This window comes from Macrotis lagotis, chromosome 1 (genome assembly GCF_037893015.1).
Source record: "Macrotis lagotis isolate mMagLag1 chromosome 1, bilby.v1.9.chrom.fasta, whole genome shotgun sequence".
Lineage (NCBI taxonomy): Eukaryota > Metazoa > Chordata > Mammalia > Peramelemorphia > Peramelidae > Macrotis > Macrotis lagotis.
In genome coordinates this window covers 728,644,371-728,855,344 of record NC_133658.1, presented here as the reverse complement: position 1 = coordinate 728,855,344, position 210,974 = coordinate 728,644,371, and the positions used below count along the sequence as shown (strand labels likewise).

Sequence of the window (210,974 nt, the reverse complement as noted above, 5' to 3'; positions counted from 1 at the left end):
TCTGCTTGAGTTTCTTCATGTGATGAATAGAGATAATAATAGTTCCCTACTACCAAGGGTATGCTGTAATATTGTGAGCATAAAATGAGCTATTCGTAAAGCTTTGAAAACCTAAAAGTACTATGTAAATCCTAGTTATTGTTAAGATTTTACCTCTAACACTGCAGTGTGACTAGAATATATCTTCTAGTAACAAAAGTCTTTGCCCAAACTGATGAAATTTATTTTTAAATCTACAAACTTTTTATTTTCTCTACTTTCTAGGTTAGGGGTAGGGGTAGTGGTATTTATTTCCTCCAAATTATTGTTTCTTCTTCACCTTGGGGAGGGTGGTGGTGGTGGTGGTGATAATGATTTGTCCCCAAGTGTCATCAGGAAACCTGTCAGAAAACATAAAATACAGTATTACTATCCATGACCAAAAAGTTATTTTGTCCAGACAAAAAAAATTAAAAAAAATCTAAACATTTACCCCCTACTTTTATTACTCTGTTCTGTACTTACCTATCATTTATTCCTTTGCTAAAATTCTCTTCTGATGTCTCATCAAGGTGATTCTAGGTTCTTGAAGACAGAGGAAAGTTTTGGAAAAAGAATTAAAAAGCTGGAAAAATTCTGAGTAGGAAATAAGCATTTATATACTACCAACCACAACAGACAGTGTGCACTTTACAATTATTATCTCACAGAATCTTTACAACCACCTTACAAAGTAGGTGCTACTGTTCATCCTTGTTTTAAGGTTGAAGAATCTGAGTCAGAATTAAATGACTTATCCAGGGTTACACAGCTAGTAGAAGTACAAAGCCAGATTTGCACTGAATTCCTGTCTCTAGGCCAAGCTCTCATCCATTGCTCTACCTAGCCAGCTAATGTGGAAGCCTGGTGATGGTCTCAATGTTGTTTCTGAAGACTAGTTTTGTTGAATAAGACAGGGTCATCACCAGAACACAGACCACCAGCTGATGAACATTTTTTTAACTATAATAACTTTAGGCTATAAGGACAGTGGGGGGGGGGAGAAGGAGTTGTGCTCTATGTCAATGGAGGAAGTGACTATGCTAATGAAATATTAATAACCGGCAGTTATACAATGCTCTAAAATTTACAGAGCCTTTTGCATCCCAGTTTTTCACACGAGCTTCATAATAAACCTGTGAGTTTTCTCCATCTTCCTGATGAGAGAGCTAAGGCTTAGGGTAAGGAGCAGTCCTATAGTCATAAAATTAGTAATTTCAGAGCTGAATTGATAACCCAGGTCTTTCTGATTCCAAGTTTACTTGGTACTCTAGGCACCAGACAGCATTTTCTTCTACTCCTTTGAAGGAATAAAGAGGCATTCTTGGTAGGACTATTTTGGCTCTTTTTCTCAACTGGATATAAAACATTATTTTTTTGGTAGCATTTTCCTTATATTTTTTGGTGATAGTGTTGGTAGATGATTATATGATTTCACAAGCTTTGAACTCCTAATGTGGAAACTCCCTGCCGTGGATACAGATTGACAACTTTTGGGCATTTATAGTTTTAGAAGGGAGTTAGTTGTCAGTGGCACTGAACAGTGAACTGATTTTCCCTGTGGTCACATAGCTAGTAATATTAGCTGTAGGGCTTGTGATTCTAACCCTAATCATCTATACATTAGGCCACACTTTGTCTCTTACCATACACATATACTTACATACAAATTATATAGCCCATGTGTGTATTACATGCATTATTACATCTATATACTATGCTAAATATATACCACACTGATATATGTACTATATATTATATAGATGTATATGTAACATGTTACATGCATGTTCCTGTGTGTCCTTAAAATTACCACTTCACAAAAAGTTCCACTTTTTTATTTTTTTTAATCAAAAAGTTCTATAACTTCAAAACTTTGAAATCCCTTGCTTTGACCCACAGTGATAGTCTTATCACATGCCTGGAAAATTTTTTAATCTGTGCTAAAGGGAGTGAGATTTGTAGTTCAGGCCACATTTAATTCAACCACTTTAATCTTACATCCTTCCTCCTCAGTTAATAAGTTCCCATTATCTGTGGAAAACTAGAAAGTAGAATAAGAAAAGAAAAGGCGAAGTGTCCCTAAAGGTATTTGTTCAACTCCTCCCACCTCATTCAGAAGCAAAGCAGAATGAATCTTGATTGTGGATAAATGATATATCCAGTTTGAGAAGTTGCCACTTAACAAATAAGTCCTTCAGAAAGGTAGGAAAGTAGAAAAGTTCTTTGGTGGATAGAGTGAACTGTGGAAAGCCAAGGGAAGATTTATCACAGAAAATGGCAAGAATATCTACCCAAAGGTTGCTTCCAATGAGCTTTTGAAATCCAATTCTAATGTGAAAAAATGAAACCCACACAGGGGGCTTTAAGACTTTGCTTGCTTGAGGGATAGTGATATCCTTCCTAATGCAATGAATCCCAAAGTTAAGCTATGTGAATTCCATTGTTGTCTCCTGAGCAAAACGAGCCAGTTTCTAGAGAGGAGTAGTAATAGTAAACCAGAATGTCTGACAAGGTCATTCAAACTAAAGATCTCATACCCTTAAATTGTTTTTGTGGGGTGGGAAGAGGAATGAAGGGAATTCAGGAGAGGGATAGTAGTTTAATGAAATCTAGATGGTATTGGGTTTAATTTTAAATTCCACCACTGACTTTAGTTAAGTCCCTTAATTTTTCTTCCTCAGTTTTCCCATCCGGAGAAAGGGAATAATAATAATAATAATAATATATATATGTTTTTAGGTTTTTGCAAGGCAAATGGGGTTAAATGGCTTGCCCAAAGCCACACAACTAGGTGATTATTAAGTTTCTGAGACCAGATTTGAACCCAGGAACTCCTGACTCCAGGGCTGGTGCTTTATCCACTGCGCAACCTAGCCACCCCAGGGAATAATAATATTACACTTGTTTTCTTCTTGCTTTGTAAAAAGATTTCTAAATCAAATGAGGTAAGCATGAGTATTCTGAATTCTTTGTTAGAAGTAAGTTGTATGAAATATTAATGTTACCATTCTCATTGATAATTCCTTTAAAACATGAATTTTCAAAAGATAGGAGAAAGGAAAACATCAGTTCTTCTTTTGCCAAGATGTGGACATTTCTGGTCAAAAGAAGATCTAGGGAAAGGAAACACTTTAATAGTAACTGCAAAAGATGTAATTTAGAAAGCACCAAGATTTTGGAGTGTGTCTTTCAAGAGGGTCTAGCAACTGTCTCCAATTTTGGATCTTTGATTTTCAAGAATCCTTTTGAAATTTCAGGGAATATTCAGGGGGAAAAAAATGTGAGATCCTACAGGAAGCAACCAGGGGCTGAGTAGAGAGAAAAAAAAGGAAAAGGTAAGTCAGTGAAAATAAACTTTTCTTCATAGTAGAGTGTAACTAACCCTGGATTTAGGGACACAGTTTGAATACAAGATTTGTTCCTTAATAACTGTATTTGGGCAAGTAACTTTCTTTGAGCCTGTTTTTCTTATCTGTGAAAAGAGGATACCCTCTCACCCAATATATTTTATACATTTATATGTATAAATGTCTCCCCCACAGAATATAAGCTTCTGGAGGGCAAGAAGTTTTATTTAAATCTTTATCTTTCATGACAGTACTCAGCATTTATAATAAATACTTATTGGTTAATTGATTATTGCCACAAAAGGTTGTAAGGAAAGCTTTTTATAAGCTTTTATTACTTTTATTTTTTGTAAAACATGAAAAAAGATGAGCCAGTCCTGCTTGCTCTGATGATCCATGTTCACCTTTCCCTTCCCAAGCAGAGTTCTGTTAAGAATTATAGAATTTGGAGAATTATAAGAGACTAAGCAATGAGCTGAGCCAACTCACTCTTGAAAGGAATCCCAACCCTAAAAAACTGCTAAGTGCTCACCCAGGAAGACCTTCCACCCCACTTGAGGCCCCTGAGCAGCTCTAATTTTTAAGTTTTCCCCAGATGGGGAATTGGGCTTCTTTTCCATTTCTATCCATTGTTCCCATTTTTGATCTCTGGGTAAAGAAGGGTAAGTCTAATCCCCCTTCACAAGACAACTTCCAAATTTCCTGTCAGTTTATTTTCTCCAGGCTAAATATGCCAGTTTCTTCCACCAAGCCTTGACTTAAGACCATCTCTCTGGAATGCTCTCCCTCATCCTCTTCCAGTCCTGACCTTCCTTGACTTCCTTTAAGTCCTAATTAAAATCCCACCTTCTACAGGAGGCTTTCTCCAATCCCTCTTAATTCCAGTTTTCCTTCTGTTAATTATTTCTTCAATCCTGTATATAACTTAATTTTTTTTAAAAATTTATTTATTTAAGGCAATGGGGCTAAGTGACTTGCCCAAGGTCACACAGCTAGGCAATTATTAAATGTTTGAGGCCAGATTTGAACTCAGGTACTCCTCATTTCAGGACCCATACTCTATCCACTGAGCCGCCCAGCAGCCCCCATAACTTCCTTTATATATATATATATATATATATATATATATATACATATATATATATATATACATATATATATATATATGTATATATATATATATATATATATATATATTTGTTTGTAATTGTCTTTTCCTTTAGATTGTAAGCTCCTTGAAAGTAGGGACAGTCTGCTTTTGCTTCTCTTTTTGTTTCCCTAGTGCTTGGTATATAGTTAGTGCTTAATACTTGTTTATCAAATGGATAAATGAATGAATCTCATGGATTCAGGAACTTTCATCACTCTAGTTGCCCTCCCCTGAAGAGAACAAAAGGACTGGGTACTAATGTCTTCTCTCTGTTGCTGGTTATCATTATCCCATTCTCCCCAGCAAAAATTCTTGAAATGTAACTAAAAAAAAAAAAGTCCTTTGGTTGAATTTAACTTTACTGATCATCCTCAGCTCATTCTGAGCATTAGCTTTTTTTTTTTTCCTTATCCATAATAAGAACTTGGTAATGGTAACTTGAATTGGATTAAATTTAATTTCCTCTCTGGCTGACATTTGTCAGGGACTTCCCAGACCCTTCAGATAAACAACTAGAATTTTGGCCAAGGTGGGATGTTTCCCAGTAGACACATTGGGACTATAGAGATAATGTAAATCTATCATCTGTAATTTGGATACCAGATTTTTCTAGTGAGAAATACTGTAGAGGAAATGGGGTATGGGGATGGATGGAGATGTTAAAGGATTGGTGATTGTTGCTGAAAGCCAAGCAGAGAAGTTTTTTTTTGTTTGTTTTGTTTTTTTAGGATTTTGCAAGGCAAATGGGGTTAAGTGGCTTTCCCAAGGCCACACAGCTAGATAATTATTAAGTGTCTGAGACCAGATTTGAACCCAGGTACTCCTGACTCCAAGGGGGGTGCTTTATCCACTACGCCACCTAGCTGCTCACAGAGAAGTTTTGATTTTATATACAGCATTCAATTAGAAGTCTGTGACCGGTGAAGTGAAATGATGCCAATAGTGTTTGAGGAAAATGTATTTTATCTACTGTGTAACTCAGGTATAACTCAAGTAGAACCAGACTTATGAATTGGGCCAAACCAGGAGAAAATGTAACAATGACTTTTTTCCTTCTCAGCTGTATATGGAACTCATGACTTTTTTTTTTATAATGAGGTGGTAAGAAGGGTGTTTTTTTTTTGGTTGTAATAAAGACTATTGAAGTGAAAAAAAACTGAATTATTGGACTAAACTGCAGAGTATCTTGACAAGTTGGCATCTATCTTAAAATATCTGGTTAACTCATCTATAGTAAATGCAGAAGACATAAACACAACCTAATTCAGGAATGGACACAGAATCCCTCAAGAGTGTGACTGCAGGGGTTACTTACAAAGAAAGAGAAATGATGCCTCATTAGAGTTGTACCCTATTTAATATTTTAATCCCAACTTCCATTCTTAGTTTAGATTTATAAATAAAGTCTCTCTGATGGCAATAATTATCCTTCATAAAAATTTTTGGCCTTCCCTTTGTACCAGAGTCTGAATTATTAAGATATTAGATAAAATATGTTGATTTTAGACACTTTAAGCCTTTCTAAGTTTCTAAACTTTTTCTGTGTCATCTACTGGCCTTCATTTGTGATCTGCAACTTCTGTAAAACTCCCCCCCCCACCAATTTATTTAATTTCTTATGTCAACCTGTGACTGATCAAAATCTCCATGGGGAAAGGCAAGATGTGAAAAGGATAACTGTTCATTTTGAACACAGAGAAAATTATAACTGACATGTATATACTGTCTTCAGGTGTATTAAGAACTTTCTACACAATCTTGAAGATGATGGTTTTTTTTAACTTTCCCTTTTTTTATGTCTAAGCATGGTTTAAGAATTTTCTCAACCAGGGTGGCTAGGTGGCGTAGTGGATAAAGCACCTTCCCTGGAGTCAGGAGTACCTGGGTTCAAATCCAGTCTCAGACACTTAATAATTACCTAGCTATGTGGCCTTGGGCAAGCCACTTAATCCTGTTTGCCTTACAAAAGAAAAAAAAAAGAATTCTCTCAACAAATGCAGATCTGGCAACTGTTTTTCATTTTATACTCTTATCTAGAGGTTAAGTGACATTTTGAACTTGAACTCAGATCTTCCCTACTCCACAGTTGTTCTCTGCCTACAACCCAGACAGGAAGGTTGTGTAAATGTTTTGTTCATAAGTGATAGACTTATGGTGTCAGATTCAACTCTGCCTCTTTTGTAAGGCCTTCAAACTAAGCATAGTTTTTACATTCCAAAATAGAATAAAACTGGGGCGTCTAGGTGGCACAGTGGATAAAGCACCAGCTCTGGAGTCAGGAGTACCTGGGTTCAAAATAGAATAAAACTTTATTTAAAAATGTAAAAACAGGGGCGGCTAGGTGGCACAGTGGATAGAGCACAGGCCCTGAAGTCAGGAGTACTTGAGTTCAGATCCGACCTCAGATACTTAATAGTTACCTAGCTGTGTGGCCTTGGGCAAGCCACTTAATCCCATTGCCTTGCCAAAAAAAATAAATAAATAAATCTAAAAAAAATGTAAAAACTATTATTATCTGGCTAGCTGTTATTAGTTATAGAGAAACCAACAAGATTAGAGAGTTTTATTGATTTGCTCATTATTACCAAGGTAGTGATTAGTAGAGCTAGAATTTGAGCTCAGATCTCTTTGACCAAAGTACAACATTCTTTCTACTAAACCACATTGCTTCAGAAAAATGCTTTGTCTATAGGATCAAAACTTTGTGTCATGAAGAGATGATTGTGAAGGGTAGAGGTTGGAGTTGTAGAGAGAAACATATGACACTGTCCTATCATCTTGTGCCAATTGACTGTTCCATGTTGAGCAGAAGTTTTTAACCTTGAGGTAATAGAGAAGCATTAGAGTTTATTGAATAGGGGAATGATATAGTTAAAGCAGCATTTAGACATCTGAATTTGACTCATTCCTTAGCCTAATGCCCAGGTATCATTCCCTCTTTTGACCCCCAATTGTGTATCTGTCCAAAGGCTCAATTGAATCAGTTAAAAAAAAAGCTGTCTTCATACTTTGGGGTACCATACTTCTTGTTTAAAAGATAGTAGAAGTATTCTTTTATCTGAACTAGAAGTATCTGAACTTGAAGTTCAGAGTGTCTTTTTGGGATCAGGGGAGTGGAGTGGGTTCAGTGACCTAAAGGTGACTGTTTTCCCACTCCTGCAACTTAATGAAAACCTTCCTCTGGTTGGTTATCCCCAATTTATCTAATCAATGTCTTATGTGAATTCAGTATTGGATTTTTTGCATTTTGTCTCCCATTAGAGCAAGGACTGGTTTTTACCTTTCTTTGTAACCTCTGCAAATAACATAGTACTTGACAGTTCATAAGCTTAATATAGGCATATCTTGGAGATATTGTGGGATTGGTTCAGACCATGGCAATAAAGGGAGTCACATGAATTTAATTTCCCAATGCATATAAAAGTTATGTTTACACTGTATTGTAGTCTACTAAATATACAATAGCATGTCAAAAATATATAACTTATTTAAAAAGTACTTTATTGCTAAAAATTGCTAACCCTCATCTTAGCTTTGGGCAAGTCATCATCTTTTTGCTGGTGGAAGGTCGTGCCTCAGTCTTGATGGTTGCTGACTGATCAGGGTTGGTGGTTGCTAAAGGTTGAGGTGGTTGCAGCAATTTCTTAAAATAAGACAACAATGAAGTTTATCATATCAGTTGACTCTTCCTTTCAGAAAATATTTCTCTCTAACAAGTAATGCTGTTATCCCAGAGTAGAACTTTTTCAAAATTGGAGTTAATCCTCTCCAAACCCTGCCACTGGCTTTACAGCTAAACTGTGTATCAGATAATAGGAAAGTATGAGGAGAGGCAGAGACTGAGGAACAGCAGCAGGTAGGGAGAGCAGAACATATATAACATTTATCTATCATTTATCTATGGGCTTAGTGAGTTTGTGGCATCCAAAACAATTACAATAGTCATATCAAATATCACTCAGATCACCTTAACAGATATTATAGTAAATAAAAAGTCTGAAATATTCTGAGAATTGCCAAAACGTGACAGAGACATGATGTGAACATCTGCTGTTAGAAAAATGGTACCAATAGATTTGATCAATGCAGGGTTGCCATAAACCTTCAATTTATTAAAAAATAAAAATAAAAAAAAAACACTCACAGTAAATGCAAAGCATAATAAAATGAGGCATGCCTGTAAATACTTTGTTGACTGGCTGAATAAATGAAGAACTTGGTAATGTTGTTTCTGTGAGGCTTATGATTTGAAACTCTGCCCTAATCTTTGGAACCTGAAGAAAAACAGGAGGAAACATTTCCTGGTATACTTTTTACACTATAATAGATTAATGATCTTGTCAAATTTTTACTCTCTTCACTGGTTCAATTTGTAACTTTTTTTTATATCTTCTTACTTTGTGTGATTCTTATCCAAATTCTTCAAGAATGTCAATGTCATTGGATCACAGATTATATAGAGGGATACTGTATAGGAATTCTAGAAAGATGTGTGGATGAACAGATAGAAGTTTAAGTGATAAAGAGCTTTGAGTCATACAAAAGATTTGTTCCTTACAGGAAACCACTAGAGGGGTGGCTAGGTAGAGCGGTGGATAGAGCACCGGCAGTGGGATCAGGATTACCTGAATTCAAATATGGCCTCAGACACTTAATGATTATATTGCTCTGTGGCCTTGGGGAAGCCACTTAACCTCATTACCTTGCAAAATATAAAAAAAAATAGGAAACCACTAGAGTTTATTGAAAGGGGGAGTGATATAGTTAAAGCAGCTTTTTAAAATGATCAATTTGATGGATTAGAGTGAGAAGGGACTTGAGGCAGGAAGACCATTTGTTGTTGTTCAGTTGAGTCCAATTCTCCATGACCCAATTTGGGTTTTTCTTGGCAAAGATTTTGGGGTGGTTTGTCATTTCCTCCTCCAAATCATTTTACAGATGAGAAAACTAAAGCACATGGGGTTGACTGACTTGCCCAAGGTCACTCAACTGGTAAGTGTCTGAGGCTGCATTAGAACTCAGATTTTCCTGACTCCAGACCTGGTACTCTATCCATTGTACCATCTGGTTGTGCAGGAGACCAAGCAGCTGGCTATTATAATAGTCCAAGCATGAAGTGATCATAGTCTGCATTAGGGTAGAGTCAGTGTTAGAGGAGAATAGGGGTCTTATATAAGAAAATGTTATGTATATAATAAGATGACCACCAATTGAATGTGGGAGGTGAGAGAGGGTGAAGACTCCAGAATGGTGCCTAGGTTGTGTGCCTGGGTAACTGGGAGAATGGTGGTGCCCTTCACAACAATAGGAAAATAAGAAATAACAAAAGGAAAATAAGAAAGATGTCTGAAAAACAATTGATAATGAGAAACTGAAAGTAAACAGAGAGGTTTGGGCTAGATAAGTAGATCTGAGAGTCATCTATATAGCCTTGGAGTCGAATGAGATCACCAAATGATACCATATGGACTAGACTAGAGGGAAAAGAAAGAGGACAAAGCTAAGAGGACCCCAGTGGTAGCAACTGGATGTGATGTGAATGAAGACTGATTCAAAGAAGCAGAAAAAGTATATTCAGACAGGTAGGAAGAGAAACAGGAGACTATGGGATCATGAAAGGCTTAAGAAAAAGAGAATATCAAGAAAGAACACTACTATATTTATTTGTTGGTAACATGCTAGGTGGCACAGTAAATAAAGTGCTGAACCTGGAGTTGGGAAGACTTGAGTTCAAATCCAGCTTCAGATACAGACTAGTTGTGTGATCCTGAGTAGATCACTTAATCCTGTTTGCTTCAGTTTTTTCATCTGTAAAATAAATTGTAGAAAAAAATGACCAACCACTCCATTATCTTTGTCAAGAAAATCCCAAATGGGGTCACAGAGGGTCAAACATTAGATTTGGTCAAATCAATTTGACCAAAAAAAAAAATCTCAATCCCTAGCACTGGAGGAAAACTCTCCTTTTCCAGGATTATAAATGATCTCTTAATTACCAAATCTGATGGCTTTTTCTTAATACTCATATTATTGCCCTTCCCACTCTTACCCTTTTAGCTTTTTGGATTCTGTTTCTCCCGGTTTTCCTCCTGAGTGTTCCTTCTTGATAGAGCTTTCTCTTAATTATGGCTCTGTTCTCATAGCACTCCCTACTGATACCATCAACAAATATGGTTCAGGGATGGCTAGGTGGCGCAGTGGATAAAGCACTGGCCCTGGCGTCAGGAGTACCTGGGTTCAAATCTGGTCTCAGACACTTAATAATTACCTAGCTGTGTGGCTTTGGGCAAGCCGCTTAACCCCATTTGCCTTGTAAAAACCTAAAAAAAAAACCCAAAAGAAAAACAAATATGGTTCAATGATCATTTCCATTATAGATAACTTCAAAATCTATACATTCTAGTCCTAATCTCTTTTCTGAGTTATAGTTTTTATCATTAGTTGCCTACTACATGGACTATAGGTATTTCAATTTTAATAGCTCCAAAATAGAACTCATATTTACTGTCTCTCTCGTTGAACTGGCCCTCCTTCAAACTTCCCTATTTCTGTTGGGAACATCACCTTTTTCCCAGTCATAAAAGTTTGCAACCTTGGAGTCATACGTGAATCTTAACCTTCCCATATTCATTAGTTGGCAAATCTTGTAAATTTTACATCTTTTAGAACTCTTTTATATCTCCCCTTCTTTAGTTCTTATATGGCACCTCCCTTGTTCCTGTCCTCATCATTTTTCTTTTTTTTTTTTTTGTAAGGCAAATGGGGTTAAGCGGCTTGCCCAAGGCCACATAGCTAGGTAATTATTATGTGTCTAAGTCTGGATTTGAACTCAGGTACTCCTGACTTCAGGGTCGGTGCTCTATCCACTGTGCCACTTAGCTGCCCCGGATCATTTCTTGTCTAGACCACTGCAAAGAGGATACAAATTCGTCTCCCTACTTCCAGTACTGTCCATCTCCAATCCAACTTCCAAATAGCTGATATTTATGGAGGACAAGTCTAATCCTGCTCACCTATAATAGTGCAACCCCCCCCCCAGGACAGGAGTTTTTATTTAATCTTTTTAAAAAATAGCTAAATACAGGAGACCAGGTGGCACAGTGGATAGAGCATGCACTAGCCCGGGAGTCAGGAGGACCTGAGTTCAAATTCAGCCTCAGACACTTACTAATTACCTAGCCCTGTGACCTTGGGCAAGTCACTTAACCCCATTGCCTTGCAAAAACAAACAAAAAAGAAATAACCAGATGGTGTAGTACCCACTGTGTCAGGAAATTTGGAATTAGAAAATTTACTCAGATCTTCAGTCTTGGAAAATCACCATGAGACAAGTCACTTATACCTTTTGGAGTCACAATTTGTTGTTCAGTAGTCTTTTCAGTCTTCTACATCTGTTAACCCATCTTGGGGTTTTCATGACAAAGATACTGGAGTGGTTTGTCATTTCCTTCTTCAACTCATTTTATAGATGAGGAAACTGAAGCAAACAGGATTAAGTGTTTTGCCTAGGGTCACACAGCTAGTATGTATTTGATGCCAGATCTGATGCCAGAAAGATTTGTCTTCTTACCCTGGGCCTGGCATTCTATCTACTGTGCTGTCCAGCCATCTTTGTGTCAGGAGAACCTGAGTTCAAATTGAGTCCAGAACATTTTGTGATTACCCCCCGCCCCCACCAAGTCACTTCACATCAGCCTACCTTTCTCTTCTTGGGCAAAAAATGAGAACAAGAATAACACCTACTTTCCAAATGAACTAATATAAATATTATTAACTAATAAATAAATATTATGAATAATATAATATAAATAGTTTTGCAAACCTCAAAGTGCAAAATAAACATGATTATTAGTCGTAGGATTAAGAGACAGTTTTGGGGGGGCGGCTAGGTGGCACAGTGGATAGAGCACTGGCCCTGGAGTCAGGAGTACCTGAGTTCAAATCCAGTCTCAGAAACTTAATAATTACTGAGCTGTATGGCCTTGGGCAAGCCACTTAACCCCATTTGCCTTGCAAAAATCCTAAAAAAAAAAAAAAAAAGACAGCTTTGACAATCTAGTGAACTCCTTTTCACAATAATGCTTTTAAATGCATAAAATGTTTTAAATATATAGAATTACAAAGAAACCAATTATATTGAAATATGCTTATCAAAAATGTTTTAAAAGAAATTCATCAGCATTAGGTTGAGAATGTCTACTTTAGATTTAAACTCTTTAAATGCTCTGAGTTTGACATTTAAAACTATTTGCAATCTTGCTGTAACTTCTCTTTAGACTAATTTCATATTATTCCCTTTGATACATTTATATTTCAGCCAAATTGTCAACTTCTCTTTCCTAAATTTAATATTCTATCTTCCACCCTTTTGATTTTGCTCCAGTGTCCTATACAAATCCCCAATCCACTTGACTCTTTTAGAATCCTTGTATTCACAGAGCTCCCCTCAGTCTCAAATTACCTTTTATTTACTAATCTTTATAAAATTTGTATCCACCTGGTGGAATGTAAACTCCTTGAGATGGAAATTTTTTGTTTATTTATTTCTGTTGTCTTCCCATTTCCCAGGACCAGCCAAGCATTTAGTTAAAAAAAAAAAGACATTTAATAAATACTTATTGAATTGAATTGAAAGTACCACCCAATTTTCCTAATCTAATCAAGCTAGATTTTGGACTACTGAAGAGAGACTTAGGTCTTTTTGAGCCAAGATCCTAAATAGGTCTCAGTTTGATTGAGGCAACACCTATTCAGTGACTAAGTTTGGTAAGAAAGAGAAGAGGCAAAAAATGGCCACTGTTAGCTAATCCTTCCCACCCCTGCAAAAAAATTCAAACTGGGAAGGAAAGACCCTCTGGGTTTCTAGTGATTAAATTAGATAAGAAAGAACTGAAGCTAAGGATGGCCTCTTTTGCATAGACAAAAAAATATCAATCTGGAAGGGGAAGACCTCTGAACCAAACTGAAATGTGGACTAAAAGACTCAGATGGCTCCCAAGGAGAAAGTGAGACTGGTGACTTTGCACAGCCCCACCTCACTTAAATCTAATTCACTTGTATGTCTTGGCATCATCTCTCAAATGCCAAGGAGAATGAAGGACAAACAACAACATATAACTTGCACCCCCAGCCCCTTGTTTAGAGGATACAAGGAATTCCACTGACTCCTTGTCCTGACTGCTAAATCTCAGAATGAACTGTGGTTTGGACCAGTTTGAGAAAAAGGAAGCATAATACTTTTGCTGGGATGATTAGAGTGATGATAACGATAACAGAAAGAAGGTCCAAGCTCAGTTCTCATATTGTTTTTGAATTCTCTGCAAAGGAGAATGACCTTTCATTTTAGAAATGACAGGATAAAAATTATTAACAGGGAAGTGATATCTAGGATAAAGAAGGAAGTGGTTAGAAATATTCAGCCATCTGTGATGAAATTAATCAGCTATCCTTAATGAACTAGAATCTCAGGACTTGAAACAATTGGCTGATATTATTGCTGAGCCACTTTTAGTGATATATGAAAGACCATGTTACATAAATAAAAACAAATCTAAATAATTAAGGAAATAGTAATTGCTCATGGGTAGGCCAAACTAATATAATAAAAATGGCAGTAATGCCTAAATTATTTATTTGATGCTGTGTCAATAAAACTACTAAATTATTACTGTATAGAACTAGAATAATAATAAAACTACCAAATGATTACCATATAGAGTTAGAAAAATAATAATAAAATTCATCTGGTGGCACAAAAAGTCAAGAATCTCTAGGGAAATAATGAAAAAAAAGTGGGAAGAAAAGGGACTTGGTAGTGCTGATCTTGATGGTTGGTTGGTTCTTGTCCTTCATTATTGAAGAAGACCAAAATGACATCACTATGTTTGAGACAAATTACAGTGTGTCCGACTGTGACTGATCAGACCAATGTGAGCTTGGGATGCTCTACCATAGGTTGGGCACAGATAGTTCATGTGAACACCTGAGGTAGGAACTCTAAGCTTATGGATGTCACATTTCCTTTGAGCTGCTTCAATTCTGCCTTCACTGATGAGGGTATGCCATGCCAGGCCCCTCTTGTGACCCTCTTGTGACTGCTTGCCCTGTGTGAGTTCTCTGTAAAGTAGTCTTTTTGGCAAGTGTACAATTGGCATTCTAACAATGTGTCCAGCCCACTGTAGTTGCCCTCTCCGTAGTAATGTTGGAATGCTCAACAGTTTAGCCCCAGAAAAGACCTCAATGTCTGGTATCTTCTCCTCTCAAGTGATCTTCAGAATCTTCCCAAGACAATTTAAATGGAAGTGATTCAGTTTCCTGACATGGCACTGGTAAGACTATCCAGGTTTCACAGGCATTTAGCAATGGGGTCAGCACAACAGATCTGTAGTCCTACAGTCTGGTAGTCAGTCTAATACCTCTTCTCTCCCACTCTTTCTTTCAGAGATTACATATACTGAGCTAGCTCTGGTAGTGAGTATCAACCTCATTGTCAATGTGTACCTCCTTGGAAAGGACACTGCCAAGGTAAGTGAACTTGTCCACAGTGCTCAAAACTTCTTCATTTGTTGTAACTGATAGATCCACAGATGGATGGTATGGTGCTGACTGATGGAGCACTTGGATTTTCTTGATGTAATTGTTAGACCAAAATTAGAACAAGCAATAAAGAATCAATTCATTCTTTGTTGTAGCTCAGGTTCAGAGGCTGCATTGAGTGCACAATCATCTGCAAGCAGAAGATCATGCACCAACACTCCTTCCACTTTGGTCTTGACTTGTAACCTTTTAAAGTTAAAGAATTTGTCATCAGTGAGGTAGCTGACCTTGAGGCCATATTCATCTTCAGTGAAGGTATTTGATAACATGGCTGAAAACATCATGTGAAAAACTGTGGGAGCAAGGACACATCCTTGTTTCACTCCATTGGTGACTGGGAAATCTTGAGAGTATCATCATTATCCAGAACCCAAGCATGCATGCCATCATGAGGCTGACCTACAATACCGATGAACTTCTCCAGGCAAATAAATTTTGATATAATTTTAAACAATTTGTTACTGGTTAAGAAATAAACCTAGAACAGTAGAACAAATCAGATACAAAATTTACCAAAAGAAATGACTATGGTAGCATATTTGTGAATCTAAATAAAATGTAAACATAACCTGATTTAGTTTACCTGTAGTTTGATTGATAAGGTTTGTTCCTTAGAGGATGTATGACATTATAACTGTTTAAGATTGTTCAAATTTTATAACATTGAGGAAAAGTATGGTATTATAGCTCTATCTTCTCTTTAATTTTTATGGCCTAAGTGAAATGTATTATTTCTCTGGCACTGTTGTAATTTTGAACATAAGAAACCTGGTCAGAATCTTCATGATTGTTCACATTTGCTTTTGAGGACTTAAACTTGTGCTTGAACATAATTTTTTTTGAGCATAAGTTTTTACTTCCATAATTTCTATGTGGTAGTAAATATATATTTGGCAGCAGTTACACACCACACGAGCTCAGAGAGGAGATTTTTTCCAATAGGTAATTTACTCTCTCTATATGTATATATCTTGTATGTGTGAATATATACATATATGTGTATATATGCATTTATACATATATACACACATATATGTTTGTATGTTGTCTCCCATTAAAATGTGGGGCCCTTGAATGACATTTTTTCCCTTCCCTTATAGAGATTGTGCTTTAGAAAAGGAGGGAATAAGTATTTATATAGGGTCTATTATGTGCAGAACACTGCACTAAGTTCTTCACAAATATTATCTCATTTAATCCTCATAGTAACTTTGGGAGCTGGGTGCTAGTATTATTCCCATTTTACTATTTAAAAATTTTAGCCTTTCTTCAAACCCCGAGTGCCTTACACAATGCATGGCAGATATTAAATGCTTAATAGATACTTGTTGGCTAATTCATAACAATATGGAATTTATTCTGAGTTCCCAAAGGTTTTGCCAATGGAACTCAAGTTCTGTCAAGTTCTACTAGAAAGGCTATGGGTATGTGTCCACCGTTAGTTAGATTGTGTTGGAGAATCAACCAAGGTGGATTTGGAAAACTTTATCATTCTAGAGTTTGACCACTGGATGATGAATGTTTTATACACAGAAATCCTACAAACAGATTAAAAATTCAAAGTGAACCCAATTTGTTCAGTCTCCTACTGCTTTCATAGTGACAGTGGTGAAAAGGGGCTCAGAGGGTATGAAGACTCATACACGTTTTATTTTACTTCCAAAACTTAGCTGATGATGTTTTTAACATATTATTTATAATCAATGGCCAAACTGAAGGGTATGTCATTAGAGAAACTGATTTGCATCTGTCTTTTAAAGTCTTTCTATAAAGGAAGCTACCTGGAAGGATGGTTCACTGATCCTCTGTAGAAAGGTGAATAATAGTAGAATAGGTTTCATCATATACCAAAGGCAACAAGACATATAATTTCATAGGAAACTTGTTGTTCTTGCCTTGCAATGCCCATGATGAACATTAGCAAGCGGACCTCCAGGAAGATAATTGCAATTTATATGTCTGGTACAAGGAAAGAACCTCAGAGACTTCGAAAAATTTGACAAGATCCTCCAGATAAAATCAACATAAATGAAAAGATTGTTCATGGGCAACACTTCCATGTACCTTTGATGCTCTCTTTCTAGCAGAGTATAGGGAGGAGCTTGCTGGGTGTGGCAATTACTGATCTATATAACCAAAAATGGAACTGACTAAACCTTAGCAAACAGGAAACAACAATTTGCTTAGGCAGAGGTCATTTCAAAACCAGCTGTCTGTGCAACAGATAGCGGATTTTTGAAATGACAGCCTGCCTCAGACAGATCTTGAACTGGTTACAGCAACTATCAAAATCAATAGTTCTGTTGATCTTGTTCAGTGATATCTGATACTTTAGGACCAAATTTGAGTTTTCCTTGCAAAAATACTGGAGTGATTTTTAACCATTTCCTTTTCCAGTTCATTTCACAGATGAGGAGACTGAAGCAAACAGGGTTAAAGACTTAACCAGAGTCACACAACTAGTTAGTGAATGTGGCTGGATTTGAATTCCGGTCTTCCTAACTACAGTTCTAGGGCTCTATCCATTCTTTGAAGTACACAGTACAGAAGAAAGACTCAAGATGAGAAGACCTTGTGTTTGCCTATTGCAGCTATTAAAAATGGGAAACAAAGATCAACCAGTTACCAAATATTTATTAAGTGCCAGTTACTAGGAAATGTACAAAAAAGAGATAAAAGGCATTTCCTGCCCCCAAGGAGCTTACAATTCAAAAAGGAGACAACATACAAATAAAACAAGATATATATATATATATATATATATATATATAACAAATAGGAAATAATCAATAGAGATAGAGGCAGTATTAAGAGAGGTTGGGAGGGCAGCTAGGTGGTACAGTGAATAGAGCACTGGCCTTGGAGTCAGGAATAGCTGGGTTCAAATCTGACCTCAGACACTTAATAATCACCTAGCCGTGTGGCCTTGGGCAAGCCACTTAACCCCATTGCCTTGAAAAATCTAAAAAGAGAGAGAGAGGTTGGGAAAGGTTTCATGTAGAAGATAAGATTTTAGTTAGAACTTAACCAGGATATCTGCAATGGAGAATACCATCTGTATACAGAGAAAGAACTGGAGTTTGAACAAAGACCAAAAACCATTAACTTTAATTAAAAAAAAAACAACCAAAAACCCCATTATCTTATTATGTTAAAAAAAATACTTAACCAGGGAGGTCAGTAGGAGGTGAGGAGGGAGAGCTTTTCAGACAAGGAGAACAGGAAGGCAGAGAAGATGCCCAGAGCCAAGAAGATGGAGCAGCCAGGAGACCAGTGTTACTGGACTGAAGAGCAGATGCAAGGAGGAAGAGCTAAGAAGACTGGAAAGGCAGGAGGGGGCTAGGTTCTGAAGGGCTTTGGAGGTCAAATTGAGCATCTAGCATTTGTTCCTAGAGGTGATAAAGAGCCACCAGTTTATTGAATGGTATGATTGTGCGCTTGTGTGTGTGTGTGTGTGTGTGTGTGTGTGTGTGTCTTCAGTGACAGAATGGAGGATACATTGGAGTGGGAAAGAGACTTGAGGCAGGCCAACCGAGCAGGAGCCTATTGCAGAAATCCAGGTCTCAGGTGATGAGAACTTGCCTCCAAGTACTGGTAGTATCAGAGAAGACCTTGATGCTGATTATCATAATTTCTTTGAGAAGTTTAACCACTGGAAAACAATTGCCACCATGAAGAACCCCAAAATTGCTTCAGTCAGCAAGCCTTTGATCTCCATGCCAAACAGAGAGACATGGAAATCCAGGACCCCAAATATTTGTAAAGGACAAATTCTTGTGTAAATATTATAGAAAGGGATAGCAAAAGAATGTGAAAAGCAAAGCACCATCTGAGAGAGGAAAAAGTCTCTCAGAAGATGGGTGACTGTAGAAACCTTGTCTTGAGACCTAGTTAAATCATCCTAAGAACATTTATAAATCCTGGAAGAAGCACCACAATTAAACAAAAAATGGAATTTGTGTTCTCACCAGTCATGATAGCAGAACTACCATAACCCCAGCACCTGATAAAATGTGAAGTGACAATGACTCATAATAAGAAGTAGAAAAGTATCATTGGACTGTCCCAAACATGTACAGAAAATATTAATGAAGGTGAAGTGATTTTTGAGGCACTCAAAGATTGGTATTCAACTTATCTCAAAGAGAGGACCTCAAAAGAATGGAAGCAAACATTTGCAAAATGTCCTATACAAATGTCGCTCATAGATTGAAGATTCCTGTTAAAAAACAAAACTGTGTGATAGTAAAAGGCTAATAGCTTTAGAAAGCTTGATCAAAAAAGTTAGAGCCTTTTCAGTCAATCAAATAAGCATTCTATGTACAAAGTACTGTGATAAAAATGATTTCCTAGACACAAGGAAGGAAAAGCAAAAATCAGACTCAAAGTCTAATGGGAAGACATCACGTAAACAACTCTATGTACATTATATGTGTATGTGTGTATATATATATGTATATATATATATGATATATATTGAATAAAATGGAGGTAATCTGAGAAGGAAGTACTAGCATTAAGGGTATGACTAGAAAAGATTTTTGGCAGAGGGTGGAATTTTAGTTGAGACTTGAGAGAAACCAGTGAAGCTGGGAGGCAGAAAGGAAGGAAGGAGAGAATTTCAGGGTGAGAAGATAACCAGTGAAAATGTAGAATTTGGAGATGAAGTGTTTTGTGTAGGGAACAAGGAGGTCACTGTTAAAATATGGAGGAGAGATAAAGTGTAAGAAGACTGGAAAAGGAGTTGGCTTTAAAAGTCAAACAAGATTTTGTATTTGATCCTGGAAGTAATAGGGATCAATGGAGTTGATTGAGTAGGGGAATGACATGATCAGATCTGTGCTTTTGGAACAGCACTCTGGTAGCTGAGAAGGTGGGACTGTAGTGGGAAGAGATTAGAAGGGTCACTTTGAAGCATTATTACAATAGTACAGTTGGGAGGTGATGAGGGCTCACCCCAGGGAGGGGGCAGTGTCAGAGGAGAGACAGGGGGATGTTGTAAAGGTAGAATTGACAGTCTTGGCACCAGATGGAATTGAGGGATAAGAGTGAAGAGTAGACTCCAAGGTTGTGAGTCTTTATGACTGAGAAGGTAATAGAACTTCTTTCTTTTCTTCTCTTACAAGTGTTCTGCCCAAAGGTCTGGTAAGTTATCTTGGGGTTTACAGGCCTCTGATCCATTCTACCCCTTGTAGATTGGTCAACCATAGGTCCCTGGTTAAGCCCCACTTGGTCAGAGTTTGGGCCCTGATTGGTTTAAAGTGAATGTAAATAGCAATTTTTCTGGTTTGACCAGAAACTCTGGAGGCCCCCCACCCCCAGCCCCAAGAATGATTTTTTTTTTCCTTGACTATGCAAAACAAGTTATTCCTTGCCTTAATCATTGAGAAACCCCGAGGGTCTTGCCCACCTAAATTTGATTGTTTTTGTTTTTAGACATAATTCACAGCCTAGAATCCTAGTCACTGTGTTTATATGGAACAGATTTAATCTTAGGAAATGTCTTACATTATTTTTAGGAACCTCAGAATCTATTTTATACAGATTAAGCATCCTAAGCTTCACAGTCAAGCTTTCAGTCAGTCATTTTGTTTATATCTATCAATCAATCTGTCATCTATCTATCAATCCATCTCCTATATTTATTACACTCTATCTACCTTTTACCTATTTACATATGTTCAGAGGACACTCTTTATTTTACCTCATAGAAAATGTTAAACATACAACTAATTCACAAGAGCCCATAAATAGGTAAGAATACTTTTTAAAAATTGAATACCACCTTCCCCAGAAACTTATAATATTCTCCAAATTCATTATCACAATGGTTTTCAAAGGATGTAGTTAAAATTTCTTAAGGACTTCTCCCTTCATCCTGAAACTTCCCTACTCCCTAACCCATGCCTACTAGCTTCAGTTTGCAGCCTGTTCTTTCTGGTTTGTCACCAGGAAGATAATACTAATAGTTCTTTAACTGTTCCTCTGCTTTGGATTTGTGGGAGAGTTGAAAAAGAAGTAGGTCTGGGGATGAAGAAGGGCAAGAAGTTTAAGAGAATATGGCCTAGAGAATGAACCTGAAAACACAAATCTAGGAATCCTTCCTTGATGGTTCAGCATGAAGTCAGAAGAATTGCAGATGAACAAGAAGTGACTAATTTCAAAGGACATAACTGATGCTTCAGGTTCATGAAACAGAATGGACTAAGCATGTGTCCACACCCCAGACTTGCCCAGGGAGAGCTTGTGGTCAACCACAGACCAGAGCACAGGTAGGAGAGCAGTCAGAGCCTCTCCTAAGATGGTGATTTATCATCAAATGCAGATGAGGATGAGCTACTGGATGGGAGGTTTGACAGTGATGAGTTGTATGAAATTGAATAAAACTTGAGTTCAATAACTGTCTGTAATATATTTTTTCCCAAATTTCAGGCCCCCAAATTAAGATGTGTCTTATACATGGGAGTGTCTTATACATGGGGAAATACAGTACCCAGGGACTTTGTGGATGCCCTGAGCCCACTCCCCTTTGCACCTGACCCCATTCCCTAAGTAATTCCATTCTCACCCCTGTCCTCTCTGTCTGTGTCTGTGACTGTTCTAGTTCCTAGTTTCTTGACTCAAGAACATGAGTATGACTCAAATGGTACTTATACTCATATGAATACAAATGCTCAAATGGCCATAACTCAATTATCAGATTCAGTCTATAGCCCTTAGGGAAATAATAGTGGATCAAGAAGTATCCAAAATAAGATACATATTCATGCCCCATTAAAGAAAAATAATTAAGATTTTCAAATGGGAACTATTATCTCTAAGATATCTTTGACTTTTCCATGTCCCCTTCTTGTTGTTCAGTCATGTCTGCCATTTTGTGATCCCTTGTACTACAGCATACCAGGACCTTCTGTCCTCTACTATCTTCTGAGGGCTGTCCAAGTTCATGTTCATTGTTTCCATGATACTATCTATCTCAGCCTCTATCAGCCCCTTTTCCTTTTGCCTTCAATTTTTCCCAACATCAACTCTTTTCCTGAATTCCATCTTCTTGTTATTTGAGTAGTGTTTAAGCTTCAGTTTTAGTATTTGATCTTCCAGTGAATAGCCTGAATTAATTTCTTTAAATGTTAACTAATTTGATCTCTTTGCTGTCTAAGGAACTCTCAAAAGTCTTCTCCATTACCACAACTCAAAAGCATTGATTCTGTGGTACTCAGTTTTCCTTATAATCCAACTATCAAAGTTATATTGCCTCTGGTGAAGAAAACAAACAAACAAGACATAGCTTTGACTATATAGACCTTTGCAGGCAAGGTGATGTCTCTGCTTTTAATTATGTTGTACAGATTTGCCTTAGTTTTCCTTCTAAGGAGCAAGCATATTTTAATTTCTTAGCTACAGTGATGTTTGAGCCCAAGAATATAAAATCTGACACTGCTTCCATTTCTTCTCCCTCTATTTGCCAGGAAGTGATGGGACCAGTTGCCATGATCTTAATTTTTTTGATGTTAAGCTTCAAGCTAGTTTTACAATCTTCTATTTCACTCTCATCAAGAGTTTCTTAATTTCTTTTTACTTTCTGCTATCAAAATGGTATCATCTGCATATTTGAGATTGTTAATATATTTTGAGATTGTTAATATTTCTGACATTAATTTTGACTTTTGATTCATCTAGCCTTTCATTTCACATGTAGTCTGCTTATAAGTTAAATAAGTAAGATGACAAATATATATATATATATATAATAGCCTTCCCTTAATCCTTTTCCAATCTTAAAGCAATCAGTCAGTTGTTTCAAGTTTGGTTCTATGTGTTGTTTCTTGACTCCAACATAAATTCCTCAGGAGAAAAGTAAGATAGTCTGGGACTCTCATCTCTTTGAAGACTTGTGAATTTTGTTGTGATTATGAAAGAGACTACCCCAAATAAGGTGTCCCCCCAAGTTGTGATCTGTTGAAAATAAATATGTGTTAACCTTCCAAAAATTTGTCCTAATCAGGAACACACAGAGGTTTTGGCCTTAAGGACAAGCAAAACAGAATTAGATTAAACAGCACATTTACTGATATTTTTTCTAAGTTGAAGATTTTACCAGCTTGCGTAGGAGTGTCTGGCTAAAGAACCAGACTTCTCCAAATGGAGGCTTATTGTTGTTCTTAGTCTTATCCATTAGACTTGACCTGAAATATTACCTCTAGCTTGTTCAATCAAAGAAGGGTATAGGCCGCCAAAGTAGGATGTGGTAGGGACAAGATGGGAAGAGGCAGAACAGAGGAAACTAACATCAGCTAAAATACCTTTAAAGTCTATCTAGGGGGTGGCTAGGTGGCGCAGTGGATAAAGCACCGGCCCTGGAGTCAGAAGTACCTGGGTTCAAATCCAGTCTCAGACACTTAATAATTACCTAGCTGTGTGGCCTTAGGCAAGTCACTTAACCCCTTTGCCTTGCAACCCCCCCAAAAAAAATCATATCGGGGTACTCCTGATGGGATTAAAAGTAAGCCATTGTTCTATTTACAATTAAGGGAGTTCTCTCTCTAAACTCAATTTTCAATTGCTAAATTGACTTGATTAAAGGTGACCTACTTTGGTATCTTAAATGAAAGTTGAATCTCTCCCACCAAAACTCTGTTCTTTAATTTGATCTGATTTAAAAGAAGCTTTATGTAAAAGGTGAATTTGTAACCATTTTTGTTTAGAAATATAAGTTTAAGTTTAAATATATATATATATATATATATATATATATATATATAATTTCAGTGTTCACATGATCTATACCATCAAGTTTTAGTGTCAATGGAACAGAAATGTTTATTTTTGTGGAACTCCCTTGGTTTTTTTTTTTTTATTTTTTGCTTTTTTCATAATACAGAGAACATTGGCAATTTGATTTCTAATTCCTCTGCCTTTTTGAAAACCAGATGCTCTTCTGGTAATTCTTGGTCAACATATAGTGAAGCTTATCTTGCAGAATCTTTAACATAACCTTGCTGGCATGTGAAGTGAGGGTAAATGTAATTTGAACATCCCTTGGCCTTTCACTTCTTTAGGATTGGGATGTAAATCAATGTTTTCCAATCTAATTGCCACTGTTGAGTTTTCCAAAGTTGCTAGTATATTGAGTTGCAGCATATTAATATCATCTTTTCGGATCAGTTGGAATTCCATTGCTTCTACTGCCTTATTTTTAGCAATACTTCCTAAGGCCTTCTTATCCTTCCTATTCTATTGTTTTCTCCTATTGCTCATTTAAGAAAATCTTATATCTCCTTTCTATTCTCTGGAATTTTGCATTCATTTGGGTATAACTTTCCCATTCTCCTTTCCCTTATTCTTTCTTTCTTTCCTCAACTATTTGTAAAGTCTCATCAGACAGCCATTTTTTTTCTCACTCCTTTTCTTTGGAATGTTTTTTGTTGTGGCCTCCCAATATAAAAAGTTTGATGCAATGCCCCCAGGAAGCTCATCATGGAAATCATTATTTAACAAGATCTCTGTAGCCTTAGTACTCCTCTAGGAAGGTGGAGTCAAGAACTCTTGGCAGTTCAACTCATTTTTCACCTGGACACACTAATGGCAACATCTTTGATTTTTCTGCTATGACCTTTCTCTTTTCTCTTTCCTACTTTGATTGTAAGCTTCTTGGGAGTAGGGACTAACTTATTTGTATTTGTATCCCCCAGCACTAAACATAGTGCAATGGACTTATTAAATATTTATTGATTTCTGCCTAAATAAGAGTGTTCACACCTATCAAAGAAATACAAAGTCACCTTGATAGATTAAATGATGTTACTTTTTAGTCCATCCTTTTATAGTGTTTTCTCCAGCCTCTTTATTTAAAACAGCTTTTAACTTGATCACTTTTACTAAAGAATACCAGTACTAGATGACATAAAAAAATAGATCTAAGAATTAATAGTTACCTGAATTACAATCAAGACTTTGCCCTGAAAGCTACAGATTGGAAGATCAATACCAGGAACCACAAGAAAGATAAATCTTAAGCAACAAACATTTATGAAGCACCCACTAAGGTACAAGCCACTCTTCTAAGTGTTAGGGATAGATACAAAGAGGAGGGGGGAAAAATGTTCCTGCCCTCTAGGAGCTAGTAAACAAAATGAAACACAACACAGAAAAGGAAACAGAAAAAGGGAATGATGAAGGGCATAGCAGAAAAACCAAAAGTCTTTGAAAGGTCTTAGTCTGACTGAGGCAACATCCATTCAGTGTAGGCAAGGCTGGGAAAAACAAAACAAAACAAAGAATGACCTCTCTTATCTTGTAAAAAAAAAAAATCCAATCTGGGAGGGGAAGGACCCTCAGGGTTTCTGCCTGAAACAGAAACAATTGCTCTACTTAGGCTCTAATTGAAGGATGTATCAATACTAGAACAGAATTGGAAAAGGATTTCTGGTTGGATTGTATTTGGGAAACTATACTGTGCAGATTTTAAACTCTGTCCCACAAAATCCCTAGTAGTAACTTCTACCTTTAGGCACATATACGCAAAGAGGGCACTGAATAAAAAGAAAGTTCCATATATACACCAAAATATTTATGGTTGTATTTTTTGTGGTTGGAAAAGAACTGGAGGGGTGGCTAGGTGGCACAGTGGATAGAGCACTGGCCCTGGAGTCAGGAGTACTTGGGTTCAAATGTGACCTCAGACACTTAATAATTACCTAGCTGTGTGGCCTTGGGCAAGCCACTTAACCCCATTGCCTAGCAAAAAAACTTACAAAAAAAAAAAAGAACTGGAAATAAAATAGATGCTAATTGTTTGTAAAATAAACTGATGTGTTTCCTTCTTGTAATGGAATATTGCCGTCCTGTAAGAAACAACAAATATGTTGAAGAGAGGAGAACATGGAAAGACAGGAATTGTTGCAAGAGGAAGAGACAAGAAAACAATATACCCAATGGCTACATCATAAATAGAAAGAACTACAACCTATCAAGCAATAAAAATGAATATTGAAAATTACAAAGAATAAACATGGCCACAAAGAAAAGATTATGAGAAGACACTTCCTTCAACTGCTTTGCAGAAGTGGAGGTCTACTTCACTTATCGTATACTTTGTCCATTTGGAATTTCCATATGGTTTCTTCCATTACACTGGTAAGAAAATTATGAAGGGCAGCTAGGCGACTCAGTGTATAGAGAGCACTAACCTTGGATTCAGGAGGTCTGGAGTTCAAATCCAGCCTGAGATATTTGCCACTTACTAGCTATGTGACTTTGGGTAAGTCAATTTAACCCTGATTGTCTGGCATCCAGGACCATCTCCAGAAGTCTTGACTCATATCTGGTGACTGGATCCAGATGGCTCTGGAGGAGAAAGTGAGGAAATTGTACAGCACCTCCTCACTCAAATCCAGTTCATGTGCTTATCATGGCATCACCTCTGTGATGTCATGGTCTTCTTCAAAGATGAAGGACAAACATTATTATTATTATAAGGAACCTATGACCAGTATGCCTCTCTATCTTATATATACTTTAAAGTTCCTTTGCCTAAGAGCATAAGCTTCTTGCAGGCAGAGACCATTCTTACTACATTACCTTGCAAATATAGTAGATTTGAATAAGTTTGATAAATAGAATTTAATCATATTGTCCTCCTTATTCTTTGAAAGATTAAGTGAGATCAAGGTGACAATCATTAGCAAATTTGTATAGAAAGTATTTTTATTTCCAAAAGGTTGTAAGAACTTGATAGCTAGCAATTAAGCATAGACCTATCACTAGTACAGCAATTAAAAAGAATGCTGAGGAGAGACAATTATCAGAAATTGTGAAGTTCCAGAATTCTACTAAAGAATTTTCCTCAGTCCCTTCCAATATCTATGGTAACCCTAAGGAGCTTTCAGATACTAAAATGAGAGCCTTACTTATACTAAATAAGGAAGAAAGTGTGTGAAAATCTTTGAAAGTTGGATAGTTCAGACAGGACTAAAGTTTAGCATACTAACATTTATGAGAAGTTGATCCTAGACATCAAATCTTAAAAACTATAAAAACATTTTTTCCAACATTTCATTTATTTTGAGTTTTACAATTTTTCCTCTTATCTTGTTTCCCTCCCCCCACCCCCCCACAGAAGGCAATTTTGCCATTTGTTTCCATGGTATACATTGATCCAAACTAAATGTTGATGAGAGAGAGAAATATCCTTAAGGAAGAAAAATAAAATTTAAGAGAAAGAAAAATTACTTAATAAGATAGAAGTTTGTTTGTTTTTTTCCTAAATTGAAAGTAATAGTCTGATCTTTGTTCAAACCCCACAATTCTTTCTCTGGATGCAGATGGTATTCTCCATTGCAGATAGCCCAAAACTGTCCCTGATTGTTGCAGTGAAGGAATGAGCAAGTCCATCAAGGTGGATCATCCACCCCCATGTTGCTGTTAGGGTTTACAATGTTTTTCTGGTTCTGCTCATCTCGCTAAGCATCATTTCATGCAAATCCCTCCAGGTTTCCCTGAATTCCCATCCCTCCTGGTTTCTAATAGAACAATAGTGTTCCATGACATACATATAACCAGTTTGCTAAGCCATTCCCCAATTGATGGACATTTACTTGATTTCCAATTCTTTGCCACACAAACATGACTGCTATGAATATTTTTGTACAAGCACTGTTTTTACCCTTTTTCCGTCTTCTCTTCAGGGTATAGACCCAGTAGTGGTATTGCTGGATCAAAGGGTATGCACATTTTTGTTGCCCTTTGGGCATAATTCCAATTTGTTCTCCAGAAAGGTTGTATGAGTTCACAGCTCCACCAACAATTTATTAGTCCCAGATTTCCCACATCCCTTCCAGCTTTAATCATTGTCCTTTCTTGTCATATTGGCCAGTCTGAGAGGTGTGACATAGTATCTCAGAGATGCTTTAATTTTCATTTCTCTAATAAGTAATGATTTAGAGCAATTTTTCATATGACTATGGATTGCTTTGATTTCCTCATCTGTAAATTACCTTTGCATATCCTTTGACCATTTGTCAATTGGGGAATGACTTGTTTTTTTAAAAATTTGACTCAGTTCTCTGTATATTTTAGAAATGAGTCCTTTGTCAGAAATACTAGTTGTAAAGATTAAAACCATAAAAATTTAAGGAAAAAAATCAAGACTATGATCCATCTTGGGAATTAAAATTCATTTACAGTTTAATAAATATAAAATAACTCACTGAGTCTTCCAGAGGGTACTTTCCTGGGCCTTCATTTCTTCTCTCTTAACACCAATTTATGATCCATTAGATAGCTAGGGTATATTAGATAACTAGGAAATGGCAGACCATTCCAGTGTCTTTTCCAAGAAAACCCCAAATGGGGTCATGTAGAGTCAGACATTTCTGACCTATTTATACACTCATTCTTAACCTCCAGATTTACATCTCCCCTTGTCTATTAAACATCTCAAACTGTGGGGCAGCTAGGTGGGCAGTGGATAGAGCACCCACCCTGGAGTCAGGAGTACCTGAGTTCAAATCTGGCTTCAGACACTTAATAATTATCTAGCTGTGTGGCCTTGGGCAAGCCACTTAATTCCATTGCCTTGCAAAAACTAAAAAAAAACTCAAACTAGATGTCTCATAGACAAGTTAAACTTAACATATTCTGAATTGACTTTATTCCCCCCCCCTATTCCTTAGTGCCTTGTGTATTGCCATCCTCCCAGTCACCCAGACTCACACTCCTTACTCTCTTACCATCCATTTCTAATTTGTTGCCAAGTCTTGTGGATTTTATCTTCATAAAATTTCTTAGTCTTTTTTCTTCTCTTACATTGCCATCTAAGGCAAGTTCTCATCACCCTACACTTATGGTGCTTTCATGATTCACAGAATTTCGGGATTGAAAGGGAACTTAAAATTTATTTAGCCCTATCCATATCTGAGTAAGAAGTCTATCAACAACATCCCCAAAACATCCAACCTTTGCATAAGATCTCTTTAGGATGGTCTTCCTTATGTTAAGCCTAACCTCTCTGTATGCACTTAATGCTAAAATTTCATGAACTATGAAAGTGCAATGGGAGTTGAAGAAAGAATGATTAGAAAGAGAATATTAGAATATGGTAATTGTCTTATCACCCCATTATCACCCCATCACCCTCCCTGAAATTCATTAGTTTAGACCTTGATTTGTCTTAGATGTCATGGATTCCATTTCTAGAAAAGCTCAGGGAGACCTGTCCTAGTCCCAGATCAGTATTTCAAGTCTAGTCCACCTAAGATAGGTCTGGGGTTTCAATTCAATTCAAAACTTCTATAGAGCCTTTAAGTCAATATAACTTGCTGAGGCAAAAGCAGGATAATTTCTTCAAGGGGGAAATCATGTTTAATTATTTTATCAGATTTCTTTGAAGAGAGAAATGTAATTGAGTTTGCCTTTGGAGCATACCTACCTTGGAGGCATCCCTAAGGGACCTTGCCTGGGCACGTTCATATCTCCTAAAGAAGATGGCACTATGTATCCTTGACCATGTGGGTAGGGATAACCTCCTTTGATGGACTCTGTACCCACAAGGAGTTGAGTCTTTAAAACTGGGGAGACCGGAACAATTTCTTTCTGCCTGCTCACTCTGGTGTGCAGCATCCATGGGGAGATGCCATGAAATGGACCATGGAAAGGGGAAGGATTTTATTCTCTCATTCATGATCTCTTTTATTATGGCTTTAAGTAATTAGTCTGTGAGTGTGTGTGTTTCTGTCCTGTGTTTTGAATTTTCCTTTGTCCTGACACCTTCAGTTTCAGGTGCCTGTAAGGACTCCCCACAGGAATGGTGACCTTGGAGCCAAGATTCCAAGTAGAATGGTGCAAGTCTGGCAGAGAAGCCTGGACTAGTCAGGGACTCAAGCCTAAAGGGAGTTTTGGACTTGGAGTTAACTGTGTGCTTCCTAGGAAAGGAGTTATACTTTGAACCTTAGTTTCTAGGGAGGAGACTAAGGTGGTACAAAAGGGGAGGAATATTAAGTCCCAAGTGTTGGAAAATATGTTTATATATTTGTGATTATACTTTTTTGAAGTAAATATTCCTTTATAAAAGCTAATCAGACTTAGTGGCTAAATAGAATTGGGGTGCAGAGGACCACACTTTTTTATAAGTGTTAGACCCTACATCAGTTGGGCCTAGAACCATTTGCAGAGATTCTATCACCAACCCCTTTAAAGAGGAAAAACCCTGGAGGAATAGTGAAATGCAACATATTTGACCCCTGGGTAGCAAGGGCCATGGCAGTCAGTGTTATATAAGTAAATGAATGGAGGAAGGGAAAAAAAGAGAAGAGGGGGGCCTTAGTTATGTGTAATTTTTTTTTTTTAAGACTAGGTTTCTCTATTATGTCTAGGCTGTAAATTCAGAAGCTACTCACTGACCCAATCATACCAATTGATACAGGTCCCTCTTTAGGCAATGTGGTAACCTCCATTCCTATAAAGCTCACCATATTAATGTTGAATTCCTTGATTGGCTTACCTCATTGCAGCTGTAATTCCCAAACCCAAGAGATCTTTTAGTTCCAGCCTCCCAAAAGCTGGAATTATTGGTATATTCAGTACCCAAAGTATTTAGACTTTCAAAAATTCTTTGATAGAATTTCATGCTAAAAGTTAAATTGGGGAGGCTAGGTGGCTTAGTGGATAAAGCACCAGCCTTGGAGTCAGGAGTACCTGGGTTCAAATCTGTCTCAGACACTTAATAATTACCTAGCTGTGTGGCCTTGGGCAAGCCACTTAACCCCATTTGCCTTGAAAAATAAACAAACCTAAACCTAAAAAAAAAAAAAACAACCTAAAAGTTAAATTAACATAGTACTAGGAGATTCTTTTTGAAAGACAGGAAACTGACTCAGAGACAGGAAACAGAAGCTAGGAATAAATGGGCACTTCTCTAGGTAAAAAACTGCCAATAGTATGACCAATCAAGGGTTCAGTGCTAGACCTGATCTTATTTAATATCTTTTTTGGTTTGTTTGTTTAAGGTGAGGCAATGGGATTAAGTGACTTGCCCAAGGTCTAATCAAGTGTCTAATTTGAACTCAAGTCCTCCTGACTCCAGGGCGTCATGATCCTCTATCCACTAGGCCACCTAGCTACCTCCTTATTTAATATCTTAATAACTTTCCTGGAAGTGTTACAGGAGCAGTCAAATCTTCAGGTTTATAGATGACATTAATCTCTTCATGAAGATAAGCTGTAGGGGAATTTCATATAGATATTTAAGAAAATATTGTAGTGCAGTATTTCTTTATGGGCTGAAGGGCTAATAATCCAAACTGAAAGGTCCTAGATTTAATATGTAACCTGGATTTTCCAGCATGCCTATGTAGCCTAGCATGGAGCCTGGTGCATCTACTACCAGTAAGTTGGGAGTAACCTTCTTTGATGGGCTACCTTTGTAGTGAACATTTTTTAAAGAGAGTGAGGAAAAAGAGAAGAGGTCTGTGTGTGTGTGTGTGTGTGTGTGTGTGTGTGTGTGTGTGTGTGTGTGTGTGTGTGTGTGTGTAACAGTGGGTATGTCATTGTGAAAGGAATAATTCTACTTCCTGAAACAACTGGCAGAGGATAAATACATCTAAGACAGAGAGTTGGTACAGATCCTCAAATAACTCCTGTTACTCTCTCAGGAATGAATGAGTCTTGTAGCTGGGTACTCACTGAGTTTGAGGGAGCAGAGGACATCAGAAGTGCTGTATCCCTCTATCCTTGGCACTATGGAGTAAAGGAGAGGCAAAACTGGGGAACCTGCTGAGCAGGATCTTCAGGATGGTTTTGGTGCTTGAGGCCTCCTACTCCTGGAAGATGTTTGGTAGGTTTTTCTCCTGTGCATGGAAGAAAGACAAAGAAAAGAGATAAAAGTACAAAACTCTAAAAGAAACTCATGCCATAACCAAGAGAAAAATGCTAATAACTACTGCCTTTGAGAGATTTCTGGATTTGACTGACCTTATACACAGATACCAAGCCATAAAGAAAAGTCATCTTTGAGTTGGAAAGGTACAACTTTGGGAGGGGGTGGGTGATCTTACTAAAGCCACAATTTTTTTTTTTAGGTTTTTGTAAGGCAAATGGGGTTAAGTGGCTTGCCCAAGGCCACACAGCTAGGTAATTATTAAGTGTCTGAGACTGGATTTGAACCCAGGTACTCTTGACTCCAAGGCCAGTGCTTTATCCACCATGCCACCTAGCCACCCCATAAAAGGACAATTTTAATTGCCTTCCAGATATCTTTCCCATGGAGTTGCAGTCAATGAACTAGGTAGAAGTCTAAAGTTCATTTTTTTAACTGTCCCCCCCCCCCCAATATAATTGTATTTTAAGGGAGAGAAGGTTGTAAATGATACTTGTGTGAAGAGGCAGGGGAAGGGATGCTTCAATAAGAGTTGAAGTAGGGTGCTAAATGTCTCTGAAGGAAAATAAATGGGAGTTAGAAATGGCCTGGCAAGGACCTTGCACATGTTTATGGATAATATATCATTTCCCTGATTCTCAGTGCTTGCAACCCTTGCCTAAGGAATCTGTTGGAGGGTGAGGATTTGGAAATACACATGCATATGAGACAGATAAATGCAAGGAAGCTACACGCTCAGAGAAGCAGTCTCAGGGACCAATGCTTACTTCTCTGTGAATTTTATTGTCTTTGATTTTTGGCATGACATGGGACAGCTCACTTAGCTTTGTCTTACTTTTCTGGAAGAAGTATAATTGAATATTTAGAGATGCTTAGAACCTAGAAGACAAATGAAGAACCAACTCATTTGGTATTACTCTTTAGGTCATTTGGTTAGATGCTTTTTCCTCATGTTTTACAAAAAGGTAAATGGATCCAACTGTGTTTACACAGTAGTTTAGAGAAAAAGTAATTATTTATCTAAATTATATTATAATGAGTTTAAACTATATTAAATTGCCTGTTGTCTCGGGGAAAGGAGGAGGGAAGAGAAAAAGGGAAAGAATTTGGAACTCAAAATTTAAAAAAAAATGTTAAAAGTTGCTTCTCCATATAATTGGAAAAAATAAAATATTATTCCAAATTTTAAAAATAAATTATGTTGGGGCGGCTAGGTGGCACGGTGGATGGAGCACTGGCCTTGGAGTCAGGAGTACCTGAGTTTAAATCCAGCCTCAGACACTTAATGATTACCTTGGGCAAGCCACTTAACCTCATTGCCTTGCAAAAACAAATAAATAAATTATGTTATAATAGTGTTTATTATTTCCATTGAAGAATTTGTAAATGTTATAGTAAATCATTTGAGAAATATTTATCTTATTTAAAAAAAAGGAAAGCAAACTTAATAGTCTATCATTTTTGCAACAACTTTCTCCTCTCAGAGAACCCCTATTTGATTTTATATTCCCTGAAGAGAGCAGCACACATATTATTCCAGATAAGAAAAATGCTGAAAGGACAGTAAAAAAGAAAAAAATAAAACTGTAATTCAAGAAGTAAGGGGAATATGTACACATTCAGAATTCTAGGAACGTACCCTCTAGTCTAAATGGGGAATTTTAGTTAGTCAAATTTAGAACCCATTTGAAAATCATGGGTTCTAAGTTTAGGACTGAACTCAAAACTTTTTAGTTCCACATTCCATTGGCTTTGGCAAAACCAACACTTAAGCTGCTAATTAAAAAAAAAATATTCCCTTGACTGTCCTAGAATCTGGTAAGATTGGAAAGCTTTACTTTTAAACAAAATTCATTGAAAAAGTCATCAGATTCTACTTAGTTACAAAAACAATAATTTAAAATTTTCTCCTATGAAACAAAAGTTAAAAAAAAACATTTTGGGAGCAGCTAGGTGGCACAGTGGATAGGGCACCTGCCCTGGCGTCAGGAGAACCTGAGTTCAAATCTGACCTCAGACACTTAATAATTAATTACCTAGCTGTGTGACCTTGGGCAAGCCACTTAACCCCATTTGCCTTGCAAAAACCTAAAAAAAAATTTGCCCAACAAAAAATTGTTTTGTCTTATTTTGTCAGAATTATTTGGCAAAATGGCTTTTGCTGCCCCCCTCCCCCCCATGCCAGAGAGTATAGGATGCAAACTTTAGATGCTTGTATTATTTACTTTGTGTGGTACATATCAGATTGAAAAATTGCTATAACACTAATACCTTTCTAATATTAGAATTTTAAGGGCAGCTAGGTAGCTCATTGGATAGAGCACTGACTCTGTAGTCAGGAGGACCTGAGTTCAAATTTGACCTCAGACACTTGAAACTTACTAGCTGTGTGACCCTGGGCAAGTCACTTAACCCTATTGCCCCACAAAAACAAACCAAAAAAAAGATAGAATATGCAATAAAGAAAACAGACTACAACATGAAATTATAAAATAAGAATAAATTCTTATCAGCATCTGACATTTTCTGATTTGGATGTTAGGTTGATTTGCTTTTACAACAAAAAAAAGTTTCAAAATATCCAATTAACCAAACACAAAGATTCCAGATATAGAATCCAAAGTGATAGATGATGAGAAAACTCATCACTGGTAGTTAAGAGTTAGCCTTTGCATCAGTCATAACTGACATCCATTCCTGAATAGGGTCATTTTTTACTATCTATCCCTATTATATGAAAAAGCTTTCTTTCCTTTCCTCTAACTCTTGATTCCTTATTTCCTCTTTAGTTCCAATGCCAACATTTTATTGATTATTTCCAATATATTTTGTATACAGCCTATTTTGTTTGCAACTTGTCTCCTGCATTAAACTGTAAGCTCCTTGAAGGCAAGGACTATTTTTTTTAGTTTTCTTGTATCTCCTACTCTTAGCATAGAGGTCAGCATAGTAAGTGCTTATTGATTGAAGACATAATGTCTGTTTTTTTCTCAGGTTCTTCTTCACCTTCTTTTAAAGAAATTATTTATTTCTTTAACATTCTTTAAAAAAAATATTGATTTACAAATTCTATCCCTCTCCCACCTTTTGAGAGGGTAAGTAATATAATATCAGCTATACATGCAGAATCATACAAAATACATTTTTATAGTAGCCATGACATAGTGTCTTAAGGTTTGCAAAGCGCTTTACATATATTAGTTTGAGTTTTACAACAACATTGTGTGAAAAGTACTTTTGATTTTATTGTAGATGAAGAAATTAAAAGCTCAGAGTTTAAGTGATTTGTCTAAAGTCACACAACTAAATGTCTGAGATGAGATTTGAAAAACCAGGTCTTCCTGACTTGAAAAACTCTATCTACTATGATTGTCATGTCTTATATGACAGTTGTAATATATTTATTAAATGTAGCTTTTATTCTAAGTATATTCATTCATGCATTCAATAGGTTAAGCACCTCCTTCTGTGTTAGATCCTAGGGGTACAAAGATTGTGGTAAGATAGGCCCTACTCTCAAGGAGCTACCATTCCATATGTTTTATGTATGTTAAGTTTAAATGACATGAACATTTAAATGAACCTGAGCATTCAATGCAAATTCAACATAATAAACATAGACAAGTTTGCAAATATCTCCCCCCAAAATAATACTTTCTTTTATCCTATGGTATACAATCTAAATTGACTTTTTGGTGATTTCAAGGAACAGTATTAGCATCTCATAGATTTGGTTCTTTTTCCTCAAGATGCTCACTGATTTAATTATAAAAGTCTTATAATATTCAATACTGAATGGATTTTCACAGAAACTGATCAGGAGGAATCAAATTAGTTCCCCAACTAACCTACTTCTAGGATGAATTTATTCTACTTCACAAAAAGATTGGAAAAGGGGATACAACATTAGACAGCCCATGATTCAACTCAACAAACATTTACTGACTTCCCATGTGATAGGATCATTATTCTTAATCTAATTGGGACCCTGGTGGTAAGACTGACAGGCTAGTTTTTCCCTAAAAAAAGACAATAAAAAGATTGGTCTAGAGGAATAAGATTTGAACTATAGAAATAGCTTACTAGTCACTTAAAAGTATAAAAGTCTAGCACTGAATAGTTGCCTCTCCTCAGGATAGATTTCCCATTGCTATATGAGTCAAGAGGCTTGCTAATTTGGAGCTGAGGAGAGCTGTGCCCAGTTGAACCAACAGTGTATCTTTGCTGAAAAACTTTTCTTTGATACTCTTGAGGAAATTTTTGTTAAATGTTTTTTGGTCTTTGAGTATCTAGTTTCATTCCAATCCTAGCCTGACCTAGGAAACTGGCCTCAGAACAGCTCACTTCTTGTAAGACATAGTGTGAGATACTTATACAGAGGCATCAATGATCTTAATAATGTAGGTGTTTCTATACCAGTAGAGACTGAAATCCTTTTTTTAAGAAAGATATTTTTTATTTTGAGTTTTACAATGTTTCCCCCATTCTTGCTTCCCTTCCCCCCTCCCCCCACAGAAGGCTTTCTGTTAGTCTTTAAATTGTTTCCATGGTGTACATTGATCTCAGTTGAATGTGATGAGAGAGAAATCATATCCTTAAGGAAGAAAAATAAAGTATAAGAGATAGCAAAATTACATAATAAGATAATGGGTTTTTTTCTAAATTGAAGGTAATAGTCTTTGGTCTTTGTTCAAACTCCACGGTTCTTTATCTGAATACAGATGGTATTCTCCATTGCAGATAGCCCCAAATTGTCTCTGATTTGTTGCACTGATGGAATGAGCAAGTCCTTCAAGGTTGATCATCACTCCCATGTTGCTGTTAGGTTATACAGTGTTTTTCTGGTTCTGCTCATCTGGATCAGCACCAGTTCATGCAAATCCCTCCAGGCTTCCCTGAATTCCCATCCCTCCTGGTTTCTAATAGAACAATAGTGTTCCATGACATACATATACCACAGTTTGCTAAGCCATTCCCCAATTGAAGGACATTTACTTGATTTCTAATTCTTTGCCACCACAAACAGGGCTATCATGAATATTATTGTACAAGTGATGCTTTTACCCTTTTTCATTATCTCTTCAGGGTATAGACCCAGTAGTGGTATTGCTGGATCAAAGGGTATGCACATTTTTTGTAGGTATAATTCCAAATTGCTCTCCAGAAAGGTTGTATGAGTTCACAGCTCCACCAGCAATTAATGTCCCAGATTTCCCACATCCCTTCCCACATTGATCATTGTCCTTTCTTGTTATATTGGCCAGTCTGAGAGGTATGAGATGGTATATCAGAGATGCTTTAATTTGCATTTTTCTAATAAGTAATGATTTAGAGAAATTTGAAACTGAAATCCTTCTACATTCTTGTGTGAATTTTGTCCATGTCTTTCTGTAAATACACCCTTGAAGAACCACCCACCATACTGATGGCCTTATATTGAGACTTTTATATTTCAAGGGTTGTCCTGATACACACAAGTAATCCCTTGGGCAAGGCTTTGTGGAAAAGGTTAAATCTAACTGGATCAAAAATTGAGATGAGGATGATGCATATTCCAGGCTCCTTATGTCCTAAGAAAATGCAGATTATCATACAAGATGAAATTGGGGACAACTTTAATTTAATTATAAAAGAGAAGTTCTAAAAAGAAAAGAGAATGAAATAAGATTGGGAAGATGGATGGCAACTTAATTGTAGAATACCTCAAATGCCAAATGAAATAATTTGTACTTTATTCTTTAGGCAATGGGATGTGTGAGTGTGTTGAGTGATGAAATGGAGAAGAGAGAAACTGGAGGTGGCACAAATTAGAAGGCTATTACGTTAGAACAGTTGAGAGAGGATGGAAAAGATATGAGAGAGGTAAAGTAGAAAAGACTTAGACCAAGGTGGGGAAAAAATGATGAGGCAAAAAGATCAAAAAGAGGTGATCTATTATAGTTAAGAGAAGAACTAGAAAGAGCAGTGTCACAGAAGTCAGAGTAGAGACAATCCTGAAGTGGGGGGTTATTAACAGTGGCAGATGCCACACAAAAGTCAAGGATAATAGGATTGTCAAAAAACATATAGATTTATTAATTAATATGTGATTGATGACCTTAGAAAGAGTATTTTTCATAGTGGAAAAGAGTGAGAAGTTAGAATGTAAGGAGTTGAGGAGTGGGTGGTTAGTGAAATGAGTATGTGTATTCTTTCTAGATATATAGCAGAGAAGGGGAGTCATAATATAGGGTGGCAAGTAAAGGACATGACATGATGAAGGGAAAGCCTTTTTAATTGTTTTTAAGATTCAATTGACTTCATGTATTTTTTTTAGTAGTTCAGAGACTTAAAAAAATTTTTTTTGTTTCAAATTCTCTCTTTACCCCCATCCCACTCAATGAGAAAGCACGAAAAACAAAATTTATTACAAATATGTATAGTCATGCAAAAGGAATTTTCATATTAGCCATGTTTCAAAAAAAAAGCAAGAAAAAGAAAAGGAAAAAATGTTTCAGTCTGCACTTTGAGTCCATCAGCTCTCTGTATGAAGGTAGATAACATGTTTCTTAAGAAGTGGTGGATAGGTGGTGCAGCGGACAAAGCCCTAGAATCAGGAGTACCTGGGTTCAAATCTGGTTTCAGACACTTAATAATCACCTAGCTGTGTGGCCTTGGGCAAGCCACTTAACCCCGTTTACCTTGCAAAAACCTAAAAAAAAAAAGTGGTGGATTATTGTGTTAATCAGTCACTAAATTTTTCACAGCTGATTATCTTTGCAATATTGCTGTTACTGTGTAAATTGTTCTCCTGGTTCTTCTCACTTTTTATCAGTTCACATAAATCTTCCCAGATCTTTCTGAAACCATTCCCTTCATCATCTATTTCAGCACAACAGGTTTCTTATACCACAATTTGTTCAACCATTCCTCAATTGATAGGCATTTCAATAGTTTCTAATTCTTTGCCTTCTCAAAAAAAAAAACCTGCTAGATTTATTTTTGTAAATTTGGGCCCTTTACCTCTTTCTTTAATTTCTTTGGAGTCTAGACCATGAAATTTTATTACTAGGCCAAAGGATATGCACAATTGTAATTTCAAATTTCTTTTCATAATGGTTGGACTCATTCAAAACTCCACTAACAATGTATTAGAATGCCTCTTTTTTGGGGGCAGCTAGGAGGTGGAGTGGATAGAGCATCAGTCCTGGAGTCAGGAGTTCAAACTTGACCTCAGACATTTAATAATTGCCTAGTTATGTGACCTTGGACAAGTCATTTAATCCCACTGCCTTAAATAAATTTTTAAAAAAAGAGTACCTTTTTTTTTCAACATCCAAAATTTTTCATTGTCTTTTTTGTCATCTTAGCCAATCTTATGGGTGTAATGTGGTGTCATAGAGCTGTTTTAGTTTTCATTTCTCCAATTACTAATGACTTAGCGCATTTTTTCAATATGACTATTGATCACTTTGCTTTCTTTCTCTGAACAATTCTTATTTATATCCTCTGACCATTTATTAATTGGGGAATGGCTCTTTTTCTTGTAAATTTAACTCAGTATATTCTAAAAATGAGACTTTTTTAGGGTTTTTTTTTTTTTTGCAAGGCAAACGGGGTTAAGTAGCTTGCCCAAGGCCACACAGCTAGGTAATTATTAAGTGTCTGAGACCAGATTTGAACCCAGGTACTCCTGACTCCAAGGCCAGTGCTTTATCCACTACACCAACTAGCTGCCCCAAAATGAGACTTTTATTAGAGAAACTTGTAGCAGAGATTCCCCCCATTTTCTTTTTTTCTCCTAATTTTAGTTACATTTATTTTGTTAGTCCAAATAACTTTTTTAATTTTATGTAATAAAAATTTTCCATTTTACCTTCTGTGAACTTCTCTACTTCAGTGAACTCTTTCCCTAACCATAGAATAGATCTGTCAGGAAATTTCTTTTTTTCCTTCTTCTTCTTATTTTTTCCCCATGTAACATTCATCCTTTTACAAACTTTTGAGTCCCACATTTTTCTACCATTCTTCTCTGCTCCCTCCCCAAAACAGCAATGTGATATAAGTTATGCATAACAGGAAATTTCTTAAAGGAAGAACTTTTAAAGAGATGTTAAGAAATAGTTGGGAGGTAGTCAGTAGATAGAGGAATAATCAAGGGGCAAGGTTTCCTTCAGCAATCTGGCTTGGCTTGAAGGAAGTCCATTTCATGTCTGAGCAGACAAAGGAGGAGAGGATGTATGGGACTATAGGCTTCAATCTTAGTGAAACAAAGCTTCACTTTTAGTGAAATAGGAGGGAAGAAGTAAAGTTGAAGGCTGGAGAAGGCCAGGTTTGGAATAGTCACTGTAGAGGTTTGACAGGGAGTCAGGCAGAGATTTATACAAGGACTGCCACCAAGCAGTAAACCTTCAGTTAATCCAGTTTTGAGTCCAGTTTTGAGACTTCCTGCCAGTAACTTATTCCATCAGTTTAATTTTACTTATGACTTTTGAAGAAGAAGATTATGAAGCAGAAAATGTTAGAGAAGATGACCTGAATAGTGAGATCAAGAAAATTCTAGGGTGGCTAGGTGGCGCAGTGGGTAAAGCACTGGCCTTGGAGTCAGGAGTACCTGGGTTCAAATCCGGTCTCAGACACTTAATAATTATCTGGCTGTGTGGCCTTGGGCAAGCCACTTAACCCCATTTGCCTTGCAAAAAAAAAAATTTACAGGGTTTTTTTTTTTAATTTTAGAGGGGTTTTTTTTGCAAGGCAAATGGGGTTAAGTAGCTTGCCCAAGGCCACACAGCCAGGTATTTATTAAGTGTCTGAGACCGGATTTGAACCCAGGTACTCCTGACTCCAAGGCCAGTGCTTTATCCACTGCGCCACCTAGCCACCTCTATTCCCTTTAATTTAGAAAAAAAAAAGATATCTTATTGTCTGATCTTGTTATCTCTTATACTTTTTGTTTCTTCCTTAAGAATGTGATTTCTCTCTCATCACACTCAATTTGGATCAATGTACAACATAGATACAAAATAAAGATTGACAGAATGCTTTCTGTGGGGGTGTGGGGAGGGAAGTAAGATTGGGAGAAAAATTGTAAAACTCAAAACTCAAATAAAATCTTTAAAATAAATAAATAAACAAACAAACAAATGAATAAATAAATGGACAAATCCTGATTTGATTATTTAAAAAAAAGAGCTTGCTTCTAAGGGGGAGACTGCTTGCAAACATCTATGTCCATATAAGATACATACAACCATGTCCATGTCTATATCTATATCATAGTGTAATTAAGAGGTCTAAAGGGAAGATATTACCAATAGGAAAAGGTGGAATTTGAGTTGACAGAATCTAGGGAAAGCAGGAGTCAGAAGGAATGGAGAGAAAACATTCCAAATCTGGGGGTTAACCAACAGAAATGCATTGAGTTGAGAAATGAACTTTCATATGAGAGCACGGAGGACAATGTAATTCAATTGTAAAGTATATAGAGAAAAATAAAGTGCCAGAGGACTAGAAAGGTAAGAAGGAACCTACAAATTCTCTTCTCATGTGTTATGGGAATTTCTCAATCATTTTGATGAGCTTACAAGTTAGACTTTGTCTGGAAATTCTTGTAGAAGGTGGATTAAAACAGGACTTTGTTGAGGAGACTAGGACATCTGATTAAGATTCAATGCCTGGGGATATCCCCAAGTTGAATAAATTAGTTGAAGCTGCCCCTGAGTGTCTCTTGAAGGTCAATTTTCCCTCCTGACAATTGCCCCTAAGATGAAGTGGTTGGTTGAGTGTCTTAGGAGGAGCCACTTCTTTCAATAGACCTAGTAAAGGAGCCAAAAAATGACAGTTGGTCTTTTTTGCCTGTTCCCTTCTGTTCCTTTTTCCCCACAAAAATTTTAATAGGTAGGGTGTAGGGACCATTAATTAATTATGGTACCATTAATTGATGGTAGCTTTGGTAGCAAAGTTACATGACAGAGATTAGGATTGTTGGTCAATGTTGTTCCTGAAACTTTGCCTCATAATTAGGAAAGAGAGTTTCCTAGGCAGTATGAACCCAGAATCTATTCTTCTAGACAGAGAAAGGAGAGATGTTTTGGGTAGGGCCAATCTTGGGAAGTTTTTAAGACTTTGAGGATCCAGACTATTATTCCATAAAAATGGAATTTTCTATAAAGGTATTCTCAGAGATTATCAGAGAAGGATGCTTATTACATCCTAGTACTACCTATATTTATAGAGATCTAGACATGACTTCTATCATGACATTTCCCAGAGAAGACTGTTGAGGCAATCCATGTCAAAATGTTATGAGTTATTTTGTGTAATTCTCAAGTTTGGGAGCCCAAAGATTGGGGCCCTGGAACACGAGTTACATATAATTTGGGATGATCTTGACCTTTATGACATTTTTCAAGTTCTTAATAATTTTCTTTCTTGTGATTTATTTGTTTATGCTCATCATTAACACCAGTAGAAGGCAAAAGAACCAAGAACAGATGTCTACATTGGTGATCTCCAAATTTTTTAATTATGGACATCTATCAGTCAAAAATTATATTCATTCAGTCTAATGACAAGATAATGGACTGGGGAACAACTTTCTATCAAGTAGTTGAGAGACTTGGTAGCTTATCAGCCTAAAAAACTAACTGTAAAGAATTGGCAGGGCTCTATAAAGATAATCCACTGGAACCACTTGTTGTTCAGAACACAGCATTTGGGTTCTCTGATAAAAAGGAGGCTAAAACCAATGCAGAGTCAAGGAATCAAGCCTGTACACAAATTATACCTGAACAGTTGCTACTAGAACAGGTTTGACTAGAGAATTTAGATCAGTCTGCATGAAGAGGAAACCAAAATTAGGAACATCCTTGCGGATAGGGAAAAACATGTCCAAACTGCCCTGAGGCTAAAGGAGACTACTTCCTTGACAAGGGAGAACATTTAAATCAAGAGACCATTCCTTTCCTGCCTGCAAATTGAACTCTGGACATCCCAAGGGAATAAGGGCTATTTTAAGTCTGAGGACTAGAAATAGCCTCATTCATTCTAAGCCACCTATAAATCCAGAATTAGAGATAAAGTCAAATAGGCTAGAGGATAGGAAGACCAAGTATTTATAAATGACAGTAAGCAACAGCCTAAGTGTCCTTATCATCTGGCCAATGAGTGAACTGACAAAGGCAGTTACCTAAATGCACACCTTGGAGTCAGAAGGACCTGTCCAAATCCTGCTTCTGACATCTAATAATTGTAAGACCATGGATATGTCACTTAAGGTCCACAAACTGGTCTAGTTCTCTAAGACTTACCTATTGAACCTCACTAGCAAGGCTATGCTGAGAGATAGGATCTAGAGTAAGGGAGCTCTTATAAAACCAACAGCAGTATTCTGATCATAAGAGGCTAATTAATAATAATGTTCACTAGCATTTCTATTGTACTTTTTGTAAAGATGGGTAGTAATCTATTGAATCCAATATTATATTTTCAATTGAATGTCCATTAGACAATTTAAAAATTCAATATATTCAAATTCAATCTATCTAAAATCAAATCTATTCTCTTTTTCCTGAAATCCTGCTTCTACCTAACTCCCACTTTCCCTATTACCGTTTTTTTTTTCCCACAAGGCAATGGGGTTAAGTGATTTGCCCAAGGTCACATAACTAGGTTATTATTAAATGTCTGAGGTTGCGTTTGAACTCAGGTCCTTCTGACTCCAGGGCCAGTGCTTTCCCTATTAGTGTTGAGAATAACACTATCCTCCTAGTCCCTCTGGTTTACATCCTAGGGGTCACAGTTACATACTAGGAGTCATCCTATCTCTCACTCCATATCAAAGCTAGTTGCCAAGACCAGTTGATTTCACTTTTCCAACATTTCTCAAATCTATTACCTTCTCTCCTCTGACACTGCCACCCCTCTGGTGAGGGCCCTCAAAAACCTTTGCCTAGGCTAGTGGAATAACCTGCTTCAAGTTGTCTCCTCATTCCAATCCATCCACTATTAAGCCAAGTCGAAGTACAATCTTGTCACTCTAAATTACTCTCCAACCCCCTATCTCCACCCCGCCCCCCCACTCAATAAACTCCATTGGCTCCCCGTCACCTGCAGGAGCAAATACAAAATCCTTGTTTGACATTCAAAGCCCTTCATAATTTAGCCCCCCTCCTACCTTTCCTGTCTTCTCACTCCTTTAGTCCCTACCTTTCTTGTTCATCTCACTCCCTATTCCCCACCACATAGGGTTGGATCCAGTGACACTGACCTCTGGGTATCTACCTATGACCTTTCCCAGCTTCCTTTCAGTTCCAATAAAATGCCATCTTCTAAAAGAAGTCTTTCCTAACCCTTTGAATTCTAACACTTTCCCTCTTTTAATCATCTGCATTTTATTCTGTAAATAACTTGTTTTATATGTATTTGCTTACATATTATCTGGATTGTGAGCTCCTTGAGGGCAGGGACAGTCTTGGCCTCTTTTTGTATCTCTAATTAGCACAGTTCCTATCACATATTGGTGATTTTTTTAATGATTCTTATCCTTCATTCTTTTTTTTTTAGAAAGATTTTATTTGTTTTGAGTTTTACAATTTCCCACCCATTCATGCTTCCCTTCCCCCACCCCCCACAGAAGGCATTCTGTGTTAGTCTCTACATTGTTTTCGTGGGTATACATTGATCTCAATTGAATGTGATGACAGAGAAATTATATCCTTAAGGAAGAAAAATAAAGTATGAGATAGTAAAATTACATAATAAGATAGTAGGGTTTTTTTTGAATTTGAAGATAATAGTTTTTGGTTTTTGATCAAAGTTCATAATTCTTTCTCAGGATACAGATGGTATTCTCCATTGAAGATAGCCCAAAATTGTCCCTGGTTGTTGCACTGATGGAATGAGTGAGTCCATAAAGTTTTTATTCTTCATTCTTGAAGATGACCAGGAATCGGTGGAGCTAAGATGGCAGCATGAAGGCAACATTTCCTAGAAACTCCTTCTCCCCAAATCTCTAAAAAGCCAACAAAATTTAGAGGGGCAGAACTCAAAGAAAGGCTGAATGATATATTTTCCCAGTCTAAGATAACTTAAAAGTTCCTTGGGAAAGGTGTGTTTCACTGAGACCAGGGGTTGGAAAAAGCCTCAGCCACTCAGTCCAGCCTGGCCCAGCCCAGGGATCATGAGCAACAACTTGAAGGGGCCTTGAGAGAACTCTGTTACACCAGACTGAGTGTGGAGTAAGGAGCACCAGTTGCAGAATCTGCAGCGAGAATTGGAAGAAACCATCCTGTACCTCCAGAACACAGCCCACAGACAGTAAAGGGGTCAGGGAAGATGACAGAAAGCTCTCTGCCCTCCCTGGGCAGGATTCTTCTTTTTGCTCACACTCAGATCCAGGTTGCAGTTAGCCCTTCCATACTAAGATAGCAGGAACCCCCCCCCACCACACACACACACAGCTCCAGGGCAGAGGGAAGTGCCTGTGGTCATCTACATTTCAAAGCACAGGCAAGAGAGCATAAGACCTTGGAAGAATAAAGGTCCCAGTGGGGTATACCAAAAACCCCCCAAAGCAGGTGTCCCAAAAATACTCAAAAGCTCAGGAAGCACCCCCAAACCAGCCGCAGACTGGAGAAATGAGTAAACAGAGAAAAAAGAGGAACACCATTGAGAAATTCTTTATCTATGATCTCAAGAAGGATCAAAATACTCAATGAGAAGATGAGGAAGCACAAGCTCCTGTATCTAAACACTCCATGAAAAACAGAAGTTGGGCTCAGGTAGTGACAGAGCTCAAAAACAGATTTTGAAAATCAAGTAAGGGAGATAGAAGAAAAATTGGGAAAAGAAATGAGAGAGATGCAGGAAAAACATGAAAAAGAAATCAGTAGCTTACTCAAGGAGATCCAAAAAAATGTTGAGGAAAATTAAATGTTAAAAAAACCAGCATAGATCAAATGGATAAAACAGTTCAAAAAGTTATTGAGGGGAAGAATGCTTTAAAAAGCAGAATTGGCCAGATGGAAAAGGAGATAAGAAAGATTCAGGAAAGATAATTTAAAAATTATTGAGATATCTGAAAGTCATAATCAGGAAAAGAGCCTTGACCTCATTTTTAAAGAAATCCTACAGGAAAATTGCCCTGATATCCTAGAAGCAGAGGGTAAAATAGAAATTGAGAGAATTCACTAATCTCCCCGTAAAGAGAACTAAAAAAAGCAACCCCCAGGAATATTATAGCCAAGTTCCAGAACTCCCAAGTCAAAGAGAAAATACTACAAGCAGCCAGAAGGACACACTTCAAATATCATGGAGCTGCAGTCAGAATCAAACAGGACTTAGCAGCCACTATATTAAGAGCTCCTAGGGCTTGTAATATAATATTCCAGAAGGTAAAAGAGCTTGGAATGCAACCAAGAATCAACTACCCAGCAAAACTGAGCATCCCCTTCCAGGGAAAAAGATGGACTTTCAGTGAACCAAGAGAATTTCAAATGTTCCTTTTGAAACAACTAGAGCTGAACAGAAAGTTTGACCTTCAAATACAGGACTCAGGTGAAGCATAGAGAGCAGAGGAGAAGGGTAAAATATGAGGGACTTGATGATGAACTGCATGTATTCCTGCATAGAAAAATGATACCGATAATACTCATATGAAACTTCTCATTTAATAGAGCAGGTAGAAGGAGATTTTATAGATGCAGCACAGGAGAGAGCTGAATTTGAAGATATAATATATTGTAAAAATGGAGTTAGTGGCTAAAAGGGAAATGCACTGGGAATAAGAGAAAGGAGAGTGGAATAGAATAAAGTTATTTTGAATAAAAGATAAATTTATTTATTTATTTATATTTTTTTACAATGAGCTTTTGCAATGATATGGAAGGGGGGGAAGGTGAGGGGGAATGAGGAAACCTTCACTCCCATCAGAAATGGTTCAGAGAGGGATAGGGTATAGACATATAGGAATAGGGTATAGACATAGAGTTAAAAGGAAAGAAGGGGGAAAGTGGGAAGTGGGGGATGTAGATGATAGAGGAGAGGGTAGATTATAGGAGAGAATAGTCAGATATAACACATTTTCTTGTTTTACTTCTTGCAAAGGGCCGGGATTGGGTGGCCTGTCCATGACCACTGGGCTGAGTGGTTGCTAGGTCTTAGGGGTGGTATGTGGGCTCAGGGCTTCTTGTCCCCAGGGCCAGTGATCAGTCCACTGTGCTACTCAGTCACCCTACAGAACATTTTAGAAGAAGGACAGAGTGAAAGGAGAGAGAAAATATATGATAGTTGGGAGGAATGGATGGAGGGAGTTACAATCAGCACAGCAACAGTGGAAAAATATGGAAGTAACTTTTATGATGGACTTATCATAAAGAATGTGATCCACCTGAGACAGAGCTGATGGCATCAGAACACAGACTGAAGCATATTTTCTTCCCCTTTCCTTTACTTTAGTTCTCATGAGGGTCTATATTTTTTTGGGGGGAGGAGGTATTATGTTTACTCTTTTTTTAAAATGTTCTTTTGAAAGGTTCTTTATTTTATTTTATTATTTTTTTTTTGCAAGGCAATGGGGTTAAGTGGCTTGCCCAAGGCCACACAGCTAGGTAATTATTAAATGTCTGAGGCTGGATACTCCTGACTCCAGGGCCAGTGCTCTATCCATTGTGCCACCTAGCTGCCCCTTATGTTTACTCTTAAACAAGAATATTTTAGTAATGTATAAAAAAAACCACTTGTATACAAATATTCATTGCAGCCCTGTTTGTGGTGGTAAAGATTTGGAAATTAACATAAATGTCCTTTAATTAGGGAATGGCTTAACAAAATGTGGTATATTTATGTCATGGAACATTATTGTTCTTTTAGAAGCCAGGAAGGATGGTAATTCAGGGAAGCCTGGAAAGATTTGGATGAACTGATGCTGAGCAAGATGAGAAGAACCAGAGGAACATTGTGTATCCCAGCAGCAACATGGGAGTGATGACCAACCTTGATGGACTCACTCATTCCATTAGTGCAACTGTCAGGCACAATACTTTATCTTTTTGAAGGATATGATTTCTCTCCCATCACATTCAACTTAGATCAATGTATACTATGGAAACAATGTAAAGACTAGTAGATTGCCTTCTGTGGGGAGTGGGGGGGGGGAAAGCAAGATTGAGGAAAAATTGTAAAAAAAATTGAAAATAAAGATTAAAAAAAAAACTGACCAGGAATCAGGGAAATGATGCCATGACATATATGTGGATTGGATTTGAGTAAGTCACTAGCCTCACTTTCTCTTCTGGAGCCATCTGGGTCCAGTGACCAGATATAAATCAGGACAACTGGAGATGGCCCTGGATGCAAGGCAATCAAGGTTAAGTGACTTGCCCAAGGTCATACAAGGGTCAGATGTCTGAGGTCTGATTTGAACTCTGGTCCTTCTGACTCCAGGGCAGGTGCTTTATCTCCTGTACCACCTAGCTTCCCCCAGGTGATTAATAAATGCTGATTGATTGACCAACTGATAAGGGGAAGAGTTTCTACACTGAAACAACCTTTTTGTATTGACACAGAGCAGGCTGACATAATGTCCTTTGGGGATAACTGAGGATAGTCTCATGTAACCTCTGGGCTTTGTTGGTTTGGGCTGTGTACTACCTTGGAGGATTGCTAGCAAACATCTAATAAAGGCAACTATATTTAATTTCACTATTTGATTTTGTGCAGCCTGTATCTGCAAATAACCAATGTATGTGATGTGCTTTGTCGGGGATTTTTTTATCTGTGACTGAAACAGGAAAGCTTTGATAAAGCATAGGAGAGCTACACAGGGAGAACAGTTAAGGAAACATGATTGCTGTTCAGATGGGCAGGAGGAGAACAGAAGCCAACAAGGAACAGTCTCTGGGAGTAGCCTTTATTATCCTTAGGTGAGGGCAGCTGCTGGACCATGCAACAGCTTCCACTCTTGTCTAAGACCCAGAGGCCTACAAGGCTCAACCTTTAGGGTCTTAGATGAAGATCTAACCGACACCAATAGGAAACTGCCACTGGCTAACATAATTGGGACTAGTGAAATGACAGTATGAGGAATGAGGGGTAGGGACTTTAGGAACTTAACTCCAGGAAGACCTGGATAATGCCCTATCTCTAGATTTATTTGTTAGCCTATATATGTCCTGAGGGGTTTAGAGCTACACCAGTCAAACCAGTTTTCATCAGTTTTCACACTGACCCATGAAGAGAGTGTAATCCATGATTGTATGCATAATCCACATCTTCAGTTTATTCATATGGGTTGGAATAATTTGTAGAATTTGCACATCTTTTACTAAATGGAGAATATATTGGGCATTTATTTATGGAACTTGAGGCAACTATTCTGTTCCTTTTGTTTGATTTAAAATTTTGAGAGTACTTGTGAAGAAAAAGTTCCCCAAGAAGCTTTGGGGTTGGCTGGGAGACTCCCTGGGAGAGGAGCACATGGAGAGTAAAGGGCATGAAGATGTGGGACCATGTCGATATTAAAATGTGGGAACCACATGGAAAAAGTTGTACCTCACTGTTTGGTCTTGGCTGACAGATATGGTCTAGAGTAAGGGAGCTCTCAAAAGACCAATGGTCTTTTTGGCCATTCAGTATTCTGACTCACCAGAGGCTAATAGGAATGATCACTAGCATTTCTATAGTACTTTGTGTAAAGCACTTTTTACAAATGTCTGATTTAATCCTCATGACAATCTTGGGAGGCATGGGGATATTATTATCCCTATTTTAGAGACAGAGAAACTGAGACTGAGATTAAGTGATTCAATTAGGAAGTGTCTGAGGCTGAGCTCTAGTCTTTCTAATTCTGGGCAGTTAGGTGGCACAGTGGATAGAGAAGGGACTTGAAGTTAGGAAGTCATTTACCTGAGATCATATGTGACCTTAGTCACCAACTAGCCATGTGACCCTGGGCAAGTCACTTAATCCTGTTTACCTCAGTTTCTTCATCTATAAAATGAGCTGGAGAAGGAAATCTCAAACCACTCCATTATCTTTGCCAAGAAAACTCCAAATAGTGGCAGCTAGGTGGCACAGTGAATATAGCACTGGCCCCGGAGTCAGGAGTACCTGAGTTCAAATCTGGCCTCAGACACTTAATAATTGCCTAGCTGTGTGGCCTTGGGCAAGCCACTTTGACCCCATCTGCCTTGCAAAAACCTAAAAAAAAAAAAAGCAAAAAAACTCCAAATAGGGTCATGAATAGTCAGACACAACTGAAAAGACTGAACAAACTCCATGACTTTAGGTCCAGAACTCTTATCAATGACTAAGCTGCCTAAAGCAAAAGCATCACTGAGATGCCACCCTTGTTTTGGGACCCAAGAATTCCACTCATGCAGGAACTTCAGTCCCTGGTAATGTAAATTTGGAGGCCCTCTCAGCAGAGTTCTGGGGAATGAAAACAGAGCTCAGAGAGGAGGACTTTCCTAATTTCTAAGGGCTGCAATACAGGACCTTTCTAAAAATGAACTATTTTCAAAGGCTGATGGGTGCTTTTGTCAGTCGGACAAAAATTCAAATTCAGCCTCAGACTCTCCTTAGTCTTTTGGGGTTTTTTTGGTTGTTTTAAGGTAGTGAAGTTAAGTGATTTGCCCAAGTTCACAGTGCTAGTAAGTATTAAGTGTCTGAATCTGAATTTGAACTCAGATCCTCTTGACTTCAGGGCTGGTGCTCCATCTACAACACTTCCTAGTCTTGAGAGACACAGGCCAAATTCTAATGTTCTCAAAAGAGACTCTCGATCAGGGCATGAACAGTTAAGATTATTGTTAGATATTCTCCAAACTAGACATGCCCTGTTGTGTCATAGGTCAGAGTATGATAGAGGTTAAGCAATGAAATTTGTAGGCCACAATAACAAGAATGCCTAAACTTTTCATCCCCAGCATGGGAGAATAAAGGCACAATAAGTGAAAGGGGTTTGTAGAGAAAGGCAGTTGGTCAAAAAACTTAATTATAAATAAATTGAAAACACCTTATTGGAGACCTGTTTTCATCCTCTTGAATGGAGAAATAATGGTTATGCCATGAGACCCACATTAAGGAGGGGTTTCTAAAATGTTATATTTTGGGGGTTTCAGAAGGTAAGTACTGTATTAGTTCTTACTAGGAGAAGATCTAGGTAATTGGGAAGAAATAAAAATGAAGAAACAACATTCTAAAACCTGAATTCCTCATTTTTTGGTCAAGTCCTACACATGCACAATTTGGTTTTCTAATTCATATAACCTGAAGAGCTCCAGAAATGCTTTCTGCCCAAAATATTTCCCCCATGGTCTACCTCATGCCTGAAATTTCACAATTACAGATTTATTCTTTTGGGAAAGACATTGTTTCCAAGAATCATTTGTTACAGTATTATGCTTTTGTGAGTGCTATTCAACTGTTATTATTTATTGCACCTTGTGAGGTTTGTTTTTATCAGATTTATTTCCAAATCATTGGCACAAAGGGAATATGCAACAAGACATAGTTAGTTGTTATGGTCCTGAGGGGGAAGATTTTTGGAAGTTGGGGGTGGGCAGGTCTGGATGAGACAGCTCAGAGGAGGAGCTGTGGAAATAACTCAGGAAATAATCTAGATCATAATGATGTAGTTTCTTGTATAGGAGAGAGATTTCAGTCAAGAGAAATATTGAATTGGAATATATATATACTCATTTTAAGATCTCAAAGAAAGTGAGGAAGATTATAAACAATATTGCCAAGTTGTTGTTCTGTTGTTTCAATTGTGCCCAATTCTTTGTGACACTTCTTCTAGGTAGAAATACTGGAGTGTATTAGCATTTCTTTTTCCACCTCATTTTATAGATGAGGCAAAAAGGATTAAATGACTTGCCCAGGGTTACACAGCTAGCAAGTATCTGAGGTTGCATTTGAACTCAGGAATATCAGTCTTCCTGACTCTAGACCCAGGTCTCTACCCACTGTACCATTTAGCTGCCCTAATATTGCCTTATAAAGGAACAATAATGTAGAGTTGTCAGGGAACTTAGATAAATTAGTCCAGTTTTCCCTCCTTCCCAAATAGAATAAACAGAACTCCCTTCTTTACTGTCATGACAGTTGGACATCTATCTTCTATTTGAATAATTCTAGTTATGGCTCACTATCTCACAAGGCTGTCCATTTTATTTTTGAACATCTCTAATTATTAGAAAGTTTGTCTTTATATCAAGACAAAACATGCCTTCCATAATTATTGTCTAGTTTCTTCATGTCTTCCTCCAAACAAGATTTCCAAAGCTAGTATCATTCAGGTTTACTTGTAAGTTCGAGTTCATCAGTATTCCCCTTAAGAACTTGTATTGTGCCAATATCTTATTTCTGTAGTCTAGATGAAGTCCAATCAGTGTGGAGTGATGTTAGGTTCTTACTTCCCTTGGTCTGTACACCATTTTGAACCCGAGTCCATTGACTTTTTGTTCTATTTTTTTTTCTTGCTGCTGCATTACACTGTGAATTTATTTTGAGTTCACATTCAATGAAAACCATCAGGTTAATTTGATGGAATATGGTGAAAGCACTGGGGGATCAGGAAAAAAAGGATGCCAAGAAGTAAGAGGCTGATGAAAATGACCTTCCCTTCTTTACTATTTTGCCTAGGGTTGAGCCTACTTGCTTCTGATAGCAGGCTATCTTTTCCACTCTCAATCCTCCCTTCTGATCCTGTATCAATTACTTACCAGACTCCAAACCCAGATAGAAAGCTACCTCCCATAGTATTCCCCACTCTATTTTTGAAGTGGTGTCTCCACCCTCCAACATCAGTTTTGTCCTTGAAATAGTGGAGTATATCTGGTGGTAGATTAGGAGAGAAACTAATTGGTAATTGGAACTTATCAGGAAACACACTCAGTAGGCAGAGTAGGCTTACATAATGTTTAGAAACAAAGTCCCCAACAGTTCCAACTTTGAATGCTTATAAAATACCACAGTATAATATATATTGCTAAAACAAGAAATTTAGACTTTTCAATTGCATATATATATTTTTCTTTTTCTTTTCAGTTCCAAATTTTCTCCCTTCCTGTGCCTCTCCCCATCATTGAAAAGGCAAGAAATATGATATCCATTATACATATGAAGCCATGCAAAGCATATTTTGATTTTAGCCATGTTGCAAAAAAAAATAGCAAGAAAAATAAAGTGAAAAAAATATGTTTCAATTTGCACTCAGTTTCCTCTAGGGGTGGATAGCATTTTTCATCATAAATTAGGGATGATCACAAAAAGTCATAAAGTCTTATATTTTCTTATTTTTATTTGAAATTTTATTTTATTTTTCCAATTACATGCAATGGTAAGGTCATATGTTTTATAAACAAATTAAGTCAATTAAAGAGAGAATAATTTTTATATGAGGAAAAATAGTGCCTACTATGGACTAGGTTTGTGCTTAGAGCTTTGCAATTATTATCTCATTTTATCCTCACAACAACTCTGTTATTATTCTCATTTCATAGTTGAGGAAATTAAAGTAGAAAATTAAATAACTTGTACTGGGTCACACAACTGAAGCTGAATTTGAACTTAGGTTTTCTTGGCTTCTTGTCCATTTGTCCACTTCTCTACTTATAAGAGGAACATTCTCCTAAAAATAAATTACTCACTTTTGGGGGGTAAGATAGATTTCTGTGTTCAACTGAGTGTGTATATATATTTCTTCTTCCTTTGAACCAATTCAAATGAAAGTAAAGTTCAAATGCTGCCCATCACTCCTTCCATTTTTCCCTTTGCTATCATTTTTCCAGATAGAAATCAAACAATCTAACCTTATTAAGTCCCTTATGATTTCTTCTTCATGTTTACTTTGTTATACTTGAGTCTTGTTGCTTTAATGTCATATTTTCTATTCAGGTCTATCTTTTCATTTTATTAAATAAACATTTTTCTTCTTCTGAAGGATTATATTCAATTTTGCTGGCTAAGATTTTTAATTACAGTTTTATCTCCTTTGCCTTCTGAAACGTCATATTCCAAGCCCTTTACTTCTTCAACATGGAAGCTGCTAGATCTTTTGTGATCTTGACTTTTTCTTTAAAATTCTTTAAAATATGTATTTTTTTTTTTAATTTAAGGCAATAGGATTAAGTAACTTGCCTAAGGTCACACAACTAGGTAATTAAGTGTCTGAGGGTGGATTTGAACTCAGGTAGTCCTGACTCCAGGACCAGTGCTCTATCCACTTCACCACCTAGCTGCCCCTAAATATTCTTAAATTATCTCAGTCTATTTTCCAGGTTGGTTATTTTTTTCAATGAGATGTTTCACATTTTCTTCTATTTTTCCATTCTTTTGCTTTATTGTTTCCTTGATGTCTCATGGAGCTAGCCTTCATTTGTCCAATTCTGTTTTTTGAGGAATCATTGTCTTCAGTAAACTTCTGAACTCTTTTCCTATTTGGTCAATTCTACTTTTTAAGGAATTCTTTTACTTCAAGTGAATTTTTGTGCCTCTTTTATCATTTGGATGATTCTATTTTTTAAGATATGATTTTCTTTAACTGTTGTGTGTATGTGTGAGTCTTTTATCAAGCTATCAATTCTTTCTTTTATAATTTTCTTGCATAGTATCTTTTCCCACTTTTTTCTCTATACTTTCTATCTCTTTCATTAACTCTTCCCTGAAAGAACTTGTATTCAATTTCTATTTTTCTTTGAGTTTAGTTTGCAATTGTAGTCACATTGTCTTCAAGGTTTATGTCTTGAGCTTCCCTGTCATCATGGTAGTTTTTTATGGCCAGTTTCTTTTTTGCCCATTTTTCCAGGCTATTTCTTGACTTTGAACTTTATGTTTAATTTGGGCTTTGGAGGCACTGTTCCAAACTTCCTGATTTCTTTGTCTGCTATTTAAAATGTCAGTTCTGGGAGAATGCAAGTTTTTAGTGCTTCCAATGTGTTGTAATCTAAGGAGAGGTATGGTCACTGCACTTCTGGTCTGTGCTCTGCTCTTTGCCCAGAACCCGTTCCTTCTCCTGCGCAGTTACAAATGTTAGGGTTCCTCTCTGCCTTAGAATATCTCTGAGATGAGAATTCTAGAAGCTCCTGCTGCTGCTATTGCATCCTCCAAGTCCATTGCTGATGTTGCTGCTATCCCACCCAATCTCATAGACCTCTCCTTATAACCTCTTAAATTCTGGGCCAGAAAAATGTTTCATCTCAATCTTCTATTGGTCATACCACTCCAGAATCTATTTGATACGTTATTCTAAAGTTGTTCAAAAGGGAACTTTGGGAGAGTTCATTTGAGTTGTTACCTTAATTCCATCATATTGTCTCTACCAGTATATTCACTTTTTAAAAAACTTTCTGTATGTTTGTCTGCCTGTCTGTCTCTCTTTCTCTCTATGTGTCTCCTGTCTCCCTTTCTTTCTCTCTCTGTGTCTCTTTGTCTCCCTTTCTCTCTGTCTTTGTCTCTCTCTTTCTGTCTCTGTTGTCTCTCTTTCTCTCTTTCTGTCTCTGTGTGTGTGTCTCTGTCTCTGTCTCCCTGTCTCTCTCTCTCTGTCTCCCTTTCTCTCTGTCTCTTTCTGTCTCCCTTTCTGTCTTTGTCTCTTTCTCTCTCTGTCTCTGTCTCCCTTTCTTTCTTTCTTTCTTTCTTTCTTTCTTTCTGTCTCTGTGTGTCTGTCTGTCTGTCTGTCTCCCTGTCTCTCTCACTCTCTCTCTCTCTCTCTCTGTCTCGCTCCCTTTCTGACTCCTTTTTCTCTGTCTGTCTGTCTGTCTCCCTCTATTTCATTGTTATAGGGAATTCTTGGTGAAGAAATTCCCCTCACCAAGGAGACAGACACCGGTCTTCAATTTGTAGTCTGCGTGATTAACTTGGAGCAATTAACTTGCTTAGAGTCCGCAGCCAATATATGTAAGAGGCAGGATTTGAACCTAAGTCTCATTCTGAGCATAAGTCTGGCTTTCTAGCCACTATGCCACATAGCTTCTTTAATACAAACTCCTCCCCGCCAAACTCACCAAATAGTGGATGATATTAATGCCCCCCAAATGAGAAGATAGTGGAAAGCTTGTACACTAAATAGAAGATTCCTAACTATATATCTATCATGCATATTTCTTTTGAGGAGAGAGTTAGGAAAACAACACAAGTCTATCTTATGAAATAGACATATTTTCCCTTAACCCACTGCTTCAAATATTTGCTGTTCAAAATTAGAGTAATAGTTAGTAGTCAATAAACATGTATTAAGCAACTTCTATGTACCAGGCAATAGAAGATACAAAATAAAAATTAAAAAATAAAACAGCCCTTGCCCTCAAGGATCTCACAATTTAATGGGAGAGATGACAAGCAAAGCTATATATAGGATAAAAAGGAACTATTTATAGAACATGAGGCACTAGAATTTAGAGGTGTTTTGAAAGGCTTACTTTAGAAGATGGAATTTTATTTGGGGCTTGAAAGAAGCCAAGGAAGGCAGTATGTGGAATTGAAGAGGGAAACCATTCTAAGGATGTGGGACACTCAGAGAAAATTTCTGGAGCTGAAAGATAGAGTATCTAATAAGTCAACATACTAATGGATGAACTGAATCATATCAATATTGACATTCTTGCTATAAATGAAGCCAAAAGACATGTGGAAATTACAGCTAAATGGAAGGATGGCTCACAGGTTCTCTCCGAAAGTCAAATAAAAGAGTTGGTGGAACTGCTTTTATTATGTTTCCAAAGGCAACAAGAAATATCATTTAGTGATATAACTTGATAATTTCACCTTGTGGTACTCATGATAATCATAAACAAAAATCTCACCAGGAAGGTAATTTTAGCATATTTACCAACATCTGTTATAGAGGCTATGAAGACAGAGAAATTATCTGAAAAATTTGCAAAAATTCCTCAAATTAAATCAGCTTTTACTTTTCTACTTAGCAATGTCAACGCAAAGGTGGACATAGTGAAGAAAAGCAAAAAGTATGTTAGAAAATATACTCAGGATCAATACATAAAGGAGCCCAAATGCCTCTAGGGTCCCTTACAACTCTATATTTATGATACTATGAAAATGTGAATAATACAAAATATAAGTTGACTATGTCTTAGCAAATAAACAGCTGGTTATGGAATCATTTCTGAATCAGCTATGTATAGTCAGGCCATCAACTTTCTTTAAGAATGAAAAATCAGCATTAAATTAAAGGGAAAAAATTAGATATATTATGCAATTAAAATAGTTCCAACATGATCCATTTAAACAAACTATTGATGCAACAAATGAGAAATGGTTAAGGGAATAGACACTGACATGAATTATAATAATTTGCAATGGAAGTTGTCTCAATGTAAAACAATCACCACAAAGAGACCCAAATTGCCTCTGCCAGCAAACATTTGAATTTGTCATGTGTGTGTATATATATATATATATATATATATAGAGAGAGAGAGAGAGAGAGAAAGAGAGAGAGAGAGAGAGAGAGGAGAGATTTAAGCTAGAATATAATTTAATTTAATTTACAAAACCTCATAGAAAATGACAGTGGAAAAGTATAAACAATATTACCTTATAAAGGAACAAAAAATTGTGGAAGGGGGGGAAATACTTGGCCTGTGATTCAGTTAAGCCAGATTAACACAAGAACATTAAAGGTCAAAACTGGAAGAAGTACACAAAGATGGAAGATGGAAAAGATCTTTCAAGTTTTCTGAAATAAGCTATTTTATCTTTCAACAACAATGAAGATACCATATTTGATCTAGTTTTGCAGTCCCTAATATGCTGCATGAAAAAAGTAGAAAAGGCACTAAAGAAAAGAAAGGCAGAAAGATTAACTAGACAAGACTGTGCTCACAGTGTACAATGGAGGCAACATAATTTTGTGAGTACTGTGAGTTCTCAAAATATATGAAAGATGGAAAAATTTCAAAGTGATGGAAAAATCATCCCCAATTAATATCCCCAAAAGACACATCAGCAAATTAATATTATTTGTAATATTCCATCATACTTCTCTGTGGTATTTTGCAAATGAATTTTTATTCTAGTCCAATATTTGTCTAGGCTGAAATTGTTCTTATGTACCAAAAAAGGCAAATATTTGTTGACTGAGGCAGTTTTAGATTCTTTTCATCTTTTTGTTGTGGTGATTGCTTTACATCATTTTAACTTTCATAGAAAATAGTAGCAATCTAAGTCAATAATCCATATTGACTACTTTTTGATCTCTTCAAAATTGCTTTATCATAAATCAAAAGCTCTCTGTACAAAAACATTAGAAAGGAACAGGTAGACATTTGCAAGTAATATTCTATAACAGACCACATACCTTTATGGCCATATAACATAATGAAAGATGAAGAAAAAAATTCCCTCTGGGTTTATTATCTATTGATAAAAAAAACTTTTTTCATTTGATAGAGCAACACTCTAAAGCATCTCTTCCAATGATCCCCATAAATATGTGAAAATAATAAAAGATTTTAATCTAAAATAATACAAGAGGAATAACTTTACTTGATTATCCTGTTATTAATATAATAAAGTAGACACATTTGCTCATTAGAGTCATTTGCCACTGAAACAGAAAAAATTCAATGCTAAGTGGCAAGGTCCTCCAGGTACCCCTATTTGTAGAATGTAATTTTTTAATTGTGTAGATTATATTGTACCCTAGATTATTACAAAACCTCCTAAATGAGAACTGTAATTATTCAAAAGAGTTTGACCTAACAATTCATATAGGAAAAATGAACTGGATGAAGAAGATCTACTGTCTGTTTTTGTTTTTTTGATTTTTGCAAGGCAATGAGGTTAAATAACTTGCTTAAGGATGCATAGCTCAGTATTAAGTGTCTGAGGTTGGATCTGAACTCAGGTCACTCCTGACTCCAGGGTTGGTGCTTCATTCACTGTACCACCTAGCTGTCTCAAGAATGTCTATTGTTTAGACCAATATTCTTAAGGTTTTTTTTTAGGTGTTTTTTTGCAAGGCAAATGGGGTTAAGTGGCTTGCCCAAGGCCACACAGCTAGGTATGTATTAAGTGTCTGAGGCTGGATTTGAATTTAGGTATTCCTGACTTCAGGGCCAGTGCTCTATACATTGTTAAGTTCCTTTTTTAACACTTTTTTTAACCTGCATTTTTCTTTAATATAATTTTGCAAGGCAAATGGGGTTAAGTGGTTTGCCCAAGGCCACACAGCTAGGTAATTATTAAGTGTCTGAGGCCAGATTTAAACTCAGGTAGTCCTGATTCCAGGGTTTGTGCTCTATCCACTGTGCAACCTAGCTTCCCCTTAAACCTTCATTTTTAATAAAATTTTGAGTTCCATATTCTCTCTTCCTCCAAACCTTCCTCCACTCAGTAAAAAGATAAGTAATATGATACACATTATACATATGAAGGCATGCAAGACACAGTTCCATATTAACCATTTTTTAAAAATGAAAGAAAAATAATGAAAGTGAAAAAATATGCTTCAATCTGATTTCATAGCTTATTATTCTTCTCTCTGCCTATTAATAGTATTTTCTATTATGAGTCATTTGAAAATATAATTTGGGTCATTGTATTGATCAGGATAAATAAATCTTGTGCAGCTGATCATCATTACAATATTGCTGTTCTCCGGGTTTTGTTCACTTTGCATCAGTTTAAGTGTTTCCAGATTCTTTTGAAACCATTCTGCTCATCAATTATTATAGCACAGTAATGTTCCCTTATAACATATATCACAATTTTTTTAGCCATTCCCAATTAATGGGTATTCCTTTAATTTCCAATTCTTCACCAACACAAAAGAGCTGGTATAAATATTTTTGTATATAAAAGTCCTTTTCTTTTTTCTTTGATCTCTTTGGACTATAGAATAGTACTGGGTCATAGGGTATGCATATTTTCATTGCCCTTTGAGCATATTCCAAATTGCTTTCCATAATGGTTGGATCAATTCATAGTCTAGCAACAGTGCATCAGTGTCCCTATTTTCCCACATCTCCTCCAGCATTTATCATTTCCTTGTCTGTTGCTTTAGCGAGACTAAATTTACTAAAGCCAGACTATTTGAGGTAGTACCTTAGAGTTGTTCTAATTTTAATTTCTTTAATAATAATTTAGAGCATTTTTATATGATAATTGATAGCTTTGATGCCCTTTTACAAAAATTGTCTGTTGATATATTTTGACCATTTATCAATTGACCCCTTTTCACTTTTAAAAACTGAGGGGCAGCTAGGTGGCACAGTTGATAGAGCACTAGCTCAGGAGTCAGGAGTACCTGAGTTCAAATCCAGCTTCAGACACTTAATAATTACTTAGTTGTTTGACCTTGGGCAAGTCACTTAACCCCCATTGCCTTGTCAAAAAAAAAATTTATTGAGAATCCCTAAAGAAGTGAGCTAAATTTCATATGGAAAAATGTGCAACATTTCCAATGACTTCAAGCTTCCCTTTGAAATAAAAGCCCATTAAAAAAAATTGATATCCTTATAGGAATGGTTTATGGCTGTAAGTCATAGAATATCAAAATTTTCTCCAGAAATTTGGAACTATGCCCAAAGGGCAACAAAATGTGCATACTCTTTGATCCAGCAATACCACTACTGGGTCTATCTATACCCTGAAGAGATGATGAAAAATGGTAAAAGCATCACGTGTACAAAAATATTCATGGCAGCCCTGTTTGTGGTAGCAAAGAATTGGAAATCAAGTAAATGTCCTTCATTTGAGGAATGGCTTAGCAAACTGTGGTATATGTATGTCATGAAATACTATTGTTCTATATAGAAACCAGGAGGGATGGGAATTCAAGGAAGTCTGGAGGGATTTGCATGAACTGATGCTGAACAAGATGAGCAGAACCAGAAAAACACTGTACACCCTAACAGCAACATGGGAGAGATGTTCAACCTTGATGGACTTGCTCATTCCATCAGTGCAACAATCGGGGACAATTTGGGGATATCTGCAATGGAGAATACCATCTGTATCCAGAGAAAGAACCCTGGAGTTTGAACAAAGTTCAAGGACTATTCCCTTTAATTTAGGGGAAAAAAAACTGATATCTTATTGTCTGATCTTATCTCTTATACTTTATGTTTCTTCCTTAAGGATGTGATTTTTCTCTCACCACACTCAATTTGTATCAATGTACAACATGGAAACAATGTAAAGACTGACAAATTGCTTTCTGTGGGGGGGGGGGTGGGGGAGGGAAATAAGATTGGGGGAAAAATTGTAAAACTCAAAATAAATAAAATCTTTAATTAAAAAAAAATTATCTCCAGATTCAAATGATCAAACCAACCTTGTTTTTCTATATCCTGAACTTTAGTGACTACTCACCTTCAGGACCAAATAGATAAAATCTTCTGTTTGACACTGAAAGCTCTTTATAAACCGGTCCCCCTTTCATATTTTTCATCTTCTTGCATGACTTCCCTCGATGCTCTCTACTGCTGCATTGGTCTTCTTGCCATTCCTTGAGCACAACACTCCAAAAGGATCTCTGAGCCTTTACATTCCGGTCTCCTGAATTTTGAATGTTTTTTTCCTTTCATCTCTACCTCTTGGTTTTTCTGGTTGCCTTTGATTCTCATTTTAATTCCCTGTTCTATAGGAGACTTTTGCTAGTCCCTTTAGCTACTGCTCCTTTCCTCTCAGATTGCCTTTTATCTTTTTGGTATATATACATGTTAATAATAACAACCATAGCATTTACATCACTTCTACAATGTTCCAGGGACTTTACTAAATACATTACAAATATTATCTCTTTTGAGATTCACAACAAACCTTAAAGATAGGTGTTCTTCTTATTTCCATTTTTATAGATGAAGAAATTAGGTAAATGGAGGTTGAGTTCACTCGGTCACAAAAGTAAATATCTAAGGCAGGATTTAAATTCTGGCCTTCTTGACACCAAACTCAACCCTCTGTGCACTCACTATGCCATCCTGCTGCCTAGATATATATTAAAATGTGAGCTCCAAGAGGGCAGAAACTGTTTTTCCACCAGTATCTAGCTCACTATGTGTATACACATATTATGAAGCCATGTCATCCATCCTCTTTGTAAGTGAAGGACAAACAACAACAGAGAAAGGGACTGGACCTGTGTGATTTCACATGTAAAGGGAATTTCTGGACTAGGAAACTTTCTTTACCAATTGAGGCCAGTAGTTTTTCATCAACTTTTAATCTTAGAGGTTGTCTAGAGCATTGAGAGATTGAGCAATTTGCCCCGGTCACAGTACCTGTTTGTGGTAGAGAGGAGGACATTAGCCCACATCTTCCTGATTCTGAGAGTCAGGATTTTATTTATTATGCCCTTCTGCCTCTCATTTTTATGGTATGATACTATTCCATTTACTTTCATATATTATATTTGATTAAAGTGTTCCTTAGTTGATGGTTACCCCCTTAGAATACAACTTTTGTAACAAAAAAAGGTGCTATAAGTGTATTTGTATATATGGGTCATTTCCTTCTGTCTTTGATCTCCTATGGTTTATATGATTAGGAGTGGTATTGATGAGTCAGAGTTTGTTGTTTAGTGACCTTTAGGGGAAAGTTTTAAATTGCTTTCCAGAATGGTTGGATCAATTTACAACTTCACCAACAGTATATTGGTGTGTTCATTTTCCCATAGTCTCTATAATAATTATTGTCTACTATATTTATCATCTTTACCAATCTGATATGAGTTGAAACTTCAGTGTTTTAATTCTCATTTCTCTTATTAATAGTCATTTCAAGAAGTATTTTATTGACAGTTTGCTCTTTTTCTTTTGAGAACAGTCAGTTCTGGGGCAGCTGGTAGTGCAGTGGATAGAACATTGAGTTAGGAGGACCTGAATTCAAATCCAGCCTTAGACACTTAATAATTACCTAGCTGTGTGACCTTGGGCAAGCACTTAACCCCATTGCCTTGCCAAAAAAAAAAGAGAGAGGGAGAACAGTCAGTTTATATTTTTGACTATTTATATTGTTCTTACTTCAATCAAGCAGAAATTTTTGAATTAATAGTAATTTGAATCATGAGGTGAGCTGCAGTTGTCACATAAGTCAATGGTCAGGATTAAAGGATGTTTATCACATTATTCCAGATATATTTCCCAGCAATTTTCCTGCTCCAATTTACAAAGTCAGCTAAAAAATATAGTATAATGTTCCAGGGAATCCAACATCACTAATGATAAAGAGCTTGATCTGATGTTAGATTAGTAGTATTGTTTAGTTGTTCAGTTATATCCGACTTTTCATGTCCCCATGGACCACAGCCTGCCAAATCCTTCTATTCTATCATCTATCTATCTATCATCTATCTATCTATCTGTCCATATCTATCTATCTATATCTATCTATCTATCTATCTATCTATCTATCTATCTATCTATCTATCTATCTATCTATCTCATTCTCTGCTAGCTCATTTTCCTTTTGTCTTCAATCTTTTCCAACATCAGACTCTTTCTCCATGAGTATTGTCTTCCCATCATGTGGCCAAGCATTTAATCTTCACCTTAATATATGACCTTCCGGTGAATAACCTGAATTAATTTCTTTAAGAATTGACTGATTAGGTCTCCTTGTTGTATAAGGGGGCTCTCAAAAGTTTTCTCCAGCACCACAATTCAAAAGTATTGATTTAGTGGCACTCAACTTTTTCTACAATCCAACTCTCAAAGCCATACATTGCTACTGGAAAAACCATAGCTTTGACTATGCAAACCTTTGTTGGTAAGGTGATGTCTCTGCTTTTTAGTATGCTGTCCAAATTTGCCATAACTTTCCTTCTAATCATTTGATTTCATGGCTGCAATTGTCATCTGCAGTGATCTTTGAGCCCAAGAATATAAAATCTGACACTGCTTTCATTTCTTCCCTTCTATTTGTCAGGAAATGATAGGACCAGTTGCCAAGATATTAATTTTTTTGATGGTAATCTTCAAGCCATCTTTTACAATCTCTTTCACTCTCACTAAGAAACTTAATTCCTCCTTACTTTCTTCCACCAGAGTAGTATCATCTGCATATCTGAGATTATTGATATTTTTCCTGGCAACTTTAATTCTAGTTTTTTGATTCATCCAGCCTGGCATTTCAAATGATATACTTTGTCTAATACACAGTCTGGTCTAAATCCTTTTCCAGTGTTAAACCAATTGGTTGCTTTCAGGACACAAACAGAACTCTAATTTCTTTGAGGACCTAAGGATTTTGTTGTGATCCACACAAGGTTTTAGTGTAGTCAATGGAGCAGAAGTAGATGTTTTTCTGGAATTTTTCTCTATGATCCAATAAATGTTCACAAATTAGTCTTTAATTCCTCTTCCTCTTTGAAAACCAGCTTGCACTTTTGGTAATTTTTGGTTCATATATTACCGAAGCCTAACTTGAAGAATCTTAAATATAATTGCTGGTTTGTGAAATGAGCACAATAGTTTGATAATTTGAATGTTCCTTGGTAGTAGTAATATCCACGCTGACTCAGTGTTCACTGGTTAGTGAATTAGAATGTAAGGTCTTTGAGAATAAGACTTGTCTAATTTTTTTTATTTGGGTTGATATTGCAGTATGAATGGAAGATAGAAATCAAGCAATCAACCAATAAATAAGCTCCTACTTAACACTACAACTTCCATCCCATATATTAGGCCAATCCCTTCTCTTTCTCCTTCTCCTTTTCTTTTTTTAATATTTTTTTTTGTTTTTCCAACTACATGCCATGGTAGCTTTCAACAATCAATTTTGTCAAGGTTTTGAGATTAACATTTTTGTCCCTTCTTTCCTTCCTGACAGAAAGCGATCTAATAGAAGCTAATATATATAAGCATGCTAAACATAGATCTATATTAATCATATTGTGAGAGAAGAATCAAATTCAAACTGGAAAAAACATTAAGGAGAAAAAAGATATAATACATAAAACAACTTTTAAAAATTAAAGATAAGTAAGCTTTAGTCTGCATTTCACTTCACAATTTTTTCTCTGGATATGGATGATATTTTCTATCACAAATCTTTTAGACTTGTCTTTGATTATTTTATAGCTGAAATATGCAAGTTCATCCTATTTGATCATCACCAAATGTTGTTGTTAGTGTGTATAATGTTCTTGTGGTTTTGCTCACTTCAATCTGCATCAGTTCATGCAAGTTTTTCCAGGCTATTCTGAAGTCCAGTCCTTCAAGTTCTTATAAAACAATAGTGTTCCATCACATTTATATAACACAATTTGTTCAGCCATTCCCCAGTTGATAGGCATCCCCTCAATTTTCAATTCTTTGCCACTACAAAAAAGAGTTACTATGAATATTTTTGTCCATGTGGATTTTTTACCCTTTTTTGTTTTCTCTTTGGGATATAGACCTTGTAGTGGTATTGCTGGATCAAAGAGTACACGCAATGTCCTTGGGCATAATTCCAAATTCCTTTTCTGAAATGCTGGATCAGTTCACAACTCCACCAATAAATGCATCAGTGTCCCAGTTTTCACACATCCCCTCTAACATTGATCATTTTCCTTTTTAGTCATGTTGGTCAATCTGATAGGTGTGAGATGGTACCTCAGAGTTGTTTTAATTTGCATTTCTGTAATCAATAATAATTAGGGCATTTTTTTATATGAGTGGATAGTTTTAATTTCTTCATCTGAAAATTGCCTTTTCATATCCTCTGACCATTTATCAATTTCTCCTTGTTCTTCTTACCTCAGACTAGGTAAAGCTCAGTTATCTAACTTGATGAAGCATATAAATCTACTTTTATTCTCATTATTATCTTGATTCACTCCTAGCCTGATTTTCTGAGGTTTTCTGAGCTGGTTTTCTGAGCCCCTAGTTTTTGAAGGAATAAATCCTTTAAAGAATTCCAGGAACAAACCATATATAAAGGACTTTATTTTTCATGACTTTTTAAAAATTATTAACTCAATGGTTTGGGAGATGTGGGAAGAAATATTCATTTTAAATGATTTTTTATTCAAAAAAAGGAAGAAAAGAATACTAGGAATAGCTTGTTAGCTCAGGTTGAACCTCTACACGCTCACCCAGAGCTGGCTATTATAGTCAACATATTCTTAACTAATCATGTGAACTTTGCTGCTTGTACTTAAGTTGTGTTCCCAACTTCTCACAGTTGCCTCCATTCTTTGTTGATTCATTAATTTCTTATTTCTTCCCCCCCCCACCATTAGATAGTCCCTGCCTTCAAGTCCCTTGGAATCTTTTGCTTCTTTTTGAATCCTCTGTGGTTAATTCAATAACTGACAGATAGTAGGTGTTTTAACAGAGGTTTCCTGATGTATTGATTGATTTCTTAGACAACCTATGCTCATTACTAAAGTTCTGAGCTCACACACTCTTCAGTTTAGTCCAGGAAGCTTCTCAAGATTTAACACTCTCCATGATCCAGGTTTCCCTCACTTAAAATTATTACTAGAAATGGTAATAACAGTAACAGCTAGCATTTACTTAGAGCTTCATGGTTTGCAAAGCACTTTACAAATTTTAGTTCATTTTATCCTAATAACAACCCTGGGAGGTAAGTGCTATTATCCCCATTTTACAAAGGAAGAAACTGAGGCTGAGAAAGGTTAAGTGACTTGCCTAAGATCACATAGCCAGGAATCATTTGAGGCTGGATTTGAATTCAGGTCTTCCTAACTTAGGGTCCAGGGCTCTAGCTATTTTGCCACCTAGCTCATTTTAGTTCTCCTTTAATAAAGGTATTTAACTCTCTCTCTCTCTCTCTCTCTCTCTCTCTCTCTCTCTCTCTCTCTCTCTCTCTTGTTTTCTTTTGCAAGGTTAAGTGGGGTTAAATGATTTGCCTAAGGTCACACAGCTAAATAAGCATAAAATGTCTGAGGTAACACTTGCACTCAGGTCCTTCTGAACTCCAGGGCCAGTGCTTTATCCACTGTACCGCTTGTCCACTTCATAACTTATCTCTTGCAAGTAACCAAGGTTACCACCCATCTGAACTGTAAGTATCTTTTTTACAAACCAGATTGTTTTTCCTTCCTCTTCATAGAAGACCAATGATATCACAGGCTGGTGTCTTGAATATAAATTGGATTTAAATGTGGCAGAGTTGCACAAAGCCATCAGTCTCACTCTTCCAGCATCAAAGTCCAGTGGCAAGACAAAAGCTATGATGCCTAGCAATGGCCCAGGATGCAGTGGATGACCTTGGGGTCTTCTCTAAGTGTTCTACAGCAACTGCTTCAGTTGCCTTCATGGCCATTGGAACAAACTGTCTTCATGTGCTCATTCCGTTGAGGGAAGTCTTCACATATTTAGGGCAGACATCTCTCCAACTCACCAATGGGTTTGAGGCCAATTGGTTACCCTCAATATGGTTTAGCCTATCTTCTGAGCAGATTTTACCAGGATTTGGCTGCTGTGTACACTAAGTTTTCTTGGAGTCACAGGTGAGAGTTGGGTGACAGGTGGACATTAAGACAGATGAGCAACCCTGAAAAGGGCTTGGCAAGCCCTCACACTACTCCATATCCCTCCAAGGTATATAAAAAGGGAATGTGTAAAGGTAACAGCCCTCACATTAAATCCTCTGGATAATTTCCATGAAAGACTCACAAGGCAGGACATAGCATTTCTCCTCTCTTACTTGTCTAAGATCAGTATTCCAAGCCCTTTACTACTATTGCCCAGAAGTATATTTTTTGGTTTCTTTCTCTTCTTTCTTTCTCTCCCGCCCACCCCCCCCAAGACTTTCCTGGACATCTGGTCCTGGGTTCACAATCTTTGAAGAAACATTTTCAATTTGTACAAATTAGTTGTTTAATGGCAGTGTTGAATACAAATGAAAAGAAGAATTTAACATATAGTAATAAAATGGTAAAACAAAGAAAAATGCTGTATTGATAGTGTTTTATAGCCATATGTTTAAAAGTAACTGAGTGGTAACTGTTTCCCAGACAAATAGTGCAGGTGAAACTCAAATTCAGTGTTGAGTTCTTTAAGACGGCACTGATCCATAATACTCAAGAGCCTCTTTCAAATCAGTAAAAAGCATACTTTTCCTTAGAGCTACTCAGAAATAAATGTAAAAGTTAAGAAGTTTGTGCTAACCATATAGGCACTTGCCATGTAATGATGGCACTCCATTTCTAAGAGGAAACAACTGTCTTCTAAATATTTCTTCTTTAGAATACAGTGTGTCATGAGTCCTCTGGAAGAAGCCTGCAATGAACAGCAATTTTCCTGGAATGGTTTTAGAAGTCTTTCCCAGAGGAAGGGGAAGGAACTTGATAAATATCAAGACCTTTGCAACCATGTGAATTTTTCTGGGAAATCAAGAATAAGGCAATTATGAGGATGGCTTAAGTACCAAAGAGGCAACCTTAGAATATTTTCAAAATAAAATCTTGAAGATGAGAATTGCTAATGATTGTCATCAATTGGTAAAAAAAGAGATTATGCTTTCAAAGACACTTCTGTCTTCCGTGTAATGGTCTATTTATTTAACAGGGCTCATTAGGGTCTGTTAGCACATTTAAAAAGTATTAAAAAACCAAACCAAATAACAACATTTACCCTTTAGCACTAAGGATTGAAACAAATACAATGATCAATCCAACAAGCTCATTGTGATATGGGTGGCTAAACAGATGCAAATTATTAATTAAAGACTAAAACTATCCTTAGAGTCACAATCTACTAGTACTTTGATGATCAGAAAAGGCTATTACCTCCACTAAAATCCTACCTTGATGTCACAGAGCAGGGTAAAAGGATTCTTAGGCAGCTATAGCAAATGGTGGACAAGTTTCTTAAAGTCTTATTAGGGTGAAAAGATGATGAGTAGGGACTTGGTAATAGATTGTGTGTCTGTTGGCCTAAGACTAGCCCAGCTAAGTGATGAACTCATCTCTAGAACTTGGACTACCACATGATGAATTTTTCAGCTCAAGAAATTGAACAGGGTGAGATTGAGAAGTTGATGTATATGAGGTAGAAGGGATACTTTGGGAAATTTAGGAAACATAAAAAAATCAACGATATCATTAAATATTGGAGGATTTTGAAAAAAAAAACTGTTGAAGGGGTACCCATACAAGTGATATTATATGTCTTTCAAAGAATCACAATAATCTGATATTCAAGATACATAAGAAGCCATTAGGAATATGAGGGCATAACCCATTCCTTCAATAGATAAATGGGTAAAGGACATGAACAAACAGTTCTTAAAAGAATTGTAACTATTAACAAATACATTAAAGAATGATCTGAGTCACCAAGAGTTAGAGAAATACAAAAAGAAACTATTGGAGTTTCATTTCAAAAGCAGCAAATTGATAAAGATGATAAAATAGTCAATGTTAGAAGGGTTGTGGAAAGAAAGGCACACTAATAATAATAATAATAATAATAATAATAATAATAATAATACATCACTTGTGGAGCTATGAATTGGATTAATTATTCAAGAAATTATGATGCAATTAAGTGAAGAAAGTGCCTAAAATGTTTATGCCCTTTGAACCAGAGACCTCCCTGCTGGTCAAATGCTTCAGAGAGGTCAATGCCAAAAAGAAATAATTCTAGTAATACTTTTTGCAGTTGTAAAGAATTGGAAATAAAGTAAATGCCCATCAATGAGGGAATGGTTAAATAAGTTGTAGAATTAATAAATTGGAATATTGCTGTCATCTAAGACAGAAGTATTAAATTCAGATAGAAATGGGTCCCTTAGAAAACCTCAAATTAATATTATCTGTGTTGTATTAGATATTTATTTTGTTAAACATTTGCCATTTTAATCTGGTTTGGAGTTTTATAGATGTTGAGAGTTTAATATCCATGCTAAAAGAACTGATAAACATCATGAAAGCAGAGAAGCACCAGAAGACATATGAAATATGAAAATGAAGTAATCAGAGCAGGAAAGTAATATATACACAGGGATTATAATAATGTAAATAAAAAGAATAACAAGAATATAATAATTTTAAATGGAATGTAGTGAAATTATAATGACAAGCTTGGCCCCAAAGAAGAAATACTTCCCACTCCCTATTTCTTTATAGAAGGGGCCAAGGGTGTGAGATACTGAAAATACGGTCAGACTTTCTGAGTACACTGGTTAATTATGTTGACCCCCCCCCCCTTTTTTAAATTCTTGGTTACAAGAGATAATTCTATCCAGGAGGGATACTTTAGAAAATTTAGGTAATGAAAAATGGCAACAATAAATATTGGGATTTTTTAAAAAGAAAAAACCCCATAAAGGATCATAACAAATATACTCACAAAGGATGAACAACTTAACGTTGTTCTCTTTCTGAAGTGAAGTTTAAAGTCCTTTAGAGGCTTTGGACTGATTGTATCTGTGCATTGAAAGTCCAGGAATACAGTTAGTTGGATGTGACAATGTCCTTGTTTCCTGGGTTTGTCTTATTTTCATGTCCATTCTTTACTTATTCATATACTTGGAAAAATAGATGAGACTTAAGGTTTAAAAATGGGTAATCTAAAACCCCAAAGGTGTTTGGTTAGTCATTTAGACAAATAATCATTACCTAATTTATAATCTGGTTGACACAGAGGATAGAGTGCAGGGTTTAAAATCAGGAAGATTCATGTTCATGAATGGCCTCAGACACTTACTAGGTGCTATGTGACCCTGGGCAAGTCACTTGACCCTGTTTACCTCAGTTTCCTCATCTGTGAAATGTGCTGGAGAAGAAAATGGCAAACTATTCCAGTATCTGCCTAGTGGGTCTTAATTGAAAAATGACTCAACAATAAAATCTTATCATATACCCTTCACTAGATTGGAGTATATTGAAATATAAATGGAGTGCTCACCAAAAATAAGGGTGAGATTTCTGATTGAAACCAAGGCTCTTCATTAGTAAGAGCAATCCAAAGAAAAGACTAGCTCACTGGGAGAGCCAGAATCACAGCATTTGAGAGTTTGAGGGACTTTGGTGTCCAGGTATTTATTTCATAATGAAAAGGATTCTCACTAAAACCTACTTGATAAGTGATGATCCAGACTCTGCTTGAAAATCTCCAATCAGAGAGAAATCCACTACTTTTCAAAATAACCCATTCTTACTTTTGTACACCTCTAATTATAAGGAAGTTTTTTCTGACATCATCTAAATTGATTCTACAATTTTGACCCATTTTTCCCTGGTTTTGTCCTCTGGAGCTCTCTCTGACAAATTTAATCTTGTCCTCTAGAATACATTCCCTTCAAATACTTGATAATGACTCTCATGTTCCCCTCCAGACCTCTTTTTTTCTGGGCTAAATACTCCCAATTCCTTCAACTGATCCTCATACTAGACTCAAGGTACTTTGAGCCTTCCAAAAATGGTTGGCCAAGTCTTTAGTAAGTGGAATGGAGAAAAGGGCACCTGAGTAGGTCTATTGCCTTTTCCATTCTTCTTCACTTTTTCCTGACCCTTTCATATGCAAATATACCTCTAAAGGTCTTAAAAGGGGCATATTCTTATATCCTGTGAATACAAGTGCTTAAAGTTTAAAAGCAGCTGATCCTTTTTTTCTTATTGTTTCCTGCCCCTTAGATTCTGCAATTTCATCAAGTGGATTGAAGTGGACTCAATGGATTAGGGATCCACTAATCAGTTTTGCTCCCCATTACACTATCATTTTGGATAGTTTGCATTTCTTCTTTTGAAAACTATTTATTCTTATCCTTTGGTCACATCTACTACATAACATGGCAGTCATTCTTCTCTAGCATAGCATTTTGTAAATTTGTTTAATTAATGGGTTTGTCATTCTGGAATTGTATTTCTAGTCCAAGAGAGGTCAAATTCAGGTTCAAAATGCATTCATTCTTTCAATAAACATTTAGTGAACCTCCTATGTATTGCCCAATATAAAAGATCTACTTGGGCAATATTACACATTCTGAAACTATTCAAAGCTAAGGAAACCAAACCTAAGATTGAAAAGAACATCTAAATAACAGAAACATCCTTTCCAGTATTAGTTATTGGCACTGATATTTGCATCTATTATCAGTTACCAAAATTTATCAAAATGTTTATTAATCAAGGATTATTCTTTAGAAAGCAATAGAATTGGGGCGGCTAGGTGGTGCAGTGGATAGAGTACCTGCCCTGGAGTCAGGAGTACCTGAGTTCAAATTCCGCTTCAGACACTTAATAATTACCTAGCTGTGTGGTCTTGGGCAAGCCACTTAACCCCATTGCCTTGCAAAAACCTAAAAAACAAACAACAACAACAAAAAGAAAGCAATAGAATTAAGCAAATAGATTTTAAGCACTTGCTAAATTCAAGGTAGTATATTTTTAGATACTGAAGCAATGAGAAACAAAGATTAAAAAGGAGATAGTTCCTGCTTTCAAAAAAGTTTGCATTTTGGGGGAGGCTAGGTGGTGTATTCAATAAAGCACCTGCCCTGGAGTCAGGAGTACCTGAGTTCAAATCTGTTCTCAGACACTTAATAATTACCTAGCTGTGTGGCCTTGGGCAAGCCACTTAACTCCATTTGCCTTGCAAAAAACCTTAAAAAAAAAACAAAAAGTTTACATTTTGTTTATGCATTTAATGCTAAGAAATTGTTAGTTTTTTTTTAAATCTTAGGAAAATGGGGAAAACAAGCCTCGAACAAACCAAGCCAACCAAGACTGTATATTATGATGTATATAATAGGAAGTGAAAGTGTATCATAAAAATAAGTAAACCTAGATTTAAATTAATAATTTTTAAAAAGAGTTTTATCCAATTCATATTATGAACTAAGAGTATTGGTAATAATAGTTTTTCTTTCTTTTAAGATGATGGGAAAATTAAAGTGCACAGGAGATAATGGACTCTAAAATTACATTGGAAGAGGCTGGTGTCAGAGGTAAGTAGAACAAGTAAAAATCAAGCATAAAATACATATTTGGTCCTCTATTTATTCTCATACCCTTTCAAAGTTGTTTCCTAAGTTTAATTTAATTTTTCTTAAGTTTTATCTAGACTAATTTTTTGTAAGGAACGGTGGTCCAGGAGATTGAGAGCTGAGCCTGGAGTTAGGAAGATTTGAGTTCCACTATAGTCACTAGAAAGTATCTACTTACTAGCTGTGTGAACCTAGGCAAGTCACCTAACCCTTTTTAGTTCAGATTCATCAACTTAACTACCTCCCTCTCTTCCCTTTCTTCTTCCCTCTCTTTCCTCTTTCCTCCCCTTTTTTCCTTTTCTTTCTCTCCTTCCTTTCTTCCTTCCAGCCAAATGATGTCCAAAGAATTTTCTAATATTTTAGTCTGACATTTTCTCACTAAGATAAATTCATAAAATTAAGTTGCTTTTCTATTACATTTTCACATGTACATTATTGATCAGAAAATTTTTTTTTAAACTTTTTGTCCCTCTATGTACATATAGAGGGTTAGGAACTGAACCCATGATTTCATTAGAATGGGGAACTTCTGGAAAGAAAACTACCCAAAAAGAAGCAGAACCCACTAAATCAGCCACAAAGATCCCTGCAGGATGTATATTGACTTAGTTTTAAAATTTAATATAATCTATGTTCGATTGTATTTTTACTCATTTAAAATATTTCCCAATTACATTTTAATCTGGTATGGGCAGCACCTGAGTATTAGCTTCAATGCATCCTGGTCAATACTGCTCTGGTCTAAGGTAATATAAGGTCATACAACCAGTATGTGTCAGTAGTGGGTCTAGAACATAGGTATTCCTGGTTTCAAGGTCACCACCTAATCCATTACACCTCTTATGTTCAAACTCTTATTTATTTTTCTTTTCAAAAATAAGCCTCATAGTTATTACAACCGTCCCATCTTTTTTTTTTTTTTTTGTTAGGTTTTTGCAAGGCAAATGGGGTTAAGTGGCTTGCCCAAGGCCACACAGCTAGGTAATTATTAAGTGTCTGAAGCTGAATTTGAACTCAGGTACTCCTGACTCCAAGGCCAGTGCTTTATCCACTATGCCACCTAGCCACCCCTCCATCTTTCTTTCTTAATCTTCTTCTGCCTTGCTCTCTCATCAGAGCACTCAGATGTGTCTAATTATTCTTATGAATCAGCCTAATACTTTCAATGACCATACATTAGAAACATTTTTTGACTTCTTACTGAATGCAGACACCAAGAATTACTGGTTTCAGCTACCTCTGCTGCTTCTCTGAGTCACTTGGTGATGTGATTAGGGAAGGATATTAGAGAATGTATCTGAAGTAAATTTGCTCAATGGCAGGAAAAACGAGCTAATGATTCTGTCGCAGTGGTGCATCAATCTGATGTGAACATCACCGACCTCAAGAAATCGACTGTGGTATTCAGAGTCATGTTTTCATTGAAATTCTTATATGCCCTCTGCTTCCTGTCTTTGAATCGGATCCCTATGTTGATTTGCCTTGACCTAAAGAGATTTTAGAGAGATGCATGGATGTCTTTGTATCTCTCATGGTTTGATAGGATTTTGAATTGAAAGGAAGCTTAGAGAACATTTGTACATCTCATTTTACAGAGAGAAGGAAACTGAATCCTGGAAAGAGAGAAGACTGGTTCAATTCACATAGTCATTAGACTTGAACCCACAGCTAGAGGAGACCTCAAAGGTCACCTACCCCCAATTTCCTCTTTGTGTGTTTGAAGAAATGGAGAGATGAAGTGATTTGCTGAAGGTCACACAGATTGGCAGAGACAGCGTTGAAACCCATGTCTTCTGAAACCTGAGCCAGTACTCTTACCACTCCCTACTCCCTCTTGCCTGTTTTTAATTGACATTTTATTTTTCCAAATACATGTCATGAATGTTTTTTCAACATTCATCCTCAAGATTCATGTAATGTATATTTTTAAGTTGCAAAATTTCCTTCCACTCTCCCTTCCCATCCCCCTTCCCTCAACAAGGAACAGTAAGGTTAACATTGGGTATATACATATACATATATATATATATATATATATATATGCATATATATATATATATATATATATTTATATTAGGTTTTCACAAGGCAGTGAGGTTAAGTGGCTTGCCCAAGGCCACATAGCTAGGTAATTATTAAGTGTCTGAGGTCGGATTTGAACTCAGGTACTCCTGACTCCAGGGCCAGTGCTCTATCCACTGTGCCACCTAACTGCCCCTGTACATACATATTTTTGATAAACATGCTTATAGATTAGTTATTTTCAGTATGAGGAATTAGGATTAAGAGAAAGAAACATAAGAGATAATTTTTATGAAGTGTTCATCAGATTCTGAAGGGTCTTTGTGTGTGTGTGTGTGTGTGTGTGTGTGTGTGTGTGTGTGTGTGTGTGTGTGTGTCTGTGTGTGTGTGTGTGTGTGTGTGTGTGTGTTTTGTTTTGTTTTTCTTCCTCTGGATGGGGATAACATTGTCCATAGCCAGTCTAATATAGTTGTCCTAGCTCTCTGAATTGCTGTGAGGAGCTGTTTTCATCAAGGCTGATCATCTCACAATGTTGTTGTTAATGTGTACATTGTTCTCTTGGTTTAGCATCAGATCCCAAAAGTCATTCCATGCTTCTCTAGAGTTCGACCATTTATGGTTTCTTATAGAACAATAATATTCTATAGTATTCATGTACCATAACTTATTTAGTCATTCCCCAATTGATGGGCATACCCTCCATTTCCAATTCTTTGTCACTATAAAAAGAGCTGCTATGAATATTTTGAAACATGTTACTCCTTCTTTCCTTGTAAGCAATTGGCACTCCTAAAAAAATAAATTTTATTTTTTTAATCAATAAAAATCTGCTTTCTCTTTCTTTTATCCTCACTCCTATCGAGGAAGAAAAAAATGTTACAAACAAATGTAGAAAAGTAAAACAAATTCTCACAATGGCCATGTTAAAAAAAAATAGGTCTTGAACTCCAATCCATCACCTTTTTTGAAGGAGGTGAATAGTGTGTTTCATCCTGAAACCTCAAAATTATTTTGCTTTTCAATGTTGTTAGTACTGCATAAATTATATTATTTTGTTTTATTCTCGAAAACCATAGGAAGAAGGTGCTACTATTATCCTCATTTTATAGAAGAGCAAACTGAAAGAAACAGAGATTAAGTGACCTGTGCAAGGTCACACAGTTACTATATGTTGGTGCTGACTTTGAACTCAGGTCTTCCTGATTTCAGGTCCAGCATTTTATCCACTGTGCTGCCTGGCTGTCTACTATGTACCACTTCATGCAAGCTCACTGACACCATACTCTTTACCTTTTCTTAATAGTGCAACAGTATTCCATCATCTCTATATACCATATTTTGTCTAGCTATTTCCCAATTGATAGGTACATCCTCAGTTTTAAAATCTTTGCTATTGAATATAAATATTTTTATACATTTTCTTCTTTCTTTGATCTCTTTTGGGGAATAGACCTAGTATTCCTAGATTATGCAGAGTTTAATAACTTTTTGGGCATAGATCAAAATTGCTTTCCAGAATAGCTGGATCATTTCACAGCTTTATCCACAATCTCTTAGTACAGAACTGTCGAACTCACAACTGTAAAACTCCCAAATACACCAGAACCAGATTAAAATGTACTTGGGAAAAATTTTAAGAAAATAGTTCCTTTGTAAAATGAGATGAAACAAATGTTCTCTAAGCTCACTTCCAGTTAAAAATCTTATCAAATTATGAAAGATGTAAGGATATACACATATCTCTCTAAGATCAACATAGGTATCAAATTCTAAGAGAGCATATAATAAATAAAAGATATGCTAATTTGCAACTTTCTAAGTCAATATGCCAACTTAGATCTATTTCTGTTCGTCTACTTTGGCAATTTGGTGTATATGAGATAGAACTTCAGAGTTGTTTTATTGTGCAGTTTTCTAATTTTTAATGATTTAGAGCATTTTCATTCCATACATAGCTATTAGATTTCTTTCTCTGAAAACTACCTATTCATATCCTTTAACCTTTTGTCATATTGGGAAATGACTTTTATTTTGACAAATTTGAATCATTTCCTTTAATATTTTAGAAACAAGACCTTTATCAGAGAAACTTGCTGCAATGATTTTTTTTTTTTTGCTATTTATTTGCTTCTCTCTTGGTTCTTATTGGGGTTTTTTTGTGCATTCACAATTATGATGATTAATTATGTAATTTCTTCCATCATATTCTTTTATACTTTCCCTTCTTTTTATTTACTGTCCTTTATAAAGAAGAGATGGTAAGAGAAAAGTTTGCTCAGCATCAGTACTCTGGTGAAATCTATTTCCACTTTCCTGCCTTCTCTTCTTTTGCCCCACTGAGAACCAATCACAGATTCTTATTTTTTCTTTCTTTTCTTTTAGACCCTTCCTTGAGATCCTCCCTCCTTAGAATATGTTTTGCTTAGGAGTAATTCTTTCCTTAATCTACTCTCCCTCTCACTGCTTCTTTAATTATATAGCTCTTTCCTGTTATCCTGTTGAATGAAATAAACTCTGAGTGTATATGTGTGTGTGTGTGTGTGTGTGTGTGATCCAACTGAATAATTCAGTTGAGAATGAGGTTCAAATGTCACACAATTCCCTCATTCCTTCCTCTTTATTTGTATGGTTTTCTGCTTGTGCATACCCCACACTCCCTACCCAAATTTGTGAGATAATCGACTCCATACTGCTTCTCCCTTTTCTCCATTGGTACATTTTTTTCTCTTACTTTCTATTCTTTTAATATTATCAGAATGTTACAAAATCATTCCCAGACTTTTTGTCTTATTAGATTTCCTGTCTGACTTCTGAAGATGACACATGTCATCTTCCCATATTAGAATGTAAACTGTTTGTACTTGTTTAGTCCCTTATGATTGCTTAGTCATGTTTACCTTTATATGTTTCTCTTGACTCCTTTGTTTTTATTTCAAAATTTCTATGCAGTTTTTTTTTCATTTTTTTTTTTAGGTTTCTGTTAGGCAAATAGGGTTAAGTGGCTTGCCCAAGGCCACACAGCTAGGTAATTTTTAAGTGTCTGAGACTGGATTTGAACCCAGGTACTCCTGACTCCAGGGCCGGTGCTTTATCATTTCTTTTTTCTAAAAGGAATTCTTGGAAATTCTCTGTTTCACAAAAAATCTTTTTTTCTTCCTGGAAGATTTGTATTCAGTTTGTTGGTCAGTTATTCTTGTTTGTAAAGCCTATGTCTTTGATCTCTTGTACTAAGTTATTCTAAGTTCTCTGTTTCTTTATAACGTTGGTTGCTAAATCTTGTGTGATCCTGACTTCAGTTCCTTTGTACTTGAATTTTTTCTTTTTGGCAGTATCTTTTCTTTAACCTGGAAATTCTGGGTTTTGGCTATAATATTCCTAGTAAGTTTTCAATTCAGCAGCTAACTGGTAAATTCTTTCTATTCCTTTTGATTCTAAGATACCTAGTCAGTCTCCTTTTTTGATTAATGAAATATGACACTAGAATCTTTTGTTTTTATGACTTTCAGATAAACGATTCTTAAAATATTTTGCTTAGACAAAAGTCAAGAACAAAGGACTACCACCACTACCAACAATAACCCCTCTTAGATCTGTTTTCCAGGTCAGTTATATTGTCTAAGAGACAACTTTTATTTTCTTTCGTTTTTTCAGTCTTTGACTTGTTTCAATGTCTCTCGTCTTATGGAGTCATTTTATTTTATTTTGTTCATTTTAATTTTTAGGGAGTTTTTTCTCTTGGACAAGATTTTATAGTCCTTGTGCCAAGCTATTAATTCTCTTTCTAATTCTTTCTTTCACAGTTCTTATTTCTTTTCCAAATTTTTTTTTCTCTAGCACTTTCAGTTCATTTATAAAGACATTTTTAACTCTTTAAATTAAATTTTTTCTTCATCACTTCTAGGAATTTTAATTGGATTTGTGCCCCAAATATGTTTTACTTTGAGGCTTTGATTATAGATATTTTGAGGTTATTCTCTCACTTTCATTTTCCTTTCTTTGAATTTGGGCTTTAAATGTTGATTTTTTTAAACTGCTCATTCTTCTAGCCTATTTCCTGATTTCAGAATTCATATTAGGACTAATCTCTCTACAATTCTGAAGAGAATGTTTGGACTGAGATTGTGTCCTTTTGGGTCCTATGGCAACTTTCTTGGGGTTATGAAGTTGAGTTATTATTCCATCATCTCAGAGACAGCTAAGGTTGTGGTTTGGCAAGCTTTTAGTGCCCTCAAAATGATCCAGGATAAAATGTGATTACTGCCCTTCTTATCTAGGCTCTGCAACTTCTATACCTGGGTTTAGGTTTGAGCCACACACCTGTGGGTTTCCCCCTTGTTGGAGTTTCAGGAGACTGCTCCTGCATTCAGTCACTATCTTAACTGGCGAGCTTTACTAGTTCAGATAGAACCACAGGCTCCTCTGTAATCTGGGATTTCTGCCCCACCTATTTTGCTGCAGGTAGATTTGAGCTCCTGCCCAGTTCCAAGGATCAGAGTTATATAGATGCTTTGCATCTGTTATTGCAAGGTATCATTTGCTTCTGAACTTGCTCTTAGCTCAGTACACAGCCTAGAACCTGTGACTGCTTCTCATCCTAGCTTGTCACCCTTAGACACAGGTCCTGTTCTCACTGTGCCCTGGATCTGTGACCTGGACCTGGATAGTAAGGAACAGAGCTGTCAATTGATAATGATTGGACAAATCTGGGACTTTTTCTTGTCCTGATTTTCCAGTTGCTGAGTGGGATGTTCTGCAGGACCATTTACTAAAGAGTAAGAAGACTAGAAAGATAGGAAGAACCCAGACTGTGAAGAATTTATATTTGAACCTTAACTAGACTGATCTTCTAAAAGCAGACATATAATATTTGAAGCCTTTCCAGCATGGTAGAAACTATAAAAGTTCTTCTGCCAAAGATTTTTGAGAAGCCCAGTTCAGCACCACAGCATGTTAAGGCATCAGATTCTGTATTGATGAGCAAGCTTAACTATTATTTTAAGTAAAAGGCCTTAAGTGGATAAGTGCATATAGTTTACCTACTTGAAATTATCTGTGATAATGGTGTACAGGAATAACCTTGATAGGTGAAATCCATTGTGAATAGAAAACTTCATTTTATCAGTATTGTTATGACAGCTTCTTCCTCTTTTCCCATTAAAATTTTATAAGAGCTATTAACCAGTAACAATTTTGAATGATTTGAGTTTCACAAGCTTTTCATTACTTTACCACTCCCTTTGTGGAGGTGTTAATGAACAACAGTAAACTGGCCAAAATGTGGACTGTACAGCTTCGAGCAATCAAGATTTGCTTGTGTTCCATAAAAGGAGATACATATTAAATGTGAGTTGATTAATTAACTGTTGAAAAAAAGGAAAAAGAAAGATGAAGAAGGATCAGGCCCTTGTGCATGCCCTTCTGATTACTCTTGTTTTCTCTTTCCCAGTGAAGTATATGACCTTTTTAGATGTAAAGACACTATGCCTCCAAGACCACTTCACCACAGTCCAGGATAAGCAGCATTCTCTTCCCCAACATAAGTTCTGTTTGACTTTTAAACTTCTGTATAATTTGGTCTTTTATTCTGAGATCCAGTGACACTGACCTTTGTGTTGTTTCTTGGGGAAACAAAAAAAATCCTGTATCTTCCAGTTCCAGGCATTTTCACTAGCTGTTGCTCATGTTTGTAATTCCTTTCTCATCTCTACCTTTTGGTTTCCCTGGCTGCCTTCATATTTCAGGTAAACTGCCACCTGCTGCAAGAAGTCTTTCCTGATCCCCCTTCCCTCTGAGATCACCACCAAGTTATTCTGTACATGTCTTATTTGTGCATTGTTGTTTGCATGTTTTCTCCCTCATTAGATTGGGAGCTCCTTAAGGGCAGGGTTTAATTTTGTCTTTCTTTGTACAACCGACCAGGGTTAGCACAATACCTGGGCCAGAGGAAAGGCTTTATAAGTACTTGTTGATTAGACTGAGAATTGAAAAGTTTATCAATATTAAGTAGGCCACAAGATGACATATTCTTTGGCAATGGCAATCCTTGAAACAAAGACACATACAAAAAGAACCACAGTCCTATGGTCTACCTTTCTTCAGTGCTGGTGGCAGAATGATGGAAATGGGGACAGAGAGTGCTAAGAATCACACAATTTTTAGACCATCTATAAATATTAACTGAGTTGTTGATATTGTGATGGTGAGATCTTTGTTTAATGACTAAGGAGGGAATGGACTACTGAAGGAACTGAATAGTATCAATCTTTACGTTCTCAATATAAATGAAAGTAGATGCATCATAATTAAGCATCCAAAGGCAACAAGAAACATTTTTATAGGCTATTTGACCATCTCATAGTATTTATAATAAGCATTTGTAAAATACCATGAATATAATTGCAGTTTAAATAACTGCAGAAGTTGGAAGGAGGGTAATAAAAACTCTAGAAAGAACTTAACTAGATCCTTCAAATTAAATCAATATATAAGTGAAAACACCTAGTAAATTCAGTGTAAAAGCTTGCATGGTGAGAATATTAAAAAATAGGTTGAACATGATTCAGGGTTAAGAAGTAAGGGAAGCTGAAGGCTGGAAAACTAGGACTATGCTATAAATTATAGCCCTAGGACTATATATCATGAATGCTTTCTTTGAGAGAAAAGTTAGGAAACACTAGACTTTATACATATAAAATAATATCACAAAAAGTGAAATGTATTATATTTTAATAGGAACTGAAGTAGTTAGTATTCTAGGAGTTGTTACTGGATCAACTACATCCAGTTAGGCCACCAACTTGTTAGAGAATAAACAAATCAATATAAATCAGAAGAATAAAAATGAGATTTATAATTAAATCAACTCCACTCCTAATCTATTTAATTATGCCTTTGGCATTGAAAAATTATAAATGGATAAAATAATAGATATCTTAACTGAATATTACAATTTCAATCAACATTATTATACCCTTACTTTGTCACAGGTACTATGCTAATCTCTAAGGAAAAAAGGCAAAACAGTTCCTATCCTCAAGAAGCTTACATCTTAATTGGGGAGGCAATATATATAAATCAGAACATACTAGATAAATACAAACCAGATGACAGGTAACTTAAGAGGGAATGGCAATGGTAATTGGGGGAACCAGGAAAAGACTTCTGGAAAATATGGTTGTTACAAAAAAATGGAAGCAATAAAATCAATGAACCAACAAGTATTTATTAAGGATTCATAAATGTTAGGCACTGGGGATACAAAGACAAAGCTTAACAGTACCCAATCTCAAGTTGCAACCTTGCTGGGAGTTGGCATCCAGACATTCCAGAGTTGGTAACAATTTGTGCCCAGGTGGCCTACAGAGACCCAAGGAATGCCCATGTTTCAGTCCAACAGTATAAGAGCCCTATAGTCAAGACTCCAAATCTTACAAGCAAGAAGAAACCTTATCTATTGGCTGCGTGACATTCAGAAGGAAACTTCATAGGACAAATGCTTTCTTTGCATCAACTCCCTTATATTGGAACACACTCTCCCCAGGAAAAAAGATGATGGATAGAGGGTAAAGTGTTATTCTAGTATTGGAGAGAAATGTTTCTACTTTTGTTAATGTGCTATCTTTTTAGTAAATATTTCTTGGGGAAAATTAATTGATATTAATTGGTTAAATAAATGGTTACTAATCACTGACATTTGATATTGGAGATAAGATTTTGGAACAGGGGCTCAATTGGAGTCTTATAAGGCTATATTAAATTTGGAAGAAGGTAGATTGTTGAGAAAAAATAATGAGCTTTGTTGTTGATGTTGAATTTGAGATGCCTGTGTGACAACCAGTGGCAAACCTAGCACATTTGACACTTAGAGTAGATATTTTTAAAAAAATTCCTTGTTTATATGACAAAATTATTTTTGGTTAATAATCATGAAATGAAACAAGAAAAATAGAAAAGAAATATGGTGAAGATTTTCTTTTATTGTCATTTTTAGGTATAATTACATCAGTAAAAATAAGTGATTATGGTACAAAAAAGAAATATATAATGGTTTAACACTTTTTAATTATATTCAAGGATTTTTTTGAAAAAAAGAAAAAATTATGTCTACATGTTGGCCTGTCACAGTAATGAATAATTTTTTTTGGATCTTAATTTCTTCAAATTTATCATAATATTGTTCAGCTGTTTATGGTCATGTCTGACTCCTCACAACCCCTTCTGATTTTCCTGGTAAAGATACTAGAGAGGTTTGTCCCTTCTCCAGCTCATTTCATAGATGAGGAAACTGAGGAAACAGGGTTAAGTGATTTGTCCAAGGTCACACAGCTAGGTAATTATTAAGTGTCTGAGACCAGATTTGAACCCAGGTACTCCTGACTCCAAGGCTGGTGCTTTATCCACTATGCCAACTAGCCGCCCCTAAGGCTGGTTTTGAACTCAGGTCTGCCTGATTCTAAGCCTGGCACTCTGTCTACTGTGCTACCTAGCTGTTCATAAATTTGTCATTACTTCTTCAGAACTGATCCTTGAATATTCATGTTCATTAGAGTAGAGATGAGTCAATCTATCTTTTGCTTAAAGTTGATTGAAGAACATTTTTCATTAAATTTTGAAAAGTTTCTTTCACATGAAGCAACAGTTATAGAAATAGTTAGGAAAAGCCTTAAACATAAGGGTAAGTTTGGCAGAGATTCATAAAAATCCCAGTTTACAAATGAATTTTAATAAAACTGAAACATATGCAAAGGTTACCATTTAGGCAGTTCTTGGAACATTACATCGTTATAGTGTTTTATTTTCTTGATTTGTTCCTTAGTTTTAAAACAAACAATTAACAACTTAAAAAAAGAATAAATTTCCATTTTAAAGCTTTCACTCAGATTCAGTAAAATAATTCACTTATAAACTAAAATTTGCATTTACCAAACAAAAATATTATTCCTTGCAGTTGTCCCTGTTTTACAGTTTCAAATTTTGAACAGAAATAAAAATTCCAAGTGGTCACACTGAAGGACAAAATTGCATTAACTCATTTTCTGTCTCTTCATCCTTATAATTGCTGTGCTGTCTTTGTTTATTTTAACTCTACTCTTTAAATACAAGAATATGTAGAATCCTGGAGATAGAAAAACAAACTGAGCACCCAGAGAACTTGAGCAAAACCAACTAACTCTAAATGAACATGAGCAGTTTAATCCCAACCAGCTACTGTCTCACAGCTATTGTGATAACTTAGACCCACAGAATATGTTTCAGCAGTATTTTATTCCTCTTATTGTTTAGAATTGTGATGTGATAATAAAAAACTGACAGACTTTAAAGTCGTTTTTTTATGATTTTAAAAATATTTTATTATTGTTATGTTTAAATATGTCTAACAATATACCCCCTGTACCCAAAGGAAAGTGCTCCCATAGCTCTGCCCATTCATTATATATCAATAGAGACATTCTTTAGAGATAGAGATTTGTATTCAAGGGAGAGACTAGATCACAGATAGACTATTTCCAGGGACTTTAGAGACCATCTAGTCCAATCTCAGAGGTAGCTGGTACCATAATAGATAGAATCTGTACCTGGAGTCAGGAAGACCTGAGTTCAAATCCAGCCTCAGACACTCACTAAACTGTGTGATCCTGGAGGTCAAGTCATTGCCTCAGGTTCTTTATCTGTAAAATGGGATTAGCAATTGCACCTACCTTCCAAAGTTGTTGTGAGGATCAAATAAGATACAATTTGTAAGGCTTAGTGCCTCATATATCATAGGCATTTCATAAATGATTACTCACTTTTTCTCCTTATTTTCAAAAGTCTCATAGAAAGATTTAAATCCATGTCTTTTTTTTCCTTTCAAGATCAGCATTCCAGGCCTGGGGGACGGCTAATACAAAGGCTCAAAGAAAGGAACCACAGGGTTCTGAGTGTGGAACAGCAAGTAGGCCAGTGGGTCTGGTTCACAGAGTGTACTTTAGGCTGTACAAAGGTGTGGAGATAGGAGATGATAGAATGCTAAGTTCTGGAAGTTGACTGGTAAAGTTGTGGGAGATAGCTGGTATGTATAGTCCATGAAGGGGAGAATCTAGGATTAGCCTAGGAAGAAGGTAGGATTCTTGGGGTCAGACTATAAAAATACTAGGTTTCTATATTATTCTAAATTTATTTTTTTATTCTCATTTTGTACAAATTTTTTTTACATTGATAAAATATTCTTGTTTACAAGTAAACAAAATACCCCTCCTCCCCCCATGAATATAGATAGACTTGCTTGGGCGAAAAAAGTAAAGGGGAGAGAAAAAAAATTAAAATTAAAAAAATAATAGTAATAATTATAGGTATGGCCAGGTGGCAAAATGGACAAAGCACCAGCCCTGGAGCCACGAGCACCCAAGCCCATATCCAGCATCGTAAACCCAACCATCACCCAGCCGTGTGACATGCAAGCCACCCGATCCCTACTGCCCTGCAAAAACCAAAAAGAAGAAAAAAAAAGACCCAAAATAAAATAATATAGTAATGATAGTAGGGGTGGCTGGGTGGCAGACAGAGCATTGGCCCTTGAGCCAGGAGCACCTGGGTCCAAATCCGGCCCCAGACACCCAAAGATCACCCTGCTATGTGGCCCCAGGCAGGCCATATAGCCCCACTTGCCCTGCACCCTCCCCCAAATAATAATAACAAGAAATGTGCTTGAGCCTTTGTTCCAACACCAACAACTCTGTCATGGGTGGATCTCATTCTTTATGATAAGTCCATCGCAAAAGTTACTTCCATATTCTTCCAACGTTGTCATTGCTGATCGCAACTCCCTCCTTTCTTATTTCTCCACTACCATGTACTCTATTTTCTTTCTCCTTTCACTATGACTCTGCTGTAGGGTCGTTGCCTGGCTCAGCAGACAGATCCCTAGTCCTGGGGCCAAGAAGCCCTGAGCCCCCATACCACCCCTTAGGCCCAGAATCCACCTGGCTCCATGGTCCTGGGCAGGCCTTCCAATCCCAGCCCCTTGCATGAAGTAAGAAAGAAAATGTGTTATATCTGACCACTCCCCCCACATGGTCCATCCTCTCCTCCTTTATTCACATCCCCACCCCTTCCCCCTGCTCCCTCCTCCTTACTCCAGATGTCTATGCCCCATTGAGTATATATGCTGTTTCCTCTCTTAGCCATCTCTGATGAGAGCAAAGGTTCCCTCATTCCCCCTTGCCTCCCCACTTCCATATCATTGCAATAGCTCATTGTAATAAAAAAAAATCTTAAGTGAAATATCTTGGACTATTCCCCCTCTCCTTTTTCTTTCTCCCATTCCATTTCCCTTTTTTCTATTGACTCCATTTTTACACCATATTTTATCTTCGAATTCAGCTTTCTCCTGTGCTTCAACTATAAAAGCTCTCTCTACCTGCTCTATTAACTGAGAAGGTTCATATGAGTATTATCAGTGTCATTTTTCTATGCAGGAATATATGCAGTTCATCCTCATTAAGTCCCTCATATTTTCCCCTTCTCCTCCAATCTCCATGCTTCACCTGAGTCCTGTATCTGAAGATCAAACCTTCTGTTCAGCTCTGGCCATTCCAAAAGGAACATTTGAAATTCCCCTGGTTCATTGAAAGTTCATTCAGCCTTACTGGGTAGTTCATTCTTGGCTGCATTCTAAGCTCTTTTGCCTTCCGGTATATTGTATTCCAAGCCCTACGAGCTTCCAATGTAGCTGCTGCTAAGTCCTGTGTGATCCTGACTGCAGCTCCACGATATCTGAACTGTGTCCTTCTGGCTGCTTGTAATATTTTCTCTTTGACTTGGGAGTTCTGGAATTTGGCTATAATATTCCTAGGGGTTGGTTTTTGGGATCTCTTTTTCTGGGGGGATCGGTGGATTCTCTCCATTTCTATTTTGTCCTCTGCTTCTAGAATATCAGGGCAATTTTCCTGTAGTAATTCTTTGAAAATGATGTCAAGGCTCTTTTCCTGATCATGACTTTCAGGTATTCCAATGATTTTTAAATTATCTATCCTAAGTCTGTTTTCCATACCAGTTGTTTTTTCAATGAGATGTTTCACATTTTCTTCTAATTTTTGATTTTTTTTTTGTTTTGAAGTATTGATTCCTGATTTCTGGTAAATTCATCAGTCTCCCTGAATTCTATTCTTTGTCTGAAGGATTTGTTCTCCTCAGAGAGTTTTCTTATCTCTTTTTCCATCTGGCCAATTTTGCTTTTTAAAGCATTCTTCTCCTCAATAACTTTTTGAACTGTTTTATCCATTTGACCTAAGCTGGTTTTTAGCATGCTATTTTCTTCAGCATTTTTTTGGATTTCCTTGACTAAGCTGCTGACTTCATTTTCATGTTTTTCCTGCATTTCTCTCCTTTCTTTTCCCAGTTTTTGTTCCAACTCCCTCATTTGATTTTCAAAGTCTTTTTTGAGCTCTGTCATAGCCTGAGCCCAATTTCTGTTTTTCTTGGAGTCTTTAGATGCAGGAGCTTCTGCTTCCTCATCTTCAGACTGAGTATTTTGATCCTTCTTGGGCTCATTTGCAAAATATTTCTCAATAGTCTTCCTTTTGTTTCTTTGCTTGCTCATTTTCCCAGCCTGGGCCTGGTTTGGGGTGCTTCCTGAGCTTTTGGGACACTCCCACAAGGGTCTCAGTGTGTGAGGCTCTGTCTTCCCTCCTGGTCTGTGAATGACCATAAGCACCCCCCCTCTGCCACAGGGCTGAGGTGGGGGGGGGTCCTGCTGTTCTTTGGGGGGGCCTAGACTGGCATCAGGATCTGAATGTGGTCAGAGCCCCAGAGTCCTGTTCCAGGGGCAGAGGACAGAGCTAGGCAGTCTCTCTTCACTCCCCTCCCTCAGCTCAATGGGCTCATGCCCTGGGGGCTCCTGTTTACCAGCTCCTTCTGCTTCTGTTTCCGGCTCTGGGCTGCAAAAAAGACCAAGCTGCTCCCTGTGTGCCCCGTGGTCCACGTGCTCTGGCAGAGGTCCTCTGCTGTTTCCCCCACTTTGTGCCTGGTGCTCCTCAGGGTACAGCTCAGGAGAATCCCCCGCTGCTGTGAGCTGAGACTCCCAGTGCCCTGGGGCTGCCTCCGGGAGGCTCTGGCGGGCCACCCCTCCTACCCCGGGGAGCAGAGCCTTTCTGCTCTTTTCCAGGTTACCTTGAGTAGGAGAACTGCCTCACTGGGTCCCTTTGTGGATTCTGTCTCTTGAAAGTTTAGTTAGAGTCCTTAGCTGATGAGTTTTATCAGAGAGCTCCCAAGACTGGATCCCTTCTTATTGCCATCTTGGCTCTGCCCCCCTCTCTATATTATTCTAAATGTAATAAGAAGCCATTGATGAAAAAATGCTCTAAATCATTAATCATTAGAAAAATGCAAATTAAAGCACCTCACACCTCTCAGATTGGCCAGTATGACCAGGAAGGATAATGATCACTGTTGGAAGGGATGTGGGAAATCTGGGACACTATTACACTGTTAATGGAGCTGTGGAACTCATCCAACCCTTCTGGAGAGCTATTTGGAACTATGCCCAAAGGGCAACAAAAATGTGCATACCCTTTGATCCAGCAATACCACTACTGGGTCTATACCCTGAAGAGATGAGGAAAAAGGGTAAAAACATTCCTTGTACAAAAATTTTATTGCAGTCTTGTTTGTGGTGGCAAAGAATTGGAAATCCAGTAAATGTCCTTCAATTGGGGAATGGCTTAGCAAACTGGTATATGTATGTCATGGAACACTATTGTTCTATTAGAAACCAGGAGGGATGGGAATTCAGGGAAACCTGGAGGGATTTGCATGAACTGATGCTGAGTGAGATGAGCAGAACCAGAAAAACACTGTACACCCTAACAGCAACATGGGAATGATATTCAACCTTGAAGGACTTGCTCATTCCATCAATGCAACAATTGGGAACAATTTTGGGCTGTCTGCAAAGGCCAGTGCCATCTGCATCCAGATAAGGAGCTGTGGAGTTTGAACAAAGTGCAAGGACTATTCCCTTTAATTTAGGAAAAAAAACCAGATAGCTTATTGTCTGAACTTGTTACCTCTTAGACTTCTCTTCTCTTTAAGGATATGATTTCTCTCTCATCACACCCAATTTGGATCAAGGTACAACATGGAAACAAAGAAAAGACTGACAGAGTGCTTTCTGTGGGGGGGGGGAAGCAAGATTGGGGGAAAATTGTAAAATTCAAATAATATCTTTAATAAAAATAAATTTTAAAAAAAGAAGCCATTGAAGTTTCTTGTGTCAGGGTGGAGGGAAGGGGAATAATGTGACCTATGCTTTAGGAAGATTATTTTCAACATCTCTGAGGAGGATAGACTGAACAAAAGAGATATTGAAAGGAAGATTGAAAGGGAGACTCAATAGTCCAGGAGAGAGACATAATGAGGGCTTGATCTAAGGTAGCAACTCTAAGTTGAGAGAAAGGGAAGAATGCAAAAGTTGTTGTAAAGGTAAAATTGATCAGACTTAGCAACTTATTGGCTATGGAGAATAAAGGAGTAGAACAGTGCAGAGTAACCCAAAAATGTGAATCTTAGTGAGCACCTTTGACACATTTACTTTGATAGGATTACTACATCTTAGAAATAGAAAAGCTTGGAGCAGAGCAGTTTTGTGGGGGAAGAGTTTTAATTTGTTGTTCCTTTGTTTCATACATGTCTGACTCCTGGTGACCTCATCTGAGGTTTGCTTGGTAAAGATACTGTAAAAGATACTATTTACCATTTCCTTCTCCAGCTCATTTTTCAGATGAGAAAACTGAGTCAAATTGGATTAAGTGACTTTTCCAGGGTCACATGGCTAGACTGAGAACAGATTTGAATTTAGAGAGATGATCCACACTCTCCTTTATTCACTGTGCCTCCTAGTTGCCCCTGAGATTTTAATTTACACATGTTGAATTTGAGAAGTCTGGGGGGGGGGGACATCCTTGGGGGGGCAATATTGGTGGTAGTGAGACAGGAGTTCAAGAGGGATATTGTGGTTCACATCTGTAATCCTTGTTTCTGGATGACTGAGACAGGGAAATTGCTTGGGCTTGGGTGTTCTGAACTGGAAGGGTCTAAGCTGATTGGAAGTCTGCAACTAAGTGGTGCCAATATGAGAAGTCTGCAACTAAGTGGTACCAATATGATTGGCCCCCAGGATTAGGGGATCACCAGGTTTTCTAGAGAAGGGTGAACTGGAAACTGAGCAGAAAATGTTTTCCTTAGAGTAGAGGAGAACCAGGAAAAAGCAATATCACATGGTCAGCTAGGTGGCGTAGTGGATAGAGCACCCACCCTGGAGTCAGGAGTACCTGAGTTCAAATCCGACCTCAGACACTTAATAATTACCTAGCCATGTGGCCTTGGGCAAGTCACTTAACCCCATTGCCTTGCAAAAAAACCCAAACAAACCTAAAAAAAAAAAGCAATATCACCAATGCTAAGGAATTAGAATTTTCTGGGAGGAGGGGACAGTCAATGTGACAAATGTTGTATAAAGATCCTGGAGGAGTATACTAGGAAAAGTTCAATTAAAAGATGTTGTTACCTTAGAGCAGCTTCAGCGTTGCCCAGTGGAGGTGAGGAAGTAAAGGCTGGGAGTGTAGATAACTTTTTCTAGGAATTTGTATGTAAAAGGGAGAAGAGCTATAGGGAGGTGACTTGTGGGGGTAATGGAGTACACTGCAGATTTTTTAAATTGGGAGAAACATAGGAGGACTTCTAAGTTTCCTGGAAGAGGCCAGGATATAAGGAGAGACTGAAGATGAGAAGGAGGGAGAAGTGATAGAAGAGACAAGCTCTGAAAAGAGGTAATATCAGAAACTGAGTTGCCTTGATTAAGGAGGAGAATCAGCTCTTGTCAGACTAGAGCAAAGGAGGATAGAATGGGAAATAATGCCCGGAGTTCTGAGGCATAGGATAGGGAAAGGATTGTATTTTTCTATTTCCTTAAGGAAATTACCCTTTGGAAACTGAGGCAGCTAGGAGCCACAGTGGATAGAGCACTGGACCTGAATTAAAATCCTGCATCAGGGTGGTTAGGTGGCACAATGGATAGAGTACCGGCCCTGGAGTCAGGAGTACCTGAGTTCAAATCAGACCTCAGACACTTAATAATTATCTAATTGTGTGGCCTTGAGCAAGCCACTTAACCCCATTTGACCTGCAAAAACCTAAAAAAAAATAAAGTTAAAAAAAATCCTGCCTCAGTCACTTCCTAACCATAATACCCTGGGTAAGTCACTTAACCTCTGACTGCCTCAGTGTCTTCATCTGTAAAATGAGGGTAGTATAGCACTTACTTTTGGTGAGGACAAAAAATGATGTAAGATTTGTAAGGAACTTTGTAAACCTTAGAATGTCACATAAATGCTAGCTATTATTAACCTTATGTTGAACTGTTTATACCTCTTTTCACTATCATTAAATAGCACTGATCTTCAACTTCCTGTACCCATTTGTCTGAAAGATCCAAATCACTTAAACCCCAAGAGATTTTTTTTTTTGTTTTGGTCACCAAATAATTCATCTTTTGGGTCATATCAGCTCAAGAAATGATCTATAAAGTATGGAAAGTTTATGATCTGTGTGAATGAAGAAGGTGTATCTACACAGATGAAATAATGGGCCCTTGAAATGATTATTTATTTTTAACATTCCTGGCCACAACCTACCCATTTGGATGCCCCTTGAGGTCTATCCTTTAGCCACATCATGATTAGTGTGAATTATGATTTCCCTAAAGTGGCTGCATGTATTTGAATTTGCACTATTTGAAGTTATAATTATATAAAATATGGTAATTGGTTCCAGTCCAGTGAAAATGTGCAATGTGATTTTGAATAATGCAACCACTTCAGAAGATTCATTATTTGAACGGAATTTACTGGTGTTAACAAGCCCATTTGTATTTGACTTTTCTGGGTGCTGTACAAAGTTGGTAAAGCAGATTCTGTTGGGCCCCATCTCCTCACCCCTCTTCAAGGAGATGTTGGCATAGGCTTCGCTGAGGAGGGAAGAGAGTGAGGGAAAATTTCAGGTTCCTTACAGATGCTCTACTACTCAATGATTCAAATATTTCTAAAAATTTACTTTTCTGCTCCTGAGTAGATCTGGTGAGGTAGAAGGCTAAAATCTATGGGTACAAGATGTTCTCTAATCTCTAATACCAGAGATGGCTATACTGCCTGTCAGTGCCAAGGACAACAGAGAAGTCTGCTAGACTTCTTCAATCTTCAAATCTGCATTTTTTTATTAAAATTATTTTCCCCTTAGTATTTGTTTAATCCTCTGCAAGTTAAAAAGGAACAACCAAAAAACCCTCCAAATCTTTAAATTTAGAGAATCATAGTTTTTGACTCAAAAAGGGCCTTTATTAGTCACTAAATTTAAATGACCCTTGAAATTAAGTAATCCTCAATTTCACATCTCCAATAGGCAGCCAGTCTCTGCTTGAAGACCCCTGTTGAAAAGGAACCTCAGAATTAGGGTTAGAACAGCTTGCATCTTTAGAAAATCATCACTGACATGGAGTCCAAATTTTCCTCTTTGCTGCTTCCATCCATTGTTTCTGGTTCTGCCCTCGGGTGTAAGCAGAACTGGTTTAAGCTTCTTCCAAGGATGGTCCTTAAGAAACTTCTGCATATCCATCTCATGGACTCAATGCCCTTCACTTTGGTTGCCCTTCCTTGGACAACCTCCTGTTTAGCCAAAGCCTTTCTAAACTATTGAGCTCAGAACTGACAATAATATAAGAGATCAGTTCTGACCAAGACAGTCTAGAGGGATGATCACCTTGTTATTCCTGAAAGTTCTCTTTCTATTATTTATTGCAGTCTAATGGAACCCCCGTGCCTAAACCCATTAGGTAAAGATGGGACTCTCTCCTCCTTGGTGGAGATAAATACCCTTGTCTGAATGAGGGGAATGATAAAATTGGTCTCAACACATAGAGTTGAAGAGCTCTGCTTTCCCCCAATCTTAGCAACTTTTTTTTTGGTTGCTATTTTTAAAATTTAATTATTCAATTTATTTTTTTTTCTATCTACGTGCAATGGTAGTTTTTACCAATCTTTTTTTTTGCAAGATTTTAGGTTTTGGGGATGGCTAAGTGGCACAGTGGATAAGGCACTGGCCCTGGAGTCAGGAGTACCTGAGTTCAAATCCAGCCTCAGACACTTAATAATTACCTAGCTGTGGCCTTGGGCAAGCCACTTAACCCCACTGACTTGCAGAAACTTAAAAAAAAATTTAAAAAGTTTATTGATTTTGGGGTGGCTAGGTGGTGCAGTGGATAAAGCACAGGCCCTGGAGTCAGGAGTAACTGGGTTCAAATCCAGCCTCAGGCACTTAATAATTACCTAGCTGTGTGGCCTTGGGCAAGCCACTTAACCCTATTTGCCTTGCAAAAACCTAAAAAAAAGATTTTAGGTTTTACAATTTTTCTCTTTTTCTCCCCTCCCCCTCCCTCTCTCTCTGATGAAAAACAATCTGATATAAACTCTACATTTATAACCATACTACATTGAACATGTTGTGAGAGAAGAATCAGATCCAAATAGAGGAAAGAAAACATTAGAGAGAAAAAAGTGATATAATACTTAAGACAACTTTTAAAAAATTGAAGATAATGAGCTTTGGTCTTTATTTGAACTACACAGTTCTTTTTCTGGACATGGATGGTATTTTCCATTAAAAGTCTTTTAAAATTGCCTTTGATTATTATACTGCTGAAATGAACAAGTCCATCATGGTTGGTCTTCATCCCAAGTTGTTGTTAGTGTGTATAATGTTCTTCTAGTTCTGTCCATTTCACTCAGCATCGATTCATGCATGTCTTTCCAGTCTTTTCTGAAATCCCATCCCTCATGCTTTTCTTAAAGAAAATAGTATTCCATCACATACATATACATATACAGTCATTCTCCAATTGATGGGCAGACCCTCAATTTCCAATTATTTAGCAACTTTTTTAGTGGACTTTGGGGTTAATTCAGATTACATTAACTTTTTTTGTCTTTCACATCAAACTGTTGAATTATATTGAAGTTGCAGCTCAGTAAGAGCCCCAGATCTTTTTCAGAGGAATTGCTAAATTAAAGGCCTTCAACCTGTGAAGCAGATTTTTTTTTGACAAAAGTATGACTATCTATTTCTACTTATTAAATTGCAATTTTATTTAAACTACTTAAAGTACATTTTATTGCTTTCTTTTATTATATTTTTATATTGCCTTTGCTTCCAAGAAAGACATCCTTTATAACAAAGAATTTCTTTTTGTTATTTTTGCAAGGTAAGGGGGTTAAGTGACTTGCCCAAGGTCACACAGCTAGTATCAAATACTTACTAGCTGACCCCCACCAAAGAATTTCTTTTTTTAAAAAAAAGGAAGAAGAGGGGGAAAAAATTTGAGAAAACCAGTCAACACAATGAAAAAAAGTCTTGCTATCTGTAATTGTCCACACCCCCCAACCATAGATTCCTACCTCTACAAGGGAGAAGAGAAATGGAGTACATCTTCTCATAACTTCTTTGTGTAAGGCTGGATTTTATAGTTTTGTAATATTTGGCTTCAGTTGTTTTGCAACTACTCTTTCCATTTCCATCGTTATAGTTGTGTTTATTACTTTCTAAGTTCTGTTTACTTCACTTTGCATAAAATCATTTAAGTCTTTCCAAAACTCTCTGTATTCATCATATTTGTCATTTTTTACATATAGCACAATGTTCCTATTAAAATTATGTACCTATTTGTTTAACCATGCCCCAATTGATGAACAGTTCTTTTGCTTTCACAAAAGTGCTATAAGTATGGGGAACCTTTTTTATGGTCAGTGACCTCTTTAGGGTACATGATTAAACATTTGGAATTTGGGGATCAAAAGGTACAGACATTTAATTCACTTTATTTATATAGGGCAGTTAGATGGTACAGGAGATAGAACACCAACACTGGAGGCAGGAGCCTGAGTTCAAATCTCTAAACTTAGACACTTGACACTTACTAGCTATGTGACCTTGAACAAGTCACTTAACCTAGGGCCATCTCCAGTTATATTGATTCATATATATAGTCACTGAACCCAAATGGTTCTGGAGGAGAAAATGAGACTCCTTAGCACAGCATCCCCTCTTTCAATTTCAATTCATTTTTTGCTCATCCTGGCATCACCTCCTTGTTTTCATGGTCTTTTTTGAGAAAGAAGGACAAACATCATTTGTATGTGAATTGCATTTTATTAGATTTAAGTCAGTACTTTAACTCAGCAGTTCTCAAACTTTTTTGTCTCAGGACTTTTATACTCTTAAAAAAATTGTTAAGGGTCTTCCTCCCCGCTAAAGAGGTTTTGTTTTTGTGGATTATAGCTATTGATATTTACTGTGATAGAAATTAAAATGACTCAGTTTTATTTTGAAAATAATTTTAATCTCATGGAGCCCTCCAAAGGAGTCTCAGAAACTTTCAGTGTTACCAGAATACCCTTAGAGAATTTCTACTCTAGTTTATCAAGATTTTTTTTGTATCCTCTTTCAGCCTGTGTGTGAGCTGTCCTTCCCAGTTTTGTTTCCTCTTCATATTGGTTTTTTGCAAGGCAAATTGGGGTTAAGTGGCTTGCCCAAGGCCACACAGCTAGGTAATTATTAAATGTCTGAGACCGGATTTGGACCCAGGTACTCTTCACTTCAGGGCTGGTGCTTTATCCACTGTGCCACCTAGCCACCCGTCCTCTTCATATTGGATAAATATGACCTCTACTTTTATTCAAGTCATTGATAAAGGTGTTAAATAGTTCTGGGCCTAGGAGATCTCAAGGACATTTCAGTTTCAGTTGGCTACTCAACTGGTTCCATATCCATCAAATTCTACTTTCATTTAGCCTTTATTTTTTCCCAACACAGATAGTGAAATACTTGAATCTAATGCTTTGAATAAAATCTAACTAAACTATATCTATGGTATTCCATTGATTCCTCAAAGTTTCTAACTTTCTCTAAAGAGCAAACAAGGTTAGTCTGGAGTGATGTGTTCTTGACTGAAGCCATACCCTCTCTATGCAATTACATTTTACTCTTCTAGAAGTTGAAATTCCATCAGTGCCTAGTCCTCATCTAGGCTGGGTTACCTGAATTCATCAAGGGTGGTTAGGTACTCTCTACTAGCTCCTTATTTATCTTGGGATCAACTCCCCATTAGCCATTTTTATTCTGGTCTTTTCAGAGCAAAGTCATTTTCTTTAGCAGTGAAAATGGAAGTGAAATAAAGATGAAGGATTGGGCATTATCTTTGTTGTTGGGTTTTATTGTCCTATTCACACCAAAAGTGTAAGTTCATTCTCAAATTTTGTACTCCCTATGCTATTCTCTTTGGCATTCATGGCATATTTGTTACTTCTTCTTGCTTCTATCTCCTGCAAAGATCTTCTAAATTGGTTGTCAAGTGACATTTTGGTCTCTTCAGATAACTCTCCTTTCTCCTCATCAGAAATGTTTTCAGGGGCAGTAGATGGTGCAGTGGATAGAGCACCGGCCCTGGAGTCAGGAGTACCTGAGTTCAAATCTGGCCTCAGACACTTAATAATTACCTAGCTGTGTGGCCTTGGGTAAGCCACTTAACCCCATTGCCTTTCTAAAAAATAAAAAAAAAAGAAATGTTTTCCTTTGCATTTTAAAAATTACATTAAGAGCTTTCCATCCTTACTCAGCAGTCATTCCCTGGAAAAATTTTAAACCTTGAGCCCTATCTACCTACCCTTCTTCTGGATCCTACTGTTCTCTCAAAATCCAAGGAGCATGCCAAAATTTGCCCTACTCTTTTATCTATGATAAATTCTAGGACACTTCCCTCCATTGTTTCCACCCCAGCAATGAATTTTTCCATGGGAATGAAAATAAGATCCAGAATAGAATTTCACCTTGATGGTTTTTCTATATTTTGAAGGGGTTCTAGCTAGAAATGCTGAGGATCTTCTCCTCCCAGACTGATTCTTTTGTGAAGGCAAACTAGGCCATCTTTTCCCTCATTTCTTACCTAGACTTTAATTATTGAATGGACTAAGACAAACTGACCCAGGAAAGGCCTTAACTCAAAATGACCAAGATCTCCCACTGAATGTGATGCCATTGCCAGTCATCTTGACCTGTGTCTTACCACTGAACTCTGATGACTCTGAAAAGTGAGGCTGATGACTTTGAACAGTTCTGCTTCACTTAAATCCAATTCACCCCCAAAACCAAAATATCACCCTCCTGATGTCATTGATCTTCTTTGAGAATGAAGGACAAATAACAATATTTTGAAGAATGAAATTATCATGAAGTTGTTGGCTACTTTGCTTTTGGTAGATATATAGGCTAATTTAAGTCTCCCATCACCACTTCTGGTCCAGATCTGGGATCAGTTTTCTAAACCATGTGTAGTTCCTTATTCTGCTCAGGTAGTAATTTTTGCCCTGATGATTTACATTACATTCCTTCCTTCTGGTTCCCATATTTCCTCACATGAATATAGTTTTTAAATTGACCATGTTTTACTCTGCATCAATTGTTTGCACAGTGGTATATATATATATTGTATGTATGGCAGTTGTACAAAAAAAGTAGAAGATATACATACAAGGTTTCCTTAAAGAGTTTACAATTTTATAGGGAGGCAGGACAAGAATAAATAAACAAAACATAAAGATTCATAAAAGCACAAGACCCAGAAGAAACATATAAACATAGTTTATATGTGAGTCGTAAAGGTTAGTACAAAGTTGTAAAGGTAAGTATGAAAAGCATAGACTAATTTGTAGGAAGGAGAGTGAGTCTGAAAAGGTGTTGCAGAGGACAGAAATTTCAAATATTGTTTGCAGTAGGGGAAGTAAAGGAGTTTCAGGAAATAAAGCAGGTAAATCGTGGCAGGAAGAGAATGGCATTTATGGTAGAACAAATTGAAGAGGGTTTATGGTGGACAATGAGTATAAGTATAAGTGTGTTTGGTTGGAGAAAAGGTTGTGATGGATCAGAAGAGAGGGAGGATAAGGGAAGATTAAAGCAGTCAGTTGAATGTCTTAAAGCCCATGGTCAGGTTTTACCAATCTAATAATAATAATTGGAAACCATTGATATACAGTAGCACAGTGAGCATGATTAGATGATGCTATTTGACCAAAGCATAGAATGAGACAAAGAATAACAAAGAAGTAAATAAATAGGAAGTTAGATAAACTTAAAAATAAATAAATAAATATATGTTTGTGGCTACCATGCCCCTTCTTTTACCTGTCATGTTTTCTTTGAATAAAGTATACTCATCTAAAGCCATATTTCTTCTGTGGATTTCATTCAAACAAGTCTCAGTGAAACCTGTGAGGTCCAATTTGCCTACTCATGTTAGGACCTCTAGTTCCTAAACTTTGATCATTTGTCTATAGATATTTTGAGGCATAGGTTTTCTACTAGCTCTTTTCTTGGATTTTGTCTCCGGACAATTTCTGGATCCTCAAGGTTCACTGAAGGTGCTCTCTGAAGGGAATGAACATTTTCATGATACAAATATCATCTCATGCTATCCTCACAACTCTGGAGGTAAGTGCTATTATTATTATTATTATCCTGTTTAACAGTAGAGGAAACCAATGACTTGCCCAGTATTACATAGGTAGTAAGTGTTTGAGTCTAGATTTGAACTCAGGTCTTCCTGTCTTATAGCCCAACACTATTCACTATGCCACCTCTCTATACTGTCTAGCTTGAAAAATCTATATCTATCATCTATCTATCTATCTATCTATCTATCTATCATCTATCTATCTGCCTATCTCTGCAATTTTCTACCTACCTCCATCCTTTGGATTTGATAAATTTATTGGATTTGATAATTATCAGATTTTTGTCAAGTCACCTCCAATTAGGACCTGTCATGCCTATATTTTAAGCTGTGGCTCAGAAATTCTAGCCCATTCTCAGACACTGACACTATCTTCTTAGCCCACTGTTCATTTTCTAAAACCATTTTTTCTCTTCTGATCCCCTTATCTTCAATGAGCAACAGTGGATAAAGTACAATGTCAGAATCAGTTATTAGCATTCCTGTTTTGTAAATTAAGTCATAGAAGGCAGGTAAGGATGCCAGTGCAGCCAGCACAGGAGATTAATTCCGCAGTATTTTTTCCATGGTGGAATAGAAACTTATATTGACTAGTGTCATATTCAATTTGTGTCCTAGTGTCAACAACCATTGATAAGATATATTTAATATAGAATAGCATAAGGAGTTCATCAAGAATGGAGTATTGAGTTCAGACTATGTACCAGTAAAACTGGTGCTTGTTGCAACTTGGCTAAACTAGGTTGTTGTGAGAGGAATATTTCAATTTCCTTATTTTAAATTATCAATAATTTGCGATCATCTCTCCACCTCAGGGACAGGTGGTATAGAGGTGACTGGGATCTTAATTAACTATCGCTAATGGTGCACAAACTCTGATGGATCCTACCAAGCTGGAAGAAACACTGAGTCTGAGCTCAGTGATGTCTGTTATCTGAAGACTAGCCTATTAAGTGTGGCTAAGAAGGTGAGCCATCAGGTAATGAACTTTATTTTTTGTTCCCAGTAACTCATGAATCTATCTGCTAGTAGATGTGTTAAGGCGTGGCAAGGTTTCAGTTGGAGAAGGTACAGTATTTGGTATAACATTTGGTCCAACCAATCTTCCTTCAGGGTTAGAGTTTGAGTTAAGGAAGATACCGGCTTACTAAGAACTAGCAGTTAAGAAGGTCACTAAACCAAGGAACCATTCATATATTTTATAGAGTCAGAAACACTTGCAAGCATTAGGCAAAAAAAAAAAACCAAACATCTAGAAGAATCTAAATGGGACAGTAAATAGAGTGCCACCAGACCTGGAATCAGGAAGTTTTGTTGCTTTTCAGTTATGTCCAATTCTTTGTGGCCCTATTTGGGTTTTTTTTTTTTTTTTAGGTTTTTGCAAGGCTAATGGGGTTAAGTGGCTTGCCCAAGGCCACACAGCCAGGTAATTATTAAGTGTCTGAGACCGGATTTGAACCCAGGTACTCCTGACTCCAGGGCTGGTGCTTTATCTACTGCGCCACCTAGCCGCCCCTTATTTGGGGTTTTCTTGACAGAAATACTGGAGTGGTTTGCCATTCCCTTCTCCATTTTATAAATGAGGAAACAAGATCAAGCGACACAGGTTCACAGGATCACACAGGTAGTAAGTGTCTGAGGTCAGATTTGACCTTAGATGAGTCATCTTGACTCCAGGCCTAGTGCTCTATCCACTCTACCACCTTTCTACCTCTATCAATCCCCAGGAAATATTAAAACTTGGCCAGTCACACCAGAACATTATTTTACTAGGATTCAATATACCCTGAAGAAGGAAGGAAGGACAAGGATTGAGGGTAAGACATCTGAGTAATTCAAACACAGAAAGAAATGATTTGGGGTACGGGTATGCCAAAGCATTAAAAAAAAAGTCATGACACAATTGGAAGTAAATCTCAGGGGCATCTCTGGTGTCCTGGACTGCTAGGGTTTTGCATTTTAAAAAATTACTTTAATATAGTTTATTTCATTTAATCCTCACCATAGCCCTGTGTGTAGATAAAAACCAGTCAATGCTCCTCATCAACAGAGAAGAAAATGGAGGCTCTGATTAAGGGACTTGCGCCATCCAGCTCACACAGTCTGAGACAAGGCCCAGGACTCAGGCATCCTAAATCACTCTTCCCCTGCTGTACCCCATGACTTTGACAATGGGATAACCTGAACAGCTGCTATGTGGTGAGGCAGAGGAGGGCGAAAGATTGGTTATAAGCAAATTGGATAGAGAAAAATGTTTGAAAGGCCTACCACAACACACGTTAGGCAACGTACTCTGTGGTTGGTGTCTAGGAAGCAACTGCAGCTGACAGACTCCGCTGACATGCAATAGAGTAAGAAAGGTGGGGGGGGTTCCTTGAGAGAAAGACCCAGGTGCAGCCTGTGGGGTATAGAAGGCCCAGTCATCAAGAGCAAAAAGCTCCTCAAGATGACTTCACAGACATTGTCACAGGAAAGAAGAGCCATTGGATCTGGATTTTTTTTAGCCATTCTGCAGGAGTTGTTAGAAGCAGCTAGTTGTCACAGTATATGGAGAGTGCCAAGCTGGAAATCATGAAGACCTGAGTTCAAATCCAGCCTCAGACACTTATTAATTCTTTAACTCTAGAAAGTCATTTAATCTTAGTTGCCTCAGTTTCCTCAACAGTAAAACGGGGATAACAGCACCTACCTCTGAGGATTGTTGCAAGGATCACACATGGTAATATTTGTAAAGTCCTTAACACATAGTGCTATAGCACTATCAAGAGAATCATTTTAAATTGTAATTTGGAGTTTCCGGTTCTGCTGCAGTAGATACAATAAATGCCACCCTCTCTTCACAAACTGTAGCCACAGCATTTTTGCATTTATGAACTTAGAGAACCAGAGAATTTTTGCTTATGCTTACATTTTCTATTCATAAACTATCTCTTTTATGTGCAAAAATCAATATTTTATGGTATAATCTCTATGGAGGTTAAATGTTAGAGCCCTCCTCACATTGGTTAAAGAAAATCTACACATTGCAAAGTGCCCATGAAGCCAAGGAAAAGACCCTTTAAGTGAAGTCTTTCCAAACCTCTGTGGGAAATTCCCCTTTTAATCATTGAGCTTTTTATTTTATAGGTATGCAGGGAAGCATTTGCCAGAGCCCAAATCAAGTCCAGGGTCTACTCCCAAAGAAGATTTTCTTTGTTCACATTTGAGGGAAAAAAGAGACTGTTAATCATATCTGCAGACATAGGCCCATGTTGCCTGTTGTAGTCTTTGTTGCAAGGACCAGTATGTTACCATCAGTTCTCTTTATGCTTATTGTGTGCAAAAAAGTGGCCTCTGATCTCTGGCTACAGCTGTTGCTTGTAGCACCTGGCATTGCTTTGAGATGCATGGGCAACCTAAAGTCTTTGCTCCAAATCCACTGTGATCACTGTCTTCTAGGTGGGTTTTTTCTTGCTTCCCCCATCAGTTCCCACCTAGGCTGGGGCAAGTTGTGCGCTTCAGTATTTCTGTACACTGATCTTTCCCTGGTGAGAATATTGGTTCCCCGAGTCACTAAACATTCACAGAAGGATCAGAAAGAGGCCTTTGTGAAGGTTTAAGATGAAAGCTGGATGGCTCAGTGGACAGTGTGTTGTCCCCAAAGTCAGGAGGACCTGAGTTCAGATGTGACCTTACATACTTACAAGCTGTGTGACCCTGGCTAAATTACTTAAACGTGGTGGCTAGAATAGGAATTGCAGAAGCAACTCTGCCCTCTTTAGTAAAATATTATATTGGATAATGATTTTGCCTGAAGTCCTTGGACTAAGCAAAATGAGAAACTTTAACAGTATTTCTTTACCAAGTATATTAGAAACAAATTTATTCTAAGCATAGTGTCTTAGAGAAACAGTTTTTCTGTGCCTTTGAAAATAATTCTGACACAAGATATATTATAATTACAATTTATAGGATTCAAGAACTTATTGCAGACACACTTGTAAATGATCAGAGTTTTTAAATTTGGGTTTTTTTTTTACACAGAGGAAAGGAAAAGGATTTTCCAAGGACCTACAAATGGTAATAACTTTTGTTTCTTCCTTCTTCTGACTTTTCACTTAAACCATGGAAGTTGGTATCTCTCTGTTCTCTCCTCATTCTTTACTCAGTATCTCAGAGATATTGAATTTAGAGATTGGAGATATTTAGAACTCCCTCATTTTACAGTTGAGGAAACTGCTACCCAGAGAGATTAGGGGATTTGCCCAGGTCACTTACTGATAAGTTTCTGAGCCTCATTTCTAAGTCCAATATCCTATCTAATCCCACGTCCAACATCCTGTCTAACTCCAAGCCCAACATCCTATCAACCACATCACATCCCTCTACCTCTCAAAAATGGACACATGTTGGAAGAGCTCCAGAAGAGCTCAAGATAATCATAAAGACTGTTGTTTTCCCTAGGTCATCATGGTTGCTCTTCAGATGAAATAAATCCACTACTTGTGTTGCTCAGACAACACAGAAATATAGGGATTCTTCTCAGTTTCTCTGCTTTAGGCTTTTTTTTTTGCATAGGGCCTGGTTTTTCCACAAAGGTCCATGAAACTTCTAGGTTTCTGGTGACCTCTCCAGATGACAAAGTATTGTCACAAGTAGTATGTCTTGTTTCCCTCCTCTAGGCCCTGCTTCAGCATCCCTCTGGCTGTGGGAGTCTTGCTACATGTTTGAAGGGTATATGTCTCTGAGGAACAATAGCTACTCAAGGTACCACTAGATGGTGCTGCGAGCCCTGACCTGTCATCTTGAGCAAGTGTGCAGGTATGAACTGGGCCTGGCTGCTCTAGGCCCTTTGGAATGTGCAGATGGGACAAAGTCTCCCTTCCCTGACACATCCTAGCTTTCTCTTTTAGACTGAGATAGTAATAACTATAACAACTCACAAATAGCTTATAGCTTGGCTCCTATCCCCATGAGATTTCTTTCCCAACTTTATCTGAAAAGAAAGGATAACTCTTAGGTAGAGTACTATGGAAATGAAGTGAACCTAGTTCAAGTTTAGAGCAATTCCTGGACAATGTGTAATTTCAACTGTCCTAGATTCTTTTAAACTAATAATGTAAACTTTCAAACTGCCAAGTGGTAGTGTCTAACCATATCTAGTAACATCTGAAATGCATCTTTTTCCTCAAACCTAGTAAAAGTCTTCTACAGTTGGTGTTTCCTAGGTATTACTTGTCCTTCATTCTCAAAGAGGACCATGACATCAGAAAGGTAATGCCATGACTTGCAAGTTTGAATTGGATTTAAGTGAGGGAAGGCTGTGCAAAGTCACCAGCCTTATTCTCTCCTCTGAAACTATCTGGAGATGGCCTAGGATATAGTGGGAGACCTTGGTCTTTTTAAGCTAAGGTCTTTCCCAGGCCTCATTTTGACTCCTCACTAAAAGTTTTCTACAATTGGTGTTTCCCTAGGTGTTGCTTGTCCTTCTTTCTTGAAGAGATCCATGGCATCAAGACTTGCAAGTTGAATTGGATTTAAGTGAGGTGCTGTGCAAAGTCACCAGCTTTACTTGCTTCTCTGGAGCCATCTAGGTCCAGTGGCCAGATATCAAGAAGACTAGAGATGACCTAGCATGCAGTGGAAGACTGACTTTTTTAAGCTAAGGTCTTTCCCAGGTCTCACCTTGACTTCCCCTTTAAGTTTTTTGTAATTGGTATTTCTTACCTTTTTAAGAAAGCCTTTTTCAGTGTCTTCTTTTCAAGTTCCATGGTGAAAGTCAGAAGCCACCTTGTACTCAAACCCAAAGCTTCAGCAGGGTAGAGTGTATTTGGAGACTCTACCATCAATTGATATTTCTTGGGGAACAGGTTTTCATGCTTCCCTTCTACCATATACCATATACCATAGTTCTCTAAGCTGGTATTTACTTTTGCAACTGATCACAAGGAGGATGATAGGTTTAGAGTTAAGGATGATCTTAGAAGACATCTAGTCCCACCCCTTTATTTTATAGTTGAGGACCCAAAGTCACATAGCAGTAAGTGGTAAGGTCAGGATTCAAGCCCTTATAAATATTTAATAAAATATTACATTATATTTTAGGGGAAGGGGTATCCTATACTCATTAATAAAATTGGTAGGAAGCAAATTATACTGGTAGGAGATAGGAATAGAAAGAGATTATCTGAGAGAATCAGGAAAGGTTTCATAAAATAGGTGACATCCATCAGACTTTGAAGAAAGGAAAGAACTTCAAAAGGTGGGACATAGAAGGTTCTAGGTATTGGGGGTGGGTGAGATATTGTGCAATATGAGTTTAGACACAGAGATAGGAAAGAGCAGGATATGATTATGGGAAAGAAAGTTTGAATCCAAGATTCCCCATTCTAATGGGGATCCTAATGATCCTAAGCCTTCTTAATAGTCAAATAGGCAAGAGAATGAGCATTTATTTAGCACCTATTATGTACAGTGTACTGTGCTAAGCACTTTCCAAATAATAGCTCATTTGATACTCAAACAACCTGGGGAGGATAGGGAAACTGAGGTAGCAGTTAAATGACATGTCCAGGGTCACACTGGTAATACATGTCTGAGGCTGAATTTGAACTCAAGTCTTCCAGATTTCAGGCCCAGGGCTCTATCCACTATAACAATGAGCAGCTCTAATTACAAGATACCTACCTGATAGGCTATTAACATTCTCCTAGTTCTTTCCTGGACCATATATAAAACCTTTTCTTTGTGGTCTCTCCAAAAGGACTAAAGGGAGAAGCTGCTGTAAATCTGAGCCTCAGTTTTTTCATCTCTATGGAGTCCCCCCCCCCCCCCCCCGCCCCTCTGGTTCAGGGGATGGTATTTTGAGTAATTATAGTAATACAAATAGGTCTTGTGCCCTCATCTATTCTCTGCCAACATAATAGGAGATAATAGGTTAGAGAGTCGATGTCTTCCATGGGTCATTAGATTTCAGGCAGTCTGTGTACTTGGATGGGGAAAAATTAACATCCTTTATCCAATTTAATTAATTTCCTTGTAATCTGAGATTTGAGAAGGGCTCTAGATTTCACCAGATTATCAAAGGGGACTATGATTCTAAAAAATTAAGAATCCTTATACTATGATTTCTTTTGGTCTCAGCTGCTCCTATGGATTCAACATCTGTGTAAATGAATCTAAAATCTTCATATTTAATACTCTTAATCATCCAGGACTGATGGCAGAAAAAAGGAGCTTCAAGGAGGGTTGTAAGCCAGGTACATAAGTACTTTAAAAAGTTGAGACATGGGGTGGCTAGGTGGCAAAGTGGATAGAGCATGGGCCCTGGAGTCAGGAGTACTTGAGTTCAAATCTGGTCCCAGGCACTTAATAATTACCTAGCTGTGTGGCCTTGGGCAAGCCACCTAACCCCATTTGCCTTGCAAAAATAAAAAATAAAAAAAATAAAAAGTTGAGACAATGAGGCAGATGAAGGTCAGCAGATGAAAGCAATAAGGGTGGTTCAAGAAACTCGTATATTCCCTGAAAGAGGAAAAATAATGGAGATATGTTGGTATAAGAAGAATAGTCTAGAAGTAGGAGGAGGCAATTAGGTGGATAGAGTGCTGGGTCAGTTCAAATCTGCCCTCAGATATTTGCTAGCTGTGTGACCCTGGGCAAGTCACTTAACTTCAGTTTACCTTAATTAACTGGAGAAGGAAATGGCAGTATCTTTGCCAAGAAAACCCCATAAATAATATCGGTGTGCTATGATTCCCAAGGTCACAAAGGAACATCTATAGGAAGGGGAAAGAAGAAAAGAGGAAGGGAATAAGCAATTATACTGTACTTTCTACTATATTTCAAATACTCAGTTAAGAGCTTAACAAACTTGAGGTAAGTGATGCTGGGGAGTAAGAGTCTGCCTATCCCTTTTCCTGGTACCGTAAGTAGCTTTGTGGGGGTAGAGAAATACAAGGACAGCAGTGGAGAGGGCTGCAAGTAATGTATTATCTTCAAGGGAGATCCAGTTTTCAGTTAGACTTGGCTTCCAGTTTTGCTTTTGCCACTTAAGCTGTGACTTTTGTGCAAATCATTTAATGTCTCTGGTTTCCTTCACTTTCCTCTTCTATAGATGCTGGGGCTTGACTAGATGATGTCTAAAATTTCTTCTAGAATTCATCTTTCTGAGGTCCTATTGAGAATGATGTTCTCTTCCTAGATAGTAGCCAAGGGCAAGACAGCAACGGCAAAATTACCTGGGTATCACTGTCCACAAATCTCAACCATAGGATAAAGTGGTGAGTCTAGGTGGAAAGAGTGCAGGGATGGAACTAAAGGACCTGCTCAGTCAACAGGAATTCATTAAATACTTACTATAGACTTTGTATGAAGTGCTGGGAATGCAAACATAAGTGAAAAGACATTCCCTGCACTCAAGGAGTTTACATTCTAAAGTGGGAGCTGAAAGGTGAGGGAAGGGAGTAGAGAGAAGATAACTGAGAAAGGTCATGGTAGGAAAAAAGACACCTGAGGTTAGAGCAGAGTCCTTCAAGGAGGAAAGATGAATTGAACAGGAATAACCTGGACACTTTCCTTAGAAGGCAGCTAGATAGCACAGAGGATAGAGCATTAGCCCTGGAATCAGGAGGACCTAAGTTCAAATCCAGCTTCAGACACTTGATAATTACACAGTTATGTGACTTTGGGTAAGTTACTTAACCCCACTGCCTTGCCAAAAAAAAAAATGGAATTCTGGGAGGAACTGACCAATCAGAGGAAGAAGTCTCAGGAGATAGAGTGATGGTCCAGGGTGAGAGGAGACTTGCACAATAATGGAGAAAAAAGTCTGGAGATAACTCTGTGGTCTAAATCATTTAACTTTTGGACCTTCAAATTATTCACCTTTAAGAAGACAAGGTTGGATTCTAAGCCTTCTAAAATCCTTCTAAGCTCCAAAGTTTGGATTCCTTTTTTTTTTTAACTCATCATTTTTTAGTGTATGAGTTCCTATCTGCAAATTCTTTAAAGTTAAAAAAAATTTTAATAAACTTAATCTTGAAATGCCACTGATCAAAGATATATTGATTGGATATTCTAAAGCTCAAAAATGATTACATTTTCAAGTTTATGAATGTATCAAACAACAAGCATTTACTGTATACAGCACATATCTCCTCAAAGACCTTAGACTCTATTGGGGAAAACAACTTGTACTCCTATAAGCATTTGCAAAGTTAATATAAGCTCATTCTGAGGTGAGATGGATAAACTCTAACAATGGGAATCAGGAAAATCTTTTCTTAGAGGGAAGGGCTTTAGTAGAAGCTAGGAATTCTAAAGCAAAAATCTCAGGAGGGAATGTGTTCCAAGTATCAAAGATTAACTGTAAAAAAGGAATAGGAATGGAGGTGACATTATATAAGTGAAAAATAAGGAGGTCAGTTTAGCTGGATTGTAGAGTTTGTGAAGGGGAGTAATGTGTGATCAGCCTGGTTGACAAAAAGGAAATATTAATCCAAGTACAATTATTTTGTTGAGCTGTTTTTCTGTTCAGTTTTCATAATTGTGCATTTGGGATTTTCTTGGCAGAGATACTGGAGTGGTTTACCATTTCCTTCTCCAGGTCATTTTACAGATGAGGAAACTAAGGCAGAGTTAAGTGACTTATCCAGGATCATATAGCTAGTAAGTTATGAGACTGGGTTTGAATGAATCTTCTTGATTCCAAGCCCAGTGTCTTATTCACTGCACCACCTGGCTTACCTATTCTTTTTTTATTTTTTTTTTAGGTTTTTTTTTTTTTGCAAGACAAACGGGGGTTAAGTGGCTTGCCCAAGGCCACACAGCTAGGTAATTATTAAGTGTCTGAGACCAGATTTGAACCCAGGTACTCCTGACTCCAGGGCCGGTGCTTTATCCACTGTGCCACCTAGCTGCCCCTGGCTTACCTATTCTAAAACACTTGCTTTACTTTCGGGAAGTCATACTCACTGTCCTCCTCCTTCCTTCCCTGTGAAACAAATAATAGGGTATAGAAAGGAAAACTAAAGCAGTTAGCCTAAGGTGTCACGAGAAAGCCCATCAAAAAACATGATTAAAATGTGACACAATTTACTGATGATGATGTGACAGGTTACTATCACATTTTCAATATACACATTAAGTAAATAAAGAGGGGGGGTATTCGGTATCTGCTGTGTTTTTGTATATAATAGAATCAGATTTCACTATGGGCTATACTTCTGAGGGCAGGAATGCCTTTAGGCTGGCATATTCATTTAGCATATGACTCATTCAATCTGGAAACATAACAGAAATGTCTACCAACTAATGAATTGTGAAAGAACCACAACATTTCTCCCCCTCGGGTTTCCACCTACGACATTGTCACAAAATAACATTAATGTCATGAAACCTAGTTAGAATGAGAAAGAATGTTAGTAACTAGAATACGGTCTGCCTTCCTAATCTAACCAGTAGCATTTGATCAAATTCTTTTGAGGCTATATTATTGGAGATTGTCAGAATGCAGAAGTCTGTTACAAGAAAATCAATTTTTTTCCTACTGAAATTAGCATTTGTTATTTCATTCCTAATTTCTTTAATGGTCACATGGAAGAGCAAAAGCAACTCTGCACCATAAATATCACAGCTGATGGAACTGGAACTCTGTTGAATTTAAACTGCAATAGTGAAAAAAAACCTAATAATAATAATAATAATAATAATACATATATATATAAAAGAAATAAAATATTGTTCCACTAGATCCAGAAAGATTACACTAGATCAAAGTAAAGAATATATTAGCTTTTCTCCTTTCTGCTCATCTTAATTAGCTATTTAGAAGTTTAGACTGAAATTTCTAACACCAAAAATCCTAGTCCTGTGAAGTCTGGGGGAAATTATCTATTTTAACTATTTGATTTTACAAAATAAGAAACCTGAACCCAGGGCGGAGCGATGTGGTTCGTTTAAGGTCATATAGACTACTCCTACAAAGCCTTGATATTCCATTTTGTCTTTGACTCCATCTTTCACCTGGCCCAGTGGAAGGGATGCTGAATTTGGAGTCAAGAGACTAGAGTTCAAAACTTGCCTCTGGGGCAGTTTGGTGGCACAGTAGATAAGAGCACCAGCCCTGGAGTCAGGAGGACCTGAGTTCAAATTTGTCCCCAGACATTTGATACTTAGCAGCTGTGTGATCCTGGGCAAGTCACTTAACCCCACTTGCCTCTCCCTAAAATCAATTTGCCTCTGTCACTTGCTTTTTGTGTGTTCTTGGACAAATCATTTAACTTCTCAGAACCTCACTTTCTTTATTCAGTCATAGCCTTATCCAACTCTCTGTGACCCCCTTTCATGTTTTCATGGCAAAGATACTGGAGTGGTTTGCCATTTCCTTTTCCAGTTCATTTTACAGATGAGGAAACTGAGATAACAGGGTTAAGTGACTTGCTCAGAGTCACACAACTTCCTGCTCCCTGCCCACCACCCCCTTCAAATAATGCTGATTTACAGGATTGGCCTTTTACGTATAATCAGGGAATCTGTTTTTTGGAAAAGATTAAGTCTTTTTTGTTTTCTGCAGTTCATTTGCCAAAAGATTGAGGAAGAAATAGTTCTGAGCCCATTGCAAGCTAAAATCCTCTTCTACCTTAGGGATTTAGAATACCTATGGAAATGACTAGAGTCAAAGTTAAAATGTGTGAAGAAAAGATGGACCATTTCAAGCATGGCCTGCTGGGCTGTCAGCACCTGGGCAGGGTCACCATGGGTGGGGGCCAGGGTCCAAGCCCAGTGGTCAGAGGGCAATTGCCTGGGATTTTTCTCTCTCTCTTTTTTTTTTTTTCAGTTCATAGATGGCATGTTAACAAATACATTCAGGGTCAAGCTAATGTTTTTGTAACAGGGTCTTGGAGCCTCATTCAAGGAGTATGTCCAGTGGACTTTACCTTGTCACAGCCCTAATGGAAAAGGCTAGAGAGCCTACTTCTGGGGCAGTGTGATGACCTGATACTAAGGGCCTTGTTGTTTGCAATCATTTTGCTATGGGAATGAATCACCTTTTGAGTGATGGATGAGCCAGAACTGAGAATGCAATAAGAAGGTACTTAATAGATAAGGGATTTACTCTTTTTTGAATGACTTCATTTCAGTGAAAAGATCTGTTGTGTAAGCCTCTGGATGGGAAGAAAACTTGGGTTTTCCTCATATGTGACTGATATGTGGCCAGTGAATATACTCTTTGCCTATTTGATTTTGTGTTTTCCCTGTTTCAGAGGGGGACAGGTACCTGGAGAGCTTCAAAAAGCCAAAATGATAAGCCACCTAAGGTCCAGGAGCTGGAGCCAATGCCAAAATTTGCTACCTCAAAGCATTAGGGTAGCTCTTAGGAGCAGGAGTCATGCCCAGTAGTTCTTTATCCTTCATTCTTGAAGAGGACCAATGACATCTTGAGAGTAGTCTTGACTTTTTGAATGAATTAGATTTAAGCAAAACAGAACTGTGCAAAGCATTAGCTTCACTCTCCCCTGTAAAGTCATTGAAGTCCAGTGGCAAAACAAAGGTTTAGATGACTGGTTTGACCCAAGATGCAGTAGAAGCTGAAATGTCAAATTACCTAGTTGTGATGCTGATTTCAGAAGTGAATTTGGTAGAGTAAATGCTTTGTAGGTTTTACTTTAAGCCTGAACCTGCTTTCCCCAGGAACAAAAAGGGACCTAAGGGAGAGTATACCCTCAGGTGTTAGAGGAGGGGAAGAAAAGTCTGTATTTTCATACTTTTCAGTAAGTATCCTTTGTAAAATTTAATTGATGTCAGTTGCTTAAATGATACTAGGGAACATAATCAATTTATATTGGGGAGAACACATAAGAATAGAGGCTCAAGCTGATAGCTTTTGAAAAATCAGCATTGACTCCTAAAGAGTCGCCTTAAGAACCTGAGGGGGTGATGAAGTCTTGATCTGGGATACTTGACTCATCAGAGTGAACAGAATTCACTGAAAAGAACTACATTTATCCCTTCTACATCCTAACTTTGCCCATTGTGGTTTTGATATATTATGAATTAGCATAAGAAATTAAATGGGGAATTTTGGGGGAGTTTTGTGAAAGCTCTAGATGACACAGTAAAAGTTTAGAAACTCAAAAGCATAAAATATATATATATATAAAACATTGTATATTATCAGCTCAAATTGTATAATAAACACCTCATAAAAGCAAAAGAAAAAAAATCAGGACTTCTTTAACATGAATTTTTTTTTACCTGATTTAAGTATCTTTATTTTTAAGGAGACAATTTTTCATATATCTCACTATACTCCAATTCTCCCACTCAGGAGAGTATATATCCATCTATGACAGTAAACACTTTCTTATCATTGTTCTGCTTGGGAGACCCATTGTTGTTTACTCAGTTAAGAAGAAACTGCAGCAAGAACTCTTTGATGCTTCAGGTTTCAAGAGTGGTGAAATAGGCAGCTTAGGATAAAAACTGGCTTTATTCTTTTTTTAAAACACATGAGCTTAGGGCCATCTCCAAGTTGATAACTGCATGCACTAGAGTTTTTGTGATGATACTCCCTATTCTGGTACCAGCTTCTAGGTGGGAACACTACAAGATTCTTTTACTGTGTTGGAAATGAAATGCTAGAGAGTTAACAATGAATTTGTTTTATATTAATATGTTCCCTAGTAAATAGTAACATATTAGGAGAGGGTATTTTTTAGGGAGCAAAGTATTACTAGCCAGAATTATAATAACAAAGAAATATTATCAATATTTCATAGCATACATAGAAACCAATTGCAGAGCTGGGATTTGGATTTAGAAGACTTGAATTCTGGATTTTCCACCCGTCAGCTATGTGATCTTTTACAAGTAATTTAATATGTCTGAACCTTCTCTCATCTAAAAAAAATTAGGGTTAATATCTGTCTGGCCTACCTCACAGAATTTAGTGAAAATGAAATAATATAATATAAAAGTAACCTACAATTCATTGTCAAAGTGCTAGGGTCACAACAAACTAGGTTCATTCATATAAACTATTCAATATTACCATTATGGCTTATTTTGCCCATAAGACTGGGTCTTCCTAGGAACATCTGAATACGAATTATGTCTTTGAAGCTCAAGTCTTCTGCAAGCCATTGAGGTTATCAAGCTATTAGCTCTATAAGGGTTATTAAAAGGTAAACAAGTAACAGGGGTCTTCTTTCCCTTTGCTCTGATACATATTGCTTTTGTCCTGTTTAGTGGCAACTATGGCTATCACCTTCTACCTTGTCTTGATCTTGAAGCAGCCAACTTGAACGAAGGACTTCATACCACATACTTTTCATTGCTCCATTAATTAACAGCCAACATTTTTGTCTTGTGAGTGCTCCCCCCCTTCGTTTCCTAGAAGCTTCTTCCTAGAGTGGTTTTCTAATGAACAAGCATGTCTCCTTGGGTTCTCTTCTAGCCTATACATGTAAAATAAAATTGCTCAGAACCTACTCAGTTTCTTTCAGTAAGAATCCTTGCATTTTACAAAGTAATTTGTAATCAGAAGGCACTGAATTACAGTTATTATTATTATTGGCTTCCTACTTTATCAATTTTCTAAGATCAATATTTAATATGTAGAGTTTACTGAGAATGAAAGATGCTTATTTCCTTAAATGAAGAAAATGGTAGCAAATCAAAATGCATTTGGTCACTTATCATATAAACTTAAATAAAAAGTGAGAGAAAAGAATGGCAATAAACATTTTTGTTGTTGCCATGTAAACTAGTCCAACAGGTGTTAGGAAACAGATGTGCACCAAGCTCATTAGTAGTCGAGCAGAAAAATTCACAAAGTACAGAGAATATTTCCCCTCCATGGGTGACTGGCTTCTGAAGAAAACATGTGGCTTTTTCATCATCAGAATTTTTCATTATCCAAAGCAGAGGTTGGCAAACTATGAGCCTTAGGGCAAATCTGCCTACGGCTTGTTTTCCTTTGGCCTATATCCTAAGAATGCCCTCAATGCCAGATCTTTGTTTTAGGTAATGAAATTTTTTGATGATGACAAAGGACATAGTAGACTTACATAACTCTATACCTTGAAAGGATTAGAATTTATAGAAATGCTCTAAGGTTTGCAAAGTCCCTTATATATATGAACTTATTTGATTCTTGGGGGGTAGATATTATTATGAAATCCTTTGTATAGATGAGGAAACTGAGGCTGAGAGAGATAAGGTAACTTGCTCATGGTCACACAGCTAGAAAGGGTCTCAGATCAGGTCTTTTTTTGACTTCAAGTTTAGAGCTCTTTTGTTGATATTGCTCAGTCTTGTATGATTCTTCTACCCAAGGGATCATACTGGCATATAAGGAAAAAATAACTATGGTGGTTTCCCATTTCTTTCTCTAGTGGATTAAGATGATCAAAGCTTGAGTGATTTGCTCAAGGTCTCAAGGCTAGTGAATGTTTGAGACCAGGTTTGAACTCAGGTCTTCCTGACTCCAGGTCCAGTGCTCAATAGAGCACTGAGGCATCTAGCTATCCCAGAATTCTTACTCCTTTATTTAAAAAAAACACAGAAAAATTAAATATGAAACCAAGGGAACATAAAAGATTAAGTCAGAGATAGAATTTGAACACAAACCCTTTGACTTGAGACAGAGCTCCTTCCATTGTATCCTCATCCTCCAGTCTGATGTCTCCCTCTGGTAATAAACATCTTATTTCCTGTTTTTTTAGGAAGTTCAGTATTTCTCAGGATCATATTTATAATCATCTACCTTCCGATGCTTAAGGAACACCCTTGTAGGAATCCTGAGAGGATTGTGAAATGATAGCATTCAGAAGGACCTCTTCCTCTTAGGTCTTTCTGAATTTTGGAAAAGACAAAGTATATTTTCTTAGGAGATTCCTAATATTTCTTTTTTTTTCCTTCAAGGCAATGGGGTTAAGTGGCTTGCCCAAGGCCACACGGCTAGGTAATTATTAAGTGTATGAGGTCGGATTTGAACCCAGGTACTCCTGACTCCAAGGCTGTTGCTCTATTCACTGTGCCAGCTAGCTGCCCAATTCCTAATATTTCTAATCAATATTTTAATAAGACTTATACTCTTAGAAGAGGAAATAAAGGAAATCATTATTTTTGTGAAGAATTGTAGTACCTAGAATACTGTAACTTTTTAAAATTTGCAACTCAAAGTTGAATTTCATTCAAATAAGCTACAAAACCTTTATTATAAAGATATAACATATAAGCTTAACCAGTTGGCAGAGAGTTCATAAGACACTTTAGATGGAAATATCTAGTATTTTAGAAATTCTGGCTACCTGTTTTCTTAATAGACTTCAAAATTGTTAAGATTCGGGGAACCAACCTGTAAGAAGCTCCTGCTACTGATAACAGGGATTACCAAGAGTCCCCAGATTTTCTGAGGGCATCTGAGGAGGCTTCTTTGCAAAGAGACTTTAAGGCTTAAGCAAACTCAGGACAAAGAGAATTAGCAAAAGATTGATGGACTGATCAATTAAAATCACAAGGTGGGACAGCTTTTATAGATAACTTTAAGATTAGTTATCTGAATAGGACCACTGCAGAAAAGAGGTGAGGCCCTTAACATCTCAGTTCATCCCCAAGGTATTGGCCTGTAGGGGTATGTGACAAAGAGCAGGTGGTACCTAAACTGCACACTTGGTGTTTTCTTCCTACCAGAGGAAACACCATTTGATAAGCTGGGCTGGGAATGATAGTTATCTGAGTCAACATAACAGCAGGAAGGAAAGAGGGAAGTAAGCAAAGGAAAAAAAAAAGAATGAAGGCCAGGAACTGGGCTGTAGGAAATGTGAAGCCTGAGGAGGCTATCTTCTTTTCAACCGTACCTCTCCATCCACCTAACTCATTCAAATTCTATAAAAGTTTGGTATTTTGGCTTCTTTCAGAAGTAGCCGTATTATTCCCCTCTATTTCCTCCAACACTAGTATGATCTGAAAGTCCCAGATGATTTTTGTGCCTCTCAAGGAGGCTCTGGCCAACCCTCCCAGAGTTTAATGAAATTAATGAACTTAAGGCAAAAAGCCATTTCAGACCTTGAGTAGCCACATTTACATATGAAAGAAAGAGGCTAGAATTTTGGCGGAGGAGCCACTGAGACTATAAAAGTAAATTGCCTAGATGTTTTTTCTATGGCACTCATTCACTTGGGTAAATGGGACTGATTGTTTACAAACAAGAGAATTTACTTACCTATGTAGTTTGCTGTCTACTAGAAAGTCTGGTGAGTAGAAAGACTTTGGTGGAAGGGGAACTCTGTCCTTAGAGAGCCCCTTATTCTTCTTTGAGATCAAAACTAGGGGAAAGGAAGAAATTTTTTTCTCAGAAGGCTGGCTAACTTGTTTCCTCCATCCAGGTGCTTCTGCTACAAAATGCCACGGCTGAAGGAGGAGTAGCAAAGGCAGAGAGAATTCCCCTTCTCTACCTTCGGTCTTCCAAACTCAAAAGGGTGAGTGCAAATTCCTCCAGAGGTCAGTCCTTTCTGTTGACTTCTTTTTTTTTTTTTTAGATTTTTTTCAAGGCAATGGGGGTTAAGAGGCTTGCCCAAGGCCATACAGCTAAGTAATTATTAATTGTTAAGTCTGTTGACTTCTTGACTCTCCTCTCACCTATCTCATAGATGGAATCTTCTTGCTTTTTATCTAGGTCAAAAGGGCTATGCCTGATCCTTTCATGCAGTCATTTAAGGTTGCCTAAAATTCCATTAATTACCTTCTTTTGATCAAAACCCTATTACTTCATCAGATTGATTAGAGACTATTTCTCTGCAGCCTTTGACATTGTTGATCTTGTCCTTGATACTCTCTTCAATACAATCAATGGCAAACAATCCACACTCTTATGTTATCATGTGAACAAATTTTTCATGCTTTATTATTGGTTTATTTAGGAAAATTTAGTTAGGGATTTTCCCTGAATGATGTAGTCCTCTACAATCTTCTTCCTTTTCCATTCAGAGCAAAAATCATTTCTGTGCCATCCCTTGAAAATGGTTTTGACACAGCCTCTCTCCCTCACAGTGGATTACAGGATGCTAGTTATCCTTTATCTGAGAATGTTTTACTCTCCATAGAATCAATAGAATTATGGTTTTAGAATGAACTTCTGAGGCTATCCAATGCAACTCACCTGAATCAGGAATCCCATCTACAATTTCGGACAAATGGTCATTCAGCTTTGTTTAGAGCATCTCCAGTGGTAGGTAGGTAGCTCACATTTCCCAAAGAACTGGCAAGATTTTGGAATAGCTTTAATTATTATTGTTATTTTGGGGAGATAATCAAGGCCAAATGACCTGCCCAAGGTCATACAACTAATTAGGTGTCTAAGGTGGAATTTGAACCAGGTCCTCCTGACTCCAGGCCTGGTATTTTATCCATTGTACCACTTATTTAACTAGCTTGCTCAAAAATTAACATTGATCTAATGACCAAATCTAATCAATAACTTTTTCTCAATTCTCATTCTCCTTGACTTTTCTGCAGCTTTAGATGTTGTTAATCACTTTCTTGTCATTGATATTTTTCTTTCGCTTTTTGGGTTACTGTTCTCTTCTGGTTTTCTTCCTGTCTATCTTCTGTCTCCTTTGATTCTCTTTCAGATTATACACTTTCTTTAACCATACTTGTCCCTTTGGGTTCTATTCTGGGTCCTTTTCTCCTTATACACTATTTTACTGTGTGATCTTATCAACTTACATAGATTTGATATTCATCTCTCTACTCTTGATTCTCAACTCTACTTACCCGGTCCTAACCTCTATTGATCTTCAATCTTACATCTCCAACTGCTTTCAGTCATCTTGAATCGGATGTCCAATAAACACTTTAACTTAACATGTGCAAAAACTAAACTTTCATCTTTTCTCCTAAACCCTTTCCCTTCCTTTTCTTTTTCTTTTTAAGGTTTTTGCAAGGCAGTGGGGTTAAGTGGCTTGTCCAAGTCCACACGGCTAGGTAATTAAGCGTCTGAGGTTGGATTTGAACTCAGGTATTCCTGACTCCAGGGCCGGTGATCTATCCACTGTGCCACCTAGCCGCCCCGTTTTCTTTTTCTTTTTAAGGTTTAACCCTTTCCCTTCCAAATTTCCTTATTACTGTCAAGGGCAGCATCATTTTCCCAGTCCTTGAGGCTCTTTACTGGGGAGTCATCCTAGATCTCTTCATTTCTCTCATTATTCTCCCCCCCCCCCCCCATATCCAATCTGTTGCCTGTTGCCAGTGATGTTACCTTTGCAACATCTCTTGAATATACTCCCTTCTCTCCTCTGATGCTGCCACCACTCTCCTGGAGGCCCTCATCATTTCACTCCTGGATTTTTGTAATAACCTGTTGATGAGTCTGCCTGCCTAAATCTCTCTCCACATGAATCCTCCATTTATCTACCAAACTGATTTTCCTAAAGCACACGTGTCACCTCCTTCCCTCAACCCCAAATCAATAAACATCTAACATCAAATACAAAATCCTCTCTTGGCATCTAATGTCCTTTATAACCTAGGTCCCCCAACTTTTTAGGCTTATATCTTATTTGCTGTTCCCTGATGTTCTTTAACCCAGTGACACCTGCCTTCTTGTTGTCTATTGGCTTTAGGTACTTTCTCTGACTGGTCTCCCAGGTCTGGAATGCTATTGACCTTCCCTGGCTTTTTTCAAGCTAAAGAGCTAAAATGATTCTTAGTTCCAATATTTTTACTCTATGAATCATTTTTCATTTTTTCCTGTATATAGAATGTTTGTGTATATATATATATATATATATATATATATATATATACATATATGCATATATATATATTTGCTTGTTGTCTCCCCCCATCAGATTGTAAACTCCTCCAGTGAAGGAACTGTTTTTTTCCTTTCTTTGTATCCTCAGAATTTAAAACAGTGCCTGGTAAATAGAAGATACTTAATAAATACTTGTTGATAAACTGATTGATTATTGGTCATATGATCATAGATTTGGAACTTCAAGGCTTAGAGGTTGATTAGTTCAACCCCCTTAATTTTAAAAATGGGAAAACTGAATCTCAGAGAGCTTTGCCCAATATTAGACAGGTACCGTTGCTGGAGTTTGAATTTGGGCCCTCTTCTTCCTTCAAATCTGGTGCTTTTTTAAGATCTCTGAAAGGAAGAACAAAGAGCTATAGGCTCAAGGTTAGTCTATATATCTGGTGGTGCATTTCTGAGGAAGAATATCAAATAAAGAGGGATTAGATTTACTCTACCTCACCCTCCCTATCTGACTTTTACAGTATATAAAGCCTTGGACATATGGTTAGGAGTACCTGAGTTCAAACACAGCCAAAGATTCTTAGTGGATACCTTCTGTCTGCCTCACTTTCCCTACCTGTAAAATGGGGATGAAGAGAGTGGCTAAGTGGCACTTCCAGAGTTCAAATTTGACCAGTCAGATACTTCCTAGCTGGCAAGTTACTTAACCCTCAGTTTCCTCATCTATAAAATTACTTAACCTTGGGCAAGTTACTTAACCCTCAGTTTCCTCATCTATAAATTGAGGCAGAAATGGCACAAACGTCAGAAGGAACATCAGTAGGATCAGTTGCTACATAAAAAAGAACTGTACAAACTGTACTATTTCTTTCTTTTCCTGACCCCCCCCCCCCCATATATGACACTATCCCCAAAGTACATATAGAATCCAGGAAAAAAATGGGCTTTATCCTAGATAGCACAGGTGGTAAAAGAATAACTCAAGCTCTTTTCTCCTATATTTCTGGAGTACTCAATTAATTCTTCTCATTTACAGGGAAATTGTGTCATTCTGTCCTCATCTCCTGATGGAACCACTGCCATTAACTGATGAACATTGGACCCCAGTGGGAGGATAGAAAATCCAAAACACTCTAAACCTTTCAAAACTCCCAATGTCCTTCTTTGGCTAAAGGGGCAGGGAGAAAGGAGATCTGGACATGACCGGAAATCTAGGGTTCTCTACCCTCTCACCTTTCACCCCTAGTGAATGCACTGGAAAACACACGCCCCAGATTTTGGAAATCAATCACTTCTCTATGTTTGGCAATTTATAAGTAATGTCTTTGTCATTACCTGGAGAAGGCATTTTAGCACTCTAATGACCTTGATAGATTTAGACAGTTCCTCACCTCCTAGTTATCTAGGTTAAAATGGGGCGGGGTGGTTTTGACTCCACACTTGTACTTGGCTCTTCATTCTTCCTAACTCTCCTACATCCAATGACTACTTTAAATCTTGTGAATCTACCTCTGCACCATCTGTCTCCAATCACATCCCTGACACTTTTTTTCCTGACTCTTATCCTCAGGACCTTGGGTTATTGGGGGAAAAAAATGAAAAAAAAACCCCATCACCTAATTGGTCTTCCTGTCTCCAATTCCTCCCTGTTCCATTCTGTTCTCCCCATATTTGACAAATTGATATTCCTAAAGCACAAGTTGGAACATGTTGGTCTCTTGCTTAAGGAGCTCCAGTGGTACCTAATTGCCCTTAGATAAAATGCAAACACTTCAGGCTACTCAAGAACCTTCATCAATTGACTAATCTACCTTTCCAGGTTAATTGCACATGACTCTGCTTCATGAACCCTAATGTTCTAGTTAAACCTGCTTCTTTGTAGTTCCTCATACACCACATTTATTACCCATTTTTGTTCCTTTTCATAGATTATTTTTCCTTCATCACCTCTTCCTCTTAGAATCCTTAATGCTTTTTAAGGCTAATCTCAGGTGTCACTTCCTACTGAGGCCTTTCCCCATTCCCTCAGGTGTTAGTACTCTCCCTTTGGCCTACCCCAAGATATGTCCATCCTTCCCCCTCTTTCCACCCTCCAGTAATTTGCAAGTTCTTTGTATATAGTTTATATTTACTTATCTGTGGCACTGGCATGTAAAGGCCACACAGAATTAAGTGCTTTCAAAAGCTTATTGAATGAATAAATTTACAGCCTCATTTGGTAGAACTAGAAACAATGGGTAGCAGTTTCAGAGAGGCAGTTTACACATCAATATTTGGAATAGAATCCATTCATAGAATAAAAAACTTTCTAAGGTCTTTGAGTAGATTGTTTTGGGAAAGAGTTCCCCACTAGTGGAGACTAGATGACCTCTTTCTTATCAGGATGTTGTAGAAGAAAATTTGATTTATTTATTTCAGATACCTTCTAACTGAGATTCTGTGGTTCAAGGAACAAATTCCATCAACTTCACAAATCATTTTAATGTCTTCCCTATGTATGTGGTGTGGGGTTTAAGAACTAGGAGTAAAGGAGATCACATATTGTCTAGTAATTCCCCTGAGTGAATACTCACCCAGATTAAAAAAAAAATCCAACCTCTTTTTACTGGTGGCCCAGTTCCTTGAGGCATTTCTCTAAGACTAATTATTGCTAGATATTCTGAAGTCTCTTGGGAGACTTTCACCTAGGAAGCACACTGCATGAAGTTCCCAGAAGCTCTCTCCTATTCCCCCCCCCCCCACTCTTAGAAGCCTCAGGTTGTTTTTTTTTTAAATAAGGTTTTTGCCAGGTAAACAGGGGTTTAGTGTCTTGCCCGAGGCCACACAGCTAGGTAAGTGTCTGAGGTTGAATTTGAACTCAAGTACTCCTGACTCCAGCGCCAGTACTCTATCCACTGCACCACCTAGCTGTCCCAACCTCAGGTTGAGAGCATACTCTATTAATTTTTCCTGAAAACCTTGACTCTAGAATATTTAAGGGGTGGGTGGGTGTGTTCTAACCTAGAAGAATGGAACTCTGATTCTTACACCTTTCATTGCACTGGGTATAAAATTAGGCAGGCAGTGTATGTACAGAACTCTGGTTTTTCTTACCCAAAAAAGGCTTGGCATTTGCTGCACGGCAAGACTTGTTGTCCATTGTTTTTCCCAAGTCTTTGGCCAGAGAGAGAGAGAAAGCTGTGCACCTTGGGCAGTACTGATTCTCAAGGTAATGCTTTGTATATCTTTTGGATGCTGCGGGTTAGGCTTGGTGTTTGCCTGGAATATTCTTAGGTATTGAGTAATATCAGGCTGATAGAATATACAACCTAATTAGGTTTCCTAATTAGGAATCTGCTCAGGATGCAATAAAGGAAGAAAAGAATCCCAGATGAGAGGAAGAAAATAGGACCTTGAAAGTAGGGATGATGGAAGTGGAACCTCTATCCTTCAGCATCCAGTGGGCTCTAATCCAATCCAATTAATTCTGATCCAACAACTATTTGTTAAACACTTTCTAAGTGTGATAAACATGTTGCTTATAACCTCAACCCTTAGTACAGTGTTTCATATATGTTCTGGAATTGTTTTTCAGGCCTTTCCTGAAACCCCATTTAGGTTTTCTTGGCAAAGATACTGGAGTGATTTGTCATTTCCTTCTCCAGCTGATTTTACTGATGAAAAGCTGAAGCAAAGTTAAGTGACCTATCCAGGGTCTACTATACAACCCATAGCTACTAAATGTTTGAGGACAAATTTGCATTTAGGAAGATGAGTCTTCAACACTCTATCTAGCTGCCCTTGGGAGATGTTCTATGTACTACTTGTCTGAAAAAGAGTAAATGTTTCAATTATCTTAAATTGAATCTGTATAGTATGGATCAATAAACTTGATTTTGATTCCTGGGATAATTCTAGAATGGATTAAATGAATGATCAATTTCAAGAAAAACAAGAATGAAAATCCATGTTCACAGAAAATCTAATACAAAACCAAACCAAAAAAAACTCAGAAGAAAAACAACTGCCCAACAAGAGCTTGTCATGTTAGAGTGAACTCAATTTTCTTTTTGACAGAGTTACAAAAGACCAGTAGATTAGACATTATTTACCTAGGTTTTTGAAAAATATTTGACAAATTCTTTCCTACTTGAAGACAACAGAACATCAAGCCTGAAATAAGGGAGATTTGAGTTCACAATATGCCTCAGATACTAACTGTGTGACCCTGGGCAAGTCACCTATCTCTGTTGCCCTTAGTTTCTTCAACTCTAAGAAGAACTGGAGAAAGAAACAACAACTCCAATATCTTTACTAAGAAAACCTCAGATGGAGTTGTGAAGTTGAACACTATTGAAATTACTAAACAATCATATTCATGTAGACAAGATGGAGAGACATAGGCTAGTTAGTAATGCAGTTAAGTGGATTCAGATTTGGTTGAATGGCTGGACTCACTCAAAAGTTGATGTTATATTGGAAATTGGCCTCCCCAGTTCATCCGATCAGACATGTACTCTGGTTAAACCACACTCAGCTCTTAAAATGTTTAATTCTGGGCACTTTATTGAAACATGAACCAAACATCCAGGAAAAAGAAACCACCAGTAGATAGGTACTTAAAGTTAAAGGTCTAAGGATCATTTAAGGGACTTGGGTATGTTTAGTTTAGTACTGAGTGGAGGAGAGACTTCCATAGGGAAGATGTGTGCTGTTTGTCCAGAGTTAAGGCATAAAACTAGGGATCATGAGTGAAAGTTACAAAGTTGCAAATCTAGCCTTGGTGTTAGGAAAAACTTTCTAATTAGCAGAACTGTCCAAAAGTAGAATGGGTTGTTTTGGGAGAGAATGGTTTCCCCCTCATTGGAGATCTTTTAGCAAAAACCAAATGATCACTGGTTAGGTATATTTTAGAGGAGATTCTTGTTTATGTAAGTTTGAATTAGATGATCTTTGAAGTCTCTTCCAACTATGAGATTCTGTGATTTTGAATGGAGAAAAAGGGAGGATGTGAGTAATACTGTGGTGGTAGAATTAATAGGACTTGGTAATTGATTGGATGGGGATGGGGGAAGTTAAGGAGAGGAAAGAATAAAATATAACCCCAAAGCTTTGAAATTACAATGACAATAGAATCAATTTTCATCAAAAGAATCACTAACAGAAAAAGGTATGTTATGGGAACAGGGGGAAAACGATGAGTTTAGTTTGAGATATGTTTAACCTGGACAGAACATAAGATTATCACCTTCCTTATTCTAGTCATTTTCAATACTTTTATTAATGCAACTTTATAACTGTTTGAGGGTCGTCATATTCCACTCATTTCATTCATCTTAAGATTTTAGTCCACTAAATACCTAGGATATCTTGAATGCTTAGGAGCTGTTTCTTCCCTATTTTATATTTGGGTAATTGATTTCTTTTTTTTTTTTAAACCCAAGTGTAGGACTTTACAAACTCTCCTTGTTAAATTTAATCTTGTTAACTGTAGTCTCTTTGTTCTAGTCCTTGGAGATATTTTTGATCTCAGTTTTGTTATCCAGCTATACTTCCTTGCTTTGTGTATGTTCAGATTTGATGATGCCATCCATGCAAGCCACGCCATCCTACAATTGAAAGATTGAATGGAATTAGCTTTTCTAGAAAGCACACTTCTTATTTTATACATTGGTTTCAGGTTTCAATTACTATATTTGCCCCCTCAATTGGTAAAGTTTTGATAAAGACCTACCCTTGACCTGCTTCTATCAATTTATTAACTAGTGCTCTTTGGAGCTAGTCAGATAATCAATTCTGTACCCAAACAACTGTATAAGCCATCTAGCCTATATCTTTCCATCCTGTCCCCAAGGATATCATGAAAGACTTTGTCAAATAATACTGCTATTGCTGAAATGTACAGACACATTCTATTCCCAATTCTCTTCTAGTTTAGCAACACTGTAAAGAAAGAGATATTGATTTGGTGAGGAGGAAAGCTCCCTAACAATTAGAACTATCTCAAAGTGGAATTAGCTGCCTCAGAAATGTAATGGTTTCCCTCTTTCTGAGCAAAGGGTATATTAAAACAGGGGAGTCTTCCTCCCCTCCCCCTCCCCCAGGTATATATATATTATACTAGTGGCCTCTCAGGTCCTTTTCCAAGTCTTCAGATTCTGTGGTTCTGAGATCTTGGAAAGAAAAAATATAAATGAGTATGCCCTGACTAATAACATCAAATCTAGACCATACTCATATTTTCTTCTACAAAGAGGATTTGGAATAAGGTACACTCTATATTTGGACAATACAGTAATTTTCGCACATGAAGGGCAGCTTTACTTTTTGAAGCCTTGCAAACAGAGAGTAGGAGTGAGAAGAATTCTGAGACATTGAGCTATTTCCATCCTTTTGTTTGAACGAGTACGCTAATAAAGCAAGTAATAAGTGAGTCAACTTCTCATTCTTCAACCATTTTACTTGTGAATTTCCAGATGTTAGTGAACATTTTAGGCGCTGCACATCTGCTTTCAATCATGATTGGCCTCTTGTGTAACTCCCACTCCTAGGAAACTTTCTCACTTTGAATTCCATGTTTTATTTGTGATAGCTTAATGTTCAGAAAGCAATTTCAGTAAGTGCTTTACTTAATCAGTTTGCATCCACATATAGACATCTGGGACTCCACTTTCACAGCCCTTCATGACATGGACTTCCATAAATCTTTGTTTTTCTAGAAAGCATACTTCCGATTTTGTGCATAGCTTTCATGTTTCAATCACTGTATTAAGTTGATCTATTCTTTCCTGTGTCAGGGGACAGGGGAGAAATGAGCAACTATTACTACTTTTGCATATTAAAAGAGGTTTATTTTGTATTCTCTGTCTTTTTTTTTTTTAAGGTTTTTTGCAAGGCAAATGGGGTTAAGTGGCTTGCCCAAGGCCACACAACTAGGTAATTATTAAGTGTCTGAGACCGGATTTGAACCCAGGTACTCCTGACTCCAAGGCCGGTGCTTTATCCACTACGCCCCCTATTTTGTACTCTCAATAAAGATATTAGGCAGATTTTTTTGTGATATTTCTGAGAGGACATTTTTACCATTACACAGTAAATTTGAAACAAGTGGAGAATGCAAGATTCTACTGTGTTTTTCCTAAAAAAGCATCCATTTCAGAAGAATAAAATATTGCCTATAGGATCCACCACCAAGTTATTTCACATGTATATGTCAAAATTATGTGCATAATTCCTTCTTTGTATATAAAGAAATCTGTAATAAGAGATGTGATCTTGCTATAAGACTCTTTCCCCCTTGCAATCAGTATCAGACAAGGTATAAAACAGGCAGATATATGTTTATCAAAGACATTTCCCATTTCTATGAAGGAGATCCCATCTGAACAGATACAAATTACAGATGATCAAATTCTCCAGCTGATTCTATCTGTGGATGGCATTGACAAGCTAATAGTGTCAATGCTAGGGCCGTTTCAGAACCTCATCTTTTTGAAAAAAATTTATTAGCAATGGACAATTAAATGACTTACCCAAGGTCATACAACAAGGCAATTATTAAGTGTCTGAGGCTCCTTCTCAGGGCCTTCTAACTCCAGGGTGGGTGCTCTTTCCACTGAGCCAACCTAGCTGCCCCAGAACCTCCTCATCTTAAAGAGATGCTCAGACCTTCCATGGGACAAGGCAATGGAAAGTCCCAAAGGCTTCCACCTTGTAGACTCGTCATGTTGATGAGCACGATCCATCTCATCCCCTTATATTTCCATTTACATATCTAGTAAGGATATTGTTTATTTGTTTAATAATATCTATCACTTTAAGATTTGCAAGTGGTTTACTTTTATTGTCTCATTTTTATCCTCACAACAATGTGAATAAGTACAGTTATTTTTCCCATTTCATAGATGAGGAAACCGAGTCTGAATTTAGCTGAGGTTAAGTGATTTGCCCAGGAGCCATATAGTGAATGAAGTAGGATTTAAAATCACATTTAATCAAGAATTTCTTGCCTTAAAGAAATCTGTTTGTCACAAGACCATTTGAATTTCATGCATTTGACATTTTACATAAGGAGGATAGCAAATATGTGATTAGCAGGCCTTAAATCAATATACTAGGATCTTGCCAAAGTACTATTTATTCTATTCAATTTCATTTCAGCTGGATGAACTGTTGAGATTTAGGATCCCTCATGGAACTTGGAGTCTAGTAGAGAGATATGACACACAAAAAGAAATATCACCAAAAAAAATCATACATAAGAACTGTAGAAGGCAATGGAAGAAATATGAAAATGTATTAAGATCATGGATGATTCAGAAGTTGAGAAATTCTCTGTGGAAAAAAATGTAATTTGAATTGGGATTTAGTAGCTACTAATTCAATAGATGGGAAAAAGGAAAGTAATTTTAGGTATAAGTATAACATAGCAACTCCCTTTGTCACTAAAATCCTTGGCAAAGTCAAATGAATCAATGTTAGAGATGGATATGATTTTTGAAATCTCTGTCTAGAGGTTTGAAATTGAAATTTTCTACTCTAGATAAATTAAATTACTTCCCATCTGGACCATCAGATCGTTCCATCTACCCTGCATTTGAACCATTTTATATTTATTGTTATTTCCTTAGAATGTGAGCTTCTTGAAAGCAGATAAAAGATCACCTTTCTGTTTATATCTTCGGTGTTTAGCACAGTGCTTTGCATATTGTTATTGAGTTTTTTTTTTCAGTTGTGTCTGACATTTTGTGACTCCATTAAGTGTTTTCTTGGCAAAGTACTGGAGTGGCTTGCCCTTTCCTTCTCCACCTCATTTTACAGATGAGGAACTGAGGTAAATAAGTATAAGTGACTTGCCTAGGGTCATATAGCTTTCATATGTCTGAGACTGAATTAGAACTCAGAAAGATAAGTTTTCCTGACTCTAGGCCCAGCATTCTGTGCCACCTAGCTGTCCCTAAGAGCTTACATTTCTACACACACACACACACACACACACACACACACACACACACACACATACACACAACACACACATAAACATACATACAAACACATTTATAAAGCTTTTCATTTAGGTAATTTAGGTACATTTAGGTTCATCTATGTGCACTGAAGTCAGAGTTCCTGAGTACAAATCTGGCCTCATACATTTACTAGGCGTGTGACCCTGGGCAAGTCACTTTACCCTGTTTGCCTCTGTTTCCTCCTCCTCTGTAAAATGAACTGGAGAAGGAAATGGCAAGCCACTCTAGGATCTTTGCCAAGAAAACTTAATTCATTACTTAATGAATGCTTTTTCATTTATTCAGTCATTTGGAACACAAGCAAAGTCATGGAACTAGGTGATTTTAGGGTATTATAATAATAGTACAGTTTAGCAGGAGTGGTTGGAAGTTGTACAAGATAAGGCTAGAAAGAAATCCTGGTGCCAAAGTGTGGAGGGTCTTTAATCTCAGGCAAAGATTTCCATTTGGTAGGTAGTTAGTATAGTGCTCTTAAAGGAGTGATTGGACACTATCTATTAATTAGAAAGATACATGGAGGTGAGAATATCTGCTAGTAAACTACTACAATATTTCAGGCAGGTGACAATTAGGGCTTTATTAGGGTGGTGGTTGTTGAAATAGGAAGGAGTGGAGCCCAGTAGACATTGTGCTGGAACAAGAGAAAAGACTATTAAATGATTAGATATGAGATATTAGAATAATAAAAGACCCCAAATTCAGAAAATAATGAAATCAAAAAAGAGAAGAAGATTTAGGGGGAAAATAATGAGTAGTTTTTTACCTTATGAATTAGAAGTGCCAATGGTGTATCCAAAAAGAGGTATTCTGTTGGGGGAAGAATACAGGGCTGAGAATACTGGTTGGGTAATTATTCAAGTCAGTATGCATTCATTTAGCATCTCCTACATGCATGTGTTTGATAAAGAGGAAAAGACAAAAATGAAACAACTCCTTCCTTCATGGAATTATATATTTGAAGTTATTGGCACTTTGAGATTTGCAAAAAAATCTTTAACATATATTACCTTATTTGAGACTTGTCTGCATATAATAGTTGAAGTTATGAGATAAAAGAGATTGCTAAGATAGAAGATGGAGCTAGAAGGCAGAGGATGGGTTTTTTGCAGGGAGAGGAGGAAGATGATGACTCAGGGTAGGAAATACAATAAGAAATTTACTTTCTCAATGGGATCTTAATACCAAGATTCAAATTCAACCTTGTAGAAATCATTGAAATCCGTGATGGAACTCATGACTTGAATTGTGCTAGGGAGAAGTATGCCTTCTTCAAAAGGTCAAGATTAGATAAAAGGGGTAATGAAATAACATTTTATATTAAGCTATATTTATGTGAAGTAATCCAGCAACCATGGTAGAGAGCATTTGGATGAGGATAGTAGTAATAGGAGAGTAGAAATACCTTTGGATTTGGAGTTAGAACGTCAGGGTTGATTGTTGATAAAATGAACTCTGTCAAATCATTTTACTTCTAGTCTGAGTTAGGGTAGTGAAATGGTTCATTGGAATCTGGAGTACAGATTTAGTACAAATTTAGCCTTGAACATATGCTAGTTGTGTGGTCCTGGCCAAGTCACTTTACCCTGTTTGTTTCAGTCTCCCCTTCTGTAAAATGAGCTGGAGAAGGAAATGGCAAACCACTCTAGGATCTTTGCCAAAAAAACTTCAAATGTGGTCCTGAAGAGTCAAGGGAAGACTTAAGGTGGATGGAACAACAACAAGGTTTCAGTTTTTTTTCATTTTTCAACAAAATGGTTGGACTTAATGCATTTTAAGATTCCTTCCAACTCCAGATCCTGTGAGTCAATGGGTAGTGATTAGAAGCATAAGGTGAAGATAAATTTTTCTAAGAGGTATGACCATGAAAAGAAAAAAGAAGATAAAGAAGAGTAGCTGAATGGGAGAAAAGGGTTAAGGGAAGACTTTTTTTTAGGATTAGGGAGATTGGGGGCAGCTAGGTGGCACAGTGGATAGAGCACTGGCCCTGGAGTTAGAAGTACCTGAGTTCAAATCCAGCCTCAGACACTTAGTCATTACCTAGCTGTGTGGCCTTGGGCAAGACACTTAACCCCATTTGCCTTGTGAAAACCTAAAAAAAAAGGATTAGGAAGATTGGAGTATGTTTTTGAGAAAAGGGAAAAAGATGATTGGAGGAAGATAGATTGTAGATGCATGAGAGAATGGAACTAATTGCTGGAGGAAATAGGATCAAGGTCACAAAGATATCCATAGAAGATAAGACTTAGCAAAGAACAAGAATATCTTTTTCCTTGCCTACAAGAAAGAATGATCATGAAGTGGGGAAGTTTTCAGGCATGGAAGAGGAAAGCTTTGGGAGCTTATATGAGATATCACTGATGGAGAAGACTATATCATCTACTATGTTGTTGTGGCTGAGCTGTTTTTGATATGAGGCTCTTTGTGAACCCCATGTGGGTTTTTTAAAATATTTTATTTGCTTTCTAATTAAATACAAGAGTAGTTTCTTCCTATTGTTTTTTGATAAGGTTTTGAATTTTATAATTTTTCCTTCCCCTCCCCTCCTTCCTCCCCCAGAAGGCAATCTGATAATCTTTACATTGTTTCCATGTTATACATTGGTCAAAATTGAATGTGTTGAGAAAAAAAAAACATATCCTTGAGGAAGAAATAAAATATTAGAGATAGCAAAATTATGCAGTACATAAGATGACTTTTAAAAAAACTGATGGTAATAATCTTTGGTCTTTGTTGAAACTCCACAGTTCTTTCTCTGGATACAGATAATATTCTCCATTGCAGATACCCTAAAATTTTTCCTGATTACTGCACTGATGAAATGAGCAAGTCCATTAAGATTGATCATCACCCCCATGTTGCTGTTAGGGTGTACAGTGTTCTTCTGGTTCTGCTCATCTCACTCAGCATCATTTCATGAAAAATCCTTCTAGGCTTTTCTGAATTCCCATCCTTGGTTTCTAAATAGAACAACAGTGTTCCATAATGTACATATACCACAATTTGTTCAGCTATTCCCCAACTGATGGACATCCCCTTGATTTCCAATTTTTTTACCACCACAAACAGGGCTGCTATGAATATTTTCATTTGAGATGTTTTTACCCTTTTTCATGATCTCTTCAGGGTATATATAGACCCAGTAGTGGTTTTTCTGGATCAAAGGATATGTCCTATGTGAGGTTTTCTTGTCAAAGATACTGGAGTGGCTTGCCCTTTTCTTCTCCAGCTTATTTTACAGTTGAGGAAACTGAGACAAATTAAGTTAAGTGACTTTTCCAGGACTACATAGCTAGTAAATGTCTGAGGTCAGCTTTAAAAATTTGTCTTCCTCACTTCAGTTCTCTACTGCATCACCTACCTGCATATGTGTGTGTGTGTGTGAATTTCTCTCTCTCTTTCTCTCTCTCTCTCTCTATATATATATATATATTTATATATATTATATATAATATCTGTGTATATATATATATATATATATATATATATATATATATATATATATATATACACATACACACACACACACACATACACACACTTAATGTAGAATTGTGAGGAAGAAGCGGAAGATGGATGGGGTTTGGAACAAACTTTGTGAAGAATAGGTTAGGGAAGCCAATCTTTTCTTTGACTTGCCCCCATGCTTGGAATACTCTCCTTCCTCACCCCTGTCTTCTGAGTTCCCTAGCTTCTTTAAAGGCCCAACTAAAATCCTATCTTCTACACAAAGGCTTTCTTGAACCCTTCTTAATTTTAGGACCTTCCTGCTTTTAATTATTTCCTATTTATCTTGTATATATGTAGCTTTTGTTTTCTTACTATTGTCTTTATTAGGTTGTGAGTACCTTGAGGGCAAGGCTTCTTTTTCTATCCTCAACACTTTGTTCTGGCATAGTAGGCCCTTCAATGTTTACTGACTAATCAGTTGTCTGGCTGACTCAACTTGTGAATAGAGTAGGAGAATTATTGAGTAAGAGAGGGCCTTAAGGTTATGAACCATAAACTTATCTTGGGTGAAATCAACTAGATTTTGTATTTTTCCTAATAAATTCCTTAGTCTTGGAAGAAAAGTGGAAGATTCAGATTACTTTGTAACGACAAGAATGGTGTAAGATTTAGAGCCACTATGTCAAATTCAAGTGAATATGGGAACCATGAAACTGTAAATAAGGATCCCTGGGGCCATTATATTGACTTATAAATCTACATATTAACATTTTTTATGTCTCATTTATTTTCTTAAACATTTTCCAATAATATTTTGATTTGGTTTGGGCTGCGCTTGGTAGTATTCTGGACCACATGTAGCTCATTGGTCACCTCTGGTCTAGAGGGTGAAGAGTTCTGGGGTGGTGGGTGGTGATTAGTGAATCAATAAAATGGCAAATGATGGATTGAAGACTAAGGACAGAATCCAAAGAGGCTAGGGTGAGGAGACCATCCTGGGAGAATAAGGAGGAGTCAAGGAATTAGAGTCATAATGAAGATGAAGAGAAGGTTTGAAGTGAAAACATGAGAGAAATGGAAAGACAGTCAAGGTTGATATGCCTGTACCCCATTTATTCCTTGCCTGAATATGTCATTTAAGGTCCTTGATAAGGACTTCCTACATAAATCCTTCAGTCATAGTGGTAGAAATAAATCATAACTATGATGTAATCATCATGAATATTCCCAGTTCAATTCTTCCGGTCCTTATATAAAGCTCTCAAACAGCAGGTATGGCAAAAGATGCCAGTTTAGTTACTGTCACTACCACTTGCTGGGTAGGTTGACTTTATATTTGTAGGGGAGCTGATCAGTAGCTATTGGCTATACTATGAATGATTCTACTGAGCATGTGTGTGTTGTGTATGTGTTGTGTATGTGTGTGTGTGTATGTATGTATGTGTATATATATATGTATATATATACATGTATATATATATATATATATACATATATATATATGTATATATATATATATAATATGTATGTGAGCTTACTCCCCAGGTGGTGGAAATGTGGAAATCTGTCTTCCTTTTCAAGGTTCAGGGCAGTTCTGTTTGCAGACTAAGGAACTTGCTTCCCTGCCCACACTTAAATCTAGAAATGTCTCTGGCTTTCAGAACTTATGCCAGGTTTTTAATTGTCCAAAATTGATCTTCTCACTTTGACTGAACAGCACCAACCAACCAGTCTAACTCAATTAGACAAGACATTTCTCATCTCTGGAAGGGAGAATCTGACCCCTTTATCTTTACGTACTTAAGCACTCTAAGTAAAGTACAACAGCTCTGGGATGGTGGCCAACAATTTTATTATAAATTAGAAGCATTGGGAACTAAACCAACATTTAAGGAAAAGATGGGCAAAAGATAGAAAGGAACTGACCTGCACCAAAGAGACTCACTTTTCCTGGGGAAGAGAAATGGGAATGGGGAAGAAGGAAGAGAAAATCCACAATCCTTCTTTCTGTTCACTCTTGGATGTCAATGCATAAAAATCACCAGAAAATTGTCTCTGAGTATGATTTGTTATGCCCTTTCCTCCAGCTCTATGTGGCATCTCTTGGGCTACCATGGATTACCCTTACCTTACCTTAAATCTTTTCCTTTCTGCTTACTTAGCTCTTGTATCTTAGGCTTCTTTCACGTTCTTCCTACAAATCATTTTTGCAAAGGTTGAGGGATGAGCTTGGGAGTAAAGTTTACTGTTTGCTCATCAACATCAATATACCCCCTCCCCAAGTATCTCTGCCCCAAAGACAAGTGGTGCAGTAATGGAGGGCATGCATTGATACAATTTCATAATTTGTAGTGTCCTGAAGCCATTACTGGGTGAAGTAGGGAAGAACTTCCAGGAAGAACTGTTTCTGATTTCTATATTAATTCCTCCTTCTTATCTTGTTGTCAGGTGTTCTATACAGCACAAATCACCTGAATATCATAGGTTCACTGTAGCAGATAAAGGGGGTAGGAGATATAGGATATTGCAATTTTGAGCATCATTTCTCTAGTCTTTCCCCTCCTGTGTTCATACTTAGACATTAAAGAAAAATCACTTTCTTGGCTTTTTACATTGTTTGCTTGACTACAGGCATGCTCTTGATCTTTGCTGAAACCCCAAAGCTATATATGAGAGAAGCATGGGTACAACATGTTAAATATCCCATAAATCCTATAACTATGGAGTGAGACAAAAATTTAATAATTTAAGTTCCATTTAAACAGTATTTTAAGATGTTATCTTTTTATGAATGGGTCATCTCCATCAAAATCTAAGCTCTAAATTTTTTAAGCAAATGTGTATATTTAATAAGAATTAGATTTTTTTTTTTTAAAAAATAAAGGCAAACTCTAAAGAGTAAGAATAGCGGTGAGGAGACATAAAAATCTCCACATTGAAAAAAGATAATTACAGAAAAATTTAAGACATATAGAGCATGTAGCCTTCTTTACTATTTGTTTCTGATCATGGGAAAAGATGTCAGAAAAAACCTGCCTGAAAATTAAGACTGATAGAAAACCTTTTTGGGGACTAACAAAAAGCAATCATAGATAAGCTTTTTTGTCGATTTCTGGAAGCAATTAAAGATACAATAGATGAAAAGTACAAGAATTTTAATAGAAGGCAAAGTTGACTAGTGATCTTGATTTAAGGTAAATTAAATCTCAAGCCCAGAGAAAATCAGGGCATATTAAATATGAAGCAATGACAGCTAAAATTTAATGAGAAAGGTATCGAAAAGAAAGATGTTTTACATTTCTTTAAATCTTTTTATAAATTCTGGTTCCTATATAAATAAAATATTATGGGAACAAAGCATGGAGGGTAGACCTTTGATTCAATCAGTATTTATTGAGCATTTACTATTGAACCAGGTCTGATGATAAGTACTTGAAATATATTACATTAGTATTGTTCATTAGTTTCATGACTCCATGGTTGTTGGGGTTCTGGATAGTGGACAATACTCTTGAGATTTCCTAGTCACCAATGAAGTGGAACATGGCTGTGACTTTGTATCCAACACCTTCACTGAGGATGAACATGGCCTCAAGGTCAGCTACTACACTGATGACAAATTCTTCAACTTGAAAAAACTACAAGACCAAAGTGGAGGGAGTGTTGGTGCATGATCTGTTTGCAGATGATTGTGATCTCAATGCAGCCTCTGATGCTGAGATGCCACAAAGTATGGATCGATTCTCTGCTGCTTGTGCTCATATTTTTCTAAAAATTAACATCAAGAAAACCCAAGTGCTCTATTAGCCCGCACCACACCATCCATATGTGGAACCATCAGTTACAGCAAATGGACTAGTTTGAGTACTGTGGACAAATTCACTTACCTCGACAGTGTCCTTTCCAAGGAGGTACACATTGACAATGAGGTTGACAATCGCATTGCCAGAGCTAGCTCAGTATATTGTAATCTCTGAAAGAAAGTGTAGGAGAGAAGAGGTATTAGACTGACTACAAGACTGAAGGTCCATGGAGCTGTTGTGCTGACATCATTGTTATATGCCTGAGACCTGGACAGTCTACTAGCACCATGTCAGGAAATTGAATTGCTTCCATTTAAATTGTCTTAAGAGGATTCTGAAGATCACCTGGCAGGAGAAGGTACAAGATACTGAGATCCATTCTTGAGGTAAACTGCCCAGAATTCCAACATTACTACAGAGAGTGCAACTATGATGGGCTGGACATGTTGCTAGAATGCCAGATGTACACTTGTCAAAAAAAACAATTATATGGAGAACTCACACAGGGCAAGTGCTTACAAGAGGGTCAGAAGAAGAGATATGGGGACACTCTCAAGGTACATCCTAAGAACTTTAAATTTGATTGTATATCATGGGAGACACTGGCACAGGATTGCCCAGCATGGTATGCCCTCATCAGTGAGGGTGCTGTGCTCTATGAGGAAAGCAGAATGGAAGCAGCTCAAAGGAAACATGATATTTGTAAATTTAGAGTACCCACAGCAGGTGTTCATATGGACTATTTGTACTGGACCTGTGGTCCAGTATTCCAGTTTCTTACTGGACTGATCAGCCGCAGTCCAATACACTGTAACTCCTCTCAAACTTAGTGATGTTATTTTGGTCTTTGATAGAATGAAGGACAAGAACCAGCCAACCATTGGGTGCCCACTATTGAACCAGGTCTGATGATAAGTACTTAAGACACAAAAAGAGGCCACTGACAATCTCTGACCTTAGGGAGTTTATAATCTAATCACAAAACAAATATATACAAAGCAATTGATATAAAGAATAAATAGAAGATAGTTATCAGAGGAAAGACACTGGAATTAAGAGGGATCAGATTTTTAGTTGGAATTTAAATGAAGCCAGAAGGGTCAGGAGTCTGAGCATTCCAAACATGGGGATGCCAGAGAAAATAGCTAGATGACCTGTGTTCAAGGTTTGCTCCAGAAACAAAAAGTTTGACCACCTACAAATTACTTAGATTCTCAATGCTAAAAGCATTTTTTTTCCCCAAGGCATTGGGGTTAAGTGGCTTGCCCAAGGCCACACAGCTAGGTAAATCGTTGTGTCTGAGGTCATATTTGAACTCATGTACTCCTGACTCCAGGCCCGGTGCTGTATCCACTGCGCCACCTAGCCGCCCCTCTAAGTTCTAAAGGAATTATACACTCTAAAAGTAAGGATAGTTCCCATACCATGCTATCCCTATACTAATTATATCATAGGTCTCTAGAAAAACAAAAAAAATTATGATATTAGTTAAAATTCCTGCTCAGTTTTTAATAAGTGTTCTCTTTTTATGGAAAAGTATAATTAAATAGGAAGTGAAAGTGATTATAAAAATATCTGAGGGAACCCTAGCACCATGTTTGGCTATGAGATATCATCCAAGCATGACTTTTTTTATTTGTTGGTAGCAATCTAAATTATGGGCATTGTATCTTATGGAAAAGAAATATCTTGGAAGGAATGACTTTTAAAAGAAATTCTCATATTATGGAGGTAAATATCTCACTGTCCAATGCAGACACATCTCTTTACTTTCTCCTATATTTCTCTAATTCTTGCTGTTTGTATTTCCTCCACTGTACCATGGATTCTCCTACGGTGTTCTCTCTGACTTTCCCCACATGGACTGCCATGACTACATCAATGGCAACATTTTTGACATTTGTAGTGTATTAGAAAATGGTCAGAGAAGAAGCCCAGGCCTCTCTTTTTCTTGGGTAGTGACTATTCAAGAAAGACTAGGTAATACTCAACAGATCTTTTGTTAGGAATTTCTTTTCCTTAGGAAGGTCAAGGGAAAATCCACAGACAATTTTTGTAAAAATGCCAGAGTATCAAGTACCTACTGTGTCCTTTATACGCAGTCTCGTATCATTCTGTAACTACATTTTATCTTAGAATAGTCAGGTTTATTTCATTTTTGTCTGTATTCTCAATGCATCCATAGTAAGGATTTTATAAATACTTGCTGAATGATTTTCATAAGCAAATTTAAATATGACTTTCCTACCTATATAGAGAATATAGTATTGATTATACAGTGAAAACTGTCTGATTGGGACTTATGGTTAAGGCCACATGATAAGTGTGTGATAGTGGATAAGGAGTTCAAGTTCCGACTTGATATAGTCTAATTATATGACCCTTGGCAAGTCAATTTAACCTTTCAGTAACTACCTTTAGGTAATCTGATGACTTGAATGACAAGAGACTTTTCTTTTCTAGGTCTTCCCTCTATTGGAGTTTCCAAAGAAATCACAAGTCTAATCTCTATCCTATTCCTAAAGAACAAAATTAAGATTTTAAGTTTCACAATCACAATAAGACTTAAAAATAATAAAAACAAGTTTATGTATCACTTTTTGCTTTACAAAGCTCTTTCCCTACCTTATTGATTCATTGAGAGATATCATTGTGTCACAAAGATCCCACATGGGATGGTACAGACCATTTCCTTCTCCCAATACTTTCCTTTTTAAAAATTATTAAACTAGAGAGGATAAGTAGGGGAAAAAAAGGTTGAAGCAAATCACCGAATTGCCATATTTTCAGTAGTCCTGGTAAAAGATTGCTAAGAAGGGATTGGAATTACAAACTAAAATGAGAATTTGGCTACTCTATTTCTCTAAATGAGATAATGTGCAAGATACTGGTTTGGGAGGACTAATAGATGTAAAGCCATAAATAAGGTAAAGGTAAGTTATTATCCTCCATTATCACAGATAAGCAAGGGTTGACTATGCATAGTTACCTCTGGAACATGAATATCAACAAACATGGTAAGAAAATTGAGATGAAAATAGAGTTAAGATGGGATGAAAATAGAGTTAAGATAGGGATGAAAACAGAGTTAAGATAACACTTCCTAGATTCTTGCAAAAATGAAACTCTCTCAGGACAAAAGAATAAGAACTTCCCATACTCCTGACCAAAAAAATCTGAGATTTTGGTTTTACATTAATTTAGATTTCTAACAATGAGGTTTCATTTTTGATGTTTGTCAATTGCCATGTCTGAGGGCTAGCTGCTTCTCTTTCATTTTTCAGAAAGTTTATACTACCAAGTTCAGAGTTTTCTACCGGATTAGTCTTCTCCCCACTTTAAGTTTCCATTACATTTAACCTTTCTTACAACAGTCTACAAAAAAAAAATTGATTAATTATTAGAGTATGATTAAGAATCCTGTGAGGTCTGAATGACTCTTCCAAATGAAGATTTCCTTACAAGTCAGACTCAACCTTTGCCCATTATTCTGTGGCACAGGCTCCTCCAAATGGTTGCTCAAATGTATTACTGTCAAGAAATTCTATGGCTTATGTAAGTATTGAGTTAAAAAGTAGGTTTGTGCCTTTTGAATCTAAAGATAAGGACAGCAATTTTAAAAATGCATTCATGGAGAATATTATCACTTTAAACAAAAAAAATCCATTAACTTCTTTAAAAAATTTATCCTGGGAACTCTACTGAGCTCTTATTTATTTAGTGTTGTACAAATTGAAATAAATTCATCTACTTTGGCAACACAAAAAAATACTATACAATTATGCTTTAAAAGTGTTAAAACAACTTTTGTTACATAATCACTTAAAAATGCACAATTGGATATATATATTTCTTCTCTTGACTAGTGTATATTTTATTACTTTTATCCCAAAATCTGAGAATTGTAAGGTCACTTTGGAAATCATAGTACTAGCTATGTCTGAATCTCCTCACTTATAAATCTGAAATTAGTCATTCAAGTTTTGCTTAAAGATTTTCACTGAAGGGAAACCTGCCTTCAGATATAAACCATTCTCCTTTTGGATTGTGCTAATTGTTAGTGAGTTTTTCCTTATAACCAAGTTAAATATTAATATTTTCAATTTCCATTCATTGTTACTAGTTTTATTTTCTGGGACCCAAGAGATCAAAAGGAATCTTTTTTGTTGTACTAGATCTCCTCATACCTGAAGATAACTTTCATGTTTCTCCTAAGCATCTTTTTTCCAGGCTAAAAGTTTGTTCAATTGATCCTTAAAGGGTATGAACTTGATTCTGTCATTCAAGTAACTTCTCTTTGTAAACTATATTATCAATATCATTTCTAGAATGATACTAGACTGGACACAATATATATGATATTGTTTGATTGAACTGAACGTAATACAGGGCAGAGTACAACAGGACAGTCCTTAGTCCTTTTAGTCCTAGCATCCTAAATCCCTCTTTTTTTAAAAATACTATTTTATTTTGCCAATTATATGTAAAGACAATTTTTAATATTATTTAAAAAAATTTGAGTTTGAAAATTTTTCCCTCCCTACTATAATAGTAAGCAATTTGTTAAATGTTATATATGTGCAACATAGAAAACATTGCCATATTAGTTATGTTGTGAAAGAAACAACAGATCAATAGGAAAAAATAAAGAAATTTAAAAAGTAAAACTTGTATGTTTCAATCTTCATTCAGACTCTTTATCAGTGCTTTCTCTATATGTGGATAGCATTTCCCATCATTAATCCTTTTGAATTGTCACAGATCATTGTATTGCTGAGAAGAGCTAAGTCTATTATAGTTGATCATTGCACAGTGTTGCTGTTACTTTGTACAATATTTTTCTGGTCCTGCTCACTTCATTCAGCATTAGTTCATTCAAATCTTACCAGGTTTTTTCTGAACTCAGACTCCTCATCATTTCTTATAATAAAATAGTATTCCATTACATTCATAAACCATAACTTGTTCAGTCATTCCCCATTGATGAGCACCTCTCAATTTCCAATTCTTTGCCACAAAAAGAACTGCTATAAATGTTTTTCTACATGTAGGTCCTTTTCCCTTTTTTTATTCTCTCTTTGGGATATGGATCTAGCAATGGTATTGATGGATCAAAGTTTCGAATGGTTTTATTGCTCTTTGCGCATAGTTCCAAATTGTTTTCTATGATGCTTGGATCAGCTCACAACTCCACCAACAGTGTATCAGTGCCCCAATTTTTCCACATCCTACAACATTTGTCATTTTTCTTTTCTATTACATTAGCCAATCTGATAGACATGATGTGGTATCTCAGAGTTATTTTAATTTGCATTTTTCTAATCAAAAGTAATTTGGAGCATTTTTCCATATGACTATGGATAGGTTTGATTTCTTCATCTGAAAACTGCCTGTTCCTATCCTTTGACCATTATCAATATTATATTTTACTTAATGCAGACTAAAATTACATTAGCTTTCCTGGGAGCTATATCATGCTTGTAGTTCACTTAGATGACTTTCAGACTAGCTGCTGTCTAGCCATACTTCTCTACCTGTACATGTGAAATCAAGTGTTTTTCAATCCATATAAGAGCTTACATTTTACAGTTCTAAAATTTCATCTTATTAGATTTGTTCCCAACTTGCTTGAGTATTAGTAGACTACCATCCAAAGGTCAAATCCACTGACCACTTGTTTTCGGAGGGCCAAAGCTCTACATTTAAAAATATAAAATACCTTTATTTAGAAATGTAAAACCATTTTTAACTTCCAGCTACATAAAAACAGGAATTTGGATATTTGGATATAACCTTATGATGACTTTTAAAAATTTTATGTCATCCAGTGTGTTGGCTTTTTTCTGTACACAAATACCTTTGGCATAACTCAATGATGTGAGAGTGGGTAATCTATCCACCAATGCAAATAACAACCTCTTTAATTCTTAACCTATGAACTTGTTTTAAAAAAACTCATTTAGTTAAATTTGATATTTTGTTTCTTTTGAAATCTCTATGCTTTATTTTAAACATTTGGAAATAATTGTTCTGAGGAGGCAATAGGCTTCATTAGACTGACAAAGTTGTCCATGACACAAAGAAATGTTAACAATTCCTGTTATCAAAAGGTTAGGGGCACAGCCAAGATGGAGGACTGGAGCCAAGATGGAGAACATTTAACTCTCAATATTGCCCTCCAAAAAACTTTTAAAATAACAACCTGAAATAAAAAGTTGGAGTGGCAGTCAATAAAAGGTTGGGCTGAGATTTTTGACACTTGAGTGAAGTTCTGGGCGAGGCTGGGCACACACAGAAGCAGTGGGGGTAGTGGCAGCCATGGCAGCTGCTGTTTTAGGAGATGCTTAGAAGGGTAGAACACCTGTTCAGAAAGAGATTACAGGGGCCTCTTTGCTGATGCTGGTTACAACACTGATTAGCAACTCTTGCTCATACACAGCTCTGGGTTCCAGTTGCTGGGTTTCAATCACAAGGAAGCAGGGGCCCTGGTCCCAATTCCAAGGCAAGGAGAGCACTAGTACTGGTGACTGCAAGGGGACAGGGGCACTTCTTGAGCAAAGACCAGATCATAGACCAGGAGAGCAGTGACCATACATCTCCCAGAATCACAGTACCTGGAAGCAGACCCCAGCCCAGAAGCAACTCTGAAAACAGCAACACAGAAAGGTTTGGATAGTGCTTCTTCAGCTTTGTTGAGCAAAATACAACTTTTAATATAAATTTCAAAGCCAAGAAATAGATTGGAAAAATGAACAAACAAAAAAGAATTTGATCATAAAAGCTACTATAGTGGAAGGGAAGACCAACACATAAACTTAGAAGAATACAGCAATGTGAAAACAGCTGCAAACAAAGTCTTAAGAAGATGCTAAAAGGATCTAAGCCCAGTAAGAATTCTTGGAAGAGTTTAAGAAAAGATAAGAGTGGTAGAGAAAAATTTGGAAAAAAGAAATGAGAGTGATGCAAGAAAATGATGAAGAAAGAATAGTTTGGTACAAGAGGCACAAAAATATACTGAAGAAGATAACATGTTGAAAATGTGTCTAAATGGTAAAAGAGGCACAAAAATTTAATGAAGAAAAGAATTAAATCAGAATAGGCCAAATGGAAAAGGAAGTATAAAAACTCACTGAAGAAAACAATTCCCCTTAAAAATCAGAATTGGGCAAGTGGAAGTTAATGACCCCACAAGGCATCAAGAAGCTATTAAAATTCAACCAAAAGAATGAAAAAATAGAAATGTGAAATAAACAACTAACCTGGAAAAATAGATCAAGGAGTGATTATTAATTCAAAAATTATAGGATTATTTGAAACCATGACCAAAAAAAAGAGCCTGGACATCATTTCAAGAAATCATCAAAGTAAATTGCCCTGATATTCTAGAACTAGAAGGTAAAATAGATATTAAAAGAATCTACTGATTACTCCTTGAAAAGGATCACTAAATAAAACCAGATATGTTATAGACAAATTCCAGAGCTCTCAGGTGAAGGAGAAAATACTTAATACTTCAAGCAATCAAAATAAAAATTTTCAAATATTCTAGGAGACAAAAGAGCTATGATTACAACCAAAAATAACTTAGCAATAAAACTTGAGTAATACTTTAGGAGAAGAAACTATCAAGGAAATAGAGGTCTTTAAAGCAATCCTGATGAAAAGAAATAGAAAATTTGACATTCAAGCAGAAGACTCAAGAGAAGCATAAAAAGATAAGCAGGAAAGTAATCATAAGGGTCTCAATAAAGTTAAAACTGTTTATATGCTTATAAGCAATGATGACATATAACTTAGGAACTTTATCATCATTTGGGATGTTGAGCAGGCAGCTAGGTGGTGCAGTAGATAGAGTACCAACCCTGGAGTGAGGAGGACATGAGTTCAAATTTGACTTCAGATACTTAATAATTACCCAAATGGGTGACCGTGGGCAAAGTAGGTCACTTTGACCCCACTGCCTTGCAAAAAACTTAAAAAAAAAAGGCAGTCTAAATAGAGAGATCATAGGTCTTAGTTAATTATGTTGGAATAACCTCAAAAAAATGACAGGATGAGAAGAAGAGATGCACTGGAAAAGAAGGAAGGGAGAAACAAAGTGGGGAAAATGTTCACAAATTAAAAAGGTGCAAGAGGAAGAATTTTTAGAATAGAGGGGGAAATGGGAGGATGGTGGCTAATGCTTGAACTTTCCATCAGAATTGGATGAAAGAGGAAAGACTACATATACACACCAATTGGTGTGTAGAAATGTTACTTATTCAACAGGGAAATGGGAGGGGAAGAGAAAGGGGTGAATGACAAAAAGAACAGACTAAGGGAGATAATAGAAGCAAAATAGATTTATGATGAGGGACAGACAGGATCAAAAGAGAAAGAGAAGAAATGGAAGAAAATGGGATGAAGGGAAATATAGAGTGATCATAACTGTGAATGTGAATGGGATCAGCTCACCCCTAAAATTGAAGTGGTTTAGAAATTAGTGGTTTAGCAAGAAGGTTTAGAAATCAGAATCCCACAATATGTTGTTTACAAGAGACACACTTGAAACAGAAAGCCAGAGTTAAAATAAAGGGCTATAGCAGAATCTAAAATGCTTCAGCTAAAGTAAAAAAGGCAGGGGTGGCAATTATGATCTCAGATCAAGCAAAAACAAAATTAAATATAATTAAAATGGATAATCAAGGAAAAAACAATTTGCTTAAAGTTTCCAAAGACAATGAAGTAATATTAAAATTTTTTATGGCAAGTTTTTCTGATAAAGTCTTCATTTGTTTAAATTTTACTTTATTTAAGGCAATGACTTGCCCAAAGTCACATAGTTAGGCAATTATTTAAGTGTCTGAGGTTGCATTTTTTTTTTTAGGTTTTTGCAAGGCAAATGGGGTTAAGTGGCTTGCCCAAGGCCACGCAGCTAGGTAATTATTAAGTGTCTGAGAGCAGATTTGAACCCAGGTACTCCCGACTCCAGGGCTGGTGCATTATCCATTTGCGCCACCTAGCTTCCCCTGAGGTTGCATTTAAAAAATTTTTTTTTATTTTTAATTTTTTTTTACAATTTTCCCCCCTAATCTTGCTTCCCTTCCCCCACCCCACAGAAGGCAGTCTGTTAGTCTTTACATTGTTTCCATGGTATACATTGATCTAAGTTGAATGTCATGAGAAATCATATCCTTAAGGAAGAAAAATAAAGTATTGTGCCTGATTGTTGCACTAATGGAATGAGCAAGTCCATCAAGGTTGGTCATCACCCCCATGTTGCTGCTAGGGTGCACAGTGTTCCTCTGGTTCTACTCATCTCACTCAGCATCAGTCCATGCAAATCTTTCCAGGCTTCCCTGAATTCCCATCCCTCCTGGCTTCTAATAGAACAATAGTGTTACATCAACTACATATACCACATTTTGTTAAACCATTCCCCAATTGAAGGACATTTACTTAATTTCCAATTCTTTGCCACCATGAATAGAGCTGCTATGAATATTTTTGTACAAGTAATTTTTTTTTTTTTTAGATTTTGCAAGGCAATGGGGTTAAGTGGCTTGCCCAAGGCCACATGGCTAGGTAATTATTAAGTGTCTGAGACCAGATTTGAACTCAGGTACTCCTGACTCCAAGGTCAGGACTCTATTCACTGCACCACCTAGCCGCCCTACAAGTAATTTTTTTTAATACATTACTAAAATATTCTTGTGTAACAGTAAACATAATACCCACTCCCCCCAAAATATAGACCCTCATGAGAAAGTAAAGGAAAGAGGAATAAAAATGTGTTTCAGTCTGTGTTCTGATACCATCTGCTCTGTCTCCTAAGTGGATGACATTATGATAAGTCCATCATAAAAGTTACTTCCATATTTTTCCACTGTTGCTTTTGCTGATTGCAATTCCCTCCATCCATTCCTCCCCTCTACCATATATTTTATTTTCTCCCTCCTTTCACTCTGTCCCTCTTCTAAAATGTGCTGTAGGGTAGCTGAGTGGCACAGTGAACTAATCACCGGCCCTGGGGCCAAGAGGCCCCAAGACCACATACCAAACCTCTGAGACCCAGCAACCACTCGGTCCCATGGTCCTGGACAGGCCACCCATCCCAGCCCCTTGCAATAAGTAAAAAAGAAAATGTGTTACATCCGACTATTCTCTCCTATGATCTACCCTCTCCTCTATCACCCACATTCCCCCCTTTCTCCCTTTTCCTCCTTCTCTCCTTTTTACTCTAGATGTCTATAACCTATTGAGTGTGTATGCCGTTTCCTCTCTGAGCCATTTCTGATGAGAGTGAAGGTTCCCTCATTCCCCCTCACCTTCCCCACTTCCCCCTTGCCTTCCCCCCCTTCCATAACATTGCAAAAGCTCATTGTAAAAAAAATTATTTTATGCAAAATATCTTAGCTTTTTCCACTCTCCTTTCTCTTACTCCCAGTGCATTTCCCTTTTAGCCATTGACTCCATTTTTAAAATATATATCTTCAAATTCAGCTCTCTCCTGTGATTCATCTATAAAAGGTCCTTCTACCTGCTCTATTAAATGAGAAGTTTCATATGAGTATCATCAGCATCATTTTTCTATGCAGGAATGCATGAAGTTCATCATCATTAAAGTCCCTCATATTTTATCCTTCTTCACTCTCTGTGCTTTACCTGAGTCCTGTATTTGAAGGTCAAACTTCCTGTTCATCTCTGGTCATTTCAACAGGAACATTTGAAATTCCCCTGGTTCATTGAAAATCCATCTTTTCCCCTGGAAGAGGATGTTTAGTTTTTCTGGGTAGTTGATTCTCGGTTGCATTCCAAGCTCTTTTACCTTCTGGAACATTATATTCCAAGCCCTACGAGCTCTTAATGTAGTTGCTGCTAAGTCCTGTGTGATCCTGACTGCAGCTCTACGATATTTGAATTGCGTCTTTCTGGCTGCTTATAAAATTTTCTCTTTGACTTGGGAGTTCTGGAACTTGGCTATAATATTCCTGGGGGGTGTTTTTTTTTATCTCTTTTCAGGGGAGATTGGTGGATTCTCTCAATTTCTATTTCACCCTCTGCTTCTTAGGATATTAGGGCAATTTTCTTGTAGAAATTTTTTAAAAATGAGGTCAAGATTCTTTTCCTGGTCATGATTTTCAGGTATCCCAATAATTTTAAAATTATCTTTTCTGATTCTGTTTTTCAGATGAGTTTTTTTTTTGTTTTGTTTTGTTTTTTAGGTTTTTGCAAGGCAAATAGGGTTAAGTGGCTTGCCCAAGGCCACACAGCTAGGTAATTATTAAGTGTTTGAGACCCTTTGACCCAGGTACTCCTGATTCCAGGGCCAGTGCTTTATCCACTGTGCCACCTAGCCAACCCTGAGTTGTTTTTTCAATGAGATGTTTGATATTTTCTTCTAATTTTTCATTCTTTTGATGTTGAAGTATTGTGTCTTGACTTCTCATAAAGTCATCAGCTTCCTTTAGCCCCATTCTACATTTGTTTTCCATAGAGAGCTTTCTTATCTCCTTTTCCATCTGTCTAATTCTGCTTTTTAAAGCATTCTTCTCCTCAATAACTTTTTTTTTTTTTTAGGTTTTTGCAAGGCAAAATGGGCTTAAGTAGTTTGCCCAAGGCCACACAGCTAGGTAATTATTAAGTTTCTGAGGTCAGATTTGAACCCAGGTACTCCTGTCTCCAGGGCCAGTGCTCTATCCACTGCATCACCTAGCTGCCCCCTGAGCTTTTGAGTATTATTGGGACACCAGCTTTGGGGTTTTTTTTTGGGACACCCCACTGGGACCTTTATTCCTCCAAGGTCTTATGCTCTCTTGCCTGTGCTTTGATATCTAGATGACCACAGGCACTCCCTTCTGCCCTGGAGCTGTGAGAAGGGTTCCTGCCATCTTAGTATGGAATGTCAAACTGCATCCTGGATCTGAGTGTAGGCAAACAGCAGAGTCCTGCCCCAGGGAGAGATTTCTGCAGTCCCCCATGACCCCCCTACTGTCTGTGGTGCTGTGCTCTGTGCTCTGGAGGTGCAGGCTGGTTTCCCCAGATTCCTGCTGCAGGTTCTCAGCACAGGGCTACTCTGCGGAGGGTGCTCCTCACTCCACACTCATTCTGGTGTAGCAGAGTTCTTTCACCTGCCCTTCAAGCTGTTCCTGGTGATCCCTGAGCTGGCCTGGGCTGGGCTGCATTGAGCTGTGGCTGTGGCTTTTTTCCAACTCCCAGACCTGCTGAAACATACCTTTTCCACTGAGCTTCTAAGTTATTATCTTGGACTGGGAAAATGTATCACTCAGTCTTTCTGTGGGTTCTACCCCTCTAAATTTTAGCTAGAGTCATCATTTCATGGCTTTTGGAGTTTTTTGGGGAAGGAGTTTCTAGGAAATGCTGCCTTCACACTGCTATCTTGACTCCACCCCCCTGAGGCTGTATTTGAACTCAAGTCCTTTTGACTCCAGAGTTGGTGTTCTATCCACTGTACCACCTAACTGCCCCTTAAAGTCCTCATTTCTAAATATATACTGAGTACAGAGGGGTAGCTGGGTGGTACAGTGAATAGAGCACCTTTGGAGAACCTGAGTTCAAGTGTCACCTTGGGCAAGTCATTTCATACTGATTGCCTCAGATCCAGGGTTATGTCCAGTCATTCTGATTCATATCTGACTACTGGACCCAGATGGCTCTGGAGGAGAAAGTGAGGCTGGTGACTTAGCACAACACCCCCTCACTCAAATCCAATTCACATGCTTGTAATGGCATCATCTCCTGATGTCATGATCTTTAAGAATGAAGGACAAGGGTCGTCTAGGTGGTGCTGTGGATGGAGCACTGGCCCTGGAGTCAGGAGGACCTGAGTTCAAATCCAGACTCAGACACTTAATAATGACCTAGCTGTGTGGGCCTTGGGCAGGCCACTTAACCCCATTTGCCTTGCAAAAACTTAAAAAAAAAGAATGAAGGACAAATGGACAAACAACAAAGTATAGAACTGAGTCAAACATAAAAATAAGAATTATTCCCCAATTGATAAATGTTCAAAGGATGTGTTTAGGTGGTTTTCCTGAAGAAGAAATCAAAGTTATGTATAAGTGTTTGAAAAAAAAAAGGAATAAATTCAATATTGATACGAAACAGACAAATTAAAACAACTCTTGAGGAACCCTCTTATACCTATCAAAAATGACACATCCTAGAGGGCATAAAGGATATATTGCTTTGGCTGTCTGGGATCTGAGTTGCAGTCCTGCCTGGCAGTGTCAGGGAACTCGAGGTTGTAGCCTTAGTGAAGCAGAAACCCTCCTCACAATTCCAGGTTATCTTTTTCCATTCCTTTGCCCTGTGTTATCAAAGAGGCCCCTGTAATCTCCTGACTGGGCTGATAGTTTCGGAAGCTGCTGCCACAGATTCAGTGGCCCCCTAGTCTGGCTCCTGATCTGCTGGGGTCTGGTCTGCACTGCCAGCACTAGACTGTATTCTTCTCCCACACCAGTACAATAGACTTTTCCTGCTGACCTTCTAAGTTGTCTTTGTCTGGAAAATTATTTTACCACATCCTTTTATGGGTTCTACCACTCCAGGAAGCGTTTTATGGCATTATTTAAAGGTGTTCATGGGATCCAGGGCGGGAACTCAGGCCAGTAGCTGTCTTGGCTTCCACCATCTCAGTTCATCATCCTGTGTTGTTCCTGCTGGCGCATAGCCAAATATGGAATCTTTTTGCTTTTGTGAACAAACACACAGTTCACATCATCCTGGCATCAAACCTAATAGGGTGTATACCAGAAAGGCATAGATTTCTTTATAGCGTCCCCTCCAGAGTTATTTGGGTCCAGTGGCTATAAGAAGGGCTTCCCTGGGCCATCAGCTCTGACCTTCTCCTGGGGTAAAATCAGAGCCTCCTCATTGTAAAAATGCTACACAGACAAGTATCCAAACCTCCAGGACTTGAGGGGTTCCTCTCCTGATTTGGATGAGCTGACCACTGCTCTCATTCACATCACCGCAGTTCAGACTGGTCTTTCATGAAACACCTGACTGCACTTTACTGGTACTGATGTTCTTGGCAATCATTTCTGTCTAATACAATAGCAAACATTTACTAGGTGCACAATTTGGGTAAGAAATTACACTAGATTCTGGGGAGACAAAGATGAAAAAAGTTACCATTTCTGTTCTTGAGGAATTTTCTTTTTTTTTTTGTTGAAAAGAGGTGATCCTGGGGCAGCTAGGTGGCATAATGGATAAAGCACCGGCCTTGGAGTCAGGAGTACCTGGGTTCAAATCCGGTCTCAGACACTTAATAATTACCTAGCTGTGTGGCCTTGGGCAAGTCACTTAACCTAACCCCATTTGACTTGCAAAAAAAAAACCTAAAAAAAAAGAAAAAGAAGAGGTGATCCTTTATCAGCTAGTCTGCTATGCACATCCTCATCCTATGTACTTTTGTCAACTTCTATTGTTTGTTCTTCAGTTATAGGCCTGGATTTTGCCAGTTGCTTCATTTCTGACAATACAATAGTATTTATTCATTTTAAATAAGTTAATTTTCTTTCTTTACTCTCTTAAAAATACATATTAAAAATCTTGGTTATCTTAAATTTTTGGATTTTTATGACAAAGTTTTTCTGTATAAATGTGTATCAACTGTTGCAGGGCCAGAGTTTTTCATTTAAACTGTTTGAAAAGAGGAAATCATTCTACACTATGCTTTAAACTTAATAGTCTTTTGAAACGGGGATTCTGAATTCAGTAAAACTTCTTGATAGGGGCAGCTAGGTGGCATAGTGGATAAAGCACCGGCCCTGGAGTCAGGAGTACCTGGGTTCAAATCCAGTCTCAGACACTTAATAATCACCTAGCTGTGTGGCCTTGGGCAAGCCACTTAACCCCATTTGCCTTGCAAAAACCTAAAAAACAAACAAAAAAAACCTTTTTGATGCTTGAGGGTCAGCATCATTAATGTTATTTTTCAAAATGTAGGTGACAATCTTAGAAATCATTTAATTCAAGCCTCCTCCTTTTACATATAAAGAAATGGAGGCTAGAGAAGTTAAGGGTATTGTGGGCCCTGGATCTTGGTGTCTTGAAAGATTCCCAGAGATCACTTTGTTTTTTCATTATTTCTTTCTAGTTATGGTATGCATTGGAATATGGCTGCCTCTTTCAAAGTTAATGTACAAATCAAAAGCTGGAGTATCCTTTTCAGCCTTCAGATAATATTATATTCTTCTTCTTCCCTTTTGCTATGAGCATTTTTTTGGTACCAACCAGACTACTGCAGTTTCTGTATCATTTAGCCCAATAAGACTGTAGATCAAGGGTTCTTATCTTTTTTTTTTTAATGTATCAAGGGCACCTTTGGCAGGCTGGTGAAATCTTAAAGACCCTTCCTTGGGATGCTCGGAACTCAGGTCTTTGTGATTCTAGGTCCAGGGTTCTATCCACTGTAAGGGGCAGCTAGGTGGCACAGTGGATAGAGCACTGGTCTTGGAATGAGGAGGACAGGAGTTCACATCTAGCCTTAAACAAACACTTGACTCTTTCTAATGTGTGACCTTGGGCAAGTCACTTAACACTGATTGCCAGGCATCCAGGGCCATCTCCAGTTCTCCTGATCACTATCTAGCAACTGCACCCAGATGGGTCAGGAGGAGAAAGTGAGTCTGGTGACTTAGCACATCCCCCTCCTCAAATCCAATTCGTGTGCTTGACATGGCATCACTTCCCTGATATCATGGTTTTCGATAATGAAGGAATGAAGGACAAACATTATTATTATTATCCACTGTACCACCCCTCATCTCCCTTTATCTCTATAGGGGGAAAAAAGCATATATGTGTGTGTGTATATATATATATGTATATATATATATATGTACATATATCTCAAAACACTTAAGATTGTAAAGGAAACCATTTATATTGAAAGATAGTAATAAAAATTAAAAAGAATTCCTTCTTCCTTACAATTTGTACAGACCCACTTGAAGTCTGTTCTGAAGGATGAAAAATCAGAAGAACTTGGATCAAAAATACTCATGAGTTGATAGAGCTCCCTGTCCCAAATTATTCTGCATTTACTTATCTGTATTCATATGCCTCCCTCCCTTTTTAATCATTTGTATTCTTTTTTTTTAGGTTGTTTTTTTTTTTTTTTTGGCAAGGCATGGGGGTTAAGTGGCTTGCCCAAGGCCACATGGCTAGGTGGTTATTAAGTGTCTGAGGCCGGCTTTGAACCCAGGTACTCTTGACTCCAGGGCCGGTGCTTTATCCACTGTGCCACCTAGCCGCCCCTAATAATTTGTATTCTTAGTACTTAACCAGTCCTGGATAAGCATTTGATAAATATTTTTTTACTTGAACAAAAATACAAGGATGTTTGGGAAGAGTAGGATTATAAAACTTGAACATTTTTCATAATCAGAAGACAGTTCTTCAGATATCATGATTACCAGGTCATAATTTCCTCTAAGATCTCCTTAATATTCATTTTCTGTGAATTATAAGCATAAGCAACATTAAAAATAAAATCATTAAATCTATACCAAGAGAGGAAATTCCTCTGGTAAAAAAAAAGGATAAACTTTTTCATGAAATCTCTTCTGAGATAACATTTCATGTTCTGAATAATCAGGAAGGTAACAATGAGGAACAAGAAGACTGGTAAAAATCTTTCCAGACACTAACCATGCTTTCTCAACCTGAGTGCTATTATTGTCTAGCAACAGAAGGCTTTGCTCTCCTGCAGCTCTCAAATGTTCTTTCATTGAAGATACAAAAAGATGATGAGAGTGAGGAGGGGAAAAAAAAAAACCCTTTGCCCATGAATTCATTAGCTTGCATTCTGTAAGTAAAAGGCAAATTTATGACATGGGTTCTGAAGCATTATCACCCACACAGTCATCTCATGACCGTCTGGTGGAGCTGGAGCCGCTGTGGGCCTGCTGCCAGATAATTCAGATAAAAGCAGTCTTCCGTTAAGACAGGTTGTAGTGGTAGTTCTGTTGTGAAAAGGCACTGGGGGTGGGGTGGGCACGGGAAGAGATGCTAGGCTTGAATCCAACCAGGGAAATCCAAATGGTGCCTGAGAATAAGAAAGGCAACTGTAGCAGTAATGGGAGATTTAATCCAGAAATCTGATCGAGGAAATCCAGAGAGTGGGAAACAAGAGTCAAGCCATTATATTAAATGTGGGGCATCCTCTCCGGTGAGATTGGTGTGGGGGAGCCTGATTATGATGAGTTGGCCTGTTGGGCTCCTCCTCTGGGGGCTGTTCTTATTGAGTAAGTGCTATTCCTATTCCACCAGGACCTATCCCACGAGAGAAAATCCATATCAAGAAAAGGAAATCTTATGGCAGATATCTCTTCTATGCTAGCATTTCATGGTCTGTCTATTGTTGCCTTTGCAAGCTTTAAGGAACTCTATAAATGCTAGTCGTTGTTATTGTTGCCGATATTTACCCATCCAGCTGCCTGAGAGACCTGTTTAATGGCATGTTTTGGTTTTTGTTGTTGTTGGGTTTTTTTTTTAGATTTTTCAAGGCAGTGGGGTTAAGTGGCTTGCCCAAGGCCACACAGCTAGGTAATTATTAAGTGTCTGAGGTCAGATTTGAACCCAGGTACTCCTGACTCCAAGGACAGTGCTCTATCCACTGCACCACCTAGCCGCCCCAATGGCATGTTTTCTACTAGAATGTAAAATCCTTGAGGGGAGGAATGATTTTTTATTTTGTCTTTGTGTCCCCAAGGCTCAGGGTGTCTGATGCCTAGTAGATGCTTCTAAGTAATTAATATTTATTGCTTGACTGGTACTTCTACATCTGGATTTAGATTCAGATGAAACTCAGTCTTTGTTGGGTTTGCTGCCTCCTGCTATACCCAATGAACCAGTCTTTCTTTCTTGCTCAGTACTATTGTTTGATGTCCTGTTATTTTATTTGTGGTTTATGGTTATTGATTTTTTTATTTAGTTTTTGTGTTTTTGGCATTGTTCTCCCTTCACACATCCTGGTGTTGACTTTTGGTGTCCCCTTTAGCTAAGATACTGGAGTGGTTTTGCCATTTCCTTCTGCAGTTCATTTTGCAGATGATAAATTGAAGCAAACAGGTTTAGGTGACTTGCCCAGGGTAACACAGCTCTAGAAACTGAGGCTGGATTTGATCTCAGGAAGATGAGTCTTCCTCCTGGGCTGGGACTTTATCCACTGTGCCACCTAGCTACCTGTCTGTCACATATCCTGAGGCAGATCTAACTTAGAGGACAGGTATGTTCCATATCTTCCAAGCCTTATCTCAAGCCCTACCCTACTATGGGGTCTAGAAGAGAAGGAGAGACAGGATACTTGCTCTATTATGCTGCTGGTACTTGCCAGGGTCAAGGTGGCCAAGTACAATCAAAAAAGACTGATTGTTAGCTTGTAAAACTGTGTAAGGAATAAACCATTTTTTGAAAGGAGACTTTTTTATTCTCATTTATTTATTTATTCTTATTTTGTACAAATAATGTTTTTTTATACATTACTAAAATATTTTTGTTTAAGAGTAAACATAATACTCCCCCCCCCCAAAAAATGTAGATCTGCATGAGTGATAAAGTAAAGGGGAGAGAAAAAAATTAAAATTAAAATAAAAAAATAATAATAGGTATGGCCAGGTGGCGGGCGCAGTGGATGGAGCACTGGCCCTGGAGCTAGGAGCACCTGAACCCAAATCTGGCCCCAGACACCCAACAATTACTGTGCTGTGTGACCCCGTGCAAGCCACCCCAACCCCATTGCCCTGCAAAAACAAACAAAAACCAAAATAAAATAAAATGGTAATAATAATTAATAATAATAATAATAATAATAACAATAATAATAATAATAATGGTAGGGGTGGCCGGGTGGTGAACAGAGCACTGACCCTTGAGCTAGGAGCATCCGAGTCCAAATCTGACCTCAGACACCCAACAATCACCCAGCTGTGTGGCCCCAGGCAGGCCACTCAGCCCCATTTGCCCTGCAACACCCCCCCCCCAATAATAAAAAATGTGCTTCAGTCTGTGTTCCAACACCACCAGCTCTGTTGCGGGTGGATCACATTCTTTATGATAAATCCATCACAAAAGTTACTTCCATATTTTTCAACCGTTGCCTTTGCTGATCACAACTCCCTCCATTCGTACTTCTCCACTACCATGTACTATATTCTCTCTCTCTCCTTTTACTCTGTCTCTGCTGTAGGGTAGCTGAATGGTGCAGCAGACAGATCCCCGGCTCTGGGGCCAAGAGGCCCGAGCCCACATACCACCCCTTAGGCCCAGCATCCACCCAGCCCTATGGTCCCAGACAGGCCATCCAATCCCAGCCCCTTGCAAGAAGTCTAAAAGAAAATGTGTTATATCTGACCACTCTTCCCCATGGTCCATCCTCTCCTCCATCACTAACATCTCCCCTTCTCTCCTTCTTACTCCAAGATGTCTATTACCCCATTGAGTATATATGTTGTTTTCTCTCCTAGCCACCTCTGATGAGAGTAAAGATTCCCTCGTTCCCCCTTGCCATTGCAATAGCTCATTGTAATAAAGATGAATCTTATTATATGAAATATCTTAGCCTATTCTACCTCTTCTTTTCTTTCTCCCATTACATTTCCCTTTTATCTATTGACTCCATTTTTACACCACATTATATCTTCAAATTCAGCTCTCTCCTGTGCTTCATCTATAAAAGCTCCTTCTACCTGCTCTATTAAATGAGAAGGTTCATATGAGTATTATCAGTATTATTTTTCTATACAGGAATACATGTAATTCATCATCATTAAGTCCCAACTGTCTTTTTAGTGCAGTAGGCAGCACGTCAGTCTCATAATCATCATTAAGTCCCTCATATTTTCCCCTTCTCCTCCACTCTCTATACTTTACCTGAGTCCTGTATTTGAAGATCAAACCTTCTGTTCAGCTCTGGCCACTCCAGCAGGAACATTTGAATTTCCCCTGGTTCATTGAAAGTCCATCTTTTTCCCTGGAAGAGGATATTCAGTTTTTCTGGGTAGTTGATTCTCGGTTGCATTCTAAGCTCTTTTGCCTTCCAGAATATTATATTCCAAGCCCTATGAGCTTTTAATGTAGTTGCTGCTAAGTGCTGTGTGATCCTGACTGTAGCTCCATGATATTTGAATTGTGTCCTTCTGGCTGCTTGTAATATTTTCTCTTTGACTTGGGAGTTCTGGAACTTGGCTATAATATTCCTGGAGGTTGTTTTTTGGGGGATCTCTTTCTCAGGGGGATCGGTGGATTATCTCAATCTCTATTTTGCCCTCTGCTTCTAGGATATCTGGGCAATTTTCCTGTAGTAATTCTTTGAAAATTATGTCAAGGCTCTTTCTGATCATAACTTTCAGGTATTCCAATAATTTTTAAATTATCTTTCCTACATCTGTTTTCCATATCAGTAGCTTTTTCAGTGAGATGTTTCACATTTTCTTCTAATTTTTCATTCTTTTGGTTTTGAAGTATTGTGTCCTGATTTCTCGTAAAATCAGCAGCCTCTTCCATTTCCATTCTTTGTTTGAAGGATTTGTTTTCCTCAGAGAGCTTTCTTATCTCTTTTTTTCCATCTGGCCAATACTGCTTTTTAAAGCATTCTTCTCAATAACTTTTTGAACTGTTTTATCCATTTGACCTATGCTGGTTTTTAACATGTTATTTTCTTCAGCATTTTTTTTGGATCTCCTTGACTAAGCTGCTGACTTCAGTTTCATGTTTTTCCTGCATATCTCTCATTTCTTTTCCCAATTTTTCTTCTATCTCCCTCACTTGATTTTCAAAGTATTTTTTGAGCTCTATCATAGCCTGAGCCCAATTTCTGTTTTTCTTGGAATCTTTAGATTCAGGAGCTTGTGCTTCCTTATCTTTAGATTGAGTGTTTTGATCCTTCTTGGGATCACAGGCAAAGTATTTCTCAATGGCTTTCCTCCTTTTTTTTCTCTGCTTACTCATTTCTCCAGCCTGTGGCTGGTTTTGGGGTGCTTCCTGAGCTTTTGAGTTTTATTGGGACACCCCCCACAAGGATCTCTGTGTGTGAGACTCTGTCTTCCCTCTTGGTCAGTGAATGACCACAAGCACACCCCTCTGCCCCGGGGCTGAGGTGGGGGGGGGGGACCCTGATGTTTTGTGGGGGGGCCTAGACTGTGATCAGGATCTGAATGTGGTCAGAACCCCAGAGTTCTGTTCTAGGGACAGAGGACAGAGCTTGGAAGTCTCTCTCCACTCCCCTCCCTAGGCTCAGCACTCATGCCCTGGGGTTTCCTGCTTACTGGCTCAACTGCTTCTGTTTCCTGGATTTGGGCTGCTGTGGCTCACTGTGCCCTGAGGGCTGGGCTTCACGTGCTCACTCTGGCAGAGGTCCCCCCCATCCCCCAAGTTGTGCCTGGTGCTCCCTGGGGTGTAGGTTAGGAAACTGCCCTCACTGCTGTGAGCCGTGGCTCCCAGCACCCTGGGGCTGCCTCCAGGAGGCTCTCATTCTTTCCCTCTGGTGGGCTACCCCTCCAAACCCTGGGAGCGGAGCCTTTTCGCTCTTTTCCAGGTTACCTTGAACTGCCTCACTGGGTCCCTCTGTGGATTCTGTCTCTTGAAAATTTAGTTACAGTTCTTAGTTTATAAGTTTTGAGAGAGAGCACCTAAGAGACGACCCTCTCTTGTGGCCATCTTGGCTCCGCCCTGAAAGGAGACTTTTGAAAAAGCTATAGGTCACACAGATAGGTAATTATTAAGTGTCTCAGGTCCTCGTGACTCCAGGGCTCTATCCACTGTTACTTAGCTGCCCCAAAAGTTCTAAATTTTTTAGTCATATTATGACTTTTCATGAACTACATCCAATTTTATTTTTTAAAATTAAATTTATTTTGATTATCAAACATTTTTTCTCCTTACCACATCCCTTAACCATTGGAAAAAAAAATAACCTCTTTTAACAAATATCCAAACAAAACAAGCTCCGTATCCTGGCTATGTCTAAAAGTTTCTCATTCATCTATTTATACTGTCACGTCTTCATGAAGAGGTGAGTAGCATTCTTCAGTAATGGTCTTCTAAAGTCATTAAATTGATCATAGTTCTTAAGTCCTTTAGAATTGTTTATTTTCAGCTAGCATTCTAATTCAGATACAAATACTGAAACTAATCTTAATAGATACCATGGTTAACTGAGTTAGGTAGCTAGGTGATAGTGGATAAAGTACTAGACATAGAATTAGGAAGATTTGAATTAATATGTGAGCTCATGGATGGGCCAAGCTAATATAATAAAAATGACAATTCTACCAAAATTAAACTAATTGTTTAGTGCCCTACCAATCAAAATTCCAAAAAATTACTTTAATGAGTTAGAAAAAATTGTAAGTAAATTTTTAATGGAGAAATAACAAGAATCTCCAGAGATTTAATGAAAAAAAGTACAAAAGAAGGTGGCTTAGCCCTATCAAATCTAAAATTATATTATAAAGCATCAGTCATCAAAACTGTCTGGTATTGGCTAAGAAACATAGTGGTGAATCAGTGGAATAGACTAGGTGCAATAGCAGAAATGATTATAGTAAGCTACTGTTGGATAAACCCAAAAAAGTTCAACTGTTGGGATAAAAACTCTCTCTTTGATTAAAAACTCCTGGGAAAATTGGAAGTTTGTATGGAAGAAACTTAGATTAAACCAACACCTCACACCCTATACCAAGATAATATCAAAATGGATACAGGATTTAGACATAAAAAATAATATAAGCAAACTAGAAGATCAAGTAATAGTTTGCCTTTCAGATCTATGGAAAGGGAAGTCATTTATGATCAAGGAAGAGATGAAGAACATCATTAAAAACAAACTAGATAATTTTGATTACATTAAATTAAAAAGCTTTTGCACAGACAAAACCACTGTAACCAAGATCAAAAGAAATGTAGTAAATTGGGAAACAATTTTTACGGCTGTTTCTGACAAAAAACTCATCTCTAAAATGTATGGAGAACTGAGTCAATTTTTTTAAAAAAAAAGACAAGCCATCCCCCAATTGACAAATGGTCAAAAAACTCAGATACTTCTTAAATTCATAACTCTTAGTAAGTCACTTGACTTTTATCTGCTTCAGTTTCCTTGCCTATAAAAGAAGGATAATGCTTAACATTTCAGTGTTGTTGTGAGATTAAAATGAAATATTATTTGTAAAATGTTTCACAAATCTTAGAATATCATGTAAATGCTAAATATTATTACTATTATTATCATTAACTGCATTTATTCACAAAAATATTTTATTATTTTTCCATTGAGTAACAGGTTTGAGATAAAAAGATCCTCTGATCTTTTCACTAAGATCCATTCACACGGATCATAATCTAGATGAGCTAGAGTAGTTAGTATCATTGGAGGTTAAAGCGGTGTGGTGGAGCTAACACATACTGTTTTATAAGAGCTGACTGTAAAAATTTTCAGTTCAGACATTTGCTCCTTGGAAATCAGTAGGCACCATCTACAAATTAGAGCTTGATATATCATTTTGTTGATTTTCTAGGCTTAAGAAATTCTTAGGGAAATATTAATAATGCAGATTAATTTTAAAAGTGTGTCAGGCATCCCCCCTTTTTTTTTTTTTTAAAAAGAGAGATCTCTGACTGCCAACCATTTACTAGTTTACTCCTGGCTGGCTTCTAAAACTAACACTCCCTTAGTCTAGGGTTTGATTTGGGGATGAAATGAGGCACACATGTCATAGAACAGTTGATCAAAAAGAGGAGATTTACTTTGGTAAATTTGGTGGACTAAGTCAGAAGCCAGATTGTAAGAAGTTAAGAAGACAGGAGATAAAAATGGAGGTGTGCATTGTAGATGACCTTTTCAAGGACAATGGTAGGAGATGAAAGAATCAAGAAAGGGGGCGGCTAGGTGGCGCAGTGGATAGAGCAACAGCCTTGGAGTCAGGAGTACCTGGATTCAAATCTGACCTCAGACACTTAATAATTACCTAGCCGTGTGGCCTTGGGCAAGCCACTTAACCCCATTGCCTTGCAAAATCTAAAAAAAAAAAAAAAAAGATTAAAAAAATCAAGAAAGAATTCTAAGGATGGGGTGGGGCGGGGGGGGGGGGGGGGAAGATATGGGCATGTTTTAGGCAGTAGGGAATCAGCCAGTTAGACAGACTAAAAATAAATGATAAACTAGAGATGACAGAGGAGGCAATCTGATGGATATGCGGAGGAATGGGATCAATCGAACAGGCTTTGTTAACAGGGTTGTTAGATTTAGGGAGTAGGGAGTAAGGGACTTTATCATGTAAGACAAAGGTGAAGTGTTATCAGTAGGAAGGCATCTGAGTGATAAAAATGAGGAAAAGGGGAGAAGAGGGAGCTCATGGTGAATGGTCTCTAATTGTTCTATAAAATATGAAGCAAGGTTCTCAGCTAAAAGAGAAGGTGTGAAGGGCCATGGAAGGCTTGAGGAAGTATGAAAAGATTTGAAAGAGCCACTTTGGAGAGTGGGATAGTGAATGACAAGGGAGTTTCAGTATGATTGCCCAGGGTAACATGATTGCCTAGCACATTAAAGGCTCAGTTGAGGTTGTGGACCCAGACAGAATAGTTCTGTGATTTTTCTCCATCTTCATTCATCTCATGTGTGTGATTAAAAGAAAGGTCTATTGCCTCTTCTATTAGTTTGAAAAAAGTCTACTGATATACAAGTTTCATAGCTGAGCAATAAGTTACTACTGACTCTGAACAGATGTGACTTGGGATTGCAACTGAATAGCCATAAAATTAATTTTAGCAATGATTGAAAGGTCTTGATAGTGATAAATTTGGTATAGGAGAGGATGTGAACCATCTTGGCCAGAATATCCATTACCACCAAAATAGCATTGTACTCCTGGAGATAGAGTTAGGTTCATAAGGAAGGTTCAAGAGAAGCAGATTAGAACTGTGGAAAGAGCCTGGAGTCAAGGTGACTCATCTTTCTGAGTTCAAATCTGGCCTCTGACAGTAGCTGTGTGAACTTGGACAAGTCACTTAACCCTATTTGCCTCAGTTTCTTCATCTGTAAAATGAGTTGGAGAAGAAAATGACAAATCACTTCAGTAACTTTGTCAAGAAATCCCCAAATAGGGTCATGAAGGGTCAGGCACAACATATTTAATGCTGCTTAGGGGCAGTTGGAAGAAAGCAGAAGTTACAAGAAGCCTGCTAAGGCCTGACATTATACCTTGAAAGACCAGATGTTATGTTACAGACAGCCACCAAAGGACAAGGTAATGGTTTGGAAGGTTTTGAATGAGTCTAAGTGGCCTGCTGCTAGACTATCTGCAAAAAGCAGGCTACTGCCCTTTGAATTTCTTTGGGAAGGGGATATATAAGTGTGATTAAACCTCTTTTGGATTCATATTGTGCCAACTTGGCGATCAGACCTTGGAGATCAGGGCCTGGGTTTAAGTGTCTTATATCTGGGAGATAAAATATGTTCAGCTGGATGGCTGAAAAGTTTGTAGTATGCAGAAGCGAATGTTTGTGACAGGGTATCTACTCACTGGTTTTGGTGGGCACGTCTGCAAATTAACAAGGGCAGAAATAGTTACTTCTTCCCCATGGCAAAACTCTTCATAGTAAAGGCTGCATTTGAGGCATGGTGAATCAGTCTTGAGGGTGTTTGGTGTCCCATCATTGTCCACAATAATTATAATAATGCTGGAGCATCTTTTGTTGTTCCATCAGCATGTCTTCTGGAAGGTGTTTTGTTTTTGTTGGCAGGTTTATCTTTACTAATCTTCTCGGATGTGGGACAGGGGATGACAAAACTGATAAGTCAGGAGAATGCCACAGACTTAATATACTTAGTTTTAAGCAAAGCAATGACTAGCTCTCATCATTTCTCAAGTTGTAAAAAATAAAGATGGATGGAATAATAGTACGTAAGGTGGATTGATGGCATCCTGGAGGAACAGCAATGGCATCTGAGGTTGAATTTTACAAGCATGGAGTGACCATTGGAAGTCATCTGTGGGTTTTGTGGTATGTTTAAAAGATATTGAGTCTAAACTTATAAAAATGTGAGACTTATACAAGCTCTTGTAACCTTCCAGTATCTCCCAGGATATCTGATAGTATACAATGACAGGAATTCTAATTTATATGACAGCTGCCTCTGGCACTAATTTCTGGGCACCTACCAAGAGCGAGGATTTTTATCAACTTTTATGAACTTCCTTCCTCTTCCTTAGAGGAGTAAAGACTTTGTTTTCCTTTTCCTGAATCTAGGTCTACTTCTCTACCAGATTTTTCTCTATCCCATGTGTGATAGAAAATAGCTGTCATTTAATTTTAGATTGCTAATTTGGCTATCAAGACAATAGCTAGCTCATCCTAAAAAGAATGCAGACAGTCAAAATGAATAGTCCTGGACTGGAGGATCTTGCCAGGCTTTGACCACACCTACTGAAACAATGAACAGCAATCTAGATTATGGTTTTCAAAGAGGGAAAAGCTCAAGGTCAGATTCCTTTTCTGGGTGCCATTATATTCCTTACAAAGATAGCCTGTTTGAGGGGCAATGTCATAGTCCCTTTTCTCCTCTTGGCAAATGGAACTTGCTCTTCAAATATTCTGAGTCTACTCAGATTTCTGTAGGAGAGCCTACAAGCAGTCCTGGTAGCAAGCTGCAAGACTCCCTCCAATTGAGAGGTGGAGAATTTCCTTTACAATATGATATTACCTACTCCTACATTACTGATTAGATCACATCTGGACTATTATGTTCAGTTTGGAAGTCATATTTTAGGAGAAACAAGCAAACTGGAGCTTATCCAGGGGAAGGTGATCAGAATGCCTAAGGGGTTTTGAACACTTTTCTTATAATCAATCAATCAAATATTTATTAAACATCATATTAAGTGCTGGGGATTCAAGCACAAAGAATGGAACAATTCCTACTTTTAAGGACTTTTTGTGTTAATAGGGGAAATAAATGTATACAGCATAAATATAAAGTCAATAGATACAAATGTAAAGCACTTGGCAGAGTATCAGGAAAGGCTTCCTATAGAAAGGAATATCTTAAAGGAATAGAAGGACTCTGAGGCATAGGTAAAGAGGGAATGTTTCCTGGGCATGGGCTTGGCCAACGCAAAGGTATGGAAATGGAAATCAAGTATTGTATGTGATGACTAGAGAGACAGAAAATGGCTGGATCAGAGTACATGGAAGATAAATAATGTTCAGTGAGGCTAGAAAGATAGGTTGTAACCAGGATGTGTAGGGCTTTAAAAGTTAAAGAGAAACTCGTATTTTATCCTAGAGGGAATAGAGAGCCACTGGAATTGATTAAGTAGGGGAGTAACATAGTGTGTACTTAAGGAAAATTACTTTAGCCATACTGTGTATAAGATGAACTGAAATAGTGAGAGAACTAGGATTGGGGAGACTATTGAGGATAGTCTTGCAATAATCTAGGCAAAAAAGTGATGAGGGCCTGAACTAAGATGATAGCTGTGTGAATGGAGAAGAACCAGATGAAAAGAGATGTCATGAAGGTACAAATGGCACGACATGGTGCCCAATTGGATTTGTTGGATAGAAAATGAGGAACTGAGCATAACATCAAGATAGGAAAACTGAGGGGGCAGCTAGGTGGCATAGTGGATAAAGCACCAACCTTGGAATCAGGAGTACCTGGGTTCAAATCCGGCCTCAGACACTTAATAATTACCTAGCTGTGTGGCCTTGGGCAAGCCACTTAGGCCTTGTAAAAACCTAAAAAGAAAAAGATTGGAAAACTGAGTATCTAGAAGGATGGTTGGTATCTTTGACAGAAATGGGAAATTTGGAAGAGGAGAGGATTTCATTTTATTTTATTTATTTTAGGGTTTGTTTTTTTTTTTTGCAAGGCAAATGGGGTTAAGTGGCTTGCCCAAGGCCACACAGCTAGGTAATTATTAAGTGTCTGAGACCGGATTTGAACCCAGGTACTCCTGACTCCAAGGCCGGTGTTTTATCCACTATGCCACCTAGCCGCCCCTAGGAGAGGATTTCAAAGGAAAGAAAGTTAGGTTTTGGATGTGTTAAGTTTGAGATGTCTCTGAGACAGCCAGTTTGAACTATCCAATAGGCAATTGGTGATATCAGATTGAAGCTCAGGAAGAGAGAATAACTTGAAGGAACTTGGGGTGTTTAGTTTAGAGAAATATGGGTTAACAGACAAAAAATAGGCAAACTACACAGGAAACTGTAGTTTTATAGGAAGAACTAGGACCAGTGAGTAGAATTTACAGAGGTAAATTTCAACTCAATAAAGGGAAAACTTTTTAATCATTGTAGCTATCTAAAAATTAAACTGTCTAGCATGGCAATAAATTCCTTTCCTTTAGAAATGTTTGACTAGAACCCAGACAAGCACATGTCAGAATAGGTATAGAAGGTATTCCTTTACTGAATGAGAGGTTGAATTAGAGGAAGGACTCTTCTAACTGTAATATCCTATGTGGTTTTTAGATACTAGGATGGCATTATTACCTAGAAGTATCTTGCCTCAACTAGGTATCAAAGAATCTTTAAAAAAATCACAAATTATAGAGGTTGTTTCTTTTATTGTTCTCCCTTAAGGTCCCATTTTTAATTTTTGAAGGCAATCTGATAAAGTAACTTGCCCAGGGTCACACAGCTAATAAGTGTCTGAGGTCAAATTTGAACTCAGGTCATCCTGACTCCAGGGTGAGAGCCTACTTTAAAATGCAAATATTCCTGGGAGAAGCACACATTAAATTAATTCAGAATAACCTATGGGTGTCTTGTCAAACTTGTCTTTTGACAGAAGGAGAAGAGTGGTATTTTAGGAAAAGAGTCATTAAAAAAGAGAAAAAGGTTAAGAAAGGGATCTGAGAGACAGGGGCAGTTCTGATAAATAAGGCCTTTCACCTGAGATTATCTCTCAAAATACTATTTATGAGCCTGAGTCCCTTATTCAAAGCTTTTTCCTTAATGCTTTCCTCTACCTATTTGGTTTGTTTTCTGTGTGGAGGGACTTTAGGATACAAACTTAACTTCATAGAAATTCATTGAATGGTCAATGGAAGTGCACTCAAACCTTTTGGGCATGTCTAAGTTTAAATTTAAAGCCCTCAGCTAAAATATAGAATTATGGTGGTTAGCATTTTTTCTGATGTTTTCCATCATGAAATTATTGAGGTTGTATTTGTGAAAGCAGAATTTCATTTGGTACTAAAAGAGTATGGTAGTTAGCATGTTCTATTTTGTGTATTCTTGAAGAACAACTGCTTTGCACATTGAAAAAGTTTGCATTTTAAAGTAGGTTAAGAACTACAGAGCCAGACCTATTAGCCAGGTCAAGAACCAAGTGAAAAATCAACAGACATTTATTTGTTAGGCAAATATTCTGTGCTAAATGCTGAGTATATGAAAACAAAAGAGGACATCTTGTTCTTATGAAGCTTTTATTCTTACAGGGAGATCATTTGTACATGAAACAATAATAGTTAGCACTTATTTAGCACTTTAAGATTCACAAAATGGCTTATAACTAAAAATCTTATCTTAACAACACCCCTGGGGGATACTATTATTATTTTCATTTTACAGATCAGAAAACTGAGGCAGGCAGAGGTTAAGTGACTTGCCCATATGTCAGGAGGTCAGATATGACCTCAGGTAGTCTTGACTCCAGGTCCAACAACATTCTTATCCACTGCAACATTCAGTTACCCAACTAGGATATAACTGCATATTGGTGGAAAAATCTGCATCTATTGGCAGACTGGAATTTCCCAGTGTTCCTCTCCCTGGAGTATTAATCCTAAATCAAGGCAAGGAGGAGGAGACATGGGAGATGGGCTTGAGCATGTTGGGACCCAGGTGGTAGCCAAGGACCACTCTTACCAACTCAGGGGAGCTGAGGCAAAGACTTCCCTCTGCATTCAAGGATCTTGAACATGAGAGGGGGAATGGCTTGGATTAAGAAGCAAGAAGTATTGTCCCCATAAACAAACCACAAGTATACAAACAAGAGACCAAATACTGATATGTTAAGACCAGGACTGTAGTGAAGTATTGCTGAAGTCACATAGAACAAATACTGTATAGAGGAGCTGTTGCTATTCATTCTCTGAGAACAGAACTGATGAACCTGCACTTTCCTGTCCTTTGTTTCTTTCCTATGTCCATTCTCTCCTGCTAGAGAAGGGGTTCTTTTTAAACAAATATACTTATTTATTTTTACATACATTTATAATCTCTACCCTCCTCTATCCTCCAATCCTGCCTATCCTCTGTTGAACAAAAAAGAAAGGAAGAAAAAGAAAATTCCCATTCTAAGCATGCACATAGTTCAACAAAACAAACTCCCCTGTGCCCTAAGAGGTATGTTTCTCTCACAGTATTACATAATGCTCTGAAGTGTTTCATCTTTAGTCTTTTGGACTCATGTTGCATTTGACCAGAATTTTAAAATCTTTCAAAGTTCTTTTCCTCAACAATGTTGTTTCATCATATAAATCGTTCTCTTTGTTCTGCTCACTTTGCTCTGCATCAGTTCATAGAGGTCTTCCCAGTCTCTTCTTAAACTATTCATTTTCCTTTATTGATGGCACGGTAATACTCCACTATGTTTCACAGACTGTAATTTTCTTAGCCATTTCCCAAAGGGTGAGCACTTTAGTTTCCAATTTTTGACTACTTTGAAAAGAGCTACAATAAATGTTTTTGTACATATATGTTCTTTTCCTTTTCCTTTGAACTTTTCCCCTGTATGGGCCAAATAATGGGATTGCTGGTACTATATTCTCTCCCTCCCACTTCTTCTCCATTCCCTCAAAGGAAATGCACATTTAATAACCTTGGGGGCAAATTCTTTTTATTATTATTATATAAATACTTTATTTTTTTTCCAATTAAATACAATGGTAATTTCTATCATTTCTATCATTCATATCATTCAAGGCTTTGAGTTTTACAATTTTTCCCCCTCTGTTCCCTCCTCACGCCCCTCAACAGAAGGCAATCTGATATTGTCTTTAAATTTATTTCCATAATTTGCATAAATCAAAATTGAATGTGCTGAGAGAAAAAAAGTTCCATAAGGAAGAAAGAAAAAGAGATAGCAAAATTATATAATACATAAGACAACTTTTTAGAAATTGAAGATAATAATCTGATCTTTGTTTAAACTCCACAGTCCCATCTCTGGATACAGATAATATTCTCCATCTCAGATACCCTAAAATTATCCCTGATTATTGCACTGATGGAGTGAGCAAGTCCATCATAGTTGATCATCACTCCATGTTGTTATTAGGTGTACAATTTTCTTCTGGTTCTGCTCATCTCTCTCAGTATCAATTCATGCAAGCCTTTCCAGGCTTCTCTGAAATCCCATCCCCCATGATTTCTTACAGAACAATAGTGTTCCATCACATACATATACCACAATTTATTCAGCCATTCTCCAATTGATGGACATCCCCTCAATTTCCAAGAATTTATGGGGCTTAGTCTTTTTTTCACTTTTAAAAATATCTATTTATTTATTTATTGTGTTTTTTGGGGGGTGCTTAGTCTTAAACTGGTTTTCAGAAAGAAAATGTAGAATTCCACCATCAGAGCATTGTTGTTATTTTTCAGTTGGGTTCAACTCATCATGATCCTCTTGTCCATGGGTTTTTAGTTTTTTGGCAAAGATACTGGTGTGGCTTGCCATTTTCTCCTTATCCATTATATTAAGGTAAACAGAGGTTAAATGACTTGCCATGGGTCACCCAACTAATAAGTATCTGAAGCCATATTTGAACTCAGGTCTTCTTGACTGACACATCTAAATGCTTCCTAACACAGCATTAGTGAATCTGTTTTCCCGAAGATCTTAGAACATTTATCATTGCTCCATTTAGTCATCTTTGCTAGTCTGATTATGGGTGTGAGAAGGAACCTCACAGTTACTTCAATTTACATTTCTCTAATTATTAATGATTTTCCTATGATTGTTGACAATTTTGATATCTTCCTTTGAAGAGTGCCTGTTCATATTCATTGACCATTTAGCTACTGGGGAATAACTTCATTTTATAAATTTATCAGATCCTTAAATATCTTAGCTATGAGACCTTTGTTAGAGAAATTTGCTATAAAGGTTTTTTTCCCTCTAGTTATCTGTTTCCCTTCTAGTTTTAATTATATTAGATTTGTTTGTCCATAATCTTTCTAATTTTATATAATTAAAACTTTATTTTTTACCTTGTGTGATCCTCTCTATTGTTTGTTTAATCATGAATTCTTCCCCATTCATAGATCTAAAAGAGAATTTTTCTTTGTTCTACTTTATTTATGATGTAATATTTTATATCTAGATTATATATCCTTTTGGAGTATATAGTGGCATATAAACTAACTTTTGCCATACTGATGTTCCATTTTTCCCAGAAGTTTTTGTCAAATAGAATCTTCCAGTAACCAGGGTCTTTGTGTTGATAGAAACTCTATGCTACTCTATATATTAGTTATTTAGTCTGATCAAATTAGCTATCATATTTAAATCACTGATCAAATTCTCTACTTTTTAACTAGTACCAAATAATTGTGGTGATTATTACTTTGTAGTCCATTTTGAAATCTTATACTGATATATCCCCTTCCTTCCCACTTTAAAAATCATTATTTTTGTGATTCTTGACCTTTTGTTCTTCTATATGAATTTTATTAATATTTTTTCTAGCATCATATAATATTCTTTTGGTAGTTTGGTGGTTCAGGACAAAACAAGTAAATTGATTTAGGTAATAATGTCATTTCTGGTTCAGTCTACTCATAAGTAAATGTTTCTGTAGTTATTTCTGCAAGCGAGTGTCTTATCATTATATTCATATAGTTCCTGGGTACATCTTGGCACATATACTTCCAAATATTTTATAGCTTCTGAACTATTTTGAATTATAATCTGGAAACTTGGATTTTAAAATATTTTAAATATTGAATTTCAATATTTTTAATCCTAGGCATTTTATTTTATATATTTAAGCACATTATTCTGCAAAGGGGATCATAGGCTTCACTAGACTGCCAAAGGGGTCCATGACATCTGGAATGGTTAAGATCTAGAGAGAAAAGAACTTTCCCCAATATGTCTCTTTATTAAGATTTGTTTTTCTTTTTAATTTTTTATTTATTTTAAGGCAATGGGGTTAAGGTGATTTGCCCAAGGTCACACAGCTAGGTAATTATTAAGTGTCTGGGGCTGGATTTGAACTCAGATACCCCTGACTCCAGGGTCAGTGTATCTACTGAGCCACCTAGCTGCCCAAGATCTTGTTTTGTTTTCCTAAAGTAAAGAGTAAATCATTGCTGATTTATCATTAATTACTCAAATGTAATAGTGAGTTCATAGATATTGAAATCCTTGGGAGAAAAGTTGAGTATCTTTTACTACAACATCTATATTTGTATACTTTCCAAAAAGAGAAATAGAGAGATGGAAAAAAATCACACGGGGGCACACACAGAGACAGACACAGACAGATGGAGAAAAAGAGACAGAGACAGAGAGATGGAAAGGGACGGCGACAGGGATAAGGAGAACCCAATGGATTGGAAAACTTTAGAATGCTGGGACCTTTCCACGTATAGTTAGAATTCATGAGCTGATAAAAATAATTATTGATTTATATTTTTATAGCTTCCTTAAAGCAGAAAAAGAATATGTAAACCCAGACCACCCTAGACCAAAATGAATTAGCAATATATTGTTGGGAGAGGTTTATAATAAAGCTGGAATTAGTTTTTCTGCAGGTATTCCTCTTTCCATTGTTCTTCCTGAAAGGAAAACCATTGCCCCAAAGGGATTGATGCAAGAGCATTAAATGTAGTACCTGAAAAGATTTACTAGGAAAGGGAGAAATGCCCAAATGAGATCAATAAGAAGAAACTACTAGTCTCCTCCTCACCAGCCAAGCATTCTTTACCCCACATAACTGCTAAAAACATAGTTAAGTATATACAAGTAACATACAGAGCAGGTATAAGATTATCATGAAAGGGAAGCCAATGCCCAAGAATATTGGCATTTGTGCTATTGAAGAAAACCAGGATTTCCAAGAAGTAGGGGTAATGAAGAGAATTCTAAATATCGGGGGATCAACTTTTGCTTAAGGTCCAGAAATAGAAGATGGAATGTCTTGTATAAGGAACAAGTTGGTCAATATGGCTAGAGAATATAGAGGGGAGTAATGTGTAAGATGATTAGAAAGGTAAGAAGAACTTTAAATGATAGTGAGAGTTTATTTTTGTATTGAGGAGTAATTAAGATTTACTGAGGCTTCCTGAGTACTACAGGAGCAGGGTGTGTGATGGTCAGAGTTGTACTTTTGGGAAATCATTTTGGTAATTCAGAAGGTTTAGAGAAGCTAGCTCTTGGTGTGATTCTGAGTGAACTTCTCTTAAACTTCTTTTTCTTTATCTCTAAAATGAGGGGGTTTGACCAAATGGTGTCTTCCAACTTTAGATCTCTGAATCTCTGATCATTCTATAGTGAGGAGAGATTTGAGGAAAGACCAATTAAAAGACTATTGCAAAAGCCCAGATGAAAAGTGATGAATGTCTGAACCAAGATCATGTCAGACTGTCCCTGCTTAATTGGAGGGAAGGTGATATATTTGAGAGACAGTGTGGAAATAGAAATGACAAAATTTGACAACTAATTAAACATGTGGGATGAGTTCAGATAAGTAGTCTAAGATGACAACAGTTATGAATGTAGGTGACTAGTAGAATGGTGGTACCTAAATAGAATAGGTGAAAAGATAGAGTTCTTTTTCAGACCTGTTGAATTTGATCCTATCTGTTTATTCTCTCTCTTATCTAAAAGTTAAAAACATTGAATTTTTACAGTTTTAATTTGTAATAATAATAAATTTCTAGGACAACTAGGTGGCACAGTGGATAGAGTGCCTGGTCCAATATCAGGAAGACTCATCTTCTGAGTTCAAATCTGACCTCAGACTCTTCCAAGCAGTGTTGACCCCTGGCAAGTCATTTAATGTTCTCAGTCTCAGTTTCCTCTTGTGTAAACTGAGCTGGAAAATGAAATGGCACCACTGCAGTATCTTTGACAAGAAAACCCCAATGGGGTCACGAAGAATCAAATAAGACTGAAAAAATGTCTGAATAACAACTCCAGAACTCCTCCATTTCTACAGTTTTTTAAAAAAAATATTGATGAAGTATGTTATGACAGTCACCCCATGGGGAAGAATTAAAGATGGGGGAACCGTTCTATTTTTAGGTTGTGTCTAAATAAATTAAAATCCAGACATAAGAAATTATTATACATGAAAAATATATTTAACTTACATTAAACCTCATTCACTTGGTTTATTTACTAATTTCTGATCAAAGTGGACAAGTGGAAAAGATAAAAAGAAGAAAAAGAGCTCCTTTAAGCTTTTATTGCTAATAATAATAGTAATAATAGTTAGCATTGATATAATATCTACTGTATGTCAGGCACTGTATGAAGCACTTTATAGTCATTTGATATATGGTCAAACTTTTAAGCACTGAAAATGATTCAATCCTATATTTAATTAGTGGGCTTAATAATAATGCTTAAATAAAAAATAAATTTTTTGGTAAAGATGAGATGAAAGGAAGATATTTGAAATTTTGAACACATTGGAATATATTGGAATCTGGAACATTATTGATTGCCATTCAGAAAGCTTGTAAGGTATCTTACCTACTTTGACTGAGGGCTAAATTGTCCTTTAAAAAACTTCTGCACTTTCTAAAGTGCTAATTCTCTTCAGTTAAAAGGAACTTCATGATCTGAGAGAGGGAGCTTTTGGTTACAGAGACCTCTTTCAAAACCTAGAGGCACTACTTGAAAAAGGTCTGAAATTTTATAGTAGAGCAGAAAGGCCTTCCTTCACCCTGCCACACACACAACTGGGAACTTTTCCAGATTGCCTTGAAATTAAACCAGTGAAAGATCTGATCTGGGGAGAGTTCTTCCACCAGACTGCTTTATATCTCAGAGCTCTACAATCAAGAAGACAGTAAACCATCTGGAACATGGATATAACATGCTACACTCCTGAAGACAAGTCCCAAGAACTTTACTGCTGTGCAAATTAAAGCCAGCGTACAAGACTTAATCATCCAGCAACAGGCTCAGACTCCCTATTTTGATGTTGTTCAGTCATTTTTCAGTTGTGTTTGACTCTTTGTGATCCCGTTTGGGGTTTTCTTGTACTGGAATGATTTGTTGTTTTCTTCCCCAGATCATTTTATAGGCAAACAGAGTGAAGGGACTTGTCCAGGATCTCACAACTAGCAAGTGTCTGAGGCCAGATTTTCCTGACCCTCCTGACTCCAGGCCCAGTACTCTGCCATAGACTCCCTATACTAAAATTTATATGGCACACTTCCAAACAGGAGAGGGACCTGAAGCTGAAGGAAGAATTAGTATTCATCAAGGACTTCTACCTACCTTCACAATTATGTATTTTCTCATGCTTGTTCCATGACTATTCAGAGAAGTTATTTTAAAACACTGACCTCAGGACAGCTAGGTGGCGCAGTGGACAGAGCACCAACCCTAGAGTCAGGAATACCTGAATTCAAATTCGACCTCAGACACTTACTAATTACCTAGCTGCATGACCTTGGGCAAGCCACTTAACCCCATTTGCCTTGCAAAAAAAAAATATCTTAAAAAAACACCCCACTGACCTGTAGCCAGGAGGTAATAAATAGTACATGCCTATAATCTTTCCTGCTAGCAAAGATGAGGCTACTGACTTAAATCTGAGAGCTCTGGATTAGAGTACAACTAAGGTTGATCAGGTGGCTGCACTAAGTTGGGCAACAATATTGATTGGTCCTTGGGAATGGAAGGCCACAGCATGCTTGAGGAGGATTAAAATGGACTGGGTTAGAAACAGAGATTAAAGATTATCAGTATTGAACTTCCAACCTGGATGGGACCTAAATTCAAAAACCAAACTAAAAACCCACCTATCCCCAAACAAGCAATATAAAACAACCACAAGGCTCCCATTTTCCCAGAGCTTTTGGTGATTCAGGTTCTATGGTATGTTGTTCATTGCTCTACCTAATGTATTCATGAACAAAATAACTGATAGAGAAACCTGCAAGGCTTTGTTTCAACTCTGACAACCACCCATTAAACTTTATCACAGATTGGTTACCATCCTGGGGGCATGACATCATTTTAGTGATTGTAGATATTCTTCCCAAGATAGCTGACTTCCTCCTAGCACTGGATCTTTTACCTCTCTGGAGACTGTCATTTATTTCTAGTAACAGAGCTTCCTCTCTTACATCTTGTCAGGATTCTCAGTCTATTTCTTGTTTTGGGTTGGTCAGTGTTGCTCAGTGCTCTCCAGGCCAATGCCCACCTTTCAGTCACAAAATCTCCATTCTAGAGGCCCTACCAACTTTCCTCCCTTCCCTTCATTTCTTAAATTATCATACTCAAAATAAACATCTACATGAAGAATGAAACTTTAAAGGATCTTAGTCTTCTTTACCTGATTTGGGAAGCAGCACACCTGTACATGCCAGAATGTGAGAGGAATTGATCACTGTGGCATTTCTGGAAATCTTTCCTGAAAGGGAAATAGATCTTGTCAATTATGTAGAAATTCTATAAAGGTCCAGTCAAGGAATTAGTTAGCTGGGCCAAGGCCTATTTTTATGATTTAAGTGGTCAGCCTACTGGGTTGCCATTTTGAATTTCCCACATTGCATTTGATAGAGTAGAAGATAGAATATAAGATTAGGAGTTAGGACAACCCGGATTCAAATTCTGCCTCAGAATACTTTAAAAATAATAGGGGAAGGAAAAGATTGCCTTTATAATTTCCAAAGTTAGAAGTTGTAGAGTATAGCTATAATAAAGGATGTATATATTACTGTTAGTTGAAACCCATTACTGGACAATGACTCTGGACAGGTATATATGTTCTTCTTCAGCTAGGTGGCACAGTGGATAGAGCACCGGCCCTGGAGTCAGGAGTACTTGAGTTCAAATCTGGCTTCAGACACTTAATAATTACCTTGCTGTGTGGCCTTGGGCAAGCCACTTAACCCCATTGCCTTGCCAAAAAAAAGAAAAAGAAAAAGGATAGCTTAAAAAAGGTAGGGTAGCATTATTTATTAAAGAAGGCAGATTTCTGTCATTAGATTAAGGAATCAGGGATGGGGATAAGTAGGAGGAAGCATAGATCAAAGGAGGAAGAAACAGAAGTGATTTTTTTCATTGGAGTATACTACAAATGGACTTAAAAGAAAGAGGAAATAGATGAGAAATTTGAGAAGTCACAGAATAATGATATAGAAGTGTTAGGAGACTTCAATTGTCCAGATATCTATTACAGTTCTCTCTTTATGCCAGTTAACAACTTTTTGACTTGCTTTAGTGATAACTTCATTCATCTTTCAAAAGTTGGAGGAACTAACATGGGGAAATCTGATTTTATCAAAGAAGAATTGATTCCTGGGTTATATATATTGGCACTTTTGGAGGTAAGTGACCATTCCATGCTATAATTTGTAGTAGAAAAACTGAAGAAATCTATGTATAGTCTGACAGGCACAATAGATTTTGAGGAAGAAGATTTCAAATAGTTAAGAGGAAAGATAAGTATGATTCTATAGATTCAAATACTTCAGTGGAGGTAAGCCCAGCAGAGATGGGAGATACTCCCATTGAATGAAATCTTGTAGACACAAAAAGGAACAATTTCAAGGAGAAAGAAGAAAAATGGAATTTGTCTGAACAAATTAATATGAATGCATAGGAACTCAACAATCAACTTAAATATTAAAGAGAAATTTCCAAAAGATAGAAACAAAGCTGGATAACACAAGATAAATATGTGTCATACAAAGTAAAAATTGTGTCAGGAATATTCAAGCTGAGTTAAGAACTACAAAATTTAAAAAAAACATCTTTTTTTTTGCTATATTGGAAGAAAAAAGCAGAATCAAAGAAGAGAGATTTTCAGGGGTGGAAACGATAATGATGATGATAATAATAATAATAATAATAATAATATCTAACATTTATATAGTGCTTATTATGCTAAATACTTTACAATTATTGTCTCATTTGATTCTTACAACAACCATGAGAGGTGAGTGTTATTATTAGGACTAATTAACAGATGAAGAAACTGAGGCAAACAGGTTAAGTGAACTTGCCCAGGGTCAAATAGCTAGTAAGTATCTGAGACTGGATTTTCAAGGAAAACATGATGAAAATCTTCAAGTATCTGAATAATTCTCATGTCAAGGAGGCATTAGATTTGTTTTGTTGGCCACAGAGTATATATCAATTTGATTGTTATAAATAACCAAATTAACTACATAGACCTATGAAAAGGGATGATATTTGCATGCAGGGAAAGAACTGATAAATAGAAGTATGAATACAATGATTTTATATATGCATACACATATTTGTGTCTAAAGGTAGCCATTTTCAGTGAGTGGTGGAGGGAAGAAAAAAGTTAAAAAAATTACATGATAATTTTACTATAATTTTTAAGTGAATAGCAAGTTGTATATATAATAGATTTACAGTTTCATGTACAATCATCTTCTTTTAAAATTTTTTTTTAGGGGAGACTAGGTAGTGAAGTGGATGGAGCATCAACCCTGGAGTCAGGAGGACCTGAGTTCAAATCCGGCCTCAGACACTTAATAATTACCTAGTTGTGTGGCCTTGGGCAAACCACTTAACCTCATTGCCTTGCAAACCCCCCCCCCCAAACCCTAAAATAAATAAATTTTTAAAAAAGGAAATGTTGTTAAGTGACTTGCCAAGGTCACACAACTAGACAATTATTAAGTGTCTGAGGCAAATTTGAACTCTGGTCCTCCTGACTCCAGGGCCAGTGCTTTTTCCACTGTACCACCTAGCTGTCCACAATCATTTTTTTAAAAAATCTGTTTATTTTTTAATTTTACAGTTTTCCCACTTAATCACTCTTCCCTCTCCCCACCCCCCACAGAAGGCAGTCTATTAGTCTTTACATTGTTTCCATGGTATACACACAATCATCTTTCTTTTTTTAGGTTTTTTTTTTTTTTTGCAAGGCGAATGGGGTTAAGTGGCTTGCCCAAGGCCACACAGCTAGGTAATTATTAAGTGTCTGAGACTGGATTTGAACCCAGGTACTCCTGGCTCCAGGGCTGGTGATTTATCTCCTGTGCCTAGCCGCCCACAATCATCTTTTTTAAAAAGAAAATGTTATGGAAATACTTGTTATATTTAATAAATTGGAAATAAAATAAATTATAAAACCCCACTTGTGAAAATGGGCAGAAGTCCCAAAGAGGGAAATTGAGATTTGAAATAAGGAAAATCTAAGAATTAGAACTGATCAGAAATAGATTGGGCTTGACCACCTTGGTGGGTTCCTTCTTCTTCAATTTCTTTTTTAACTAAAAAAATTTTTTTTCTTCTCATTCAATTTCAAACTGAACTTAGAGAACTTCTTGTTGAGTATGTTATAGCTAAGGCTCCTTTTGTGTGTGAGTTAGATTAGATAGCTACCAATCCCTTTCCACTCTAAATTTCTGATTGTTATTCAGACATTTACTAGATATGTGACACAGGGCAAGTCACTTAACTTTTTTGAGTCTTATTTCCTCATCTATAAAAATGGAGTTAACAATAGCACTTGCTTCTCTCTTAAATCCTCAAATGGATTTGTGATATCATTAAGAGTTCCTCCTATTGACGCATATCACAACCCATCCATGCCTAAATCTTGTCCATGCTCCCTCTAAAGTCTACGCCTGGTTCTACCTAACATGGAAGAAACTCTCCCTATCTTCTCTGTTTCTATGATACAATTCATAGTACTTGTAAGCAGCAACAATACATAAACAATGAAGAATTCCAAAAAAAGAAGACTAAAGGAATTCTTCTCCACTACACTCTGTGTGATACTCATCTTAATTCTTTGGAGGTAATGATATTCCATATCTTTAGGTCTTATAAGAACATAAGTAAAATGTTACTATTAAAATTAAAGGATAAACTTTGCTTCTATGAGTAACTGGGAGTCAGCAAAATAGCTTTGTAATGTTCCAAAAGTAATCCAGCCTACTTTCCTTCTCTGTTTCAATTCCGGGCCCTGCTCACAGTCCACCAGTGCTGTTTCTATAACAAATAAAATCTTCTGGAAAAATTCTAAAGAATATTCATCACTCCCTGCAGTCAGGAGGATCTGAGTTCAAATCCAACATCAGATATTTAATAATTACCTAGCTTTGTGACCTTGAGCAAGTTAACCCCATTGTCTTGCCAAAAAACCAACCAAACCAAAGAATATTCATCAAATGTATGTTGAAACTGAGAAATAGACATTCTTTATCCATTTGGCTTTTTTCTGTGTGAATGTATAGGGCAACCTCTTTTGAGTTATTTCCTTAAGTCTTCAATATTCTAGGGAATTGACATAATATTATCTGCAAAAAGAGCATCTGGGGGGTAGCTAGGTGGTACAGTGGATAGAGTACCAGCCCTGGAGTCAGGAGGACCTTAGTTAAAACTTTGGCCTCAGAAACACACACTAACTGTGTGACCTTGGGCATTGCCTTGCAAAAAAAAAAGAGCATCTGAAGATCTTCAATATCCAGAGGAAATCTCTTTTGGTCTTGGTTTCTGCTTTGGATCTCCTTCAACATTGTGAAGAATACTTATGGCAAACATATTATTTTATATCTCATTTAATAATTATGGAGGGGCAGCTAGGTGGTGCAGTGGATAAAGTACCGGCCCTGGAGTCAGGAGTACCTGGATTCAAATCCGGTCTCAGACACTTAATAATTACCTAGCTGTGTGGCCTTGGGCAAGCCACTTAACCCCATTTGCCTTGCAAAAATCTAATAATTATATTGGGAGGAGGAGGAGGGATCATTGAGTTGGGTTATTTCTATTATTACATCTTCTAAGTAATCCTGAATGGTCATGAAATATCAAATATAGATATTTTTATATAAAATAACCTGTAAGGTAGACTTTTTTCTACCAATTCAGATGCTATTGTTCAAAACTAGAACAATGGAATCTTATATTCTTTGTATATTTCAGCTAATTGTGATATGGAAAAGATGTGGTCCATTGTTGAATATCACTTGTAAAAGTCAGCTTGATGCAGAGTAATATCCTCAGGGAGGATGTCCTTGATTCATATCTAGATTACTGTCATATGGATTTTTTTTATAGATGGATGAGTAGGAAGAAGTTAATGATAATATTCTTAGACACTTATTTTAATATTAACAGATCCAGCACCCACCTAAAGATCTCATTATTGGAAAATACCCATACATAGAGGATAGGACATAAATATTAGAACAACAAAAGAGACCAAGAAGGGACAGTCTGAGAGGTAGGTTAAAAAAAAATCATGACCAAGCCCCCAAACCCATGAAGAAGGTGGGGTAATAATATTAAAAACTGCACAAAGGTAAGGAAGGATGAGAACTGAGAAATGGTTATAGAATTTAACAATCAAGAGATAATTGGTGACCTTAGAGAGAAATTTCTCTTGTGAGTGGCACAGAAGGGGGACTGACTGCAAGAGATGAAAAGTGAGGGAGAAGTGAGCAAGTGGCAACAATTGTAGAAAGCTTTTTTTCCTAGGGGTTTGTCTATGAAAGGTAAGAGAGATCTAGCTTAAGGGGATTGGAAATTAAATTAAATATTGTCTATTTTTAGAAGTCTCCAACTATTCCTATCTCCACATTACACTGCCATTTCACAATGGGAAAAATATGATGAAATTTTTTTTACATTATAAAAAGGAAAACTACAATAATATCTTTTATATTTTTAAGACCAAAAGGCTAATGGTGACTACATGCTGGGGAACCAACTGATGATGGCAGTATCATCAGGGAAGTGATAAATGCTCTGAATACAGATGAGCACTCAATGTCACAAGTTATAAAAAGTGCATAATACTATCAATTGAGTGTACATTTATTGCCACATACTCTTCTGTTCATCATGTACCCATTTCATTTAGATAAGGAATGAATGAATATTTATTCATCACTTCCTATGTACCCAGTACAGAAGAATCTCCTAGTCCTTTCCCTAAGGAAGTTTACAATCCATAGGGAAAGCAGAAATTTAGGGAGAAGCTTGTCAACTCCACCCCCTCTCCTATTGCACAAAATGAAGTTTCTAGGGTAATTTTTATGAACTCATAAAAGAATTTACATATGACCCATAGCATGATGGGAATCAAAAGGACTTCATTAATCTCAATTTAATTTCTTTAAATGCATGCTAATTTCAATGAATAGTAATTAAGGCAGAAGCAAAGACGTTCAAAGATAGATAACTTGAGCCTTTATTTTTTATTTGTTGGCTTGGGGTAGCTAAAGGTCTGACTTACAAAAGAGCTGAAATAACTCATTCACTTGCATTCCCTTCCTGGGAAGAGGCCAGGTGGTAGTTCCATAGAGATTCAGAAGATGGCAGTCGAGACTTGAACAGCTGGGATTTGGCAGACTGAAGGGAGAACCAGAAAATGGCAGTGCTGGAGAGGACTGGGAATGGGCTGTATAGATAGATAGCCTAGAAAACAGGTCATATGAATTCAGTTATTATCTCTGTGCTAATTTACATCTCTAACTTACTTGTCCAGTTCTAATCTCTTGACTTCCAGTCTTGAATCTCTCATTACTTGACATCTTTTTTATTTGATATGATTTGATTTTTGCTACTTGACATCTTGAACCATCTGGATAACAATTCTCCCTAGTCAATAAACTGCAGTGACTCTTGACCACCTCCAGGATCCAATCTGAAATGTGTTGTTTCTCACCTAAAGTCCTTTATTAACCTGACTCCCTTCTACTTTTCCAGTCTTCTTATGCTTTATCCTTCTACCTTCCTTGCCCCAACCAACATATTCTGAGATCCAAGACCACTGACCTTGTTTGCTGTTCCTCGCACTTGCTAATCCAGATCCACTCTGTGTTTTTTTATTGGCTGTTTCTCATGTCTAGAATATTTTCCCCCTCTCCATCTCTGTCTCGTGTCTCTGTCTCCCTGACTTTCCTTAAGTCTCAGATAATTCTGATCCTCCTTTAAGGCCTTACCTCTGTTGAATATCTTCAATTTTTACATACATAGTTGAATATATGGAGTACATAGTTGTTTCTATGTTGAATTCCCTATGAGCTCCTTTAGATTAGGGACTGCTTTTTTTTTTTTTTGGCTTTTCTTTATAATCTCAGTGTTTAATACAATTTCTGAAACATAGTAAGCTCTTAATTACTTGTTGACTGACCTACTGACAAAGAAGAGGACACAAGAACCCCATAGAACAATAGAGAAAGCATGCTAGAGACAAAAGAATTTTCACCTAGGATTAATTTTAGGAGCATGTTTTGCCACCCTGGCAATGCTTGGCCCCTATTCATGATCTCTCTACCATGAGAATACCATAGCTATTGATGGGCTTGTGCATTCTCTAACCATGAATATTCTTTTGTCCATTAGTGGTATGAAAAAGCAGATGTCATATTAATATGGAGTACGCTTCATGTTATTTATTTTGTCACAGTATTTAATTAAATGTCTTTTGCTGTGAACTAATTCAATTCCAACTAATTCAATAAACATTTATTTAGAGCCCACTTTGTGTAGATCAATATGATAGATACCAGGGAGATGAAGACAAAACCAAAAATTGCCACAGTTCAGTTTATGCTTTTTAAGAACTTATATTTGATGATTGGTTAGATTAAATATTAGAGGTATGTCAGCTGTAGTATTTAAATAGTGGCTGCCCCAAAATATGCCTTGATTTTGAGGTAGATTTCAGAGATCCCATGTGTGAGGTAGATATAGACTTAAGTATTGAACAATGAAAATAAGGCTAATCAATGAATTAACAAATAATGCAAAGCAGTATGTATTTAAATGTTAAATTATGTGGTAGAATTAACTAATATTAAAAAAAGAACTAACTAATATTTATTAAGCTCCTACTATTAAACCAGGTACAATGCCAGGTAGAAGCTTAAGAATCTTTATTGAGAATGAATTTACATTTGAATGAGGATATGAGTTTCATAAATATATATCTATATATCTATATACATATATACATAAAATCTAAAATATGTGTGTATACATTAAAATATAAAGTTAATAAATGCATGTACAAAGTAGTTAAATTGAAGATAGTTTAGAAAGGGACTAGCACTTGGGAGGACTAAGGAAAGGCTTCATGCAGAAAATGCTTCCTGAGTTATATCTTAAGGGAAGAGAGGTACTTTTGAGGTAGAAAGCACAAGGAAATGCATTTTAGGTGCTGATGATTGTCAAAGCAAAGATTTGAGAATGGGGAGATAAGAATGTTGTTTGTGAGGAGTTGAGAGAAGGCCTGTTTGCCTGGATCCAAGAGTTTGGGAGGGGAAGTAATGTCCCATGAGAAGGGGGAAAAAAGGTTGGGATCAGGTTTTATAGGGCTTTAAAATTAAACAGGAAAAGTTAATATTTTATCTGAAATATTAGATATATATGAATATAAATAAATATTAGAAGCTATTAGAGTTGGTTGAGTACATGATCAGCTCTGTGCTTAAAGAACATTATTTTGGCAGCAGTGTGTAGGATGAGCTAGAGTGGTAAAAGATTTAAGGAAGAGAGCTCATTTAGGAGATTGTTGTTTAGGTGGTTATGGTTCAGTCCTCTCCATTGTGTCTGACCCTTTGTGACTTCACATTTATTTTCTTTCTTTTTTTAATAGCATTTTATTTTTACCCAATTATATGTAAAGATAATTTTTAGTATGTTTTTACAAAATTTTGAATTTCAATTTTTTCTCCTCCTTTCTTTCCCTTCCCCTTTTCTTAAAATAGTAAACAATTTTATATAGGTTATATATTTACAGTCATGTAAAATGTTTCCGTATTCTTCATAGTTGTAAAAAAAGAAAGAATAAAAGGAAAAAAATCACACACATACACACAAAGAAAGTGAAAATAGTATGCTTTGATATTTATTCAGAGCCCATCAGTTCCTTCTTGGGATGTGGTTAGTAATTTCCATTATGATTCCTTTTCTTGGATCATCGTATTGCTCAGAAGAGCTAAGATTCATAACTGATCATCACACAATGTTATTGTTATTGTGTACACTGTTCTCCTGGTTCTGCTCATTTCTATTTGCATCAGATCATATAGACTTTTCCAGGTTTTTCTGAAACCTGCCTGCTCATTATTTCTTATTGCACAATAGGATTTCATTTCATTTATATATCACAGCTTGTTCAGTTTGTTCAGCTGTTCCTCAATGGATAGGCAACCAGCCCCTAAATGCCCAGTTTTTTGCCAACATAAAACAAGCTACTAAAAATATTTTTGCATATGTAGGTCCTTTCCCCTATTTTATGATCTCCTTGAGATACAGATCTGGTGGTATTATTGGTGGATCAAAGAGTATATATACATATACTCAATTTGAAGTCAGGTCTTCTGGGCTTCAGGCCCCCACACTCTGTACACTGTGCCACCTATATGCCAAGGAATGGTGGTACATACTTATAATTTGTGCTACTAGAGTAGGCTGGAGCTGGTGGAGTTTTGGGGTTCTGAGCTTCAGTAAGGCTAAAGCTGATTGGGTAATTGCCCAAAGACAAACACTAATATGATGAACACCTGGAGAGTAAGGGGGCACCATACTATTGAAAAAAGTTCTCATTCTCTGTACTGAAAGAACTATTCTAAGTCAGACAAACCACTCAGGTTAAAGCTTCCTATCAGCTCTAGCCTGTTAATGACTCTTGCAATTCTAGTCCTGGTAAAATAGGTAAACCCAGTCTCCCAAACAAATAAACAAATCACAGAGACTGTTCCAATAAATTAGGGGAAAGGTGATGAGGGCCTTGAACTAAGGTAGTAGCTATGTGAATAATAAGAAATTGAGAACAAGAGTTGTGAACCCAACTGGATATTAATGGTGAGGAGAGTGAGGAGTTGAGGATAGGAACTTGGGAGATTGGAAAGATGGTGGTGCCTTTGACCAAAATGGAAGATTTTGGAAGAGAGAGGAAAGATAATGAGTTCATGTTTGGTTGTGTTGAGTTTAAGATTAATGGGTTCATGTTTAATAATGTTGAGTTTAAGAGGTCTTTGAGAAAACACTTGAAATGTCCAATAGGCAGCTGGAGTTGAAGAATTGAAATTCAGGGAAGAGACTAAGACTGAATATGTAGATCTGAGAGTCACTGGCATAGAGAAGATAATTAAATTTAGGAGAGCTGATGAGATTACCAAGAGAAGGAGGGAGGAAGAGAAGAGGTGAGGAACACCTACAGTCAGGGTAAGGTGAAATAGATAATGAGCCAGCAGAATTCTGAGAAGTAGATGGGGAGGACAGAGAGCAATGTTGTGAAAATCAGAGTGGGGGTAGACTGTCCAAGTAGAGAGGGCTGTCAACTGTGTCAAATGCAGTAGATAGGTTGAGAAGGATCACAATTAAGAAAAGCCCATCAGATTTCTCAATTAAGAGATCACTGGTAATTGGAGAGAGTAATTTAAATGGAGTAATGAGGATGGGAGCCAGATTAAAAAGGGTTGAGGACTTTAAATGATGTGGGAGTTTTGTAAAGAGGGAGAGTATGAGTGAAAAAGCATAGCCTAGCAGTCAGACAAATCTTTTTGGAATATAACATATATTCACTACTTTCAAAAAGACAGAAACCTTTCACATTTTCCAAACATGCCTTTTTTCCTCCTTTACAATACAGAATGCACGCACATTTGTCAATCTCCCCCTACCTCTTTGGTTTGATGTGATTATCAGATTAGGTAATGTATGTGAAAGTGCAGGCGATGTTATTATAAAGAAAGAACATCTCCTACCTAGACCAATTATAGCTATTCCTTATGTTATGAGTACAAAAATAGAAATTATCCCTAATGCGATACAATTATTAGAAATTATCAGAGAGTATGAGACTATTATTTCCATTTCTAAATTACAGTAGATATTTTATGGGGCTGATCTTCATTGATGTCCTATGACAGAAGCTAAACTAACAATGTGCAGAGCTGACATGTAAACCTTAAGAGAGAGCAAATTCTTTAATATTTCTACCCCACAGAAAGACCCAGAAACAGTGAGAAGTTTGATCACAACATATAGAGAATCCAAGATGCTTGTTTTTTTTTTAATTGACATTTTATTTTTCCAATTACATGTTATTAAAGTTTTTCAACATCCATATGTGTAAGTGCATTTTTAAGTTGCATAATTTCCTTCCACCTTCCCTTCCTGACAGTGAACAGTCAGGTGAATATTGTACATACAACTTGTGTTTAACATGTTTATAGATTACTCATTTTTGGTAAGAGGAAGTAGGATTAAGGGAAAAGAATGAAAACCACGAGATAGGAAAGAAATACAGAAGAGAAATTTTTAAAAAGTGAATGTAGTGTTCATTCAGATTCTGTAGGGTTTTTTTGTTTTGTTTTGCTATGCTTCCTCTGGATGTGGATAGCATTGTCCACAGCAGGTCTCCTAGGGTTGTCCTATCTCTCTGAATTGCTGAGAGGAGCTGCATCCATCAAGGTTGATCAATTCACAGGGTTATTGTTAATGTGTACAATGTTCTCTTGGTTCTGCTCCCTTTGCTCAGCACCAGTTCCTGTAATTCATTCCAGGCTTCTCTAAAGTCCAACCATTCATGGTTTCTTATAGAACAATAATATTCCATAGTATTCATGTACCATAACTTGTTTAGCCATTCCTCAATTAATGGGCATTCCCTTAATTTCCAATTCTTTGCCACTATAAAAAGAGCTGCTATGAATGCATATGAGATGACTTTGTCCATTTTTTATGATTTCTTCTGGATTCTAGATCAAAGGGTATGATCAGTTTTATTGCTCTTTGGACATAGTTCCATATTGCTCTCCAATGGTTGGATCAGTTCACAGTTCCACTACCCATGTATTAATATCCCAATCCTCCCACAACCTCTCCAATATTGACAAGATGCTTGTTGCTACTCTTAAAACCACATGACCTAACCATTTTCAAATACATGTAAGTGAATACTTGTACATGACAGTATTATAAAGGAAGCTATTAGGCTCCAACTTAAGCATCATATTTACAAATATTATTTCATTTGAATCTCACAACAATTTTGGGAAGTTGGTGCTATTTTTATGTTCATTTTTCATTTGAGGAAATGAGGCTTACATGACCTGCCCAGGGGTCATATAGCTAATAAATTTCTGAGACCAGATTTTGTGGGGGTCCAGCCTCCGCAGGTTTCTTGGAACCTGACAGGAGGGATAGAGTCGGCAAAATGAGTTGAGTCAACAAGTGGGTAAAGGCAGGAGCAGGTTGACTGACTGTCAGCTGCTTAGATTTATTTTTATAGTCTCAAAATCATATGAAACAAGCAAACTAAAATCATTTCCTTGGTTACAAAAGTATACAATTTTCATCATTAATCATATAGATCATATGGTTACAAGTTTGATCATGTAGTGGTTACAAGTGTGATTATCAATCATGTAGTTAATTTTCTTGTCCCTGCTCAGACCGTGATGACCTCAACCTGCCTGTTGCCTAGTTTGTTGCTGCATAGTAAAGTTATTGATTAAACAGAACTTTCCTTATAATAATCTTTGATATAATTTGTTTAATGGAATGCTTCTATGTTTTTGTACCACATATGTAATGTTTTTCGATATGCTCCCTTGACAACCTATAGTGAAGGTAGTTATGTTTGTCCACCTGTCCGTTGACTCCTTCAATAACTAATTTTCCTTTCAGCCCTTGTTGGTAGACGCTATGGTTTCTATGACTTTTTATTCTTTTATTCTTTCCCAATAAACTAAGGCTGTTAGAGTTCACATATTGGTTACCTATACTAACTATTCTCTCACTATCTTTATCATATATTCCTGTGTATGATAAGGGGGGAAAAACTGTTAATTTCCCTGGAATTCTATCTGACCCATCTTGTATCTGGTTTCCCTGTATATATTCTGACATCTCCCTGGAACTCCCAGTGCTGTATCTTCCAAAAATTTCATAATGCTGAAGCCTTTTGTATGTCTCAGGGAGAGGCAGTCCTGTTAAATTTGGACAGAGTTAACAATCTGTTTTATTCAAGGAATTTCTCTGAAATCCTTCCTTTATAGTCATTCCACTATTAGGATGAGTAAGTTTTGCAATCAGTAATAGACCTATAAATATAGGTATACATGGAATCCCTATATATATATTGAAGAAGGAAATGTTCCATCAGGCAGTGTGACTGCCTTGAATTTTCTTGCTGTGACTGTGTCAAACAGCTTAGAGACCCTGGATCCCAACAAGATTTGAACTCAGGTGTTCCTGACTCCAGACTCTATTAATTTCTCTACTTACTTGCATCTGAAAAAAGCATAAATAAGCACAGAAAGACTAAAAGTTTTTCAAGAAGTTGTAAAAACCACAATATCCCATCTCAAATTTGATTTAAAAACCTGTAGAAGTTCAAAAAATAAGAATTTTATTATACCCTATATATCTGTTACATAGTCACAGATTTGAGACACATGGAACTTCAGAATTGTAAGGAATTTCAGCAGCCATCTAGTCTAATACATACCTTAACAGTAATTTCTAATAAAACATGGTTGAGAAATGACCTTCCTATCCATCCTTAAAAAACTGTGATGGGGAATCTACTACCTCCAAAGGCGATCCATTATATTTTTGAATAGCTCTTTATGAAAGTTTTTCTTGCCTCTTTGCGATGCCCACTCATTGTTCCTTCTTCCATCTAGGGTAAAGCAGAATAAATCCTTTGTAAAGACAGACCTTCAAACATGTGAAACAACCATCATAATTCTTTTCTGCTCCTAACAGCTCTCATCTCTGGACTGAACATGTAGTAAGTCATATTGTAAGTGACCAATAAATGCTTGTTGCATGATTGGTTGATATAGATTTACAATAAAGGGCTGGAGTAGAATGAATTTATGCTTCAAATGAACTAAAAAAAGCAAGTAGTACCAATTATACTATTGACAAGGAAATAATAAAAATGTACATGATTAAAAGAGATAGAGAAAATTTTTGTTCTTAGGTAATACAGAAAATATCAATATTAAATATATATTCATTGAATGATAACATATACACATTCTTAAAAGTTATCACTTGTGAAGGAGCAATAGATATTAAACTATAATCTTTAAGTCTGTCACTGTACCACTCAGATTTTGTCAAATCTTACAGAAAGATAAATAAGAAAGAAGCTCAGGATTGGAATAAGGAGGAAGACAGGTGTAGTATGAAAAAGAGTGCTAAACATGGAATCAAAAAAAAATTCTAAGTTCAAATCCAGCCTCAGATACTTACTATAGGATCCTAGGCTTCTTAACTTTTTTCAGGCTCAGTTTCCTTATTTGTAAAATAGGAATAGTAATGTTGCTTACCTCACAAGGTTGCTGTTATTAATTACAATTATTACTGAATTTTAGAAAAGTTAGGTATGATAGATTTCTGTTTATTACTTTGTAAAGAAAGGGGATATTGTATTAATAGTCCTTTAACTATAAACCAGAAAGAAATAATCATTAAAACTATTTGATAAAAAGAACCAGGTAGTACCTTAGAAATCAAAAGCCAAATTGTAAATAAATTTTAGGAACAGGGAAGGAAATATCTTTTATAGTTATGAACTGAAGAAGAATACACTATCAAAGAGGGAATTTGAGAGCATCAATCTAGACCTAAAATTCATAAGGTTTTATTACATAAAATTGAAAAGTTTTTGCAGAACAAAATCAATACAGTTAAAATGAAATTGGAAATAGTTAAGATGGGAAAAATCTTTTTAGCAAATTTCTTGGTTGAAGATATGATATATAAGATTTAAAAGAAACTAATTGAAATATATATATATGTAAATATACATGTGTATCCATATATAAATTATATATTTATCTATTAATGGATAAATAAATAGATATATGTAAGGAGTCATTGCCTAATAGTCAAAGGACATGAACAAGGAGTTCTCAAAGAAATTCAAGTTCTGAATAATCATATAAAAAATAACCTAAAAATCACTAATATTTAAAGAAATGAAAATTAAAATAACTCTGAGCTTCCACCTCTTGTCTATCAAATAGGCAAAGATCACAAAAAAAAGAAAATGATAATTTTTGAGAAGGTGGGGAAAGAGAGGAACATTACTGAAGAAATGTAGAAATGTAAATTGCTCTACCTTTTTAGGAAAGTAATTTGGTACTATGTCACAAAAGTCAGTAAAATGTACTCTGTGACCCAGTAATACTACAGAGAGATCAAAGAATGAGGGAAAAGATACATAAGTTTAAAAATAGCAGTTGTATTCATTATAGCAAAGAAAAGTGGTCCTTATTAACTGGAAAATGATGGAACAAATTATGGCATATTAATGTGATCATGCTGAAAGAAATGATGAAAAAGACATCAGGGAAATCTTGGAAGAGATATATTGAAATAATGGAAAGAGAAGTGAGTAGAACCAGGAGAACCATTTATATAACAAGGAGAAAAAAATAACTGAAAGATTTTTTAGAAAACTGATTCATGAAAGCCTGATGATGATGAGGGAGGAGACAGTCTCAAGGTACAGAATATATTTGGACATAGTCAATGAATGGATTTGTTTTGCTTGATAAATGTATATTTATTATTTTAAAACAAATTTTAAATTTATTTAAGGCAAATGGGGGTGACTTGCCCAAGGCCACACGGTTAGGCAATTATTAAGTGTCTGAGGTTGGATTTGAATTCAGGTCCTCCTGGCTCCAGGGCCAGTGCTCCATTCATTGTACCACCTAGCTGCCTCCAACAATGTACATTTATTATAAAGATTTTATTTGTTTTTTCTCCTCCCCAACTTAGGGTAGTTCAGTCAAGAGGTAAGCTAGTAATAGTATTATCTGCCCCCCCAAAAAAGGAGAGATTAAAAGGAAGAAAGGATAATCATTGAAATATTCTTTTGAACCAGAAATGATCAGAAGAGAACACAGATGAACAGAATAGGTTTGACATTAATATTGACTTTATTATATACTTAAAAGGTAAGGCAATCTGAATACAGCATAGATTCGCAGTTACAAACACAATCTTCATCTTGGTGTTGGGGATGCTTATTTTATTTGTTGTTTGAAGTCAGAAAATTAAAAAATATTGTAAATAAAAAGTATGTACCTGGTTGGTTCTGTAGAACAAAATGCAGCCCTGAAGGATTGCATCAAAATAAATGACTCTTAGGTACACAAGACTATATCACAGAACTTTCCACCATTTACTTTATAAAAGTGATATTCTATAAGGTATGGAATAATGCAAATAATCTTAGATGTGTGTAGGTTGTTTTTATTTATTTTATTTTATTTTTAGGTTTTTGCAAGGCAAATGGGGTTAAGTGGCTTGCCCAAGGCCACACAGCTAGGTGTCTGAGACCGATTTGAACCCAGGTACTCCTGACTCCCGGGCCAGTACTTTATCCACTGCGCCACCTAGCCACCCCATTTTTTTTTTTTTTTTTTGCTAATTTTAAAAACTTTTGTGAAGCTCATTAGATTGGGAGGGAGCAAATATTTATAAATATAGTAAAACCTAAAGTCATCATAGAAAACTCTGGGTAGATCACTGGCTCTTAGACACACACACAGACACACACACGCAGACACACACACACACACACACATTTTCTCTCTTCCTCTCTCTCTCTCTCTCTCTCTCTCTCTCTCTCTTTTTCCTGCCTTGTGACAAAAGCCATGGTGGTTGGTTGGTATGGTATGCTGTGTCAATTAAAAAGACAAGGGAAGTTGTTGCTCCTTTCCTAACCCTAGCAATCCAGTGGCTGTGGAGATATGGCAGCTATAGCTGGGGCTTGGTTGGGTGGGCTGAGCCAGGGCCTTGAGCTCCTGGCCACGTTTTCTGCTTTATATTTTTGCCCGAACATATAGGATCCTGAACCAGTGATCCTGAGAAGGACATTTCCAGCTTTGAAGGCAGCTCATGAAATCAAGAGGTCAGAGGTTACTGACAGCAAGGAGGGTTTCCACATCAGAAAAGATGATCACTGGCAGGAGAATGATGCCAGTCCCTGGTCTGACTTGCTAAAAGGTATGGACTTATAAGAACCTGTCTGTACAACATATAGCTGGGGTAAAATGTAAAATGTCCACTCAGCAGTCTCTCAAATTGCTTCATTTTTTTTTTTTGCTCAATTTCCCTGAAGAATACATCAGTGGTTATGTTATTGCTGCTGTAAGGATTTTTTTTAGGGTTTTGCAAGGCAATGGAGTTAAGTGACTTGACCAAGGCCACACAGCTAGGTAATTATTAAGTATCTGAGGCCAGATTTGAACTCAGGTACTCCTGACTCCAGGGCCAGTGCTCTATCCACTGCGTCCCTAGCTGCCTCTCCCTCCTGGTTTCTAATAGAACAATAATGTTTCATGACATACGTATATCACAGTTTGTTAAGCCATTCCCCAATTGAAGAACATTTACTTGATTTCCAATTCTTTGCCACCACAAACACAAACATGGCTGCTATGAATATTTTTATACAAGTGATGTTTTTGTCCTTTTTCATCATCTCTTCAAGGATTGCTTTTCTAGAGAGGAAATCAACACTGTCCTACATCTGTTCTACATTGTACATCGAGTATGTTTTTATTCCCTTGCTCTTAGGGTACATACTAGTCATGAGTCAAATTTAAGTGACTCTCCTGGAATCTTTGGAAGAGTATGCAGAGTATCAGAGACAATGAGATAAAGAGAGCTTGGACCCCCTTCTTTAGAGGCTAGGCTCTCCAAGGACTAAATCTCATTTATATATATATACAAAGATCCTGAGATGAAGAATGGAAGAGAGTGAGGTCATCATGCTCCCAGAACCCATCAGTGGTTTTTACTGGCATACTTTTAGTAATATGTTATAGAATTTATCCAGGAATAAAAGTTAAGTTGGCCTATAATATGTAGTTTCTAATTACCTCTCTCTTTTGAAAACTGAGCAATTTGCCTTTCTCCAATCTTGCAGCACTTCTATTAGGTAAGATCTTTTAAAAACTATCAACAATGTCTTAGTAATCATATATGCTGGTGCTTTCATACCCTAGGATGTTATTCTTCTGGAGCAGTTAGGTGATACTGGCCTTGGAGTCAGAAGGGCCTGAGTTCAAATTTGACCTCAGAAATTGCCTCCAAGGAAGTAATGATGTAATGAGATTACTTTGAGGTGGAAGAAACCTGGATCAAACTTATCTCTTTTTACTTCCTAGCTATGTGACCCTGAATAGTTTACTTAATCTCATTTAACTATAGTTTCCTCATTTGCAAATGAAGATAAAAATGCCTTTAATATTTCACAAAGTCATTAAAGAATCAAATGAGATAATACATTGTCAAGACCCTGACAGTTTGTGAAAATTATAAAAAAATAGATAAATGTCAGTTGTGGTTATTATTAGATAGAAGGCAGCAATATCTCCTTATTTATTCCTGCTAATCAAGGATAAATTTTGATATTTAATTCTATCTACCATTTCTTTTTATCTTTTCTATTCTTTTTGCAGAAGATATACCTTAATTTGAGAATTCCACCAATTCTAAGTGGTATGTACAAATTCAAATTTGTAACCTAATAGGAGCTCTAGTTCATTCTGCTTCTCTCTCTCTCTCTCTCTCTCTCTCTCTCTCTCTCTCTCTCTCTCTCTCTCTCTCTCTCTTTGGGTTTTTGCAAGGCAATAGGATTAAGTGACTTGCCCAAGCTAGGTAATTATTAAGTATCTGAGGCTGGATTTGGACTCAGGTCTTCCTGACTCCAGGGCCTGTGCTCTATCCACTGCGCCACCTAGACGCCCTTATTATCTCTCTCTCTTTTTTAAATTTGTATATTCTTCCTTTATTTCAAAGAGGAACATTGAAATCATTGGGTGATGTCTTGATTTCCAAGTGAATTGAATTTAAGTGAGGCAGAGTTAGACAGAATTGTCAGCCTTAATTGTTCTTCCAGAGTCATCAAAGTCCATCAAGAAAAAAAGCCAAGATGATTGTTAATGGTCTAGGATACAATGGATGGTGATGACATCTTCGATCTTTGACCAAGCAAGTTCCAAGGGCTCCACAGCACCTTCTTCACCTGCCTTCATTGCTGTTGGAACAAATTGTTCTCATCCACTCATTCTGCAAGTGGAAATCTTCACCGAGGTCTGGAAGTCTTCATCATCTCAACCTGGTTTAGTCCATTTACCAAGGCAATTTTACTGGGGTATAGACATTGTACTTGCTATACATAACTTCTTGGAACCCCAGGTGAGAGTTACATGAGTGATGGATGGACACCAATGGTAGATGAGCAGCCCTGAAGAGGACTTGGCAAACCCTTAGACCAGAGATGCTAGACCTCCCTGAATACCCTATACTCCCATAGACATCTGAAGCTCTGCATTCTTTTTTTCTCTTCTGATCCATGAATTATGAATGTTTTTCTTGCTATTCCCTATGATTTTATGTGGGAAGTTTTCTTACTTCCTTCTCATTTTCAGGGTCTCTTGATTAGATTAGTAAGATCCCAGGCAAATATATATTTTACTTCCCTTATTAAGATTATTCCATCCAATATCAAAAGCCCTTTATTATCATATTTTAAATTGTGGCATTGACAGAAACACAAACATAGGACATACATTGTTCATTGAAGTCAGATCCAAATCTCTCTTTTTTTTAGTAGATTTCTTGATTAACCCATGTGGCTAACTGCTGGAGCCAAAGACCATTTCTTATGCCTACTAGCTGTGCTGAAAAAGCTCCATATAGAGTAACATATGTAATTAAGATTGATTTTTACCATTACTGCTCATTTTTGAATTTAGTAATATAGGACATGCCTACTGTGGAAGCTGGAGGGCTGTCATGATACAAGTTCTTCTTTCCCTAAGGAAGAGAAAGGAAGGTGCTGCCTTACAAGCTCCTAGTGATATAGGCAATAAAATAATTTTTGCTTTGGGAAATAGGGGAGATGATGAAAGATCCAGTTTTTTGGGCCTAGAAAGTAAAAATAATAGAGTGGAAAAAGTAGAGAGGAAGTTGAGTTACAACAGCACCATTTAACTAAGAATAAGAAAAAAGACTTCTCAATCTGTTCATCTTAAATGTGAGGGACTGACTTAACTTGACAATTCTGAAAAAATATAATTCTTTACTTGTTTTCATTTTGAAACATTTTTCTCGTGAAAAATTAAAAAAAAATATTAAACAGCATGTGTAAGGGTAGAAAAATGGGCCCAAACCTGAACTTGCCAGTTTGTATTTACAGTATAGTAATTGCATCTGTGTTTGTTACAATGTTGTCACATATGTCTAAAAACATATATTGTGCCATGCTGACCTGAATTTAAATTAACTTTAAATAAATAGTGTTTCCTTATGGGTTTTTGTACAACAATAACCAATACTTACTAATATATATACTTGTATAAATAAAGTGAGCACTTGACCTTATCATTTAGTGGGGCTTGCCTTAGAGCAGTTACTTACGTGTTGTGATTTAAGAGATTTACAGCATGATTTGAAAAATTTAAAAGACCTTTTTCTTTAAGGTATACTCTCAATGGTAACCCTTAGTACTTCAAATTTCACCATTAAAGATTCATATTTTGGAACTAAAGCAGTTTTAAATTTAGAAAAACCACTATTTAAATGTAACTATTCTCAAGAAAATAACTATCTTATTCACTATTGCTCTTAATATACAAGATACAAGGAAGAAGGGGTAGGACCTGAAGGATATATAAAAGTTGCATTAATGAAGAGGCCAAAGAAACCAAAGTGTATAGATCATAATATGTCTAGAAGACTTTTCTATTTACTATCTTTGCATTTGCAGATAAGACTACGTGCCACCCATAAGATCTAAACATTAAAGGGAAGGTGGCAAAAGATCAGAAACAGTTACTTCACAGAGAGTTGGGCCAGGAATCAGGAAATCCTGTGTTCAAATCTGGCCTCAGACATTAACTGTGTGACCCTGGGCAAGTAACTTAACCTCTTTGCTTCAGTTTCCTCAACTGTAAGACGGGAATAATATTGTAAGATATTTGTAAGCACTTAGTAATTCCTCTACTTTGTTCTCCTTCACTCTAGTTTCAGATGAAGAGGGAGTCTGCTTCTTTGCCAAACCCAACCTCTAAACCAACCATACTTGATCCTATCTCCTCCTGACTTCTCTAGTAGGTTACCCCCATGGTCTACTGACTTCTTTCCTGAAGGCTACAAACATGCTCATGTCTCCCCCTTCCTTAAAAAACCCTCACTTCATTGTTAACACTCTTGCTAGACATATTACTTCTCCCTTTTACAGCTAAATTATTTAAGAAATGAGTTGAAAATTGGTTCTCCTACTTCCTCTCTGGTTTTTGCTCTCTTCAAAGTTAACAGTGATTTCTTAATTACCAAATGGAATTTTCTCAATCTTCATTCTTCTTGACCTCTATAGCACTTGTCACCTTCTTCTTATGGCTATTCTCTTCTCATTAGGTTTTTTCCAACACTGCCCTCTCCCTGTTCTGTCTGACTACTCCTTCTCAGTCTCCTTTGCTGGTTCTTCATCCATTTCACATCCACTAACCATGTGTGTCTTGTAAAGATCTTGTCTTCTCCCTGCTATCTTATTTTGTGATATTATCAGCTCCTATGGGTTCAGTGATCATTTCTGTGTACATGATTTCCTGATCTACATTTCTGGATCTAACTCTTTCCATGATCTACAGTCTTTCAACACCAAATTGCCTTTTGGACTTTTCCATTTGAATGTCCTATGGGAACCACAAAATTCACACATCCAAACTAGAACTTACTAATTTCTCCCCAAAACCCTCCCCTTCCCAACTCCCCTGTTACTATGAAGGGAACCACCATTCTTATAACTACCCAGGCTTGCAACTTTAACTTTTATTCTTTACATATATCCAATATATTGCCAAATTTTGTCACTTCTACTTTCACAGCATCTCCTGTAATGTCTCCTTTTCTCCATTAATAGAACCATAGTCCTAAATTAAGCTCACCACCTTTTATTTTGACTACTGCAATAGCCTTCCAACTGGTCTCCTTGCCTCATCTCTTCCCATTCTCATCAATACTTCTCTTAGTTGTCAAGGTGATTATTCTAAAGAGGCCAGGTCAGTTGTCTTCTAACTGCACAGGAGTTTAGTTGCCACTTTCTAGCCAGTTTCCTCAAGTGAGAAGACCTCAGAACCTGGGTGGAGTATTTCCCAAGAAAAAGCTGTTTGTGTCCCCCATCTGCCCCAAAGCAACCATTTCCATCTGTTCTAGCACAAGGCATCTTTCATCTCCTCTTGCTAGTTCAGTCACCAAACAGACAGAATACTTTCAGTGTAAAGAATAGCAAACCTCCCTTAGATTTTGGATCTTCTAACTCTTAGTGTATCTATCTTTTGAAGATAGAGAAATAGCACTCTATGATAAACATTCTCACAGCTGGGTAGACCCTTCACATACCCTTGACTCTGAATTCCTGTAGATCATCATCCAAACCCACTTCACACCCTCTACCATCTGATTGCTTATTTCCATTCCCCTCAACCCTCTCCCATCCCATAGAGGAATCCTGATTCTACCGCTACTGTGCCTTCTGAAATGCCTGTTTCCAAAGCAACAAACTACATTTCATCTTAAATCTTTTCCTCTTCCATTCCTTCCAAGTACATGCAATCACTGAATTCTGGCTTTCCTATGTTGACACAGCCTTTCTGGCACTCTTTCCAGTACTGATTGCACCTTCACTCATTCTCCTTGTTTCAACTGATAAAGGCAGGGCAGATCTATCCCTCTTTTCCTATGAGATGCATAAGATTCATATCTATCTCCCAATAAAAATCCTGGCACCTGTTGCCTACAGACCCACTAGGTCACTCTCCTTCCTAAATGGGTTTGATCCCTGACCTCAATATACATACTGAATCTTTTTCAAATACCCTAACCACTTAGTTCCTTAACCTACTCACTTTCCAGGAGATACTCCTATTACTTCCCCCTACCTCAGCTAAGCACAAAGATGGGTTGATCATCCACAGATATGCTTTCTCCATGTTCAAGAATTCTGAAACCTCATTATCTGACCACAATCTATTGGCTTTTTGCCTTTCTCTCTGCTTTCCCTTACAAAAAACCCTAATCTTTAACTGCATTTTTTCCTGACCTCTCAATTCTTTCCCAAGGCGATTTCCCTACACTAGCCACTCTCTCCTCTTTTTATATCTTGACTCCTTGGTTAAGTAAATATAAATGATCCTTTTCTCTTGAATACCTAACCCCTTTATCATCTACCATTTATTATCTTTGTACCTACATATGTACAACTGAATGAAGGTGGAGAAAATCAATGTTCTGAGTGGCTCCACTATAAATGTTATATAACTTCAACTGGGCCTTCACTGCTGCTAGGCAATCCTACTATACCTTCCTTATCAACCTGCTATCTCACTCTCAACTATGACTCTTTGAAACCTTTTCAGCCTTTCTCAGACCTCCCATGACTCCTACTCCTATGTCCTCAAACTTACCTCATATTTTACAGAAAAAATTGAGGCCATTCATCATGAACTCCCTCTTTTCCCTTCTTCCTAATCTATCATTTTGGTGCCTTCTACCACCACTCCTTTACTCCTATTTCATATGATCAAGTGGTTTTACTCCTTACTAAGGCTAACCTCCTGGTTGTTTGAATGAGCTCATTCTATTCCATCTCTTCCATCAAATTTCCCTTCTGTACCCCTCACTCTTCCAGTTATTTTCAATCTTTCTCTCTACTGACTCATTTCCTGCTATTTACAAATATGACTATGTTACCTCACTCAGGAAACAATCAAACAAAAAACTTCACTTGATCCTTTCATCACTGCTAAATATTATCTTATATATCCTCTGCCCTTTGTAGTTAACTCTTGAAAACCTCATCTATAATAGGTGCCTCTATTTTCTCACTCTTAATTCTTTACATCTGGCTTCCTATCTTGTTGCACCAAAGTTACTAATAATCTCTTAGCTGCCAAATCCAATGGTCTTTTTTTCAGTCTCATTCTTTTTGACCCCATCTTCCCTTTAAATGTTTAGAACTTTTGGGTGGCATTTAGTCTGATCTGCAACAGTATTGATATTGTTGATCACTTTTCCTTCCTTGATACTCCTTCCTCTCTATAGTTTTATCCCTATCTAGGGCATCTAGGTGGCATAGATGATAGAGCAGAACTGGAGTCCAGGAAGACCTGAGTTCAAATGTGACTTCAGACACTTATTAGCTGTATGATCCTGAGTAAGTGACTTTATCCTGTTTGCCTCAGTTTCTTTATCTCTAAAAAGAGCTGGATTGGAAAATGAGTGAATCCCCTCACTTGGGGAATGACTGAACAAATTGTGGTATATGTATGTTGTGGAACACTATTGTTCTATTAGAAACCAGGAGGGACAGGATTTCAGGGAAGCCTAGAAGGATATGCATGAACTGATGCTGAGTGAGATGAGCAGAACCAGAAGAACATTGTACACCCTAACAGCAACATGGGGGTGATGGTCAACCTTAATGGACTTGCTTATTCCATCAGTGCAACAATCAGGGACAATCTTGGGGTATCTGCAATGGAGAATACCATCTGTATCCAGAGAAAGAATTGTGGAGTTTGAACAAGACCAAAGACTATTACCTTTAATTAAAAAAAATTATCTCATGTAATTTTGCTATCCCTTATATTTTATTTTTTTTCTTAAGGATATGATTTCTCTTTCATCACATTCAACTTAGATCAATGTATATCATGGAAACAATGTAAAGACTAACACACTGCCTTCTGTGGGGAATGGGGGAGAGAAATGAAATTAGGGAAAAATTGTGAAATTCAAAAATAAATTAATTAAAAACAAAAAAACAAGAGCTGGAGAAGGAAATGACAATTCACTCCATTATATTTTTGAAGAAAACATCAAATGGGGTTGTGTTATGAAGTCAGATACAACTGAACCACATCTATATCTGTTCCTCTGTCTCCCTCAGATGGATCATCCTCCAGAACACATCCTCTAACTGTAAGTGTCCCCTCAATTTTGGGCCGCTAATGAAGTTAAGAGTGACTTGGCCAAGGTAACACAGTTAGGAATTATTAAGTGTCTGAGGCTGGATTTGAACTCCGATCCTCCTGACTCCAGGGCCAGTGCTCTATCCACTGTTCCATCTAACTGCCCCCCCCCCAATAATACTTCACTTGATGATCTCATCAGCTCCCCTGGATTTAATTACTTATTATCTCTCAAGCTGATGATTCTTTTTTTTTACCTTTCTAGCTTTTTTCTAAATTGTTTTTTTAATTTTACAATCCCCCCCCCCCCCCCGCCCCAATCTGCCTTCCCTCTCCCTCCCTACCCACCACAGAAGGCAGTCTGATAGTTTTTACATTGTTTTCATTAAGCTGACGAGTCTTAAATTTACCTTTTCTGGACCAATCCTTCTGCTGACCTCCAATCTTGCCACTTCAATGTCTTTCAAACATCTTAAACTCAATATGTTCAAAACATTAACTTTTTTTCCTAATTGCTCCTTCACCTTCTTCCTTCTCTATTACTTTAGAAGGCAACCCTATCTTTCCAGTCCCTTGGGCTCACAACCTAGGAGTCATCCTGGACTTTTTACTATCTCACCCTCCATATTGACAAGATCTGTTGATTTCACCTTTGCATCATCTAGCAAATTGTACTCCTTCTCTTCTCTGATCCTGTCATCACTCTAATATAAGCAGTTATTGCCTTGCACCTTGATTACTATAATAACCTACTGGTGGGTCTACTTGTCTCAAGTCTCTCCCTATTCCAATCCAATTCTCCATTCAACCACTAAAGTGATTTTCCTAAAGTGCAGGGTGTAATCATGTCATCCCACTACTCCCTAATATCTAGAGGCTTCAAATTTACTGTGGTAACAAATATAAAACACAATGTCTGATATTCAAAATTCTTCATAACCTAACCCTTTCCTACCTTTCTAGCTTTATGCCTTATTCTCCAACTTACATTTTTTCACCCAATGACAATGGCTTCTAGGCCATTCCTTGCCTTTTGATTGAGACATTTTCTGGCTGTGTTCCAGGTCTGGAACTCTTTCCTTCCTTTACTCTGACTACTGATAACCCCCAATTTCTTTTAAGTTCCAACTAAAATCCTATCTTCTATAGGAAGCTTCCCCTAATTCTTCTTAATTATAGTATATTCTCTCTTTTAATTATTTCTTATTTATTCTGTATGTAGCTTGCTTTGAATATATTTGCTTGTTGTCTTTCCCATTAGATTGTAAATTTCTTGGAGCCAGGGACTATCTTTTGCCTCTTCTTGAATTCCCAGGGTTTAACACAGTGCCTCTACATAGTAAGAGCTTATTAATGTTTACAGACTAACTGATCCCAGGGATAAAATATAAACTCCTTTGTTTACCATTTAAATTTCTTCATAATTGGGTCCTTTCATATCTTCTTACATCTTCTTACCTTCTCTTCCCATGTTTCAGCCACTCTTGTTTTGTTTATATTTTCTCACACATGACAATCTATCTCTCATCTCCATGCCTTTGCACAAATTGTCCTAATTCTAGAATACTCTTCCCCTTCACTTCTCTGACTATTTTATTTATTTTTATTTTTTTTTAGGTTTTTTGCAAGGCAAATGGGGTTAAGTGGCTTGCCCAAGACCACACAGCTAGGTAATTATTAAGTGTCTGAGACTGGATTTGAACCCAGGTACTCCTGACTCTAGGGCCTGTGCTTTATCCACTACGACACCTAGATGACCCTTCTGACTACTTTCAAGACTCAATATAAATCCCACTTTATACTTGGAGGCCTTTCCTGGTCCCCTCAAACTGCTAATGCCTACCCCAGTTAAAATTCCTTCCATCTCCCCTCCTTATCTTCTATGTACTTAGTATTTATGTATTGTTTTCTCCAGTACAATATAAAGTCCTTGGGGCAGGGATTATTTTTTCCCTTTATTTGAATCTCCAGATTTTACTCCAGTATCCTGCAGTGCTTCTTGTTGTTAAAGCATAACAGCTAATGGATCTAGAACTGTCTCAATGAGAGTTATTCTCTCTATTCAGTGCAAGAACCTGGAAAACTCTGTGCTGCTGGTAGGAAAGGTTCCACTTGATTCTCTAAAGCTTAATCAGTTATCAAGAGATGTCACTGCAGAGCTGTGAGTTGACCTCACCTAAGGTTTATCAGGTAGTGACTGAGCCATTCATTCCTTAGATCTGAGGAGGAAGTTGCTTGTGGATTACAGTTTTGGATAAGGCTTTTATACTTCTTAAATCCTCAAGGGGCAAGAATAATTTAGGGGCAATTAGCAAGCCCTAAGGGAAGATGGAGACCGTTCCAAGATACAGGCGAGGGAATGAGCATTTCTTAAAACACAAGCACACACACACACACACAAATTAACAGTATCTATGTTGTATTGCATCTTTATTTTATTAAACCTTTTGTAATTACATTTTGATAGTAATGATGTTTGTTTTTCTTTCTTGAAGAAGGCCATCAGGGTGGTGATAACATGACAAGCATGTGAACTGGATTTGAGTGAGGAGGTGCTATGCTAAATCACCAGCCTTACTATCTTCTCCAGAGTTATCTGGGTTCAGTGGCCAGATATGAATCAGGACAAATGAAGATGGCCCTAGATGAAAAGCAATCAGGATTAAGTGACATGCCCAAGTCATCCAGCTAGTAGTGCAATGGATAGGGCAATATGGAAAGAGTCAGGAGGACCCGCTTTTAAATTTGGGTTCAGACAATTACTAGCTGTGTGAACCCAGAAAACTCACTGAACCCCATTAATTACATTTTAACCCAGTTCTATTAGCACACAGAGAGGTAGTAAGTCTGACACCTCTGTTTTTAGATTGGAGGGGTATAATATTAAGCCCTTTACAAAGTATCTCATTTGATCCTCACAATGACTCTGGGAGGAAGGTTCTATTATTATTCCCACTTTATTTTCCCATTTCACATTGAGGAAACTATGGCAGAAGATTAAGTGACTTGCCCAATAAGTGTCTGAAAACTTTTATTCCTAGACTAATGAATGTGAACTTTATTTAGTAGTTTAATTGGAAATAACTGAAGGCTTTTGAAGAGTAGTGACATGACCACAGAAATCAACCTGGAGCTGGCTAAAGGATGGATTGTTAGATGGGTAAAAATGAAAGTAGGCCTTATTAGTAGAATAATTCAGTAATCCAGACCAACAATAATAAGTACTTTGCAAGACGCAAAAAGAGAAAGAACTAGTTTCAGAGATACTGTGACCTGTAGAATTGACAGCAAATTTTATAATAGTATGCACAGTACTGAATAATCTTGTGAAGTACATAGGGCAAGTATTATCATCCTTCTCCAACATTTAAGGAAATTAGGGCCAAGAGAGATTCAATAATTTGTTTATGTAGTTAGTAAGTATTGGAGCTGGGATTTGATTAAGTCTCCAGGCTCCAGTCAAATACTTTTTGAAAATATCAAAGAATTCTAGACTTAATCTTCAATTGTTCTTATTCTCTGTTTACTCGAGAATAATTAATTAGCTCTTAATATACAGCTTTTGACACATATTGGCTTAGTGATGCTTAGATAAGTAAATTTCCGAGTATATCAGGTAATGCTCTGAAAACAGTAGTGTCAAATAGCAGGATTCCTGGGCTACATTTTGACTTAGAAAACCACAAATTAGTATTCTCTCTGATTATCTCTATCGTATTGTATTTTTATTTATTTCCCAGTTGTGCTCATTTTGATATGGTTCCAATAGCACATTTGTGGTAGTGGGCTATGAGTTTGACACTTATGCTCTTAAATTTAAAAAATTTGCATTATAGCTGATTAACTGCATTATTACGAGTTACTTTTATTTAGTTCCCAACACTAATGAAGTTACAGGTCCAGCCCAAAGATAAAGGAAAAAAGAAAAGTCATCAACTTTGTGCCCCATTTTTGGAGTGCTAAACACTCTCTTCAGCATTTGACTAAGATCACTTGACTAAATTTATTCATTTCCTTCCAATTGTGATGTGTATAAATAAAAAATAATGCATATTAGGTGCCAAGCATTGTTATGCATTTATATATATATATATTTATATAATCTTTATGTATATAAGATACACACAGACAAATACAAACATGTATTGTATACATATATAGTATGTAATACCTTGTTACAATCATTAATGAATTTTAATTCTATAGAATAAGATAATGTTCAGTTTTAGGGAGTTTATTTTATCTGAGTTCAGTAACAATATTTCTGAGTTTTTAGTTAGGAAAAATTTCTAGTACTTAAACAGAAGTTGGGCTCTCTGCCTAACCTTATATTTATAACTATCTCTAGTTAACCTCTGGCCTCTTTGTGGCTGAAGAAAAATTCAATTTATTGGAAACATTTGGGCAACAAAATAGCTGATTATATATTTTTATGTTTGTGAATTGATGAACATCAGGAAGGGAGGATGGGAAGAGCTGTTTTTTTCTCTGCTGCTTCCCTCAGCCTGTATCCTTGTCTGAGGGATACAGCCAAACACTGTTCTTGAAATCTCACTTCTCTGTCATAGTGTGTTTCTCCCTTTACTCCATGTTTGCTAGACTAGATTCAGAATCTCTTCTTAACCCACTCTGAGAGAGCTCCTTCCTTTTATAGAAAACGCTTAGGGCTGACCCAGTCTCTCTTATATGGCTTTGTACACAGAGCCTACTCACACTCAGGTGTGATTGCCTGATTCAATTAAAAACAAACAAAAAAACCAAAAAACAAAAAACAACCAACCAGTTTGTACCCAGTCAAGGCAGCAGAGTCAAATGAGGTGGTTTCTACCCAACCCTAGACTCATACATATGCATATTCAGACACATCTCTGACCTAAGACTTTTGTGACACCCCATAAACATATATACTCCCATTCATTATACATAATGTTTCTTTACCTTTCTAATATTTATAGGTTCCCCCTCTTTTTCTATAACTGTTTTTAAAAAAGCAACCAGTCCCCGTTCTTTCCTCTTCAAAAATCGTCTACATTTACAACTGGGTTTTTTCCCTTACATTTAGTGATGTCTAGTTGTACACATGACTTGAGAAAAGGAACTTCAAGGCTCCTGTGCCCCTCTATAGGGAACATTCTTCTATTTCTCAAAATATGAATTCATAGGAGAACTCATCTTAAAAGCTAATCAGAACCCAGGTCAGAAATGATTTTATTGATTAATCATAACAGACTGCATTTGGAAGCTAAAATAAATTTCCCAAAATCACCTTCCTGATTAAGAAGAGATAGCAGAAGATGAAGGCTGCTGTCAAAAACACTGATGAGACTCTGAAAAGGGCAGGCACACTGACTTTCTGACTGCTAAATGAGTTACCTGTGTGGTAGTGGTAGCAGTAATTATTGTATCCTCTATTCTTCCACATGTAGTAGTAATTCAGCATTTGCTGTGATGAACCAGACTTGATTATATTAATACTTCAGTTTATGTAACTAAATATACATGGTTCTTAAAGCAAATTAAATATGTACTTTCTAAGTGATCCCTGTGCAAAATTCTGTAAGATAATTAAACAGTGTCAATTTATTTAAAACAACTCTGCCATTAATTTGAAATTACTCCCTTTTATAATATTTATAATGGGGGGGAAAAAGCATTAAAATACAGGTCAAATAAATTTTAACATTAAGTCCTCTTTAACTTTGAATATTCATAAAACCTAAAATTACTTAGCTTTTAGCATATCACATGTAAATTTCACTATGCTTTTTTTATTTTTTATTTTTTGCAAGGCAATGGGGGTTAAGTGGCTCGCCCAAGGCCACACAGCTAGGTAATTAATAAGTGTCTAAGGTTGGATTTGAACTCTGGTCCTCCTGACTCCAGGGCTGATGCTCTATCCACTGTGCCACCTAGCCGCCCCTATATATTTTTAACTGTTTTGGGGTTTCTTGTTTGACTTTATTAGATCTTCATTTTAATTTTTAAAATTTAAGTAAACCATTTTGATTTTAGTGAGCATCTGGTTTCTTAAGTTCAATTCTTTTTTAATTAATTTTTATTAAAGATATTGTTTGAGTTTTACAATTTTCCCCCAAAACTTACTCCCCCCCCCATGGAAAGCAATCTGTCAGTCTTTACTTTGTTTCCATGTTGTACCTTGATCCAAATTGGGTGTGATGAGAGAGAAATCATATCCTTAGAGAAGAGACAAGAATTCTAAGAGGTAACAAGATCAGACAATAAGATATCTGTTTTTTTCTAAATTAAAGGGAATAGTACTTTAATTAAGTTCAATTCTTAAACTTAAACTTTCATCAAGAGACCTTGATGAAGAATCAAAAAGTAACTGAAAACTAAATTATATAACTAAAGGACTGGTGAATTAAAGAACAAATTATTGAAAGAGTAGAAAATTTTATCAAAAAATCCCAAAACAATTATGAGGCAATATGCCAGATTCTTAGGGGAAATTTTACTTCTCTAAATACTTTTATCAAGAAAAAAGAAAAAAAGTACAAATCAATGAATTGGAAGTAAAACTTTAATAACAGTAACTCAAAATATACCAATTAAACAACAAAGTAGAAAGTCTGAAAATAAAAGGGATTAATAGAATTTGAATAAAACCTCCTTAAAACCCCCCAAACTAAGCAGATAACCATGACATTAAACTGATGAATTCTAGAGACTTTTTTTTCCAGAAGGAAATTAATAGAAAAGTTAATAAATAGATAAATGTCTGAGAGAGAAAAGATAGATTATATCAAAAATGAAAAAAGGAGAATTCATAAAAATGGTAGGAAAAAAATAATTACAAATGGTCTTCCACAATGATATACTAAACTTAACAATAATTGATAGGAAATATCTGAATACTTATCAAAAAAATACCCAGATCAAAAAAAAAAGAATCATCTGCTATCAGAAAAAGAAGTTTGACAAATCAAAGGTGAACTCCCAAAAGAAAAAAAAATTCTAGGACCAAAATGGATTTATAAATAAATTCTATCAAGCATTCAAAAATAATTCCAACCTTATGCAAATTTATTACAATAAATTATTCTATTCTGCAAATATGGTCTTGATACTCAAACCAGGGAAAGACAAAAGAGAGAAAGAACCCAATATCTCTAATGAACATTGATACAAAAATTTTAAATGAATTATTAGCAAATAGAGTACAGGAACATTGTAGGAAGACTGCATACTAAGATTTAATTTATATCAGAAATTCTGTGTTCTTTCTACAAAAGAAAGACTAAATAATATCAATAGAGACTTTTGACAAAATTCAATACCTGTTTCTGTAACGCTTAGGGGAAAAAGACCTTTCTGTCATATAATAAACATTTTCTATCTAAAACCAAAACAAATATATGTAATGGAAAAAAGTTAGAGATCTTTCCAAAAAAAACTTGGTAGAGCAAAAAAGTCCATTGTCACTACTATTAGTCAATATAGTAATAGAAATACTAGCCATAGCTATAAGACAAGAAACTCAAACCAAGGGACTAAGCATAAACATTTTACATGATGATTTACTTAAATCCAAAAAATTCAATAAAATTGATATAATTAATAAATGTAGCAAGGTTTAGGGATAAATTAAATTCACACAAGTCATTAGCATTGCTGTTTATTATTATTATTATTATTATTATTATTATTGTAAGGCAATGGAGTTAAGTGACTTTCCCAATATCACACAGCTAAATAATTATTAAGTGTATGAGGCTGGATTTGATACTCTATCCACTGCACCACCTAGCTGCCCCAATGCAATATATTATTAACAAAACTCGGAATGAAGTTGAGAAAACGTTCTTCAAATAGACTCTTGAAGAAGAGGTCTTCAAAATAACTATAGAAAGTATAAAATGTAGCCAGGATCAAATCTACTATGCTATATTGAAGAAATACTAATTGCTCATGGGTAGGTCAACCCAATATATTAAAAATGACAACTGCTAGAATTAACTTAATTATCTAATGCCAAAGCTCAAAAAATGAAAATCATGAAGGAATAAAGAGTCAAGAATATAAATAGTAAGGGTGGAAAAATGGCAGAGAATGGAGAGTCTATCAGAGCCAGTTGTCAAACTATACTATAAAGCAGCAATTATTAAAACAATTTAAATTGTTTAAAAATAGAGACAATAGTGAATAGAATACACTGGGAGTTTATTTTTAGAGACAATAGTGAATAGAATACATTGGGAGTTTATTTTTTAAAAAAATTTTATTTATTTAAGGCAATGGGATTAAGAGTGACTTGCCCAAGGTTACACAGCTAGGCAATTATTAAATGTCTGTGACCACATTTGAACTCAGGTCCTTCTAACTCCAGGGCAAGTGTTCTATCCACTGTGGCACCTAGCTGCCCCCTAGATTAGAAGTTTAAACTGAATCTGTATCTTTTTTTTTTTTTTTACGATCCTATTTATAATTAATTGATTTTTTGTCTAGCAATTGCCCAAGTGAGGTTATTTGTCTCTGAACATAGTTCAGAATTTAGCTGGTCTGTAACAAGTTAAATTGAAAATTCAGTTCTTTGGCTAATCACTGTTCTTTTCTTGCCTCAAGGAATTTAGATAACCATGGGAGATGCTGATTGCTAGAAGGGAGTTGGTGTTAAAATATCTTTAGACCTACAAGCTGTCCTACAAAGATGTTTGATTTTCTGTCCAAAAAATTTGGTGTTACCTCTAGACCTTGCAGTTGGCATTCAAACAATGACCACTTCTTAGTCATGGGGGAGGAGAGTGGGCTGGAAGAGGTTGCTTACTCCTCATTATCAAACTTTCAACCAAACATGATGTTCCCATCGCCTAGGCTATGTAACCAATCATGTTGTCCTCAATCTTATGATGTTACCTACCTATACTGTTTTTTGTTCTTTGCTGTGAGTTGCTTCTTCAATTTTGGGTCAGTGACATAAATTGAATCAAGTTAGGTATAATAATATAAAATGATAATAATGTTATCTTGCCTGGAGAAACATGTCTCAGTTTACCTTTTTTTAAAATTTCATTTGTGACAGTATGCAACATAGAGAAGCTAGAGAACATGAGAGCATCCTATCCAATAAAGACAAATATTCCAGTTACTGGGGAAATGACTCACTATTTGATAAAAAAAAAACTTCTAGGAAAACTGATAAGCAGTGTACTAAGATAAATTCCAAATGGATGCATGAGCAAATAGATACATTAAAGGTCATATCATAAACAAGTTAGAGGAGTAAGGAAGACATCTTTCAGATATAAGGATGGGGAAGAGTTCAAGATTAAAAAATAGCAAGGAAGGGATTATATAAGATAAAATGGATAATTGCGATTATATAAGATTATAAAGTTTTTGGACAAACAAAACTAATGAACTTAAAATTATAAAGGAAAGAGTAATAGAACAATTCATGCTGTAAGATGTTTGGTAGAGGTCCAGTAACCAAAATTGATAAGAAAATAATTTAAATCCATATGACAAAGAATCATTCCCCAATAGTTTAACAATTAATGAACAGATAGTTTTCTAAGGAAGAAATATAATCCATCAATAATCATATGGAAAAAATACTACAGTCACTAATAGACAAACTCAAATTGAGACAACTCTGAGATTACACCTCATGCTTATCAGATTAGTAAATCTGAAAATAGTGAAAAATGTTAAATGTTGGGCACACTAATGTATTAATTGTGAAGTTGTGAATTGATCTAGTCATTCTAGAAAGCAATACAGAACCATGCCTACAAAATGAGGACATTGCATACTTTGTTCTTTGAACTTCACATAATCAATCAGTTGCCAAATATTCCTATTTCAACTTCCACTTTCCCATATTCATCCCCTTCTTTCTCCTCTCACAGCTACCACCCTAATTTTAGCCCTTATGACCTGTCCCCTGTAATATTAGAATAACCTCCATTTGGGCCTCCTTGCTTTAAGTATCTTCTTTTTCCAATTTATCCTCTACAAAATAATTCCTAAGGCTATAGTCTGATAATGTCACACTCTTGTTCAATAAGCTCCATTAGATTTCTAATTCCTTTTAGGATAAATCATGAACTACCATTTCAAACCCAGTTCTCTTTTCCCATTAAAAATTCTTCATAACCCATATCCAACCTACTTTCTCAAACCTTCTATACATTATTTCTTTTTATTAACTACATGGCTCATTCTTTATACATGGCTGTAGACTTCCCATCTCTGTGCTTTGTCACTGGTCCTTCTTCCTGAAATGTAGTCCCTCCTCTTCTTTACCTCTCAAAATTCATATTTACCAGACTGAGGGAGATTGGGAAGTGGGGAGAAGGAAGGAGGGAAGCACAGTGTAGTGTGTATATATATATATATATGTATATATATATATACATATATATATATATATATGACCTGCTAAAATGCTAATCTTGTCACTTTCCTTAATAAACTCCAGTAGCTCCTTACCCCAAGAGCAAGTATTCTTTCATTCTTATTTTATCTTTATTGTCAAGTTTCTATATATGTTTTATAATATACACAATTATTAATATATGTATATAATTTATAAGTAGGTTATGCCTACATTTAGAGTACCTGTGAAAATAATATTTTACAGATGGTAAAAGGTATACTATCAAATTTACAGACAACTGTGGGAAGTGGGAAAAAGAGTGAAGGGGAAAGCTGTTGGTTTTGGCAAGCAGGGCCACATCCCTTCTCAGAAACAGGTGTTTGGGAGAGGTTAAGAGATGGACAGGGATTCTGAGGTAAGATTGGAGAAGAGGAAACATGGTAGATGATTTTTTTTCTAAGTCAGGCAGGAGGAAGTAGAGACAGGGAAAGGACTGGAGAGAGCATGTAGGGCCTCGGGTAATATAAGTTTAAAATCGCCACTGGAGGGGAGAGGGACAGAAAGTTACTTTGTCCTTATGAGCACTTGCCCAAATGTGTGGTTACTCAGCTTTCTTCTCTTCCAACAAGACTCCCTTTACTATCTCTCTTCTTGAACTGATAACTCCCTATTATATTTCTCACAGAAGATACTCATTTAGAATCAGAAGATTTAATCTATTAAATATTAATTCAGCTCTTTCCTTTTTTCTTCCCTTATTGTTTAAGTTCTCTTTAAATCTAGCCAATTTGGTTTTGTCCTTTGATAATTCGTCCTTGTTCTTTTATCCTTTAGGTCAATGTTTAAAAGTCATCCATAAAATAAAATAATTTCCTTATGTAGTCTTTTCTTGATATTTGTACTTATTTACTCTGCTTGTATTTCTTGTTTGAAATGAGTGCAGAGTGAATATTCTGCTATTCTCTATATTTGTCTTTGCTCAGGATTGTCTCAAATGCCTTTTTTTTGTTGAAAGTCAATCTTTTTTTCATTGTTGATTATGTTTAGCTTATTTTGGGTTAAAGCTTGAGGTCTTTTGCTTTTTTTTTCAGGTTTTTGCAAGGCAATGGGGTTAAGTGGCTTGCCCAAGGTCACACAGGTAATTATTAAGTGTCTCAGGCCATATTTGAACTCAGGTACTCCTAACTCCAGAGCTTACGCTCTATCCACTGTGCCACCTAGCTGCCCCTTGGCTTAGTTTTAAGGGTTCTGGCATATCATTTATTTTTTTGTTGAAGTTTTAGGGTTGTAAAGGAAAAAGCTATTCTACTACCTTAGCAATAATGCAATTCTTTCCTGAGATTTTCACAGATCTAATGAGTCTTGGAATCTATGAATGAAGTAGGCTGAAGATGGTCTTACTTTAGATAGCTTTGGTGTTAGCACTCCATTACCAGGCTCAGTCTTCTTTATTACAATGGCCTTGGAAGTGCAGCCATGGAGGGATATGAGCCTGAGGAACTAATCCCATGGGTAAAGCTTATGTCATCAGCATCAGGGTCTCACAGGCAGATCTCAGCCCACTTGAATAATTTTTTTGTCATAATTGTATTTATTAATATCATTATTATTGTTAATGTTAATTCTAATTATGTACGTTTACTATGGGAACATAAATTGCCCTCATACAGGGCTATGATATAGTGTCACGTCATTAAATAAAGATACTATGATCTGGGAAGAAAAAATACTGAAAAGATCCTGAGTAACAATATGAGGAGAAATTTTTCTTTTCTTTGTAGTTGAATACCTACTAGCTAGTATAGGCTCTGACATATAGTATGTGCTTAACAATATTTATTGATTGGGTAAATAAACATAAGAATGACTGCTTGCAATTTTGCAAGAGAAGACCTACATTTAACCTACTTAAGTAGACCGAGTTACAAATCTCCAATTATTGACTGCTTGAGTATTCTTTTTGGGTTGCACAGTCCTTCTAAATATCATAAAGACAAGGGAAGTGAGGATTATAAGGGGGAGGTGAGGAAGTGGGAAGCAGTTTAAGTTCCACCATCCAGTACAGTATATAGCTAGCATGGTTCTGGACAGGAAAAGAGATTTGTGTATGAATCACTGATTCCTAGGAGTCAGAAGGGACCTGGCCAATATCCAGTACAATAAACTAAACAAGTAGTCATTGAGTCCCTATTTGAATGCCAACAGTGGCAGAAAACTCATTTTCCAGCATATCAGTGCCTCAAAAACAACATGAAGAACTGACCACAGTATTCCAGAGATTTGGCCTGAGCACACTACAGTGAAACCTCTAGCTATCTCACTTATGTATTCTGAAAACAATAATCAATCCACACAACATAAAAATATGCATTAACTGGGCTACTGAGAATGCAACTAATCTTAGAAGCAGGTTTGCATAGAAATATAGGGAGAGTCCTAGAAAAAAATCATAATTACCTAATTTATTGCTAGCCTCAGAGTCTAAAAGCTACCACAGCAGGCAAACTAGCTTTGTAATTCCTATGACTGTCCCAACACAAAACTGTCCTTTTCTGATGAGAGGAGGCAAGCTGACTAAAGACTTGGTGTTTTAAATTTTCATGGCTAGCATAAATGACAAGATATAAACGCTATGGAATCAAAAATTATTCCTTCCAGATAATCGTAAATTCCCTTGAGACCTTTGTGACTAATAATCAAACTCATCTTGAAAAGGCAGCTATACCACAATTACAAAATAGTGTTTCTGTATGTCAGTTCCATTTTTTGATTTGTAGATATCTTGATTGCTAATCAGCACATTACATGATTACCTGCTCAAAATTGCTAGAGATGTTTCTACTTTTTGCCATTCTCTGCATATAGTATTTTCTTAACTGTAGTGGTGGTTCTTGCAAAGGAAAATATAGCTAAGCAAATTTAACTACCATTAGATTGGCCTGTGAATTGAGGGACATTGTTGTATGTGAAATTTAATCCTAGTTCTGCTATTTATTGGCTCTGTGACCCTGAATAATCTGGTTAATTTTTCTGGATATCATTCTTCATCTGTAAAATAGAGCTGACACTTCTCTTGTTGAGCTCATAAGGTTGTTGTGAGGAACAATTGAATTATGTTGCTTCTCTGAAAGTATAATATAAAATATATGTAATGACATATATTATTTAATGTGTGAATTCCCTTTCACATTTTGTCAACAGGAAAAGGGGAAAAAGCATGAGAGGAATAAAAAGTTGAAGTTAATCAGCAAATTACATTTGTAAAGGAATAGGATGTTGTAGAGAATGAAGGTATACTGAAAGTAGATGGGCCTAGGGAAACATTTAGAGATTAAAGATTATTATTTTTAAGTTATATCAAGTTCATCTGTGTTGAATTCAACCTGCTGATCAGTGCCCATCTCCCAAATAAACCTGTCAGTTTCAAAATTTAGAAGAACAAAAATATCAGATCAGTCAACACTAGAATAATGAAAACTGAATACATGTAGACAAAATGACGAATAATCCTAAAGTGAAAAGTTGTCAGTATAACTTTAATCATTTGGTGGTAACAAAAATTGAGATTTATGTTTGGTTAAAAGTAGTTATATTTCCTCTACATAATATAAACATTACCCTCAAGAGCTTGGGTACCAACTTTTAATTATTTTTTTTTTCGGGTTAGTATGTGTATAAAACAGTCAAAAAATGTGTAAAACCAGCTTTCATATTATTAGGAATGTTTTAATTCATACCAGCTTAATTTATATATTGATTCCTAATACATCCCTATAACCAAAAGTTATTTATTAAGCACCCACATGTGCTAGGTAAACTGTGCCAGTTATTTGGGATATATATATATATATATATATATGCAGTAAACCATTGAAAACCTGGTCATTGAATAACTGTGCTTTAAGAGATTTGATTGACCCTATCAAAGCAACCTTTGAAGGATACCAGAACCAGATTGAAAGTGGGTCACCCTGACCTAGA

At 36.8% G+C, this 210,974-nt stretch overlaps 2 long non-coding RNA genes across 3 annotated transcripts; one reads left to right on the top strand and one right to left on the bottom strand.

Annotated features, from left to right (window-relative positions):
* Positions 1-249: 249 nt before the first annotated feature.
* On the bottom strand, positions 250-67,245 carry LOC141523746 (uncharacterized). Its single transcript, XR_012478576.1, has 5 exons — positions 66,965-67,245; positions 31,795-31,958; positions 8,040-8,161; positions 505-564; positions 250-380 (listed from the first exon to the last, which is right to left on the bottom strand). It is a non-coding gene; the product is annotated as an uncharacterized LOC141523746 (long non-coding RNA).
* LOC141523749 (uncharacterized) lies at positions 67,193-192,046 on the top strand. 2 transcript variants are annotated; one of them, XR_012478578.1, is made up of 9 exons: positions 67,193-67,391; positions 72,765-72,835; positions 99,299-99,462; positions 115,856-115,948; positions 176,802-176,907; positions 185,333-185,439; positions 188,519-188,678; positions 190,139-190,178; positions 190,579-192,046. It is a non-coding gene; the product is annotated as an uncharacterized LOC141523749 (long non-coding RNA). The 2 variants fall into 2 exon arrangements; XR_012478577.1 differs by having other exon boundaries at positions 185,333-185,451.
* Positions 192,047-210,974: the final 18,928 nt, after the last annotated feature.